Here is a 288358-nt window from a genome sequence, read left to right on the forward strand (position 1 = left end):
AGATGCATGAGGCCATCATCCCAAGCAGGCGCATTGCCTTATGACCTGCTAGATAGTGAGGTACTTGAAACAACATGTTTTGTACTCTTTCGTTTGAGGGAAAGACTAACTCCTCTTGGGTTTTTATGATCGCTCCCAGGAATTGTTTGACTTGGCTTGGGACGAGGCTTGATTTTGTTCTCAATGATAGAGAATCCTAATTGGAACAGAAGATTGATTGTTCTTTGGGTGTTGTATTTGCATATTTGCATATTTGAGGAGTCTATCCTGTTATCAGCCTGTCGTCTTTATAAGGGAACACTGGGATTGACTCTCTGCGTAAGTGCACTGCCATCAATGCTAGTACCTTTGTGAACACTCTTGGAGCTGAGGCTATGCCGAAAGGTAGCACTTTGAGCTGATAGTATTTTCACACTACTGGAAGCGCAGATACTTTCTGTGCGCTGGGAACATTGAAATATGAAAGTATGCATCTTTCATATCTAATGTCTTCATGAAATCCACCTGTTTTAGGGGAGGAATTTCCTCTTGGAGTTTTGTCATGCGAAACCTTTGTGGCTTGACATATGTGTTTGCTGGGTGCAGGTCTAATACAGGGTGCATTGTCAAGTCTTTCTTTGGCACAAGGTAGTACATTGAATAGATACCCTTGTTTACCTGGTTTGCTGGGACTATTTCTATGGCGTCTATCCAGGAGGGTATTCACCTGTTCCTTTCGTCTGGTGTCATTTTTCTGTGTTTTGGCAGATGGTTGAGTGGTTTCTGCAGGAGTTCTATGCAATACCCCCCCGCCGCGGTGGATAACACCCACTTGTCTGAAGTGATCCCCTCCCATGCATGAGTGAATTGAGATATGTGACCTCCTACTGGAGTAGCATGTGAGGGGTCTGGAGCGTAGCATCATTGTTTGGGGGTAGAGGAGCCTCTGGTGGAGGAGGGCCTACTTCTTCTCCTGGACCTTTTGTAACCTCTTTGAAAACTGCTGGCAGACTGTCCCAGTGTGTTGCCCCACAATGGTCATTGGTTTCTCTGGGCATAGTTAGAGGAGTGTTGTGGGGCCTGCCCCCGGAAGAATCTTCTTGTGTTGAATGACCCTCTTTGGACAACAGGTTTATTAGACAATTTACCTGGTGATTTTAAGGTGTCATATTCGTCGTTGGCACTTTTCAGTGCATCCTCAACTGCCTTGCTAAACAGGGCATTTGGCTCAATGAGCATATTAAGTATATTTGCCTGCATTTCTAGCTTAAAGCCTGACTGCCTTAACCAGGCCTGGCGTTTAATTAACGTGGCTTCAGCTTTGATGTGGCCTGCATTGTCAGCAGCATCCATTTAAAAAAAAAATCCAGTTGGCCAATTGTTTGCCCTTCGAAACTGTCTTTAACAGCTCAGATTTGAGAGGCTTGGGGATGGCTTATATCTGTTGTTCTAGTGAGTCCCGAATATGGTAACCATAGCTAGCCAGAAGAGTGTTATTGTTGGCAACTCTGGTTTGATAGGCAGCTGAGGAAGCAACTTGCCTGCCAAAGGTATACATCTTTTTGTTTTGTCAGGTGGAGCTTCAGCAGAGGTTAGGGGTGTGCCTGCTCTCATGGTGGTGATGACCAGGGAGTCAGGTTTTAATTGACCTCTGATATACAGCGGGTTGGTAGGTCCTGGCCTGAACCCCTTCTCCATGCAGGGGTTGACCGCTCTTGTGAGTTTTGGTTTCGGTAGGGAAGGCTGAACACGCCTTTGTAACGGCTGAAGGATGGGACTGAATTGTGTAGCAGGCTTTTTGTCTCCCAAAATGTCCTCTACAAAATCTTTGTTGTATTGGGCCTCCTGAGTGTCTATTTGAAAGTGTTGGTTGGCTCTTAGGAGCAGCTCATTGTACTGCAGCTGGTAATCAATAGGTGAGTCAGCCACTGGCTGATCCTGACTGCCTGGGGTCTGGAAGACGCGGATATCTGCATCATCGTCGTCCTAATATTGGTCCTGACTATACTGGCCGCCATGTTCGCCCTGGGACCTGGATCCTGGGATTCCGAGGGGTCCACAATATAGAGATCCTGTGAGGGATCCTGTAACAGTTAGGTAACATGAGTTTGGGTGGAGGTGCCGGGCTGGGAGGTGTCTATTAATGGCACCTTGGCAAATGGTTCATCCCTGAATGCTATTTCCCCTGTGCAGAGCCCTGATGGCATGTAAACTCTTAAGGGTGGCGGTCCATGAAGACCACGAAACTGGATATTCTCCTAATAACCCTCTTGGACCTAGGGCTTGAAGGGGTGTATGCTCCTTATGACTTAGAGCCCCTGAAAGGGTGTCTTTAGAGGGAGTATAGGCGCTATTTTATGAGGTAGAGGGCTGCGATGGCATATATGTCTACGTGTTTTGATCAATTCTTGCTGCATTTTTGACACGTTAGAAGGGGGTGTTGAAAGTTTAGATTTTGACGTATGCCCTTTAGCACACAAAAGGAGGGCCTTTTGAGGCACAGTGTCTGAAACAGGCCTAGTCAGCGCTTGTTTCAGAGACCTATCATGCGGCGAATGCGATCACGATAGCCCAGAGGACAAAGATGACTTGGAAGACTTCTCCTTAGGCATCGGATGGCCATGAACGGTCGACGACGTGGTCAAAGTTCGGCCATGGGATATGTCTTCTGTGCATCATGGTGTGTGTGTATCTTTTCCATTGGGTGTTTTTCGCGAAGGTGATTGTCACATTCTTCTCTTTACTAAATGTTACTTTCTTGGTTTAAGTTTGTTTGAAATTAAAGGGATAAAATGGTGTTACTACAGGTCTGTATCAATTTATTTCCTTGAACACTTAGGGGTGTCTTCATGGGGCATTAAAGAAGGTTCCTCTAATGATTGGTGTATCTTTCTTATGGTATCCCCTTTTCATCTTTTGCATGTGCATTGAATAATTTTGGACAGTGCTTGGAAGATCATTAGCACTGGGGTTTACCTGTTGGCAACTTATCATTTGACCAATGCTATGGGGCAAAACCATCTCTCCTAGTGGAGTAAATGTGGTAATTCTCCGAACAGCTGTTATATGCATTACAAGGCCCCCACTCACCATGTTACTGGAATGTATTATCTGTGCACCTAGGAAGAGGAGGCAGAAGGTTGGCTTGATAATTGGTTCTAAAAGGAGGTGATTGGTTTCTTTCTCAAGAGAAATTCTGGTCTGAATTCTCATGAGGACTTGATCCTGGATTCTGACTATCTCTGCCTGGAGGGGAGGTACACCTGCAGACCAGGATAGGGTTTGTCTGGTGGGACCCACCCCCGAGGATAGCTGTGTGATAGATGTGTGGCTAGATCCTTGTCAGACCCCATCTGGTGGCCCACTCTGTCTCTCATACCCTAATTCTTATCTGGGTGGACTCCCTTAGACTTAATGTTCTTAACTGTATCAAAGCAGAGACCTGATGTGCTTGGTGGCAGGATAACAGTCAATTTGTCTTTCTAAATTCAGATGCCTCGCTCTTGCCCAATGTAGATTTAGAAGGTTATCCGGCATACGTGCAAGAGGAGCTGAGTGTGCAGCAAGTGCTGGTTCTGCAGACCACTGTGTTTTGATTTCGTTAGACAGCAATAGCTATAGAGCTTCCTGGCTCACTGAAAGTGAAACATTGTGCATAGGGGATGGGGTGAGCATTCTTTCCTTTATCCCATATTGTCTCTACATCCAAGGTGTAGGGTCTTTGCTTCTAAAAATGACCCTGTCCCTAGTTGGCATCATGTGAATGTCCCCTTTGCGAGGCACCCAGCATACTTCCACCCCACAGAATGAGGCAGCAGACTTTGTCAAAACCCCTTTAGACTAGTATTGCTGCTTAACTTCGAAGCACACACAAACCTCTATTAGTGGCTGGAACAAATAGGGTCTTGAAGCAGAAATGCAATTTTTGAAAAACACCATGATCTTCATAGTGTAATCGACCAATGGCAGGGTGATTGGGGTGTGATATTTGAGGAGATATCCACTGGAGGGAGATGGCCCTCAGACAGACTATCCATCCATAAAACGAGTGTAACTCTTATGTCATTTTACGATTAAGTCGCTCTTCATGGAGTATGTGAACTGTTGTGTTCTGCTTTGTATGGACAATGTAGCAGTGTTGAGGTGCATCAAAAATCTGGACAGCACCTAATCCCACTTTTTTGCTGTGGGTAGCAATGATATTTTTGCTGCAATATTGGGATCTCAGTACAAGAGGAACACCTCACAAGTTAAAATAAAAGAAATGCTGGAATGGAGCTCTCAAGTATCTGAGGCATCCTTTTGACAGGAGTCTGTGGATAGATGTTTTTCAGCAAACAAGTGGCTCTGTGATCCCTTTGGCAACCACTTGTTTGCCTCTCGCCTGAATGATCAGATGACAAGGTTTTACAACTGAATGCCCAACCTGGCAGCAGCTAGGACGGTTGCCTTCCTGTAAATCTGGGATCTCGTTTCGATCTATGGCTAAGAGTTGCAAGGCACCTTAGACAGTTTCAACCCACTTGTGCTTAGGACAGCATTTGGATCACGTTTCAAGACCTCTAGTGCGTGTCTTGAATGTCCTGGTTTTTACTTTTAGGGGAAGGAACTTACTTTGGTACCATTAGGGCCTACCATTCGGGAATGTCCGCTGACCATGATACTGTGGAAATTAATCCAGTGGTAGTGGCGTTTAACGACTTGGAGCGGGAGCGTTTTGTATTTTCTCGGAGCACCTATCTGAAGTCCTTTCCGTTCGGCTTTTCGTGCCTGCAGTGCTGGGCATCCACCAGGAGGACGTCTTACTCAGCAACACCTGCCTTGCCTGGACTCAAGAAACTGACAAAGGTTTTCCTTTCACTTTGGCTCCGCCCCCCAGAAAGCATGTCTTGTTTGGCTACCACTTAACCCCACGTCACAGCGCACCCGCGCGTGCCCCCGGCAAGTACTACAAGTACTGTTTGCTGTGCCGGCAGTCTGCGCGTTTAACAACTTGGAGCGGGAGCGTTTTGTATTTTCTCTGAGCACCTATCTGAAGTTCTTTCTGTTCGGCTTTTCGTGCCTGCAGTGCTGGGCATCCACCAGGAGGACGTCTTACTCAGCCACACCTGCCTTGCCTGGACTCAAGAAACTGACAAAGGTTTTCCTTTCACTTTGGCTCCGCCCCCCCAGAAAGCATGTCTTGTTTGGCTACCACTTAACCCCACGTCACAGCGCACCCGTGCACGCACCCGGCAAGTACTACAAGTACTGTTTGCTGTTCGTGGGTCGCCGGGTCGTGGGTATCCCCCTCCTGGGGTGTGTTCTTTCCTGAATCCAATTCTAATTTTTACCATTTTATTTTTTGCATTGGGAGTTTAATTGCATGCTCCCTTACACCCTGACTACCAGTATGCCACCCATTTCGGAGACTCGAACAAGACTGATTTGGGATGTGAGAATGCCATGAGAAAAGCCCTCCTCCAACCCTGACTTACGACCTTACTATCAAGTGTTGGTCGTATCTCCACTCAGCGCTCACACTCAGTCTCTGATGACATTCGATTGTGCCCAAGGGAGGGATCAACATCTGAGGTAGAGGGAAATATCGGTCACCCGCCCCCTACGGCCCAAATTGATTCCATGGGGACTTGTTCAGCAGCTCAGCCGTCTGGCCCGACAATCACTGACCCTACTCATACAGTAGCTCCTGATACTTCATGTCAAGAAACCAGTATACATGGTGCCCCTACTAATAACACGCTAATAGCGGCCTGTTCGGCAGGAGACCTACGGCCTGTAGTAGCTCTCTTCCCAGGGGATACAATGCCACAACCTGTTCTATGCTCTGTCTTGGCCCAACAAAAATTGAGACAAGCCTACACTCATTTGACCATGATTGGAGAAATAGAGGAGGAGGATATCAAATTCATGAACCTCTCTGATCGAACTGACGAACGTTCCGAAGAAGTTTTATATTTGTGCTCAAATACTGGTGATTTAACTCAGCTAGAACAAGGTAATAAAAGCCACTTTGGCACAAACGGCAAAACTTTGTCACCTGTGCTGTCCCACAGTGATACACCAGCAGTGGAACCAATAGTTTCCTCTATAACGGACCTGTATCCTCCCATTCAATCAATTGAGGAAGCAGTCTCATTCATAGCGCCCACTCCGAGGCAACCACGTTTTGATCAGGGTGCTCGGGTATCCGATTTCTTCCTGAACCCTGTTTACAAGGAGAGATACTCTTTTCCGGAGACCCCGGCCCTGAACAACACGTTGGCAGCTATGAACACAGCCTTGTTAGCTGTGGCAACATTATACGAGGGTCTGGATTTAAAGGTTTCTAAACAGACCATGTGGCTTGAACAATTGCTTTCACTATACTCAAAAATCAAAATACAACCCAATTTATCTCTTCAAACTCATGAACCATTGAGCCCCAAACCTACACAAGCAGTTTACACGCAAACGCTTGACACTAATCCTATTACCTTTGCTGGGCTGCTGGCCGCACAATCTAACACAATCTAACACGCCCATTGTGTCGGCGAGAGAACAATCCCACATCACAATGGGGGAAACAAATATCACTGCTATTACCTCCAAGATCTCTGAGGACACAGTGACTGCCGCTGCGATGGTGCCAGCTGATCAGATAGCTGCACCCTTGTCCGTGGCTGTCACTAACCTCAAGAAAAATTAGCTCTCTTACACTCCAGCCTCAAAAAATGTATTTGAGGTTTTTAGCACAACATCTGCTAAATCTAGCACGTCACGGCCAAGCAAAAAGAGGAAAGTGCAACCCACCAAATCTAAAATACCTACCCCGAAACCAACAGTGGGGAAAAAACGAAAAAACCCTGTGGACACTACGTCTGATCCTGGTCCCCAGATTTTAGAGGCTATTCCAATGGTTGTGGCGGTAGACCTGCATAAACCATTGGATGATCTAGTGCAGATGGTAGAATGCAGTAACGAACAGCAAGTCTCTCAGCTAAAAGGCCCAGAAGTATCTTCCTCGATGTCCTCTGTAGTTGCTGCAGCAGCTCTGGCCGAGTCCTTGAACCAAACATCTATTTCTCAGAGCGCCCCCATCTTGGTGGCAATGCAGACCCAGTTACAGAAATCCATTGATACATACATGAAGCTTTTACCAATTAAGACTTCACAGATGGTAAGGCATGAACAGTGTGATATTCCGTACCCAACAATCTCGGGTTGCCAGGCTGAGGCTCAATGTTTACAATCTGATACCTCACAAGTTTCACAATTGCATGGCTACTCAGCTCAAAGCTCAGTAGCCACTGATGCCCCCACAAAAGATGACTGTTTCACAAATAATTTACAGGATGAAATTCGAGCCTCAGTTGAGGCGTATCTGACACGGAACTCCAGTACTAATTTACAGACGAAGCATGTACAACCACTGCAGGCCACCATTCCCGTTTCTGCTTCTAACCTGGCCCCAGTTTCCCAGCAAGAGCTACGGGAAGAAATCAAAGCCTATATTGAAGCCTTTATTCAGCAATCAAATGACACTAATCAATATAAAATGACAGAAAAAGGGTTTCTCTCACTCAAGCCCCTATTACAGGGGCCCCAAGCAGCTACTGCCACTTACCAAGATAGGAGGCCCCGATCCCCAGTAAGGTTACCAATGCCGTCAAGAGATCGATCTGCTCAGACCAAGGCAAAACAAGAGCTATCTCAGCATTGTTTCATAATCAAATGTCGTGATACACCATTCAAGTCCTATGATCTGAACCGGTCTAGCATTCTCAACATCTGTGCAGAAATTCCTGCCCTATCAGCTATTTCATCATTGGATATTGACCAAATCGAGTTTATAAATCATAATGATTTGTCTGTAGCGCGATTATATATTCGATCATCCTTGGTAGCTGATACTTTATGGCAGGCCAGAATGGTTTTGTTTGACTTAGGGTTTATTTTAACACAAGAAACCCTGCCCGGTTCTACCACACTACAGGGCCATATGTCTCGTATTTTTACATCAGCTTGCAATAGTGTTTCCTACCAAGAGTTAGCGGATCAGACCAGGTCTGCATAACTATGCCCAGATGTTAAAATCTTGAGTGTGATTTCCTGGAACACACGAGGGCACAACCACCTTAATCCTATGACCGTTGGGGATCTGGTTGACATTGATGTTGTTGCCCTGCAGGAAACCTGGCTTGTGTTGCCACCGATTTGGGACTCACATACTATACTGTTTACACCAGCAGAAAAAGGTACCCTTGGTAGACCCAAAGGTGGGCTCATAATAGCATTGAAAAAGAACTGTGGCCTGGAATCGACCATTTGCAAGTCTCCTTCTTTATCATTTCAAGTGGTAAAACTGTTTAACACATATCAAAAAATAGCAATTGTTAATATCTACTGGTGTAATAACACGTTGAAATCAGAAGATTTTTTCAATCAATTGGTGGAAATACTAGATGCATTGGCCCTTGAGGTCGGTCTAACGTATATTTTAATACTGGGCGATCTTAATTTGCATCTTATCACAGAGGGGGACTCGGCCCTAACAGGAGATGAAATTATATGGTCTTCAATTATGGCTGAGCGCAATTTTCTTGATGTTAAATGGAAATGTGAGGGGCGATTGCCCCGCCCAGACCACCTGGCAAAGAGGTGCCCAGTATGCCATAATTGACTATATTTACATTAATGCCAAAGCTTTTAATTGTGTCCAAAAGTTGGAGGTCATCCACACAGATTTAAGTGATCATCACAAACTAAAATTGTCGTTGCAGATTGGTCAAATCCAAATGATACAATGGTCGAACACAAACATAACTGATGCTGTTGTGAATAATGGGAGAAACAGATTATCTTGGGACAGAGAGAAATTAAGAAATCTAGATTATAATCTAAAGAACATGTATCAGAGCTGGTCAAAGATTATACAACTGCCATGAAGATGTTTACTCGAGTTGTTAATGATATGGGCTGATTAAACAACGGCATACTCATGCCTATGACTCGGAAATAAAATATCGAAAAGCTGATCTAAGACAAGAAATTCGGCAATTACGGAAGTCGAATAAAATTGACATTGCTGAAAAAATTAGATCATCTAAGCAAAGCTATAAAAAATGGCTCAGAACAAGAAGAGCCAAGCTGTATGAACTGGAGAAACAACTGATATCGAAATCTACAGCTTGTATATGGGCCCTGCTCAATCATACATCCGACACTCCCCAACTTGTAGCCCAGATAAACTCGATATCATCTGAGACATGGCAGATGTATTTTCATAAACTATATCTCTCTCCCTTTTCTGACTTGCGATTATGCCTCCATTCGTTCACAGCATCAGGTGAATTTACATTTGATATTGATGACATCAAACTTTGCATTACGAAATTGAGTTCCTCTTGTGCCGTAGGTCCTGATGGGCTGCATAATGTTATGTTAAAAATGCATATTGATGAATGGGCAGGTATCCTCCATCGTATCTTTAATCAAGTGTTGAAGTCTGGCTTTATTCCCGAGACCTGGAAAAAATCCATACTTCTTCCGATCTTTAAAAAAGGAAATTGTGAGAATCCCAGGTCTTACAGGCCAATAGCGCTATTGGACTGCCAGGGTAAATTATTTGCTAGGCTGCTCTTAAAAAAATGTAATACTTGGTTACAGGACAGCAACCTTCGAGATCCCTTTCAAACAGGATTTTTGCAAGGTATAGGTACTGGAGTAAATATCATTACTCTATCAAGCCTCATTTAGAGAGCCTATCAACGGAAACAGCCCCTGTATCTCGCTTTTATTGATTTCCAAATGGCATGTGATGCCGTTCCAAGAGAACTTCTATACAAGAAATTGGCTGATGCTAATTGCCCATGGCATATTTTGAAATGGATAATCCAACTACACACTAACACCTCAATCCAGGTTAGACCCACTAATGGCGGTTTATTAACATCTCCGATTGCAACTGCTAGAGGTCTAAAGCAAGGCTGTTTATTAGCTTCAGCCCTATTCAATTTCTTTGTTTCCGACATTCATCAAAGCTTTACCAAATTGATATCCGACTCTCCGAAGATCATGGGGGTTCAGATACAATGGTTATTGTATGCCGACAACATGGTACTAATGTCACATATCCCCAAAGGCTTGCGACATTTATTAGGTGCCCTGGACGTATACACCAAAGCAAACGGCATAACAATCAACATTGCAAAGACAAACATTATTCAATTTGGTACTCGGAAACAAAGTCTTGTCCACCTATATTGGCCTCTTCAAAATTGTATGATAACTGTCACTAATGTCCATGGGTACCTGGGTATGATCATTTCCAACCTGTGTGCTCCTGACCAGTACATCAAACAAGGGCTCCATAAACTTCAAATGTGCATCTCGCAAGCCCGGATCATTAAAGCGAGATATTGTACATTTTCTCTCTTACCGATTCTCACCTATTTCAAATTAAAAGTGGTGCCTGTTATTCTCTACGGCGCGGAGACCCGGTATATAATGTCATATTCTTACTGGGCCATTAGGGAAGGTCGGTTCTGGAGGCAAGTTTTGAATGTACCAACCTCACAACCTCTACCACTTTTAAGATATGAGTTGGGCTTAATTTCTGTCTACGCAGTTTACAAATGGAACTTGTGCGCTTTGTATCGCAAATGCCTTCTGAATAAAGCTACAACAGGGATTACTAACATCATTTCCACATAACTAATGAGTTCTATGGATACTTTTCCGAAAGTATGGTGCCAAAAAATTCAATCAATTCTAGAAAAAGCCCAGATAGATCCAACCTTGTTAATGGAAAATCCAAACAAGGCGAGACTAAAAATCTGGGAAGCTGACTGGATCCATACATGTCTTGCTTGTGCCAACTATAAAAACATCGAGGCTTTTCCATTTGAACTAAAGCGTTACAACACTGTGGCTGATTACATGGTGAGGTCCCCTAGCTCTAGCCATCGAAATGGCTTTATGAGATACAGGCTAAACCTGTGGTTGACAAACGACGTGTTGAACAGACGGAGTAATGTTGATATCTCTCTGCCTTGTCGGTTTTGTAAGCAACAAGCAGAAACTCTTAAGCACCTGTGTACAGAATGCGATAAACTGTTATCAATACGTTGTGCCCACTTTAAGCCTTTATTTATGGACCAACAGCATGACCCCGAAAGATTTATGGGTCTTATTATTCTATACCAATAGAAAGCCTGTAAGATATGCAGTTGTCAATTACTTGCATCAACTGAAAATAAAAATGTATGCACCACCAAAATGATGATTACTTTATATGTGTTATAATCTGTGTTGTAATTCCTGCTGAAACCTTTAAATGAGTGATGTTTTATTTTTTATGTAAAGATTTAATCATTTTATTTATGTATCACCTTTGTAAAAATGGTATGTATTTTAAGTTGAAAGGTCTCGAATTTCTGTTCGCGACCCAAACAACTATAAAAAAAATCCAGTGTTAGGGCATGCACCTTTGTATGATTTGTCCTCAGGGGAGTGTGTTTTCTACAGTCACTGTGTGTGAACGTTCCATCCTGTGGATTTTGAATTGTGTGATTTGCCTTTTTGAGACATTGCTTCTCTGAAGGACCTCTCAGACAAGCTGGCAATGCTACTGTATCTTGTGTCCTACCTGTGGGGGTTGTCTCACCGTTTCTGATGCAATTTATAAGCACACATATACGAACACCAGAGGAGCATGTACACCGTTTTTCAAGATCCTCGCCCGCTCCTAGGCATAGTGCAATGCTTGCACGATTATGAGCGGATTCGGGTGCCTTCTCGCTCTGGGCTGAATCAATAGCTACAGACTGCCCTCAAGCAGCCTTTACATGGAGTCTTAGTTCCTAGAATAGATAGCTGGTTCTGTGAGGTGATGGGACAGGCAAGAGTAGGCACATATCTGTTCAGGGGACACTTAACTGGAGGACCCATGGCTTCCAAAGCTTTTAGCAAAGGGGCTAGGCTGGAGGATATATTGAAGGCAACAGACCTGTCTTACAATTATGCATTTAAGATATATTGAACCCCAGTGGACTGATTGCACTTGTCAATTGTGAGTTATTTTTGAGCAAGCACGATACTTGCTTTTCTCTCTTTCATTAGAGTGCAGATTGCCTTTACTTACTAGTAGGTGCAGTTGTCATTCTATTAAAGACTTAGAACTAGGGTTTATCCTACCCTGCCATGTGCATATGATCCATTTGATACGCATTGTCTGCCCTACCTCATATCTACCTCTCCTTTCAACACCAGGACTGAAGGCAGTTCATGTGTAGCCTCGTGGTCATATTGGGGTTATTTCATTGTGTTTTGTGCCCCATCTCAGTTCCTTCTTTCTACATTGGTTCTAGTGGACGGTTGTTAGCATTTTGGACTGACATGAATTGCATAAAACAAAGTGAAGGAGCATAGGAAAGGAAGCCAGCTCATGTACCTGAGTGACCATGGCTTCATGAGAGCTACAGGATTGGCCATGTGTTGCTGGGAAATTAAGCTTTTTATTTTGGTTCTGAACGTGTTAAAATGTATGTGCTGCCAGAAGTTATGCCAGAAGTTATAGTAAAGAAATGTGAAACATAAATATGACTTTAATAGTATCATAACTCTTACTAAAACATATGGGGAAGCTGCATTGTTTTCTGTTCTGCTTCCATTCCAGAAGCCTAATTGTGATTTTGGCAGTAACAGCAGTATTTTTTTATAAGCATTCTATATTTCATTTTCAGGCACATAAAATCACAGATCATGGGTTATCCCAAGGACTGTCCATAGCATCTTAGCATTTAGAGCCTCTTAGATGCTTTACCTACTAATCAGTATTAGTCCCCATCCTGGTTATTTCTTGGGATTGCATAGGATAGTTATGCATACTCCACCATGTCTTCTTGAATGGAAGGCATAATATAACAGAAGATTTTAAAATGACAAATGTTAACCTTATTTATTAAACTTCATTGCACACCAGAGTTAGAAACGTTGCACTGCTTCAATGCTATGTTTCTCCACTTTTGCCCCCAGCAAGAAAGGCACTTAGATTGAATGTGTTGACAGATTAAATTAATGCCCAGGGCAATTTCCACTCCGTTTTAAATGCCATTGTTATACAATGCCCAGTGCAAATGTAATGTAATAGGCGCCCGTGACTTTAACGCTTTGATAGAATTTTAATCCGGGGCTGAGGAGCACAGTCGATTGCTGACTCCCTGTGGTTGTGTTCACTTCTTTCACTCGATGCTTTCAGCAGCTTTCACAGGTTTTCCCTTATGACAGCATTATGTCCTCGATGGTTTTCAATGCGATTGACTGCCAGTAAAGTTTACTGTGCGCGTTTATTTTGAAATCGGATTACATCACATCACCATGTAAAGTAGCCAGACTTCTTACATTGTGAGCATACAGACATTTTACACACCAGAATAAAAAGAACATATATATGCAGGCATGACTGTAGCACATCAGTAGATGTATTGCTCATATTAGAGAACAAAACCAATGAAAGTTAGGAAAGCATGTATGGTTTATCTATATTGCAATGCTTGTTTTGGTGTGCAAGGTGCCATACCAGTGTTTATTGGTGAAGGATTTCATAACCTATTGATCAATCAAATGTCGTGCAACATAAACTTAAGGCTAAAGATGCAATCAATTGTGCCTTTTCAAATTTGCAAAAGATTTAGCACTTGGGTGTTTGGATCCTCATTTTCTTTTTAGATAATATTTACAGTTAAAAAATCCTTTACTTTAAAATATTAAATGGGAGATGTCTTGTATTATCTACATCTTTAAAATGCAACAAAAATGTACAATAACAAACAGGTGCAAACATCTGGTTATGAAGCTTCATCTTGTAATGTGACCACCAGGAGTGCCTCTGTGGTGGGAAAGGTCTGTGATGCCTTTTTGCGGATTCAAAATGTATCACAAGAAACATATATTGGAATGGCCCTGAAGTGAAGGAGGCTTGGAATAGCTCATTGTGGGAGGGCTCGCGAGAAAGTGGAGGCTGTATTCTGACAGATTGAGGGACCAATGGTTGCAAAAACTGAAGCCACTAGACAAGGACTGTGCAAATGGAAGGAGGAGAGGCCTCTTGACAACAGCTACACATGTATATCGAGGAGGAAAGCCAGGGCTAACACAATTTTACAAAGTGAGCTAGCCAAACATTTGCATTTATTTCAGAGTGCACACTATGACAATTTGGACTGTATTGATAACAAAGCCCACATGTTTTGTCAACCTATGCATCTCTCTTATACAGCAGAAGCAAGTGCAGTTCAGGGTTGACACGTTTCGGGTGGTAAGTAATGTACATCCGGGTGGATAGCTCAGGAGAAAGGCGCTGGCTTCTCACATGGCACCGGCCTGAACTTCAAAACGTGAATCGACTGGCAGGTCTGATCAACATTCCGTGGTCAATAACATGAGTACAATTAAATGGGGTTACAATAGCAGCTGCTGTTACAGCACCAAGAAGATGGAGGAAGTTGGAATGAAGACAGTATATTATACCCACATGTAAGTGTGCCATGTCCACTTAACTTTGTCAAAGTAAGCACATGAATTTTACAGACAGTTTAAAGATGACTGTGACTGGAGTATTCTGGGAACAGTGAACATAGATGGTCTTTACATTGTATGGTGATCACTAATTTAATGATGACTGATGTTCATTGTTATTTAGCAGTAGCAATGGTAATTGAGGAGCGAAGGCTTTACTCTTAATTTACATCTGTACCTGACATAATTTGTGATCTTTGTGTGAATTATTCTCTTTTTGGCATAACAACCTTTCTGTGGGCAAACGTGTCTGTTTATATATTAGAGATATCATTAAAAGAAACACCAACCATGGTACACTTCATTTAACAAAAGCTGGGTTTGAGAAGACTTGCTGAGCTAAGCAATATCTCTCAATGTTATGCTATGTTATTGGGATTTAAACCGCACACCGCTGCCATTTGCATGCTCTCCACGTACTCTGGCAGGTCTGAAAGAGTAGGGTTAGTGGGGAGACAGGGAAAATGCAAGATAGCTTTGCCATTGTGTTGATGTGTGCAGTTTGAGAGTACCCTGAGCTATGCATAAAGGTCTATTTCTAGTTATGTAGGCATCGAGTTGGTCGAACATGCCAGTGACAAGACCATGCATGTATCTGTGTACTTGAGGGTGCGTGGTGCTAGGCTGCATTGGCCGAGAATGTGATATGTAAGTAGACTGTAGGGTTGCAGCATTCTGTTGTTTGATTGGTGTGGGGAGGTTATCCTAGAATCTCTAAGTAACCAAGATTCACAGGTTATGCCTCATACATTTTCTATAAACAAATGTTATGTTATTTTGCATTTATATAGCGCCTTATGTATCATTGGTATGATCTCAAAGCGCTGGTAGGTTGAACGCCCTTGTGAACCGTAGTTCAAGTCAGCTGAGAGAGGGATGGTCATAAGGTGCGAGGGTGCACCGGATATGTGTGCAGCCGGTTTGGCAGTTGCATGATAGCTGCTTCATAGCGGTAGGTGTGGTGGTTGGGAGGTCAGATATATGTGTTCATTCTGGGGGGTTGACACCCAGACTGATTTCTGGCTGCGTGTGGCCTGAGGAGAATGCTTAAACTGGCTGTGTGTGCTCAGCTTGCTGTGTTTAATTAGGATGATGAGGTGTATGTGGCGGGTGTTAGTATGAGAACTACTATACCGAATGTGTCATAGTATCGCTGTGTTTTATTTGAGTGTTGGTGTATAGGAGAGAGTAAGTGTGGTATTGTGATATGGTGGTTATGGTGGTGATATGGTCGTTCAATCACTCATCCGCTCCATCCATTTCATCCGCTCCATTCGCTCATCCACTCCATCCGTTCCATCCACTCCATCCGTTCCATCCAACTCCATCCGTTCCCTCCAACTCCATCTGTTCCGTCTACCCCATCCGTTCCGTCTACCCCATCCGTTCCGTCTACTCCTTTCGTTCCATCTACTCCTTTTGTTCCATCTTCTCCTTCCGTACTGTTCATTACTTCCATTCCATTCACTCCTTTCGTTCCATCTACCCCTTCTGTTCCAAATAGTCTGTCTGTTCTATCAATTCCACCCGTTCCATCCACGTCTTCTGTTCCATCCACTTCTTCCGCTCCATCCACTTCTTCTGTCCCATCCAATATTATTGAATTGCCATGTTTTAGTGGCTTAGTTTGTATGCATATAATGTCATTTGATAAGTCAACACCAAATTAGATTTCTCAGCCTAAAACTTAATGTTATCTTTAATGCTGGGAAAATGTTATCACAGCAAGTTGTCCAATGGTGACAATGCTGTACAATCTTATAACAAACAAGGATGTCCCATTAAACCCATTGGGAAGTTTAATATACAATATTGTTAATATGGGTGGTATTATAAACCTTATTATATCTCGCTTATTTGGTACAATGGAGGCCATGAAAACATCGCCAAACTATTTTCACTCAAAAAAGCTAAATAATTATTTTTATCGATAAACAGTTCACAAAACGCAATAATAAATGACAGTAATGGTTTTGTACTTTTAAAAGAAAAGGTATTGGAGATTGCTTCTGGCATTTGTTGTACCTGTTAATGAAGATTAGTTGAATTTAAGGTTTATAATGATAGTTCTGTTCCAAATATAGTTTTTTGTGCTTCTTGTCACAATATTGTACAATCACATTAAAATACATCATTTTTCATACTAAAGTAAAATGCAAGCTGTCTGAAAGGAAATCAATAAAATAGTAAATTTTTGGAGGGAATGTGAAAACGAGTGATATGTAGATAGAGGTATTTGTGCCTTAAGGATATTAATCATATTGAAAGACGCATATCACACAAACCAGACAAGTATTCCTCATTGGCAGGCTCCAGCTGAAGTGCTTTCTCATAGCAATCAATCGCTTCCATCTTTTCTCCATCAAGTTGGTGCATGTATCCAAGGGCACCAAAAGCTGTGGCATTCCTGGCATTTCTTTGAAGCATTTTCTCAGCTACACACTTTAGACACACTTTACACATATCTCGTTCATAATTTGCATCTTTGATCATCAGCCCTCTTTTATAATGCCCAATGGCTTCGGTTTCAGATTTTTTGTGATATTCTAGGTAGCGTCCGTAATTTAAATGTAACTGTTGACTCTCTTGAGGAGTACGATTAGCCATAGCAAGGACTTTCATGAATGTTTCCTCTGCTTTTTCGTATTGTTTTGCTTCAGCATAAATATTTGCCAGGTCTATATATGCATACATAAACGTTGTTTTTTGTTTGATAACCAATTCAAAATGATAAATCACATTTCGAATGAGTTCCTCCTTTTCAACGTTAGAGCTTCTGGGAGGATACAATAATTTTGAATACTTCTCATCTTTCTTCATCTGATTCAATTTTTGCCTGTAGCAAAGACCTATTTGGTGATGGAGAAACCCAGATGTTGGTGTCAGGTTTATAGCCTGTTTCAGAAGCTTCAAGGATTCATCTGGTGACCCCTTCTTTCTGTAATACTTGGCAGCATAACGAAGAAGATATGGAAGATCTGGGGTCTTCTCGAGTGCCTCGTTCATGTATTGTTCAGCCTCTTCATATTGTTTCATCTCTTGCAGTTTCAAACTATGAAGACTCATGACAACAGTGTCCCTTGGATTCAACTTAACTGCACGACGCAACAATTCTAAGGTTTCATCATCACTTTCGGGGGTTTTCAGTTTAAAAGAACCACCAAGACGATATGCTGCTGTGGCATACCCAGAATTCCATTCTGGTTCGTCAGGTTCCAATTCTACTGCTTTTTTGAAACAATCCTTTGCTTTTTCACAATACCTTCCTGCAAACTTAAGGCAGGACCAACCCTGCTCTCCATATATTTCAGAAAGTTGAACCTTATAGCGGAAAGGGCTTGATAACGCTTTGCAGGCATCTTCAACTTTGGTTATGTATGTGTGAGCATCGTCCAGTTGGTTCAGGTGATAGTACACCCAGGAGAAATTCCCATAGGTAACAATGATTTTCCTGTCTAGGTCATCAGCATGATTCTTCTGGATACAATCCACTGCCTTCTGGAGACTTTCAATAGCCTCTGCATTGTTGCCTTTCAGGTGCTTCACATAGGCAAGCAAATTGTATACTATGGACTTGTTTTTCGTTACAACAAATTCAATTTGGTCATACACTCTGTTCTCCAACTCATCAAGGTCTGTGTCATCCCTCAGCAGCCCCCACGTAAAGTGGCATTCCATTTGCAAGAGACTTGGCTTCAGGTTATTTTTGTTAACCTCACTGTAGACATAAAGATAACACTACATTAATGCAGACACAACCATAGCAAATTGAACAAGGCTATAACACTTCAATTGGCAGACGTATATAATTTACAAAACTGCAACACCACATCATGAATTTGCAAGTAAAATAGAGTAAATTGAAACAAGCATTAAATATATATAAGGAAACTAGTGTATAGATCAATGTTTTCTGAGTTAATTTCTTTGCAGAGTTAATTTCTTCACTTATTTTGAGGTGCACACCTTTTGATGCATCATCCTTCAGGTCATTTTTGGGAAACATTCACCTGAAGAATTCATTCATTTTCAAATAATGCTCTGTTGCACTATAAGAATCAATACTCATGAATCAATTCCATCCTACTGAAATAGGAAGAATTAGCGTAAGACAAGGAAGAGTTAAAAACAGTTCCACTTGTGGATTGGCAAAGCAAAGAGGTGTCCAGGGTCACTGCCATCATCAGTGTGTTTCTTTATTTATTTAAAAGTTGTGAATACACTTAAAAGAAAATCAAATATATTATAAAACAATATTAACCTTAAATGCCTGATTGCAGAAAACCTACTATGAAACTGGATCTGACACAGATTTCCAGAGGTGTCTTGAACAGGACTCTTAAGAGAACTCCACAGTAAACATTAGGGACCAGATTTGAAAAGGTTCTGACATCCAGTGGTGTAAACCTTCAGGTACAGATCTCTTGGATAGAGAAGATTTCCATTCAAAGGAAAGGTAATGTGTGGATAATATTAGCACCCGGCGGTGTCACTCAGCCAATAAGTGGAGTAGGAAGGTATGATTACACAATAGCAATTGCCTGGATTCTTAACCCTTGAATTGGCTTGGCACACTGCAAGACCCACACCTTCTGAGGCTCCCAAAGAGGCCATCTGTGAGGGGTCAGTAATGCAAGGTGGAAAAATGTTTGATGATTTATCAAAGGATGCCATTTTAGTCTTATAATAATGTACAAAAATGTCTCATTGACCCCACTCTACTGTGGAATTACCTGCCTAACCAACGCTAAGGGAACACACTCTAACACAGAATAACTGGTCTACACACTCAGCAAAAAATACACAAAGAAAATATATGGCAATACAACATGACATGAACAACATTCACAGTTCCTGAATGACCTTCTAATGTCCTGGGTAATATCCCTTTCGCTGGATTCAAAGTCAATTCTGCAAATATTCAACCAAAGAAAGCAAAGTCTTGAATCATTTCTTGATGTTTTTAAGTCAAAGTAAAAATTCATTAGCCAAAGTTCCACTGCCAACAAATCTCTTCTCCTGGGTAAGATATTCACTTTGCACAAGAAAATGTGTCAGAGTTCAAAAAGGAAATGTAATCTGCACACACATTTCTTGGTCAACAGCGAGGATTTCTTAAGTTACAGTTTGTAACACTCACAATGGTATATTTGTCAGGATGACTTCTCAGTGCTGCTGCTTCTATTTCAACAACCACACTTCTACTTGATTTACCATGAGAACAGTCACCTTTGTCTCACAGTACTCCACCTTGTTTAGACTACTGCAATGTTGCATCTACTGATAACCAGATATACCACCACAGCTTCAGTACTTTGGACAACTTCTACAGCTTCAGTGATTTGGACTTTTAGACAGGCTTCGACAAGATATACTTTAACGTCGTTCAACAACCTCTTGTAGGCCAGGCCCTCTTCCTCTGAATATCTCTTTTCAAAAGGGGCAGCCTCATTGCCTCTCATCTGTCTGATACAATAGCAACCTGGGTTTGCCTTTAAGACTCACTTCTCTCTGTTTTCCACAGTCTTTGGCACTACAGGTTGTGTCTACTTAAAAATAGTCTTTACAAGCAGTCAGTGGGCCTCATTACACGGTAGGCGGTAAGATACCGCCCTTACCGGCATGGTGCTATTAACTTGTCCGCGTAGGCAAGAGGCCGCTAATTGCGTACCATTACGAGTACGCAGACACGAGCATAGCGCCACGCCGGTAATGTCCCTACCGCCATGCCGCTAAGGACCCTGTGAAGACCCTTAGCGGCACCGATGAAAGCGCTGATATCACTTCCGACCTCCTGCAACACGGAATTAGTGATGACGGCTATTAGAGGTCACCGTAAATTTGTGGAACCGGAAATAGCGTCATCGCACAGGAACGGGAAAGAGCACGGCGGCCATCTTTAAAAACACAATCCATTGCCATCCTCTGCCCCCAGGACCTGCATTCACACCAGTGCCATACAAAACCACCCAAGACCCCCTAACAATGCCCAAGGCAATTAAAAAAGGAGCGGATCGGAAGCGGAAGGAGAAATTCGCCAGTGAGGAGCTCATCATGCTCGTGGATACGCTTGCCGCCAACGCGGATGTGGTGTTCGCAAATTACATGCAGCGTGAGACCCTAACCAAAAAAAAGGCCATCTGGGCTGAGGTGGCCCAGAAAGTCAGTGCGGTGGGCACCACCACCCGCACTGTGAAACATTGCAGGAAGCGGTGGGACGATCTCCACCTCCGTGTCCGCAGCATACTGGCTGCCAATCGGAACCTGGCCATGGCCACAGGAGGTGGTGGAGATTCACCTATCAAACTGAGGGAGTGGGACGAGACCTGCGCGAGCACCATAAGTGTTGAATCCATAGAGGGAGTCGGCAAAATGGAGCATGGTGCGCCCACAACATCAGATGGCGGTGAGTGTGCACATAAAACACTGCACTGTGAAAGTAGAGGTACCCCCCCAAATGTGAGCCCTAAATCAGCTCATGGATGTTGCCACAAACATATATGCACACAACCCAGCCCATGTGAGGGTCACATCCCAACACAACACATGCACGCATCACCACAGACACGTGCCACCCAGACCCATGCATGAATAACCCACCGAACAGTCCTACAACCTGAATGCCCACAAATGAAGTATCAATGCAGAGAACAGCATGATGTACAACATCTGCATGAAGCACGTTGACCCATCACCAATGCCAACCCCCTCATTGTCCCCCACAGGCTCACAGACTGACAGCGATGAGCAGGACACTGCGACACAGGCTCCCCCTGCCAAGAAACAAGCCAGGGGAAAGGAGTCAGGGAACACCGCCAGCACATCGAGGGGCACAGGGAGGAGTGCGCTCCTGCAGAGGGCCAAACACAGCAAACCACCCACGTCACCAAGACGTGAACCTATGGCTGAAACAATTGCTGCACCCACTCCAGGGATCCCCCCAATGCACGAACCATCCACGGAGGGGCCACTGTCTGCTGCCAGCAGTTCAATTGGCGAGGCACTGTCCGATGTGGAGGACACCTGTGACTTGGCCATGCAAGAGCACCCCCCAGCCTCCACCAGTCGAAAATGCCAAGCCCACGGCCAACATCACAATCCAGCAGCCATGCCCAGTCTGGCGATGAAATCATGGCAGGGTGCTGGAGCCCACCGGTGTCCTCACCTGATGCCCTACCCATAGATCAAGGCGAGCTACGCACCCCATGAGCAGGACACAGTGGCCATGACATGACCATCATCAGGCAGCGGCAGGAGGACATAACAGCACTGGTTGGCCAGCATGTTGATGAGGCAGCACGTTTGAGGGAGGAGTGCAGGGAGAATGCGAGGGAGATAAGACAGGGCATGGAAGCCTGCACCAACAGGCTCTGTGAGGAGATGGCACTAGTGAGGCAGGTCCTCACCTGCATAGCTGACGCTATGGACAGACAGTACCCTCCACCGCCACAAGAACAACCATGCACCTCCTCCTCTGCCAGCTCAAGGCAGACAAGCCCCCGGCACCAGCCCTTGCGATCCATGCGGCGCACACCCTCCCAACCCCCTAATGGTGGTGGTGGGGATGGGAACTAGGGCCAGCCCGATGTAGCTGGCACATGTACAGCAAGACAGCAACGTTGTACCAGCCATACATGTGGTTGTTGTGGGGGGAGGGGGGAAAGGGTGTTTTGGGAGTGTTGTGGCGGGAGGAAGGAAAGGTTGTTTTGGAAGTGTTGTGTGAGGAGGGGGGAAAGGGTGTTTTGGGAGTGTTGTTGGGGGAGGGGGGAAAGGGTGTTTTGGGAGTGTTGTAGGGGAGGGGGGAAAGGGTGTTTTGGGAGTGTTGTGGGAGTAGGGGGGAAAGGGTGTTTTGGGAGTGTTGTGGGGGGAGGGGGGAAAGGGTGTTTTGGGAGTGTTGTGGGGGAGGGGGGAAAGGGTGTTTTGGGAGTGTTGTGGGGGGAGTGGGGAAAGGGTGTTTTGGGAGTGTTGTGGGGAGAGGGTGGTAAGGGTGTTTGCGTAGTTGGGTCCATGCACTTCTTCACCTCTTAATATATTAAACACACTGGTGACAAGTTGAAACACAGGCTTCGACCGTATCATTGAGTATGTGAGCTTTATTGGGGGACAGGGCCCAATGTGCGCTTCACCACAGAACCCAGTGGAAAAATACCCACATCCATTCAACAGAGTAGCACCATGTGATTCAGAATATTTGGATGATCAGATGCTGACACACATCGCGTCCCTCCTGGGCATCGCCTCCTGCATGACCTGCAACCCCATCTCCTCCCTCCTCATCCCCATCATCATCCTCATCAGGTGGTTGCATTTCAATGTCAGGGGGCATTGGCACATTCCGTCTGATACACATATTGTGCAGCATGACACATGACATGGTGATCTTGGCCACCTTCTCATGGCCGTACAGGAGTGCCCCACCCGACCTGCTGAGGCACCGGAACCGTGTCTTCAAAAGGCCAAATGTCTGTTCAATTACCACGCGGGTACGGGTATGTGCACAATTGTATTCCTCTTCGTGCCTGTTCTGTGGGTTCCGTACAGGGGTAAGGAGCCACCTCCTCAGGGGATAGCCAGCATCACGTGCATGGGTGCAACAATGGGTACGAGTTACTGTTCACATCAAGAGCAACCTGTACATTTCACACAAATCGACATTGCATTGTGATTGGCATCCACGAATCCCAGCATGCATGGAGACGATCTGTGTAACTGCAATGTGAGAAGGTGAGCTAGTCCTTGCAAGTGGACATGCACCATGCATGCCTCCGGCAGTTATTGCCATGTCCTGGGTGAGGACAGGTCTTAAGTGTTCCTGGGCCCAGGCAACGTTTGTACCACACTGCTAGTGTACTGCCATTCTGAAATCGATGTCGCCATGCTGTGAATCGGCACTTCAGGAGTGGTGTACGGGTGTGGTTCAGTACAATGGCTACAGGTGATCCCTTTGCATGCACTCCAGGACGCATATCTGTTGTGATGTTGTTCAGCACACATTTCCATTTGGCATATTGGCTCCATGTTGCTGATTAGTATCATATGGTTTATGGTATGATGTGCAATGTGCATGTGGATAGATGTGTCATGTTTGCCATATTGGATTAATTTCAATGTTGTGCAGCTTCAAAATTGCATGTGGTTTTGTTTCCGGTCCATTGTGGCCTGCCTTGGTGGACATTGGCGTACATCTGTATGTCCATTTATTCTACGTACGACAGTCCACACCCAGTTGGAGTATGCATCTCTTCCACCCCCAATCACACCCAGTTGAAGTATGCATCTCTTCCCCCCAATCACACCCAGTTGGAGTATGCATCTCTTCCCCCCCAATCACACCCCACATCTCACTGCCATGTGCTTGCCCTGCTACTCACCAAGTAGCCACGAACGTTGTCCAGCATGTCGCTCCATGTAGCGTGGTATCGTTGAGTTCCGCAGGACCATTGAATCATGGGTTGATCTGGGATATCGGGCACAACAATGTGTGATTATCTTGTTTGAGTCAAATACAATTTGGACATTGATGGAGTGGAATTGCTTTCTGTTTCGGTAGACTACTTCATTGTGACGTGGGACCACCAATTCCACATGGGTACAGTCGATGGCCCCGATGCAACTTGGGATGCCTGCCAGTGAATAGAAGCCAACTTTGGTGTTGGAGATCTCCTGGGCAGTCCGTGGCAGGGATATGTGTTCACTTGTGTGCTTCAGGAGGGCATCGAGCACCTGGGTCAGCGTGCATGAGAATACTGGTTGTGATATGCCATGCATCTGCCCTACCATATGCTGGTAGGTGCCTGTGGCCAGGAAGTGGAGCAAAGTTACCACCTTCAGGAGACGGGGGATGGCAGTGCGGATGTCTATGAGGCTCACAATGTCGTTGTGTATCATGTCCACGATGCTGGTGATGGTATCCCGGTCCAGACGGTACAGGGTGTGTATCTGCTCAGGGGTTAGGTTGAATGGACTGGCTCGAATCCTGGGGATTGGTGGCTGCCTCTGTGCTATTACTAGGTGCACTGGTGGGGCTTGCTGGGCCTGTCTCGCCCTCCTCCTCCTCCTGCATCTCCTCTGTGCTGTCTGTTGTTGTTGGTGCTGCAATGCAATCATGTCCTCCAGCCCATGTAATGCTGCTAGTATTGGAACCATCTTGGTGTGGGAAGGGGTGAGGGAAGGGGTGTGGTGTGCTCCTTTTGTGCTGCCCCAGTCTTCATTGCCTTCACCTGTGCTGATTGTGGCCACCTGTGGCAGGTGGGAACACTGCTCATGTCTCTTAACGGGTGGTTCGCGATGCTGGTATTTCCGCCATGCCGGTATGCGCTTTTTGGCCAAATCCATGCCGCTATAAGCATGTCCACATGGCTTGTGATGGTATGCTATTAGCGCCATGCCGCTATTTCCAACATGAGGGGTCGCGCACCCGTGGACTAGCCGCTATTAGTGGCACCGTTCTTAGCGGTGCCGCCAATAGCGGTTATCCGGATCGTAATTGGCAAGGGTATTTAGCGGTATCGGTAATCCCTTACCGGTATCGTTATTCCCTTACCGCCATCCGTGTAATGGGGTCCAGTATCTCTTTCCCAGCTTCACTTATACATTTCTGCCAGCTATCAGCCCAATTAATTATCCAGAATCCATGGTGTCACTGTCTTTGCTTCAGGTAATGCTTGAACACTTGTATCTTAGGCCAATTAACTGTTAGTAACTTCACAGTATAGTTAGATTGCTTTTCAACTTCGAGAAAGGCTGGTATTAATGTTAATATGGAGAAACTCTTGGCTTGGGATACTCTTGTTCTCTGTTTCAGTAATATGTACACTATAACTTCTTATTTGTGAAAGGTAAGCCTTGTTCAAATAAAGAATAGAATGCAGTCTTCCTTTAGAAATCACAATTAGGCACATGCGACCACTCCATTATGTAGTTTTCAGAGTTTAAAAATTTAAATTTCGGTATTGAATTGTATTCTCATGTAATGTGAAAGATAGAGTTCAGTCCTCCTTTGGGAATCACAATTATGCACATGTGACCACTTCTTAATGTAGTTTTTCGAAGTTAAAGACTGGTTGGGTACTTGGTAATGGTCTTTCATACGTTCACTTTCTTTAATTGGTGGCTCGCGACCACTCCTTCAAATAGCAACAGTCTTATAATGGTGAACAATGGATGTAAGTAAACAATGGATGTAAGCAGTATTCTCTTCCAACGCAAGTAAAAGGACTTTTCATTTAAACGCGTGTACAGGGACGGGTCCACCCTCCCCCTCAAATTGAATGTAGAAAAGATAGCCCCCCACCTCAAACCAAATCTAGATAACTTATCGGGTTGATCAATGACTTTAACACTGTGAAAATCAGAAATATATTGCCTTTCAGAAAAGTGCCTTAAAGGCGATCTATTTTGTGGGGTCAGAATGTTGTGCACAGTAGAGAATATGTTAACTAGTACATGTTTATTATAAATTACTAAAAATCTAGATTAGAAACTGAGCAGGTATCAAGTTTTGAGTAAAAATAGGTAGGTCAGGAATTTCATAATTTAGTCGGCCATTTTTGTTAAGACACGTCATGCAACTCTAAGATGGATGCTTGAGCATGAACAAAGTGGTGCATTTTTGCTAGTCATGATGAGGTCAGTGAATACCTTTTTTCATAGAAGTTCATGGAAAGTCCACTGGGGTAGAATGAGTTAGATGAAACCTGCTCAGACTGGAACTGAGTGGCAGGTAGGCCAACTAATCACAGGCAGGAAAAGGGGTTGTACATTGATCATGCATTACCTCGCCTTTCTAGATTGTATAAAAGGGGCTGAGAGCCCAGGGAGAGTTGGGAGTTCCAGATTTTTATTCAGTATGCTGTATGCTGTGTCCTGTCTGCTGCAAAGAATAAATAGATGTTTTTGAGAGTCCAGTTTGAGTGTCTTGATGTGCTTCAGCCTCCCATTCTTGATCCCGGGGTGCCAAAACCTCAATAAGGTGTTGGGACTTTCTGTACATGTGAGAGCTACATTTCCCATTATTCAGGTACTTCAGAGTAACAGTCTTAGAATGGTGAACAAGGGATGTACGCAATATTTTATTTCTACGCAAGTAAAAGAAATTCTCATTTATATGCGAGTGCTACATTTCCCATCATTCAGGTACTTCAGATTCAATTAACAACTTCTCGCTTTGCTCATACGCGAGTGAACGGGCAACTGGATACTGTTGTCCACAATGCTGGCACAGGTATTAGAATGCTGAGCTTCACTTACCATCTTTGTCAACACTTGCTCTGTGGCTTGCACTGATTCTACTACCTCCACCATGACTTCTGCTGCTTCTGGCTGCTTAAGGACCCACACCCTTCCTCTGTGAAGGTGTCTCTCGTCCGGCCACACATTCCTGGTGCCCCTCTTGCTCCTGAGACCCATGGCTTGTTTACTGCTCCTCGCCTCAGTCTCTCCAGCACGTTCAGTACGCGGCAACCATGGTAATTGGGCTCACATGGGGAAAGACAGGCCTCTGCACTTCAGAGTTTGGGGAAACAGGACCCTCTCAGAATATGCAGGTGAAATCAGCTGTTTCCATGTTCCGGCATCCCTCTTGTTCTCCCACTTCTGCTAGGTTTGCCGGTCTTGTGCCTTCTTCCTTCTGATATTATTGCTATGGCTTTCATTCCAGTCACAGTTCCAGCTCCCTCATCTCCTTCCAATTCCATGCACCTGAGGGGGTATTCTATGCCTCCCAGGTATCTTCAGGTGTCGGCTCGTAGGGCCAATTGCCTGACTCATGCAACTGTATGCCTCTTCAGTTCTCTTCCTTGTCCCAGTTCTTCTGGGATTCTGGGACATGTAGTGCCCTTCTGCAAATGTGTTTATTTTAGCAATTTTAAGAGTAGATATTTTTTGCCTGAACTCATTAAAAGATGGACTGTTAGAATGAGCTGGTACAGAGGAAGGTAAGTTATTTAAGACCACAAAGTATACCCCTTTACATTATACCCTTGGGAGTAAGAAGGGTGTTTTACTTGGGATACTTTGAAAGATTTTTCGGTTTTTAAGGTTTGCTCATTTTTAACAGAACTTGTACCCCGGGTCACAGATCTTATATGTGGATCAAGGATATTATAATGGCAATAGGCCATTACCTGTTTTGGCAACCCAGAAATGTACTTTCTTTCAAAGGACAAAAACTGTGTCTCACGGGATCTCCTCACCACCCTGCCCCCGTCTCCTCCCAGGTGATCCTTCCGCAGTACACCACCCAAGGTGTTAGGATCAGGAGGTCTCTGCCTTTTCATGGCCACCTCGGAAGAGACTTTAGGCAGAGTTTCAGTGAGGGGTCAGTTGGATTCATCACACATCTCACTGAATTACCCCACTCATCCACAAAAACGTACCTCTTAACTGCTGTCATCAAGATCTTCTCCTGAATGGTCACCAATGGAAATGGAGAAGGGACTCAGTGTAATTGCCATTCCACTAACAGCCATCTTTTTTAAATGTATTTTTTACATGGGAAACTGCTGGTGTTCTCTGTGTGTGCCATTTCTCAAGTGGAAATACACACCTATTAGCAGCCTTGCAATTTTGCCCGGTTGCTAACAGCTATTATCCCCTGCAGCTTCATTGGTCCGTGACTCCGGTCAAGTGAACGGCCCAACACCCCTTCACAAACCTCCCAAGGCAGGCTTGTCCTGGCAGCCGGCCAAGGGTCTACGGCAAAGAGCAGCTCCCTTATTGGCAGCTCCCCGTCCTGTTGCACCTGTTTGCCCATGGACAACTGACAAAGCAACCTACAGCCAGAACTAAGATAAGGTGCCACAGGCAGTGAACACAGCCATAACTGTGCTCAATTAAAACCCTGCCACTTCTACATACCACCATCATATTATAACACTGTGTAGATTACCTGCTTCACCAATTTTGGGGGTAGGAATTGTGTTGTACTTAGATTTCCGGAGGTGGAGATGTGTTGCACTTGGCTGTATATGAGGCTAGGAAATGTGGTGCACTTAGATGAATGTTTGGGGATGGGAAATGTGACGCAATTAGCTGTATTTGGGGTTAGGAAATGTGTTGCAGTTAGATTCATTTCTGGGAGTGGAGATGTGTTTGCAATTAGATTTATTTGGGGTTAGGAAATGTGTTGCACTTAGATGGATTTTTGGGGGATGAGAAATGAGTCACGCTTAGCTATATTTGGGGGTAGGAAATATGTTGCACTTAGATGGATTTCTGGGGTGGAGATGTGTCACGCTTAGCTGTATCTTGGGGGTAGGAAATGTGTTGCACTTAGATGGATTTCTGGGGTGGAGATGTGTCACACTTAGCTGTATTTGGGGGATAGGATATGTGTTGCACTTAGATGGATTTTTGAGAGATGACTTGTTGTACTGAGCTGTATATTGGCGTAGGAAATGTGCTGCAATTAGATGGATTACTGGTGGTGGAGATGTGTCGCACTTAACTGTCTTTTGGGGTTGGAAATGTTTTCCAATTTGTTTAGGATAGAAAACATGTTGCACTTGGCTGTAATTTGGGCATAGCAAATGTGTTACACTTAGATGGATTTTGGGGGTAGGAAAAGTGTTGCACTTGGATGGACATTTTTGGGGGTACGAAATGTGTCGCACCTGGATGGATTCTGGTGGGTAGGAAATGTGTTGCACTCAACTAACTGCACTAAAACTCTATAGTTTGCAGTCACCCTCAAACTCTAAACTAAACATAACCCTATGTCTACCTCACCACAAACTACACACACTTCACAACACCCAACATGAAACCAAACACAAGTACACACTGTTAAAGATTTCAATCAGGCACACACCCGGGTCTCATGTATGCACAAATGAAATATTTATTATGTCTATAGGTTCAATATTCTGAGTGATATACCACTCATATCACACTTGTCTCAAAATACCCCCCAGGTCACAGTGGACCAGGAATCAGGCTGGTTTATATTATTAGGTAAATATTTATTTATTTATTCAATATTCAAACCAAACACACATTTTAATATATATATATGAGGCAACAATCACCAAGTGGTGACTATACAATTCAGAATATAAGTAAAGCAATTGAATTCACATATAATAATGCAGAATAGAAAACACAGGAAAAAGAACAGTTTTGGTTTGTGAACAGATAGCGTTTAGGTTAATATTTCCCCCTGCATAGTTCTTAATGCACAAATGAGCAATTTTACACATATGTAAGTAAGCAGCAGGTATTCAGGAATGAAAGACAGTGTCTAGAGTTTGAATGCAATCATCCCTCCCCAAACAAGAGAGAAAACCGTTTTTGGGAAATTTACACTCTTTAAAATGACAGGTGAAAATGGCTTTGTGAAACAAGGAAAAATTGTGCAAAAATGCTTAAATTGATTAGAAATTCTTATGAGAGCAACACTAAACAGGTACAAATACACATGAGCTACAAGATAAACAACAGTACACACTTTAGATCGGAATAGGAGTTAAGAAACACTTTGGATGGGAAAAGACACGTGTAAAACCTTTGCAAAATGTAATTTCACTGCAAAATTTCACTATGCAATTTTTTAATAAAAAAGGATCAAATACACTGTTCCGCAATGCTGTTATTAGTTGTGGATGTAGCTACAGATATTAGGTTTAATGGAGAGCTGAAATTACATTTTTATCTATAAAATTGAAGACGTTATGGAAGTTTTAATAAGAGGCATTTTTGAAAAATAGGCGCGAAAATGAAAACAGAAATCAGTTCTTACAATGACAATTATGATTTAAACTAGGGTATTCAGGCTGGTTACCAGTTTGAAACACAGTAAGCCCCAGAGTGGTCCGCGGAAACCAATCCCGGCACCTCCGTGTCCGCCTTGGAGGACTCAGTCGGATTAACTGTGAGATGATATTAATGGTTTGGGATTTTCAAAAAAACAGAGATTTTCAAGAAATTATTACTATTACACGAAATCAAAGCAAGGTTTCAGACTGGTGTAACTCTACTACAAGTTCTTAAGTGAAAGAGAGGATGGGTTGAGATTGGTATAGGACAAGGCAATATAGTATGGGTTATTATTATTCCTGTTGATACTTACAGTCCACTATAATTAAGATTTGACCATCAGGGTTCTGGTCATCGGATCGGGTCTACCGGCAGCAGGGCACTTCCGGCAAAATGATCAGCGGGGCGGTTCGGGATCAATTGGACTGCACCTCAGACTGGATTTGGATTAGCCCTCAGGTCACTGGTCACGGTAGATTAGCGTGATGGTGAGTTTCAGCAGGCAAGCGTGATTGTAGCAAGCCAGACTGTATCTGAATTAATTTCCCGTAAGTTTGGGAATGGTGGATTTGGGCCTAGCTAAAAAGAGTTCAGCAATTGCTAGGCCTGGGTTTTGCAAAGTATTCTGGAATCAGGACAAGATGAAAATGAAAAATTCTGGAACAGATGAAGAAGTCAGGAACAAGATGAAGAAGTCAGGAACAAAGCGCTGCACAGAAATCAGGATGTGTTCAGGAAGCAGTGTGTCTATGTGTGGTGAAGTTCCTATATGTATCCTACCAAGTGACATCACAAAGTTTATGGTAGAGGCAGAATTTCAAACCACACCCTCATGGCTGTGAGTGGCCAAAGGCCCTTGCCTTGTTCTGGTTGGCAGTCAGAAAGAGCTGTCATATTTTATGATGCCATTAGGAACTCCCACATTGATTTGAACAACAATTTAACTTTCCCATAAATACACATTTTTATAATCATGCCCTCTACTAAAATCAGACACATGCATTACATATTTAATGGGTTATCCTGGTGTCCAATTCCCATCTCTGTGAGAGCTGTCTTTGTTGTTCTGTGGGATTGTGTCCTTTTTAATCATAATGGTTTGGCCTAACAATTTCTAACTCAATATATATCTGGGTGAGGACCCCTAGAACATGGGTACACAATATCATATTTGCAACATTAATAGTTTTGCCACAATAAGTGTTTTGGTGTATCTTTGGTTCCTTATGTAGTAAGAACTTGTACCAAATCTTCAATTGTCTAGCATGAGTTCAGATTTATAAGTATGTATTTCTCACTCGTCTACTTATTTTGGCTGCCATGTTAAATGTAATAAAGTTGTGAGGCAAAATAAGTCATTTCCATTCAAAATCCATGCCAATTTTTTTTTTCTTACTTCGCAAGTGAGCAAATGGCTCGTCCTTTGAAGTTCCTTGCGAAACCTCCTCCACATCCTGCACCTCCTTTGGGAGGATGGGTGTCCAAGCCTTCCTTTGTCCTTGGGTCAGCCAAAGACGAATGGCTAATGAGGTCTTTGTTCTAAATATGAGGGAACCTCCAGCATCCATTAAGCCTTCCTTGGAGCAGCTTACTGTCAACATGGAGTATCATCTTTCCCAGGCTGGGCACTGTCCAATTAGAATTAACCAGTTAACTCCAACTGGGTTACTTTAAGATTCACCTACAATCTTTCATTTGAAAGATATAAAATGAACAGAGTTTATAATGGATTTTGACAATTAAAGGAACTGAGACCTTCACAAAAAAATGCTTTAAACAGACACATTTTGCACTTCTTCAGAGAAACACATTTAAACTGAGTTTTTTTACATCTAATTTACTTATGCAGCACACACATTTTTAACTCAGCATTATTCTGTCTTTGAGTGCTGGGATTTGTTTTGCATGAAATACATTTCTTAGCTGCTGTCAGTCAGTGAGGCCCGGTTTCTTCTGACTTTACTGGATGATCTGTGGTTTCAGCACACTTTTAATTTCAATAGTTCACTTGGAAAATGACTGAATTGAGCACCAAAACAGCACTTTGAAGGTTGCAATCGTTTGGGAAAGCTGCATTTTAAAAGGCATTTTCGGTTTATAGCCCACTTCTGTGGCCTTGCTTCATGTTACATGTACCAGCACCCACTGGCATTCTCCTGCAGTGTGTTCTGTTTTTACACCAACTTTGACTGTGTGTGGCAGGGTTGTACAGCCTTTTGTGATTTATGAACCATGTGCAATTTTCCAGATTTTTGCACACACAGGGGTTAGCGCATCCATTTTTGGCTGATTCTCCCCCCATTGGCAAAGGGGTCTAGTGGGGCACATCGGCATGGGTAAAAATATCCCAAAAAGCCCCCCCCTGACTTTGGAGTGACTTCCAGTCATTGGGGTAGTCGGGCGCGTGGGATTTTTCTTTCTGTCCATGTGAAAAAATCTGGTTGCTTCTCCCGTCAGCGATTGATGCAACACGCTCTCCTCGCCGGTTCTGGTTGGGATGGGAAGATACTCTGGATTTCTTGGGTTTTTCCTCCCAGTCACCGAGGAGGTCTTCCTTGGTGATTAGGTGGATTTTGTTCCAGTACTAGAAAACAGAACATAACTCGGTTATGAAAAATTTTCCCACTACTGTTCCCAGGGGGATTTCAGCAGTGGGATAGACGCATGCATTTAATAACAATTGACAATATTCCCCACACAGATTTAATGACAATCTTAACAATTTCCTTGCATGTAATCAACGAAAATGTAATAATCTTTCTAGGTGTCCAGATTCTCCCCCTTTGGGTTTCCAGTAGGCTCTTCTATTTGCCACAAAGTATGCCTGGGATGGCAACTCTTTAGCTGGTTTATGTGGACCCACTTGTCTTCCCCTTCTGTCAAATTGCCCTTGGGGATGCAGATTCTGTAGGAGATTCTGTCCACAATGTCAAAAGGACCCTGTCAACTTGGCAGAAATGTGCGCTCTTTGGCTTGGTTCCTTTGGAAATTGTACAAGTAGACCCTGTCTCCTACTTGATATTACTTTTTGGTTGTCTTAAGGTCATAGTTTGTCTTCATCCTGTCTGCAGATCTTTCTAGATTCCGCTGAGCCTACGCAAAATCATGTTGAACATACTCATGAGTTGTGGAGGCATTTATCAATATCTGCTCTTGGGTTCTGTAGAGCAGATGCTGGGGTAGCACCATCCTTCGTCCAGCCATCAGCTCAAATGGAGACATTTTAGTTGCAGAAGAAGGGGTAGATCTGATGGCCATCACGACAAGGGGTAATCGATTATCCCAACTTGGCCCAGAGTCTGCCACAAACTTTTTTAATATGTTCACAATGGTTTTATTGTACCTTTCAATTCCACCACTAGAGGAAAAGCGGTATGCAATGTGTAATTTCCTTTTTACCCCAATTATCTCCCACATCTTTGTCATCACTTCGCTGGTGAAGTGACTACCTCGGTCTGACTCAATCCTTTGGAGTAGTCCAAAACGCGAGAAGATGTGATTGATAATCAGGGCAGCTGCTGTTTCTGCCTTGCAATTTGGGGCCGGGAAACATTCCACCCACTTAGTACACAAGCATATTACGGTTAACATGTACTTGTTCCCCCTAGAGGAACGAATCACGGGCCCGATGAAATTGACTTGCAAATCTGACCAAGGAAGTGTCATCCCCGTCTTTTGGAGGGGAGCACGGTGTGTGAGTGATGTTGGCTGAAATTGTGCACACACAAGACACCCCTTCAAGTATTGGTCAAGTTCCTGCCACATGTGTTGCCAGTATGCAACATCTCGCAAGATTTCGAATGTCGTATGAAACCCCCAATGACCGGCTTCGGAATGAGGTAGGGACCACCCACTGGTCACAGCCAGATATGGATCTCCTCACCAACAAACCATCTTGGATTCAGAACATTTTTGGACATTTCCTCAACACTCTGAGGTCCTCCTTCCCAATGCAATTGGTATCCATCAGGGGAAAGTTCTCAGGGTCCTCAATGTGTTGATAAAACTTACAAATTATTGGATCCCCTTTTTGAGCCGTGATTAAATCAGCATCTGGGGTCTCCTTACTCCGCTGGGCAGTTGAGAGTTCATTGTGAGCATTTGTGTGGGACCTAGTGATAGCAGTGACCTGGATTTCCCCCAACAGGGACTCGATCTCAAGTAGATCCCCTTGGATGGTTCCATGTTTGGACAGCTGATCAGCTAAGTCAATTCCAGTTTGTCTGGTCCCTCTACCTTAGAATGACCCTTGATCTTTTTCCAGTAGATGGTCATCCCACTAGAGGTGACCAGATCATCAATATTCTGTATTCATTTTCCATGTGTTAGTGGTTTATTGTTAGGAGATAGCATGCCTCTGGTTTTCCCATTAAGTTGGTGTTGGACAGCAGTGAGGATGGCTTGATGCACAGCCATTAGTTCTGCCACTTGACTACTACGGGGACCGATTTTGTACCCAGCGGAGGGTTCTGAGGCATCATTCACCCAGGCGTTCCCCAGGCTGGCCAAAAGTTCCTTTTACCCGTTGTTGTCAATATGGTAGGAGCACCCATGCACATAGACAGTAGGCATTCCCTCATACTTGTCTTCTTCATAGACTTTGTGTGGGGAATTGAGGTACACCTCCATGTTGTCCTTGATTTTCAGACTTTCGTCCTCGAGACAGTTTTCTCTGGCACAATCATGCAAGTCAGCCAGACCTTGCACGAGGGGACTCTTCTTGTTTTGGCCATATCTGACCTCCACAGGAAAGCCTTGCATTGACAGAATCCAGGAAGTAATTTGGGAATTACTCACATTCCGGCCCGGATTCTGTCACTTTGAAGATATTGCAGAGGCTGGTGTGGAGTCTCCACTATGATGTGTTCCACCTGGATGAACATGCAGTAATTCTTCAATGCCCACACCTTTGCCAGGAGTGCCTTCTCACAATCATTGCATTTTTCCTCCACAGAGGATAAAGTCTTACTCGCATGGGTGATGACTTTATTGACCTTGTCATGCTTTTGGTATAATACTGCGGTCAAGCATGTATTTGACAAACCTGTCTCCAAGAATAACTCCTTGTTTTTGACAGGGTAAGCTAGCAAGGTGCTCGTGAGAGGCTTCTTTTGAGTAGTCTTACTGCCTCGGCTTGTTCTGGACCCCACTCCCACTTGACCCACCCTTCAACAGATGGATCAGGGGTCTTGTGATCTCTGCGTAATCCTCAATGAACTTTCTGCTGTCATTAGTCAGTCCAAGGAGGCTCCTTAGCTCATGTAGAGTTGTGGGGTCTTTTAGGTTCAGGAGTGCTTCTACTTTCTTTTCCTGGGGACAGAGACTCTCAGGAGTTATCTCATGCCCCAAGAAGTTGACACAGGTCTTGCACCACTGTGCCTTTTGGAAAGATAGTTTTGCTCCGGAAGCCCTCAATTGTGTTAGAACATAACGGATCTCCGCTATGTGTTCCTCCACAGTTGAGCTTTTCACTAGAACATCGTCTACATAGGCCAGGTTACCCCTTTAACCCAGGTCGGGCATGGCCTTATGGTAGAAGATATTAAATTCATTGTCGGAGTTGATGTATCCAAAGGGAGTCCGTGTCCATGTGTACTGCTGCCCCCCAAAGGTAAAGGCCAGCTTGTATTGGTCCTCCTTACTGACAGGTACAGTCCAGTACCCATTGGTCAGGTCAATGGCAGTGTATACCTTTGACCCCTGGACTTGGACCAGCCCTTGTTCAATGTAGGGAAGAGGCTATCAGGAAGTGTGGACCCATTTGTTTAGCTCCCTCAGGTCAGCACAGAATCTCCACTAGCTGTTTGGTTTCAAAATCCCCAGCACCGGATTATTGAAGGTGCTGTGGACTGGACGAATTTTCCCACAGGACTCAAGTGTTTTAATTATTTCTGTGAGGGACTCCATGGATGCGAGAGGCAAACGGTATTGCTTCACAAACACTGGAGTCATACCATGGTCCGTGGGAATTTTTGTTGTATGGATTTCGGTGCGACCACAGTCCACCGCAAAGAGATCCTGAAAATCTAAGAAAACTTATTTCAATTTTTGCTTTTGCTCCAGAGTCTGCCAGGCATCAGCTAGGTTGACTCTCTGTGGGATGTATTGACCCACTTCTGCTCTGCTATGCTGCATCACTTTTTTTATAATGGGATCAGAAACAGCTAAATGGCCGCAAAACCATTGTGTGCGCCAAAACCCCTGAAAATCGTGCTTTTAACACACAAAAAGATGGCTGCCCAATATGCCACGCATGTTGTCAGTGGTGGAACAGAGCTCTGACTCCTGAAATGTGTCAATGGGCTCCACAACAATTGAAAATGGAGTGCAGAAGGAAAAGCAGTGCTTTGCTAAATGAAACTCCAAATATGGCTTTAAATCACTTTTTCTGTGCTGCTGAAACCCCAGAATGCCGGTACAGAACACCTTCAAATATTCAAAATCCTTGCTGGGTGCTACAATTCACTTAGTTTAAGAAATCAGTGTGAATTTACAAGGTCCTGAAAAGCTGAGAGCATAAAGAGATTTCCACAGCAAAAAGCGGTCTGTGTGTGGATCTGTCAAAAATCTCTGTGCAGCAGAGGGCTGCTGTGATGACAGCTGTCAGGGGCTTGCCTGATTAAACTTTTAACATGTATAAACTGAAATCAAATGTTTGCAATCTAAGAAGCCTGTTACTGATAGTAACCCATATTGTAATGGTTTTGATCCCATGGTTTAAAATCTTGAATGAGAATCCTAGCTGTGATTTGATACAAGTTTGTCTTGTGCTAAGGAAAAGTCAACAGAGTTAACAATTAAAATTAAAGGGTGGAGCCAAACAACCTGTGCTTAAGAAGGACAAAGAACACATTTTAAAAAGACTGATAACTTACTACGTAAAATTGTGAAAAATATAAAAATAACAGAATTGTTAATGTAATTTCTGGCTGCACGGGTGAAGAGGCGCCAGAACTGCGTGACATGTTCTGGACAGCAATGGCAAGAAAATGTGATTTTACGCAAAATGTATTTCTGCTAGAAGTGTGAAACTTTATACACTTATTCCCATGATAAACACGCACACTTGCAGACATTTGCTTAGAAATTGGACATTTTGTTCCTAGTGAAAAGGGCAAATTTCAGTGAAAAGCAGAGACAAGATGCCACAGCTACGGGGTTTGGAGGAATAGCTGCTATGTAAAATATGTAATCTGTATATGTGATTTTTAGAAAGGTTGCACATGTGGAAATATGTATTTTGCCAAAAGTAGATTTTGTGTTCCAGGTGCTAGGGGTGGATTCTCAGCCTCATAAAATCACACCATAAAGATGACTCTCTGTTTCTCTCCCCCTATCAAGGCAGAGAGCAGACTCTGACCCAATCACCTTTCAAAGGGGCAAGCTTAGGCTAAACCGGCCCACACACCCCTTTTATGATGTCAGTTCATAGCATAAATAGAGACAGCTCACCACACATAAGGACAGACAGATTCACTCACTATCCTGATTCTGGCAGAGCACCCTGCTGCTGAACTCTATATCTTCCTTGCTCCAGACTCCAGAAACTTGGAAAAAGCAAAAGGCCCATTTCATAGCTGAACCATTCTTAGCTAGGCCTCAAAGAACAGAACTCCACAAGCAAAAGGATAAGCAACATAATACAGCCGGGCTGTGCTGTTACTGCTTGCCTGCTGATATAAATATCCTCAGAACCAAAAAGGCCAGATCCAGTCCAGTCCTGTGCCGTGCTGTGACCAGAGTGCATTGCAGACCCAGTCCAGTCCTGTGCCATGCCGTGACCAGAGCAATGTCCCAGCTGTCAGTCCCTGATAGGCCTAGAATCCTGACGGACCAGAATCCTGATGGTCCCATTTAAAAACATATCTAGTGTGTGTAAATAGGAAGAATTGTGTCACTAGCATATGTACTCTGCATAGTCTTGTCCCTATCATAGGCCCATCCATCTTGTATTCAGAACCTGTCTTGTTAGGAGTATCTTTGCATTGTCTGAACCCTCTTTTCCAAACCATCCTATCTTTCTCCATAACCAGCATTGATAACATTATCTCTGTGCTGATCCTTTCTCATCTGAAGAAGGTGAGTTTCCTTAGCAGGCAGTCGCCCTGATCAAGTGACTGTGTTTCTGTTTGGTATTTGTTTTGTTCATAGTCATCCTCTAGCTTAAGAAAACCCATTTGTCATTTTAAAAGTGCATTCCTGTTTCCCATTCTCGCGCCTATCTCGAAAAAACAACCTCAACTAAAACGTCTATAACTCCTTCAGTTTCTGTGATAGAAACAAAATTCCAACTCCTGCTTGGAGCCAGCATGCATATGTATCAATCTCCCGTTATTGCAAATATTGCGCAGTGAAAAGTTTCCCGCGAAGTTTCGTTTTAGGAAATGTTTACATGTGTAAAACAGCTTTTAATTGCTTCCGACTTGAATTTTAAGATATCAAATATTTGCTTTTCATTAAATCATTGCCTGTGTTTGTGTGCAACTATCCAAAGCGGCTCCCATAAGAATTTAGAACAATATCAGAACTTTTGATAATATTTGGTGTTTTTGCCCAGTCCATTTTAAGGATGACTTTAAAAGCCATTCTGACAGCTTGACAGTCAATTCCGTTTTTCTCTTGTGTTTTCTGGGGCAAAGTGGGATTGATATTTTATTTGAATTTTGCCATTCTTGAACACCTGCTCTCTTCTCCTATCTCTTTACATTGTCTATTGGGGGTTGAGGGGTGTGCAGGGGGAACCTCTAACCACAGTGCTATCTAATCTAAACCACACAAAAGTATTATTTTCTGTGCTGATTTGTTTTGCTCACTACTTACTCCTTCTGTATTAAATAGATTATTCAGTGTTACCTCGCCCTATTGGTGATTGTCGTGTACCGATTAAAACATATTGTGATAAAATTTTAAATATATAAATAAATATTTACCTTTGCAAACCAGCCTGATTGCTGGTTCAGTGTGACCAGGGGGGTTCCAGGAGAAGGGCGTGATATGAGTGGTATATCGTTCAGAATAAAGAACTTTTAGACAAAAATAAATAAGGATTTCAGGTGTGCACTACATGCTAGGCGTGGACTTTGGTGTGTGCCGGATTGAAATCACTTACAGCTTGGGGGCTCATCATGAGATCCTGAATTAGACATACCACTTGTGACAGTCTAACACAGCGTTCTAACTGACGGGGTACATACACCTTGTTGGGCTACCATACTGTGTTACACTGTAAAAACAACCTTCAAAAGAAATACTCAAAGGAGTTGGGCCTGTTTTACAAAAGTAAAAGTAACCCTGAGATAAGTCAGAAGGAAATTAGTATTTTTTGGAATGGCGACCCCAGTGGAAATTAATATTGCAAAGGAACACCTACTGCACAAATTGTTTGTCAGGGGTGAATGGGTAGAGCAGGATGAGAAAGTCTGGCTGCAGGAAATCAAACAACAAGTCACTGCCACAGAATTAGATAAATGGCAGGACCAGGGTCCATAACACCAGGCACTTAGTGAATTGTATATGGCCCCAAAAGTAAAAGAAGAACAATGTAAAATTGCCAAAATAGCGGCATACTTGTACCTCCACATTTGAGTAATACAGGAAAAAAAGATCCCGAAAACCTAGATCTGGCAAAGAGGCAAGTACAATCCCTAGAGAAAACCCAAACTGATCTGGACTCTGCAGAGCAAAGGCAGCAAGAGAGCCAAGAACCAGCGAGAGAAACCAGACAATACCTGACAAGAGGAAAGGAAGATCTGGATATCCGGCAGCAAGAGAAGGCAGAGCAAGATGCCAAATTACTGAAACTGCAAAAAGAGTGTCAAGAAAGGTTGGATTCTCTACAACAGAGACAACAAAATTTGGAGCAGCAATTAAATTATAATAGAGCTTGTGCAGGGCAGATAATTGCCCTATAAAGGCAGATTGATGAACTAAAGGAGGAAAATAATAAATTAATAGTGAAGGATCTCCACACTCAAACAGATTTTGATGAGGAGCGCCAGAAATTATCTGTCATTAGAAAACAAAGGGACGACCTGGCTGCACAGAGGGGCACTCTAACTCAGGAAAGGGACACCTTAGGCCAGGAAGTCAGCCACTTAAAAACCAAGTTAGAAGAGAATCACCTGGCCCTTCAGGGACTCAGTGAACTCAAATGGACTATGAAAGGTTGTTACAGCATACCAGGAGGGTGGAAGATGCTCTGGCAAAGAATGATTAGGCCAGCAAGGACCAAACTCAGGAGGTGAGTTTCCTGCAGCAGGAATTGGCCCAATACTCCCAATGCAGGTAGGAAGGACAGAGAGACAATGAGGCTCTCTGTGAAAAAAATGACAGGCTCCATAGACAGATAGCCATGCAGGAACAACTCATCGAGACCAGAAAGGCCTTAATAGAGGAACAAAAGGGTCAGATTCTTGCATGTCATCAGGGAGTAGGGGCTGAAAGAGATGAGGTGAGATGGGAGAGGGAAAACCCTGAGCATAACCTCAGGAACCCTGGCATCAGGGATTTTAATCGCTTCAATTCCATGGACTCTGCCACCCCCATGTCCACTGGCTCATATGAGCCAAGGGCCACGGGATGGTAGACTTCAACGCAAGGGGAAATATGGGGCTAATGGGTCAGCGCCTCCCAGAAATGGATGGGCGGGCATCTATGTACAGGTTCCCAAGTGCTAGAGCCATTTTCTCTGATCAGGGAGACTCGAGTGAGGGAAGAATCAGAGAACTGGATCCTCAGAAAAATCACATACCAAGAGATCAGGCAGTCAAATTTGGTGGGGAATTCCATGAGACTAGGCCCACTAAGTGCATACTAAAAACCTCATCCCAGCTAGAACAGTGGGGGGGGGGGGTACTCGACCAATCCAGGGAGCAAGGAAGAGTCAGAAGACTCTTCTGAGCGCCACAGATGCCAAGAAACTAGGTCCCCACATTCTGCCAGCCATTCCCAAGCTTGCAGAATCCGGGAAAGTCTAGAAGATCAGACAGCCACCTCTGGTAGCAGTGCCTCTGAGTCAGAGGATGAGCGGACCAGGGTGTCCAGAACTAAAAAGGCTAACAAAGTTAAGAGAGCTTTACTCAAGGATCCCCTGAAGCAAATAAAAGCTATTAGGAGCGTCATCACACCCTACCACAAGAATGCCAAATATTCAGTTTGGGAGCACCTTGAATTATTTGAGTAGATGATGGAGACGTTCCACCTGAAGGACAGCCAAAGCTGTATTCAGTATGTAAAGTGGACATTTTCAACTGAGTACTCCAGCTTCTTTACAGGGCTGGAGGATCAGAACCATTCCAGATGGTCCATCTATAGGGAGCCCATCCTGAAACACTTTTCTATTCATCGGAACCCTCAAGAGGCCCGCAAGGCAGCCTATGACCTACAATGTGAGGACTACCAAGCCCCACAAGAATTTGTCCTGGAATTGAAATGCGCCTTTGCGCAGACCTCTAGAAGGGTGCGCACTGACACTAAGGAATTTGTGAACACCTTCTTTCAGGCCCTCCCTAAATACATTATGACCCAGCTAGTGAGGGACTTTCATGAGAAAAGATCACTAGAATGGGTCATTGAACAAGCAACGTGCATCTACGAAGTGCAGAAGCCACTAGAAAGTAAAAATATTAGCAAAAGCCCCAAACCAACCAACACCCCTGCTGCTGCTGCTAAGGTGGCGGAGGTGAAGGTTGCCCCCATTTTAGATCTGGAGATGGGGGGGCCTAAAATCCTTCCCGCTCAGAATCCGACCAATCCCAAACCCAGAAAGCCCTTGGACCAATCCCAGACAGGGAGTCAGGGAGCTAACCCCACAAATGGGACCCCTAACTCCCCTGACAACATCAGCCCACGCTACAAGGGCAACAGACCAATCCTGGGCTATGTGTGGACTCCCCCAGCCCAAGGGGGTGGGGAAGGTCCAACCAGACAGCTGGAAACCCAGGAAACTTCCCTCCTCACTTTTCCCAGGATGGCAGTAATACTCCAAATGCCGGACCAAATTTCTTTCCCCGGTACCCGCCAAACTTCAACCCCCAAAACAACCCTTCTTTCTTTCCCCACTTTCCTGAGCCCAGACAGACCAATCCGGGAGAGGGGAGGCCAAGGGTGGAGGGGTACCCAAGCTATCCTAACCAAGGGTATTCTGCAAGAATTGATAGTTACCCTTCCTGGGATCAACCCAGGGTAGACCAGAGGACCCCGTATCAGCCAGAGCGGGTGTCCCAACTGGAGCGCCAGGTCCAGAACATGGCACAGGATATGGGTGGCATGCTGAAGGCTCAACAGAACCCTCATATGAGCATGGTGGCTCAGAACTCCTCAAATCCAGCGTCTGGTGCTCCAGAACAATGACGGGGGAAGAACCATGACATCCCACCGGTTCCCAGGGAGGAGGCACAGGGGGAAGGGGGTGTAAAGCCTTAGAGGAAGCTTCCTTCCCCACTTGTGGAAAGCCCCTGGAAACCCAGGAACCGGAACCAAAATGTCCTGCCCCCAAAAATCTGCAACCCAAGGAACAGAGGGTGGGTGGCAGAAATAAAGAGCTAAAAAGGCCCATTTTGTGGAAGAGGTGCAAATCTTCCAGTTTGAAGGAGAGGGGTCCTCAGAGGATTCTGGAGAAAGGATCTTCTCTTTCAGGGATGGGGGAACTCCTCCCAAAGAAAAATGGTTCCCAAAGGATCCCAATCCAGACTGGATAGATGTGGAGACCGAGTTAAAACCGCCCATCATCAAACCCAAGAATGACCAGCATGAAAATCCCCTTGTTCAAACCCATTCTGGTGACTGCCTCCAAAAAGGGGGGCAGCCAAAGCAAAGAAAGTGACCCACCAATTGGCCAAAAATGTGCATTATCTTTGCCCCCTTGAGGAAAAGGAGGGAAGATTTTATGCCCCGGTCCAAATACAGGGGCAATGTGCAATTTTGGCACTGGTGGACACTGGATCCCAAGCCACCCTTCTGTCAAAAAGGGCCTTTCATCAGCAGAATTTGGGAAGGGGCGAGAAATACCAAATCCCTCTCACCCCTCTTCCTGGACAACTTCAGAACTTCAATGGGAAGGAAATTCCTGTCGAGGGGACTGCGGATTTAGACATTAAAATTGGGCGACACAAGGTGAAGCACCCGGTCATAGTTGTGACTCCAGAGGGCACACCATGTTTACTAGGGAATTACATCCTGCGTAGATTATCTCCCCTCATAGATTGTGTAATCAAGGTCCTCTGGACCCAGACTAACTGACCAATAAAATTGAAACAGAGTGTCAACCATGTTAGTTTAAATGGCACATGCCACAAGGTTGAACAAAAACCTGACCAAATTGAATTCCACTTCCAGAATAACCAAATCCCAGACGTGACAGTAATTGCAGTAGGACAACAAACTGGTGATGGGGAGTCCTCTCCATTTCTGAAAATCAACCTTCCTTCCAGTCTAAGGTGGCATTCCACACTGGAAGGAAACACTCTGAAATTCTATACAAATTCACAATCCGAAAATCCCATTCCTATAGTCCAAAATGATGAGAAATTAGCTCAAAGCTTGGCTTATATTCAGAAAATTGGAGAGCAGTTGTCATCCCTATTCAGTTAAATGAGTGGAAGGACTCTGTTCTCGCCCGAGTGTGTGTGAACAACGGTAAGAGCTTCATCAGCGAGGCAATGTTCCGCAAACTCCAAAAAGATCCAGCCATTCCCACCTTTAAACTGTTAGACAAATGGGAAATGGACCTCGAAACACCCAATTCCAAACATCTCCTGTCTAGCAGGTGTATGCTCAAAATTTCCATAGGCAACAAGAGCATAGTCCATAATTTTTGGGTCGTGCAAGATGTCCCTGCTGCATTTTATCTAGGCAGTGCCATTCTCAATCGCTTTGCCATTAGTTTGGACCTAATAAACTTCAAAGCTTGGTCCCGATTAGCGGGTAATCCCATGGACTTTGATGACTCAGAGAAAGCATTTCGGTCAGCTCAACTGCTGCCATATGCAGTTGAAATTCAGATTGGAGAGGAAGTCACCATCCCAGAATGGACCCGACAATTTTCACTGGAAGTATAAATTAAAAGAGGACAGACACTGAAAAATCCTGACGCCTATGTCCATCTCAATGCTCATTTCCTACAGCAAGGGTTGGGGGTAAACCCAACACCACTAGTCAAGATAGAACACAACACCATTCCAATAGAGGTGGATAACAGCGACCTAAAGAGTATCACTCTTGGCGCAGGCACCGTTATTGGAATGGCGGTTGATGACTGACAATTCTCCACAGATTTAGGTAACAAACAGTTAGGACCAATCCCCAAGGAGTGTTTTGACAGTGATAGCGACGATGACACAACATCTGACAGGATCTTCACCCGGCATGGGGGGAATTTCCTGGTGTACTCTTACTGCCCTTATGGTAAGGAAGATGTGACCTGTGACTTCAGGAGGGATGAGGTGATCTTTCAAGTCCACAAGGACTGCCTTCCCCACCTGAAGCCTCCAGTCCAAATCAATACTTTGACCAGGCACTTCTCCACCCAGCTGGAGGAGGCTGCTGAGATAGCCAAACCGGAAGTCTTTCCAGGCTTCAGGCAGATGTTTGAGAGAGAGTCAACCTAGCTGATGACTGTGAGACTCTGGAGCAAAAGCAAACATTGAAACAAGTTTTCTTAGATTTTCAAGATCTCTTTGCGGTGGACTCGCACCGACATCCACACGACAACAATTCCTACGGACCCTGGCATGACTCCAGTGTGTGTGAAGCAATATTGCTCGCCTCTCGCATGAATGGAGACCCTTACTGAAATAATTAAGAACCTTGAGTCCCCTGGGTAATTTGTCCAGTTCAAAGCACCTTCAATAATCCGGTGCTGGGGATTTTGAAACCAAAGGGCCAACGGAGACTGTGTGCTGACCTGAGGGAGCTCAACAAACGGGTCCATACTTCCCTATGGCCTCTTCCCTACATTGACCAAGGGCTGTCCCAGATCAGGGGTCAAAGGTATTCACTGCCATCGACCAGACCAATGGGTACTGGACTGTGCCTGTCAGTAGGGAGGACCAATATAAGCTGGCCTTTACCTTTGGGGGGCAGCAGTACACTTGGACCCGGACTCCCTTCGGATACATCAACTCCGGCAATTAATTTAACATCTTTCTACATAAGGCCATGCCTGACCTGGGTGAAAGTGGTAACTTGGCCTATGTAGACGATGTTCTAGTCAAAAGCTCAACTGTGGAGGAACACATAGCAGAGATCCATTATGTTCTGACACAGTTGAGGGCTGCCGGAGCAAAACTCTCTTTCCAAAAGGCGCAGTGGTGCAGAACCCGTGTCAATTTCTTGGGGCATGAGATAACTCCTCAGGGTCTCTGTACCCAGGAAAAGAAAGTAGAAGCCCTCCAGAAAATAAAAGACCCCACACCTTTGAGGGAACTAATGAGCCTCCTTGGACTAACCAATTACAGCAGAAAGTTCATTGAGGGCTACGCAGAAATCACGAGACACCTGATCCATCTTTTGAAGGGGGGGTCAAGTGGGAGTGGGGTCCAGAACAAGCTAAGGAAGTAATACTTCTCAAAAAAAGCCTCTCACAAGCGCCTTGCCTAGCTTACCCTGTCAAAAACAAGGAGTTCTTCTTGTAGACGGGGTTCTCAAATACATGCTTGACTGCAGTATCATATTAAAAGCATGACAAGGTCAATATAGTAATCTCCTATGCGAGTAAGACTTTATCCTCTGTGGAGGAAAAAATTCAATGATTGTGAGAAGGCACTCCTGGCAACGGTGTGGGCATTGAAGAATTACCACCTGTTTATCCAGGGGGAACACATCATAGTGGAGACTCTACACCAACCTTTGCAATATCTTCAAAGTGAGAGAATCTGGGCCGGAAATGTGAGTATTTCCTGAATTACTTCCTGGATTCTGTCAATGCAAGGTTTTCCTATGGTGGTCAGATATGGCCAAAACAACAAGAGTCCCCTCGCGCAAGGTCTGGCTGACTTGCATGATTGTGCAGGAGAAAACTGTCTCGAGGACGAAAGTCTTAAAATCAAGGACAACATGGAGGCCTACCTCAATTCCCCACACAAAGTCTATGAAGAAGACCAGTGTGAGGGAATGCCCACTGTCTATGTGGATGGGTGCTCCTACCATGTTGACAACAACGGGGAAAAGGAACCAGTGGCCGGCGTAGGGAATGCATGGGTGAATGATGCCCCAGAACCCTCCGCTGGGTACAAGATCGGTCCCTGAAGTAGTCAAGTGGCTGAGCTGGTGGTTGTGCATCAAGCCATCCTCACTGCTGTCCAACACCAATTCCACGAACTGGTCATAATCACTGATTCAGATTATGTATGGAACAGATTCGTGGAGCACCTGGTTAACTGGAAAACCAGAGGCATGCTCTTTAAAACATGGGAAATTAATACAAAATATTGATGATCTGGTCACCTCGAAGGAGATGACCATCTACTGGAAAAAGATCAAAGGTCATTTTAAAGTAGAGGGACCAGACAAAACTGGAAATGACCAAGCTGTTCAGCTGGCCAAAACCAGAGCCATCCATGGGGATCTATTTGAGATCGAGTCCCTGTTGGGGGAAATCCAGGTCAATGCTATCACTAGGTCCCAGACAAATGCTCACAATGAACTCTCAACTGCACAATGGAGTAAGGAGACCCCAGATGCTGATTTGATTACGGCTCAAAAAGGGGATCAAATAATTGGTAAGTTTTATTAACACATTGAGGACCCTGAGAACTTTCCCCTGACGGATACCGATTACATTGGGAAAGAGGACCTCAGAGTGTTGATGAAATGTCCAAAAATGTTCTGAATCCTAGACGGTTTGTTGGTGAGGAGATCCATAGCTGGCCATGACCAGTGGGTGGTGCCTACCTCATTTCAAAGCCTGATGCTAAGTCACGCCCATGATGCGGCCACAGCCGGTCATAGGGGGTTTCATACGGCACTAGACTTTTTGTGAGAGATTGCATACTGGCCACACATGGGGCAGGACCTCGACCAATACTTGAAGGGGTGTCTTGTGTGTGCACAATTTCAGCCAACATCACTCACACAACGTGATCCCCTCCAAAAGAGGGGGATGACACTGCCTTGGTCAGATTTACAAGTCGATTTTATCGGGCCCGTTATTCGCTCCTCTAGGGGGAACAAGTACATGTTGACCATAACTTGTTTGTTCACTAAATGGGTGGAATGTCTCCCGGCCCCAAATTGCAAGGCAGAAACAGCAGCTGCCCTGATGATCAACCACATCTTCTCGCGTTTTGGACTAAGATTGAGTCAGACCGAGGTAGTCACCTCACTAGCGAAGTGATGACAAAGATGTGGGAGATACTTGGGGTCAAAAGGAAACTACACATTGCCTACCAAATATCCTCTAGTGGTGGAGTTGAGAGATATAACAAAACTATTGTGAGCATATTAAAAAAGTTTGTGGCAGATTCTGGGCCAATTTGCAACATTCGATTACCCCTTGTCCTGATGCCCATCAGATCTACCCCTTCTTCTGCAACAAAAATGTCTCCATTTGAGCTGATGACTGGACGAAGGATGGTGCTACCCCAGCATCTGCAATAGAGAACCCAAGAGCAGACCTTGATAAATGCCTCCACAACTCATGAGTATGTTCAGAATCTGAGAAAACACCTTCAACATGCTTTTGCCTATGCTCAACGGAATCGAGAAAGATCTGCAGACAGTATGAAGACCCACTATGACCTTAAGACAACTAGAAAAGAATATCAAGGAGGAGACCGGGTCTACTTGTACAATTTCCAAAGGAACCAAGCCAAAGAGTGCAAATTCCTCCCAAGTTGGCAGGGTCCTTTTGCAATTGTGGACAGAATCTCACCAGTCGCCTACAGAATCCACATCCCCAAGGGCAGTTTGGCAGAAAGGGGAAGACAAGTGGGTCCACATAAATCAGCTGAAGAGTTGCCATCCCAGGCATACTTTGCGGCAAATAGAGGAGCCAACCGGAAACCCAGAGGGGGAAATTCCGGCAACCTAGAAGAATCCACCTGTTAAAGCCCTTAGTAAATACAGTCAGGGAATATTGTAAATTGTATTTAGTGCATGCATCTTCCCCACTACACACTCAGGGAGTAGTAGTGGGGAAATTTCCATAACCATGCTCTGTTCTGTATCTACATTGGAACTAAGAAATTCTAATTACCAAGGAGAACCACTCGGGGACCGGGAGGAAAGACCCAAGGAGCCCGGACTATCGCTCCATACTCCCAACCAGAACCAGCGAGGAGAGCGTGTCCATCCAGCACTGACGGGAGAAGCAGACGACTTTCTCCATCTGGACCAAAGAAGAAAAGAACATCCCAATTTCCTGACTTCCCCTTGACGGGCGGTCAAACTCAAGTCGGGAGGGGGGGCTCTGTGGGATATATTGACCCACTTTTGCTCTGCTATGCTGCATCACTTTGTTAAAATGGGATCAGAAACAGCAAAATGGCTGCAAAACCCTTGTGCGCGCCCAAACCCCTGAAAATCGAGATTTTAACACACAAAAAGATGGCTGCCTAATCTGCCACACATGTTGTCAGTGGTGGGACAGAGCTCTCACTCCTGAAATGTGTCAATGGGCTTCACAACAATTGAAAATGGAGTGCAGAAGGAAAGCAGTGCTTTGCTAAATGAAGCTCCAAATATGGCTTTAAATCACTTTTTCTGTGCTGCTGAAACCCCAGAATGCCACTACAGAACATCTTCAAATATTCAAAATCCTTGCTGGGTGCTGCAATTCACTTAGTTTAAGAAATCATTGTGAATTTACAAGGTCCTGAAAAGCTGAGAGCATAAAAAGATTTCCACAGCAAAAAGCGGCCTGTCTGTGGATCTGTCAAAAATCTCTGTGCAGCTGAGGGCTGCTGTGATGACAGCTGTCAGGGGCCTGCCTGATTAAACTTTAACATGTATAAACAGAAATCAAATGTTTGCAATCTCAGAGGACTGTTACTGATAGTAACTCATATTGTAATTGTTTTCATCCCATGGTTTAAAATCTTGAATGAGAATCCTAGCTGTGATTTGATACAACAAGTTTGTCTTGTGCTAAGGAAAAGTCAACAGAGTTAACAATTAAAATTAAAAACCTGGCAGAAGCTGCCAAACTGGAATAGCAGTTTTTCCACAGAAGGAAGGTCTTTCCCCCCAGCAGGAAATCACACAGAGCCATTAATTACAGGGTAGGAAAGAACCTGGTCTACAGAGGCAAAAGGAACAATGACCAGCTGCTACTCATGAAATGCGAAGTGCGAAGACAGTCGTAAATGGCCTCTGCAAGCAACAAACTTGGGTGATGGCTCCTGGGCTTCCAGGGAGAGACCAAGGGGTGGAGCCAAACAACCATTTGTTGCTTAAGAAGGACAAAGAACACATTTTAAAAAGACTGATTATTTACTATGTAAAATTGTGAAAAATATAAAAATAACAGAATTGTTAATGTAATTTCTGGCTGCACGGGTGAAGAGGCGCCAGAACTAGGTGACATGTTCTGGACAGCAATGGCAAGAAATGTGATTTTACGCAAAATGTATTTCTGCTAGAAGTGTGAAACTTTATACACTTATTCCCATGATAAACACGCACACTTGCAGACATTTGCTTAGAAATTGGACATTTTGTTCTTAGTGAAAAGAGCAAAATTCTGTGAAAAGCGGAGATAAGATCCCACAGCTACGGGGTTTGGAAGAATAGCTGCCATGTAAAATATGTAATCTGTATATGTGATTTTTAGAAAGGATGCACATGTGGAAATATGTATTTTGCCAAAAGTAGATTTTGTGTTCCAGGGGTAGGGGTGGATTCTCAGCCTCATAAAATCACACCATAAAGATGACTCTCTGTTTCTCTCCCCCTATCAAGGCAGAGAGCATACTCTGACCCAATCACCTTTCAAAGGGGCAAGCTTAGGCTAAACTGGCCCGCACACCACCTTTATGATGTCAGTTCATAGCATAAATAGAGGCAGCTCACCACACATAAGGACATACATATTCACTCACTATCCTGATGCTGGCGGAGCACCCTGCTGCTGAACTCTACATCTTCCTTGCTCCAGACTCCTGAAACTTGGAAAAAGCAAAATGCCCATTTCATAGCTGAACCATTCTCAGCTAGGCCTCAAATTCCAGAACGGAATCCCACAAGCAAAAGGGGAAGCATCATAATACAGCCGGGCTGTGCTGTTACTGCTTGCCTGCTGAAATAAATATCCTCAGAACCAAGAAGGGCATATCCAGTCCAGTCCAGTGGCGTGCTGTGACCAGAGTGCATTGCAGACGCTATCCAGTCCTATGCCATGCCGTGACCAGAGCAATGGCCCAGCTGTCAGTCCCTGATAGGCCTAGAATCCTGATGGACCAGAATCCTGATGTTCCCATTTAAAAACATATCTAGTGTGTGTAAATAGGAAGAATTGTGTCACTAGCATATGTACTCTGCATAGTCTTGTCCCTATCATAGACCCATCTATCTTGTATTCAGAACCTGTATTGTTAGGAGTATCTTTTCATTGTCTGAACCCTCTTTTCCAACTCATCCTATCTTTCACCATAACCAGCATTGATAAAATTATCTCTGTGCTGATCCTTTCTCATCTGAAGAAGGCGAGTTTCCGTAGCAGGCAGTCACCCTGATCAAGTGACTGTGTTCCTGTGTGGTATTTGTTTTGTTCATAGTCATCCTCTAGCTTAAGAGAACCCATTTGTCATTTTAAAAGCGCTTTCCTGTTTACCATTATCGCGCCTATCTCGAAAAAACAACCTCCACTAAAACGTCTGTAACTCCTTCAGTTTTTGTGATAGAAACAAATTTCCAACTCCTGCTTCGTGCTAACATCCATATCTATCAATCGCACCAAATCAAGGTGATTCTCCCATTATCGCGAATATCGCGCAGTGAAAAGTTTGCCACAAATTTTCATTTTAGGAAATTTGTACACCTGTAAAACAGTTTTTAATTGCTTCCGACTTGAATTTTAAGATTTTAAATGTTTGCTTTCATTAAATCATTGCCTGTGTTTCTAAGTAACTATCCAAAGCGGCTCCCATAAGAATTTAGAACAATTTCAGAAATTTTGATAATATTTGGTGTTTTTGCCCAGTCCATTTTAAGGATGACTTTAAAAGCCATTCTGACAGCTTGACAGTCAATTCCGTTTTTCTCTTGTGTTTGCTGGGGGAAAGTGGGATTGATATTTTGTTAGAATTTTGCCATTCCTGAATATCTGCTCTTTCCTACTATATCTTTACATTGTCTATTGGGGGTTGAGGGGTGTGCAGGGGGAACCTCTGATCACAGTGATTTCTAATCTTAACCACACAAAAGTATTATTTTCTGTGCTGAATTGTTTTGCTCACTACTTACTCCTTGAGTATTAAAGAGATTATTCAGTGTTACCTCACCCCATTGGTGATTGTTGTGTACTGATTAAAACATATTGTGATAAAATTTTAAATACATAAATAAATATTTACCTTTGCAAACCAGCCTGATTCCTGGTTCAGTGTATCGGGGGGCTGGGGGTTCCAGGAGAAGGGCGTGATATAAGTGATATATCGTTCAGAATAAAGAACTTTTAGACAAAAATAAATAAGGATTTCAGTTGTGGACTACATGCTAGGAGTGGACTTGGGTGTGTGCCGGATTGAAATCACTTACATCTCTCTTCAACCATCTGTCTGAAGCCCGGAAAGACTTCTGGTTTGGCTACCTCAGCAGCCTCCTCCAGCTGGGTGGAGAGGTCCCTGGTTAAAGTACTAACTTGGACTGATGGCTTCAGGTGGGGAAGGCAGTCTGGTTGGACCTGAAAGATCATCCTATCCCTCCTGAAGTCACAGTTCACCTCTTCCTTACCATAAGGGCAGGAACAGTACACCAGGAAATTCCCCCATGCCGGGTGAAGATCCTGTCTGGTGTTGTGTCATTGTCGCTATCGCTGTCAAACCAGTCATTGGGGATTGGTCCTATCAGTTCATTACCTAAATCTATGGGAAAATGTCGGTCATCAACCGCCATTCCAATAATGGTGCCTGCGCCCAGAGTGATACTCCTAAGGTTGCTGTTATCCACCACTATTTGAATGGTGTCGTGTTCTGTATTGACTAATGGTGTTGGGTTTAACCCCAACCCTTGCTATTGGAGATGGGCATTGAGGTGAACATTAGCGTCAGGATTTTGCAGTTTCTGTCCTCTTTTAATTTTTACTTTAAGTGGGAATAGTCAGGTCCGTTCTGAGATAGTGACTTCCTCTCCAATCTGAACTTCAACTGCATATGACCGCAGTTGGGCTGACCAAAATGCTTTCTCTGGATCATCAAAGTCCATGGGATTACCCGCTAATCGGGACCAGGCTTTCAAGTTTATCAGGTCCAAGCAAATGGCAAAGTGATTGAGAATGTCACTGCCTAAATAAAATGCGGCAGGGACATCTTGCACGACCCAACAATTATGGGCTATACTTTTGTTGCCTATGGACATTTTGAGCATACACCTGCTAGGCAGGAGATGGTTGGAATTGGGAGTTTCCAGGTCCATTTCCCATTTGTCTATCAATTTAAGGTGGGAATGGCTGGGTCTTTTGTGAGTTTTCGGAACATGGCTTCGCTGATGAAGCTCTTACCGTTGTTCACGCACACTCGGGCGAGAACAGAGTCCTTCCCCTCTTTTAACCAAATAGGGATGAACAACTGTTCTCTAACTTTCTGAATGTCAGCTAAACATTGAGCTGGTTTCTCATCATTTTGCACTATGGAATTGGGATTTTCTGATTGTGAATTGGTATAGAATTTCAGAGTATTTCCTTCCATTGTGGAATGATACTTGAGACTGGAAGGAAGATTGATTTTCAAAAATAGAGAGGACTTCCCATCACCAGTTTGTTGTCCTACTGCAATTACTGTCACGTCAGGGATTTGGATGTTTTGAAAATGGTATTCAATCTGATCCTGTTTTTGTTCAACCATGTGGCATGTGCCATTTAAACTAACATGGTTGCCACTATGTTTTAATTTTATTGGTCGGCTAGTCTGGGTCCAGAGGACCTTGTTTACACAGTCTATGAAGTGAGACAGTCTACAGAGGATGTCATTCCCCAGTAAACATGGTGTGCCCTTTGGAGTCAAAACTATGACCGGGTGTTTAACCTTGTGTCGCCCAATTTTATTTTCCAAATCCGCAGTCCCCTCGACAGGAATTTCATTCCCATTGAAGTTCTGAAGTTGCACAGGAAGAGGGGTGAGAGGGATCTGGTATCTCTTCCCCCTTCCTGAATTCAGCTCATCAAAGGCTCTCTTTGACATAAGGGTGGCTTGGGATCCAGTGTCCCCAGTGCCAAAAATGTACATTGCCCCATGTACTTGGACCGGGGCATACAATCGTCCCTCCTTATCCTCAAGGGGCCAAAGATAATGTGCATTTTGGCCCAGTTGGTGGGTTGATGTCTTGACTCTTGATTCTGACACAGGGGTAGTTTGGGCAGGATTATGTGTGAGCGCTTGGGGATCTATAAGAAAAATACGGCAGTTGGATATTGCGGAAGTTTTGGGCTCCCCTGGTTCTGATTCTTGGCCGGGCCCCCCCCCTTTTTGAAGGCAGTCCCCAGTGTAAGTTTGGGCAAGGTGGTTCTCTGGCTTATCATTCTGGGGTTCAATGATGGGTGGTTCTAACTCAGTCCCCCCATTTACCCAGTCTTTGTTAGGATCTCTCAGGACCCATTTTTCTTTGGGAGGAGTTCCCCCATCCCTGAATGAGAAGACCCTTTTCCAAGAGTCCACTGAGGACCCCTGTTAGGAAAGATTTCATATTTGAGTGTAATTTTCCGTCCATGTGTCAACCCGCATGTGTCAAACTTTTTGATGCTGTTTTACACACTGAACTAAACTTTGCCAGAGAAGCACAGCCCTCAGCTGCACTCCTCGGGGCTTTCGCTCACTTTTTATGGGGAAACTGACATGCCCTTAAGACAGTCAGTACTGGAAGACTTTGTTTCCCTTAGTCCTTTCCTCATGTTGCAACTTTTTGTGCAACATGTAACAAGTGTGCAATGTAAATTACCTTACAGTACACTTGGGTCTCTAGTCTTTCCAAAGGCCCTAGAAACTCTTGCTGGACTTTTAATGAACTGTGCAGATGTGTCACGGACAGGAATGGTGGCAGCTATCATTTTTCTTATGTTTTTAACCCTTTCTTGCCATGTTATTGTGCTTACCGCACTTGGCACGAATAGGTGGCCTGGCTCCAATATGGCCATGCCACAAGGTTCTTTGTCCTGTCCTTTGGCCATCTTGCCCCTTCACCTTCCCCAGGTCGAGTCGACCCGGTTCAGTCCTTATTTGGTCATGCACTTTCCCGCGAAACCCAAAGTTTTCGCGGGCTTCTGCATGCCTTGTGTGTGTGCCTTCTAGATGTGGGCTGGGATGTCTATTCCCAATACACATCCTGGGTGCCAGAGAGTCTGGAGTGTCCTGAATGCCTGGGACCACCGTGGTCCGTGATTGGTCCATGTATGGAGTGAGTGTTTGTGAGCAGATCTCCCATTGGGTCCTCTCCGTTTTGGCGTGAAGGGAACTTTGGATAAGAGGAGGCTGAAAACACCACTACCATGTCGATCTCCTGAGTTCACACAAACAAAGGATAAAGCGCCAAGTATCCTGCAACAAGAAGCTGAGTCGAGGAACCGCTGGTGACCCACTGGAAGGTTTGGCACCCTGAGCCTACTGCTGTCCTGTGGGACCTCTCTGCATCTGATCATCCTAGAAGGTCTGTGAAGACGCTTCGACCATTGGAATAGCCGGATCAACTATTCTCGGCACCTTCATCAAACCCTGCAAGTAAGTCTCTTCAGAAGTGTCCCTGTGTGGAAACAGAAAAATAATATGAGGCCGGGAAGCCCAAAAAGAAACACACCAACACAGGTTACAAAGAACATACAAGTGCTTTATTTAAAAGCTACAACAGTTACCAAAGTCAATTGACAAACGGATAGCTATTCGGCTCTCAGAGTAACGTAACGAACTTCAATGAAGGTTCGATGCATTAGTGACAGAGACCGTACATTGGAATACTTGGGCTTTTTATATTCTTTATCCAGCCCTTGGCCAACCCCCTCGCGGGTTAACCATTCTAGGGATCGGGCTTATGGGTTCCTTGCCAGGTCAATCCTATAATATATGCATTTTGATTAGTTTCGCTGATATAGTTGTACATTTACACATAGGTCAGCAATAGGACAAGGTCTCAATTCGCGACCCCGACAAGTGGCCTGCAGGCATATTAATTATTCGTGTGTACGGAGGTCAGTTCGGCCAGAGTCTTACTCAAAATGTCATTCGGCCTCCATTTTGATGTTCAGGGTGACTTCCACATTAAAAGAGAACCTAAAATGGCGGCTTAATCCAAGATGGTGACTTACATTACTTTCTCTAAGGTCAAAACCTTGCTGCAGAGTTTGTTCGCATATGATGTTTTAGACAACTTGGCGTAGGCCAATACACATACAATTGCTGCGATAGGAGGCATAATATTGTTTCAATTCCGACAAACCCTCCTTTTGGCCTATGCCAAGTGCTAATATCATTTCTAATACTTTCGTAAATAACTCCATGCATTGTCGTCTATACATCCTGAATCATTATCTGTAATGTCTATAGCCATTAGGTCGTTCATCAGAACCTCTTGTAACACAAACTCTTTAGATGCTGTATCTGGGGCATACATTTTGTGCCCTACTGTGCTCACCGCTTGAGCACAACACCCCCCTAGCATTGCACATATACTAGGTAGACATTGGAAACAGCAACAAAGGAATAGCAGGATTCCCAAAATAACCAGGATAACAGAAAGCACCTTCCAACCCCAGGATCGTAGAGAATCCCAGAACCAGGCGCTAATATTCCAATCTCCCACAGGAACATGCATCTCGGAACTAAGGATGTGCAAGTTCTGTATTGCTTTAAAAATTGTCGGTGAGGAGTCTGGTACGAAAACACAGCAAGCGGACCCTACTAATTTGCATACTCCACCACGTTCTGCCAGAATGACATCTAATGCCATCCGATTTTGGAATGCTACCAATCTTATTGCCTTTTGTTCTAGTGTCATATTGTAGAGTATATCCGTGGTCCGGTTGATGGTTCTCTCCAGTACTCTTGCTAGTACCCTAATATTTTCAGAGTTTGCCATCTGTCCCCAAAATGGCACAACTTATTTCGCTATATCTCCCAATACTTGCCCAGGGGTATCCCCATCCTCGTCCCACCGTGGGCGAGCCTTCGAAACTTCCAATGTACTAGCTACAAATACCCCAGGTAACAGGATTCCTAAATAACAGGTTCCCTGCCAATCCTTGGGCAACCAGGGAAATGCTGAACTACCACAAACGAAATAAACAGGCCCCCCTACATACAGAGGCCTGTTCTCCCCAGTCAAATTTACAATATTCACGCAACCTTCTAAATCTCCCATTGGCCGAGTGCCATTTCTTTGTACACAAAAGGGGACTGAATCGGGGCTATGATTAATAGAGTAGGAAGGGGGCACAGCGTCCTTATTGCCTATCGGAGCCATTTTAAAGGAAATTAGAGTTTGGAAAGGAAAAGATAGTTTATCAGATGGCCTAATAGAAGCAACATTAGGTCTACTTCTATTTGCAAAAAGCGAGCATCCCAGGGGAGTCAATTCACGTTTCTCAAAATCATTTGAATTAGTTCCATCAAAGTTCCCTGAGATGCTATCATTCCAACGGCCAAAGAATAGTGCTCTAAGAGAAGCATAGCAAGCAGTCGTTAAAAGGTAAAGGGTGAATATACCATCCTAGCCCCTTGTTCCCATGTTGCGGTAAATGGGTGCAAATCCAACAATTACTCTTATTAAAAATAGCATGCGTTGCATTCATTACTATCATTAAAGTGTTATTATGATACTTTCGTCTATGCTGGGAGTCTCTAGGTGACAAGGTGTGGAGGTGTACAGAGGGAGTCAAAGCAGTAGGTACAATCTCAATTGGCAGTAGAGGTTTCAGAGGGTACATTTCTTCGAAGTACCAAAGTCCCACAGCAGTAATTACACAAATTCCAATTATTATTAACACAACACAGCAATACGTTTTCGGGGCCCAGGCACATTGTTCGTTGTCCGAGTTGGTCACCCCCTTATTTACAAGTCCAGTGCGGGGAGCAGCGGTGGAGGTGGCAGGCATCGTAGTTTCTCAATCGACGACCCCAATGTTCGTTGCTGGCGACACTACGGTCGCGCGACTTCTTAGTCCTTCCCAACCCTAGCCAGCAGAATCCCTTTCTTTTCCTTTTGTTCGAAAGGAACTTTCTTTTACAAGAGAAAACTTTCAATCACTTCTTCTTTCCAAATGCATGGAAAAGACCTGTGCCGTAGTTCTATCTTTTTCGTCGAAGGGTGTACCTGGTGGTACCCAGAACTGTTTGATCCGGAAACAAGGCGACGTCACTTCCTGAGGGAAGCGACTTATCGGAGGCGACGGAAGCCGCAGAACTTGAAACAATGTTTTCCGGAAGTGACTTTTCCAAAGAGTGCGGAGACGAAATGGACTGTTCCCCAAGCTCCACGGGCTCAGAGAAATTGTGGCGTCGGGTGAGGAAGTTTCTTGACATGCGTCGCGTGGATCCAATGTTTTTTTCCAGCCACCCGCACTGCTGTCTGAGTGACTAACAGCACCTGGTAGGGTCCCCTCCAGCGAGGAGCGAGACAGGAAGACCTTTCGTAGGCCTTCACTAGGACCCAACTTCCAGGCTGAATATCGTGTCCTGGGCCCGTAAACCGTACAGGTAAAGCTGATTGGACCTGATGATAAATGAAATACAGATTTTTAGTCAACTGGTTGCAGTAGTCTACAAGCAATACATTGTCAACCTCCCTCAATGTTTTAGGCCTCGGAAGACCCCAAATATTAGCAGGTCTCCACATCACTACCTCAAAGGGGGAGAGCCCAGTCTTAGTTTGAGGTGTGGTTCGCATGGCTAACAATAAAATAGGTAAGGCATCTGGCCATTTCAGTTTGGTGTCGGCACATGTTTTTGCAAGTTTATTCTTTAAGATGCCGTTATGTCTGTCTACCAACCCAGCACTTTGAGGATGCCTAGCTGAGTGAAATCGTTTTTCAATGTGTAACGCTGTGTATATCTGTAAAATTACTGCTGCAAAAAAATGGGGACCATTGTCCGACCAAATTACCCTCGGAAGCCCAAATCGTGGAAAGAATTCTTTTACAATAGTTTTTGCAGTGGTCATGGCAGTAGCATCTTTAACGGGGAAAGCCTCGACCCATTTACTAAAAGCACAAATAATCACAAGAACTTATTTTAGATTGTTACACCGTTCCATCTCAATAAAATCAAAGTGGATGACCTCGAAGGGAACAGAAGGGGGCCCAAAGCTTCCCCTTGGAGTTACTGTCCCCTTCCCCACATTGTGCTTTAAGCAAATCATACAATTCTGAAGATGGCGCTGTGCGATCTTCGAAATTTTATCATTCACCCATACTTGTTCTAACATTTTCGTGATCTGCTGAGCACACACATGCGTAGGACCGTGTGCCATCGTAACCATTGCCAGCACATATGAATCAGGGAGCAACCATTTTCCTTCAGATGTATCCACCCAACACCCATCATCATCCAGTTTCCCCATTCCTTCGGCCCACCTTTTAGACTCTTCTATTGTGGCATCAGTTTGAATATCTCGCACAGACCCAATACCCTCATCCATTACTTAGGCATCTTTTGTTTCCCTTAGAGCATACATGTCTGCGCTAAGGTCTGTGGCCATTTGCCTGGCTATCTGGTCAGCAAAAGCGTTCCCTTTTCCCACATCATCTATGACCTTACGATGTGATGCACATTTCATGATCGCTAACTGCCTAGGGAGTGAGAGTGCCGAGAGCAATTGCACTATCAGGGGACCGTGCTGAATCTTGGTCCCATGTGAGGTTAGGAACCCTCTTTCCGACCAGAGCCTCCCGAAGTTGTGAGCCACCCCAAAGGCGTACTGGCTATCAGTATATACGTTTACTATACGCCCTTTGGAGAGTTCACAAGCTCGGGTCAACGCTATAATCTCTGCGGCCTGCGCGGAGTTATGCGGAATTCTCTTAGTTTCAACAACCGTACTCAACGTAGTAACTGCGTAAGCAGCTGTAGATGTACCATCTGGAAGTATGAAGCAGGAGCCATCACAAAACAGCTCCCCTTCTGCATTGTCCAAAGGAGTATCTATAAGGTCTATCCTGCCCTTCGTTTCCTGTTCAGTGGTATACAGGCAGTCATGTAATTCTTCGTCACCGCAAACAGTATTTAGTGGGAAAGGTAGAAGTTCAGCCGGATTAAGAACACAACACCTCTTAATTTAAATGTGAGGGGCAAACAGAATTAATTCATACCTTGTCAGCCGTGCAGAGGTGAGGTGTTGCGTTTGAGTCTTATTCAATAGGACATCTACAGAGTGAGGTACCATCAAAATTAAATCATGGCTTAGAACCATTCCCTCACTCTGTTTTACGGACGCGGCAGCAGCAGCGACAGCTCGCAAACATCTCGGCAAAGCACATGCGACAGGATCAAGGGCGGAGGAGTAGTAGCCACACGGCCTATTCTTCCCTTCATGTTCCTGCGTTAACACAGCCAAAGCACATCCATCACATTCATGCACAAACAACACAAAGGCCTTGTCATAATTTGGAGTACCCAGAACCGGTGCAGAGCATAACGCGGTTTTGAGAAGCTCAAATGATCGTTGATGTTCCGATTTCCATGGCAGTGGCAGAGAAATGCCCTTCTTCGTCAAAGCCAACATCGGTTTTATCACTAGTGAAAAGTTCGGGATCCACAACCTACAGTAAGAAGCCATACCTATTAAGGCTCTGACTGCCTTCTGCGTATTTGGAACAGACATGCCAGAAATGTGTTTTATTCTTTCAGGTGTTAATCTTCTATCCTCCTTTGACAGGAGGTAACCTAAATAGGCGACCTCCTGGCAACAATATTGAAATTTCTTGAGCGAAGCTTTATGACCGTTTTCGGCCAGATGAATAAGTAACAATACAGTGCCTTTTTTACAAGCACTTTCAGAATCTGCAGCCAAAAGCAAATCATCGACATACTGAAGTAGTGTACAAGTAGGTGGCAATTCGAGGGTGTCAAGCTGCTCTTTTAAAGCTCTACTATAAATGCTTGGACTTTCAGTATACCCTTGAGGTGCCCGAGTAAATGTGAATGAACGTCCCCCCAAGGTGAATGCAAACAAATATCTACTCTCCTTGTGTATAGGAATACTAAAGAAAGCATTCATTAGGTCCACAACACTGAAATACGTAGCTGTAGCAGGGATCATTGTTAGAATCGTTGTTACATCAGGCACAATTGGAAATTGCGGGGCGACAACTTTGTTAATAGCATGAAGATCAATTATAAAACGGTATGGGATTGCATTGTCGCCTTTCTTGTATACAGGTAAAATCGGGCTGTTACATAAACTACCTGCAATCTCCTCAATCACCCCTCGGTGCACAAAATCGGAGACAATGCACTTCAAAGCACGCTCGCCCTCAACTGATATTTTATACTGCGGAATGCGTGGTAATTTAACTCCATGTTTCAAAACTATTTTAACGGGCTCAATCTGTAGTACCCCGACATCATTGTCGTCAACTGCCCATAAACATTCCGGGACAACACTAAACTCAGGAGGCAATGGTCGAGTCAGAAACTGGGAACTCGGAAGTTGCTGTGGTGAAACCATCAGTCGTACTCCATCAGAGGAACAATGAATTACTGCATTCAGTTTCTTTAACAAATTTAACCCCAGCAAATTCTCTCCACAGTTCGAAGTCAGAAGGAAAGGCCAATGGTCCGTAAAGGGACCCAAAGAAACAGACACCGGCGAAAAAACCGGACAGACAATAGGTATACCAGAAAACCCTACAGAAACATTTGTATGCCCTGACAGTGGAATGTTTGGAACCCGGGAATGATCAATGGAGCACTTATGTGCTCCAGTGTCTATCAAAAAGGAACAAGTTACTTACCTGTAACTGTTGTTCTCCAGCATGGGTCTGGCATGGATTCACATGCTCATGAATATTCCCCGTCGTCAGGCTGGGAATCCTCGGTAAAGAAAAAAACCAGTATCAGTTTCGTTTCTGATCTGTCTTTCATAGTAATAACCAATCACTGGTCTCTGCGTCATACTGACCACAGCCAATGACTGCCCTCTACCTAAGCACCGCCTCTGGCAGCCATCTTCAGATTTGGAAGCACGTGAAGTGGCAGTATGACCAAGTGAAGAGCCGCAGAGGGGTAGGCGGGAGTGTTCGCATGTGGATCCATGCCAGACCCATGCTGAAGAACAACAGTTACAGGTAAGTAACTTGTTCCTTCTCCAGCATGGGGTCTGGCATGGATTCACATGCTCATGAATAAAGAATACATAGCAGTACACACATGCACAACCACGGGAGGTGGCAAAGGCTCAACATTAAGCATTACATCAAACTCAACATTAAGCATCTTACCTCCTCACCAGGCTCACCTCAGGCGAACAGGTTGCGCAGCACTGCTTGGCCGACCCTGGACTCCTCCCTGGAATCCCGATCGACGCAGTAGAATTTCGTGAAGGTGTGCGTCGACCTCCACGTAGCAGCCCTGCATATGTCCAGCAGGGGCACACCAGAAAGGCACGCCGTGGTAGCTGCGATCGCTCTGGTGGAATGGGCTCTCGGACGGCCAGGCAGCGGTCGGTTTGCCAACCGATGACAGTACATGATACAGCCGGAGAGCCATCTGGAAATGGAAGCCTTCGAGAGAGCCTTCCCCTGATTGACAGGTCCAAAGTTCACAAAGAGTTGTGACGTCTTCCGAAAACACTTCGTGCGGTCCACGTAGAACTTCAGCGCTCTAGCCACATCCAGCGAGTGCAAAGTCCTCTCAGCCGGCGACGAAGGCGACGGGAAGAACACAGGCAACACCAAGGGTTCGTTGAGATGGAAGTCCGACGGTACCTTGGGCATGAAGGAGGGGTGCGTCCTGAGCACTTCCCTCGTGTCGTGAAAAGTCAAGTACGGGGCCTTGCAGGAAAGGGCCTGGATCTCTCCCACCCGTCGTGCGGAGGTGATGGCCACAAGAAACGCTGTTTTCCACGACAGAAACTTCAACGGGGCCGAGTGCAGAGGCTCGAACGGAGGTCCCATGAGCTTGGTCAGCACCACGTTGAGCTCCCACGCCGGGGCCGGCCCTTCACCGGCGGGAACGATCTGAACAGTCCCTTCATGAACTCTTTCACCAGACGATGAGACCACAAGGACGTCCGGCCCGTGGTTCTGGTGTATCGGGAGATCGCAGCAAGATGAATCTTGATGGACGCGTGTGCCAGTCCAGCTTTGGCCAGCGTCAGCAGGTACGGCAGTACCTGGGGAGCCGTAATCCGTAGAGGGTTAATCTTCTGTGCGTGGCACCAGACAGAGAACCTCTTCCATTTGTGTCCGTAGCATTTAAGAGTCGAGGACGCCCTGGCCTTTGCAAGAACCTCTCTGCAGTCGGCCGGTATGTCGTATCCTCCAAACTCTAGCGCTGCAGGAGCCAGGCCTGCAAGTTCAGCGATTTCGGGTTGTGGTGGAGGATGGCGCCTCCTTCCCTGGAGAGTAGATCCGCGTCCACCGGCAGCTTGATTGGCGGGGACGCTGACAAGTCCAGAAGGTCCGGGAACCATATCTGCCTCGGCCACGCAGGTGCGACGAGGATCATCCTGCACCGTGACCTCTTGAGCTGGTTGACGAGCCGGATTAGCAGTGGCAAAGGAGGGAACGCGTAGAGGAACAGGCCCTCCCAGGGGAACGAGAAAGCATCGCCCATGCTCCTCGCCTGGGGAAACCTGCTGGCGAACCTCCGGCACTTGGAGTTCGTCGCCGTCGCAAACAGGTCGATCTGGGGTGTGCCCCACCGTCGGAAGAGGCGATCCACTAGATCCTGCCGTAGTTCCCACTCGTGGCACGAGCGCAGCTCCCTGCTGAGTGAGTCGGCGATGGTGTTTTTTATCCCTGCCAGATGAAACGGCACCAGAAACATCCTTTGGGCGACGGCCCAATGCCACAGGTCCTGCGTCTCCTTGGACAGTGCTGGGGACCTGGTTCCGCCCTGTTTCCTGATGTAAAACATGGTGGTGGTGTTGTCGGTGAAGATCCTCACCACCTTGCCCTTGAGGGACGGAAGGAAGGACCTGAGGGCCCAGAACACTGCACGGAGCTCCAGGACGTTAATATGGAGGGACTTCTCCGTCGGGAGCCAAAGGCCTCTCGCGTGCAGATTTTCGGTGTGCGCTCCCCACCCTTCCAGGGAGGCATCCGTGGTCACTGTCTCCTGGTGGTCTGGGGTCTGGAAGTCCATGCCCGCCGTCAGATGCGCGCGGGTGCCCCACCACCGGACCGCTCGGCGGAAACTCTCGTCGAGTGTGATCCTCTCCTCGAAGCCGCCCGTTGTTTGGATCCAGCGCGCGTCCAGGAACTCCTGCAACGGGCGCATCCGGAGCCTGCACATGGGAATGAGGTAGATACAAGAAGACATCATTCTGAGGAGGGACTTGATGGACCTCACCTTGGCCGCGTCGGAAACCAACATCCGCTGTACCTTGCCCAGGATGGACCTGGTCCTTTCCTCCGACGGGGAGGCCCGAAGGGACACTGTGTCGAGCTTCGCTCCCAGAAACAGTGCGTTTTGCGCGGGTACCAGGTGGGACTTGGCGTAGTTCACGGAGAATCCCAGGTCTGTGAGAAGTTGGACGGTCCTTGCCGTGTGCTCCACGGCGAGCTCCCTCGTCTTGGCTCGGATGAGCCAGTTGTCCAGGTAGGGGTAGACGTGGATCCCCTCGCGGCGCAGCTGCGCCGCCACCGGTGCAAGGCACTTGGTGAATACCCTGGGTGCCGACCGTAGTCCGAAGGGGAGGGCTTTGAACTAGTAGTGACGCCCTTGGACCACAAACCTGAGGAATTTTCGGTGCCCCTTTAGGATGGGAATATGGAAGTAGGCATCCTCCAAATCCAACGACGACAGGAAGTCTCCTTCCTCCAGCTGACCCAGGACGTGCTGGAGGGTGACCATCTGGAACTTCTGCGTCTTGATGAACTTGTTCAGACGTCGCAGGTCTAGGATGGGGCGCCATCCTCCCGACTTCTTCTTCACGTGGAAGTATCTCGAGTAAACTCCGGAGCCCCAAAGCCTCTTTGGGACGAGTTCGATGGCGCCCTTCCTGAGCATCGCCTTTACCTCCAGGAGAAGCTGAGGGACGTGCTAAGGCGTCCAGCACCCAACGGTCGGTGGAGATGGACTCCCACACGCTGACGAAGCTCGCCAGCCGGCCTCCCACCGGGGTGCTTCGGTGGGGGCCCGACCCCACGTCCGGTTCAATCCTGTTTCGACGAGGCTTTGCCGCCTTGACCTTGGCGACGACGGCGGGGTCCACCAGACTTGTCTCGTCCTCTGTAGGCCTCCTGAGACGACGAGCGGGCCGCTTGACGGTAGGTGGAGAAACCGCCGCCGGAACCTTTGGAGGCGCCCTTGCCTCCGCTGCTCCGAAAGGGCGTCCGTCGTTGCTGCAGAACCCCAAGGGCCCGGGCCGTCTCAGTGTCCGCTTTAATGGCCAGAAGGGAATCGTCCGCCAAACAGGTTGTTCCCATCGAACGGCATGTTCAGGACTCTGGTCTGTACGTCTTGACGGAAGTCCGTAGCCTTGAGCCATCCACGCCGCCTAAGGCACACGCCGTTGCCCAACTGGCGAAACCCAGTGTCGGCGATGTCCGTCGCAATAGTGATGGCATGGTCCGACGCCACCTCACCTTCCTGTAGGATCTCCAGGGCATCCGCCCTCTTGTCGTCCGGTAGGAAGTCCAGCAGGGGATCCAGTTTGTACCATAGCTCCCTGTCGTAGCGGGCCACGATAGCCAAGGCGTTGGCCGCTTTAATCGTCGTCGCTGCAGACGAGATGACCCTGCATCCCATAGCGTCCAATTTCTTTCCCTCGCGTCCGGTGGGGAAGTCGATGTGGAGGCCGCACCCCCCCCCGCTTTCTTCCTGGCCGCCGCGGAGATGACGGAGTCCGGGGTAGGCTGTGCCCGGAGGCACGGGGGGCCGCGTCCGGGTCCCGGAACTTCTTCTCGTACCGGTCTCTTCTAGCTGGCGTCGTGGAAGGGTTCTTGAGGAGGGCGAGGCCCTCATCCCAAATGTCGTCCAGTAGAGGCACCGCGAGGACCATCTTCCTCTTGGCCTCGCGCCGTTGATAAAGGAATCCTTCCTTTTTCTTCTCCTCAGGGCAGAGTTGGAAAAGCTCGGATGCCCTGGCGATCATGGAGTGGAACGATCCAATCTCGTCGGGCGGAGAAGCCCTGGTGGGAGGTGACCACGGTAGATACTCGTCGTATCCCTCGTCGTCCGTACCCGTCGCTGCCGTGTCAGTCCCCGTATCATCCCCTCGGGTGGACGGGGAGGAGGGCTGGACGGGTCGCAACGGCTGAACAGGAGGTGGAGGGTGAATCCTTCTTTTCTTGGGCGGGGGAACACCAGAAGGTCCCGGTTCAGGATCCCCCAACGGGAGAGGTTCCTCCGTCGGCAACGGTAGTCTCGTCCTTATCTCTGAGCATAAGGACTGTATAGCCAACAAAATGGCCGCCGAGTTGTCTTGCGGCGCTGGCAGAGGGGAATCCGACGGGCGATCAGGGGCCCCGTCGGCACCCTCGACGATGTCGTCGTCACCTGCTTCGGGATCCATCCCGACGGGCCGGTCTTCATCCACGCCAAGGCCGTGGCTTAAGACCTCGATCAGCTCTTCCTCCGAGGTTGAAGCCGAATCTACGACGACGCCCTGCCCCCCCTTTTTCTTCCCCGCCGGGGATTTCACGGGGGTCCTATCGATGGGCACAAAAGAGGACTCCCTCCGAGGTGGCAGGGAGACTCTGAGCCCCGAGATCGCCACCACTGGTGTAGCCTCCACAGGCTGAGCCAGGGCCGCCGCGACAGTATCGATAGAGGGCTTGGCCGGATGGATTAAGGCCTTCAGCACCTTAGGTGCGCTCACCGCCTTATCCTTGAGGGGGGGACACTGCCTCGCTCCCCCTCCGATGGGGCCTTCGAGCTCGACCGGGGCCTCTCCAGGAGCCTCGCCGGGTGCTCGTCCTTCCTCTTACCCGACCCAGAGCGTTGGCTCGTGGCTGAAGGTGCCGGGGAGGGTGCGCCCTGCCTGGCGCCCGTAGAGCCCGACCGTTCGGCGCTCCCGGTGCCAGCAGACTCGCGGTGCTTGGCCTTGTGTTGGACCCCCGTCGCCGGAGCGTCCTCAAAGGTCTTAGAAGACCGCTCGGATTTCTTCCTCTTCTTCTCGCCTGACGGGCTCTTCCCTTCTAGACAGTTGGCGAGGCGTTGATGGCGGTCCTTCATGGTCCGCTCCGACATATTGCCGCAAAACGCACAGTCCTTCTCCACGTGTGTCTTGTCCTCATGTAAGCAGTAGAGACAAAAGGAGTGTTCGTCCTCCTTAAAGACGTTCTGCAGCTGGCATCCAGGGCAGACCCTGAACAGCTTTCCGGGCGTCGAGCTTCCCTTCTCCAGGGCCATGTCCGGGCCTGAGAAGCTTCTGGAGTCCTCCAAAAACGTAGCTCGACGAAATCTTCACCCTTGAGGGGCGCAGACGAATCCGACACGGGTCCCCGTTGATCGGATGGAGAGTCGGTGGAGCTTGAGGCTCTTTTGACCGAAAAAAAACGAAGTTTTTGAGAAAAACGTGAAAAAATAGCACTAACGCTCGAGAGCAAAAGCACGAGGATCCCAACACATGAACGTGCGGTAAAAATCTGAAGATGGCTGCCAGAGGCGGTGCTTAGGTAGAGGGCAGTCATTGGCTGTGGTCAGTATGACGCAGAGACCAGTGATTGGTTATTACTACGAAAGACAGATCAGAAACGAAACTGATACTGGTTTTTTTCTTTACCGAGAATTCCCAGCCTGACGACGGGGAATATTCATGAGCATGTGAATCCATGCCAGACCCCATGCTGGAGAACTGATGTTTCCTATTCCCCACTAACAATTCAACGTAGGGACCTTTCTAATTAACGGGAATAGGTGAAGGTTCCAAACCCTGCTTCGGGCAGTCCTAACAGAATAAAATGTTATCGGAAGGAAGCTCTTCAGAAAGGTAGGCAGCAGAGGGGTGATCAAATATGTTTCTTGCGTCCACACTCGAAGTCTGATTTTCCCGTGAAAAAGGTTGCTAAGGATCTTGTGAAAACTGACCTCTATCAGGGCCCCCTGCTCCAGGGCGACCTCTAGGTCGTCTACCCATACTCCCAAATGCATTGTTTGACCTTTGTCGAAGGACGGGGCACTGTGCTCGCCAATGACCTTCCTGGCGGCAATAGGCACATTGATTAATATTCACATTACCCAAATGAGCGTTTCCTTTTGGGACATACTGACCTCTGGTATGTGACGTACCTCCTCTGGGATTTCTAACAATTTGTTGTAACAATACTTTAGTCTTCAAATCTCCTTTCCTCTTCTCTATGTTCTCTTATTCATTATTCACACGGTTCTCATTATACTGAGCCATGTGCAAAACTTTAGATTGGGACTTCGCCTGCCAAGCGCTCTCAGAGGACATAATCTATGACTGGATGTCGGGCAACAACCCATGTACAAATTTGTCCACAAACAACCTTTTCCTGGACTCTGTGCCCAAGTCCTGACCACTGAAATCAGAGAATACCTGTTCGAATCTATTAAAGAACTCGGTGGCACCTTCAGTTTTTCCTTGAACACAGGCCGTAAGCTTGTCCCAAATAATTCTTTTCTCAGGAATTATGGTTTTCAATTTTGCGACAATTCTATCAGGCAAAGTAAGTATTACCTGAGGTGGTTTTTCACCAGCTGGTCTTTCCCCATCAAACCTAATCATGTTAGCCCACGTATCTCCTAACCCTGGCACATCGTCTATTGTTCGAACCTGCTTCCATAAATCTATGGGCAGGAGTACAGGGAATCGCAAGTCAATGTCACTTAAGGTGAACACAGAGGACTGCAAAACGGACTCTATCTCTTTGTAAAACCCTGTTGGGTTTTTTCTGATATCGGGAATTGATTGTCTAATAGTGTTCACTTCCTGTCGTGAAAATGGGACGTGAACAAATTGCGATACATAGTGTGCAGGGATGTTCACAGCGGGTGCACCAGTCCCAGCGTTAGCGGGAATCTCGACCTTCAGGACAAATGTCGGAGGAACCTCTCTCATAGGCAACTGAGATGTAGGTAACTCTGACCGCTTACTAAGCAATAGAGCCAGGTCGAGCGCTAAGGCAGCTGAAGAAGTGTCGGGCGAAAAAGCCCTCTTACAAATACCCAATAATTCTATAGGACAACTAACCTTCTTCCTTACACATTCATCTTGTAGGTACTGTACCATTACCTGAATCACCTTCTTCTGCATTTCTACTGTATACTGACTATGGCCCTCATTACGACCCTGGCGGAAATCGAAAAACGATGGCGGAAACGCAATACCGCCATCGAATAGCGCTCGGTGCGACTATGACCCGTCACCGCAAAGTACGAAGCCATTAGCGACACCGTAGTGAACGCCAACGCTAACTGCACCAAGCACGCGCGCGCGCCATGCCAAACCGCAAACACCACCATGGTGCAACGGTACGCCAATTCCGACCCTAGCGGACATGCACCTAACGGCATCAGGCATGGCGTAATGTACCATTCCGCCATGGCGAGAAGCACGGCATCGCGAATCAACCGTAAACGGCCCCACTGAGTGCCTGTACACCGCTCCCTGCCCACAAAGTACAACTCCCCGTAGGTGCAATGAAGCCACAATGCAACCATTGAAATGTACAAGTCACCCATGCATGCCAGCGAACAAAAGAAACACAACAGGGGCCAATGGGAGCTGCAGGGCACAGATGGCACGAATACAGAAGCCATCCCAATGGACATGACCACAGTCCCCCACCAAGAAACGCACGCAAACACAGGCACCTGTGACCAGCAATATTCCGAAAATCATATCATTCCACCAGTCCACCTGGCTGACCGGCATCTGTTACACAAAACCCAATCCCCCGCCCCTGAGCATGACAACATTCAAACTGTCATATTGGCAGCCCCCATCCCTGACCTCACTGGGCTTCGTAGGCAAACGCGGCCAGTACAGTACCACGCAACTAAACCCCGAAGCCGGAACCCGATGCAGATCTCCTCACAATACATCGCCCCCCAAATTGGCATATGCCACATCACTTGCAAAGAAAAACGCTACACGGGCCAAATCCGAATAGAAATTTAATGCACATCAAAATCACCAAGCCCATACAGCCATCAGGCCATGAACTCCAAAACACCAATCACCATTGTGGGCTGCTTCCGCAAGAAATGACCAGCCACCACCTGTGTGTCGCCCTGTTCCCCCATGGTACACAGAGCCACAATCACGTACGAAAAGGCAACATGGAAGCGCACAGAACCGCAGGCCCGTCCCAATGGGGAGGCACTAGTCCAGCTGAAAGGCCGAAATGTTGCTCCGAGCCACCAGTACTGCGTAAGGGCATGTGGCCCATTGGCGATCGTCCCATAAGATCATAATGCTGCTCCACTGATTAACACGAAGCAGCAGGTGTCGGGAGTAAAATCCATCTGCAGGAGTGGCATACAGATGGCAGTGGCAAAAGGGGAGGAGATACCTGTCAACCAAAAGAAAAGAAAAAGAACAGAATGGCCATCAGAACTACATTCCAACTACTCACTTCAATGATCACACGAAATCCACAGCCATATGCATGCTAGCCCAACCAAAAGGATCATCACCACCCCAAAACCACTTGCGACTCATAACCATCTATATCGAGGTGCAAACACCATCACAAACGAGTGTACCTGTGCATGCGTCTGTCAAAACAGATTCCATCAGATGGGAATGTTAACGTGCATGGACACAAGTGTCTGAGGGCGCCTCGAGACAGGGAGGGCTCAACAAGGCCAGATGGACGATGGTCCCACAATGGCAGCCCTGCATCACATAGCGTAGGGGAGGCGGATAGATCCCAAGAAGCCCTGTACATGGCAAACTCTGTATCAAATCACCTGCCCATGCATCCATCCATCATTCCCTCATCCCGGGATCAAAATGCCTGAATAATTACTCACATAACATTAGAAACATCCATTGAGTCCGTGCGTTATGCAGCCTGCTAAATCCACAGTGCCCCAGCCCGTAATTCCAGTGTTGTGAAGTAACATGTTTTTGGGAACGGACGGCCTCATCGCCCACGTAGCTATTGCGCATCCCAAACTATTCATATCAATCATTGCTCCCTCGCCATGGGCCCTGTCTCAAGGACATAGAACAATAGAACGTTACATTTGCAGTCAGACCTGTGGGCATCTCCTCGCCGCTAGCTGGAAACCGAAAGCGCCGCCCCTCGAATTCCTCATTTGCAACATCACGTCGAAAAGGCATCTGTGGCCGTTTGAAATCACTAATTATTCCATCGAGTGCGGCTGTGTGTGAAAATGGCAACTGCCTTCACCCACGAATGGGACGCCCCGCCCGTCGTTGAACCTCGGTGCAGTGATGCATCAGGGTCCACCGTTACTCGAGTACTACGTTCCACTGACCCCTCACAAGTCAGTTCGCGACTGCACAGATAGTATGTGAAACAATGGGACCACAGCAGAATGAACATATCAACCAATCTTACACGGCCATCGGGTACAAATACATGATTGCAATAGCAAGATACAATTCCCCGAATTGCAGCGTTGTGCGCGGGACGTGCTCGGCCAAAGGGGAGAGCAGTTTGCACAGGTGGAATCAATCACCACAGGTGGAGGCCATACAGCCTGAAAACACATAAATTGCACAGCCAGTCTCCTCCCACAACCACACCGAAATGCTACCGGCAGGACTCGCGATGTTGGCCCTGGGGGACCTGATAGCACTGCAAGCGCTCCGACTCCAAGAAGAAGACGAACACCAACTACAACCAGCCGCACGGAGGAGACGCAGGAGGAGGAGGAGGCCAAGGCAGGGCCAGCAAGGGCTGCCAGCACAGCCACTACCACCACGCAGGCAGCCCGCAATCCCACGCCTCCGAGCACATCCGTTCAACCTCACTGATGAGCAGATCCACACCCTCTACCGTCTGGACCGGGACACCATAACCGCCATTGTGGACATGACACAGGCTGACCTTGTCAGCATGATAGATAGCCCAACCGCCATCCCACCCCTACTGAAGGTGGTGTCTGTACTCCACTTCCTGGCCACAGGCACCTACCAGCACACAGTCGGACAGTTGCATGGCATTTCTCAGCCACTGTTCTCACGGACACTATTGCAAGTGCTCGATGCCCTCCTGAAGCACGCAGACGACTACATCTCTCTACCACGCTCGGAGCAGGAAATAACCAACACAAAAGTGGGATTCCATGCACTTGCCGGCATACCGGGTTGCATTGGTGCCATCGACTGCACCCATGTTGAATTGGTCGTCCCACATGCCATGGAGGCCCAGTACCGCAACCGAAAACAATTTCATTCCCTGAATGTACAGATGGTGTGTGACTCCAACAGGATCATTACACATTGTTGTGCCCGATTCCCTGGATCAACCCATGATTCGATGGTCTTGAGGAACTCTACAATACCACGCTACATGGAGCGACACGCAGGGAACAGATCCTGGCTACTCGGTGAGTCTCATCACGTGCATGATGATGTGGGGTATGTGAATTGGCATTGACCTGCCAGGAAGGGGGGGGGTGTGCGTACGTATCAATGGCATTCCACATCATACGTTTCTCGTCCACATACAGGTGATGCTGGATATCCGCTGAAGAGATGGCTCCTCACACCAGTCCGGAACCCACGGGACCAGCATGAGGAGGACTACAACCATGCCCACTCACGTACCCGTGTAGTCATTGAACAGGCATTCGGCCTACTGAAGACCCGTTTCCGCTGCCTCAGCAGGTCTGGCGGGGCACTCCTGTACCGCCATGAGAAGGTTGCAAAGATGGTCATGGCATGTGTCATGCTCCACAACATGTGCGTACGTAGAAATGTGCCCATGCCCCCTGACGCAGAACTGCAAGCACCTGATGATGGTCATGATGAGGGTGGGGATGTGGCAGCACCTCATGGAGTCTGCGAGGCACCGGAGGCCCGTGACATTCGTCAGCATCTCATTGATGTATGCTTCTAGCACTCACGCCTGGTGGCTGATACATGGACACGGGACTCGTGGCACTGCGTGTGTCTGGGACATGCACAATATGGACTGTACGCCTATGATGGCCTAGTACACGAAGATCAATGTCCACACTTCTCATTGGTTGATCGTGCACTTTTTATGGCATATGTGATATCATGTTGAACACCCTATCGACCCGCCACCCAAGTGAGCCCAACACACCCCCTCCACCCTCCTACCTCCCCCCCGAACACCAGTGTCCAAAGATGCTCATTGTAAGTGGGCTGTCGCTATTGCATGCCCCCTCTGCGGGTATCAGGGGCACCCCTGCCTGTGGAGCGCAGGTTCCTCCCAGATCTACGTTGGGGGCTGCCCTGGACGGAACTTGCAACGGATGATGTGTCTGCCTGCTCACGTCCATGCATGTCCCTAAGGGTTTGCGAGAGCTCAGTGAGCACACGGCGCACTGCGGCAAGTTCGGCACATACGTCTTTGGACGTCGCATGCAGTTCCCCCCTCAGGCTCTCGGTGCTTGTCTCAATTTGTGCCCTTAGCGTCTCTGTACCTCTCTCCATTTCTGCCCTAAGTGTCTCAGTTGATGTTTCTATGTCTGCCTTAGTGCCCCCACATTCATCGGCATGGTCCTTGAGGAGTGTGGCCAGTTGCTGCTGTTGTTCGATCAACTGGTCGAGGGACTGTTGTCTCTGCTGGGCCATGGCCATTTGCGGGGGTGTCACAGAGGGGCTGTTGTCCTCATGTTGCCTTGCCACAGGGCTTGTGGGGGATGGCCAGTCGTCGTCTGGTGGGTGCCCCTGCGTGGTATCCTCATGTTGTACGGGATGGAACAGACAGGGGGATTGGGACAGGTCATGGATGGATCTGACTTCGGCATCCCCGTTTTCTGTGTCCGAGCATGCTGCCATCAATGGGGTGTCACCTATGGTGCTGCTGCCACCAGAGGCAGTGCCTTCTGTGGCATCCATTGGGGGGACCTGTGGTGGTGGTGTTGTGGGCATGCTGGCTGCTGGGGTGCCTGTTGATGTTCCCTCCTCTGTGCTGCCACCTGATTTGTGCTGCTGCCGTGTCTTGATGCGTGCAGCTGAGGTGGAGGGTCTCTGGCCGTTGGTCTTGGCCCTCTTTGCAGGTGTGCTGGTAGGGGTGTCCTGTAGCTCGTCGTTTGGATCGGACCCTGTGGTGGAGTAAAGGAGGGCGAGGGTTATTGATGGGTCTGTGGGAATTGGAATGGCATTGTATCACATGCATTGTGGTGGTACCTGAGGGTGATTTGGGTCGGGGCCTTGGAGGTGCTTTGATTTGTGTGTGGAGTGAGGGTGCAGTTGTCTGGCAGCCTGCAGTTAGGGTGTGCCTGCTGCACGTGTAGTGCGTGTATTAGGGGTTTTTAATTATTTATGTATTTATTGTGGGTTTTAACGTGCGCTTGCAGGCCGATGTGTGTGGACGTTCTCCTGGACATGTGTTTCTGTTGCACTATGTGGACGCATGGTACTTCACATGGATGGACTGTGTGGATTTGGCATTGTTTTATCTGGCCCACCTACCTGAATCTTCGGATGTCTGCACTCCTTTCTCCATCCCTCCGACTCCCTCTATGCTCTCCATTCCGATGGTGGAGGCACAGATTTCTTCCCAGGGGGTCAACTTGATGGGTGATTCAGGACCTCCCCCGGTGGCTGTGGCAATGTTGCGGTTGGCAGAGAGTATGCTGCGGACGCATATCCGCAGGTCGTCCCATCGCTTGCGGCATTGCTGTGGGGTGCGGGGTGCGGTCCCCACCGCACTTACCCGCTGTGCCACCAGAGCCCATATGGCCTTCTTGTTTGCAAGTGCCGTTCTGGTCATTTGCGTGGAGAAGACGACGGCAGCATTCTCCTGGAGGGTCTCTGTTAGCACGGTGAGTTCCTCACGGGAGAAGTGGACCTGCCGCTTGCGGTCGCACGCTTTCTTCGCTACTTTTCCCATTTTTCTTGGTTTCGCTAGGGTGGTTGACGGGTTGGGGTGTGTTTCAGGGTAGTGATTTTAGTGGTTGTGTGGTTTTAGTGTATTTATAGGTGTACACCGGGATGTTTCCCGTTCCGGGCCCATGTTTTAACTTCCGTTTCCGTATATTTCCGGCCACCGTACTTTCCGGTAGGCGCACACTGCGGTGACCGCTAAGAGGGGTGGCGGTATTGCACTAGGGCGCCGTACGGCGGCGGTGTGGGCCGTTTTGGGGTCATTTCCGCCATCGCGGACTTTGCACTTCCGCCATGCCGTGGTGCTCGTGCCCGATGGGTCGGAATGGGCCGCACTTTGCTCCTTCGTGCAATGGCGGAAACGCTATTTACGCTGTGGCGCTCCGGTCAGTCGCTTTCCGCCAGGGTCGTAATGAGGGCCAATATGTGTCATATACTTCATCTGGCGGTACTGATGAATCCGAGATCCATCGAATCGCATCTTTGGTACCAATTCGTACTTCCTCAGGTGCCGATCTACGACACGGAAGGAACCGTTTCTGTACATACATACTGTAGTCTTCATCATCCTCATCTCGTGATTTCTCAAAGTCCCTCCTATACTCAAACAATCTTTCAACATGACCATGTACTTTCTCCTCTGTGTCCCTCGAAAGTGCTAAAGCATTCAGATCCCTCACCCCTTGTGGGAGATCCGAATTTTGTAATCTACCCCACATCACACATAAATGAGTCCCCAAACCTTCGATAAAAACATTTTTCTCGGGAAAATTGTTCAAATTTGATAATGTGGAAAAAACGTTAACTTGATCACCTTTCTCCATACAGTGCTTAGCCCATGCAAATAATTCTTGTTTCTTGTCTGCGGAAACAGTATTACGAGTGACAATCTTTGACCCCGCACCCTGATCAACTTCAATCAATACAGAACCACTCGGGAGCGGAGGTGCGGGCAAATTCAATGGGGGTGCAACGATTGGCATAGGAGAAAGGGGTGGTGCGATAGGTGGAGGAACAACAACTAGAGGAATGGGAACAATAGGTTGCACAGGGGGAACAGGAATAACAGCAGGAATGGGCAGAGTACCCGGGAGAGGATCATACGGAGGTGGCGCGGAGGCACCAGGCCTGCGTTTGTTTAACAATTTTTCAATAAATTCTTCAGAAACATGGAAATCTTTAGAGGGATACATTTTCTGGATACCTAGTGAGAAAGCCCTATCCATATTTTTGACTGACTCCGAATGTTTTTCTTTATCATATAACAATGCTTTTTCGGCATTTGTTTTATGATGGCGTGCATGTTTATCCCTACTTTTAAGCTGCTGCAACGCTTCTTTTTTCCAATTCTGCAAAACATCGAATGCTGCAGGTCTGGCCTTCTTTTTTAGCAAGACCGATTCTAGGTATTCAATACGGGGGATCTCAAAACTACCATTGATTGGCCACTGAAATTCGGAGGCATGTCTGGTTTGTCTGAACCAAATATCATTAAATACTATACTTCCAATGCCATACTTACAGTACATAGTACATGCCGGCGACCCCTCCTGTGGTGCCGGGCGGCTAAATTCCAAAGATTGTCGATCGCTGCGGAACAGAGCCCTAAAGCAGCTAGACAATTTCCCAGGCATTTCACAAACAAAATTGGTGTTACCTGGTCAATAATTGTGTCTGCAGATACAATACGCCAAATTCAAATTATCAGGGTTAAATTAAGAGCCGGGTCACGACTGCACCTGACCAAACGTAAGGAGGACCGTACGGTTTACCAAGGAACTTACCTAACGAATTTTACCTTGTGTTTGGTGGTTTCGACAAATCTGCCCGCCTCGAAAAATGGACCCTCGTCAAGATGCCGTGTCAGACCACACGACTATCGTCCAAGGATCGGATCGTGCAGCGCTGCCGAGGTATTGCGTCTCGTTTGGTCGGGCCCGCAGTATCACACCGTCCGATCCCGGTTCGATAGTCTGCGTCAACCTTCAATGATCTGGCATCAATCTTGAGGGTCCCTGTTCGGGCGCCAACTGTGGAAACAGAAAAATAATATGAGGCCGGGAAGCCCAAAAAGAAACACACCAACACAGGTTACAAAGAACATACAAGTGCTTTATTTAAAAGCTACAACAGTTACCAAAGTCAATTGACAAACGGATAGCTATTCGGCTCTCAGAGTAACGTAACGGACTTCAACGAAGGTTCGATGCATTAGTGAGAGAGACCGTACATTGGAATACTTGGGCTTTTCATATTCTTTATCCAGCCCTTGGCCAACCCCCTCGCAGGTTAACCATTCTAGGGATCGGGCTTATGGGTTCCTTGCCAGGTCAATCCTATAATATATGCATTTTGATTAGTTTCGCTGATATAGTTGTACATTTACACATAGGTCAGCAATAGGACAAGGTCTCAATTCGCGACCCCGACAAGTGGCCTGCAGGCATATTAATTATTCGTGTGTACGGAGGTCACTTCAGCCAGAGTCTTACTCAAAATGTCATTCGGCCTCCATTTTGATGTTCAGGCTGACTTCCACATTACAAGAGAACCTAAAATGGCGGCTTAATCCAAGATGGCGACTTACATTACTTTCTCTAAGGTCAAAACCTTGCTGCGGAGTTTGTTCGCATATGATGTTTTAGACAACTTGGCGTAGGCCAATACACATACAATTGCTGCGATAGGAGGCATAATATTGTTTCAATTCCGACACCTGGGCCAACCAGTGGGCTGACCACCTTACAAGGGAGTTTTGCAAAGGTAGCGGGCGCCCCTCTCTCGAAAGAACAGACTTGATAACCTGTTCAGTGGTTATTAACCACTTGAGAGTTCGCAGCCACTGCTTTTACTCACTGTGCCTTTCACAGATGGGAAATATCCATTTGCATATCAGTCTTTGTCCTGCCTAGGGGCAGTCCAGCACCGAAATGCAATGGCAATTCCAACCTGAACAAGAGTACCACCGGCAACCCCATACACGTGTTTCACCCTTGCTGGGGATCATCAGTGAGGTGAAGCTGATGCCTCTCTAAGCACAGTGAGAGGGAGACCACGTCTGGTTGCCCCCAGGAGACCTAGGGTTACCAATCCCAGGTTCCTTGAAAAAATAGTTTTGCAAAGGTAGCGGGCAAGGGACGTTTGCTCTGTTCCCGCCGCGGTTTTCAGGAAGCCCTCAAAACTTGGTATACTGCTTGCTCTGTGTCCACGGCACCCTCACACCCAATTTCGTACACTTGGTGTTCCCAGGTCTGAAGTGAGACGAGTGTGCCTGGACCAGAGTAAACACGGTTACCTTGTTGCCCCACTGTGGCAACGACCTGTGCAAGTTTGCTGCATTGGTGACCCCCTTGACCCTGAAGCCTGCTGCAGTAGAATTGAGCTGATTCCTCCCCCCGGAGTGGAGAAATTGCCACTGTCCCGTTTGGGAATCCTTGCTGTATCTCGGAAAGTACACTGTGTCGAGACGTCCTGATTGTTGCATTCGAATCTGCCAGCGAAGTGGACTGTACTGGCGAAGTGTGGATCTGCCTGCGTCGGGGACCGGTGAGTAGTCCTTACCCCAACAGGTGGCCCCTGGCGCAGGAGCCCATTTTTAAGCACAAAGTGGCCCCTGAGTGCCCCTTTCCGTTCCACAGCTATTGCAAAATAGTGACTCCATCCCGCACTCTCGAACTGCCTCGGCCCTCAAGTGGAGGTCCTGCTTGAGTAGTGGGAACTTGTTCTTCATTGGCATATCCACCTTCCTGAGCTGCTAGAGACCCTTGAAGAGGCCCTATTTTGTCCATTGGCATCAGCGTGTGCAGGTACTATTGAGCATAAGGCTCCTCTCTTTGTAGGGCTTGAACTGCCTCTTAGTTAGGTGCATTCTCGATGTCGAACAGGGTCTAAAGATTACTTGCACTGCCTGTTTTCCTCCCCATCTAGGTGGTCTACATATTTCATGCTTTTAACCCCTTAGACCCCAACAGTCTTGTATATATAGTGTATTGATTGTGATGTATTGGTTTACTTTAGTGTTACTGTGATTCTTTACTATGGTCTGTTACAAAAGCCTTGTAATAAATGTGTCTATATTTTTAATATAACACCTGTCTGGAGTAATTTGTAAGTGTCCTTGCTTTGTGTGCTCATTGAGGTCTTTCAGTCACCCACACCCCTCTTGAAACTTAGTCTTGACCGCCTGCCATAGCTACCCCGATTGGCCTGGCTTGTCCAGAGGTTACCCTGTTCCAAGAAACTAGGCTGGGTTGCCAGGGGCTTTTCACAAGTGGGGAAGGAAGCTTCCTCTAAGGCTTTACACCCCCTTGCCTCCATGTCTCCTCCTTTGGGACCGGTGGATTGTCGGGGTTCTCTCCCTGTCATTGCTCTGGAGTACCAGACCGTTGCTTTGTGGAGTTCTGGGCCGCATGTTCATCTGAGGGTTCTGCTGAGCCCTCATCATGCAATCCAGATCCTGGGACAAGTTCTGGACCTAGCGCTCCAGTTGAGACACCCGCTCTGGCTGGTACGGGGGTCTCTGTTACACCCTAGGTGGATCACGGGAAGGGTAACTGTCCCTTCTACCATAATAGCCTGGGTTGGGATAGTTTGGGGAACCCTCCACCCTTGGCCTGCCCTCTCCCGGATTGGACTGTCTGGGCTCGGGAAAGTGGGGAAAGAAAGGAGGGTTGTGAAGTGGGTTGAAATTCTGAGGATACTGGGGAAAGAAGCTCAACCCGGCATTTGTGGGAATACTGCCCTACTGGGGAAAGTTAAGAGGGAACTTTCCTGGGTTGGTAGCTACCTGGTTGGATCCCCCCCTTGAGCTGGGGGAGTCCACACATACCCCAGGATGGATTAGTTGCCCTTGTAACGGGGGCTAATATAATCAGAGGAGTTAGGGGTCCCATTTGTGGGATTACTCCCTGACCACCTGTTTGGGATAGGCCCAAGGGCCTTCTGATTCTTTGGTTAGAAGTTGGATTCTGTACAGGAATATTTTTAGGCCCCCCAAAATCCAGATCTAAAATGGGGGCAACCTTCACCTCCACCACCTTAGCAGCAGCAGGGGCATTGACTGGTTTGGTGTTTTTATTTGTATTTTTGTTCTCTATGGGTTTCTGTACTTCATAAATACGGGTCGCCTGTTCAATGACCAAGTCTAGTGATCTCTTCTCGTGAAAGTCCATCACCAGCTGGGTCATGATGTATTTATGAAGTGCATGGAAGAAGGTATTAATGAACTCACTCCTGTCTGTGCGTACCCTCCTGGTGGTCTGCGCAAAGGCACGCACGTTTTAGTTCTTGCACAAATTCTTGTGGGGCCTGGTCTCCATCACACTGCAGATGGTAGGCCGCCTTGCGGGCCTCTTGGGGATTCCTATGGACAGAAAAATGTTTTAAGATGGCCGCCCTGTAAGTGGACCATCTTGAGTGGTTCTGATCCTCCAGCCCTGCAAAGAAGCTGGAGTACTCAGGGGAAAATGTCCATTTGACATTTTGGATGTAACTCAGATAGAAAGTCTCAATCATCTGCTCGTATAACTCAAGGTGCTCCCAGACTGAATACTTGGCCATTTGTGGTAGGGAGTTATGACACTCCTAATGGCCTTGATCTGTTTCAGGGGATCTTTTAGTAGAGCCCCCTTAATTTTGTTGGCCTTTTTGGTTTTAGTCACCCGAATACACTCATCCTCTGACTCAGAGGCACTGCTACAGGAGGGGGCTATCTGATCCTCTAGGCTCTCCCTGATTCTGAGACCTTGAGAATGGCTTGCAGAATGTGGGGGCCTAGTTTCTTGATGCCTGTGGCACTCAGAAGAGTCTTCTAACTTTCCCTTGCTCCCAGGATTGGCTGAGCACCCCCCACTGCCCTAGCTGGGAAGAGGTCTTTAAAATACTCTTTTTGGGCTTGCCTTCCTGGAGACCTAATTTTACTAACTGGCCCTTTGGTAGGCAGTATTTTTGAGGATCCAATTCCCTGTCTCTCTCCTCACAAGAGTTTTCCTGATCAGAGAGGTTAGCCCCAACATGTGGGGATCTGTACAGAGACGCCCGTCCATCAATATCTGAGAGGCGCAGATTAGTCAGTCCCATGTGAGCAATTCTGCTGAAGTCTATCATCCCCATGGCCCTTGGTTCATATGAGCCAGTGGGCATGAAGCTGGCAGAGTCCATGGTAATGAAGGGCTTAGAGTCCGTGGTTACAGGGGTCCTGATGTTATGCTCAGGGGTTTCTCTGTCCCTTCCTACCTCTTCTCTTTCAGCCCCCACTCCCTGGTGAAATGCCAATATTTGACTATTTTGCTCCTCTATTAAGGCCTTACTGGTCTCAATGATTTGCTCTTGTATGGATATCTGTTTGTGGAGCCTATCAATCTTTGTACAGAGAGCCTCATTGTCTCTCTGTGCTTCCTGCCTGGTTTTGGAAATACTGGGCCAATTTCTGCTGCAGGAGACTCACCTCCTGAGTTTTATCATTATTGGTCTGGGTGTTCTTTTCCAGAGCATCCTTCACCTGCCTGCTGTGCTCTAGTAGCTTCTCATACTCGGTTTTTACCTCACTGAGCTCCTAGAGGGCTAGCTTTCTTTCCTTGGTTTTTAATTGGCTGACTTCCTGGCCTAAGGCATCCCTCTCCTGATTTAGAGTGCCCCTCTGTGCAGCCAGGTCATCCCTTTGTTTTTTAAATGTGTTGGACTTCTGTCGCTCCTCATCAAATTCTGCTTGAGATTCTAGGTCTTTAATAATTAATTTATTATTTTCCTCTTTCAAGGATTCTATGTGGTTCTGTAAAGTGACTACCTGCTCTGTGCAGGCTCTATTAAAATGTAATTGTTGTGCCAGTTTCGGTTGACTCTGTTGTAAAGAGTCAACCCTTTCGTGACACTCATCCTGCAGGGTCTGTATCTGGGTATCTTGCTCTGCCTTCTCTTGCTGTAGGAGAGTCAGATCTTCCTTTAGGTCTGTGAGATACTGCCTAGCCTCTGTTTCTGATTCTTGGCTCTTCTGTAGCCTTTGCCCGGCAGAGTCCAGATCTGTTTGGATTTTCTCTAGTGTTTCCACCTGGTTCTTTGCCAGGACTATGTTTTCTGCATGCTTTTGCCTGTATTACTCCTATGTGGAGGTATAGGTAGGCCGCTATTATGGCAATTTATGTCTGCTCCTCTTTAGCTTTTGGGGCCACGTACAGTTCACTAAGAGCTTGGTGTAATAGGCCCTTGTCCTGCCATTTATCCAGGTCCATGGCAGTGACCTGTTCGTATATTTCTTGCAGCCAGATCTGTTCATTTTGTTCCCGCCATTCACCCCTGACAAACAGTTTGTGTATGGGGGTTCCCTAGCAATACTAATTTCTACTGGGATCGCCATTTTAGAAATAACAATTTCCTTATGACTTATTTTAGGGTTCATTTACTTTTACTTTTACAAACAGGCCTGATTTCGGAGTATTTATTTTGAGAGGTGTTTGTACAGTGAAGCACAGTACACTAGCCCAGCAAAGTGTCTGTGCCTGCAGGCTAGTATGCTGTGTTAGACGGTCACAGGTGGTATCTCGAACTCAAAATCACGGCACAAGCCCCCAAAATCTGTTAAGGATTTCAATCAGGCACACACCCGGGTCTCGCCTAGCATGTAATGCACAAATGAAATACTTATTTATTATGTCTATAGGTTCAATGTTCTGAGTGATATACCACTCTTATCACACCCGTTTCAAAATACCCTCCAGGTCACAGTGGGCCAGGAATCAGGCCGGTTTATAAAGGTAAATATTTATGTATTTAATATTCAAACCAAACACAAATGTATATATATATATATATGGCAACAATCACCAAGTGGTGACAATACAATTCAGAATATAAGTAAAGCACTTGAATTCACTTATAATAATGCAGAATAGAAAACACAGGAAAAAGAACAGTTTTGGTTTGTGAACAGATAGCGTTTAGGTTAATATTTCCCCCTGCAAATTTCTTAATGCACAAATGAGCAATTTTTCACACATGTAAGTAAGCAGCAGGTATTCAGGAATGAAAGACAGTGGCCCTCATTAAAACCCTGGCCCTAAACCAATGGCGCTATTAGCACCATGGTTGGTGCCGGTGTTGTAACGAGTCCACCATGGTGGAATGGGGAAATACCGCCCCATTCCAAGGTTGGCAGGGCGGTATTTCCCATTTCACCATGGCCCTTCCCCATTCCCATTTTCGCCCCATAGGGCTCAATGGGACTGGGGAAGGCGCTAAGTACGGTACGGCAAATTGCAGTACCGTAATTAGCACCGAGGTCCCTTTGCGGCACCCTACTTTAACGGCTGGCAAAACCAGCCGTTAAGGTTGGGTCCCGCAAAGGGACCTTGTAATCAGGCGTTAAGGGTTTAACGGCACCAACACCTTTTATGGCGCTGTTAAACCCTTAACGCCAGGGTCGTAATGACTCCCCGTGTCTGGAGTTTGAGTGCAATCTTCCCTCCCCAAACAAGAGAGAAAACCGTTTTTGGGAAATTTACACTCTTTAAAATGACAGGTGAAAATGACTTTGTGAAACAATAAAAAATTGTGCAAAAATGCTTAAATTGATAGAAATTATTATAAGAGCAACACTAAACAGGTCCTAACACCCATAAAGCTACAAGATAAACAACAGTACACACTTTAGATTGAAATGGGAGTCAAGAAACACTTTGGATGGGAAAAGAGACGTGTAAAATCTTTGCAAAATGTAATTTTGTGTCAAAATTTCACTATGCAATTTTTAATAAAAACGGGTCAAATACACTGTTCCGATGCGGTCTTTAGTTGTGGATGTATCTACAGATCTTAGGTTTAATGGAGAGTCGAAATTACGTTTCTATCTATAAAATTGAAGAAGTTATTTGAGTTTTAATAAGAGGCGCGAAAATGAAAACCAAAATCAGTTCTTGCAATGGCAATTATGCTTTAAACTAGGTTATTCAGGCTGGTTACCAGTTTGAAACACAGTAAGCCCCAGAGTGGTCCGTGGAAACCAACCCTGGCACCTCCGTGTCCGCCTTGGAGGACTCAGTCGGATTACCCGTGGTATGATATTAAGGGTTTGGGATTTTCAAAAGATAAAAGGATTTTCAAGAAATTATTACTATTACACGAAATCAAAGCAAGGTTTCAGACTGGTGTAACACTACTACAAGTTCTTAAGTGAAAGAGAGGATGGGTTGAGATTGGGATAGGACAAGGCAATATACTATGGGTTACTATTATTCCTATTGATACTTACAGTCCACTGTAATTAAGATTGGACCATCACGGTTCTGGTCATCGTATCCGGTCTACCGGCAGCAGGGCACTTCTGGCAGGATGATCAGCGGGTTGGTTCGGGTTTATTGGACTGCACCTCAGACTGCATTTGGATTCGCCCTTCTTGTCACTGGACACGGTAGATTAGCGTGATGGCGACTTTCAGCAGGCAAGCGTGATGGTAAATTAATTTCCCTTAAATTTGGGATGGGTGGATTTGGGCCTAGCTAAAAAGAGTTCAGCAATTGCTGGGCCTGGGTTTTGCAAAGTTTTCTGGAATCAGGACAAGATGAAAAGTTCTGGAACAGATGCAGAAGTCAGGAACAAGATGAAGAAGTCAGGTACAAAGCGCAGCGCGGAAATCAGGATGTGTTCAGGAAGCAGTGTGTCTATGTGTGGTGAAGTTCCTATATTTATCCTACCAAGTGACATCACAAAGTTTATCGTAAGGGCAGAATTTCAAACCACACTCCCACGGCTGTGAGTGGCCAAAGGCACTTGCCTTGTTCTGTTTGGCAGTCAGAAAGAGCTGTCATATTTTATGATGCAATTTAGGAACTCCCACATTGATTTGAACCACAATTTAACTTTCCCATAAATACACATTTTTATAATTATGCCCTCTACTAAAATCAGACACATGCATTACATATTTTATGGGTTATCCTGGCATCCAATTCCCATCTCTGTGAAAGCTGTCTTTGTTGTTCTGTGGAATTGTGTCCTTTTTAATCGTAACGGTTTGGCCTAACAATTTCTAATCCAATACATATCTGGGCGATGACCCCTAGAAAATGGGTATACATTATCATATTTGCAACATTAACTGTTTGCCACAATACATTTTTTGGTGTATCTTTGGTTCATTATGTAGTAAGAACTCCTACCAAATCTTCAATTGTCTAGCATGAGTTCAGATTTATAAGTATGTATTTTTCACTCGCCTTATTTTGGTTGCCATGTTAAATGTCATAAGGTTCTGAGGCAAAATAAGTAAGTTCTATTCAAAATCCATGCCAGGGTTTTTTTTCTTACTTCCCAAGTGAGCAAATGGCCAGTCCTTTGAAGTTCCTTGAGAAACCTCCTCCACATCCTGCCCCTCCTTTGGGAGGATGGGTGTCCAAGCCTTCCTTTCTCCTTGGGTCAGCCAAAGACAAATGGCTAGTGAGGTCTTTGTTCTAAATATGTGGGAACATCCAGCATCCATTAAGCCTTCCTGGGAGCAGCTTAATGTCAACATGGAGTGTCATCTTTCATAGGCTGGGCACTGTCCAATCAGAATTAAACAGTTAACTCCAACTGGGTTACTTTAAGATTCACCTACAATCTTTCATTTAAAAGATATAAAATGAACAGAGTTTATAATGGATTTTGACAATTAAAGGAATTAAGCCCTTCACAAAAAACATGCTTTAAACAGGCACATTTTGCACTTCTTCAGAGAAAATCAGATTTAAACTGAATTTTTTTACATCTAATTTTCTTATGCAGCACACACATTTTTAACTCAGCATTATTCTGTCTTTGAGTGCTGGTATTTGTTTTGCATGAAATACATTTCTTAGCTGATGTCTGTCAGTGAGGCCCGGTTTCTTCTGACTGTACTGGATGATCTTTGGTTTCAGCACACTTTTAATTTCAATAGTTCACTTGGAAAATGACTGAATTGAGCGCCAAAACAGCACTTTGAAGGTTGCAATTGGTTGGGAAAGCTGCATTTTAAAAGGCATTTTTGTTTTTTAGCCCACTTCTGTGGCCTTGCTTCATGTTACATGTACCAGCACCCACTGGCATTGTCCTGCAGTGAGTTCTGTTTTTACACCAACTTTGACTGTGTGTGGCAGGGTTGTGCAGCCTTTTGTGATTTATGAACCATGCACAATTTTCCAGATTTTTGCGCGCACAGGGGTTAGCACATCCATTTTTGGCTGATTCTTCCCCCATTGGCAAAGGGGTGCAGTGGGACGCATCGGCATGTGTAAAAATATCCCAAAACACAAAGCACAATCATACCTCAATACCACATGACGGCTACCAACCAAAAATGCACCAATGCTCAGTGAGCGTGTCTTTGAAAAACCTTCACAAAGTTGTCCACCTCATATTTCTGACCCTTCATATATCAATTCATAAGTGGGATCAGAATCAGTTGATACAAACTGGAGATCTAATATGTATATAACAGATTTGGATCAGACAGAGATTGAGTCATAAGAAGATTGATACGGCCATACCCTACCTCTTCTTAAAGAATATGCCTCATGGTTCTAATTCCTCCCTTAGTTGGGAGGAGATGATTTATCTTTCTCTTTCCATCAAAGGAACTAGGAGAATAAGAGAGATCCATAGAAATCGGTGGCCTCTTAAAATTAATGTGGGATTATTTTTTTATACTTTCAGGACAAGCTATTATTCCAATCAGACCGCCAGTAGAAGGGAATATATACCATCTATTCCTTCATCAGAGCTACATTATTCCTGGGAATGATAAACTGCTGGTTTCTTTATTATTATAAGTAGAATGTCCTGTGTATATATCTGCCTGCATTATGCCTGATCAGGGACCTATATTTAAGGGCCCCCTAATATCTAGTGGCAAAGAACTAAAGTTATACTTTTTAATCTATCAACAAATCCTAATAAGATACATAAAGGAGAAAGATGTGAAATGCTTATATATGATGTTGGTTATGTGAGAAACCTGAAGGTGTCTCACCCATTAGTCCTCAGGGATCTGTCATCCAGGTGGACAGGACACGGCCATACCTATTGGATCTAGTTCCTGGGGGTGGACCAATGCGGGAGGATCACCTGGATGGGGGGTCATCGGGAAGTGGAAGTGGGACACCAAGGGTGAGATGCAGTGTATGCGCTGCCTTATGATACCTTTTTCCCATCCTACCCAGTAGGATATTTAGAAACTCAACCCCCGCCCCCTTTTCCGACACAAACACTTTCCCACATCATGAGGAAAGACAACTGACTAACACCATAGCTGTGTACCTGACATGTCCCAACACAAGGGTCAGGCAATTGGCGATAACTTCACACACCCGTGTTCCCTTTTCCCTTCGCCACAGGGATAAAAGGCGGAGCACAAGAGCACACTTTGAGCAAGGCCAAATACTTGCAGAAGTAGCCATTCCAGGATGGCAGTTCAAATGGAGTAGAAAGGTGGTGCGACCTGAGAGGACGACCAGGAGGGAATTGCCCTTGCCCTTTTCAACCCAGACCCGTGAAAGCTCAGAGAAAGGAAACGTAAGACTGGGAATCACATCTGGCGAGTGGTGTGATAGATGTCAGCAGCACATGGGACCCTTCCAGGGTGGGGAGAAGCGGTTATCATTGTGGTACCGACATTGACTCCAGCGGCAAAAGAGAAGCCAGTGAGTTCTTCACAGCCAGTGAGTCGGAAGAAACTGATAGTGGACAGGTCTGTACAAGGCTCAAGGTTGCAGTGGCAACATTGTATATGAAGAAAGAAGATAATAGACAGAGGTCTTTTGTAGGTGAAATTGGTACCAGAAACAAAGTGGTCTGGCGCCACATGGGTGCTCATTTGTAGGGCTCTGACTCGTACCCCTCTCCTGAACAAAGAGAATGAATGGAAATAGCTTGGATTGAAACTACAAATACCAAGAGGCCATAGGGGAGGCTGGCATGAGGTGTCAAAGTGGTCATATGAGGGTCAAGCCAAAACCCATGTGCAGACGAAAGTCTTTAAAATGTTTTGGAAACAAAGTGAACTGTGTTACAGTGGCAAACGTGAACCCAACTAAGAGATGCCTGCGGATTGGGGTGAATAGTAATACACCCGTGGACATTGTGACAACAAGTGTGAACCTGACTGGGGGATGTCCACAGTGAGTGGTTGGCCTGAGCCCGTCTGAGAGAGGCTACCGTTGATAGAAGGATCAGGGCCCGGCTGAGGGGGATCCAAGGGTGAATAGTGATCACCCAACATGAAGATTAACAGAAGGAACGTTTTGTTTGTTGTTTATGGCACATCAGGGCCTCATAAGCCAGAGACTTTGCATGAAAGAGACTTGGACACAGAAGGCACTGTTACTGATGAAAAGGAACTGTAACCTCATGGGAGAAGCTGAGTCCCGCCTTGTCCCATGCTAAAAAATGCGGAGAAGGAAGACCCCGGCCATAACATCCTGACTTATCATTTTGCGAACATTTTTCTTGTGAACATTATCCCACACTGTTTTGTAGCATAGCGGTAAGGATTGGCAATCGTTTTTTTGGTATAGGCCCTTTCATTTGACTAGACTCTACTAGGACTGTATTATTATTATTATTATTATTATTTGATGGTTGTAGCTTGCTCCCATCTTAGATTTAAGTTTAGATTAGGCATTTATCTCACGCCTTTTATAGTTTAATAAACACCCTTGAACTGTGATCACCTGTGCCTGTCTTGCTTTGATACCATGCCTTCCTTACACTTGGGAATCTTGGAATTGAGAAAAGATTATAAACCTAAATTCACATCAAAAGTTTAAGACCGGTTCCCTCTGAGTATGAAGTTAATTAAACTAAGTGTGGATTTGTTAAAACGGAAGGAGAGGAGGAAAATATGTTGTACTTTTTTTTAAAAGGGTCCATTAGAAGGGGGTGAAAATTCTTGTCCCAACCTTCAGCCCAAGAAGAAAGAACCATCTGATCATTCATGGCATTCAGAAGCTGACCAGGTCCTTGACCTAAACCTTGAATCCAAGCAATCCCGTTATGACAAAAGGAACCATATCAGGAACCTTCTACCAGTTAACTATACAACATTGTCATCTACTGATTATTATAAAGTTCCAAGTTAAAAACTTCTCAGAGATCGATAGCAGAATCTTGTAAGGATGATCATTTTCTAGGATTCAGAGACCCAGGATTTTCTGGAGGTCATGTCTCCAAGGAATTATGTTCTTTGAGATGTCAGAGTTTTTAACATGCTGTTTATCAAAGTACATCCCAATTTCCATCTATTTTGAGGGATGAGTGGGACGAAGAAAATTATGGATTTTATTATGATAGTATGATACCCATGCAATCCCCCCGGATGGAATCTAAAGGTAACCCTAATGTAATGTATTGTACTGGAGAAAAGAACATCTATCATGTTCCTGTAGTATTGCAGGGAAATCAATCTGGGCACAGTTAGATACAGGGAGTAGATGTTCTGCAGTACAAGCGTGCTTCCAGCATATGGGGGAAACCTAGGAGAAAAGACTGTTGGTTGTGTTCATGGACAAGTAGAAGGACACTCCATAACTAAAGTTGATATTACTATTCTAGGGAAACCCATGTTCGTATTAGTGGCAGTAATACCCAATCTTCCTACCCCAATGATCTTAGGTAGTGAAATTCCACTTTTTGATCAGTGGGTTTTTCGAGTGGCACAAATAAAACTGAAGTCAATAAAACATTTTGATCAACTACCTGAGAAAACATAGGCCTCATATTGTCCTCAAAATTTGTGGGTGCCAGAAGAAACATTTTCATATGACCGAGTCTGGGACTGGAAAACATGTGAATACACTAGAAATGCTGGGGAGATAAATGGTGGAGAAGGAGAAAAAGAACCTGGACCGACAGGTCAGGTCTTTGGGCCAAAGGTATGTGATGAATCCTATGGAGTACTCACAGAGACCCTGCCTAAAGTCTCCACCTAGGTTCCCAGGGAAAGGAAGACACTTTCTGATCATGACCTTTGGGGGTGGTGCTCTGTGGGAGGATCACCAGCGAGGAGAAAGTGCCCAGGGGAATTATAGGACTCAGTTGGGTGAGACACAGTATTTATCATACCCCAGGAAAGAAATGTCAATGATAACAAAGTCTGTAATGGCTTGTTGTCAAAGAGAACATTTTACTTCCTAAATTGAACATCTAAATGTGGGTGAAGACATTCATAGACCCTTAGGCATTGGAAGAAAGGAAAACCCTTTTAGAACCAGGGTGACTCATAAAATTGGATGCTCCCCTACACCCCAAACCAATAGTAAAGGAGAGTCTGAAAATAATACCAACCTAGACTGCACAAATCTTTATTCCTCTGTAAAACCAAGTCTGGCAAAATTTCCTCATGATATACCTTTAAGGAATATAATTTGGAAAAGAAATACGCATGCAAATAACATTCCCTCTAGGAGAACTGATTTTTGTATTATGGACTCAAAGTCCCATAATTCCCAAGATACTGGAACGAAGAAGAGGGCTGCAGAGGAACAACGCTGCAAAGAGCAGCTCATTTAGTGGGAATGACCCACACCTGGGGGAGACTGGGAGGCTCAAAATGAACCCTCAGGTGCAGGCCATGAGGAAGCAGAAGGAATGGAGTAGTAGTTGTAGGGGTGTCCAGTCAACTCGTCGAAAAAAAAACTGGTTGACTACAATTTGGTCGACGCAATTTGGTCGAAAACCAAATGGTCGAATTTTTTTTTATTTATATATTTATTTTTCGGGTTTTCGTTTAGTTAAAAAAGGGGTGTTTAGAGAAAAAAAGGGGGTTGGGGGGACCCCCCCCCCAAAAAAAAAAAGGGTTAAAATAAAAAAAATAAAAATTCGACCATTTGGTTTTCGACCAAATTGGTTCGACCATTTGTCTGGTCGACCAATTTTTTTCGACCAAATGTCTGGCAACCGTTGTAGGTGGAGGAGTTGTGAACTCTCCATGTTGCAGCAGAAGCAGAAACTGGAGAACCAGGAAGAAGATGGGACCACTGTCGAATGTGTCGAGCAGTAGCTGGTCCTGAGAGGATCTTCACCTCCAGAAGCTATTATTGCAGACGTTGTGCAGAGGGAAGCATCAGAGAAGGAAGCTTACCCCCCCCCGATGACATGACTGCAGAGTCTATGCGGTTGGAAGCAACGGTGTAAGATGTTTCCCCCTGGCTAACTCTGGCAGTGGGCGAGCATCAGAGAACTGTTGGAGCATTGGACACTCCATTTGCAAGTGGCGCAGGCAGCGGCAGATTAGAAGCAGAAGATTCCCTGACCACAGAGAACATCAGCTGGGACAGAAGACATGGGAGCAGTGAGGGAGGTGGGCGTGCATGCTTAACCTGGTGAGTTCACTAAGCTGTTGTGACAACGGAACGCTCCGTGATGGAGGCGATTTCAATACCAAACTGGCAGAAAACGGAGAGAGCATTATTTTGTAACATCAAATGACTGTAACTTTAAGCATGAACATTCATTTAAAACACAGCAACATGATGGGGCAATCATTTCATAACCTAATGCAGACTGCAATTACGCCAAAAGAAAGTGAGAGCAAGGCAATTTAAAACCAACAAACATTGCCAAAGACAGAAGGGTGTAAATTAAGGTTTCAAAGTTTGTAAAGTTGATTGCCCACCTTTGAAGACGTGCATAACAAAAGCTATTATAAAGCAAAATTTCCAAAATCAAGGAAGAGGCAGAAAAAGATCATATCATTGTCAGAGTTTGGTTGATGAAGACATGAGGAAATCAAAGTAGCAAGACGGCTGCCCTTCTGGGAGAGGTTGTTCAGAAGGAGAGGATCATAACTTGCAGAAGTGTTGAAAGTTACAAACATGTAATAAAGAGCACCAATGTGAATCTTGTCTTCCCTGAAGAATTACTTAAATCCTAGTGTTGTGAAGCAATATACATTGTGAAATTGTTTTAAGATGAACTTGACCACAGAAGCACTTATTGTTTATCATTCACTGACCTGGCAAGGGCGTATACCAGGTCAGGGGTTGTTATAACATTTAATGCTGTTCAGGCAGGATAGTATCCCCGAACAGTGAATATCAAATTAGTAGCCCTAGCATGGGAGTAAACCAGGTGTCATTGAAGTAGGAGGCCTGGCATGGGACTAAACCAGGTGTCATTGAAGTAGTAGGCCTTGCATGAAAGTAAACCAGGTGGAAGTTGATGACACGCTATGAAGTGGTGTTAAAGAATCATCCTGGCAAACTTTCATTGTTGAAGAAAGTCTTATATAAAATTATGCAGAAGTATATAAGTGTTTCTACACGAACATTCTGTGAAAAAACAATCTTGACAAAGACAAAGAAGAGTATTTGAGTTCTTACTGTTACAAATGTGAGCCAAATAATAGTGCTGGAACTTTTCGTTATCAAGTTGGAACTACAAAGAACTCTGTTGGAACTTTCTGTTAATAAGTTGAAATCACAAAGAACTCTGTTAGAACTTATTTACCAGACAGAATTTCCTTACTCTTCTTGGAACTGTTGAACAGAATCCTGCTTGAATCTGAGGAGGGCGAATTTACCCAGAGTATAAAGAGAAACAGTTATCTTATAGCAAACTTAACTGTTATATTTGTTGCTTTTGAACTGCCATATATTACCTTGTTGCATTATTGTATGCATTAATGTGAGGGACAGAAACCTTTTGTTAGAGTGTTTATTTTAGGAAGGGAAAATCTACTCAGGGTAGGAATTGTGAGGTGTTTGTCCAACCTTTTGAGTTACTAAAATGGCATCTTTTGAAAAACCTTCACAAAGGTGTACGCCTCACATTTCTGACCCCTCATATTAATTACGTAGTGAATAGATTGGGGCTAAAAGTTACCTCTGCAATGGTCTTTTCATCGTCCAATAAATATTACCCCGCTCATTCTTTTAAATCTAATGTGCATGTGAGCCTAAGAGCCCGAGTGTACGATTCTCCTGCCATTTTTTTAGTGTAGCACTGCCATCTTAGACACAGACAATTTCCTGTAGAAAAAGGTTTGCATTTGAGCTAATTTGCATACCCACAATGCCTTGCTGTTGTGGCTCAGAACTGGAGGTGACATTTCAGCGATGGCTACTAGGTGCCGTTGTGGAACGTGTGACTTGGCTTAAATGGACTTTCCTACTTTCACATTTAAAGTTTTGTTGCAAAGGGTGCACAGCACGTCCTCCGCCTCATTTCTCGAGCAGTGTTCCTTTACTTTAAAGAAGCGCCAACTTTCTGCAGTTTTTTTCATACCAGTTTGTCTCTTCCTTGGTGGTGAAGGATTCAGAACACAAATGATGACCTCCTCATCACTGCTCCTATTCACGTGGTCAGACAAGTACTCACTGCTCCTATTCTCATGGTCAGACATGTTGGTATGTCCAACTGGGGACGAAAATATAAAAGAATACAAATAATAACACAAAAAAGACAATTTTGCAAAAAATGCAAAAAGTTAAAAAAAAATGAAAACAATAAACTAAAGAAAAAAATAGACAAGCCAAACAAATGACAATTCAAAGGAAAATAGGAGTACAGGAAAATTGGGTGAAAAGTATAAAGAGCTGAAAGAGTACACTGCCAAAAGTGCTTGCAGTTACCTTTTCACTGGTAAAGTAAAAAAAGTAATGATAAATGTAAAGCGATTTTTTGTGGGTGTGGCGATTATTTGCGGCTACAGACTGTCGCGCCATCTGATTGGACAGATTTGTATGCGCGACTGTGGTCATACAGCGTGGGCGTAGCCTTGTCAATAGAGCTCAACGTGGGATTGGTTAGTTTGTTGACACATATAAAGCCCACGTGCAGACGTAATGTCTCAGCACACATTGTGATTGGCTGATGCATTACGCGTGGGTTGCGTTGAACGGCACAAGCATACTCCCATCGATATGTCGTGGCATCTGATTGGATAGTTTGTTGACATGTATAGGAGTGACATGTAAGTGCGTAACCGCATCGTGCGGTTTAATTGGCTGATATATTATGCATGAAGATGCGTAGCAGTGCTGAAGGATGTCGATGTTCTTTTTACTCATTTTGTACACACGGGTTCAACCCCTTTCCCCAGTCATTGCTCAATGCAGCTACGTGCACATATACTTGGTAGACGCAGCAATACTTTTTTTTTATTTTACATATATATATATATATCTGTATCTATATGGACAGTTGTGTTGTAAATATGTATTTTTAAATATAGTGACAGTGTATCATTTGAATATGCATGAGCAGTACACATACATGTAAGTATTTTATAAAAGTCCTTATCAAATTGCTTTTAATTTTACTTTGTAGACATAATACAATGTTTTGCTTAGTGTAATTGTTTGTATTTTTAATATTTAATACACAATCAATGAAAAAACATCAGTTGCAGAGACGTTTAGGTGAGCAATACATTGTAACAAAACCTGTGAAATTCAATGAAAAAACTTTAGTTGCAGGTTGCAGAGTTCTCCCCTTTCCAATGACACCTTTTGTGAAAGCATTGCTGGGCCCGGATTGGGCAGATCTGCGCCCATCAATGCCCACTAGACAGCAGGGATCTGTCTGAGAAGCGGGGGGAGGTGGGGCTGCTTACAACCCTCTCCCCCCCACAACCCTCAAAGCATGGGGGCACATATGGATAACCCTGGGGACAGATGGCTGATCATCTGCCCCCAGGGAGGGGGGCAAATTGAATAAAACTTGTTTTTAAAAATGCTACAGGGATGGGCGGTGGGTATGGGGGGTCACTAGGCACCAGGGATTATTTTTACACATGAAAGCGTGGTGGCCCACCCCCTCGCACACCAAGTGGAAAGGGGGGCCACCCCTTGTCGCACTCCCTGGGGGCAGATTTCCGGCCCAGGCAGGAGTGCATGAGGTGGCCCTGCATCCAATTGGAGCGTTGGGGAACCAGGAATAAGTGTGCAGGCCCCCCAAAGGATGGGGCCTGCAGGTTAGGCCCCCCTGGGGGCAGATGGCTGATCATCTGCCCCCAGGGAAGGGAGCAAAATGAAAAACATGAAAATTTTGGTGGGGGGCCACTAGCCACCAGGGATTTATTTTACAGAAAAGGGGGGTGGCCCTCTCCCCCTCACCCCAAGGGGAAATGGGGGTACCCCTTGTAGCCCTCCCTGGGGGCAGATATCTGCTCCTAGGAAGGGGCATCTGACCCCAGGGACGGCTGTATGAGATGCCCCCCTCTTATGCGTCCCCACGGAGGGCTGATTGAGATGGCCCCCCTTTCATTTGGTGTGGGGGGAGAGGGCCACCCCCATTTACATTGGAAAATTCCCCAGAGGTTTATGGTGCCCCTCAGCCTGCCCTAAAGTGTAGTGTACCATTTTGAATGTTTTTCTTTGTTTACCAAGCTTCCCTTGGCGCATATGGGCACATTGGTGTGCCCATCTGCCCCCAGGGTACCCAAACCTTACTGCCCCACCCACTGGGGGGCCTGTCCAACATTTTTTGGTGGCCCTCTCTTCCCCCACCCCGAATGGAGGGGGGATGTACCTCACGCAGCAGTTTGTAGGAGGCCCAGGGAGGCCTGCATGAGGTGCCCCCGCCACCCATTTGGGGTGAGGGGAGAGAGGGCCACCACAAAATGTCGGACAGGCCCCCCAATGGGTGGGGCAGTAGGTTTTGGGCACCCTCGGGGCAGAATGGCACACTATTGGGCCCATCTGCGCCAAGGAGAGTTGGGTAACTAAAGGAAAAAAGTGAAAATGGTAGACAGCATTTTAGGCGGTTGTGGGGCACCCCAAACTGACAGGGAATTTTCTAATCGGAAGGGGTGGTAGCCCCTCCTCCCCCACCCACAATGGAGTGGGGGCCATGTCATGCAACCCTCCCTGGGGGCAGATATCTTCTCCTAGGAAGAGACACCTGACCCCAGAGAGAAGTGCAGGACAGCCCCCCTTATCTGCCCCTAGGGAGGCCTACATGAGATGCGCCGCCCCTCCAATTGGGGTGGGAGTGGAGAGGTGCACCCCCCTTCACATTACAAATTCCCCGGCGGTCTAGGGTGCCCCTCGGCCCCCCTAAAGTGCAGCCTGCCATTTTCAATTTTTTTCTTTGTTTACCAAACTTGCCTTGGTGCAGAGGGGCACATTGATGTGCCAATCTGGCCCCAGGGTGCCCAAACCTTACTGCCCCACCCACTGGGGGGCCTGTCCCACAATTTTTAGTGGCCCTCTCCCACCCACCCCAAATGGAGGGGGGGTGTACCTCTCTCAGCCGTTTGTAGGAAGCCCAGGGAGGCCTGCATGAGGTGCCCCCACCACGCATTTGCGATGAGGGGGAAGAGGGCCACCACAAAATGTCAGACAGGCCCTCCAGTGGGTGGGGCAGTAGGTTTGGGCACCCTAGGGGCAGAATGGCACACTATTGGGCCCATCTGCGCCATGAGGAGTTGGGTAACCAAAGGAAAATATTGAAAATTGTAGACAGCATTTTAGGGGGGGTGTGGGGCACCCCAAACTGATGGGGAATTTTCTACTAGGAAGGGGTGGTGGCCCCCCCACCCACAATGGAGTGGGTGCCATGCCATGCAGCCCTGCCTGGGGGCAGATATCTGCTCCTAGGAAGGGACATCTGACCCCAGGGAGGAGTACAGGACAGCCGCCCCATATCTGCCCCCATGGAGGGCTACATGAGATGCGCCACCTCTCCAATTGGGGTGGGGGTGGAGAGGTGCACCCCCCTTCACATTACAAAATTTGCTGGCAGTGTAGAGTGCCCCTCAGTCCCCACCCCCTAAAATGCAGCCTGCCATTTTTTGTTTTTTGTTGACCAAACTTGCCTTGGAGCAGAGGGGCACATTGGTGTGCCAATCTGGCCCCAGGGTTCCCAAACCTTACTGCCCCACCACTGGGGGGCCTGTTCCACAATTTGTGGTGGCCCTCTCATCCCCCACCCCAAATGGAGGGGGGGTGTACCTTAGGCAGCCGTTTGTAGGGGGCCCTCGGAGGCCTGCATGAGGTGCTCCTGCCACCCATTTGGGGTGAGGAGGGAGAGGGCCACCACAAAATGGCGGACAGGCCCCCCAATGGGTGGGGCAGTAGGTTTTGGGCACCCTGGGGGCAGAATGGCACACTATTGGGCCCATCAGCGCCAAGGGGAGTTGGGTAACCAAAAGGAAAACAGTGAAAATGGTAGACAGCATTTTAGGGGGGGCTGTGGGGCACTCCCAACTGACAGGGAATTTTGTAATGGGACGGGGTGGTGGCCCTCTCCTCCCCCACCCACAATGGATTGGGGGCCATGTCATGCAGCATCCCTGGGGGCAGATATCTGCTCCTAGGCAGGGACACCTGACCCCAGGGAGAAGTGCAGGACAGGCCCCCACTTATCTGCCCCCAGGGAGGCCTACATGAGATGCGCCGCCCCTTCAATTGGGGTTGGGGTGGAGAGGTGCACCCCCCTTCACATTACAAAATTCGCTGGCAGTGTAGAGTGCCCCTCTGCCCCCCCTAAAATGCAGCCTGCCATTTTTTGTTTTTTGTTTACCAAACTTGACTTGGCGCAGAAGGGCACATTGGTGTGCCAATCTGGCCCCAGGGTTCCCAAACCTTACTGCCCCACCACTGGGGGGCCTGTTCCACAGTTTTTGGTGGCCCTCTCATCCCCCACCCCAAATGGAGGGGGGGTTTACCTCAGGCAGCCGTTTGTAGGAGGCCCTCGGAGGCCTGCATTAGGTGCTCCTGCCACCCATTTGGTGTGAGGAGGGGGAGGGCCACCACAAAATGGCGGACAGACCCTCCAATGGGTGGGGCAGTAGGTTTCGGGCACCCTGGGGGCAGAATGGCACACTACCCCACCCCAAAGTGTGCCATTCGCTCTGGCCACCTACCGAAACACACCGCCAACAACACATGGCCTACCTCACACTCTTACCAGGTGAAAAAAATAAACCCTAGAAATCCAGCAAAGCAGCTGAGGGACTCAGTAGGTAAGGGCAATTAGCCATTTATGAGAATTCTCCCTAACAGTGGGCAACCTACAGATTTGGGCCTAGGCTGCCAAAGCCAGCAAGGAAAACAGGGAACCCCATGCATTTCCCAAAAGAGGACACCTGTGGAAATGCACAGAGGTCTGACATGCGCGAAGCGGCCCAGAATGTATTACCCAGAACCCCAAACAAAGTGAACATTGTGTTTTTTCCCCATCAAATGTCACCCTTTGTCGGGGATTGTGGCTAATAAAAACTGTGGCAATTTGCGCAAGGCAGACCTCTGTGGATTCCCATGGGTGTCCTCTTTTTGGAAATGCATGGGGTTCCCTGTTTTCCTTGCTGGCTTCGACACCCTAGGCCCAATTCTGTAGGTTGCCCACATGAACAAAATGTGCTGTGCTGAAAGGCTTGGGGTTGCCAGTGGGTTATCCTTTTCATTTTGCGCCCCGGTAGGTGCACCCACACATGTGAGGTACCGTTTTTGTCAGGACACCTGTGGGAACGCAGGAAGGTATGACATCTGTTGTTGGCGACGTGCTTCCTTGAGTGGACAGAGGGAAATGTCTCTGAAATTGGCTGGAAATATAGCAATTCTCAGATATTTCGCTCTTGCCACACACCGAAACACACTGCCAACAACACATGGCCTACCATCCCGCATCCCAACACGTACCTCGATGAAAACAGTACCTCACATGTTTGGGTGCACCTACCTGGGCACAAAAGGAAAAGAGTTTCCCACTGGTAACCCCAAGCCTTTCGGCACAGCACATTTTTATCAGTCAGACCTCTGTGGATTCCCACGGGTGTCCTCTTTTCGGAAATGCATGGGGTTCCCTGTTTTCCTTGGTGGCTTGGACATCCTAGGCCCATATCTGTATGGTGTGCCCTTCCACGAAATTCCTCAAATTCTGCTGTCGGAAAACACTTGGGGTTAGCCGCATTTTTGGCTCTACCTTTGCCCCCAGGTAGGTGCACCCACACATGTGAGGTACCATTTTCGTCTGGACACCTGTAGGAATGCGGGGAGGTAGGCCATGTGTTGTTGGCGGCGTGTTTCGGTGGGTGAGCCGAGCGAAATGTGTGGAAATTGGCTTTCTTTCGCCACATTTTGGAATTTGCCGGGCTTTCTGTGTAAGAAATTCGGGGCCGATTTGCGCAAGTCAGACCTCTGCGGATTCCCATGGGTGTCCTCTTTTCGAAATGCATGGGGTTCCCTGTTTTCCTTGGTGGCTTGGACACCCTATGCCCACATCTGTATGATGTGCCTTTCCACGAAATTCCTCAAATTCTGCTGTCAGAACAGATTTGGGGTTACCTCTGTTTTAGGCTTTCCCCTTGGCGCCCAAGTAGGTGCACCCACACATGTGAGGTACCGTTTTCATTGGGACAGCTGTGGGAACGCAGGACGGTAGGCCATGTGTTGTTGGTGGCGTGTTTCGAAGGGCAAGCCGAGTGAAATGTGCGGAAAATGCTTTTTTTCCCCCAAATGTCCGACTTTGCAGGGGTGTCTGGGCAATAAATTCTGAGCCGATTTGCGCAAATCATACCTCTGCGGAAATGCATTGGGTTCCCTGTTTTCCTTGGTGGCTTGGACACCCTAGGCCCATATCTGTATGGTGCACCTTTACACACAATTAATCAAATTCTGCTGTGGGAAAAGACTTAGGGTTAGCTGCGTTTTTGGCTCTCCCCTCTGCCTCCAGGTAGGTGCACCCACACATGTGAGGTACCTTTTTTTGTTGGGACACCTGTGGAAACGCGGGAAGGTAGGCTATGTGTTGTTGGCAGCATATTTTGGTGGGTGAGCCAAGTGAAATGTGCGGAAATTGTGTTTTTTTCGCCACATTTCGTACTTTGCCAGGCTTTCTGTGTTAATAAATTCAGGACCGATTTGCGCAAGTCAGACCTCTGTGGATTCCCACGGTGTCCTCTTTTCGGAAATGCATAGGGTTCTATGGTGCGCCCTTCTGAAAAAATTGTGAAATTCAGCTGTCGGAAAAGACTTGGGGTTAGCCGCATTTTTGGCTCTCCCCTTTGCCCCCAGGTAGGTGCTCCCACACATCTGAGGTACTGTTTTTGTCGGGACACCTGTGGGAACGTGGGAAGGTAGGCCATGTGTTGTTGGCTGTGTGTTTCGGTTGGTGAGCCGAGTGAAATGTGCGGAAATTGTGTTTTTTTTGTCACATTTCGGACTTTGCTGGACTTTCTGGGTAATACATTCAGGGCCGATTTGCGCAAGTCAGACCTCTGCGGATTCCCAAGGGTGTCTTCTTTTTGGCAATGCATGGGGTTCCCTGTTTTCCTTGGTGGCTTGGACACCCTAGGCCCATATCTGTATGGTGTGCCCTTCTGAAAAAATTGTGAAATTTAGCTGTCGGAATAGACTTGGGGTTAGCACATGTGAGGTACCGTTTTCTTTGGGAACGCGGAAGGTATGACATTTGTTGTGTTTGTGTGGTTTTCATAATGTTTCAACCCCTTTTCTTGTGCCCTTTGTCACACAACCCTTTAATTTCTCAAATGTGCCCTACATTTAGTCGCTACTTTAGGCACCATACACTTTTGTAACCTGCACAAGTCATCTACTCTTGAAAAGGTCTGCCTGTGCTCTTTCAAAATATGTATGCTTGCCTTTTCTCACCACATCGGTTTTCCTGACTGACACATGCTAAGTATGTCTGTACAGGCCATAAGCATAAAGCCCCTGTGTACCATGGCTCAGTGTTTGGCTTGTGGTATTGCTTGATTTGTGAAACACTACAAAAAATGTGTTATTTCCTAACTGCACGAGTCGGGGGAATGTGTCGGAGCATTGTTTTTCTCAAAATTCATAGAAGCCATTGCCGTACCAAGCCAACCATGTCCATCACATCCCTTTTGTTTGGGTCATTTTCACTCTTTTTCCCCAAACTATGGCATTGTCCCCTACCTAGTTGTTGCCTGAACTGCGCAAATCACCCCTTCCTAAACTTGGAATTTTGTCTACTTTTCAGAAATGTATGCCTTTCTGTCCTCCACTTCGGCTTTCCTACCCTTTTCTTCCATTCTGTCCATGCATGTCCAATTGGCAAAAATTGCCAAAATTGCCTACCTCTCACAAAACGGTTGATAACCACATCAACATATTTTTTTTTCGTTTCCACTAAACCTGTTCTTGAAAGCCAGGAAATTGGGAAATTCAGCAAAGCAAACCATTTCTTCCTAGCTCTTAAAATGAAAAAAACACAGGCTTCTGTGTAGATCATTTTATTGGCATTTTCCCCCTTTTTGGTTATTTTCTCTCACCCCTACAGCAACCTAGGATTCCTGAGGCAAATTTGGCCGAGATATCTCATGTAACAAAAAAGTTACAAGGCATTGAATGGCGACATACCGAAATCACCAAAAAAGGCCTTGGGACTGGGGTGGGGGGAGAAACCCATGGCACTTAAAGGGTTAATAACATTTTAGGCCATGCACCTGGCCATAACTAAGGCCGGGGCCACTGGCCAGCACCAAAGTCCACAGCTAGTGGTCGGTAAGTGTTGAAAAATACCAATGTGCATGGTTAAAAACATGCCTAGTAGCCTGTCATTGTTTTAAAATATACAGTGGGCAACGTCATTGCTAGTGGCTGGTTAGTAGCATGGCTAGTGGCCCAGTTATATGTTAGAATATATAGTGGGTACAGTCAAAGATTGTGGCCACTGGCAAGTAATGTGGTAAAGTGCATGGCTAGTGCCTGTTCACTGTATATAATCTACAGTGGACACTGTTGAAAGCTGCATCCAATGGTAAATGACAAATTCTATGGTTGGTAGCTTGTTAATGTTTTAAAATATTCAGTGTACATGGGTGAATGTGGGGACCACTGTCCATAACAGAAGGCCGTGACTCCTACCCATTCATGTTTTTAAATTGAGTTGGCCATGCAACAATGCATTGCTCACCAGTGCATGGTGGTGGCGTGAGTTGCTTAGCTTACCATAACTGACACATTTCTGGTGGTTTTCGGTTTTTACTTGTAACCGTAACGTCCCTGTAACAAAGTTTTTTCACTGAATTCCATAGGTTTTTACTAGAGCAAGTTTAACCATGACGTCCCTTTAACAAAGCTTTTTTCACAGAATTCCATAGGTTTTTACTAGACCAACTTAACCATAACGTCCCTTTAACAAGGTGTTTTCACTGAATTGCATAGGTTTTTATGAATTAAAATGTTTCATGATGTTACATCACTGTATATAAGTTATTAGGACTACCTCTTTTAACATATATCTAATAAGGAACAAGTTACTTACCTGTAACTGTTGTTCTCCAGCATGGGTCTGGCATGGATTCACATGCTCATGGATTCACATGCTCATGAATATTCCCCGTCGTCAGGCTGGGAATCCTCGGTAAAGAAAAATCAGTATCAGTTTCGTTTCTGATATGTCTTTCGTAGTAGTAACCAATCACTGATCTCTGCGTCATACTGACCACAGCCAATGACTGCCCTCTACCTAAGCCTCGCCTCTGGCAGCCATCTTCAGATTTGGAAGCACGTGAAGTGGCAGTATGACCAAGTGAAGAGCCGCAGAGGGCTAGGCGGGAGGGTTTGCATGTGAATCCATGCCAGACCCATGCTGGAGAACAACAGTTACAGGTAAGTAACTTGTTCCTTCTCCAGCATGGGGTCTGGCATGGATTCACATGCTCATGAATAAAGAATACATAGCAGTACACACATGCACAACCACGGGAGGTGGCAAAGGCTCAACATTAAGCATTACATCAAACTCAACATTAAGCATCTTACCTCCTCACCAGGCTAACCTCAGGCGAACAGGTTGCGCAGCACTGCTTGGCCGACCCTGGACTCCTCCCTGGAATCCCGATCGATGCAGTAGAATCTCGTGAAGGTGTGCGTCAACCTCCACGTAGCAGCCCTGCAGATGTCCAGCAGGGGCACACCAGATAGGAACGCTGTAGTAGCAGCGATCGCTCTGGTCGAATGGGCTCTCGGACGGCCTGGCAGCGGTCAGTTAGCCAACCGGTGGCAGTGCATGATGCAGCCGGAGAGCCATCTGGAAATAGAAGACTTCGAGAGAGCCTTCCCCTGATTGACGGGTCCAAAGTTCACGAACAGCTGTGATGTCCTCTGGAAACTCTTCGCGCAGTCCACGTAGAACTTCAGCGCTCCAGCCACATCCAGCGAGTGCAAAGTCCTCTCGGTCGGCGACGAAGGCGACGGGAAGAACACAGGCAACACCAAGGGTTCGTTGAGATGGAAGTCCGACGGTACCTTGGGCATGAAGGAGGGGTGCGTCCTGAGCACTACCCTCGTGTCGTGAAAAGTCAAGTACGGGGCCTTGCAGGAAAGGGCCTGGATCTCTCCCACCCGTCGTGCGGAGGTGATGGCCACAAGAAATGCTGTTTTCCACGACAGAAACTTGAACGGGGCCGAGTGCAGAGGCTCGAACGGAGGTCCCATGAGCTTGGTCAGCACCACGTTGAGCTCCCACGCTGGGGCCGGCGCCTTCACCGGCGGGAACGATCTGAACAGTCCCTTCATGAACTCTTTCACCAGACGGTGAGACCACAAGGACGTCCGGCCCGTGGTTCTGGTGTATCGGGAGATCGCAGCAAGATGAATCTTGATGGACGCGTGTGCCAGTCCAGCTTTGGCCAGCGTCAGCAGGTACGGCAGTACCTGGGGAGCCGTAATCCGTAGAGGGTTAATCTTCTGTGCGTGGCACCAGACAGAGAACCTCTTCCATTTGTGTCCGTAGCATTTAAGAGTCGACGACGCCCTGGCCTTTGCAAGAACCTCTCTGCTGTCGGCTGGTATGTCGTATCCTCCAAACTCTAGCGCTGCAGGAGCCAGGCCTGCAAGTTCAGCGATTTCGGGTCGTGGTGGAGGATGGCGGCTCCTTCCCTGGGGAGTAGATCCGCTTCCACCGGCAGCTTGATTGGCGGGGACGCTGACAAGTCCAGAAGGTCCGGGAACCATATCTGCCTCGGCCACGCAGGTGCGACGAGGATCATCCTGCACCGTGACCTCTTGAGCTGGTTGACGAGCCGGATTAGCAGTGGCAAAGGAGGGAACGCGTAGAGGAACAGGCCCTCCCAGGGGAACGAGAAAGCATCACCCATGCTCCTCGCCTGGGGAAACCTGCTGGCGAACCTCCGGCACTTGGAGTTCGTCGCCGTCGCGAACAGGTCGATCTGGGGTGTGCCCCACCGTCGGAAGAGGCGATCCACTAGATCCTGCCGTAGTTCCCACTCGTGGCACGAGCGCAGCTCCCTGCTGAGTGAGTCAGCGATGGTGTTTTTTATCCCTGCCAGATGAAACAGCACCAGAAACATCCTTTGGGCGACGGCCCAATGCCACAGGTCCTGCGCCTCCTTGGACAGTGCTGGGGACCTGGTTCCGCCCTGTTTCCTGATGTAAAACATGGTGGTGGTGTTGTCGGTGAAGATCCTCACCACCTTGCCCTTGAGGGACGGAAGGAAGGACCTGAGGGCCCAGAACACTGCACGGAGCTCCAGGACGTTGATATGGAGGGACTTCTCTGTCGGGAGCCAAAGGCCTCTCGCGTGCAGATTTTCGGTGTGCGCTCCCCACCCTTCCAGGGAGGCATCCGTGGTCACTGTCTCCTGGTGGTCTGGGGTCTGGAAGTCCATGCCCACCGTCAGATGCGCGCGGGTGCCCCACCACCGGACCGCTCGGCGGAAACTCTCGTCGAGTGTGATCCTCTCCTCAAAGCCGCCCGTCGTTTGGATCCAGCGCGCGACCAGGAACTCCTGCAACGGGCGCATCCGGAGCCTGCACATGGGAATGAGGTAGATGCAAGAAGACATCATTCCGAGGAGGGACTTGATGGACCTCACCTTGGCCGCGTCGGAAACCAACATCCGCTGTACCTTGCCCAGGATGGACCTGGTCCTTTCCTCCGACGGGGAGGCCAGAAGGGACACTGTGTCGAGCTTCGCTCCCAGAAACAGTGCGTTTTGCGCGGGTACCAGGTGGGACTTGGCGTACTTCACGGAGAATCCCAGGTCCGTGAGAAGTTGGACGGTCCTTGCCGTGTGCTCCACGGCGAGCTCCCTCGTCTTCGCTCGGATGAGCCAGTCGTCCAGGTAGGGGTAGACGTGGATCCCCTCGCGGCGCAGCTGCGCCGCCACCGGTGCAAGGCACTTGGTGAATACCCTGGGTGCCGACCGTAGTCCGAAGGGGAGGGCTTTGAACTGGTAGTGACGCCCTTGGACCACAAACCTGAGGAATTTTCGGTGCCCCTTTAGGATGGGAATATGGAAGTAGGCATCCTCCAAATCCAACGACGACAGGAAGTCTCCTTCCTCCAGCTGACCCAGGACGTGCTGGAGGGTGACCATCCGGAACTTCTGCGCCTTGATGAACTTGTTCAGACGTCGCAGGTCTAGGATGGGGCGCCATCCTCCCGTCTTCTTCTTCACGAGGAAGTATCTCGAGTAAACTCCGGAGCCCCGAAGCCTCTTTGGGACGAGTTCGATGGCGCCCTTCCTGAGCATCGCCTTTACCTCCAGGAGAAGCTGAGGGATGTGAAGCTCTTTCCTGGCCATGGGGGGGACGCGCGGGCACCTTCTTTGAAACTCGAGCGCGTGGCCCCGGGCTAAGGCGTCCAGCACCCAACGGTCGGTGGAGATGGACTCCCACACGCTGACGAAGCTCGCCAGCCGGCCTCCCACCGGGGTGCTTCGGTGGGGGCCCGACCCCACGGCCGGTTCAATCCTGTTTCGACGAGGCTTTGCCACCTTGACCTCCTTGGCGACGACGGCGGGGTCCGCCAGTCTTGCCTCGTCCTCTGTAGGCCTCCTGAGACGACGAGCGGGCCGCTTGACGGTAGGTGGAGAAACCGCCACCGGAACCTTTGGAGGCGCCCTTGCCTCCGCTGCTCCGAAAGGGCGTCCGTCGTTGCTGCAGAACCCCAAGCGCCCGGGCCATCTCAGTGTCCGCTTTAATGGCTTGAAGGGAATCGTCCACTGTTTTCCCAAACAGGTTGTTCCCATCGAACGGCATGTCCAGGACTCTGGTCTGTACGTCTTGACGGAAGTCCGTAGCCTTGAGCCATCCACGCCGCCTAAGGCACACGCCGTTGCCCAACTGGCGAAACCCAGTGTTGGCGATGTCCGTCGCAATAGTGATGGCGTGGTCCGACGCCACCTCACCTTCCTGTAGGATCTCCAGGGCATCCGCCCTCTTGTCGTCCGGTAGGAAGTCCAGCAGGGGAGCCAGTTTGTACCATAGCTCCCTGTCGTAGCGGGCCACGATAGCCAAGGCGTTGGCCGCTTTAATCGTCGTCGCTGCAGACGAGATGACCCTGCGTCCCATAGCGTCCAATTTCTTTCCCTCGCCGTCCGGTGGGGAAGTCGATGTGGAGGCCGCACCCCCCCCGCTTTCTTCCTGGCCGCCGCGGAGACGACGGGTCCGGGGTAGGCTGCGCCCAGAGGCACAGGGGGGCCGCGTCCGGGACCCGGTACTTCTTCTTGTACCGGTCTCTTCTAGCTGGCGTCGTGGAAAGGTTCTTGAGGAGAGCGAGGCCCTCATCCCAAATGTCGTCCAGTAGAGGCACAGCGAGGACCGTCTTCCTCTTGGCCTCGCGCCGTTGATAAAGGAATCCTTCCTTTTTCTTCTCCTCAGGGCAGAGTTGGAAAAGCTCGGATGCCCTGGCGATCATGGAGTGGAACGATCCAATCTCGTCGGGCGGAGAAGCCCTGGTGGGAGGTAATGACGGTAGATCCTCGTCGTATACCTCGTCGTCCGTACCCGTCGCTGCCGTGTCAGTCCCCGTATCATCCCCTCGGGTGGACGGGGAGGAGGGCTGGACGGGTCGCGACGGCTGAAAAGGAGGTGGAGGGTGAATCCTTCTTTTCTTGGGCGGGGGAACACCAGAAGGTCCCGGTTCAGGATCCCCCGACGGGAGAGGTTCCTCCGTCGGCAACGGTAGTCTCGTCCTTATCTCTGAGCATAAGGACTGTATAGCCAACAAAATGGCCGCCGAGTTGTCTTGCGGCGCTGGCAGAGGTGAATCCGACGGGCGATCAGGGGCCCCGTCGGCACCCTCGACGATGTCGTCGTCACCTGCGTCGGGATCCATCCCGACGGGCCGGTCTTCATCCACGCCAAGGCCGTGGCTTAAGACCTCGATCAGCTCTTCCTCCGAGGTTGAAGCCGAATCTACGACGATGCCCTGCCCCCCCTTTTTCTTCCCCGCCGGGGATTTCACGGGGGTCCTATCGATGGGCACAAAAGAGGACTCCCTCCGAGGTGGCAGGGAGACTCTGAGCCCCGAGATCGCCACCACTGGTGTAGCCTCCACAGGCTGAGCCAGGGCCACCGCGACAGTATCGATAGAGGGCTTGGCCGGATGGATTAAGGCCTTCACCACCTTAGGTGCGCTCACCGCCTTATCCTTGAGGGGGGGGACACTGTCTCGCTCCCCCTCCGATGGGGCCTTCGAGCTCGACCGGGGCCTCTCCAGGAGCCTCGCCGGGTGCTCGCCCTTCCTCTTACCCGACCCAGAGCGCTGACTCGTGGCTGAAGGTGCCGGGGAGGGTGCGCCCTGCCTGGCGCCCGTAGAGCCCGACCGTTCGGCGCTCCCGGTGCCAGCGGACTCGCGGTGCTTGGCCTTGTGTTGGACCCCCGTCGCCGGGGCGTCCTCAAAGGTCTTAGAAGACCGCTCGGATTTCTTCCTCTTCTTCTCGCCTGACGGGCTCTTCCCTTCCAGCCAGTTGGCGAGGCGTTGATGGCGGTCCTTCATGGTCCGCTCCGACATATTGCCGCAAAACGCACAGTCCTTCTCCACGTGCGTCTTGTCCTCATGTAAGCAGTAGAGACAAAAGGAGTGTTCGTCCTCCTTAAAGACGTTCTGCAGCTGGCATCCAGGGCAGACCCTGAACAGCTTTCCGGGCGTCGAGCTTCCCTTCTCCAGGGCCATGTTCGTGCCTGAGAAGCTTCTGGAGTCCTCCAAAAACGTAGCTCGACGAAATCTTCACCCTTGAGGGGCGCAGACGAATCCGACACGGGTCCCCGTTGATCGGATGGAGAGTCGGTGGAGCTTGAGGCTCTTTTGACCGAAAAAAAACGAAGTTTTTAAGAAAAAAACGTGAAAAAATAGCACTAACGCTCGAGAGCAATAGCACGAGGATCCCAACACATGAACGTGCGGTAAAAATCTGAAGATGGCTGCCAGAGGCGGTGCTTAGGTAGAGGGCAGTCATTGGCTGTGGTCAGTATGACGCAGAGACCAGTGATTGGTTATTACTACGAAAGACAGATCAGAAACGAAACTGATACTGGTTTTTTTCTTTACCGAGGATTCCCAGCCTGACGACGGGGAATATTCATGAGCATGTGGATCCATGCCAGACCCCATGCTGGAGAAACTTTCCTTTTTCTGCTCCTCCGGGCAGAGCTGGAACAATTCGGACGCCCTGGTGATCATGGCGTGGAATGAGCCAATCTCGTCGGGCGGCGAGGCCCGTGCGACGGGAGACGGGAGACCCATTCCGTCGTCGTCGCCATCGCCCTCAGAACCCGTCGTCGAGCCCATCGCACCGTCATCTCCTGACTCGTGGGAGGATGAGGAGGGAACTGTAGGCCTTACGGGGGCGAGTGGAGGAGTGGGTTGGGTCCTCAGTCGTTTCTTCTGAGGACTTCCCGACGGGTCTTCCGGCCTGGGCCGTGGGAATCTCGTCCTTATCTCAGAGCATAAGGACTGGATCGCAGACAAAATGGCCGCTGAGCCATCCTGAGGCCTAGGTTCCGGCTGCGCCGGAAGGGAAGGCCGCTCTTCCTCGCCATTGTCGTCTTTCTCGGTTATCTCCCGAGGATCTTCCTTACGGGATCGAACCTTCTCGAATTGGACTTTGAGGTTCCTCACGGCCTCGGTCAGTTCCTCCTCCAAGACTGACTCCGAGCTCGAGGAGGCTACCGTGCCCCCCCGCGCTTCTTCCATCATGGTGGCGATGGGCTGAAAAGAGGATTCCCTCCTTGGCGGCAGGGAAATTCTAGCCCCAGAGGCAGTCTCCGCTGGCGGGGTCTCTGCCGGCTTGGCCAGAGTCGCCGCAATCGCCTCGATAGAGGCCTTTGCCTGCTGGGTAGGAGCCTTCACCACCTTAGGTGCGTCCCGGGCCTTCTCCTTAGGGGGAGGGGCGACGCCTCGCTCCCCTTCTTCCGAGATCGGACGGGGCTTCTCCCGAAGCTTACCCGGGGTCTCGGACTTCCTCTTCCCCGAACCGGAGCGCTTGCTCGTGGTTGACGGTGCCAGGGAAGGCGCGCCCTGCCTGGCGACCGAAGAGCCCGACCTTTCGGCGCTCCCAGAGTGTTGGGCCTCTGTCGCCAGGTCGCCCGCACAGGACTTAGAAGCCCGCTCGGACCCTTTCTTCTTCTTCTCACCCGTTGAGCCCTTCTCCAACCAGCTAGCGAGACGGGATCGACGGTCCCTCATGGTCCGCTCCGACAAGTTCTTGCAGAACTGGCAGTCCTTCTCTACATGAGTCTTGTCCCCATGAAGAGAGTAGAGGCATCGCGAATGTTCGTCTTCCTTAAACACATTCTGCAGCCCGCATACAGGGCAGCTGCGAAACAGCTTGGGTCCGGGTGACGAACTCGCGTCCTGGGCCATCTTGAAGTAGGCCGCGAATCTTCTGGAATCCTCCAAGAAGTTGATTCGACGAAATCTTCACCCTTGAGGGGCGTAGGAAAATCCCGTAATGGGTAGCCGTTAACGGGAATAGAAACACAATTTTTGTACTTACATTTTGACATTTCAGAAAAAATAAAACACAGGACGGATTTGCTAAACCATGCTTTGCGTTCCTTGCTGATGCTCCTTGCAAAAGTTTTCTGCAATCCTGTCCTGCACTTCGGGCTGTATCAACAAGCAGAATTTTATTCCCCATTTAAACCTATACGATTTTGAAAAACTTTACCACATAGCCGGTCCCTGGTGCCCACTGACCAAACTTTGCAAACACATGCAAATCTGGGTCTAAAATCTTTTTGCAAACATTTGTGCGCATTTGTCAAACGGCACCAGATTTATAAGCCTTTCACATTTTTTTGGCACCCCCTCTAATTTTGCCCCCTCTCGGCGTCAAAGCACCAAACTTTGCATACGCATTCAGGATCATGTCTAACATTATATTGCAAAACTCCATGCAGTTTCATTGAGTGATGCCAATGTTATACGCCATCCAAAAACTGCTTTTCACCCCATGCCCCTGAGCATCTAAGATGTTCGCGAACATCACAGGAATGTCCCTGAACATCTGAGATGTTTGCAAAACTTCAGAGAAGAAGAAACACCAGATTTTCTGCTTTTTATGTCCATATCCCATTCCATCCTCATCACCCTCAACTCCCTAGAGATAGTTTCATTTGTTTGACAAGTGGAATGCTGTGTTTTTTAATATGTTTTTACTGCGATGTCTGCGTACTACAGGCATCGTTCACAAATCCAACATGGCACCCGTTTCAAAGGTTTTGACGCACCTCACATTTTTAACCAACCGATCAGCGGGCACGTACGATGTCCTCTAATGTCACTCTGCTCTCCGATTGGTTCAGAGGTGTCCACAATCTCCTAATCTGGAAGTGAGTCCGCAGACTGCACCCTGATATCCCAATTTTTCTTTTACCTACTTTTTGGCCATTTTTTTTAAAATTCCTGGATGCATCATAGACTCAACTTTGAACACCTGTGCGGAGGGGCTTTTGTTAAGAGGGACAAAACTGTAGGGGGGTTCAGAAATTTTCAAAATCAGGATAGGCTACAATGGGAAAATCATTCTGCTCACAACTGCAGCCCAAAGTGCGGGATGGATTTGCAGTAAACCTTTGTGAGAAGCATTTGCAAGGACCCGAAAGCATGCTTTTGCAAATCTGTCCTGTGTTTTATTTTTTGAAATGTCAAAATGTAGGTAAAAAAATAGTAATATCATTTTGGTGCCTGAGGCCCCGGAGAATGTGGCCACTGGCGTGGCCACCAGGGCCCGGCTTTGGTGTTAAAGTGGGCATGGCTACCATGGTCCAGCTATGTGGTTAAATTGGGCAGTGGACCTTGGCCTGGCAAGGACAGGTGCAAAAAAAGTGACATAACTTTTGTACCTGAGGCATAGCCTGTGGCCATGGCCAGTGGCCAGATTGCATTGGACATGGCTGCAATGTGGTAACATTTTCGAAATTGGGATAGGCTTCAATGGGAAAATAAATTCTGCTCACCGCTACAGCCTCTAGCGTGAGGAGCATCAGCAAGGACATGAAAGCATGCTTTTTTACAAATCTGTCACATGTTTTATTTTTTCCAAAGTGTCAAAATGCAGGTACATAAAGATGTCATCTTTGATGTCCTGGATGATAGGCTTAGCAGTGCATGGCAACGGCGCGAGTTGCGGTTGAATTGCTTACCAAAACTGGTGAATTTCTTTGTTTTTTCGGTTTTACCTTGGAACCATAACATCCCTTCAACAAGGTTTGTTAAAGAACTTTGATTGGAAACTCCCTTTATTTTGGGACTGTTGTATTGTTGCTGTTTAGGTTGGTATTGGATCACAATCACACCTCTCTTGAGAGTGTAGCTTTCCCTCTGCCAAGATTACCACAAAAGGTGACGGAGGCATATATCTCTCAACAGTGCCCATTTGTCTTTTATAAATAGGATAACTCTTTTTTTGTAGCATTTTGAGGCATGAGTAGGTGCTTTAGCCACTACTCACCCTGGTACTCCTACAGAGCAGGAGTCATTTCAGGGTTCAAAAGGAAGGTTCAATGAGCAGGAGCTAAAACCAGCTCCTGGGTGTCAGGCATTACCCAGAAAGCAGGAGCTACCGCTGGGGAACCAGGTGTGAATACACAGCACATTGCAAGATACTCAGAACCTGGGCTGTATTCTAAAAAACTAGCAGGCTAGCTGTTTCTTATTTAGTACAATACAGTCAAAAAAGTTACTTTTATACAGCTATAACAATGAAAACATCCCACATAAAAACATACGATACCTAATAGAATAAATCCATCTGAGAAAGTTTAACATCAATAATAGATTTATTAAGCTATAATTCATCCATCATTTACTGAATTACACACCAAAATCTTGTTATGTGATAGACCAAACTAATGTCATTTCCCATAGAACGGTCCCACAATGTGTCACTAGTACAGAAAATGGTGTCCATATAACCATGTGCTAACAAATGCCTTCTGCATATGAGATCAAGTGGTCGCAAAAGTAAAGAAGAGGTTTAACACTTTGCAGGCTTTGTGTGCAACAGAATATTCAAGTCCTGAATGCCCTATTGAGTGTTAGCCTGGATCACATAACCGCTAATGTTTCCACAATGTTACATTTAATGTGCAAGTAGACCCACCAAATGGTACTAATAGCAAACACAAGAGATATCTGGATATTTCATTTTGCTTTAGTATATTCAATAAGTGATTACCACTATCTGCCTTAGTTGCTAAGTCTACTATAATGTATTTCTTATCAAACTCAGTAATTCTCTTTTTGTATCAGAGTTTCAAATGTAATGGCAATGTTGATGGATCGCTTTTAATGTGCTTACAACAACCTATAGCCTCTGTCATTAGCCAGTCAATACCAATCCCCTTGGAACCAATTATATCAGTGGGATAGCCTCTCACGAGCTTAGCCATTGATATATTCATGTATTTGGCGGGGAAAGGAAACGTTTCCAAAAAAGGTAATTCTACGATGCAATCAGACGCATGCAGAAACTCCACTGGCAAGTTGCCAAATAATCTAGGTATCAATGATAAGCCATTGTTTGCTAGCTTTATTATTTCCTTTGCATATCGAGTCCCCTATAGTTTAGCTCCATACATCTTTACTGGTAAATGTTTGCCATTATAGATGATTTTGGTGACATATACAGAGTTACCATCATGCGTCGGAGCAAAATATCTACTAGCCCCCAGCTGCTGTTGAACAGTCCATTTGATCTTCTGTAATTGAGAATGTCAGGTACATTTTTGGCCAATTACAACCCCCAAATAATTAAAATGTGGGACAATCTATAACCACCTTGGGGTTTAATCTCCACATATATTTGTAATTCAATTGCTTCTGCTGGGCAACAATGTCACAAACCTAGTCTTGGTGGTATTAATGCTAAGCCCATTCTTATGAGCATAGATGCTAGATGATTAGGCTAAGGTTGAAGCCCCTTAGGGGTACAATCCATCAAGATCAGGTCATCAGCATAACCCAGCCGTTCTAGACTATCCTTACCCAATTTGGGTGGCATCACCTTATCTGAGAGAACATTGTTGGAAAGATCAGCCACATATAGATTAAACAAGGAGGGAGCCAGTATAGATCCATGATTCAAGCCTAAATAAGTAATTGTAGAATCAGTAGCTTTCCCAGATTCAGGGAGTCTAACCTTGACATTGGTGTTATTGTGCAGGGAAATAATCATATTTAGGAGTCTCGTGGGAATACCCCATCCATGGAATTTGTGCCGCAATAGATTACGATTCACTGTGTCAAAGACAAAATGGAAATCAATAAACACCACAAACACAAGTTGTTGATATGTGTGCCAAGCAGTCTCAACTTGGTGAATAATGCCATAATATTGACTAATGTGTTAGAACCTTTCCGAAATCCAATCTGGTTATAGGGTAACATATGATTGTACTCAACCCAATCATTCAGTTGCAGCATTAGGATTCTTGCAAATATCTTAGCTGGTGGCAAGGATTCTATAACCTTTAGGAACGTTACGGGGACCCTCGCTTGTATACTGTTCCTATACGTTGATACAATATAATAATACGATACAATACTATATAGAATTTTGCTCCTTATTAGCACATGTATTTTGCATCCTTCCGTTGATGCATGACTAGATTGTTTTACAACCTTTTAGGGAATGCCTCTCACTAGCATAACTTGACTTCCTACCGTCAACCAAGCCTATCTGGAGACTAGTCTTAGACATCAGTCCGCCTGGGGCATTAGCCTGACTGCAATGGCTAACTGACAAGTGTTTTGCAATATGTGTTAGGCTTAGTGCTTTCATGCTCATGCCGCCATCTGTTAGCCAAACTGTTCTGGTTTGTACTATTGCTTACCGGCGCGAGTCACAACTACTAGCAATGTGCCCGCTATCCCATGCTGACTGGTAGCACTTTGATATTTTGATTGCTAGTGCAAGTCGCTCCTTGTTAGCATTGTGCCGACTAGCCCTCGCTGCTTGTTAGCACCACCTGATTATTATTCTATATAGCTGTATACATTAGCAACATTACCTTATTCTCATTACTATGCTAAGCCTCATACTAGCTATCATGTTCCCATTTTGCATCATGCCTAACAACATCCCCTGTACTGGCAGCACCTTCCTCAAATTCAACAATGGCCTAGTTAGACCAGCCTGCCAACGCCACCATCCCATCCCTTGCCCCACCCCCTTTCTACCTTCCACACCCGCATTTCCTCACCCACATCAACGAAGCCTCACGATTCCCAACAAAGGCCTTACGAACCCAGATCCTGCACACACCTAGGCCACCTCCCCCCCAACCTCCACCAAAGAGACCTTCTACAAAACCAAACCCATCTCAGGTTTCGCCAGAAGCAATAGACTCGGATCCCGGACCAGCTCGCTACAATTCAACAAATCTCCCTCCTCACCTAACCTTCCTCCCACCTCAACTAATACCACAACTAATAACCAACAACACAAACGCCCCACTAAAGCCCCCCCTAAACAACCCCATGAAACCAAAACCTCTCTATCTAGAGCCAGCCCGGATACCTCTCCACCTGCCCCCCTACCTAACCTCAACTGCGCACTCATCAATGCCCGGTCACTTGGAGCCCACGCCATTGAAATCCATGACCTCATCATTGACCAACAACTCGACATTTTAGTAGTCACTGAAACCTGGCTACACCCTGCCGCAGGGCCTCTGCTAGCAATCGCCATCCCCCCTGGCTTCAACATTCTCAGGACCGACAGAACCCATACCCAAGGAGGCGGAGTCGCCCTAATAGCCAAATCTTCATTTCAAATCAGAGCATGCCCCATTGAAACTAAGCAAGGATACAAACTCCGTTTAGCCAAATACACCTCCAACCCCAAAACCACTACCAATCTCTTGGTCGTGTACAGAACCCCAAACAAAAACACTCATCCAGATTTGGACATCCCTCTTCTTCTCGCCCCCCTTATCAAGCCGAACACCAAATGCATTATACTCAGTAATCTTAACCTCGGCTTCAATGACCCTCTTCATCATACAGCAATGGCATTCTACTCCGCCATGCAAGACATGAGTTTTGTCCAACTAGTTAACACCCCTACCCATGACAAAGGTAGAATATTGGACTGGATCGTCTCACTTAACTCACAAATCTCTCTCGTCTCGGTCCTACCAACAGACTGGTCTGATCACCACATTATTAGCTTCTCTCTGAATAATAGTGTCCTAGACCATCCAGCTACTAACAAACCAGAAACCTATGAAACCAGAAATATGAAAAAACTAACAGCTGAAAACCTCTCCCCCGCCCTATAAGCGTCGCTAGTGGCTACCAACCCAGACAGTAACCATCCTGCCGACCTGGCAGAGTATTACAATAATTGCCTCACAAACATCATCTCCTCATTAGCACCCGTCATCACTAGAACCTGCAGAACCGACAAACGCACAAGCTTCTGGTTCAATGAGGAACTAGTTTCCTTAAGACGCACCAAGAGAGCGCTTGAACACAGCCACAAAAAAATCAATACCCCTGACTCAGCAAAGGCCTTCAACAACGCCAACAAAATCTACAAAGCAGCCATAATAACCAATAAAGCGAACGCTCTCAACCAAAGAATCACCAATGCCTCCTCCAATTCGAAGGAATTATTCTCCATACTCAGAGAACTAGAGAACCCCTATCAAGCCGTACCTCCAGCCAATGCCAACAAAACCTGGTGCACCACTATCCAAGACGCACTAGCCTCCAAAATTCTCCTACTACAAAATAAAATTGCGGCCAAAAACAAAAAACACCACTCTTGAGGACGCTCCATCCACCAAGCCCACCGCTCCCTTCTACTTCACCCCTGTCACCCAAAAAGAGGTACTAGACACCATAGCCAAACTAAAAGCATCCAACTGCAAAGGAGATCACTTCCCCCCTCAGTTAGTCAAACTCTGCGCTCCCACACTAACCACTCTCATCACCAACTTTGTCAATGCCTCCTTTAATTCCAATACGGTCCACATCAGCATAAAAAAAGCCTGGGTAACTCCTCTACTAAAAAAGCCTACACTAGACCCCTCCATTCCAACTAACTACTGCCCAATTACAATGGTCCCCTTCCTACTGAAGATAATTGATAAAAATAGCATACACCCAAATCCAGGACCACCTTGAACAAAATCAATTACTGGGTGACCGACAATCAGGCTTTCACCCTAACTACAGCACTGAAACAGCCCTCCTCGATTCGAAAATACAAATGGACGCAAACAGAGATGCAAGGCAAACTTTGTCTCCTAATGCTTTTAGACCTCTCTAACTTCAACTTCTCCAAGGACGCTACGAGTTGGGTCAAATCCTTCATAGCTGACAGGACCTCAAGAGTATCCATCGGCAAAGCCTCTGCTGACCCCATACCAGTCCCCATAGGCATTGCCCAAGGATCCTGCCACTCCCCCACCCTCTACAAGGCATACACAAAGCTACTCTTTGCAGCCCTGGATGCCAAGGGTGTCATTTACACCAACTTCGCTGACGACACCCAGATCCTTGTCACCCTATCAGGCAACCATGAACAAGACACCCTACTTATCAACCAAATATATGCTCTTATCCAAAACTGGATGGCCCACAACAGTCTCTGTTTTAACAACGATAAAACTGAGCTGCTCATAATTGGTTCTGCCCCCAGAATGAAATCCCTTCAGCCTTCTTATTCTTCCTTCCCCATAGATGACACCACGATCCCAGTTCTCAAACCGGTCAAAACTCTAGGTGTTTACCTTATACCAACTTATCCATGACCAAACAAGTCAATGCCCTCTCTTCAGCCACCTCGTACACCACCAAGCTCATCTCATTAAGTCGCAAATTCCTCACACCAAAAAACTGCATCACATTAGCAAGGGCCCTTGTCCTCTCTAAGTTGGACTATTGTAATGTACTGCTACTAGGTACGTCCAATGCCAACCTGTCCAAAATCCAACTCATGCAGAATAAAGAACTCCGAGCCACACTGGGAATAAAAAAAGAATGAGCATATCTTGACCATCAGGAAAACAATCACCGGCTTCCCATTTAGGCAAGAATTATCTTCAAAACCTTATGCATTACACACAAATGCATTGCCAACAAATCACCAAAATATCTCAACAACACTGTTACTTACAAAGCCTCCACCAGACAACTCAGATCAAGCAATAGCTGCCTCCTTGCTATCCCCAGATTCAAAAACACAAGAGCAGGGGCCAGCAGCTTCAAAGTTCTAGCCCCAAAACACTGGAACACGCTCCCAACTAACATCAAACAAGAAGAATCCCACCAACTATTTAAAAATCGCTGAAAACTTGGTTAATTAACCATTTCTAAAAACACCAAAAGTCCATAGTTACTTATAGCCCTACGCTCTTCTACCTGCTGGACCATACATCTTTCTCCTTCCATTTCCTGCCCATAACTGTCAAGAATGTAATTTATGTAACTCTGTCTTATAACCATGTGGGGATGTTGCATTATGCCCATAAATTGTTAAGTTTGTAAGTCTTATGAATTGTCTGTAACTACGCCGTGATGTCTGGGCGTATAACAAATGTAATAAAAAAAAATGTAAAAAAAATATTGCTTTCCACCCAGCTCTTGTGCAGGATTGCTGAGTAGCTAATAACTTTAAAAAGTTTATGTAGCAAATTGCTTTTTTAACAAAGCTTAACAGAGTCCATCATGTTCTGTAGCCCTCGAGTCCTTGATTGTTTTCATTATCAGAACAATGTTATTCATAGTATGACTAAAGAGCCAGCTACAGTATCCAACATTACTTTCAAAGATTCTGGTGGCTCATAACCAAAAGCACTAAAGATCTGAAATTCCCCTTTATCTTTAGAGCCCATCACAATCAAACTAGAAACCGATTTCCGGCCATTACAATTTTCCAAATCCCACAGGAGTCATTAGAAATGTTCCGATCAATTAATATTTGCCACTGTCAATATTTTTCCGGCTGCAATGTCTTCTCTGCCATTTTTGGTACATTGCTTTCTTTCTATTGATAGCAGTTACAGAATCTTGAATAGTGGTATATCTATGGGTGATCAAATGAACAAGAGCAGTCTATCCTGAATTGCTTTGCCACGTTACCTCTGCACAGAAAAACAGGCAAACCAAGATATGTTATGGCCTTACTTAACCTCATAGAAGGAAAGCTGATTACCCCTTTCTTTGTCCGAATATCTTTTGTAGATTGGTGACAAGTTATTAACCTTTTATCAATACTGGTTAATCAATTCCCTCCACCACAAGATTCTTTAAACACTGAGAATGTATTTTGTACTTTCAATTATACATAAAAACAGAACCATATTTCATGCACCTGAAGATTTCTTCTATGATTTTGAATCTGAGACGCTTGCCAATTGAAAGCTGATCCCCCGAAACAAAAAATAAGGTAAGTACCCAATTTGATAGTATCATTAACTCACTTAACCTCATCAATGACGTGCAGCTCTGGGTAACTTTTCACACCCCTGTTTTTTAGCTTCTCTGCATCACTGCAGAAGGAGACAAGGCCGAGGCAAACCTGTCAGCATCCTCCCACCAATGGGAGTAGTCCAGCCTGAGCTGCTAAGTCACAAGTCATGTGTATGAAAACATAAGCAGACCGAGAAATATGCTGGCTTTTTCTGTCTGCGTGGTATGGGTATGCCCAGAGGTCGGTCTCAAGTATGCTGGTACTTGAGACCCAAGCTCCACTTCACTGATGAGACTGCTTAAACATATCTTGTGCGCTCATGCAGAAAGAATGTGGCCTAGCAGTTCAGGCTGGACTGACCCTGTTGGGGTTTTGAACAAGCCTAGCCAAAATAATTATGCTCTGTAGGGTTGCTAAAAGCTTTTTCAGTGGTTTTTGATCCATTGAAAACCTTCCAGCCATCACTTGTCAGAGTTTTGTTAGTCACACCAAATGTGAAATGTATGCCAAAATTGGGTTCCAAGCCTCTGTTTTTAGAGACCCAAGATAAACCTCATTGATGATGCGGATATATGACTGGGGTTGCTTGTGCTCTCATACAGAATGCTGTAACCTCATAGTTGGGTATCAAGACAAAAAAGGAATAGACACCGAGCTACCCCTCTCTTAGGTGTTTGGGGGGCTAGACCTATTCAGAAACTAGTAATTGCTGAAACTAGTTATAGATGATCACACTTGAATTTATAAAACAGTTAATTGAAAAAACATGTTTAAAAACATACATAAAACAGGGTTAATTGTTAACCAAAAAGGACATTTGTCTTGACATTAGTAAGAAAAAGTTAATTTACGTGAAGAAGCAAATACTACAGCCCTTTACTTTTTTCTACCTCATAGTTGGGGCCAGACTGCCCCTTTAGAGGTGGGACCAGGTCTGATTTGCATATGGTCTTTTCCTTTCTGTCATGGCATGGTAGGTTGAAAAACAACGGTATGGAGGGTTGCCCAGAACTTTGCCAGTGGATTTTGATTCAATCCAAACCTTCCAGTCATCACTTTTCAGTGCTACATATAAATTAAGTTAAGCCAGGAAACCAGCTGTGGTAGATGAACCCATCTACCCATGCAAAGCTCGCCATTGCCATACTAATGGCTGACTTTTCTGTAAAGGATTGGACAATCATTGAATGTCTCTGACTGAGTTGACAAGAGACATACTCACCCCCTGATCATTTCAAAATGAAGCACTTATGAAAACAGATGACATGTAATTGCATTATTGGAGCCAGACAATAATTACAAGACAAGGAGTTATTAACAGCCTAGATGGAAGTATAACAAACTAAAACTTTGTTTTTTTTTTGTTTTGTTTTACTTGAATTTTAATCGGAAAGATTTTAACGATTTTTACAAGAACTTTCTTTCTTCTTTCTTCTTCAGATGCGCCTCAGCGCTCTAATGCTGGGGTTGTGGAGAGAAAAGTCTTGAGTTAGAGTCATCTGATCCTTATATCTCTAGATTGTGTACCCTCTCATCTGTTTACCAATAGAGAAAGATGGGTTGGAGGTGTCGATATCGCAGCCCCTCTAAAGCAGATATGTTGGTCGGTGAGTTGGCAATCATTTCAAAAGCCAGCTCTATTAATTTCACCGTAGCAATGGTCCATCTCGTTGTCTCTCCTGAGATTAACCTGTTCCACACCGCCTCTTCGTCTAGCGTAATCGCCCCTTGCAAGCAGGATTGAAGATATTTATCTCTGTTTATCCGTGTCTTCGGGCATCTTAGGACTAGATGTTTCAGTGTTTCCACTTCCTCTTTATCTTTACATAATCGACATCTATTGTCCATCTTCGGTGTACAAATTGCTAAGATTTGGTGGGTCATCAGGAGGTTTAGTCTGGCTTTCAAAAATGTTCCTTGCATCTTTTTATTCGGGAATTTCGTACAGTAATTTAATGGCATTTTCACTTTGTTGAACGTCAGAGGGAGATGTGTAAGTAGCTTGTTGGCCCTCGCAGTATCAATTGTCCGAATCCAATCCATAAGTTCAATTTTAGTTTTTACTCGGTCCAGATTTGTTTTTAGATCTTCTTCAGAGCATGATATTTCCCTCAGAGTTTCTTGGATTGTTGTCGCCCAATTGTTGAATGCCTTACAGGTACCGTTTTTGAGTTCTTCTGCGATCACAGCATATATTGGTAACAAGTCAGCCATTATGATTTTTCTGTAGAGTCTCATCTTGCTCTGTTCAACCGAAGAAGCGAGAGAGACCAGGCCTAGTTCCCTTCTTATTGCTGGCGTAGAGGTTGATTTAGGTAGACCTATTACTGACTTCCACACATGGCCCTGCAGTTTTTGCCATATAGATTTCGGCATGTTGAAAGAAGCTTCCACGCCATATATAATAGATGGCACCACCTTAGCCTTGTAAAACTTTATCGCTGGAACGATGGAGAATTTCCCAAATTTTTTGTCGACCTGTCTTGTTTGGACTGAGAGTCTTTTAACTTTGTCCCATAGTTGATCTTGCATAGCTTTGTCTACAGATGACCCGGTCATGGTCACCCCTAGATATTTAAACTTGTCGACTACTTCCAACTTTGAGTCCTCCAAGTGCCATGTCAGCTGCTTCGGCCTCTTCTTTGCCGTTTTCTCAAAAACCAACACTTTTGTTTTAGTTGTGTTGATTTCCAAATTGTTTGTTCTCATGTAGCTGGCCAAGTTTGTCAATTTTCATTGAAGACCAATAGGGGTTTGGTCAATATTAATGGCGTTGTCTGCGTAGAGCAGTCCCAGGATGGAACTATTGCCAATTTATGGGGGGAAAGCTCTTATTTTTTCCTCCTCTTTCTGATAGTCCCCCAAATAAGTTATGAACAAGGCTGGGGCTAATGGACACCCTTGTTTGATGCCTCGTTGGAGTGTGATCTCTTCCGACAAGATCCCTTGTTTGCTCAGTTTCACCCTGATCTTCGTATTTTCATGTAAAGCTTTTATCGGGCCCATGATTGACATTGGGCATTTCCACTTGCTTAATTTAGACCATAGTTTTTCTCGGTCAATTTTATCGAATGCTTTCGATAAGTCTACAAAAGCCAGGTAGACTCGAGGGACTCCTTCTCTTGCTTTTGCTTTCAGAATATGTAGCATTAGTATGTTTATTGTCGTGCTTCCATTTTTCTGGAACCCTGTCTGGAAGGTGTCGAAGCAGGGTGCATGTTTTGCCCAAATTCTAAAGTGGTCCAGCAGCTGCGTTGCATAGATTTTGCCCACAACATCTAACAGAGCTATGGGCCTGTAACTTCCCTGATCTTCTCTTCCACCTTTTTTTATAAACCGGTTGTCATGCCTGCGCCGTGGGCGCATCCATTTACGCTCAATTTTGACTATATGTTTATCATTTATTTACAACAGACTCTTGGATCTATCTATATTTACTTTGGAAACTTTATTTCCCATTTGCGAGACTTTGCTGCTTAATTATTATTTCCAACAAACTACGCATACCATAATGCACCTGGCTACAAGCATTGATTCCTGGCTGTTCCTATTGGTTATCAATGGAACTACACCACCCAGAAGCCCTAGAGACTTGCCCTGCTTCCACCAGCCCAGGAACAGAAAGGGAGGTGGCCGATTGCCTGCAGGTGTGTTTAGCCAGGTGCAACCAATTAGCCTGCCTCTGTGCTGGGCTAGGCAGTATAAAGGCTGCTGCCTGCAGTGGCTCAGCCTCTTGCATCTTAGAGTCCTTCCTCCACCTTTTGCATCTTCCTACGGATCTTGTATGCTGCTTACCTTCACTCCTGCTTGGACCCTGCCTTGTTGCTTGCTCCACCCTGCTGCCTCCAGCCATAGCCTTCCAGGCTCCCTGCCTCACAGCCCTGCTCCTCTGGGTTCTCCACACTGCAGCTGATCACGCTCTGCTGCCTTCCAGTCTCTGCCCTTGCCCTGCCGGGCTCTCCACATTTGCTGCCTTCCAGTCTCTGCCCTTGCCCTGCCGGGCTCTCCACATTGCAACGGATCACGCTCTGCTGCCTTCCAGCCTTCGCCCTTGCCCTGCCGGGCTCTCCACATTGCAGCCGATCACGCTCTGCTGCCTTCCAGCCTTCGCCCTTGCCCTGCCGGGCTCTCCACATTGCAGCCGATCACGCTCTGCTGCCTTCCAGCCTTCGCCCTTGCCCTGCCGGGCTCTCCACACTGCAGCCGATCACGCTCTGCTGCCTTCCAGTCTCCGCCCTTGCCCTGCCGGGCTCTCCACATTGCAGCGGATCACGCTATGCTGCCTTCCAGCCTTCGCCCTTGCCCTGCCGGGCTCTCCACATTGCAGCCGATCACGCTCTGCTGCCTTCCAGCCTTCGCCCTTGCCCTGCCGGGCTCTCCACATTGCAGCGGATCACGCTCTGCTGCCTTCCAGCCTTCGCCCTTGCCCTGCCGGGCTCTCCACATTGCAGCCGATCACGCTCTGCTGCCTTCCAGCCTTCGCCCTTGCCCTGCCGGGCTCTCCACATTGCAGCCGATCACGCTCTGCTGCCTTTCAGCCTCCGCCCTTGCCCTGTTGGGCTCTCCACATTGCAGCCGATCACGCTCTGCTGCCTTCCAGCCTCCGCCCTTGCCCTGCGTACCTTCTACATTGCAGCTGATCACGCTCTGCTGCTTTCCTGCCTCAGCCCTTGTCCTCTGGGCTCCCTGCCCTGCAGCCTGCCTCACTCCGGCTGCCTTCAGCCCTTGTCCTCTGGGGCTCCCTGCTCTGCAGCCTACCTCTCTCTGGCTAACTACAGCCCTTGTCCTCTGGGCCTTCCTACTTTGCAGCTTATCCCGCTTCGCTGCCTACTACCTACCTTTTCCGCTGGGTTCTCGGCCTAGCAGCTCTCTACAGTCCTCTGCTACCTTCTACGTTCATCGGCCCTGTCCCTCAGGGTTCACTCCTTACTGCCCGGCCCTTACGGGATCCTTGCCGTGCAGTCTGCTTTACTCTGCTGCCCTAAGCCCTTTTCCTCTGGGCGTTCTACCTTGCAGTCCTACCCCTGTGGGCTTAATCATTGCTTTCCTGCTCCTCTGAGCTCTCAACCTTGTTCCTTACTGTCCTCTGCTATCCTATCCTGTTACACGACTTTCCTTTCATTTCCTTCTGCTAGTTTGCTATCACCTCATTTACTGGATTTGTCTGTAGTATCTTCTCTTGTACTGTTTGTAGACCCTTTTGTACAGAGCTTGCCTGTTGGTTCCCATCAGTCAACCTCTGCCCCTTCCCTTGTCCTGTTTCTACATTACAGACACCCAGAGCTGCTGTTCCAAGTCATGGGCAATCAGCCTGGGCCTCTGTTATAGCAAACTGTGCAGAAGGCTAGAGTATTTCCAAGGTTCGTGGAATACTCTTTTCCTATATCTGCATACACCCCAAGAGGGTATTCATTCTGTATCTTTTCCCTTGCTACTCTTGCCTACTCTTCGTTCTCTTTCCTTTCCGCTGTGTGTGTTCTTATCTGTCCACTTTATTTGGCACAACCACCCAAACCCTTTCTGGGTGTCCTGTGCCACTCTTAATAGAGTGCCATCCCTGACACTGGTACAATTATGGCCTTTAACCAAGTTTCTGGGACCATTTTTGTTTGTGTGCAGTGTGGGAAGATGTTGCTTATTATTGCTGCCCAAGCCATCTGGGCCCGGGGCCCTCGATGATTTCAAGTTGTTGATGGTCCTTTCAATTTCAGCAATTTCAGCAACCTTAGCCATGTCCACCCAAGGGGTTGTAGACTCGGCTTTGTCTTTGGTTACTTGTGTTTTGGGAAGCTCGAATTGGACCGTTAGGTATGTTTTCCATCTTGTCTCGGAAACCGCGTTTACCAATTCTGTTGGTTTCGACGGATTTACTGCTTTAATTATTGTCCAGAAGTCGCTTGATTTCTTTGTGTTGAGACATTTCAGCATAATTTCAGCATCTTGTTGGTACAAAAGTAGTCTGTGTTGCTTTAGCCACTGTTTGTATCTCTTAGCCTCTATACGCCATTTTTCCCAGGCCTCCTGGAGATCACTTTTTTTTTTGCGATTCTTCTCAATCTCCTAACCACTTTTCTTTTTTCCACCACCAGTTTATCGTAGGCAAGTTTTGGACTTGACTTTTTCCTCGGCTGACTCCCCACCTGTTTTCTGTATGGAATAAGTAACGGTAGATAGTTTGGTCGGTTTACAGGCACTTGTGACTTTGTTACATCTGGAAGTATGTATTTTTCTGTTATCCTTTTAATATATTCTTCCGACAAACAGACTCTCGATTGTTGGTTATTTGACTCGAGGTTATACTTGTATGAGTGGTTCTGTGTTTGTATTCCTCGCCATTTGCATGTCAGAAGATTGTGGTCACTGTGTGTGGTTCTGTGGACTTTATACTCTTGGATCATAGGTATGAACTCGGTTGACACATAAATATAATCCAGGGTTGCTTTGCAGTTCAAGTTCTCCCACGTTGGAATATTCTTTTGCTTTGGGAATAGCGCTGCAATGTTGTGAAGGTTTCTTGGTTTGGTCAGTGCTCCCCCTGTGATGCCTCTATCTCGGGTTGCTCCTTGTGGTCTCTCCGATTTTGTTACTTTATTCCCCTCACTACAGTCCGTGTTTAAGTCTCCACACACGATGATGACAGCATTCTCATATTCTGCGTCAAACGAGTCTATTAGTTCTGCCATTTTGGCGCAATAAGTTTTGGTTGTCATTTTTTGCGGATTCCAATATGTATTTATTATGATGATTTGGTTGCTGTACATCTTCTTCCGTACTTCAGATTGGTCGGTCCATGAGGTCAGCGTGACTAGCATCTCATACGATTCATGTAACTTTATCGGTGTTGCCAGGCCCACTCCCATTTTTGTTGCTGTCAGCAGACCTGATGACGGGCGGCCTAACACGCCCTTGCATGCCGCAGATATTTCTACTACAAAGCCGTCAAGGCACGGTTTCTCTTGTAGCCAAGTCTCTTGTAGACATATAATGTCTAGTAAACCTAAATCCACGTCACCAGGTCTGGTTAAATGAGCATGTCCCCTTGTGTTCCACGAACCTAAGACAAAACATTTCTTGCTTTCTTCTTGGTCTACGTTACTTTGTCTTCCCTATAACAAACCTCAGGCATTTAAAAGGCAGATGAAGAATCAACACATTGTGATAGACTTCCTGGAAATGCAGTGGCATCATGAAGCTAAGCAGTGTCCCCATCAGGAAAATTGACACGTGGTTCAATCTTTCTTGTAAAATGGATAACAAAAAGGTTCACTGATTTCTAATCCATTCTGATCGTTACTGGGTGCAAACCTCAATATCTTTCGTTAGTACAAGTAAAAATACCCCTGATCTCTTTCATTCATTTTGTCCATGACTACCAGTTTCATGTCCAGAGCTCCTGAATTGTCCACCCCAAAGACTGACACTTGACTAAGAAAATTGACTTCCTCCTGATGCGGTCGGAAAAGAGGAATACTCTATCAAACAGTGAATCAAATTGTATCCAGAAGCCGGGCCTCTGAAGTTTATGTGATTGACTGAAGAAGAACATTATGCATCTCACCTCAAACCGGAAGAGATGTCTGAATTGCAAAGATATTTGCATGTTAAGGAATTTGAGGCAGCAGGAGAAAACCAAGACTGAAGCAAAGTCCACCAACACCCAGCTCTTCAGGGAACCCATAGGGTCACCTAGAGCTACTTGCACAAGGCATAGATCTTTCCTTTAGTATGGAATATTCAAGGTCTTATGTAACCCGTAACCTTCTCTGCATAACCTCCCGTTCCAATCTCTGTTCATTCCAAATTAATTGTAGAGTGCTCTGTTGCTCTTAGCTAAGTTTGTGCTATATGAACTAAATGGTAAATACAGAATACAAATACATTTCTTAGAATTGTGCACAAAAAAATCCAAAATGAATCAATCGGTATGTGATAAGTTGTATTCCTATGATACAGACCTGACTTGGAAGTATGGACAATTGCCAAAACATACAAGGCGATTTGTTAATCAGATTACATAATTCCACATACAGTAGTTTAAAAAATGAAACCATCACACATAATAGTGTGGTAAATATGCAAATATATGGAACTCTGAAATTGGCAACACAGGTATAACGACACATGCTTATATTTTTAAGAGAACTGTTTGTCTTAGAACGAAGAGTAGCTACAGGTGATGTGCTAAGCTAACCCTGCTCTACTAAACTGCAAGTAGGAGCCAAACAGCCCGAGCTACCAGTAATTTCAGTACCTTCCATGCATATATGTTTGTACTTTTAATGATTTTTGTGATTCACAAGAGCACACTCCATTGAACAATGTGCATGCTTGCCATGAAGGGAGATCGTTTCATTTGATCATCTGTCATCAAAAGTACACCATTTCTGATATCTGTAAATCTGTAGACACTCAAAACTACTTCTTGCAGTAATTTAAATTTTCCTTAAAATTAGACAAAAACAGCCAGCATTAATGTACTTATAATTCTCTTGATATTCTATTCTTTCTTCTGTTCACTCATCAATTATGTTTCTATGACAGTTGATATTTTGTCTGATTCACATAATGTACATCTTTTTGCTGCTGGAAATATTGTGGCTGTCACACTTGGCTGCACCGCAGAAACTGCAGAAACCTGCTAACCTACCTGAACTCTGAGGTCCCCTCTACTTTAGTGGTATGGTAAGGGTACCTGGGATACAAGGGGACATTAAATTATACAGAACAACAAACGTTGTCAACTGTTTCTGTTTCTCGGACCGAAATGAGAAAATACATCAATTTGGGATTAGTACAGGCAACAAAACGGTGACGACACCATATGCTTTGCACCAGGTTTCTCTCATACTTTGTAATTGTAAAAGATGTCCAAGTTACTTTTTCCCCCTCTTCCCATCACCATAATAATCATTCAGGAGTATGCAGATTCCCACAGTGACTTGAATTCTGATTCAAGCAGTAATGTGAAAACGCTCGAAAATGAGTGCCCCCATCCGCACTGCACTTCACCATGTGTCCCCCTCCTCTTTTCTTGGATTCACTCTCTTCCATGGCGTTCTCCGCACCCTCGCCCTTGGCCGTGTTTCCCTCTTCGGTTCATACTTGTGTGCTGCCGCGTTATGTTATAAATGACTCATCATATCATATCATTTGGTGCAATTTCTTTTCAAAGCCCATCTAGCAAAGTTACAGCTGTAATATAGCTTGCGGGATTCCCCTGATATTCTTTTTTTTTTTTTAACTTTTGTTTATTGGCAGAAAGTTAAGACAGGTATAGCACATATTGCATAGAGATAAACAGAACCCAGAACATCATATTTAGGCATTGCATCATACATTTTCACAGGATCGGCTAAATGGGGGGGAGGGAGTATTGACAACACGAGGGAGCGAGAGTTGCTCCATATTTATGATGTGTCGGGCGGGCCCGGCGGGGGGGTGGAACTCCACTCGACCTCGTGTTTATTGTTCAGATAGCTGCATAATTCGGTCCACACATTTTTGTGGCGGGATGACATAGGTAAGGATCCAATATACTCTTCTTCACACATTTGTACCCAGGTGAGGGCTTTCAACCCCATCTCAAGGGTGGGGGGGGAGCGGCGCTTCCAACATTGTAATTTACATCTTTTAGCGACGATAGTACTTACATTTAAAAACCTTGACATTTTCTTTGCATTTTCTCCAGCCCATATCCCAAACAGTAGAACCAGTGGATCAAGGTCCACTGGAGACCCAATTATCTCTGCGAGCGCGTTCGCTACCTCCGTCAAAAACACACTCAGCGCATTACAGGACCAAAACATATGTTTATGATCTGCTTCTTCAGATTTACATTTCGGACATGTTTGAGTCAGGGTGTGTGTAAATTTTGCCACTCTTTGCGGTGTGTAATACAGTCTGTTGAGGAGTTTATACTGTATGCAACGAAATTGAGCGCTAAGGGAGACTCTGCACATGGGAGCACACATTTTGTTCCAAATTTCATCAGTGATTTCCATTTCCAGCTCCCTAGCCCATGCCTCTCGTGGTTTAAGGGATGTATTCTCTAGTTTTTCTAGCTGCATTCTATACAGAGAGGATACCATGCCCCTGCCACCTGCAGAATTTGCTATGTATTGCAGTTCGGGTGAGTCAGGGGGCTCGTCTGGGTATGAGGGCCACATTGCTCGGACCTGCCGCTCTTAGCCTGAAGTACTGTAGCAGCTCAAGCGCTAAGTTGGAGTGTTCGGGCCGCCATGTCTGGGGGGTGATGAATTTGCCTTCAGGGTATAGATCAGTTAGAGCTCGATATCCCAGGTTTTCCCGGTGTAGCAGGAAATTCTGGTCGTGCGTGGGGGAGAGTCCTGGGAATTGCCGCAGGGGAAGCCACTTATAATATGGACGATGCTCTTGTTTAGAGTTCAAAATCTTATTCCATGCTCTAATCGTGGCGGCTACCGGGTCTGCCGGGGCGTCTGTCTGGAACGTGCGGTGTAATAATAAGGTCACGATATTGATCCCATCGCCTGCCAGTTTCTATAGTTTGACATGAGGGGGCGGGCTCGAGTGTGCGTACCAGTGCGTGGCATGTTGGGCCTGTGCTGCTATCCAGTATAATGTTAGGTCTGGGGCTGTGAAGCCCCCTTTCTCGTACGGTAGGGTCATATGTTGCCACTTCTTGCGGACAGCACCCGAATGCCAGAGAAATTGGGCACACACTGAGTGGAGCCTCTTGAAGTATTGTTTCCCGGGCCACACTGGTACATTGGCAAAAATATAAAGAAGCTTGGGGACCGCTATCATTTTTACCAGGGACAGTCTGCCCGCCAGGGACAGTGGGAGGTTGCGCCATCTGAGCATCTTGGATTCGATGAGCTGAGCTGTTGTCTCGTAGTTATCTCTCAATAGGGAGGTTTTGGTTAGTGACATTTGTACCCCTAGGTACTTGATGCCCCCTGGGGACCAGCGCAGGGGAAATTCACAGGACGGTTGTTGGGTTGCCGCGGTGAGGGGAAATATTTCAGATTTAGAGTAGTTAATGGTGAAGCCAGAGTACGTGCCTATTTGGGTTATGTCATGGATGATCGTGTCTAGATATGTGGAGGGGTTTCTAATGTATAGGAGTACATCATCCGCGTACAGTGAGAGGATTTCTGGCGTATCCTGTAATCGAATACCTTTACTAGTGTGTCGATCCCTGATGTGGTCTGCCTTGGGTTCAATGGCGAGCGCAAAATGGATGGGGGAGAATTGACATCCTTGGCGGGTACCCCTGTGTAGCGCAAAGGGAGAGGAAACAATGGAGTTGACCAGTACCCTGGCCATTGGGCCAGTATATAGCAGTTTTATATAGGAAATCATATTTGGCCCTACTCCCATTTTTCCCAGCACAGCCCATAGGTATTGCCATGAAACCATATCAAATGCCTTCTGGGCGTCTAGCGTGACCGCCACTGCGTCTGCCTTAGGGTCAATTCTGGACATAACATTAAATAGACAGCGAATATTAAGTGCAGTAGAGCGGCCAGGAACAAATCCACTTTGGTCTGCGTGGAACAGGTGGGGCATGAACGGAAGGAACCTGTTCGCTATTATTTTGGCAAAGATTTTCATATCCGTGTTGATAAGTGATAGGGGCCTATATGAACCACATTCGTCTGGGGGTTTCCCTGGTTTAGGGAGGACGGTGATTAGGGCTTCCCGGAGGGAAGGAGGGAGGGTGGCTAACCAGAGTGATTCCGTCCAGACCCCGTATAGTATGGGAGCAAGAATGGCAAAGTGCTCCTGGTAGAACACAGATGTGAGTCCATCTGGACCCGGGGCTTTGTTCTTTGGTAGGTCTGAGATTACCTGGACAATCTCATCTAGGGTGAATGGGGCTTCCAGTTGTTCCTTAGTGTTTTGGGAGATGAGGGTCATGAGGATGCATTCTAGCAGGTCATCTACGTCTTGGGCTGTGTGTTCCGGCTGAGGGCCATATAGCTTGGCGTAAAAACTGGCGATGGTGTCAATGATGGCTTGGTCAGACCAGTGCCATAGGCCGCTCTCGTCTACAATGCTATCTATACGGGCCCTGCCTCTCTCCGCGCGCCCTAGCTTGGCCAGAGTTCTTCCAGGCCTGTCACCCTCACCATACCTTTGGGCAGCCACGGGGCGAGCGCAGTATTGCACCTCGCTCAGAGCATGAGATTCAAAAAGTTCTAGTTCCGTTCTGATTTTGGCTAGAGTTTCCGGATCTGGCGCGGAGGCATGCTCTTGCTCTAGAGTTTTAAGTTTATTTTCAGAGCTATTGAGGGCCTGCTTTATGGTTTTGAGGACCCGGCCTCCCTCGAGATGCACATCCCTCTTATGTAAACTTTAAATGCCTCCCCGCGGGTCCCCTCGGGTGTGTCTTGCAAGTTGTTGACCTCAAAGAACATGTTTATATCCGCTAGGATCTCTGCTTTAAAAACAATATCAGACAGAGCCTCAGATTTAAAGCGCCAGACGGGGCGGGCGGCCAGAGTATTACCCAGATGGATCTGTAGCAACACAGGAGCGTGGTTAGAGAGCGTGCATGCAAGGATCTGGACATCTGACACCCTACCAGCCTGGCATCCCGACAGTAGAAACATGTCTATTCTTGAAGAGCTGTCATGCACTGTTGAGTAAAAATTGTAATCTCTATCCTGGGGATGGATAGTTCTCCATACATCATGCAAGTTTAGGGAATTCATGTGCATAAGGAGTCGTTTGGCAGCTCGAGATGTGACCCTGCGGGTGGTAGTTGTTCTGTCCAGGGCATTATCAAGTATCAGATTCATGTCTCCCCCCATATGATGCGAACTTCCACATATCTCATAAGGATGGTGGTCACAGCATCTATAAATTCGGGGGAGTCAGTGTTGGGGCCATATGGGTTCACTAGCAAGCATTCATCGTTAGCCAGCGTGCAGTGGAGAGTTACATACCTGCCCTCTGTGTCAATGTGGGGTGTGTGGAGCGTAAACTTCACTGATTTGTGGATGAGAGTCAGGACTCCCCTGGATTGGGTGGAGAATTGGGTATAGAACCTATTGGAGCCCCAGGACTGTGCGACGTTGGCAGACAGGAGTTTCAGAGCATGTGTCTCCTGCAATAGGAGTACCTTAATCCCATGTCTTTGTGCATATGCTGTGATCCTGCGGGACTTTGTGAAATGTGTCAATCCCCGAACATTCCATGTCAACATTTTAATAGACATGCTTCCACTTTATGGGACATCTCAAAACGAGGATTTGTCTCTGTCTGCAACCATGTGTGCTGTGGTGGCGTGGAGACATGCTGGCCATTTATGGTACATCCCAATAGAAGGATCCATCTCTGATTACCACTACTTGTGCTGCGAAGGCCCAATCATGCCCCCTTTTCAAACCAGTCATTTCCTTTCTGCCGATTTTTATAAAACATTCCCCAACTGCACCACCCCCCACCCTCACCGCCGGTACAAGCTAGCAGTGTGATAACACCCTCCCGTGAAGCGACCATCAGCGTGCCGTCCCCAACTTGGCAGCGCACAATTTACCTTACCCGTAACAGGAGTGTCAGGGTGCGGCATGAAACCCGGCCACTCTGACCCATTTGCCCAACGGGGGCAAACCTGAAAACAGAACAAAGAAATTGGTAGTGCAATTGCAATGGGGATCGCTAATGCCGTGTACCCAATTAAGCAAGTAGTTTGGCGTGAAAGACGCCTCTAGGGCAGCATTGAGGTTACAATGTGCAGTGTTACATTGCAGAAATAATGACAGATGGTAGCAGGCAAGGAGAGATGTTGTCTCAATTGTTGCATATGAAATGTAGGAGACCTCAGTCATTGTCCATCAAGTCATTTACCGGTGCTTCCAGCAGGATCTGTGATTCAATGAATTTGACAGCTTCATCCGGGACTGTGAAAAAGTATAGTTTATTATGGTAGGTGAATTTCAGACGTGCCGGGAATAACATTGCATATTCGAATTTCCGTTCCCCAAGCATTTTCTTCACCCCATTAAATTGTTTGCGCTCCGCCTAAACCCCCACCGAAAAGTCTGGGAAGATTCTGATGACTTGAGAGTCCATTCTTAGCTCGCCCTTTTCTCGTGCCAATCGCAGTATGTGGTCTCTGTCTATATAGCTAAGGACTTTCGCTATTATCGACCTGGGGAAGTCGCCCAGCTTGGGGCGGGGAGCGAGTGATCGGTGAGCTTGCTCGATTGTGAAGAATGGTGAAAGCAGAGAGTCGCCAAGGAAATCTTTAAGAAGGGTCTCGACCGCCAGCTCCATGCGGCCCTTGAGCGCCGACTCCGGGCCCCTACAATACAGATGTTATTTCTGTGTGACCTCGATTCTAGATCGTCACACTTGGCCTTGACGTTTTTCATGTCACGCACTAACACAGACACAGTATTTTGTAGGGTAAGTATGTTATCTTCATTTGTCCCAACTCTAGTTTCAGCCTCGGTGATCCTGGTGCTATGTTGGTCTAATTTCGACCTAAGTGAGGCCACGTTTGCATTTATATTGTCCAGTTTCTCATGGAATGAGGTGAAATTCTTTGCCATGGATTCCATCATTGTCGCCAGGTTAGGCTGCAGGGGGTCCATTGGGCCTCCATGTCGGTGTCGTTAGAAGTGGTGGCACCCTGCTCCAGCCTGGGCGCAAGCTTGGTAAACTTGTCCATTGCCCCTGTCTTGGTCGCCCGTCTTTGGAATTACGAGGGTAGATGGTATTATGTGTAGATTTAGGAAGCTGTCGCTGCCACGATTCAGGGACAGAGTCTGGTAGGCTAGGGGGGGCAGCAGATTAAGGTGGCATGGGGCCAGACCCTGTGGAGGAGAGCAAGAGCATCAGGATACCTTCAGTTGGAGTTCTTCTCAGGTGCACAAGCGGGGGTCGCTAGGCTGGGAGCAAGGAACAGCGCACAGCGCCGCAAAACAGCGAGAGACCCCGGGGCCCCCCCAAGCATGGCAGAAGGAGGACACCAGATCAAATCACCCCCAAGAGGTGGGCCAAGTGGGTCTAAGGTGTCAGGGTGCAGCAACCAGTGGCGGGTACAGCACCAGCCCCGCAAAGCAGATGGTATGATTCTCCGTATATGGGGGGGCCAGGCACGAGGATCAGGAACAGAGCCCCCCCAGACTGGTGATGCTGTGGTATGGGTGACCGTTGGTGCCCACACTCCAACTGTGGCAGTGCCGGGGGGGGAGTCCCCCTTTATAAGTATGTTTATGCTTGCTTGTTAGGCACAGCCACGTGGGCTATGTTTCCCGTGCAGGGCCCAGCAGAGGGCGAGGGCTGCATTGTGTGGCAGGGTGGTTGCGGGAGCTCAGCAGCTTGCGGTGGGGATGCAGGGACAAGATGCCGTCCCAGTAGGTAGGCGCAGGAGCTGGGGGCCGCGCGCCCGATGGTTGTGGCTTATATACATGTATCAGCAACCCCCCAGCTCCTCACCTCGATTTCCAGACTGAAGCGTCCCGGGGCCCGCAGGGCGAGCCCCTCCGCGTTCGCGGCGGCAGCGGCACCCGCAGCCACGAGGGGCACAGTGAATTTGCGGCCCAGAGGCGACCACCCCCCGCAGCACCGGGGCTGGCCCAGCCCGCAGGAGGACCCCAGGGGAGCCAGCGCCAGGTAAGGCCTCGCGCGGAGCTCAGCCAGGAGAGCGCGCCCCCGCCCCCCCGGCGGCGAGGGGGTCCCGTCAAGCAGCTGCGGTGTTTCCAGGGCGAAGGAAGGAAGGGAGGGCTCAGCTCCGGCCCCGCAGCTGGGCCCGCCATGGCAGGCCCGCAAGCCACGTCGTCAGGAAGGGAGTCGCACCGCAGGGCAGAGCGTGGCCCAGCCCAGCCAGGCTCCCCTCCTTCCACACGGCTCGGATGTCAGGACTCTGCAATCTGGCTCTGATGATCCGATTTTCCCCTAGATTGGTTATAGATGTAGCCCGCAATCAGCGCTACATATAAAGCGTATTTCCACAGCAGGTATTGGCGTTTCGCCGCCGATGCGATTCGATGTAGGATTACTGGGCACGGAGCTCAAAGCTTAAGCAGTCATATTGGCGGCTGCTCAACAGCGCCCCCATTCCCCTGATATTCTCCCGACAAGACAGAAATGCTTCACCTTCAACGGGATCTCCAGCCCACCCCAAAGTCCACCAGTTCACATATTGTCCTCTTTACCCCTCCCCACCTTTAGCATGATGTGAATACATTCATTTTCCTCCTCCAAATAGGATTTTGACCACTTTTCGTTTTAGAATACCCCTGGTATTATCGCAGGAATGGCTAGCATCAAGCATTTCTGAAAGGCCTCTCAGCTGCTCTGCCGCAGATCACCATCAGAGATATACAAACGTTTTTCAGCAGCAAGGAGCAAAGCCTTCTCCATCGAATATTAAAAGAACTACTGGACAGATTTATCCCAAACCAGAAAAGGACACATCTTGTTTTTTCAAACTGCAAAAAGGCGGGTCAACAGCGGTATTCTGGTCACACTATCCCTATCCTACGTTTAATGGGATCCTTCACGCGCCAACCTCCTCAGGTAATTTATTTACTGATGTGAAGCATTCATGTATTGCATGTGTGTTGTTGCATTTTCTACTGTGCTTTTTAAGTAGGGAGACTGAGTGGATGCGTGCAATTCCAATCTTCTTACTGAAGCTTGAAAGTCTTTTTTGGATTCTGAGGCTTGTATATCTGCTTAGAGTCACATGTTTTGCATGGTCTAGCAAGCAATTTCAGAATAATGTGACAGGTAATCTGAAGGTACAGCTAAAAACAAATGTTTTAGGGCAGTTTAGCCCACCTGAGAACAAGCCCTTTCTTGTGTATCCACAAACTGTTGTCTGAATGTGTGTTCTGAGATCCATGTTGATGCTTTACATATTGCATCTAATTATACATTTGCAGTAAAATCAAAAATTGCCCCTAGCCTGCCACTGGAGCATGCTTTCAGCTTGTACGGGAGTGGTTTATGTGCTACGGTGCAGCAGAACTGTATGCACTTACCAATCCATCTTGCAATGTTCTTTTTCCACTGTTTCCCCTTCTCTTCCTTTTACAATGGAAGCAAGGAATTCAGAGCCCTTCAAGCACCTACCTTGTGAAGTGCCTTCTCTCCCTTACTTTGTGGGTAATAGTAATTGTTCATTTGTGAAGCGCTTATATACAAGTGAAGTGCTTCAAATCTCTTCGAGGCGGGAAGGGAACAAGTGATTACAATTGTCATTCCTAGGCCTTGAAGATTCTGAATGATCAAACAACAATAACTAGCATACTAGCTAGAGGCATATCTACTAGTGAAAGTGTGTGACAAAGAGTGAGGAGAGAAGGGAGGGGGAGAGGGAAATTAATGTACAGTACAATAAACTGCAGTATTAGGCCTGGCTAGGGAGGGGAGACAGAGGGAGGACCGGACGGGCAGACTTGCTAGGCCGAGTACATTCAAGGTTGTGCAAGTGCGTAGAGACAGGAAGTGCAAGGGAGGGGGGAGGAGGACAAGTTTGCCCAGTCCAGAAGGGGCCAGAGTTAAGTGCAGAGTGGTTGCCCCTCTCATGGAGCATAATGCAGTAGTGCCAAGCAAAGTGCAGAGGCCCGGAGGCAAGTGCAGGACTGACGGGGGAGCCTGGGACCTGTGGGGCACTGGGGGTGCACCAGGAGACCAGTCAGCGAGCTGAGCAGGTTGGGGAAGAGAAAGAAGGAGGGGAAAAATCAAGTAGAGAGGAGGTTAGCAGGGGAGAGGGAGAATGAAAGAGCAAGAGAAAAGGAAGGCCTTAAGGAGTTTACGGTACTTAACGAGTTCCGGTTCAAGACAGAGAGAGGCAGGGAGGCTGTTCCAGATGGAGGCACCGGCAGAGGATAATGATCTATCCCCAAATCTATGTTTGGAAAAACAGCTCACCCTCAGAGAGTTGGAGGAGGCTGAGCGGAGGGCTCTAGAAGGAGAATATTTGGGAAGAAAGTGTTGTAGGTAGTAGGGGCTGGGCACCAGAAAGCTTTGTGGACTATGCAGCAGGACTTGAACTTGATCCTTGCTGCCACAGGGAGCCAGTGCAGTGAATTCTGCACCAGAGAGATGCTGTCCCTGGGCTTGCCGCCAAGGCTAAGTCCTGTGGTTCTGTTCTGGGTAAGTTGGAGAGGCCGAAGAGAAGAAGTAGGAAGATTGAGAAAGAGACTCTTACAGTAGACCATTTTGGAAAGGACCAGGGCTCTCGATACAGTGAGCATCTGAGGGAAGGTGAGAAAAAGTAGAATACCTCTGAGGAGGTGCAGCTGGTACTGACATTTTTTGGACATGTTTGAGATGTGAGAAGAGACGGAGAGAGTAGAGTCGAAGATAACCCCCAGATCTTTTGCCTCACTGGTGGGTGGGGGCACAGGTCCAGTGGAGGTGGGCCAGAGTGAGAGTTGGAAAGTGGGAGTGGGTGTCCCAATGAGGATGATCTCTGTCTTGCTGGCATTAAGGCAGAGATCATAAGCAGCACATCAGGACTGAATGTGGACAGACAGTTTAGGATGAGCGAGGAGGAAGAAGAGACCGTGGGTAGCCTAAAAGAGCTGTGTGTCATCCACATAACACTGAAGGTTGGAGGTGAAGGCAGAGATCATGTGGGCCAAAGCGGCCATGTAGATGTTGAAAAACTAGGGGGATATATTAGATCCCTGGGGGACACCACAAGTAGAGAGAGTGATAGCAGAGAGAAAGGACTCAAGTTCCACCTGGGAAGGACGGTCAGAGAGAAAGGATGCCAGCCATGCCAGTACCTAATCTGTGATGCCCAGGGTATCACAGAGACAGGAGATCAGGATGTTGTGGGTTACTGTGTCAAAAGCAGAGGTGAGATCAAGGAAAATGAGGACATGGGGAGAGTTAGAGTCAAGATTTGGAGAGGTCTTCGCAGGTGTCCGGAAGAGCTGTTTCCATGTTTCTGGATACTCTAAAGCCAGATTGATGGCCATGGAGACAACCAACAGATTTGGTGTGGAGGGTATAGCTGAGAGATAGCCAACTTCTCCAGGAGTTTGCCCAGGAAAGGAGTGATGACGATCGGGCGATAGTTTGCTGGAATAGAAGGGTTGGCAGAGGGTTTTATGAACACAGGGTGCACAAGAGAATGCTTGAGAGAAGTGGGGAAAACTCCAGTAGTGAAGGAGAGGTTGCAGAGGTCTGCCAAGGCTGGAGCTAGAAAGTCAATGTTGTACTTCATGGTTTTGGAGGGGCAAGGGTCCACCTGTTTGGAAGAGGCTTTCATAGACTGGACTTGTCTAGAAACCTCCTCAGGTGTGGCAGGGAGAGGGGGCGTGGTGGGGATGGCTGAAGGGGGCCCAGGAGATGATGGTGCATGAGTGGGTTCCGGAGGAGAAGAGGACAGGATGTCCTGTGTTTTGGTGATGAAGTGTGCTGCCAGGGCCCTCCAAAGGGCCTGCGTGGGTGCAGTAGAGTATGAGGCAGCAGTAGGGTTGGCCAGCTCCTTGCAGACTTTGAAAAGTTCTGCCATTTTGTTGGATGCCGCAGAGATGTGGGCTTGAATATGGACTCTTTTATTGACTTGGATGCAGGATCTATATTGCCTTTGCAGAAGGCAGCAGGCTAGCTTATCAGAGGGTGCACCTGAAGATCCCCATTTCCGTTCCGCTGCCCTGCACTTGCGTTTAAACTCAGCCAAATCAGTGTCATACCAAGAGTTGCACTTTTTGGGGAGCTTCAGTTAGACGCTCTCCAGGGGCAAGGATGTCGAGAGTATTTGTGATGGAAAGGTGAAAGTTAGAGAGGTCTGTGTCAGGGTGGGAGTCAGCCGCAAGAGTAGGAGGGGAGTAGGTGGTGGCAAAGGCAGCCACTGACACTTTTTCATGGGTGGAAGATCGTATAGGTGGGAAGCAGTGCAGGGTGTGCCGGTTTCAAAGGGGAAGAAAGCTTGAAGTGAGAGGAGAAAAGAGAGTGATCAATCCATGAGAGTGAAGTAGTAAGAGGTATTGAGAGTGGAATGTATGTGGAGATGAGAGCATCCAAGGTGTGGCCAACCATGTATGTTGGACCAGGGGGTAGAATGGAGAGAGAGAGCGAGATGCATAGGTTTCAGAAAGCTCCGGAAGAGTCAGGAGAGTCAAGATGGATGTTGATGTTGGATGTTGGGTTGGGGAAGAAAGATGGTAATACGATGGACTCAATTGGGTTGATATGTTTTTTAGCATCAAATGACAAACCACTTCCGCTTGTCATGATAGCAGTATATATTACTGGGTTTTCTTGCCTCAAGCAAGATGTCCATGCATCGTGGTGGCCAGTGTAAATGGCCAAACTCCATGACTTTTGGAGGAAGGCTGCCAAGTTCCTAGTGTGTGGACTTGGGTGAGTTATTTGATGTTGTTGTTGGGTCATTAGGTTGCATATTGTTGTACTATGTTTCTCTTGCCCACAATGGTGTAATGAGAATTAAGTTAAATGTTTGTGCAGTCACTTGTGTACTACTTTGTGAAGGAATGGTGTCGAAGGTAAAGTGTAGGTAAATATCCCTGGCCAGTTCATCCGTAGTGTGTTTCCTGCTGACCCCTGTTGTGGGTACCTGGATGCAAAGGCTGGGCATTTGTGTTTGCTGCTGTTACAAAAGTGGTTTGCAAATGGCTGACCCCATGCTGCGAAACTCTCTTTGCATATTTTTATGTTTTTATTTTTCAGTGTTTAGTTTCTAACAAACATTTCACTTTTATTACAAACATAATATATTTCCATCAAGGACAAAAGAAAATAAAAAGACATTCTACTTTACATTCACTGCCCTTTCTTTAGTCTGTTTTTCTCACAATTAACTAAAACTGATGGTTTACGTATAATCTGATGAGTTCTCATTTGTGCTGCTGCAAAATAACTCTGCTTAGACTGTCTTCAATATAGGTATGCTCTCCAGGCATATGTTGAGCCTGAGTTAAAATGTCTTTCTTGTTGCACCTGTGTCATACATGCTGAGTAAGAAGTGATGGGTATCTTGATTGTGAGCTGCCTCGTTTGTCCATGTAAAACATGACTGTGGTATTGCATGTGTTAATCAGCACAATTCTGTTTGGAAGTAGTGCTTGGAGAAATTACAAGGCCATCATGATTGTTAGGAATTTGCATGCATTTATGTGCTGTGTCACCTGCCCCTCTGTCGACCCACCCTGTGTTGCAATCTCTTGACAATGCGCCCCTCAGTCTGTGGGATGTCCAAGGTAATGGTAATTTGTACTGGTGGATGGATGAACGTTCTTTCCTTTAGCATATTTCGCTCTGTCCACCATTAAAGAGCATTTAGCACCCTTTGTGACACCACCAATAGATCGTCAAATCTGTCAGTCAACTGTGATCTTTGACATGTGAGCCATTGTTGTAATGGCCGCAAGTAGAGTCATGCTTGAGGAACAATGAATATGCCTGATGCCACTACCTCTAAGAATGTCTTAACCTTTCTGACCATTATCAATCAACTGACATGCTAACAAGGCATTTTGGATAATAACGCATGCAGTCTGTCTTGAGAATGACAAGCTCAAAATTCCTATGTGTTTAAAATAGAATTGTTTTCTTTGTGACGAGATGAGACTTGATTTTGTTTTTTGATTGAAAAGCCAAGCTGGTGGAGAAAATCTATGATCTTTTTTGTGTCCCGGAAGCAACCTGACACAGTTTTCCCTTTTATTAGCCAGTCGTCCAGATAAGGGTACAAGGCAATGTTTTGGCAAAGTAGATGTGCCACCAGCACTGCACAGACCTGCAAGAATACACAAGGTGCCAATACATTTCCAAAAGGAAGTACCGGGAACTGGAAATGACAAAGGTCCACCTTAATGCAAAGATACTATTGATAACCTTGGAGCATTGAAATATGAACATATGCATCTTTCATATCCAGTGTTGCCATGCAATCCCCTTTTTTAGAAGTGGGAAGTGGTATTACATTCAGAAGGGTAGTCATTCAGAACTTTTGCAGATTAAATTCTAGCCGTAGGTCCGTCTTTTAAGTAAGAAAATGTTGCTGTTTAACTGGAGTTCTGGGACTGTTCAATGGTAATCTTATGCAAGTTTGCCTATTTCTTTGCTGGTGTGCTGGAGTTGCACCTGTCGCATTAGTCAATGACACATACGGGGCCAAGCCCATTTAGACAGCAAGAAGAGTCTACATTCACAGCCCGATTCATGGAATTAATGTGCGCTGAAAAATCCTGCGCAAGCGTGCGAAACCGTGCGAATCGCAGTGCAAGTGTGAAAATCGCAGTGCAACTGCGAAAATCGCAGCAAAACCCGCGCACATCGATTCATGGAAGTCCGTGCGCGAGTAAAATCTGAGATCTGCGCTGAAAATCTGCGTGGCGCACGCCGGCGCACAGGTCATCTAACGGCATGTGCTATGGCGACAGCGAAAGCGCACATAGCACGGTGCACATAACAAAAGTAGGCGTAACACGGGGCGTGACACGCGGAATGGGGAACAACGCGTGAAAATGTGGGTGTCATGGGGGAAGTACAGGAGGCAAGTGCGCGGAACGCCCACACTCTCGCCTACAACACGTATTCATGGAATCGAATAGGGCAAACCAGCGCACGGGTGAAGACGCGCACAGGCCTAAACACGTCCGCCATATGAAGGCAGGTGGTAGCGTCCCTGCGCATGAAAAAAATGTGCGCCAAAATGTGCGCTAACAAAAAGCACGTATATACAGCTCTGATGAATGTCCCATACTGTGGCCCTCTAGGACAAATGACGTGCAAAGGGGTACGTGACAAACACGGACACCCGCTGTGTCAAAAATAGCATGTGCGTGTATTTCAGGGGTGCGCGGGAAGTTTCACACGCGATTGGCCTTGGGCGAGCGGGGTATGTGTAAATCTGGGGTTTGCGGGAAGTTTCACACGCGATAGGCACTGTGCAAGTGGGGTGCGTGTATTCCTGGGGTTTGCGTGAAGTTTCCTGCGATTGGCCTGGGTACGTGTAAATCTGAGGTTCGTGGGAAGTATCACACGCGATTTCAGCAGGGTACGTGTATTTCAGGGGTGCCGTGGAGTCCTACACGTCAATTGGCAGTGTGGCTCCTCCCAGGTGTTCACTATACACCCTCCACGGCCCCTGCAGGCAGCCCACACCACAGGGGACTACCCTGCACCCCTGGTCATGTCCCGCAGGCAGCCCATCCACCATGGGCATTCCCCCCAGGTAAGCCACATGTCAGCTTGCACTACTGATCACCAACACATGACCCCGTCCACCCCCACCCCCAGCACTGAGGGGCACCTGCCAGCAGGCGACCACTCGTGTCCCCCAGCACCCCCACCCCCCAGCAGTGCAGGCCACCTGCCAGCAGGCCCCCACTCATGTCCCCCAGCACCCCCACCCCCCAGCAGTCAGAGGCACCTGCCAGCAGGCCCCCACTCATGTCCCCCAGCACCCCCACCCCTCAGCAGTGCAGGGCACCTGCCAGCAGGCCCCCACTCATGTCCCACTCATGTCCCATTGCACCCCCACCCCCCAGCAGTGCAAGGCACCTGCCAGCAGGCCCCCACTCATGTCCCCCAGCACCCCCAACCCCAGCAGTGCAGGGCACCTGCCAGCAGGCCCCCACTCATGTCCCACACATGTCCCCCAGCACCCCTAACCCCCAGCAATGCAGGGCACCTGCCAGCAGGCCCCCACTCATGTCCCCCAGCACCCCCACCCCCCAGCAGTAAGGGGCACCTGCCAGCAGGCCCCCACTCATGTCCCCCAGCACCCCCACCCCCCAGCAGTGCAGGGCAACTGCAAGCAGGCCCCCACTCATGTCCCCCAGCATCCCCACCCCCCAGCAGTGCAGGGCACCTGCCAGCAGGCCGCCACTAATGTCCCCCAGTACCCCCACCCCCCCAGCAGTGCAGGGCACCTGCCAGCAGGCCCCCACTCATGTCCCCCAGAACCCCCACCCCCCATCAGTGTAGGGCACCTGCCAGCAGGCCCCCATTCATGTCCCACACATGTTCCCCAGCACCTCCATCCCCCTGCAGTGCAGGGCACCTGCCAGCAGGCCCCCACTCATGTCCCCTTGCACCCCTACCCCCCAGCAGTGCAGGGTACCTGCCAGCAGGCCCCCACCCATGTCCCCCAGCACCCCCACCCCTCAGCAGTCAGGGGCACCTGCCAGCAGGCCCCCACTCATGTCCTCCAGCACCCCCACCCCCCAGCAGTGCAGGGCACCTGCTAGCAGGCCCCCACTCATGTCCCACTCCTGTCCCCTTGCACCCCCAGCAGTGCAGGGCACCTGCCGGCAGGCCCCCACTCATGTTCCCCAGCACCCCCACCCCCCAGCAGTGCAGGGCACCTGCCAGCAGGCCCATACTCATGTCCCCCAGGACCCCCACCCCCAGCAGTGCAAGGTACCTGCCAGCAGGCCCCCACTCATGTCCCACTCATGTCCCCTTGCACCCCCACCCCCCAGCAGTGCAGGGCACCTGCCAGCAGGCCCCCACTCATGTCCGCCAGCACCCCCACCCCCCAGCAGTCAGGGGCACCTGCCAGCAGGCCCCCACTCATGTCCCCCAGCACCCCCACCACCCAGCAGTGCAGGGCACCTCTCAGCAGGCGCCCACTCATGTCCCCCAGCACCCCCACCCCCCAGCAGTGCAGGGCACCTGCCAGCAGGCCCCCACTCATGTCCCACTCATGTCCCCTTGCACCCCCACCCCCCGGCAGTGCAGGGCACCTGCCAGCAGGCCCCCACTCATGTCCCCCAGCACCCCCACCACCCAGCAGTGCAGGGCACCTGTCAGCAGGCCCCCACTCATGTCCCCCAGCACCCCCACCCCCCAGCAGTCAGGGGCACCTGCCAGCAGGCCCCCACTCATGTCCCCAGCACCCCCACCACCAAGCAGTGCAGGGCACCTGTCAGCAGGCCCCCACTCATGTCCCCCAGCACCCCCACCCCCCAGCAGTCAGGGGCACCTGCCAGCAGGCCCCCACTCATGTCCCCAGCACCCCCACCACCAAGCAGTGCAGGGCACCTGCCGGCAGGCCCCCACTCATGTCCCCCAGCACCTCCACCCCCCAGCAGTCAGGGGCACCTGCCAGCAGGCCCCCACTCATGTCCCCCAGCACCCCCACCACCCAGCAGTGCAGGGCACCTGTCAGCAGGCCCCCACTCATGTCCGCCAGCACCCCCACCCCCCAGCAGTCAGGGGCACCTGCCAGCAGGCCCCCACTCATGTCCCCCAGCACCCCCACCACCCAGCAGTGCAGGGCACCTGTCAGCAGGCCCCCACTCATGTCCCCCAGCACCCCCACCCCCCAGCAGTCAGGGGCACCTGCCAGCAGGCCCCCACTCATGTCCCCAGCACCCCCACCACCAAGCAGTGCAGGGCACCTGCCGGCAGGCCCCCACTCATGTCCCCCAGCACCTCCACCCCCCAGCAGTCAGGGGCACCTGCCAGCAGGCCCCCACTCATGTCCCCCAGCACCCCAACCCCCCAGCAGTGCAGGGCACCTGCCAGCAGGTCCCCACTCATGACCCCCCAGCACCCCCACCCCCCAGCAGTGCAGGGCAGCTGCCAGCAGGCCCCACTCATGTTCCCCAGCACCCCCACCCCCCAGCAGTCAGGGGCACCTGCCAGCAGGCCCCCACTCATGTCCCCCAGCACCCCCAACCCCCAGCAGTGCAGGGCACCTGCCAGCAGGCCCCCACTCATGTCCCCCAGCACCCCCACCCCCCAGCAGTGCAGGGCACCTGCCAGCAGGCCCCCACTCATGTCCTGCACGTGTCCCCCAGCACCCCCACCCCCCAGCAGTGCAGGGCACCTGCCAGCAGGCCCCCACTCATGTCCCACTCATGTCCCCTTGCACCCCCACCCCCCAGCAGTGCAGGGCACCTGCCAGCAAGCCCCCACTCATGTCCCCCAGCACCCCCACCCCCCAGCAGTGCAGGGCACCTGCCAGCAGGCCCCCACTCATGTCCCACTCATGCCCCCTTGCACCCCCACCCCCCAGCAGTGCAGGGCACCTGCCAGCAGGCCCCCACTCATGTCCCCCAGCACCCCCACCCCCAGCAGTCAGGGGCACCTGCCAGCAGGTCCCCACTCATGTCCCCCAGCACCCCAACCCCCACTAGTGCAGGGTACCTGCCAGCAGGCCCCCACTCATGTCCCCCAGCACCTCCACCCCCCAGCAGTCAGGGGCACCTGCCAGCAGGCCCCCACTCATGTCCCCCAGCACCCCAACCCCCCAGCAGTGCAGGGCACCTGCCAGCAGGTCCCCACTCATGACCCCCCAGCACCCCCACCCCCCAGCAGTGCAGGGCAGCTGCCAGCAGGCCCCACTCATGTTCCCCAGCACCCCCACCCCCCAGCAGTCAGGGGCACCTGCCAGCAGGCCCCCACTCATGTCCCCCAGCACCCCCAACCCCCAGCAGTGCAGGGCACCTGCCAGCAGGCCCCCACTCATGTCCCCCAGCACCCCCACCCCCCAGCAGTGCAGGGCACCTGCCAGCAGGCCCCCACTCATGTCCTGCACGTGTCCCCCAGCACCCCCACCCCCCAGCAGTGCAGGGCACCTGCCAGCAGGCCCCCACTCATGTCCCACTCATGTCCCCTTGCACCCCCACCCCCCAGCAGTGCAGGGCACCTGCCAGCAAGCCCCCACTCATGTCCCCCAGCACCCCCACCCCCCAGCAGTGCAGGGCACCTGCCAGCAGGCCCCCACTCATGTCCCACTCATGCCCCCTTGCACCCCCACCCCCCAGCAGTGCAGGGCACCTGCCAGCAGGCCCCCACTCATGTCCCCCAGCACCCCCACCCCCAGCAGTCAGGGGCACCTGCCAGCAGGTCCCCACTCATGTCCCCCAGCACCCCAACCCCCACTAGTGCAGGGTACCTGCCAGCAGGCCCCCACTCATGACCCCCAGCACCCCCACCCCCCAGCAGTGCAGGGCACCTGCCAGCAGGCCTCCACTCATGTCCCTCAGCACCCCCACCCCCCAGCAGTGCAGGGCACCTGCCAGCAGGCCCCCACTCATGTCTCACACATGTCCCCCAGCACCCCCACCTCCCAGCAGTGCAGGGCACCTGCCAGCAGGCCCCCACTCATGTCCCCTTGCACCCCCACCCCCCAGCAGTGCAGGGCACCTGCCAGCAGGCCCCCACTCATGTCCCCCAGCACCCCCACCCCCAAGCAGTGCAGGGCACCTGCCAGCAGGCCCCCACTCATGTCCCCTTGCACCCCCACCCCCCAGCAGTGCAGGGCACCTGCCAGCAGGCCCCCACTCATGTCCCCCAGCACCCCCACCCCCAAGCAGTGCAGGGCACCTGCCAGCAGGCCTCCACTCATGTCCCTCAGCACCCCCACCCCCCAGCAGTGCAGGGCACCTGCCAGCAGGCCCCCACTCATGTCTCACACATGTCCCCCAGCACCCCCACCTCCCAGCAGTGCAGGGCACCTGCCAGCAGGCCCCCACTCATGTCCCCTTGCACCCCCACCCCCCAGCAGTGCAGGGCACCTGCCAGCAGGCCCCCACTCATGTCCCCCAGCACCCCCACCCCCCAGCAGTGCAGGGCACCTGCCAGCAGGCCCCCACTCATGTCCCCCAGCACCCCCACCCCCCAGCAGTGCAGGGCACTTGCCAGCAGGCCCCCACTCATGTCCCACTCATGTCACCTTGCAGCCCCACCCCCCAGCAGTGCAGGGCACCTGCCAACAGGCCCCCACTCATGTCCCACTCATGTCCCCTTGCACCCCCACCCCCCAGCAGTGCAGGGCACCTGCCAGCAGGCCCCCACTCATGTCCCTCAGCACCCCCACCCCCAGCAGTGCAGGGCACCTGCCAGCAGGCCCCCAATCATGGCCCACTCATGTCCCCTTGCACCCCACCCCCAGCAGTGCAGGGCACCTGCCAGCAGGCCCCAACTCATGTCCCCCAGCACCCCCACCCCCAGCAGTGCAGGGAACCTGCCAGCAGGCCCCCACTCATGTCCCACACATGTCCTCCAGCACCCCCATCCCCCAGCAGTGCAGGACACCTGCCAGCAGGCCCCCACTCATGTCCCACTCATGTCCCATTGCACCCCCACCCCCCAGCAGTGCAGGGCACCTGCCAGCAGGCCCCAACCCATGTCCCCCAGCACCCCCACCCCCCAGCAGTGCAGGGCACCTGCCAGCAGGCCCCACTCATGTCCCACACATGTCCCCCAGCACCCCTACCCCCAGCAGTGCAGGGCACCTGCCAGCAGGCCCCCACTCATGTCCCCTTGCACCCCCACCCCCCAGCAGTGCAGGGCACCTGCCAGCAGGCCCCCACTCATGTCCCCCAGCACCCCCTCCCCCCAGCAGTAAGGGGCACCTGCCAGCAGGCCCCCACTCATGCCCCACACATGTCCCCCAGCACCCCCACCCCCCAGCAGTGCAGGGCAACTGCCAGCAGGCCCCCACTCATGTCTGCCAGCACCCCCACCCCCACCCCCCAGCAGTCAGGGGCACCTGCCAGCAGGCCCCCACTCATGTCCCCCAGCACCCCCACCACCCAGCAGTGCAGGGCGCCTGCCAGCAAGCGCCCACTCATGTCCCCCAGCACCCCCACCCCCCAGCAGTGCAGGGCACCTGCCACCAGGCCCCCACTCATGTCCCCCAGCACCCCCACCACCAAGCAGTGCAGGGCACCTGCCAGCAGGCCCCCACTCATGTCCCCCAGCACCTCCACCCCCCAGCAGTCAGGGGCACCTGCCAGCAGGCCCCCACTCATGTCCCCCAGCACTCCAACCCCCCAGCAGTGCAGGGCACCTGCCAGCAGGTCCCCACTCATGACCCCCAGCACCCCCATCCCCCAGCAGTGCAGGGCACCTGCCAGCAGGCCCCCACTCATGTCTCCCAGCATCCCCACCCCCCAGCAGTCAGGGGCACCTGCCAGCAGGCCCCCACTCATGTCCCCCAGCACCCCCATCCCCAGCAGTGCAGGGCACCTGCCAGCAGGCCCCCACTCATGTCCCGCACATGTCCCCCAGTACCCCCACCCCCAGCAGTGCAGGGCACCTGCCAGCAGGCCCCCACTCATGTCCCACTCATGTCCCCTTGCACCCCCACCCCCCAGCAGTGCAGGGCACCTGCCAGCAGGCCCCAACCCATGTCCCCCAGCACCACCATCCCCAGCAGTGCAGGGCACCTGCCAGCAGGCCCCCACTCATGTCCCGCACATGTCCCCCAGTACCCCCACCCCCCAGCAGTGCAGGGCACCTGCCAGCAGGCCCCCACTCATGTCCCACTCATGTCCCCTTGCACCCCCACCCCCCAGCAGTGCAGGGCACCTGCCAGCAGGCCCCCACTCATGTCCCCCAGCACCCCCTCCCCCCAGCAGTAAGGGGCACCTGCCAGCAGGCCCCCACTCATGTCCCCCAGCACCTCCACCCCCCAGCAGTCAGGGGCACCTGCCAGCAGGCCCCCACTCATGTCCCCCAGCACTCCAACCCCCCAGCAGTGCAGGGCACCTGCCAGCAGGTCCCCACTCATGACCCCCAGCACCCCCATCCCCCAGCAGTGCAGGGCACCTGCCAGCAGGCCCCCACTCATGTCTCCCAGCATCCCCACCCCCCAGCAGTCAGGGGCACCTGCCAGCAGGCCCCCACTCATGTCCCCCAGCACCCCCATCCCCAGCAGTGCAGGGCACCTGCCAGCAGGCCCCCACTCATGTCCCGCACATGTCCCCCAGTACCCCCACCCCCCAGCAGTGCAGGGCACCTGCCAGCAGGCCCCCACTCATGTCCCACTCATGTCCCCTTGCACCCCCACCCCCCAGCAGTGCAGGGCACCTGCCAGCAGGCCCCCACTCATGTCCCCCAGCACCCCCACCCTCCAGCAGTGCAGGGCACCTGCCAGCACGCCCCCACTCATGTCCCACTCATGCCCCCTTGTACCCCCACCCCCCCAGCAGTGCAGGGCACCAGCCAGCAGGCCCCCACTCATGTCCCCCAGCACCCCCACCCCCAGCATTCATGGGCACCTGCCAGCAGGTCCCCACTCATGTCCCCCAGCACCTCAACCCCCACTAGTGCAGGGTACCTGCCAGCAGGCCCCCACTCATGACCCCCAGCACCCCAACCCCCCCCAGCAGTGCAGGGCACCTGCCAGCAGGCCTCCACTCATGTCCCTCAGCACCCCCACCGCCCAGCAGTGCAGGGCACCTGCCAGCAGGCCCCCACTCATGTCCCCCAGCACCCCCACCCCCCAGCAGTGCAGGGCACCTGCCAGCAGATCCCGACTCATGTCCCCCAGCACCCCCACTTCCCAGCAGTGCAGGACACCTGCCAGCAGGCCCCCACTCATGTCCCACTCATGTCCCCTTGCATCCCCACCCCCCAGCAGTGCAGGGCACTGCCAGCAGGCCCCCACTCAAGTCCCACTCAAGTCCCACTCATGTCCCACTCATGTCCCCTTGCACCCCCACCCCCCAGCAGTGAAATGGCGATCTCATGACACAAACCAAAAGTGAACTATGCACATCAACACATGTCTGCCACACGACGGCAGGCGGTAGCGTCCCTGCGCATTAAAAAAATGTGCGCTAACAAAAAGCACGTATATACAGCTCTGATGAATGTCCCATACTGTGGCCCTCTAGGACAAATGACGTGCAAAGGGGTATGCGACAAACACGGACACGGCTGTTTCAAAAATAGCGTGTATTTTGGGGGTGCGCGGGACGTTTCACATGCGATTGGGCCTGGGTAAGCGGGTTACGTGTAGTTCAGGGGCTCGCGGGAAGTTTTACACGCGATTGGGCCTGGGCGAGCGGGGTACGTGTATTACTGGGGTGGGCAGGGAAGTACAGGAGGCAAATGCGCGGAACGCCCACGCGCAAGTGCCAAAAAAGACGCACTAATCCGGAAACATGTACGCCAGCAGGAAGCAGGCGTACGTGGACCCGCGCAGCATAAAAGTGTGCGCAAACAACAAGCAAGCTCAGACGCCAGGATGAACATACCGTTCCTAGCAGCAGTGGTCGTGGGATACCGCAGGAGGAGGAGGAGGAGGATAGTCAGGCCCACAATTTTCACACCCAGAACCAGCCTTTTCGAGATGCCTGATGACCAGGTGTATGGGAGGTACAGGTTTCCACCTCACATAATACTCGACCTGGTCAGTGAGTGGGAGAATGACCTCACATCACCCACCCTCTGCTCCCAAGCACTGAGCCCCCTGGAGAAGGTCCTCAATGTACTGCACTTTTTGGCCACCGGATCATTTCAGCGGACAAGGGCCATAGTGGGGGGGGGGGTGTCACAGGCCACGCAGTCACGCTGCCTACACCAGGTCTTGGCCATCATGACTGCACGCCCATCAGTCCGCATGCACATATACCTGCCCAGAACACCTGCAAAAAGGCAGGCTGCCGTCCAGGATTTCTACGGGGTGGCACAATTCCCCAAAGTCCTAGGTGCCATTGATTGCACCCATGTGGCTCTACGTCCCCCCAGGGCATCAGAGCACATCTATAGAAACCGCAAGCACTGGCATTCCATCAACGTGCAGGTAGTATGTGATGCCAAGGCAATCATCACCTCAGTATATGCCAACTATCCAGGGTCCACCCACAACAGTTTCTTTTACAGAATGTCAACCCTAAACCGGGACCTAGAAGCTGGGCAGCATGGCGATACATGGCTGCTTGGTGAGTATAAATGCCACAGCACATGCATGCATGCCAGATACTGAGTAATGTCACAACCCTACTAATGTTACCCATCACCACCTCCCCAGGGGACAGTGCCTACCCTCTGAGCACCCACATGATGACGCCAATTCGGAACCCCACTACGCCACCCGAGGTAAGATACAACACAGCCCATATTGCAACCCGGAGCATAGTGGAGCGCACATTCGGAGTGCTCAAGTCACGCTTTCGCTCCCTTGACCGTTCTGGCGGGCAGCTGTTATACGCTCCCCCAGTAATGTGCAGGATCATAGTGGCAGCATGTGTCCTGCACAACATTGCAACACGCTGGGGCCTGCCGGTGGACATGGTGGTGCCCCACGTCCCCAACCACATGCACGCCCGCTGCGCATGGGAGGGGAAAGGGCACGGGGTGAGGCAGCCCGAACGCAGCTGTTGGCTAATTACTTCACTTAGAATCACACCCCTGTGGAGTGCACACAGCCGTGCCACATACCAGCTAACAATCGATGATGACATAAGGGACAGTCAACTGTCACAACCATACCAGCCTGAGATTGGTCACCTGGAAGTGTCACAATGTGTGCATCCCTACCTACAGAAACACCACCAATGCTGTGTCGTCAAAAGACACATATGCTGCTAAATGCATTACCCCCTTGCAAAATACTACATGAGAACAGTGCCATGTCACCCAACCCCTCCCCAGCACCGCCACCCAACACACCATGGCATGTCATGCTATGTGAGAGCAAACAAAGCAATCCCGAAAACCTGACACAAGTGTCACAAAGTAGAGTGCCCCTAATGGAAAGTGGCCACACACAATATGCTCCCAGTAATGTTGAACTAACAACACACATGACCAAATACTTACCAACAATACAATGCAGCTACACAAGCTCAAACATAAATAAAACATGACAGTTCTAAGTTAAAGTAGTCGTAGTCTTACAACCTGAATATGCCACCACATCGCCCCCTTCCAACTGTAGTCTTGCAGGCTTCAAAACTTGTCTGTGTACTGCATACAACATGAACTTCATCTCCAAAGTAGAGGGCCTTGTGAAGACATGAGGAATGAACCTGCAAATTTAGAGGGAGACATGGAAGCAGAAGCATACATAATTACAACATGCAGTGTACAATACAACAACAATTTACACAAGGAATGTCTACACAGTATTGACTACAGACTGCCCACACAGCTCATGGGAGCCCAACTTCACTGTGTACATCACTGTCACTTGGTCACACCCTTTGGAAGCCCATGGAAACGGGAAGCAGGAGGGGTGTGTGTCTCACAAACCCAAGCATCGAACCCAAACTCAGGACATGCCTGCATGTGCCCAGCAGGAATACAGTGGATGCCCACAGGAGCCACACAAGGCAACACACTGTCAAAAAATAATCAAAAATCAAAAATCAAAAATGGCCATGTAGGGGCCGGGTAGGAGGAGGAGGCCACCCAGGAGCCTGTGTGGATGTTGGGGAAAAAAAAAACACCTCCATTGGCTCATGGCCTGCACGGCTATGCCAATGTGGGAGAACCGCTGCTGTCGCTCTGAAAACCCTCTGCTGCTGCCACAGGAGGTGGTGGTGCTATGGGAGGCAGCCCACGCAAAGCCCTGGTATGGTCCTCCATGGCAGCAAGCATGCGGGTGTGAAAGGTCTCGTTCTGGAGCATTATAGTGCAGAGATCCCCATGCAGCACCTGGCGTGATGCCCAGATCTCCTCCCGAGTTGCCTGCATCTCAGCTGAGAGCGAACGTGTGAGCCGCTCCAGCTGCTGTTCTGTCCTCAAGTTAGTGGAAGCCTCAAGGTCAACAAGAGTCTCCCTGAGGTGATGGAGTTCTACCCTCAGGGCTTCCCTGTGGCCCTGGGGCTCTATTGATATCGATTGGCGTAGAGTCTCCAGTGCCGCCCGTCTGTCCCTGTTGGACGCCAACATGTCCTCCCTGTGTGATTGGAAAATGGAGTCTGTTGCCTGCTGTAGTTGCTCCACCTGCCTTTCAGGGGGGACAATGGAAGTGGCCACCCTCTCCATTGCTTGAGCCATCATCTCAACTGATGCTGCCTGTTGGGTTGCCATACCATACATGGATTGTTCCCATGCGGTATTGCCTGGTGGCGTACGGCCACCACGTCGGCGGGCACCACACCTGTTTGGGGCAAGGCGATCTGCCCCTTGCTGTGCCGGCACTGCCTGAGGCTGCAGGACTGCATTCCCCCACTTTCCTGCAACGCCACAGAGGTCTCATCATCCGAATCAACACCTGAATAGAGGTCTGGGGAGGTGCACCCAGAGATACCCCTTGACAGAATCATCTGCAGCAAGAGTGGGTTCTAACCCACCACCACACCACGTCCCCCACTGGTGGCCGGTTGTGCCTCAAGTTCCTTCTGGGTCTGCACCATCTCCTCAACCTCAACAGCATCCAGTGCCTCATCCCCTGCAAAAATATGAAAGACAAAAAATGGAAACAGGCATTAGCACCATAGCACACAAATAGGCCTGACAAGCTACAGAACCAGTACATGATTTACACATGTCCCACATGACTATATCCCTCCCATGCATGCACTGTAACAGAGTTGGAAGGGGAGGCAAAAGTCAGACACTGATGACACCAAGATGGAAGAGCAACACATTTGCTGCATGCTGGGTAGCACTGCCATCACACATTGGCCTGTGAGTGGCATGTCCTATACACATAAATGACACATGCCATCACACAGATGGCATGTACCATAGCCATGGTACATTCCACAAGTACATCCATATGTCAGTGAATGAGTACTGTCACCCATCCATGTGAGATGGACATGAAGAGATGAAAAATGCCACATAGTGTGAAAAGATACGCCATGTGCCACACACTGCAACACATCCAGTGTACAAAAATACAGTGATTGCAGGGCCATGTACACATCAATGGTTGTGCACTTCAACATGACAGGAAACATCTAGCATGTTCCACATTCAAACAGGCCCAAAAACATCATGTGATCAGGACAATACTCATTCAGCCTGAATGGTCAAATCATGGTATAACCAAGGTGACACATGTGGGCCAATGCGGGGTTCTTCAATGACAGAAGCATGTCACATATGTCACAATAGGGCTGAGGAATGTGTTGCAAAAGTGCGTGAATTGAAACAATCAGCCTGAAAGAACACTGAAAAATACAAACAATGTTGTTGCATGATGCCACCTCAAGGGCAACTGCCGTAATGTTGCGCTAAATTACTACTGTGGGCAGAAGGCATACTGTCACACCAAAATTCAAGGCCACAGAATGTTTTGGATGAAGCACATGGGTGACCAATACTACTCAGTCACACACACCCTCGCCTGCCACTCAATCAGAACCCAAACAACATACACATGCATTACACACACACGCATGGGCACTCACCGGACAATGTGTCATAATCGGGTAGTTCTCCCACACCTCGGATCTGTTCCTCTGTGACGAAGGTCCCAGCAACAGACTCCTGTTCAGTGAGTTTGTTGTCCTCTTGTGGAGACCCAACGCCAGTCACCAGAGTAGCGGCATGATTTGAGGCCAGCTTGTTCTTTGCTCTGCGTTTCAGGTCGTTCCACCGCTTGTAGCAATCATCAGCTGAGTGCCTCACAAATCCAAGGGCTCTTATGTGGTTGGCGATGGTCTGCCAGTGTGCCTTACGTTGACCAGGTGTGGTCTTGGACCCTGCAGTCACCACCATTTCGTGGCTATGTGCCAACACATAGCTCACAAGTGCATCAAGTTCCGAATCATTGAAGCAAGGCTTCCTTGAGGTACCGGAGTGTGTACCCGTGCCTGGGGTCTCAGCCTGTCGTGCCAGAGCACCCTTCTTCCTCTTCTTTAAAGGTGGAGCAGAGCCAGAGTGGCTTACGTCGATCTGGTCAGTAGGGGCAGAATCACTGGTGGCTGGGTAGTAGGAGTGTGGGAATGCACAATGACCATAGTCCTTGATGCAGGCTTTGGTTGCAGGGTAATATTGGCAGGGGGAACGTCAGTTTGATGGACTGGGACTGACATTGTCCTGGCTGGGAGAGCCTCCCCACCCTGCATACTTGGGGCAGCAGATGACATAGCTGCCCAACATACACGTGGATTGGTGACAACAACTTGCACCGCCACACGTGGCCTCGACTTGCTGACCTGGAAGTCAGCCAGGGAGTCATCCTGTGCCAGGTCGGGTGCCACAATGGGCTGGTCCAACAGGGGCTGAGCTTGGATGGTGTCAGCCACGTTTCCCTCAACCATGGGGGGGGCATGGGTGTCCCTGATTGTTCCTCCACACATGGGGGCATAGGGGCACCCTGCAAATCCCAGCCACGTCCCCTACCGCGCCCACCACGCCCACCTTTTGAGGGTTGGCCACCTTTGCCTCCCTTACCGCTTGCTCGCCTCCCAGCCATGGCACTGATGTTGTTGTGCTTATGGGAGTTGCAGTAAACTATTGTCCTGGGCAATTGGGGGTAAAAGGGGTAGGATACCAGATGGAATTCGTACCCTAGTGCTCTAACAAGGCTGTCTGTGACCCCTGGGGGAATATGACGGGTCACGCAACGCACAGGCAGCCCAAAATCAAAAATAAACGTGCACGCAACCCCTCGTAGACCACGTGCGTGAAAAAATGAACCCGCACTACGCTGTGGCAGCCGAAACACAAAAATAAGCGTACGTGTAATACACGCAGCCTACAATGACCTCTGAAGGGGAAGGCGACACACGGGGCAAGCACAGTTGCTAAGTACGTGCGGAACTCACCGTCTGCCTGGAAAAAGAACATGAAAAATACGCGCGTGTGCGCGTTGGCAACACCCCCGCCAAAAGAAGAATTGTACGCTGCCTGAGGAGACAGGACAAAAGGAGAAATGAACTCTGTTTGAGGAAACAGGCCCAAGAAAAAAACAGAAAATAGCTGTCAGAGGTAACAGGGAGTACGAACTAGAACTGCTGTGAAGTAATCGCGTGTGAACCGACAAGAAGTACAGATTTCACCCACTCGCTCTCCATGAAAAGCACGTACAAGGAAATGGCGTCCTACACGCAGCTTTTAAACCGGCCCACACGTACATGTCAGAGACAAGTGTACACGGGCGCTTTCATCCAATTACACACAATGACACTCGGAGGTGCAGTTTTTCCACGTGTGCTCCGTCATCACGTGATATGATTGAAACGCCTGCGCGCGTAATGTAACTTAAGGCCTTTCGTCCAATGGAATCGCGTGCGTGTGCTGACATGCTTACGCGCTAACGGCCTTTCCTCGAATTACACGCTGACTTGCAAGATTTTCACGTGCCAAATCACTCCGTATCAAGCTGGCCACGCGTAAACACACAGAAGACCATGCTCCTGCCCTGAAGGCCATTTTCCTGCCCCCGTTAGCCCCGAGGACGCTCCCACCTGCCATCTGCTGCTGCCTGCCTGCCTGCTGCCCACGTACCCTGCTATTTGCTGCCTGCACATCAGCCAGGGGTGCAGTTGCTGTGACCACCCCTGCTGGAACTGAAGACTCCCGACTGGGATACCATCGCTCCACAGCCCAGCCCCAGGACCCAGTTGCCCACCCACACCTGCCTCTGGGGTTGCCATGTCAGGCACACCACCATCTGAGACCACTGGCAACCCCCAGCCAGAGAGGCAGAAGGCCACCAGCTTCACAGCCACCGAAGTGGGTGTCCTGGTGGAGCAAGTCCTGGGGCAGTATGCTGCCCTCTTCGGAAGTTTGCACGCCGAAAAGGAAGGACGGACCAGGATCTGGACAGACATCATGACTGCCATCAATATGGAGGGAGTGGCAGTCCGCAAATTCCAACATGTCAAGAAGCGCTGGGAGGACTTAAGGTCCAGGACCCTCAACAAGGCCCGGCGCCTCTTGAAGGCAGCGGATGCTAAGGGGCGCCGGGCCACCTGTCGGAATACCAGATGAGGGTCCTGGAACGCATATGCCCAGCGCTCCACGTCCAGGTCCTTGAGAGGCAGACCCGTCTGGAGTCGAGCGGTAAGTGTACATGCATACTGATTGGAAGCTGTGCGTGTGGTGGTGTGCCAGTAGTGTGCAGGTTGCACATGTGGTTTTGTAGGGCCATGTATGGATGTGTATGTATAGGGCCGTGAGGCTAATACATGTGAGTCCTCTCATGTGTGAGACACATGGATGGTGTATGTGTGGGTAAGCATGCAGGCCAAATACATATGTGTGAGCACACATGTTTGAATGACTGTGTATGTAAGTTGGTATGGTAGTGGTGTCACACATGGATGTTGGTTCCAGCTGCATGTACCTGCACCGTGTACATGTGCATGTGTGTGTATTTGACAAGGGTGCAACAGTGATGCAACATGGATGCATGTGACACTGATATGTAGAAGGCTGATTGCCAGATGTGACATGGATGCCGATCTCATCACTGTGACAGTTGGTGGAGGTGTACACATGCATGTAAGTGAGGTGGCGTGTGTGCATGTCTAGTGCACTCCCTGCGTTTCATGTGATGTCTGGCTCATCTTTGGCTGCTCATGCTGTTGCATGTGTATGCATGGTGCTGGCCATTGTGATATTGCTGTGGAATAGCTCATGTGTGTGATTTCAAATGACATGTGTGTTGGGGATTGTGATGGCATGTCTGAGGTTTGACACTGCCACTCAAGTGGAACTGTCATGTGTGTATCAGTCCATTGTACAGTGCCCTGATGCCTGTCTCCTAACTCTCCCTGTCTGCAGCATCAACTGATGAAGAGGGCGCAGAGGGTGCTGTGGAGCCCAGCGGCAGGGATCGCACCGCCAGCCGGAGACGCAAGGCCCGGCTCCCCTCCCAGGCTGTGATCTCGTCGGGGAGTGAGGAGTCCGGTGCCACGTCCCAGGCCGCAGCTGCTGAGGGTAGGTCCAAGAGGCGGAGATCGGAGTTGGACTCCTCGGCAGCAGAAGGGGCAGCTGAGACCCCACAGGGTCCGACGGAGGAAGATGGCATGGAGTCATCCAGGTTGGTGGGGGGTTTGGTGGAGGAGGAGGCCATGCAAGGGACAGAGACGGGGTCTCGAGGTGGGGATTCCACTGGTGCTAGTGGTGCAGTGCAGGGGCAGGGACAGGAGGCAGCACAGGCCGCCCCGGAGGTGTCTGTGTGTAATCCTGTCCCCGATCCTGTTACTGCATCATCCTGCACCAGCAGGGATGCCTATGTTCAGACCCGTTCTCAGGGAGGGGATCGGCTTACACCAACTGGCCTTCCTCTCCCTGCGGATGTGGCTATCCGGCACCGGGTTGAGCCTGTCCTGGGTGGGGTGGCGTTGCGTCAACATGCCATGCGAGCTGACCTGCAGTCTTTTCATGAGGAGACTGCACGTCTTCTCGCATGGCTCGTTGACTGCGTTGACCCACTGGGACAGCTCACCAGCGCCGGATTCCTCCATTTTCTGGACCTTGTTCCGACCCCCTCCTCAACTGAACCCCCTATGCGCCAGTCGTCCTCCGTGCCATCTTCCCACCCATGTGTCACCTGGGTGCCCTGTGGAGCTGCCTCTGACCCTGCGGCCAGGCTGGTGGAGGATACATCCCTGCCACAGTCGGGAGTCGGACGTCCAGCATGGGTGGCCACCTCAACAACTGCACCCCAGCCAGAGGAGGATGTGCAGGCAGCAGGAGCCAGGGCACAGGCAGAGGCACAGCAGCAGCAGCAACAAGGTGGGAGCCATGATGGCTCGGGGCCTTCAACATCGGAGGGTCAGGCATCGGCCAGAGGGCAGGAGGACTCAGGACGGGAACTGTCTTCCGTGTGGCAGCAGTTGGGCCATGCTATAGATGCGGAGTGGCAGCGGGCGGAAGAGGCACGGCTCACGATGGTCAGGGCGGAGAACTCCATGCGTAGGGCCCTGAGGCGGGCCGAATGCCTCCGGGACATCAAGCAGGAGTTTGATGATGCCCTGGCCCGGGCAATCAGAAAGTGAGCCGTTGGACTAGCCCGCTGCCATTGTAAATAGTTATATAGTGTTAGGTTTCCTTTTGGTTCTTTTTTCATTTGGGGCGCTTGGACAATGCCCCACCTTTTTGTATATAGTTGTTCATTAAGTAGGGTTTTTGTAGGTTTCCTTTCAATGGTTGGGCTCATGGACCCTGGATTTGTACTTTGTATATAGTTCCACAATGGATTTCACCTCATTTGCCTTTTTTTTTAACCATGGATCAATGGATTTTTCTTTTTTTCACTTTGGATTTGATTTGACGGACAGACTCTTTGGACCCATTTGCTTTCGGATTGATTTTTATTCTGGTTTTACACATCTTCTTTTTCATATTTTGGACATGCAGCTTTTTATTTATTATTTACATTATTGTGTGATTTCATTTCATTCCCTTGCTTTTGTGTGTAATACATTTTTATTTGATACTTCATTGTGTGGTATGCTTTCCTTGGTTTCCTGCATGTCACGATGCATGTTTTCTCATTCACTTGCACCCATTGTGTGTGTGTGATGGACATGTATTGATGTGCATACTTGCCATTTGGGATGTTTCATGTGATGGGGATTTCAATGTGGGGTGTATGTAATACTTGGTTGTGTGTTTCGACTGGGGTGGCGTGGGGTGGGATTTGGGTGGGCATTAGGCCCATGATTGTGGATCGTGATGACATGTTGTGGGGGACATGAGTGGGGGCCTGCTGGCAGGTGCCCCGCACTGCTGGGGGCTGGTGGTGCATGGGGACATGAGTGGGACATGATTGGGGGCCTGCTGGCAGGTGCCCCGCACTGCGGGGGGTAGGGGTGCAGGGGGACATGAGTGGGACATGAGTGGGGGCCTGCTGGCAGGTGTCCCGCACTGCTGGGGGGTGGGGGTGCAGGGGGACATGAGTGGGACATGAGTGGGGGCCTGCTGGCAGGTGCCCCGTACTGCTGGGGGTGGGGGTGCAGGGGGACATGAGTGGGACATGAGTGGGGGCCTGCTGGCAGGTGCCCTGCACTGATGGGGGGTGGGGGTGCAAGGGGACATGAGTTGGTGATCAGTGGTGCAAGCGGACAGGTGGCTTGGCTGGAGTGCATGCCCATGGTGGATGGGCTGCCTGCGGGACATGACCAGGGGTGCGGGGTAGTCCCCTGTGGTGTGGTCTGCCTGCAGGGGCCGTGGAGGGTGTAGAGGGAACACCTGGGAGGACCCACACTGCCAATTCACGTGTAGGACTCCCCGCGCCCCCCCGAAATTCACGTACCCCGCTCTGACAGCAAAATCGCATGTGAAACTTCCCGCGAACCCCAGTAATACACATACCCCACTCGCACAGGGCCTATCGCGTGTGAAACTTCACGGGAACCCCAGTAATACACGTACCCCACTCACACAGGGCCTATCGCGTGTGAAACTTCACGCGAACCCCAGTAATGCACGTACCCCACTCGCACAGGGCCTATCGTGTGTAAAACTTGCCGCAAACCCCAGTAATACACGTACCCCACTTGCACAGGGCCTATCGCGTGTGAAACTTCACACGAAGTCCAGTAATACACATAACCCACTCGCACAGGGCCTATCGCGTGTGAAACTTCACGTGAACCCCAGAAATATTGGCCCTGTGCGAGCAAGCAGGGTACGTGTAGTTCTGGGGTACAGCGTGAAGTTTTACACGCGAAAGGGCCCTGTTGAGTGGAGTACATGTATTCCTGGGGTTCACGGGAAATTTCACCCGGGATTTCAGCAGGGTACATGCATTCCTGGGGTTCGCACTAAGTTTCACCCGCGATTTCAGCAGGGTACGTGTATTACGGGGTTCGCGTGAAGTTTCACACGCGAAAGGGCCCTGTTCGAGCAGAGTATGTGTATTTCAGGGGTGCGCGGCAAGTTTTACACGCGAAAGGGCAACGCCCATGCACAATAAGTCACAGACGCGCTTACGCGCTAAGGGCCTTTGGTCCAATGATACCGCGTAAGTGTGCTGACGTGCTTACGCGCTAAGGGCCTTTCCTCGAATTACACGCTGACGTGCAAGATTTTCACGTGCCAAATCACTCCGTATCAAGCTGGCCACGCGCACACACACACGGAAGACCACGCTCCTGCCCTGAAGGCCATTTTCCTGCCCCCAAGACCCCCGAGCACACTCCCACCAGCCATCTGCTGCTGCCTGCCTGCCTGCTGCCCATGTGTCCTGCTATTTGGTGCCTGCACGTCAGCCATCTGCAGGGGTCCAGTTGCTGTGTCCACCCCTGCTGGAACAGAAGACTCCCGACTGGGATTCCATCACTCCACAGCCCAGCCCCAGGACCCAGTTGCCCACCCACTCCTGCCTCTGGGGTTGCCATGTCGGGCACATCTCCATCTGGCACCACTGGCAACCCCCAGCCAGAGAGGCAGAGGGCCAACAGCTTCACTGCCACCGAAGTTGGTGTCCTGGTGGAGCATGTCCTGGGGCATTATGATGCCCTCTTCTGAACAAGACGCGCCAACAAGGAAGGACGGGAGAGGATCTGGGATGACGCAGTGGTTGCCATCAACGTGGAGGGGGTGGCAACCCGCAACTACCAACATGTCAAGAAGCGCTGGGAGGACTTAAGGTCCAGGACCCTCAACAAGGCCCGGCGCCTCATGGAGGGGGCCCGGGGCAGCATGAGTACCATCCAGATGAGGGTCCTGGAACGCGTAGGCCCAACACTCCACGCCCACATCCTTCGGAGGCAGACCCGTCCGGAGTTGAGCGGTAAGTGGCCAAGCATTGCTGTGTGAGACAGGGCATGTTGCAGGCTGCTGGTTGTCTGATACTTGCCTGTATGTGTGACATAGGCCATGTACGTATGTGTGTGCAGGGACATCATGGTCATGCATGTGAGACCAGTAATGTGTGAACCACATGGTTGATGCATGTGTTACAATGCAACATGCAGAGCAGCATGGGGAATGCACACATTAATGCATGCCTGTCTCTGTTATTGGACATGGATAGGGTGTGAGAGATGGGTGCTGCTGTCATGGACATGTATGGTGTCCATGTCTGTGTGTCTGACTTGCGTGTCTGTGACTTGGAAATGCCATGGATGCATGACACATGTCTGTGACAATGTTCAGATTCACTGATGCAGCCTACTCATCCTTGTATCCACTGTGTCTGGGGTGTACGAGGCCAGATGGATGAAACTAGGGTGAAGTGTGTGCATGTGATGGGCATGACCCATGATACATGTGAGTTTCAAACCAGCATTTTATGTTTGAAGAGTCCCTTGGACATGTATGCTAATGTTCATAGCATGCGCCATGCCTGTTACTGCATGTGTTTTGCCTGCACTGACCCATGTGTTGTGGAGGGACATGATGGAAGTGATGTTTGACAGTGCCACTCATCTGCTATTGCTTCCTGTCTAGGAGACCATTGTACAGTACCCTGATGCTTGTGTTCTATGTCTCCCTCTACACAGCGGCAAGTGATGAAGAGGGTGGAGAAGGCGCTGTGGAGCAAAGCGGTGGGGATGCCCCCACCGGCCGGCGACGCAAGGCCCAGTCACCCTCCCAGAATTTACCATCGTCCGGGAGTGAGGGGACTGGTGCTGCGTCTGCCACTACGGCTGCAGCGGAAGGGGTGGGTGAGCCCCCACAGGGGCTTGCAATGGCAGAAGATGGTGTGGAGCCATCCAGGTTGGTGGTTTCCACAGAGGAGGAGGAGGCCGCTACTGAGCCGCACATGGGGCCTGGTGGGGGTGGTACCACTGGTGCAAGTGGTGCAGTCCAGGGCCAGGGGCAGGAGGCAGCACAGGTCACCGCGGAGGGGCCTGTGCATGTCGCTGTCCCTGACTCTGTGACTGCACCACCATGCACCAGCAGGGATGCCCCATCCCAGGCCGGTCCAAAGGTAGGGGGGATGTCCATGTCATCTGACACTCCTCTACCTGCGGACTAGGGGACCCCTGGCCGTATGAGAAGGTCCTGATTGGTGTTGCGTTGCGCACGCGTGACATTCGTGATTACGTGCGTGCTTCCCGGGGGGAGCACGCACGTCATCACGAAGAGCAGCGTGTCAACGTGGCCCAGTTGGGAGTGTCCATGTTCGGGGGTTTTGTACATGTGTCGGCCACTCTGGCGGCCCTCTCCTCCTCTGTGGAGACTTTGCGCCAGTCGTTCTCCATGCCGTCTTCCGGCCCAGATGCCACCAGGGCCCCTGTGGACCTGCCCTGACCAACGCAGCCAGCTCGGTGGGGATCCCATCCCTGCCACAGTCGGAAGTCGGAGGTCCAGCAGGGGTGTACACCACAGCAACTGGACCCCAGCAGATGGAGGATGTGCCGGCATCATCGAGCAGGGCACGTGCACGACAGCGTCAGTGGATTCCATCAGCCTGGATGCTGTCGTGCTGGCAGAGGCAGTTGCGTCAGAGGCAGCAGCAGGCTCAACGTGGGAGGCATCATGGCTCGGGGCAATCTACATCAGAGGGGCAGGCATCGGCCGGAGGGCAGGAGGACCCTGGAACGGGAGTGTCTTCCGTGTGGCAACGGTTGGGCCAGCAGATCGGAGCAGCAGCGGGCGGAGGAAGGACGGCTCACGATGGTCAGGGCGGAGAACTCCATGCGCAGGGCGCTCAGGCGGGCTGAGTGCCTCGAGGGAATTCGCAGGGAGTTGGAGGTGAACATTGCGTTATCCCTGCGAGACCTCAGGGCCAGAGAACAGGCCCGCCTCCAAGACATTGAACAGTAGTTCGATGATGCCCTGGCCCATGACATCAACAAGTGAGCTGTTGGACTTGCCCACCGCCATTGTATATAGTTCATTAGTGTTAAGTTTCATTTCTTTTTTCTTTCATTTGGGGCGCATGGACTATGCCCCACATTTTTGTATATAGTTAGTAATTAGGTAGGTTTCATTGTAGGTTTCATTTATGTCGTTGGGCTCATGAACCCTGGATTTGCTATTTGTACATAGTTTTACAGTGGATTTTTCTCCTTCATCTTTATTTTTCTTCACCATGGAGCAATGGATATTACGCTTTTCTTTCCCTTTGGATTTGTTTTGTTGGACGGTGACTTTGGACACATTTTCATTTGGATTAATTTGGATTCTCATTTTTTTATTTTTCATTTTTGGGACATGCTGCATTTTCATTATTATTGGCATTATTGTGTGTTTTTATTTCATTCCCTTCATTTTGACTTGATTACATTTTTGTTTCTTACTTCAATGTGTGGTCTTCTCTCATTGGTTTCATGCATGTCACAATGTGGGTTTTCTCAGTCATGTGTTGCCATTGTGTGGGTCGGACAGACTTGTACTCATGCGCATACTGCTTATTTGTGATCTATCATGTAATGGGAATTTCAATTTGGAGTGGATGTAAAGCTTGGTTGGGTGTTTGGATTGGGATGCTGTGGGGTGGGATTTGTGTGGCCATAAGAGCCAGGGATCTGGATTGTGATGATGTGTTGGCTGGGGGACATGTGTCAAGGACTGCTGGCAGGTGCCTGTCAATGATGGGGGGGTGGGGGTGCAGGGGGACATGTGTGGGACATGTGTGGGGGCCTGCTGGCAGATGCCCCTGACTGCTGGGGGGTGGGGGTGCTGGGGAACATGTGTGGGGGCCTGCTGGCAGGTGCCCCTGACTGCTGGGGGTGGGGGTGCAGGGGGACATGTGTGGGACATGTGTGGGGGCCTGCTGGCAGGTGCCCCTGACTGCTGGGGGATGGGGTGCTGGGGGACATGTGTGGGGGCCTGCTGGCAGGTGCCCCTGACTGCTGGGGGGTGGGGGTGCTGGGGGACATGTGTGGGGGGCTGCTGGCAGGTGCCCCTGACTGCTGGGGGGTGGGGGTGCAGGGGGACATGTGTGGGACATTAGTGGGGGCCTGCTGGCAGGTGCCCCTGACTGCTGGGGGGTGGGAGTGCAGGGGACATGTTTGGGGGCCTGCTGGCAGGTGCCCCTGACTGCTGGGGGTGGGGGTGCAGGGGGACATGTGTGGGACATGTGTGGGGGCCTGCTGGCAGGTGCCCCTGACTGCTGGGGGATGGGGGTGCTGGGGGACATGTGTGGGGGCCTGCTGGCAGGTGCCCCTGACTGCTGGGGGGTGGGGGTGCAGGGGGACATGTGTGGGACATGTGTCGGGGGCCTGCTGGCAGGTGCCCCTGACTGCTGGGGGGTGGGGGTTCTGGGGGGATATGTGTGGGGGCCTGATGGCAGGTGCCCCTGACTGCTGGGGGGTGGGGGTGCTGGGGGACATGTGTGGGGGCCTGCTGGCAGGTGCCCTGCACTGCTGGGGGGTGGGGGTGCTGGGGGACATGTGTGGGGGCCTGCTGGCAGGTGCCCCTGACTGCTGGGGGGTGGGGGTACAGGGGGACATGTGTGGGGGCCTGCTGGCAGGTGCCCCTGACTGCTGGGAGGTGGGGGTACAGGGGGACATGTGTGGGACATTAGTGGGGGCCTGCTGGCAGGTGCCCCTGACTGCTGGGGGGTGGGGGTGCAGGGGGACATATGTGGGGGCCTGCTGGCAGGTGCCCCTGACTGCTGGGGGGTGGGGGTGCAGGGGGACATGTGTGGGACATGTGTGGGGGCCTGCTGGCAGGTGCCCCTGACTGCTGGGGGATGGGGGTGCTGGGGGACATGTGTGGGGGTCTGCTGGCAGGTGCCCCTGACTGCTGGGGGGTGGGGGTGCAGGGGGACATGTGTGGGGCCTGCTGGCAGGTGCCCCTGACTGCTGGGGGTGGGGGTGCAGGGGGACATGTGTGGGACATGTGTGAGGGCCTGCTGGCAGGTGCCCCTGACTGCTGGGGGGTGGGGGTGCTGGGGGATATGTGTGGGGGCCTGCTGGCAGGTGCCCCTGACTGCTGGGGGGTGGGGTGCTGGGGGACATGTGTGGGGGCCTGCTGGCAGGTGCCCTGCACTGCTGGGGGTGGGGGCGCTGGGAGACATGAGTTGGTGATCATATTGCAAAGTGACATGTGGCTTGGCTGGGGGGCATGCCCATGGTGGATGGGCTGCCTGCGGGACATGACCAGGGGTGCGGGGTAGTCCCCTGTGGTGGGGACTGCCTGCAGAGGCCGTGGAGGGGGTAGAGGGGACACCTGGGAGGACCCACACTGCCAATTCACGTGTAGGACTCCCAGCGCACCCCCGAAATACGCGTTCCCCGCTCTGACAGCAAAATTGCGTGTGAAACTTCATGTGCAGCCTGGTAATACACGTACCCTACTCCAATCGCGTGTGAAACTTCCCGCGCTCCCCTGAAATACACGTACCCAGGCCAATCGCGTGTGAAACTTCCCGCGCACCCCTGAAATACACGTACCAAGCCCAATCGCGTGTGAAACTTCCCGTGCACCCCTGAAATACACGTACCCAGGCCAATCGCGTGTGAAACTTCCCGCGCACCCCTGAAATACACGTACCCAGCCCAATCGCGTGTGAAACTTCCTGCGCACCCCTGAAATACACTACCAAGCCCAATCGCGTGTGAAACTTCCTGCGCACCCCCGAAATACACGTACCCAGGCCAATCGCATGTGAAACTTCCCGCGCACCCCTGAAATACACGTACCAAGCTCAATCGCGTGTGAAACTTCTCGCACACCCCTGAAATACACGTACCCAGGCTCAATCGAGTGTGAAACTTCCCGTGCACCCCCGAAATACACGTACCCAGGCCAATCGCGTGTGAAACTTCCCGCACACCCCTGAAATACGCATACACAGGCCAATCACATGTGAAACTTCCCACGCACCCCTGAAATACACGTACCCAGGCCAATCGCGTGTGAAACTTCCCGCGCACCCCTGAAATACACATACACAGCCCAATCACGTGTGAAACTTCATGCGCACCCCTGAAATACACTACCAAGCCCAATCGCGTGTGAAACTTCCTGCGCACCCCCGAAATACACGTACCCAGGTCAATATCGTGTGAAACTTCCTGCGCACCCCTGAAATACACGTACCAAGCCCAATCACATGTGAAACTTCCCGCGCACCCCTGAAATACACGTACCCAGGCCCACTCGCGTGTGAAATTTCCCGCGCACCCCCGAAATACACGTACCCAGGCCAATCACGTGTGAAACTTCCCGCGTACCCCTGAAATACACGTACACAGGCCAATCGCGTTTGAAACTTCCCACGCACCCCCGTAATACACGTACCCCACTCGCACAGGCCATTTATCGTGTGGAACTTCCTGCGAACCCCGTAATAAACGTACCCTGCTGAAATCGTGTGTGAAACTTCCTGCAAACCCCAGTAATACACGTACCCCACTCGCACAGGCCCTTTCGCGTGTGAAACTTCACGCGCACCCCAGTAATACAGGTTCCCCGCTTGGCGTTTGCTGTTTGGCAGCCCTGTAAACTGGTCCAGGGTTAGCGCAGCCCTTTGCGCTGAATTGGGAATTTTGATGGCTTTTCCTTGCTCGAGGGCGTTCTTGGGGCCGTAACTGGCGTTGCTGCAGGGTCGCTGCGCCACTCTGCGCCACGGCTGGTTTTGGAGGCTAAAATCCATGAATACGCTGTGCGCGGAAATCGATTTTAGCGCACGCGACTGGCGCAGACATTTGCACGCGCACACTGTGCGCCAGCCGCGTGTGCCACTTTTGTGCGAAATTCTATGAATTACCCTGTCAGTGTTTTATCAATGACAAGACCAACAATTTTCACCAGAGTTGGGTCTCCATCAAAACTTTCACGGATGCCCTGAAATGCTGCAGTATTCGACCTATTGAGGGTCATTGCCAGTGTCGGATTGGCCCGTCGGCCGATCGGCCCGTGGCCGATACGAAATCCTTAGAGGCTGGCGAGGGGCTGGGTTTCAAGCCCATGCCTGGGCCGGTCTCGCGCTGGCTCAGGGCTGCCTGCAGTGCTGATCTGCTCTGCATGATCAGGGCCTGCGGGCAGCAAGTCTGGGCGAGACTGACACCATGGCGCTGCTGCTAGGTGATTGTGAAGGAAGTGTTACTTTTTTACAAAACACTGGTAGTGGGTCGGGCTGGCCTCAGCCTGGCCTGCTACCAGTGTTTTGTAAAAAAGTAACAGATTCCTGCAACTGCTCGTCCTTGAAGGACCTGGGGCAGCAGCAGGCAGTCTGATGGAGGAGCCTGGTGGCCGCCTGCAGGGCTGGGCTTGGCCAGAGGCAGGATAAGTTGCTTTCAACTTTGCAGGAAGCAAGTAACACATTTGTTGCATGCCACTTTGCAAAGTTATAAGCAACTAATATTGGCCATGGCCAATGAAAATGCAGCGAGACTCCGTGCCGCCACCACCCCTCACTCCCAGCCCAGGTCAGGATTGGAGCTGTAGCCTGCAGGAAGCTGCGCACAAATGAGGACCTTACCAGTGCCATGGGCGAGGTCGAGGCCCCTGTCTCCACACCACAGCAAGAGTCCCTCGACTTGTCTCCAGCAGTGCAGCAGAGGCCAGCCCAGGAGGGCACACAGGCACTCGGGCACGGGCGACCCCCCCCGATCCTCCCTGCCCAAACAGTCACCACCCCACAGCGTCAGCGGAGATGGAGAGACACCCCTGGCTGAGCTGAGGAGGTAAGAGTCACCGGCCGTAAATGTGGTTATGGGTGGTAAAATAGCTCAGCGGGTTGAGCGCTCACTGCTGCAATCTGAGCGTGATCTGCAGGTCGCAGGTTTGAATCCCGGCAAGGCCAACTCAGCCTTTCATCCTTCCGAGGTCGATAAATGAGTACCAGTTTTGGTTGGTTGATATTGTATGTAAGTATGTAAAGCGCTTTGGATTAAGGCGCTATATAAATAACACATCATTATCATTAATCTCCCCACCTGTCTCATTTTGTATCTCTTAGCTCCACACCCTGATAACCAAAGCTCCATTCTTTGTTGCCCTTCAATTTTCTCCCACTGCCTCCCCTTCACCCTTTTTGATCACTACTCTTACAACTCTCTCTCCACCAGTGCCCACCACAGCATCATTAGATCCCAGGAGCAGCAAGCTATGCTGTTGGGGTGAAAGAGGAACATTCCTGCCATGCATGTGGGGCAAAAACATGAGATAGCGACCCGCAGGGCATGCTCCTACTCACTGCTTGCCATGATTGGGCGTTGCTGTGGAGAGTTGTGACTGGCAGCTAGGAGCAAGGAAAGACTACTATGGTTGGCCTCTAAATCTGGTTAATGGACAATGCAGATGAAATCGGATGTTTTTGTTTTTGATGATTTAGGCACATTGAAGTCTATGGAGGGGTCTTGGGTTTGACGTGAGGGTGTACATTGTCCAGGGCTGGTGACACCCACCCAAAGAGAGGGAATGGAGGTATGCACCACAGGGCATTGCAACTCTGCGTGATAAGTAGAGCGACAGACTGTGGTATGTTTTCCACACTGCACTCTGCATGATTGTGGAGACGGGCACTTCCTTTTTTTATGCTCAGACTCGAGCCCCATGTATCTGCAGTGCTGGATGGCAGTAGTTGCGGGTCTACGAGGTGGCTCATAAACTTCGCAGACCCCTCCAATTGATGATGGCCTGCAATGGAAAAACATCTAGCGTGGTCTACATCATACACACGAGGGAATGCTTGGGATAATTAGCAGTGGACTGGGGGTGGGGCCATTTACATCTCAAAGCAAATGTTCCATGTTGCTTTGGCACACCTTTGCTTGCTCAAGCTGACTGTTTAGTAGTTTATTAAAAAAATACTCTTATCACAAATTTCGCCATACTTGGAAAGCACCTGTGTGTGAACTCATTTCCAGAAAATGTTTTGGGTCATTGGCTGTCAGGCTGTCCCATAAAAGGGCAAAGCTGACAGGACCACTGCGGTCACATACATTCATGTTTGTTGTTTGACGGGGTGGATTTGCACCACGCAGGCACAAAGGGGGCCAGTGTGTTGCTGTTGGGTGGAGGGAGGGGGCTACCTACGCTCTAGTCTGAGTGTAACATTAGGAGACACTCCTGGATTTTCCTTACTGGGGGTTGTTGTGTTCGAAGCCTAAGGTGCCCTTCATTGTTATTTTTTGCAACACCCTGGCAGCTCTGCCTTCTTTGGTGTTCGTTCGCTCGCCAGGGTGGACGGTCAGTGGGTTTCTGTGTGTGTCATCCATAAAAAGTGTGATTTATTACAAAGGCTCCTGAGTCCTCTCCCTTTCTCCTCCCTGTTGCTTCCACAGACAAGCTCCAGTTTCCTGATTTTTACATCCACTTAACACTAACACGAGACGCAGAGAGGAGTTGCTGAATGCATCATTGAGGGCACACATGTGTCCAACAGATGAGCTCTTCATGTATGTGGTTTGTGAACTATAAATAGTAAACACACTCCAGTATAATTGGGCCCAAGCAAGAAACATACCTTTTGAAAAAGAGCTCACATTTTTGCAAAAAACAGGCATTTTACATAATATTTTAAATTAGTGAATGTAATGATAACTGACGGCATACAGTATACATAATACGGACTACATGAGGGCCTGCTGCAGTGTTACGGATTGCTGCCCAACTGCCACTGCTAAAATGTGCCGATTTTTCAGAAATCATGCCATGGTAGCTATTAACTAACCAAAAAAAAGTTCCATCCCAGTCAGTGTGGGGGATGGGAATGGAAGTAGCACATCGTACTATTTAGAATAATGCACAGTCAGATTTGTAATGCAGTATCAGCGCAAACCATATTCCCCGCAATAGCCTATGAGGGGAATACCTGATGCTTGGTAATCAAGCAGTCAGTAACAAGAAAGCACTGCCTCTTTAGCTGTAGTCCCGTGAAGCCAGGATGCCTGAGTTCATACTCCAGCTTACATGTCAGTCTGATTGAACCTATGCAAAACACTTTGCTTCCATTGCCCCATTACTGAAAGAATAAAAAAAAAAAGGTGCAACGGATGCACCTTCTTTAAATGCTGCCTGCCTCTTGGAAATGTGGAAATCCTTGCCCCTAAAAGCTTGTGCTCAGTGTAGAAATATTTGACCATGCACATCAAGTGGCCATTGACTAGTCTTGATTGTGCCACAATGAATGATGTGTTGTAATGTGTCTATCTTTCCTATCTGCATAGCATGCTGTTCAGGATGTTTGTTTGCATGTATGAGGTAACGAGTGCTCAGAGTATGGAATGTCCTGTGAGGGTGCTGCTTTCCCTATTTTGCCAACCTCTGATCTGAAGCCCGAAAAGTAGATGCACGCAGTCTTGAAATGCGGCCAAATTTGCACAGACTTGCAGATGAACTTAACTGGTCTGCTGTTAAATCTCAGTTACCAGTTTAATGGTATCCACTACATAACAATTGCTCAGTTTACTATTGCTGATTTGATAGCTCAGTGGGTTGAGCGCTTGCTTCTGCAATGTGTGTGTGTGATCTGCAGGTTGCAGGTTCGAATCCCAGCAAGGCCATCTCAGACTTTCATCCTTCTGAGGTTGATAAATGAGTACCAACACAGGTTGGGGGATATTGTATGCATATTTGTTCTATAAAAAAGAGCTTAAGAGTAGATGCTATACAATAACATATTATCATTTGGCCTTGGACGTCTGCTTGCATTGATGATGGTTTGAGGGCCATTTTTCTTGATGCAAGGGGTGGGCCACTTTTTGAGGTGACCTTGAAGGCTGGGCCACTTTTTTGAGGCGAGGGAGGGCCACTTTTTTTGGGGTGTCCGGGCCTATTTCTTGTTCCAGTCCGACCCTGGTCATTGCCGAAAAGCAGGAGCTTAGCATTTATTTGTGCATATTCCAGGGAAATCGGGTCATCGAACCTTATTGCCAGATTTGTTAAACACGTGCCGTTCATCACTTCAGACATTTGTTCGTCCTGAAGAAGACTGAGTAATACAATCAGCTGACACGCATAGCCAAAACTTAAGTTAGCAGTTGGAATTCATTAAGATATATAAACTATTCAAACCCTTTTGTAAACCTAGGCAATGTAACACACCGCCCCCTCCCGAAATAACATGTAATAAATGTTGTAATATTGACTGATGACATTTTATTGATTTTAAAATGCCATTTTCGTGTGCCGTTTTCATTGTAATCGCACTTTGGCCCTCATTAGAAGTCCTATTTACCGGCGGGATACCACCAAACTGACCTAACTTTTCCTGTGCCTGATATGCCGGAATTTTCAGCATATTACAGGTGCTGGCAAAAGTAGGTTAATCTCCCTTCCATGTTGTTCATAGGGTTCCATGGGGGGATTGCCGGTAACTCTGGCTGTTTTTTGCCAGTGGGCTGCCTGACTTACCCCCAGCTCTTGGCTGGAGTTAAATCAGGCCAGCCCACCGGCAAACTTGACGGTGCAGGAAAAGCAGCAGTGCCAGAATTACTGCCACCTTTTTCCTGCACCGCCAAACAAATAATGAGCCCTAATTTGTTTATTAAGGATGAGTTTGGTGATGGGAATTGCACATGGAGTAATGTGCAAGACATGGACATTGTGAGCCGTGAGTGATTTATTTTGCGTCTATGTTGAGGTATGGATTCCTGATGAATTTTCCTAATGGGTTTTCCACTCTTTTAAAAGTTGAATATATGTTTGTAGGCACATTTTATTTAAAAATTCTACTCATATTCATACATGTTTTGTCTATAGCTTTGTAAATTGTGCTCGGAGTGGGAAGTTCTGCCTGAAATCTGACCAAGGGTCTTCAGGGCATTGTGCTGTTGTTTCACCTTTTCTGAAGTGTTGGCTGCTAATATGCCAAAGAGCATGAAGTCTCCAACCTGCTTACCCAATAGATTGGCTTGTGTTTTTGCCTTGAAACCTGTACCTCGTAGCCATCATGATGCTTGACAATTGTCCCCTCTACTTGGTGCCCTGCAGTCCCTGCTGCATCCAGTGTGTTTTTAATTATTGATTTTAATAATGGGATGCAATAGAAGACTTTTTGTTTTTCTCCAGGGCATCATCTATAATTTGTATTTTTTATTTTTTTATTGATATGGTTGATAAATATACAACCTTTCAATGCCTTTTATACAAATACAAAATTAATACAAAATGAAGTAACATTAGAAGAAAACAAATGTAAAATGTAGAATTACAAAATTGATTTTACAAGTTTCAATTAGTATCCTCAAACTAATAAAAGAAATTAGTTAAGTTAACCAATATTCCTAAACATTCATTGTTCACAGTCAAAAATACATTTCAGTCCGTAATCACTATAATATGTTTAAGAAATTTAAAAGTAATTTTAAGCCTTGTAACAAATAATTCTTTGTCCTAGAGCTCTCATAGTCACCATCTCTAAGGTGCTTAAACACAATCGCACCACATATATTCGAAGGCAGTGGAATTGTCTACATCAACAACATTAGATAATTAAACCATCACATAGATAATAATTCCCCCCTTTATGCATGTCAATGTGATTCTTCATTAGAGCAAGAGAAAGCAGAACTCATGTTTCATTATCTGGTTAGACGCAGAGAGCTATTGAAAAGATATGGGTGCTAATAGCATGCCTGCATCAAAGATCTCATGATGGATAATTAATTTTTGCAGATATTTAATACGCATATTGCACAGCAGAGGACATTCTATTAATAAATGTTTTAAGGACTCTGATTGTCCTTGTACTCGACAAAAGTGACATTTATTAGCTAATTTCGATATCATATGCCATTTGGTTAAAACTTGGTTTGTGGGCCACAGATTCAACCTGAATCGTACGAAGGCGTGTCTACAAAAGGGAGATGGAAACTTCACTAGATATGATTCAGGAGTTTGATACTGTGTATGTGTAAAAGGATTAGTGCTGAAATCCTTATAGTTGGTGCATGCATCTCTGGTGTTAATCCAATCCCTGAGTCAGAGTTTATGTTTTGCTTTTGTTGGATTGGATAGTAAAAGTTCTGGCTAATTTGAAAGCAGTAAAGATGTATTTTTTCCATGTGACCATGAAGTGATGATTAGATGTTTGAACATATAGGGAAAGTGCACAAGTGCACATAAGAGTGTGTCAGGTTTAGCTGTTATCAAAATGTCCTTTATAAAGAACATTGCTTCCACACATAGGCACCATACAAAGACAATAGGCCTAACTCGTGTCTAATTATTGCTATGGGTAGGCAGGAAGGTAGTGACAATATTTGTTTCCAAAAGCGAACTTCAGTTCTCAGCCAGAACTTTTCAGAGGTCCAAAACTTGTTCTCTGCACCATAGAGTAATATTGGAAGCACTTTCTGTGTATTAAAGGTAATAATAGGAGTATACGAAAATCTCCCGTATTTTGCATGAATGACGCAAGCCTGCGAAATGGCTGTTGTCAGTTTGATGTTAATGTCGTTAATGTATGGAGAGTCTTGATTGTGGTCATTGAAGTTGGTTCCTAGGTAACGATATTAATGTATGATTTCATTATTATTGTTATTGATGCACCAAATTCGAATTGTACAAGTGTTTCTACGTTTCCCACGGATCAGGATTTTTGTTTTATCTAAATTGAGTGGTAGGTCATTCAGCTTTAAATACTCTGTAATGCATTGAGTACATTCTGTAGGCCCTGCATTGTTTTGGACAACAAATCCATGTCATCCACGTATAGAAGCCATGGAATAGGCTTAAGGCCTAATTTTGGAGCATCTGCTTCAACCTTGGAGAATTTCTCTTTTACGCCTGCTCTAAAGAAGTTTAACAGGGCTGAAGCCAGTATACAGCCCTGTTTCAACCCTCTGCACATCGGGATGGTGGAAGACAGATCCCCCTCCAAGCTTAAGTGAACTTGCATGGTTGTATTAGAATGGAGCATCCCTATTAGTGTGGCAATTGCATCCGGGCAGTTCGCCTTCTGCAGTTTTTGCATTGACAACCCTCTTGAGACTGAGTCGAACGCTGCTTTATAGTCAATAAAGGCCGTATAAACCTGATGGTACATCATATGGAAATGGGCTTTAATGGCACTGACTGGTAACAGATTTACAGCGGTACCCAGCTCAGTAATAAAACCGGTCTGAAAAGGGTCTCTTAGATTTTGTTCATCTTACCAGATGTTAAAATTTTGGAGAATGAGGCGGGCAAAGATTTTTCCTGGAGCATCCAAGAGGGCGATCGGACTGTAGTTGACAAGTAGTAGCCAATCGCCCTTCTTGAATATGGGAATAATAATTGAATGCAACCACAAGGATTGGATTTCCTTGGGGTAGATTTAGAAAATGACAGAGATAACACAGATGAGTTATACACCGTATTGGCAAACAGGGGTGTTGCTAGGTCTGGAAAAGATCTGGGGCTAAGCTAATGTTGGAACACTCAGGAATCGGGGCTAGCTAGCCTTTTGGTTGTAGAACCGGATCTTCTATGCGGGGCTACAACCAAAAGACCTGGGGCTATAGCCCCCCCAGACACCTCTAGCAACGCCTCTGTTAGTAAACATTATTGGGGACTGGGAAAGGTCACATCGGCAGGATGGCAGCGGCAAAATCACTAAATGATCTGTGTTCGGCAGAGTTTGTATGCTGTACCCTTTGTGACCACTACACACAACTAATACTACAGGTGTAAGCAAACCAACCTTTGGTATAAGTCTGTACTACACAGTGTTTGCTAGCGGAACTGAGCAGCCAGGCTTATCTCAATAGGGGAATGTGACCAGTAATGATGTTACACAGAGGTCTACAATCACAGGTGTTCAAAACAATTTGTACAGTCAAGGTTTCTTGGTTAAACACTTATTAATTTATTCAACAGTCAGTTATAAAACATTCACTAGAAGGAGGCAGTTAAATATCACACACACATATACTTCAGTACTATTCTCGTTAAGTTTCAGAGGCATTCAAACTACTTTGAAGGAGGAGCCAAATGGCCTTCAGAATACTTTGAAGGAGGAGCAAAAAGGAATAAGTTCAGAACATAAAAGGATTACAATTTCGTAGACAGTGCAGATACTTTGAGTTCACCAAAGGAGTCAATTCAATTCAATAGGCTGGGCCAAAGTCGATGCGCTAAAGTCTTGGATAGGATGAAACGGTTCTGTTAAGTAAACAGTAAAGTCTCTGTAGAGGTTCTCAGAAGTAGTTTGTATAAAGAAGAAATATATGTTGGGTCAAAAGCTGATTAGGCCTGCGAGTTGCAAAAGATTCACGCACTTTCACTGCGAAAGGTAAGTACTCTCAGTCTCGTTTCACAGTACCTTACAAATGAAGATAAACATGCAGCTGAAGACTTCTGTTCCTGGCAGTTCCTGCAGATCTCACTGTTCCTGCGCCTCAGTCGTGCGGACAAGAGGGAAGACGTTGGGGGACTCCTGCAATGCACTGGTACTGGTCAAAAAGCTGGCACTTGGCAAATCTTCAATTCCGATAGCTGTAGTAAAGCACACAAACTGGTGTCCATCTTCCTGCTTATTCGGTTTCCTGCAGCACTCTGAGGAAAATACAACCAGCTCCGAGAATGGTGTATGGGTGGCTTAGTGTCGAGTTGATTGGTCCCACCAACTCAAAGGGAGAAGTCGTTCTTGTAGGGCTTCGCTGTCGAGATGAACTGAGTGATTTGGACCTGCAGCAGGGCTTCACCGGGCAATCCAACAGTCCAGGAGTTGCAGCAGCCGTCCTCTTCAAGCTCGTCTTCAGTTCTTTCCTTCCAGCGGTCGACTCTGCCTTCCAAGCCAAGAGACTCACCTTTTATTCAGTTCTCTCCCATTCATTCCAGAACAGCTGTCACTCACCCAGCAGGGTGGCTGTCCTTGCTGGACAGTCAGCCAGCCAATCATACCAGAGTGCATTTGGGTCTACTGGAAGACTAAGCACAGGGCGTTTCGGGCACCTTCCTCACTTCCTGCCCACCCCAGACACTTGGGCGCCAAAGGCGGTCTTCAGTCCTGAAGCCCGCCAAAGGCGAATGAACAAAGGAACCAAAACTGGTTCGGGCCGCAGAGCAAAACTCTAGAAGGACCTTCCCACAAAGAAATGGTGAAAATAGAAGACCGGGACCTGTTTAAACAAAGGGGATTCAGATGCCATCTTGAAAAACATGGCATCCGCAATTTAACGCTACCGGTGTTTGCGGTCGGGAAGAATCATGGTAGTTTGTTGTAAAACCACTGCCACCAGCCATTTCGAGAGGAAAGGGTAGCATTTGACTGCTACATGAGTATCTAGACACAATGGATACTAGGTAACCCCTCTAGGACTCTATTGTAAGATAGGGGGTGCTGGGTCTATGAATTTAAAGAGACTAGTAAAGTCAATTTCACTTTACTTACTCTGGGAAACAGTAGTTTATCCCTGAGAAAGTATTTAAACCTTGGGAAAGCCTGAAAAGGTTTCCCTGTGCCACTGCACTGAGGGTTCTGTGTGACACAAATGAAAAGATGATGCCTATGGACTTGGTTAGACTCCATAACCACAGAAAACACAAGAGTAAAACACATTTAAAAACACATGAGAAAATGGGAAAAAGGGTATTTCCAGGTAAAAGAATCAAGTCCTCAAAATCCAGCAAAGTTGCTGGGGGTCGCTAAGGGGAAGGGAATTAGCACATGTTTGAGAATTCTCTGTAACAATCTGCAACCGGTGACGGTATCCTTGAGGGTTGTGCTATGTCAACAAATGCTGGTTTTTGGTTAGCTAAGCGCAATGGCTTCAGAGGGACCTTATCCTCATTGGCTAGTGTTAGTTCATATGAAATGCCTTGGTCGAGATTTAAATGCCTAGGTCTGCGCTATGGTGTAAGAGGATTCAATTCAACACTACAGCTAAGTCAACGCCTAGTCTATAATACTGACTGAAAACCCTTATTGATATATCTTTATGTCCAGTTCATGCGTTCTGGATGACTACCCCTATATAACACCCCTCTCTCAGAATCCCCCTGACCCCACTGAGCCAAGAAGTAGTTCTGTTTTGCAAGTTAAAAGGTTTATTTGAAAAGTAAAGCAATATATATCTATCACACTTTATAATAAATTAATAATTGAATATCACACTTAATCTGGTATGATAAAGATTAACAACGGAGAATCTGGCACTAGCACACTTCTTGATAATCACTAAGGAGTTGACATGAAATGGATAAGATAGCAACAATACTTTTATGGTTTCCAATGGATGCAATGTGGAATGAAATGCAGTACAGAAAATAACTTGATAGGATTTCAGCAAAAACAATGTAATCACTTTCTTGTACAATTCACCCCCCCCTTTATGCAATGCAAGGAAATGGAAGGAAGGCACACAGTTCTCAGAAATGCAATTAAATGTGATTCAGTTCACCCCAGCAACTTAGACTACAGAAGTTGAAAACACAGGCCCAAATGCTTTTAAATGTGCTGGAAATGAAGAAAAAAATATGCTAAAATGCTTTTAATTCCCTCTAGAGGTTCAGGGTGAGTGGTATCTAGTTAATATTAGTCCAGGCTCACACTAGCAATGATTCAGGGATAATTAGCAGGTTAAACGAATTTCTGGCAAATGGAAGGCAAGCAGCAGCAGATTTTTACACGTGGAGAAACTTGCAAATCGCGGTAAATTGTCAAATCACGGCTAAATTTGCGAATGCGCCGAGCGCGATTACAGAGGAGCTACAAGGACTATCACTATCGTTTTGGGGTCATAAGACAGCGTAGGATCTCAGCTTCCAGATGAAAGTTACTGCAAGTCTCTAGCACAAACGGTCACGGAGATATGAGCGATTAAATAAAGGTCATTTTTCAGATTTGAAATTTTAAAGTTCAAAAAGACAAGTGCAGCTTGCAACTAGAAAATGACAGGTGACAGCTTTACAAATGACAGGTGACAGTTAGGAGGCAGTTCTACTTAGATTAAAATAGGATTGAATTATATTATTTTAACTAAGAGATTGGTTCTGCACAGTTTTCTAGGTACTCACACTATATTCTTGAGTGAAATGGACCTCGCCACGGATCTGGTCAGGTTTTAAACTGGACTCTTGTCTCTGCACTTCACAGTGATCTGGGTCAGCTCTCTCTGGTTCTGCTAACAGGTCAGCTCTACTCTGCTGGTCTGGTCTGGGCCTCTGAAGGTTGATGGAGGTAAAGTATGGAATTTTGGCAGAGCTTCCAGCTGCAAATGGATTTGAAGGTACCTATCTGTCCTGTCTCTCTGCTTTTATGTGTTTTTAAAATGGGTGTGTGTGAGCATCACTAGACCCTACCCCTCTCCACTTATCATTGGCCAAGCTTTCATTTCTCCCCTGATTGGGGGAGCTAAGTTGTGTCAGAGTGATGTCATTTTACAGCCTGCAGAAAGTCCACTCCTCCTGTCAATTTACACACAAATCTAGATTTGAACCAAATACATATTTGCAGAGGTACATATTGTTTTAAAATCATATGCACCCATCATGCATTACAGGAGATATACCCTATTCAAACTCTGCTCTTCCTGGGAGCTTGCATTCAGAAATGGCAATATTTTGCACTTTTTAACTGGTTTGCAATACCGGACATTACCCCAAATTTACACACATGTGCGCAAGGAGTATGGACATTAGTTGATGAAGTGTCAGATTTTTCACATGCACACATTTTGAGTAATATCCTCTTTTCCGCTAAAACTCCCCTGAACATACCACCGGTTCTAAAAACCTCTTAAAATGTGGGCAGAAAAATCACAAGAATTATGGTATCATTTATAAAATTTTCACATGTCCGCTCTATGAGTTATTCATCTTTTTAGAGTTATGTTCTGGCCTCAAAGGGGTGTGGTTTTCCCCCAGCACAAGGTTGAATTTCTGGTTTTTCCAGTTCTGCCAAGCCAGCTTGCTCTCACAGGCAGTGCCCCTCCTTTGTCCTTCCAGGAGGAAGCTACATTTACGACATCTGCAATAAACCATCTGCCTGGGTCAGGACAGGGCTTTGTTCAGAGCTCCTGTATTCTGTGGGGGCTCCCCTTAATTCAATTATCAGAGAGATGGCATATCCTTAGTGTGGCCAGCAAAAGGCAGATGGGCCTGGGAACACAGCTGTGACTCAAGTTTCACTCCTGATGGGGGGTAGTTGCCAGGCAAAATTGGAATCTCTTTAAGCCAGTTTTTAGCTACATGTCATTTCTGTTCCCCAGTTTAAGTCAAGACATTTTTTTACATATGCAGCTTGGATGCTGATTCTAAGTTTAAAACTATGACATTTAAACAATTGCAACCTATGTGACACTCAAAGTAGGTCACTCATTTCTTTTAAACATTTAGATTTGTAGTGTCTTTCAGTCCAAATTTACTTAAACTGCTGAAATCCACAGCTCAGCCAGTCTTGTTATAAACCTTCAAGTCACTTCAGAATATAACTTTACATTGGATCCACCTCTTAAAATGTCTTTCTTTGGCATGTTTTGGGTTCATTTATTCAGTTTTCTACAAAATCTGGTGGTTTTAAAACACCGGCTTTTGGATAGTGGTGAGTACTGGTACTGCACCCCTTTTTGGGATTTAAGAAAATGAATTCCCAACAGTTATGGGTTTGCTTTTGGCAATCAGCATTGCCATTCCCAATGGTTTCAGACTACTGTGTGGGTAGTCCAATGGTGGTTTTAGGCAGTGTCCTTCTGTGCCCATAACATCGGCAAAAATGAGTGGCAGCCTATTCTTCATGCATTTCCCTGTGCATTTTCTGGGAAGCTCTGGCCATCATGATGTTTTCCATGTCAGTACTGCACAGTTTTGAGGTAGGGCCTGGATGCGTGGATAAAAACATCCCACAAGCCCCCCTCTTGCGATGGCCATTCTGTTTCACTGATGGGACTCGCAAGACCTGGGATGTTTCCTCATCTTCTTCCAGTAGATGGCACAGTTCAGCATCTTTTTCTCCATCCGGTCGGATCGATCGGTTCTCCTCGCCGGTCCTGATGGGAAAATTGGGCGGTACCCTGGGCCCGTTGCGTCTCTGCTCCCGGTCTCCGGATCGTCCTCCTTGGCCCGTCTCCAGGTTTTCTTTCTCCTAGGACGACAAAGGAAGAGCGGCAATACCTATTCATAGACGTTTTTCCACCACAGTTGAGATAGTGGGGCAGCATATGCATTTCATCATAATGAAACATTACATTCTTATTTTGAAAAAAAAAAACAGTATAACTAAGAGACAGTTTCATGCAAATCACAGTATTTTAGAGACTAGATGTGGTATGTTTTATGGTTGGACTGAATTAGTCTGAGACAGTACCCGCTAGGATTCCAGAGGATTCCTCCAGTTGTTGCAGAGTGTGCCTGGGATGGCAACATTTCAACTGGTTTATGTGGACCCACTTGTCTTCCCCGCTGCCAAAGGACCTTTGGGGATGTGGATTTTGTAGGCCACAGGGGAGATTTTGTCTATAATCTCAACGGTCCCTTCCATGTAGGCAAGAATTTCCGCTGTTTTGCCTGGTTTCTTTGGAAGTTGTATAGATAGACCCGGTCCCCCACCTGATATTCCTTTCTGGAAGTCTTCAGGTCATAGTGGGTCTTCATGCTATCAGCCGATCTTTCTAGATTCCGCTGAGCGTAAGCAAAAGCATGTTGGAGGTGTTTCCTTAAATTCTCCACATACTCATGAGTAGTGGAGGCATTTATCAGTGTCTGCTCTTGGGTCCTGTAGAGCAAATGCTGAGGAAGCACCATCTTGCGCCCAGTCATCAACTCAAATGGTGACATTTTGGTTGCAGATGAAGGGGTAGATCTGATGGCCATTAGGACCAGAGGTAATCGGATATCCCAACTTGGCCCAGAATCTGCCACAAACTTTTTTAAGATGCTCACAATTGTCCGTTTATATCTCTCTACTGCCCCAGAAGAAGCTGGCCTGTAAGCAATATGCAACTTCCTTTTGACCCCCAGTATCGCCCACATCTTTGTCATTACTTCACTGGTGAAGTGGCTACCTCTGTCTGACTCAATCCTTTGAGGTAGACCGAAACGGGAAAAGATGTGGTTAATCATCAGGGCAGCTGCGGTTTCTGCCTTGCAATTTGGGGCTGGGAGACATTCCACCCACTTGGTACACAAGCATGTCACAGTCAACATTTACTTATTCCCCCTAGCAGAGCGAATCACGGGGCCTACAAAGTCGATTTGTAAATCTGACCATGGCAGTGTCATCCCCCTCTTTTGGAGAGGCGCGCGGTGCGTGAGGGATGATGGCTGAAATTGTGCACACACAAGACACCCCTTCAAGTATTAGTCGAGGTCCTGCCCCATGTGTGGCCAGTATGCAACGTCTCTTAAGATTTCCAATGTTGTGTGAACCCCCCTATGACCGGCGGTGGCCGCATCATGGGCGTGACTTAACATCAGGCTTCGGAATGAGGTAGGAACCACCCACTGATCGTGGCCAGCTTTGGATTTCCTTACCAACAAACCGTCTTGGATCCGGAACATTTTTGGACATTTCATCAACACCCTTAGGTCCTCTTTCCCAATGTAATCGGTATCCGTCAGGGGAAAGTTCTCAGGGTCCTCAATGTGCTGGTAAAATTTACCAATTATTGGATCCCCCTTCTGAGCGGTAATCAAATCAGCATCAGGGGTCTCCTTACTCCATTGTGCAATTGAAAGGTCGTTGTGAGCATTTGTCTGGGACCTAGTGATAGCAGTGACCTGGATTTCCCCCAACAGGGACTCAATCTCAATTAGATCCCCTTAGATGGCCCCGGTTTTGGCCAGCTGATCAGCTAAGTCATTTCCAGTTTTGTCTGGTCCCTCTACTTTGGAATGACCCTTGATCTTTTTCCAATAGATGGTCATCTCATTCGAGGTGACCAGATCATCAATGTTTTGGATCAACTTCCCATGTTTCAAGGGTTTGTTGTTAGCACATAACATGCCTCTGGTTTTCCAATTAACCAGGTGCTCCACGAACCCGTTCCATATATAATCCAAATCTGTGATTATGACCAGTTCGTGGAGTTGATGTTGGACAGCAGTGAAGATGGCTTGATGCACAGCCATCAACTCTGCCACTTGACTACTTCGGGGACCAATCTTGTACTCAGCGGAGGGTTCTGGGGACTCATTCACCCATGCATTCACTATGCCGGTCACAAGTTATTTTTCTCCGTTGTTGTCAACATGGTAAGTGCATCCATCCACATAGACAGTGGGCATTCCATCACACTTGTCTTCTTCAAAGACTTTGTGTGGGGAATTGAGGTATGCCTCCATGTTGTCCTTGGTTTTTAGACTCTTGTCCTCGAGACAAATTTCTCTGGCACAATCATGCAGGTCAGCCAGACCTTGCACGAGGGGACTCTTCTTGTTTTGGCCATATCTGACCTCCACAGGAAAGCCTTGCATAGACAGAATCCAGGAAGTAATTCGGGAATTACTCACATTTCCGGCACAGATTTTGTCACTTTGGAGATATTGCAGAGGCTGGTGTGGAGTCTCCACTATGATGTGTTCCCCTTAGAAAAACGGGCGGTAATTCTTCAATGCCCACACCATTTCCAGGAGTGACGTCTCACAATCCTTGAATTTTTCCTCCACAGTGGATAAAGTTTTACTCGCATAGGAGATTACTTTATTGACCTTGTCATGCTTTTGGTATCATACTGCATTCATGCATGTATTAGAGAACCCTGTCTCCAAGAAGAACTCCTTGTTTCTGACATGGTACGCTAGGCAAGGCTCGTGTGAGAGGCTTCTTTTGAGTTGTCTTACTGCCTCGGCTTGTTCTGGACCCCATTCCCACTTGACCCCCCCCTTCAGGAGATGAATCAGGGGTCTGGTGATCTCTGCGTAGCCCTCAATGAACTTTCTGCTGTAATTAGTCAGTCCAAGGAGGCTCCTGAGTTCCCACAGAGTTGTGGGGTCTTTCAATTTCTGGGGTGCTTCCACTTTCTTTTCCTGGGGACAGAGACCCTGAAGAGTAATCTCATGCCCCAAGATATTGACACGGGTTATGCACCACTGTGCCTTTTGGAAGGAAGGTTTTGCTCCGGCGGCCCTCAATGTCAGAACTTAACGGATCTCTGCAATGTGTTCCCCCACAGTTGAACTTTTGATGAGGACATCATCTACATAAGCCAGGTTACCCCTCGCACCCAGGTCGGGCATGGCCTTATGTAGAAAAATGTTGAATTCATTGCCGGAGTTGATGTATCCGAAGGGAGTCCCGGTCCATGTGTACCGCTGGCCCCCAAAGGTAAAAGCCAGCTTGTATTGGTCCTCACTACTGACAGGTACAGTCCAGTATCCATTGGTCAGGTCTATTGCAGTGAATACCTGTGACCCCTGGATCTGGGCCAGCCCTTGGTTAATGTAGGGAACAGGCCATCGGGAAGTATGGAACCATTTGTTGAGCTCCCTAAAGTCGGCACAGAGTCTCGACTGGCCGTCTGGCTTCAATATCCCCAGCACCAGATTATTGAAGGTGCTGTGGACTGGACGGATTATCCCACGGGACTCAAGGTTCTTAATTGTTTCAGTAAGGGACTCCATTGATGCGAGAGGCAAGCAATATTTCTTCACAAACACTGGAGTCATGCCAGGGTCCGTGGGAATTGTTGTTGTGTGGATGTCGGTGCGAACACAGTCATAGGAGTCCACCGCAAAGAGATCTTGAAAATCCAAGAAAACTTGTTTCAACTTTTGCTTCTGCTCCAGAGTCTCACAGGTATCAGCTAGGTTGACTCTCTCTTCAACCATCTGCCTGAAGACTGGAAAGACTTCTGGTTTTGCTATCTCAGCGGCATCCTCCAGCTGGGTGGAGAAGTCCCTGGTCAGAGTGGTGATTTGGACTGGTGGCTTCAGGTGTGAAAGGCAGCCTCCATGGACCTGGAAAATCACCTCATCCCTACTGAAGTCACAGGTCACATCTTCCTTACTGTAAGAGCAAGAAATGTACACCAGGAAGTTCCCCCCATGCCGGGTAAAAATCCTGTCTGGTGTTGTATTGTCATCACTGTCACTGTCAAAGCAGTCCTTGGGGATTGGCCCTAACAGTTCATTTCCAAGATCAATGGAGAAATGTCGGTCATCAACCGCCATTCCAATAATGGTGCCTGCGGCTAGAGTAATACTCTTTAAGTCGCTGTTATCCACCTCTATTAGAATGGTGTCATGTTCTATGTTGACTAATGGTGTTGGGTTTACCCCCAACCCTTGCTGTTGGAGAGAAGCGTTTAGATGTATGTAAGCATCAGGGTTTTGCAAATATTGTCCTCTTTTAACTTTCACTTCCAGGGAGAATTGTCGGGTCCTTTCTGGGATGGTGACTTCCTCTTTGATCTGAATTTCAACTGCATAAGGTAGCAATTGAGCTGACCTCAATGCTTTTTCTGGATCGTCAAAGCCCATGGGATTATCCGCTAATCGGGACCAGGCTTTGAAGTTTATTAGGTCCAAACTAATGGCAAAGCGATTGAGAATGTCACTGCCTAAGTAAAAGGCGGCAGGGACGTCTCGCACGACCCAACAATTGTGGACTATGCTCTTGTTGCCAATGGAGATTTTGAGCATACACCTGCTTGGCAGGAGATGTTTGGAATTAGGTGCTTCCAGGTCCATTTCCCATTTGTCTATCAGTTTGAATGTGGGAATGGCTGGATCTTTTGGGAGTTGGCGAAACATGGCTTCGCTGATGAAGCTCTTACCATTGTTCACGCACACTCGAGCGAGAACAGAGTCCTTCCCATCATTTAACTGAACAGGGATGAACAACTGCTCTCCAATTTGCTGAATATCAGCCAGGCTCTGAGCTGATTTCACATCTTTCTGGACTATAGGAGTGGGAGTTTCTGATTGTGGATTAGTAAAGAATTTCAGGGTGTTTCCTTCCAGTGTGGAATACCACCTTAAACTAGAAGGAAGGTTGATTTTCAGAAATAGAGAGGACCCCCCATCACCAGTCTGTTGTCCTACTGCTATTACTGTCAAGTCTGGAATCTGGTTGTTCTGGAAGTGAAATTCTACTTGGTCAGATTTTTGTTCAACCATGTGGCAGGTGCCGTTTAAACTAACATGGTTGACACTCTGTTTTAATTTTATTGGTTGGCTAGTCTGGGTCCAGAGGACCTTGTTTACGCAATCTATTAGGGGTGACAACCTTCTCAGGAGGTCATTCCCTAGTAAACAAGGGGTGCCCTCTGGAGTCACAACTATGACCGGGTGTTTCAACTTGTGTCGCCCAATTTTAATGTCCAAATCTGCCGTCCCCTCGACGGGAATTTCCTTCCCGTCAAAGTTCTGGAGTTGCCCAGGAAGAGAGGTGAGAGGAATTTGGTAATTCCCTCCCCTTCCTGCATTCAGTTCGTCAAAGGCCCTTCTGGACAGAAGGGTAGCTTGAGATCCCGTGTCCACCAGCGCTGAAATCGTACCCTGCCCCTGTACTTGTACCAGGGCATAATATCTTCCCTCCTTCTCCTCAAGGGGGCACAGATAATGCACATTTTTGGACAACTGGTGGGCTAACTTTCTGGTTTTGGACATCGCTAGCGAAGAGATTTGGGCAGAATTCTGTGGAGAGCCTTGGGAATCTGAAAGCAAAAGTTGGCAACTGGAGATCAGAGCCATTGTGGGTTCCCCTGGCTCCGGTTTTAGGCCGCCCCCCCCTTTTTGGAGGCAGTCACCAGGATGGGTTTGAACCAGGGGATTTTCTTGCTGTTGGTTCTGGGATGAGAAGGTGGGCGGCGGTAGCTCAGTCTCCACATCTCCCTAGTCTGGATTTGCATCCCTAGGGACCCATTTTTCTTTGGGAGGAGTTCCCCCCTCTCTGAAGGAGAAGATGCTTTTCCCAGGATCCTCTGAGGGTCCCTCCCCCTCAAATTGGAAGATCTGTACCTCCTCCTCAAACTGAGTCTGTTTGGGTCTTTTGTTTCTCCTACCCCCCCTCTGCTCCTTAGGAGGCAGACTTTCAGGGGCAAGAGATTTTGTTTCTGGTTCCTGGGTTTCCAGGGGCTGTTTACAAGTGAGGAAGGAAGCTTCCTCCAAGGCTTTACACCCCCCTTCCCCTTGTGCCTCCTCCCTGGGAACCGGTGAGTTATCGGGGTGCTGCCCCCGTCATTGTTCTGGAGCACCAGGTCCAGAGTTGGGTGCGTTCTGCACCGGCATGCCGATCTGAGGGTTCTGCTGAGCCCTCAGTATGTGACCCAGATCCCGCGCCATGTTTTGAACCTGGCGCTCTAACTGGGAAACCCGCTCAGGCTGATACGGGGCCCTGTTTTCTCCCCTGGGCTGATCCCGGGAAGGGTAGCTGTCCCTCCTCTGGTAATACCCCGGGTTGGGAAGATTTGGGTACCCCTCCACCCTTGGCCTCCCCTCTCCCGGATTAGGTTGTCTGGGCTCAGGGAATTGGGGAAAGAAGGGTGGAGGATTTTGGGGCTGGAAATTGGCGGATACCTGGGGAAAAAGTTCTGCCCAGGATTCGGAGAATTTCTGCCCTCCGGTGGGAAGTTAGGAGGAAAGTTCCCTGGGTTAGGTTCTTGGCTGGATCTCCCCCCTTGGGCTGGAGGAGTCCACACATAACCCAGGATGGGTCTGTTTCCCTTGTAATGGGGGCTTACATAATCAGGAGAGCGAGGGACCCCATTTGTGGGGCTGCCTCCCTGGCTCCCTGTCTGTGACTGGCCCGAGGACCTTCTGGGCCTAGCATTATTAGGTGCAGGTAGGTTTTTAGGCCCCCCCATCTCCAAATCCAAAACGGGGGTGACCTTTACCTCTGCCACCTTGGCAGCAGCAGGGGTGCTGTTGGCTTTGGGGTTTTTCTGTGCATTACTTTTGCTATCTACCGGTTTCTGCACCTCATAGATCCGGGTAGCCTGTTCAATGACCCAGTCTAAAGATCTTTTCTCGTGAAAATCCCTCACGAGCTGGGTCATTATATATTTGGGCAAGGCATGGAAAAAAGTATTAACAAATTCTCTGCTGTCTGTGCGCACCCTTCTGGTGGTCTGCGCAAAGGCACGTTTCAGTTCTTGCACAAACTCTTGTGGGGCCTGATCCTCCCCACATTGCAAATTGTAGGCTGCCTTGCGAGCCTCTTGAGGATTTCTATGAATGGAAAAATGTTTCAAGATGGCCGCCTTATAGGTGGACCATCTTAAATGATTGTGGTCCTCCAGCCCCGCAAAGAAACTGGAGTATTCCGGGGAGAAGGTCCACTTTACATATTGAATACAGCTTTGGCAGTCCTTCAAATGGAAAGTCTCCATCATTTGCTCAAACAACTCTAAGTGCTCCCAAACAGAATACTTAGCGTTCTTATGGTAAGGCGTGATGACGCTCCTGATCGCCTTAATCTGCTTTAAGGGGTCCTTAAGCAAGGCCCTTTTTGCCTTATTGGCCTTTTTGGTTCGGGTAACCCTTGTCCATTCATCCTCTGACTCAGAGGCACTGCTCCCAGAGGTTCCTGTCTGTTCTTCCAGGTTTTCCCGGATTCTGCGAGCCTGGGAATGACTGACAGAATGTGGGGACCTGGTCTCCTGTTTCCTGTGGTGCTCAGAGGAGTCCTCAGATCCCTCCTTGCTGCCAGGATTTGCTGGGTACCCCCCCCACTGACCTAACTGGGCAGAGGTTTTCAGGATGCCCTTAAGGAGCCTACTCTCCTGGGGTTCCCCACTGAACTGTACTGTACTTGGGTGCCCATACCCGGATGCCCACCCCTCCATTCCTGAGTGGTACTGGCCTATGAGCCCCATACTTTTAGCTGGATAGTAATCTGCCATCCCTGTGGCCCTGTGCTCATGTGCGCCAGGGGAGATGGGGGTGGCAGAGTCCAGGGACTGAGAGAAATAAAGGCCTCTGGTACTAGGGCTCCTGGGGTTATGCTCAGGAGTTTCTCTTTCCCAGCGAACCTCATCTCTATCCGCCCCTGCTCCCTGTTGCAATGCAAGAGCCTGCGTCTTCAGTTCCTCAGTTAAGGCCTTACTAGACTCTATCAGTCTCTCCTGCATCGCTACCTGTTGTTGGAGCCTATCATTGTGCTGGCAGAGAGCCTCATTCTCTCTCTGCGTTTCCTGATTGGTCCTGGAGCACTGGGCCAGTCTTTGCTGCAGGAGGTTTACCTCCTGAGTCCCATCCCTACTGGCCTGCTCCTTTCTTGCCAGAGCATCTTCCACCCTTCTGGTGTGCTCTACCAAGTTCTGGTTTTCTTTTTGGAGGTCACCCAGCCCCTGGAGGGCCAGGTGATTTTCTTCAATTTCCTTTTTTAAGTGGCAGACTTCCTGGCCTAAAGTGTCTCTTTCCTGACTGAGATCCTGCATCTGTGCTGCCAGGTCATCCCTCTGTCGTTGAAAGGCACCAGCTTTTTGGCGCTCCTCATCAAACTCTGCCTGGGTATCCAGGTCTTTCAGAATCAGTTTATTGCTCTCCTCTTTCTTTCTATCTAGCTGGCTTTGCAGGGTGACTACCTGCTCCGCGCATGCCCTGTTGAAATTGATCTGTTGCTCCAACTTTTTCTGGTTCTGCAGTAAGGAGTCCAAACTGTCTTGGTGCTCCTTCTGCAGGGCCAGAAATCTGGTATCCTGGTCTGTCTTTTCCTGTTGTAGGATGCCCATATCCTCTTTTATTTTAATGATATATTGCCTACTATCATTTTCTGACTCCTGGCTCCTCTGCAGCCTCTGCTCAGAAGAGGCCAGATCAGATCGGGCCTTCTCTAATGCCAGCAGTTGCCTACTCGCCAGATCTTGGCCTTCAGCACATTTGTCCTGCATGGCTCCCATATGTAAATATAAATATGCCGCTACCCTGGCAATCTTATTGTGTTCATCTTTGGCTTTAGGAGCCATATATAGTTCACTCAGGGCCACATGTAATGGACCCTGATCTCTCCATAGGTCTGACCCTGTTTCAGTGACCTGTCGCGTGATGGCCTGCAACCAGGCATCCTGGCCCTGTTCAGTCCATTCACCTCTCACAAATAGTTTATGTAAGAGGTGCTCTCTGGCTATTTTCATGTCTACTAAGGTCGTCATTCTAGAGATTGGTCTCTGTCCTGACTTACAGAAGTTTGTATTTTATTTTTGCAAAACAGACCTTTTTCTTAGAGCGTTCCTTTGAGGAGTGCTTTACAGCGTAACACAGCGTGTGATCCGACCGGATATGTGTATCTGGTCAGCTGGCACGCTGTATTAATCTGCACAAGTGAAAGATCTAATCCAACGTCCGGCACGAGCCCCCAATTTGTAAGAGGATTCAATTCAACACTGCAGCTAAGTCAACGCCTAGTCTATAATACTGAATGAAAACCCTTATTGATATATCTTTATGTCCAGTTCATGCGTTCTGGATGACTACCCCTATATAACACCCCTCTCTCAGAATCCCCCTGACCCCACTGAGCCAAGAAGTAGTTCTGTTTTGCAAGTTAAAAGGTTTATTTGAGAAGTAAAGCAATATATATCTATCACACTTTATAATAAATTAATAATTGAATATCACACTTAATCTGGTATGATAAAGATTAACAACGGAGAATCTGGCACTAGCACACTTCTTGATAATCACTAAGGAGTTGACATGAAATGAATAAGATAGCAACAATACTTTTATGGTTTCCAATGGATGCAATGTGGAATGAAATGCAGTACAGAAAATAACTTGATAGGATTTCAGCAAAAACAATGTAATCACTTTCTTGTACAATTCACCCCCCCCCCCTTTATGCAATGCAAGGAAATGGAAGGAAGGCACACAGTTCTCAGAAATGCAATTAAATGTGATTCAGTTCACCCCAGCAACTTAGACTACAGAAGTTGAAAACACAGGCCCAAATGCTTTTAAATGTGCTGGAAATGAAGAAAAAAATATGCTAAAATGCTTTTAATTCTCTCTAGAGGTTCAGGGTGAGTGGTATCTAGTTAATATTAGTCCAGGCTCACACTAGCAATGATTCAGGGATAATTAGCAGGTTAAACGATTTTCTGGCAAATGGAAGGCAAGCAGCAGCAGATTTTTACACGTGGAGAAACTTGCAAATCGCGGTAAATTGTCAAATCGCGGCTAAATTTGCGAATGCGCCGAGCGCGATTACAGAGGAACTACAAGGACTATCACTATCGTTTTGGGGTCCTAAGACAGCGTAGGATCTCAGCTTCCAGATGAAAGTTACTGCAAGTCTCTAGCACAAACGGTCACGGAGATATGAGCGATTAAATAAAGGTCGTTTTTCAGATTTGAAATTTTAAAGTTCAAAAAGACAAGTGCAGCTTGCAACTAGAAAATGACAGGTGACAGCTTTACAAATGACAGGTGACAGTTAGGAGGCAGTTCTACTTAGATTAAAATAGGATTGAATTATATTATTTTAACTAAGAGATTGGTTCTGCACAGTTTTCTAGGTACTCACACTATATTCTTGAGTGAAATGGACCTCGCCACGGATCTGGTCAGGTTTTAAACTGGACTCTGGTCTCTGCACTTCACAGTGATCTGGGTCAGCTCTCTCTGGTTCTGCTAACAGGTCAGCTCTACTCTGCTGGTCTGGTCTGGGTCTCTGAAGGTTGATGGAGGTAAAGTATGGAATTTTGGCAGAGCTTCCAGCTGCAAATGGATTTGAAGGTCCCTATCTGTCCTGTCTCTCTGCTTTTATGTGTTTTTAAAATGGGTGTGTGTGAGCATCACTAGACCCTACCCCTCTCCACTTATCATTGGCCAAGCTTTCATTTCTCCCCTGATTGGGGGAGCTAAGTTGTGTCAGAGTGATGTCATTTTACAGCCTGCAGAAAGTCCACTCCTCCTGTCAATTTACACACAAATCTAGATTTGAACCAAATACATATTTGCAGAGGTACATATTGTTTTAAAATCATATGCACCCATCATGCATTACAGGAGGTATACCCTGTTCAAACTCTGCTCTTCCTGGGAGCTTGCATTCAGAAATGGCAATATTTTGCACTTTTTAACTGGTTTGCAATACCGGACATTACCCCAAATTTACACACATGTGCGCAAGGAGTATGGACATTAGTTGATGAAGTGTCAGATTTTTCACATGCACACATTTTGAGTAATATCCTCTTTTCCGCTAAAACTCCCCTGAACATACCACCGGTTCTAAAAACCTCTTAAAATGTGGGCAGAAAAATCACAAGAATTATGGTATCATTTATAAAATTTTCACATGTCCGCTCTATGAGTTATTCATCTTTTTAGAGTTATGTTCTGGCCCCAAAGGGGTGTGGTTTTCCCCCAGCACAAGGTTGAATTTCTGGTTTTTCCAGTTCTGCCAAGCCAGCTTGCTCTCACAGGCAGTGCCCCTCCTTTGTCCTTCCAGGAGGAAGCTACATTTACGACATCTGCAATAAACCATCTGCCTGGGTCAGGACAGGGCTTTGTTCAGAGCTCCTGTATTCTGTGGGGGCTCCCCTTAATTCAATTATCAGAGAGATGGCATATCCTTAGTGTGGCCAGCAAAAGGCAGATGGGCCTGGGAACACAGCTGTGACTCAAGTTTCACTCCTGATGGGGGGTAGTTGCCAGGCAAAATTGGAATCTCTTTAAGCCAGTTTTTAGCTACATGTCATTTCTGTTCCCCAGTTTAAGTCAAGACATTTTTTTACATATGCAGCTAGGATGCTGATTCTAAGTTTAAAACTATGACATTTAAACAATTGCAACCTATGTGACACTCAAAGTAGGTCACTCATTTCTTTTAAACATTTAGATTTGTAGTGTCTTTCAGTCCAAATTTACTTAAACTGCTGAAATCCACAGCTCAGCCAGTCTTGTTATAAACCTTCAAGTCACTTCAGAATATAACTTTACATTGGATCCACCTCTTAAAATGTCTTTCTTTGGCATGTTTTGGGTTCATTTATTCAGTTTTCTACAAAATCTGGTTGCTTTAAAACACCGGCTTTTGGATAGTGGTGAGTACTGGTACTGCACCCCTTTTTAGGATTTAAGAAAATGAATTCCCAACAGTTATGGGTTTGCTTTTGGCAATCAGCATTGCCATTCCCAATGGTTTCAGACTACTGTGTGGGTAGTCCAATGGTGGTTTTAGGCAGTGTCCTTCTGTGCCCATAACATCGGCAAAAATGAGTGGCAGCCTATTCTTCATGCATTTCCCTGTGCATTTTCTGCGAAGCTCTGGCCATCATGATGTTTTCCATGTCAGTACTGCACAGTTTTGAGGTAGGGCTTGGATGCGTGGATAAAAACATCCCACAATGGACACTTCAGGACTTGGAATGGTTTTCAGAGTTTCAGAATTGCTGCCTTGATGTTTAGCAGGTTTCAAAATAAGTAATTGATCAACTAGATTACTCTGAGGCATTTGGTTTTAGCCAGCTGCAATTAGAGAATCTGGCAAATCAGAGGGCTCAATGAATTCACAGTGTGTATCGGTGGTCAAGTTTACAGTCTCACTCACATCAGCTGATGATGAATTTGATTCCAGTAAAGACAGCGCTTGGACTGGCTTTGTTTTGCGATTACAGAAATCTTGTATGTCCAGCGTGTATGTTTTAAGCTGCAGGGAGTTAGCAGGGGTGGTTTTACGAATCGAATCTGAGGAGGGAGAGGACCCTCCGGGCGTGCAACTAAGCTGAATCGCTAGCTTAGAAACTTCTAACCGGACCGGCATAGCCGATTTCAAGGTGTAGCTACCTCCAGACATAAAGCCGTGAAGGTGGAGTTCACAAGATACTTAACAGTAAAGACTGGAGGGAATTGAGGAAAGGATTTAAGAGCCTAGGGAGACTCACCCAGGAGCGACTGATGAAGTAAGTCCCTGTGTGATGCAGGAAGTGGGGCTGTCGCTGCTCGCTGCTCAGCTAAGCGGCCAAGCAGCACACTTCCAGCACACTTCAGATGCGCGAGCGCAGATGTGTGCGGCTGGTATTTTTAGGTGTTTGTGGGAAGGCGGCCGTGGCTAGAGGCTCAGAAAGGTAATTAGGTATTGACAACAATTCTAGGACAAAAGAAAGTACAAAAACATGAATATAACACCAACACAATGGGGGTCATTCCGAGTTTGGAGGTAGCCATGGTGCTAATAACCTCCGAAATCGGTACGGGTTCCTTGAATGGGGACTTACCAGGTCATTCCAACATAGGAGGACCCGGTAACTCCGCATTCAAAAAAACAATCCCCATTCCCATTTGAGCCCCCATAGGGCTGAATGGGAATGGGGAGGGAGCAAATAATGGGCCCGCTAATTGCCTGCCCGTTATTTGCTCCCTGGTCCCTTAGAGGGACCCGCTAAGGGACCTCGTAATAGGGCGGTAGGGGGTTAACGGCACCGGCATCCTTACCGGTGCCGTTAACCCCCTACCGCCAGGAACTGAAAGACCCTCAATGTATTAAAGGGCTAAAAGAGATACTTGGTGGGGAAAATCAGCATACCGTGCACAATAAACATTCTGGAAGGGATTATGACGGACAGCCAAGCAGCACACTTCGAGCACAGTTCAGATGCGTGCGGCTGGTATTTTTAGCTATTCCTGGCGAAAGTGGGCATGGCTAGAGGCTCACAAAGGTAATTAGGTATTGACAAAAATTCATGCACAATAAACAGTCCGGAGTGGATTACGATGGGCAGCCAAGCAGCACACTTCCAGCACACTTCAGATGTGCGCAGCGCAGATGTGTGCAGCTGTTTTTTTTAGGTGTTCCTGGGAAAGTGGGCATGGCTAGAGGCTGATGAAGGTAATTAGGTATTGACAACAATTCTTTCAGCTTCTCTGCTGTCTCATCTATAAAATCCATGCACTCATTAGTCTTTTGAGGCCTTAATCCCAAAGCACTCTGTAGCCCCAATGAGTAAGGCTGTATATTGAAAATGGGCCTCTGTTGACAAGGACATTACCAGTGGCTCTTCCACATCTGAGGACATCATATGGCAGTCATTGGGGTCTACCCACTAATATACATCATCTTCTTCTGTGTCTAGGTTTGATCACCCTGATGCTCAGGAGTAGGATCTGGCGCAGTCTATTAGCTTTTCAAATGTATGTAACAGCAGTGAACATGTATGAACATCTTCTCTGGGCCCTACATTCATTATCTTCCATGAGCATTACCACCTTGGCGATAGAGTCCATAATCTTTCCCACTCCACCCTTACAGCTTATATTTGTCGGCAGCTGAGATTAACGTATTCGGCACCTGGGCCCTGACCCATATTTTGTGCCTCGGAGTAGACCCCATCGGTTCATCGCTTTAACCTCGAAGCGGGCACTTTCATGCAAATGTCTGTGCTTGGCTTATGGGAATGCACAGCATCTCGGTTGTCTGTGCAATTCTCCTTAGTGAGACCTGAAGTCAGGCTTTCAGAGCTGGGCCTGGCTGTGATGCAATGCCTTTCCTAGTGTAGCCCCTGGTCACTGATTGACTTACGGTTTTGCTTATTTCTTACCCATTTAGATTGCTTTAACCCAGCCTCAAAGGAGCGTTTGGGCATCAAACAACAGCAAACCTTTCTTCCACTCTTTAAACTTGCACCCAACCAATGGCAGAAAAAAAGGATCTAAGTACATCGACTCATGGGATGTATGTGATTATTTCAATGCCGAAAATTTCGACAAGGCAATAATCACGAACATCACCCCAGCCTGATACCCCGCCTCCCTCCACCTCCCTAACAGTAATACTTACTTCCGGTGCCCAACTTAGCTTTTATCCTTCTCCGCAGCGCTCACCCTGCAATGTGAGTTCCGCCTCGACATTGAGAGGGGGAACCTCTGCTGGCGGGTCCTTTTCTTTTTTGAAACAACTTTCATTGTCCCCAGCTTTCCTTTTTATGGAAGCCGGGGAAACCCCTGCAACTCCTGAAACCCCATAACGTCAATCAAGGGGAGAAGAGGACACCCCCTCAACTCTGCTCCCCTTGATCGACATTATGGACTTCAATTATTGTTCCAATGCCCAATTCGGCATTTTTGTCAGTATGTTTCTTTTTTCTTTTTTTCTACGGAACCTGGCTCATGAAGCATGATAGGTCCCTATATGTCTAGTACAGGGATTCTGTGACAGGAACACCACTGTGGGCAACCCTTTTCAGGTTTGAGAAAAACAAGATGGTCGTCTATGCAACCTAGATGAAACTCAAGTCAAGCTGTTCACATTGTAATCTGCATAGCTCAAAACCAGTTACTACTAAAGCACTGCCAAAGTAATGGCCTACCCCATCACCATTAAATAACTCTGAACTGTTCAAAACTTATCAGAGCATATGTCACTTCCCTTCCTCCACCATACACCTAAGAAAGCACACCACCCATGTCAGCATAAGAACCAACTGAAGCTAGTACTGGAATCAGAGACCTGACCTGCTCACCCTTTAACACCATATCACAATTCAATAACACTGTATCAGCAATAAATAGTCATTTCACTCACCACCTACTCACTGATGCAGAAACGTACATACTTTGTATCACGGATAGAGATACTTGGCTTTCTAAGGCCTCATACCTTAGCACTTGCAAATCTCTGCCTGCTAGGTTTTTTTTAGCCCACAAGGACAGAGGATTGATATCAAATGAAAGCAAGGATCACTCTAATAGTCACCGACCCCCCAACTCTAATTCTGAAGTCCTTATGTTTACATTCATGTTTTTCTCATTTTTTCTTGCAACAGATTTTCATTTACAGACCTACAACACCAAACCTGACAATACTGAAACCCCCTCTTTGTTCGACTAGACCCTGATGTCCTTTACCACACTCACCTAGCTGCCCTACGAGAAAAGATTATTGACTGTATCGCAGCAACGTCCCAGAGACCAATTCTTTTCTACCCAGTATAACTAACCTTGGTTTCACCCAGCTTGTTTAGGGGCCTACCCAGCATTCTGCAGAACATACCAGGCATCGTAATATCTACTCAACCTCTCATATCGAAGAATAGGTTTCATGAATAATACTCACCCTTGCTATGACATGCTGGGTTGTTTGCAGTAAATGTCAAATAAAAGTTTCAAACAAACTTTGCAGTAAATGTCAAATAAAGGTTTCACTTTGGATGACTGACCTCTAGGTGGCAAGTCAGGAAGGAAAAAGGCCTAACTTGCCCTATACTATGGTGGGATTTCCCTAACAAAATACAACCAATGAAAGCCAATATCAGGGACTTCAATTTAGGAATCCGTCTGTGTCCAAAACCTATGCTTGCCCTCACAACTAATCTATTCAATGTGTAGGGATGTCAGGAACCAACAAAAACAGTGTCCAACACAAAGTTCAGAGCTTCGTTCAGCTCACAGCTTCCTTGCAGCTACCATCCCCAAGTATAAACCAGTTCCAACAAAAAGTCTTGTGAGACTGACATTGTGACCAAAGCTTGGGGTTCCATTCCCCAAGCATAAACCAGATCCAACAAAAAGTCTTAGGATACTTTAGTTTTGACCAGAGCTCGGGGGTTCCATTCCCTAAGTGTAAACCAGTTCAATGCCACAATAGTGTCGTAAACTCTTTTAAAGCAAGTTGTAGTTCATTCAGAAAACAAGTTGGAGTTCATTCAGCTTTTAAAGTATTCATAAAATACCGGTTTCTCCCACTTTATTATTCCATTCACCTTTCTCTGATTTACTGCTAGAGTTCACCTTCAAGGTTCCATTCACCTTAAAGTTTGGCATGTATTGGGTTTGCTGGCATTGTGTAGTTTCCATTCATTTTAAAGTTCAAAGTATGCTGGACTCCATTATATTCTAAGTGCTGTTCCCTTTGAAGTTAATTATTTATAGCTTTGATTCGAATTGCAGGCTTCATTGACTTTTGATCCTCCAATGTAACAGTTCTGCTCATTTTATTAAGGTTTCATTCGGTGCGGTGTTCCATAAGCATGAGGTTACATTTATTACGACTTTCACTATATTTGGTAAAGGTTTTATTTGGTTCAGCATTCAGTTACCATAAGGTTGCCCTGGTTATGGTGTTTGTCGCATTTGTTAAAGGTCTTATTCAGTTCGGCATTCAATAACCCTGATGTTGCCTTGGTTAAAGTTGCTGTCGTATTTGTACAATATTTTATTCAGAGCAACATTCAGTAACCATGAACCTGCCTTGAATGAGGCTTCATTTGGTTCAGCATTCAGTAATCATGAGATTGCCTTAATTAAAGTTCTCATCATATTTGTTAAAGGTTTCATTCATTTCGGCATTCAATACCCAAGGGATTGCCTTTCATGAAATGTCTAGCACACACAGACTTTGAAAAATGTGCCTTCTTTTACACGTAACCACTTCGCTATAAAGTATTCTCTGTTTTTTTCAGTTTTTAAAGTATTCTCAATTGTTCACTTGTTAACAAGGATTCCACTTAGAGACCTTTGTTATGTTATGTTATAGAGATTTCTAAAGTGCACGTACACCCGGAGGCATCTCGGAGCTAAGGAGGCAGGCAAAAGCCGGAGCGCAGCTAGAAAAGCAAGGTTTTAAGCCTCGACGAAAGGCGAGGTGATCAGAGATATCATGCAGGGGGATGGGAAGGTTGTTCCACGATCTTGGAGCAGCAACTGAGAAAGCACGGCCTCCCTTGCGGGCCAGCTTAAACCGAGGTACAGCCACCCGCCGGGTGGTTTGAGAGCGAAGGGTACGAGTGGGTTGATAGGGAGTACATTTTCTTTGCAGATATTCCGCTATGCTGAGCAACAGGGAGCCAATGAAGTTGTCTCAGTAGGGGAGTCATATGGGCTCCAAAAGGTGGGCAGATGATAGAACGGGCTGCAGCATTTTGTAGTAGCTGCAGACAACCAATCAGATAAGCAGGTTGAGTCAGGTAAAGTGAGTTGCAGTAGTCCAAAACTGAGGACCAGGGCACCCACCACTGGTGCCTGACTGGCAGTGGGACATTTAAAAGCGTGTTTTGTTAAACACGTGACCACTCTGATACAAAATAATCCTTACGAACTATTCAAACACTCTCATACCGGGTTTGTCCTCTGATTGAATCTCACTGATTGCGTCCAAGGATTCTCCAGGTATGCAGATCTCTCAGCCTTCGATCCTACACATCACGGGTTTGCCACCTGCCCCTCAGGCACTCGTGTGGCAGCTTCTGCCCAAAGGAGAATGAACACCAGAGAAATGGACAGCCTCCCTGCACAACTTCCTTCCCTGATTTCAGTCGGTTCCACAGAGCCCCAGCTCCCGGGTTACACTTCCCTGAACCATCGGCGTGCTTCACATCCATGGCTCCCTGCTGCTCCTCTTGGTCTCTCTGCTGCCGCTTCGATGCTGCTACCGCCTCTCTCTGTGTTCCTTGACTGAAGTTCCTCTTGACAAGCTGCAGGTGTGAGTATCCAATTGAGTCTGCCTGACCACAATCAAAAGGATATGCCAAACCCTGATAGTTCCTAGCATGCATCTTCCTCATCCCAGTACCAGAGTGGTAAATGTACCAAGTCTTTATTACTCTTGGCTGCCTCTTCTTTGTCCCAGTACAGTCAATGGTCACATATAAAGAAGTCAGGGGAGTTGACTTACAATAGCTCATGAAGGCTGGGGAAGGGTTGGGTTGTTCATCAGTAGGGAACAGGGGATACCATTTCTAGTCCAAGGGCAGCCCACTCTCAGTCCCAAGGACCCTCCAATCTGTTGATCCTCCCTCGCTTGTCCACCCCCAGGGTCAGGATCCAAAGGTGATGACCTTCCCCTGGCCACCTGCACAGAGGATCCAGGGGGAGTAGGAGTGAGAATAACCTTATGTTTCTCACAAAACACATATATTGTACACACCCAATTAAACTTTCTTTCTTCACATGAACCCTTTTCAACAAATAATCTGACACCAAATCTCCTGACATCCATAAGCACGCATCTGGTTATAGAGAGTGGAGTGGAGTGGGTTGTTCATTACATTATAAGGTTGATACTGTGGGTCGAGTTACTCTTGTGGAGCAGGTTACCATTAGTAACCCCTCCATCCTGTGGCAATCCCAGACCCTGGGAGTGGTGGTTTGGCCTATAGATTAATCCTAAGGTTTTCCAACAGGCAAGCATAATATGATTGACCCCCTCTTTGGCACTCTTGGCCTTGCTGAGGCACTACCCGCCAAGAAGTAGCTAAGTTGCCTCAATGGTCAGTCCACCTTTGGACATCACAGTTAGGAGCAATGGTGTGGTCTGAATCTTGGCTAGAGTGCCACTTATCTTCTATCCCAGAGCCTACAGATGTTGTGCCCCTATGCCAAACCTCATCAAAAAGAATTGTGAATGCAAACTACTGCATGGCGGCTTCACGGCAAGAGCCCATGATCCCAACGAGACAAGGGCATCCCTCTGAAACATACCTTTACCTCTGGCACTCTTTTCAACCAACTATTTATAAATATCTGAGTCACCTTCCCTTAGAGGTATCACTGCCAAGAGTGCTGCATCGAAGCCCAGGTCCCCAGAACCTATCTTCCATATCTCCACCATTGCCACAGGAAGGGGGCCGCTCTGTGATGAAGAAACTGGGAAGGTGGCCTGATCAATGTACGATGCAATGCAATGTACGATGGAGGAGAACGAGGATTCCTACACAATTCATACTGCGGGTGCGAGACTTGTGGAGAAGCGAAACTGGTACGGCGTGGAACCAGTCCACCACCTTGTTCTATTTTATCATCAAGAAAGTGCTCCCGAAGGAGGTACAGAAGGCCTTAGACAAAATAGCTGGGATAGAAGCCAAGGGTTGGCCTGAAATTCAGAGTATAATTGTGCACCACTGTAGGAGGATCAAAGAGCGAGAAAAGGAGATAGCACAAAAAAGGATGGCAGATGAAGCGAAACTGGTGCAGAACATATTAGTGAAGGTCGCCGCCATAAACGCCAGCGTAACCGCTGATAGAGGGAACGAGGGGGATGAAAGTACGGGAAACAGACCAGTTGGGAGAGCAACGCTGTGGGCAGCAGGAGAACAAGGACCGTGGAATGGAGAAGAGCCACACAGAGGACCACAGTGGCAAGAAAGACCGGCGAGAGGAAGAGGTTGGTACCGTGGCCAGGGAGGGGGGTTCGGAGGTATGGGGAATGGATTTTCGGTGGGCAAGGGATGAGAGGGGGACAGCAAGGGTCATGTTGGAATTGTGGGAGATGGGGACATTATTCAAGAGATTGCAGAATGCGGCCTTCAGGGTATTTTCAAGGACAACCACCCATGGACAATTAGCAGGTATGGGGATGCCCACACCCAGGTAGCCCTATGGATTACCAATGGGAGGGGGAAGACCACAGGACCAGTGCTATAATGAACCCCAAATGCAGCAAAGACAGCCACCCCCACAATCACATCACAGTGCATCACAGCCCATGGCAAGACAAAACACTGTAGGGAACGCCAGCAATAAAAGTTTTGCAACAGCTGCCAACGGTGCACCTGCACCATTCCGTGGCGTAACTGTAGTTGTAGATAATGTCTTTTCAGTGCCAGGACAAGAAAGGTACGCAGATTAGGACAGCCCACAGGGAGCACTTGCGTGTCCAGTCCTATCCACCACCCTACGTGCAGAAGAGGAACCACTAGTGGGGGCAGAGATAGGAAACAAGCAGTTTATCTTTATGGTAGACTCAGGAGCGGAAAAATCATGTCTTATGGAAGGGCGGTTTCTGCTCTTAGGCAGGAATTTGGAAACGCAGGGGTTCTCTGGGGCAGTTTTAAAAGTTCCTTACACCAAATATCTTGATATAACGGTATGGGGTACCACGAAGACAAGCCAATCAACTTGCTGGGTAGAGATTTGATAAGTAAATTGAACATGACCATTTCATTTACCGAGCGGGGGATAGTGTGTTCTACCCCAGGAGTATGCCCAGTACGAGCAATGTTGATGATTAGTACAATGATGAATGAAGTTGTAGTGCGAGGGATACCCATTGATATAGACATGTTTATCTATGGCATCAAAGTGTTAACCCGAGTAGTACCTGAGATAACAAGAAAAGAATGGAGGACACCATCAGACTTTATATTCCGCCCAATTGCAAACACAGATGTCATGCCAGGCACGATAATGTCCATAGACATCGAGGCAGTTCAGGTATCAAGTAAACCTATTGTGGTCATAGGCTTGAACACACATGGGTGCGAGTGGAGAACTGTGTTATGCATAGATCCGAATATAATGCTAAGAGACATAACTGATGAAGAATTATTCACTGATAATGAAGACGATGGAGAGATAATAATGGAAATAAGCATACCATGTGACATCATGATCCAGTACAGGGAGGTCCACAACCCATTTATGGCTAGTGTTAATGCCCCACTGACAATATTTGAGGAAGACATGGCAAAAGTGGCACCAGAAATCTGGACTACAGGCCCCCATGATGTAGGGTTACTACATGAAGTGACACCAATAAAGATAAAACTCAAATATCCACAGACGCAGAGCAAGGGATTAGGAGACAATAAATGCACTCCTGAACCAAGGTATCATAGTGCCCTCAAACTCCCCATGTAACACGGCTATCTTCCCAATCAAAAAAGCAAAAGGAGGGGCGTGGAGGATGATCCAAGATCTCGGGCCACTCAATGACGCCATTCAAAAAGAGTTCCCGTTAGTGCCTAACCCGGCATCAATACTGTGCAGTATACCCAAAGAATCTACATGTTTCACTGTGGTTGACTTTAAGAATGCTTTCTTCTCCATACCACTTGACCCAGGATCGCAGTACCTTACAGCATTCACACTGGGAAACAACAGATATGAGCATCGCAGACTCCCACAGGGGTATTGCGAAAGCCCCAGCATTTTTAACAGAGTACTACGTGAAGATATTGTAAACATAGATGTAGAGAGCACCATTATACAATACGTAGACGATTTACTTGTCTGCAGCAAAACAGAAGAAAAATGCAGAGAAGACTCCATAACGCTATTAAACCTGTTAGCTACCAAGGGGTACAAGGTGGATAAAGGGAAACTACAATACTGCCTTGCCGAAGTTGTATACCTCGGACAGTTAATATCAAAAGATGGAAAACGAATGCTCCCAGACAGGGCAGCTGCTCTATGTAACAAAAACAGTGAAGGACATGCAGAAATTTCTTGGCATATGTAACTATTGCCGAGCATGGATCCTTGATTATGCAGCATACACACGTCCATTACTGCAAGCATTAAAAGAAGCACAGAAGAGTAGAGCCCCAATAAAATGGACACATGACATGATGACTCAGTACTTCCGACTAAAAGACCTTATTGCAGATGCCACAGTCCTTGCGAACCCAGATTATGAGAGGGAATTTTTCTTGTTCTCGCACTGCAATGGAACACTGATGACAGCAGTTCTGACACAAAAAACATCATTAGGCCACAAACCATTGGCCTATTACAGCGGAACAATAGATGCAGTGATGCAAGGTCACTTCGCGTGTGAACAGGCCCTCGCAGCTGTGGCCTTCGCCATTGAAAAGAGTGCCACATTGTGATGGGATGTTCAGTAACATTATATGCAGAGCATTCATTATTTGCAATTCTTGAGCGGTCAAAATCAACATTAACAACATAGAGAACATCCGCATACGAGATAATAATTTGAAGCCCCAATGTGCATGTGGTAAGGTATAAAACAGTAAACCCATTAACATTCAATACAGAGCCATGTACAATGGAGGACATGCAGGAACACAACTGTGCAACCTATGAGGGGGAGGGTGACGATATTCCCAAAGCAAGTGGAAACACCCTGAAGGAATGAGAAGTATATTTAATAGATGGGTCAGCATCAATAAACCCAGAAACAGGGGAGAAGCATTTCGGGATGGCAGTAGTATGTATGGAGGAAGATAGCTATGAAGCAATTGTCCAAAAGCGCCTCCCATCCCATTTTTCCGCACAAGCGGCTGAATTAACTGCATTGATTGAAGCATTACGCACAGCCAAAGGATGCACAGTGACTATATATTCAGATTCAGCATATGCAACTAACACAGTCCATTCAGGACTATCCCGCTGGCGTAGAAGGGGGTTCAGAAGAGCAGATGGCTCCCCAGTACAGCACGCCGCGCTATTGAATGAATTGATAGATGCATTAGCGGAGCCATCGGTAGTGGCAGTGGTGAAATGCCAAGCCCATACCAACAACACAGATGCGATCTCATTGCGAAACACGGCAGCCGACACGGCAGCGAAGGAGGCCTCATATTTCAATATAACACCAGCATCCAAATGCATTGTAAAGGCAGCCACTGCAGAGCCACTAGAAGAAGCTTATAGTAACAAACCCATAGCACAGCTAATAGAGCTACAGAGGAGAGCACCACCGGAGGAGCAAGAGTTGTGGAGCAAGCGGGGGTGCAAACAATCAGCCACAGACCTCATTTGGAGACAGGAGACAACAGGAAAGGTAGTGATGCCGGTAGAATTACTAGAGCTAGCATTCCAACAGCTGCACTTTCCAGCACATGTAGCGAAACAACACATCACCGCAGACATCCAGGAACATTGGTTTGTCCCCAACCTACAGGAACACTTGTCAAAATTTGTCATAGAGTGGATTCCAAGATGGCCGCCGGGAAGTCGAGTCGCGTCTTAACCGCGCTCTCCCCGGGCCGCCGAAATAAGCACACCAAAAGCAAGAAACGAGCGGAACCAGCGAGCGAAACACCCCCCCATCGCCTCCCACAGAGGATGATTCGACGGCAACCCTGAAAGGATGCAGAGAAGCAGCGGAACAGGGAACGACTGCGATCGCCCATCCCCCTTCGGGAGCTCCCGCCGGCAGAGCCAGCAACGACGCCGGAACAGACAGGAAGATCGTCCCGACGAAGGAAGCGAGGAGAGGGAGCAGTGGACGGACCCGTTGTGAAGGTACGGCGCCGAGCGGCCCCCGCGCCAGACGCGCAGAAGAGACCCGGGAGCCCCCACTTGGCGAGGGAGTCGTGGAGCCCGTAGCGAAAAGCCCCTGAGGCGAGCGAGGTGGCTGGGTGTGCCGGGTACTGGGAACCCCCCGGCGACACCAGAAAGCAGCAGGCACCGGTCTCGAGGAGCACCAAGGAGAGCGGGCAGAAGCGGCATACACCCCTATAGGGGGCGGCGCAGGCCGGCCACCACGAAGGCAGTGAGAGGCCGTGGAAGGGGAGCAGGCAGACAACGATCCCCGGCGGGGAGAGAGCAGCAACGCAGGGGGAAGAGGCTGATCCAGAGGCACAGGCCCCCCCCCGGAGCCTACGGCTGAAGGGTAAAAAACCCCAGGAGGCCGGACCCTGCCCCCTGGCACAGGGAAGATATACCCATAAAAGAGGGCAAAGGAACGTCTCCCCCGGCAAAGGAAAACAGCGAGACCAGGGAGCCGGGGGGTTTTCACTCACAAGGGAGTGAGGTAACTCTCAAGCCCCACCAGATATCTGCACAGCCGGGAGAGACCCGTGAGGCTCCACTCATTCGACACTACACAGGGACTATCTACAGCTCAGAGGGGTAACCACGAAACATGTCCAGGGCAAAGAATAAGAACATAGCTTCCCAACAGACCCCTCAAAACTCAAGGCAAGAGGCAAATATTTTACAACTGTGGTCAACGGAATCTACGCCGCCAGCTAGAGGGAAACCGCAGGACAACCATATAAGCGGAGACATGCCGCAGACGAACCCACACCACCCACCCTCAAAGGATGACATGCAAGCATGGTTCCAAGATCTGCAAGAAAAATTCATGGCGACAGTTCAGGAACAATTCACAACAATGAAAAACGACATGAAACAGGCGGTTCAGGACCTCTGGGTGGATGTGGCGAAATTGGAGGAAAGAACAGACTCCTTGGAGAGAACGGTCCAGGGAATCGAAGAGGAAACGCAGCAGGCAAGTGAAACCCAAGAACACCTGGTGAGACTTACCCACAACCTGGAGATACAATGCGAGGACCTGGAGAATCGCTCCAGGCGCTCCAACATCCGCATTAAAAATATGGCAGAATCAGTTCTGGACAAAGATCTAAAGACCGCGGTGATGGAGGTGTTCAGAGACATTCTGGATGTCCCGGAAACAGACTCAATCGGAGTGGACAGGGTTCACAGGGTGGGACCTAAGAGATCGGGAGCACCAGGAGAAAGACCTCGGGACGTCTTGGTGGCACTATCGTCATATCCACAAAAGGAGCAGATACTGAGGAAGGCCAGAAATATGGACCACATCAGGATGAATGGGCAAGAAATTCTATTATATCAGGACTTGGCCTTGACTACGCTGCAAAAAAGAAGGGCGATGGCCCCACTCATCAAGGCCCTGATAGCAAAGGAAATCCGGTACAAGTGGACCTTCCCATTTGGTCTACTCTTCACATGGGAAGGGAGGCAACGGAGAGTAACCTCCTGGGAGGAGGGCTTAAACATTTTGGGAATCCGAGACGAGGGCGAGGAAGTGGAACAAACACGACCCCGCGGAGAGCAGAGGAGAAGACCCAAAGGATGGGAATCGATCAAAACAAAATAATAAGGCCAATCATGGGAAGAGAGGGCCTCAAGGAAATGCTACGCCCGGAGACAAAGAAGAAGAAAGTTGGGAACCCGCATGAGCCACCCAAGGAAGACAACAGTGAAGGGGTAGGGGAGAACAAGGACCGCTACGCAGGAGGCAGAGACGGCGGCCCGGGACGGGCCCCCCATGCTTGGAAACCGGTAAGAACAATCGGAGATGAGGGGTTTAGCATCCCCCACAAAAATTTCCCCTGGGAGGTTGAAGGGCAGGGAGCACTGGGCGCAACTCCCGTGCTACACTAGGGACCCTTGCCCTGCTCGGGGGCATGTTTTGTTCATGGTTAATCGTTGGGGAGGGGTGTTCAGGGGAAAGGGACAAGCAGACCGGGGACACAAAAACAGCACACAGGGGAAGAAGGGGACGACATGCACAATGATAAAAAGTTTTACGGAATGGGGAAAATCCGGATAGTAACGTATAACATAAGGGGAATGAACCACCCCACGAAAAGGGTAAAGCTGGAGAAAATACTTAAAAATGAAGGGGCGGACCTCCTGCTCCTACAGGAAACCCACATAAGGACAAAGGACAAACAGAAAATTCGCATAAGGGGATATAAAATTTGGGCCCAAGCCAACACGAACGGAAAAAGAGCGGGGGTCCTGATAGCAGGAAGGGATGGAAGGGATGTGAAAATAGAGGACACCAGGGCAGACAAGGAGGGAAGGTTCGTGTTTGCTAACGTGGTACTGGGGGGACAGCGTATAACCCTAGCCTCAATATATGCGCCCAATACGGGACAAGATAGTTTTTTGAGAGACACCCTGGGGAAACTTGAATCCTTCGCAAAGGGGGAGGTAATTCTGGGGGGCGACCTGAATATGGCTTGGGATCCACAACTGGACAGGAGCACGAGCTCCGCACACGGCCACGGGGCACCGTCGAAACGCCTCAAACAGCAGATGGATCAACTAGCCCTGAACGATGTGTGGAGGGAATTGAAGGGGAATCAAAGCGGGTACACATATTTTTCACATGTACATAACACAATGTCAAGAATTGACTACTTTTGGGTCTCAGTCGGGCTTCTGGGCAAGATCCAGGGACTGGAAAAGGGGGCAATCGCACTCTCAGACCATGCTCCCCTATGGTTGGAGGTGCAAATCCAGGGGAAATCTCAAGGGCTGTGGAAATGGAGGCTACCGGAGGATATCATACGGGACCCGGTTACGGGGGAGTCCATAAGGGAAATGATAGATGAATATTTCACTCAGAATGACACGGGGGAGGTCTCAATGAGCACAGTATGGGAGGCGTTCAAAGCAGTGATACGCGGGAAGATAATAGCACTGAAAACCACAAAGGAGAAGCAGAGGGCTATATGGGAAAAGACACTGGAAGGAACAATAACGGAGCTACAAAAATAAATTGTGGCACAGCCCACTAGAGCCCTGAAAAAGGCACTTAGACATACCCAAGGTCAACTCGAGATGATCCGCACGAAAGGAGCGGAAAAAAGCCTACTATACCTAAGACAAAGATACTACATAAAAGCAAATAAAGCGGATAGGATGCTAGCGAGACAACTCCGCGCAAAACAGAAAGACACCACGATCAAATGCATCACAGCCAAGACAGGGGAACTCCACACGCACACACGAGATATAGGGGAAGTGTTCAGAGAATACTACCAGGACCTCTACTCCACCGATCATCCACAGGCAGAAGCACAAGACACATATTTAGAATCCCTTCCCATCCCGCAAATCTCAGAAATCGACAGGCAGGCCCTGGAAGACCCAATCAAAGAAGAGGAAGTCAAGAAAGCAATAGATAGCCTCCCAATGAACAAAGCCCCTGGCCCAGATGGCTTCACAGCTCCCTTTTATAAAAAATATGCAAGTAACCTGATCCCAGTCCTGACCAAGCTACTAAACTCATTTAAAGATACTGGCACAGTGACCCCTACAATGAACGAGGCGAAGGTCCTAGTATTCCACAAAACAGGGAAGGACCCTTTATACCCAGCCTCATATAGGCCCATCTCCCTAATTAACATTGATGCAAAAATCTACACGAAAATACTAGCCACCAGGCTATCCCCTCTACTCCCGAAGTTAATACATATGGACCAGTCAGGTTTTATCCCAGGAAGACAAACTCACGATAACCTGAGAAGGATAATCCATCTGGTTGAAAAAACTGGGATAAAGCAGACCCCGGCTATACTTCTCGCAGTAGATGCAGAGAAAGCCTTTGATCGGGTGGAGTGGTCCATGCTCTTTAAGACACTTCAATCCATGGGGTTTGGGGAGAACTTCATAGCTAGAATAAGAGTGAACTACATAGCCCCAACCTGTAGAGTGGCCGTTAATGGGGAGGTAACCGAAACGGTACACATAACCCGCGGAACAAAACAAGGCTGCCCGCTCTCCCCATTGCTATACGCTATATTTCTAGAACCCCTACTCCTGAAATTCAGAGAAGATACACATATCAAAGGGATAGACATGGCAGGCACACAACACAAGGTAACGGCATACGCAGACGATATGCTGCTAGCAATAGAAGAACCGGCCCGAACACTGGCGACAGCGGTGGGGGAACTTGAAGCATTCGGAACCATCTCAGGCCTAAAAATTAATAGAAATAAATCGGAAATTCTAATCCTGGCGGGAGACAGGGGGGGTCATCAAATATCTGGGTATTACGCTCACACACAGGGTAGAACAGCTATATGGGAAAAATTACCCGCAGCTCCTAATGAGTATCCGTAGGGATATTGAGAAATGGAACCCATTGCTAATATCGTGGTGGGGCAGGATCCAAGCGGTAAAAATGACCATCCTTCCAAAGCTTCTCTATTACTTCCAGGCCCTCCCAGTAAGGGTACCCAGTTCATTCTTTAAAACTCTAACCCGGGCAATATCAACCTTCGTGTGGAAGGGGAAAACGCCAAGACTGGCTAGGGCGGCCATGTCCGCACCAACGAGGGAGGGGGGCCTAGCGCTTCCACACTTACAAAAATACTTTCAAGCGGCACAGCTAAAAGGTATTACGGGAGTGGTTAGGTGACGATCCGCAACCGATTTGGGCAGCACAAGATAGAGCAGTGGCAAGAACCCCGTTGGTGGAACTACTATGGAAACAAAAACAGCATAGACACCCCAACACTGAGATAAGTGAAATAATGAAAACAACGATGGAGGCGTGGGACACGCAAACTCGAAGAGGCATAATGACCACCACGCTAGGCCCATTCACCCCCATCTGTAGAAACCCGCAATTCCCCCCGGGGATGGAACAAGGGGGGTACGCTAGGTGGGAGGAGGAAGGAATAACCAAAATAGGGGAAATGTTCATCAATAATGAAATAAGATCATATGAAGCCTCCCTCCCGCTTACAGCATGCTCCACTCGGGAGAAATACAGGTACGACCAACTAAGACACTGGCTGAGTTCCCCGGATATAACGAAGGCAGCAACGAGAGCTCTCACCCCATTCGAGAAATACATTACGACGAATTCAGGGGCAAAGAAATGGGTTTCCACTATATATTCCTTCATTAATACACAGGATGAAGAAATCAAGTGGTCATATATGATTAAATGGAGCAGCACACTGGGGTGGGAACCAACAAGGAAACAATGGGAAGACCTCTGGACCATAATCCCAAAAATGACCAGATCCGCTCAAACAAGAGAAATGTGGATAAAAATAGTCACACAGTGGCACAACACCCCAGAGAGACTACACACTATGCTCCCGAAAACATCAAGCAGATGCTGGAGGGAATGCGGAGGGGAGGGAACGTGGAAACACATCTGGTGGACATGTAGAGGAATAAGGCCCTTTTGGGAGGAAGTCAAGGGAGAAATGGGCAAAATATTCCCAGATGTGGGACAACTGGGAGAGGGGGTCTGGTTATGTGGAATGAGAGACGACATGGCAAGAAGATATAATAAAGCACAATGGAGGACTTTTATGGCTCTCCTCATTGCGGCATGGACAACAATTGCCCACAGTTGGAAAAACAAAGACACCCCGCTGATTTTTGCATGGCTCCAAAGAGTCTGGACCCAGATGGTGATGGACAAAATCACACACTCAATCCAGGGAACGAAAGACAGGTTCGCAAAAGAATGGGGCGGGGTTTTGGAATACCTCCAATCAGACTACATGGAACAGTGGTGCCCACACAATATCAAAATCTCCGACATCTTCAATGCTTAATGCAACCCCGGTGCTTCAACATATGCGTCCCTGGGGAGGGAGGGGGTGGGACGTTGCAGTTATGTCGTTTAATTGTTGTTTCTTGAAAATAATAAAGATATTTAAAAAAAAAAAAAATTTGTCATAGAGTGTACAACATGTCAAACATACAATTCAGGGATGACATTGAGGACATTGCGAGGGACTTTGCCACGACCAGCAGGGCCATTCAGGGAACTCCACATAGACTACTTCGACATGGGAGAGAGATGTAATGGAGCAAGGTATCTAATTGTGGTGGTATGTCCCTTTTCAAGGTGGGTGGAGGCGGGTCCATGTCCCCACCCAGATGCGAAGTGTGCGGCGAATTTTCTAGTGCGAGAAGTGTTTTCCCGGTGGGGAATATGTGATGTGATACGGTCAGACAACGGCACACACTTTGTGAATGACCTCTTCAAGGAAGTGACGTCACTCTTGGCGGTAAAGCACAAACTGTGTTCCATTTATCATCCGATGGCTAATGGAATGGTAGAAAAGATCAACGGCCTGCTCAAGAGTAAATTATCGAAGTTGTGTAATACATTAAAGAAAAACTGGGTATATTCACTTAGTTCTATGTAGGATGAAAAGCACTGTTCCAACTCAGAACACAACCATGCAAGGACCACCATCTGAGCCCCCATGAAATTGTGACTGGGAGGCGAATACACACACCACTTGCGCGGATTAGGAGCGCATCAGACGCACACAGGGCTGCCACAGTGCTGGGGGAAGAGTTTAAGGAATACTTAACTCAGCTGACAAACGAAGTACGCAGCATAGCACGACAAATAGCGCCGCCTTTTACTGAAAATGTGGCAACTAACACTACCACACCGGCTGCAGACAGCCCAAGTGGGCCACTGATGCCAGGGGCACAGGTATACGTGAGAAGTTTTGTGACGAGATGGAATTCACCGAGGTTTCATGGCCCCTACGAAGTTATTTATAGTACGCCCACTGCAGTGAAAGTTAAGGGACTGAAATATTGGGTGCACCTCTCAGATGTGAGGAGGGCACGCGATAGTGCACTCCCTCAGAGCGAACAGGAATATGCAAGTGGTACTACAAATGAGGCTGAGAAACAATGACAATGTGATTTAATGTAAAGAAGGGAAAAAAACTGTGAAGGGCGAAAGTAATGGTGCGCCCTCTGATTTGCCATACCCTATGTCCGTATCCTTCTTCCTTTCATTCTCTTTTCATCACTATATTTCTCTCTCCTGCTACAAAATGCCTAAAATAGTGGACATAATTGAAACGAATGTTTAACAAAAAAAAAACAAGCAATAGTAAACGTAAGTAATGAGTAAGCATGAAATGTAAATATGTATATGTACATATTCTGGTGACTTAACAAATTTGTATCGCCCCCCAGGTGACAAATGGCCAAACGAAGCGCATCACAGAGAATACATTAATGTTAGATAGTAATAGGGACGCCATTAGGGCTAAAAGGTTTAGCAATGTTGAATGCGTTTTGAAATGTGCTGCAGTTTTGTTTTCAGTAATGTGGTTTTTTATGGCCTGGTACTATACTCTCTTGTCTCTGGTTAATGACATGCACAAAGGGGGGAGCGGGCCTAATATCATACGAGAAGGTTCCAACCTAATATGGACTGGAGTAAAGACAATGTGGGGAGAAACATATAACATTGGTATTAACGGTACAAATGAAACGCAACCTTCAGAACACGCCGCTGCAGGTCCAACAATTGTCTCCTTGTCACATCCTGGCATAAATATGAGTAATGATTATGAATCGAATGAATATGATGGTGACTATTATTGGCCAAGCAACCTAGCCAACACAAGTATGCATGCACAGACAGCCATAGAACCTACCTCATATTATGCTGCTGCTACTAATGAGTATGCACATGCCATATTCAACAGCAATGACACTGCCTGGGCTGGAATGTTGCCAATACATTACCAAAAAGTGAGAAGCTACAAGGAGGGAGGGAGAAGGGGAAGGAAAAGGGGGGCGGGCGGGAAAAGATACGACATTTATCATGACCTGGGGTTAGATGAAATAGAAGTCCCCCGCCACCCTGATCAATCTAACAAATAGTATTCAGACATGAGTGCCACAGCAAAGCAAGCAACAAATGAAAGCTGCTATGTCTGTTCACTCATACCACATGCATCAGGGACACCGAAAATGTTGGTACCACAGGAAGTGCCCTTGTCGGAGGCTCAATGTTTGATTCACTTAGTTCTATGTAGGATAAAAAGCACCTTCCAGGCACACACCGTCAGCCTAGAAAGACTGGAGAGTGAGAGAGCATGCACGAGCAGGTGTCAAGGAGTAATCTGCCTCAGAGAGCCATTTCTTGTCATAAAAGGGACGAGGTATGCAGAAAACAAATGGCACAATGAAACTATTGAATGCAAAGCAGAAGCACTCTGGGGACTAGCTGAGGACGCGTTCCAGTGGATAAAGGGAGTGTGCACCCCAATCTGGTCACAGCATGTCACTAAACTAACATAGATTACAGCACTGGAAAAGCCTCTAAAAACACACATAAAATACTGCACGAACTGTGCTTCCATGGGCAAGGAAAAGTGAACATGGGGAAGCAAGGAGATGTAACAAGACATTAATAATAACTGACATGAAGAAAGGCACCGCAGCCCTCATGGACATGTACTGGGTTTGTAGCAAACAAGCCTACCTGCATCTACCTGCATCCTGGAAAGGTGCTTGTGCCTTAGCCACTCTCCATACAGCCCTGATGGTAATACCAGAAAGCTATATCCAAGGAGCGGCAGGAGAATCTGCTGGCAGATCAGCAGCAGGAGATTCGGCTGGCAAATTGGCAGCAGGGCAATTGGCTGATCCATCAACAGCGCCCCAACAAGTAAACACAGAACTTCCAGCTAATGAACTATTGTCAGAATACAAATTGAAAACGAAGTTGTCACGAAGCAAAAGATCATCCAACTATATTGCATCTGAATCGTCAAAACTCCTTTCTGAGATCCCACAAAAATACAAGCTGTTCTCATCTGCAGAGACATTTTTCGCATCGCTCCTAGCACCAGGGCTCCAAGCACGAGCAAATGCCAAATGGTTACAAATAGTGCTCTGGGAGCTAATCCAACTGGCCAATGACACTGAAGAAGGATTCAACATTATAAAAATAGAGCTCCATGCCTTGCGCCTAATGACAATGCAAAACCTATATGTTCTAGATCTCCTCACGGCGATGGACGGTGGTGTTTGCCAAAAAATTGGGGGGGCCTGTGGCACATTCGTGCCATCCGAAGATGCAGATAACGGGACACTCTCACATGTGATAACAGCAGTCCACAATCTAGGAGAGAAGATGAGAACAGAGGGCGGAGCAGAAGAAAGCACATGGTTTGACAACTTGTTGAGCTGGATACCATCATGGGTAAATGTGATGATGAAAATACTCGTCCCTATCATCATCTTTGTGTTACTATTCTTCTGTGTGTGCCAATTAGGACTCCGGTGTTGTGCAAAAATTATGCCTACCTCAACTATGATGATAGTAACAATGGGCAGTCCGACAAAAGTAGCAACTATGATAGATTCACAAATACAAACAGGGGAACAGAACACTCCAAAGTACAGGATGACTGCCATCTACAGGCAATATGGAGACAGGGTCGATAATTTATACCACACCACAATCAAGGAACCAACAGAATTGCAATGGTATAACGAGGTATGGGTAGACCTGGACGGGGATGGTGGGATATACTTAACATGCACTCCAGATGAATATGCAAGAAGAGGGAATAGCTTGAGAAGTGTATGCAGAGCATGGATGTCAATAAAGGGTACCCCAGCCTGGGAAGAAGCAGTTGCTGAAGCTGAGTACTACCGAAGGGAGAATGAAAAGAATAAAGTGTCATAATTCGTTACTTTAGATGTAACGAAAGGGGGGAGTGTGTGGGAGCAAGGGGCCATCAGGCCCCTCGCATCCTCAATTTCTCTGTACAAAACCTGGACCAAGTGTCTCTAGTAGTGGGTTCGCCCCTTGCCCTTATGCAATGTTAACTTTGGTTGACTTTCGCGTAGATGGGACCACTGAGCAGGACACGGGGCATCCATTTTTGCACCCCCTTTCGACTCCATCTTGGTGACTAGGCCTCACTGCGATAGTACAAAAATGCTTCTCTTCCCTTTCTCGCAGCGGCCAGAGGCGCAGGGCAAATGGCCCCCACCCTAGTTCTCACCCTGACTGGAAAACTCTGCGGTTCCATTCTCACACTGAAGCCGGAGGCATTTGCAACAACTAATAAATGTAACACATCACTCTTCCTGTAAGATCACTGTCCTGCATGTAAACCAGCATGAACTAAGCACATAGCTCGTTCATCTCCACAAACGTGTCCTTGCCCCCGCACCCTCGCCAGTGGAAACTGCCATTGTGATCCTGTGTGCGTGCAAGATATTCATTTCATGTGTCAGACCACTGACCACGCCATGATGCCCACCCAGCAGATCCCCAACTAACATTAGACCCCTGCTGCAGTATATCTTTGCCTACCACTAACAAATGCCACATACCAGAGATTCTTGTGAGCACAGACCCACACTTCAACCAGTGTGTTATAGTAGCAAGACTCTTAACCTAAGGCCTATATAATCCAATGTTATTGATAGTATAGATATATGTGTGACTTTTATAGAGACATGATAAAACTACTGAAAGACTTTGAACAATTGTTATTTAGTGCATGCATTTTTGAGAATATATTATGTTAGCTTAGATAGTGACCACCTTCTTCACAGGGACCTGACCTTCACCCATTCGGAGCACAGATGTCTGACGTCCATCCTGCCGCCAACCAAGCAACCAACCCAGAGGAAGAGATGCCACCCACACCTAAGGCACCACACAAACTGACCAATCCGGGACCAACGTAGTATCCTATGTTAGTTACGTCACTTCTCTTATAAAAATGTATTGTAACGTTCATTTTGTCAGAGTGCTCTCAGAGATCTTTTGAATGCCATTCATTAGATAAACCTTGCCTTGAACTCTCGCAGCCTGCTCTCTTTGCCTTATTCCCCGTCCGGGGTGTGTCTGTTTTATTCTTTTGCACATGTAAGAAGGGGAGGGCACACAAAATTGCCAGCAAACGCCACCCAGCTGATGATCCTCAAGCTCCCCAGATCAAGACAATGAAGGTGAGAGCCAGAGCAAGGGTGTCACCTTAACAGGTCAGCCAATTAATTGCATGGAACCAACATGGTTTCCTGCAGAAATGTCCATACCCACTGCATTTGTGTGTGCCTAGGACCTGGGTGAAAGAGAGTTGTAAAAGGCTGAAGGGGGTGGAGGGTTGAGACAGGTGTGAACTTCCATGAGGAATCTTTTATAGCTTTGCATAAGGTCACTCTTATCATTGAAGACATCAGCAATTTGATTCTCTCTAGGTTTCTTCTCACAGCATCTACGGTAGAACGCAGGGTAGAATCCTACACATAATCAAACACAAATGGTAATATGGTAATGCTTTTACACTCTGGCATTCTAAATGTGTGTTTGCAATCATTCACAAGGTGTTATTTCTATTGCATGTAATATATAATAATGTATTCACTGCAGGTTGTAGAAGTATTTATGATAAATTATACACTGTAGAGTGTTCAGTATACTTACTGCATTATACACGGTGGCACAGAATATCAGTAGTATATTCACTATAGTATACATAATAGCATTACATACTGTTTTATTATCACACCTTTGCTATATACCAATCTACAATTAACTGTAGTTCACTTTGTCTAAATAACTAACGTTCTTGTTCTATATTTGTTCATTTGCAGGACAACAGTTTATTGCATAATTCATGCAGGTCTGTGCGCCATTATACAGTCCCTCCAACCCTCGTTCTCTGACCCTAGTAAAGATAATACCCATAGCGATCAGATCACCTGGTGCCTGGCCTCATATCTTTGCCGTCGCTCTTTCTGTCCCTCATTGGTCCGCCCTCATCCCTACTGCCTGGTTCTCTTGCCAAAGCCCCTCATTTTAACGTGTTTTCCCTTTCTTTGGTCCCTCAGCCTCACAGACAACAACCTCATATGGTCCCTCACCCTCACAGACAACAACCTCATATGTTCCCTTTAACAGTCTAAAACCCATGTCCCATTCATGTTTCTCCAGTCCCTCAACCTTTTTGTCTTTCCTATTCATAGAGTCGTCTTGGACCCCTCTTGTTCCACTTTCTACCTTTATGCCCCCAGATCCCTCCAGATGGGTTCTTTCACTAGCTTTCTGTTTAATAGCCTTGACCCCTGAACCTTCCACCCCCTCTCACAGATGTTTTACCCCTGTCTGATCAGCCTCTCATCCTGGTGCTGCACAACACTCGTTCTTTTATCATTGGCTCTCTTCCCTCCAGTCCATAATTGTGAATCTGCGTCTGCTCTTTTTAGTGCCTCACGTTGATACACTGCCCTCTCTTCTAGATCACCCGCCTTTCAATGTGTACTAATCATGTGGTGCATTAGCCTTGTTGTCTTCGGCCCTCTTTACATAATTATTCTGGATCTTTTCCACAGTACCCACTGTTGTGTGTCACCCCTCCTGTGAGCATGGTAGCTCCCAGGATGGGTGTAACGGTCACATGGTTAGTACCATGTGACCTAGATAATAAATATGACGAGCCGCTTCCGGCTCGTCAGTCGATGAGAAACTGACTCCGGGGTTGTTCCTTTGTGTGCACCAGTCTGGTGCAACACTGCGTGGAGTAGGCCCAGGGACGGGGCCCTCCACAAGGTCGGCGCCCCTGCTGAGCCACGCCGCCCTCTCTCCTGCCTAGCCATGTGAGCATGGCCGAAGATTTCAATCCCAGCCTGGGTGCCCCAGAGCCGGGGCTGCAGTGTGCTGGGTGACCCCAGCCACGTGGTCCGCTCCGGTGATCCGGGGCAATCAGGGTGTCCCCTGCTCCTTTGTCCGCATAATGATTGCTGCACTGGTAATCTGTGTCGGGTGATCCCGACACAGGTTGAGGCCCACCTGGTGAGACGAGTCGGGCCCCATTACACCCACCATGCAATCTTACCCCGCCAACCCACCAGCCCCCCATCATAGCTCTATATCCTTCTTTTGAAAGTATCACTCTGGTTCTTAGCCCCCATTTCCAGTCATGCCCCCATCTCTTACCGTGGCCCTCCTGCATCTCCATTCTATCAGGCTGCCACATCCCTCCCTTTCAGTTCCTAATTCTGGCTCTATGTGCCACTCAAGTCACACACTGCCTCTAACTCAGATCATCCAGCCCTTACCTTTGATCTCTGTCCACTCACATTCGTCACTTGGTACTTTTTGCACTCTCACAGATACTCAACCTGGATCTCTGTCCCTTGTCCCATGTTTATTAATGTACTTATTTATTTATATATATTATATATAGGGAGGACAATGCTCTTTTGATCACAAATGAACATACAATAGATTAGAAATCTGATTTGTGGGAAGCAGTGAGCTTCTTATGGTGGGGTGACTTTGAGGGACATTCTGACAAGGTTGGGGAGCGGAGTAAATGAAACAGTCACCAGGAACAATACATAAGTCAACATACTTGGGTTAAAAACCACCAACATTAGACCTTATTAAGTGCAGATAGGAAATACAGCCAGCTGTGCTCGGGATGTGACCGAGTGCTAGAGTGAAGGCAGAGCAAGTGAGGGAGAGAGGCAGTTTAGAGGCAAGGACATTTTTTTTAGCTAGAAGGCAGATGAGAGGTAGGTTAAGAGGGTAAATCGAGTGCAAGAAGGGAGGCTTTTAGTTTGGGTTTGAACAAATCTATGTGCAATGTTTCTTTTTATGTCTGGGAGAAGAAAATTCCATGCAAGTGTTGCAAGAAGAGAGAAAGAGCAGAAGTGAGAGGAAGCACTGGGAGGGCAAGGGGCCACAAGGGTAGTCAGGGAGGCAGAGCAGAGATAATGAGAAGGTTCGTAGAGTTGGATAGAGGAGAATAGATATGGTGATTCCTTAGAGTGGATGAATTTGTGAAGCAGGAGAAGAAATTCAAATATGTCCCTGTCTTGCAGTGTCAGCCATACAGCCTTGCGACGGTATGAGGAAATAGGAGTGAACTGAAGGAGGTCTAAGAGAGTCCTGGTAGCGAAGTTAATGATCTTGTCGAGAGGACAGAAAGCATAGTTGAGGAGATCAAAGAGGGTGGCATGGTTGTATGTTATTTCACCAGCACCCATTTTTCCAACGGGTGTTTTGCCAGAATTATTTTCCGCAAAAACCTCATCAATATTGTTTTTTTATTATCTTTTGGGGGGGGGTCCCCCCCAAGCACAAGAACCCGTTCATTTAACTATTTGTTTTATTTCTGACACCTCCCACCCTTTATTCGCCCTTTCCCACCCCCCAAAAAACTGTCGATGAGGTTTTTCAGAAAAAAACCCTGTGGCAAAATACCTGTCGGGAAAAAACAGGTGTCAATGAAAGGACATGATACTGCTGGCACAATAGTCCAGTTTAGAGAAGATAAGAATGGTTAATAGATACTTGGAAGTTGAAAGGAAGGAGGTGCTGGATTTTCCGACTATTTAGGAGGTTGAGGCAAGCTTCTGTTGCAGTTTTGGAGATGAAAGTAGAGAAGGTGTGAGAAGGGTGATAGATGATGCTGAGGCTTCCAGCTGAAGAAGAGTAGGGGAGGGTGTCAGGTGGGAACTGGCTATACAGAGGAAGAGATGAGAGAAAGCATTTTGCATGGAAGAAGAGCATCTCTGTTTTGGTAGAGTTTACCATCAGAGAGTGTGAAGCCATCAAATGTTTGATGGCGGGGAGACCATTGGACATTTTGATATAGAGATCGGAGGAGAGTTCAGGAAAAGAGGAAAAAGATTTGGGTGTTGTCTGCAAAGAGTCAGTACGAGAGTCAAAAGGTGGAGATTAGTGCTCCAGGGGCAGAGGAGTGAAATGTAAAGAAGTGCATACCCAAGACAGTCTTGTGGAACAGCAATAGTTATTGTAGTGAATTGAGAGGTTTTGTTGCTCCAGGAGAAAGAAAATTGGCAAGGTGCCCGGTAGGGTTCAGTCTAGGCAAGAGCTTGATCGTGAATCCCAAGAAGAAAGAGAGTTTTAAGGAGATCCGAGTTGCAGCAACAGGTCAAGGAGAATTAGGATAGATGATAGATTGGTGTGGTTAGGAGAGGCAATTAGGTTTGACACATTCATGACAGTGTTTTCTGTGGAGTGACAGGAGAAGTAACCTGCTTGTAGAGGATCCCAATGGTTGTGGATGTCTAAGGAATTGGTAAGACATTTGAACACAAATCCTTCGGGCACTTAGAGTAGAGTGGAAGGAAAGACAAAGGGCAAAAGTTATTCTGTAGGTTTGGGTCAGCCCCTTGCTTTTTTAGGAGCGGGATGACTATGGCTGTTTTGAAAATAGAGGAAAAGCAAGTGGAGTCGAAGGGCAGATTGAAGAGTTTAGCGAGTTGAGAGGCCACTAAGGGGGAAATAGGTTTGACTTGCTGAGGTGCAAGAGGTCTTACGGGGCACAAGAGGGGTTAGCCTTCATCAGTAGAGATAGAATGTCTTCAGTATTAGTGTTGCTAAAGTGGGAGATAGAGGCAGAGGATAATGGTAGAGTAGGCAGAGTGTAGAATATAAGACGAGCAAGGTCAAGAGAAAGGGCCTCATTACAACTCCGGTGCTAGCCGTGTCGGTAAAATCATTAGGCTGCCACCAGAGTCGTGTTTTTTTCCAGCGCCTTGCTTTAGGGAATCTCCTGGGCATTACAGCCCCAGTGATCCATGAACCCAGGCGCCAGAAAATGTAACTCCCCATTTCCATTTGAGTCCCATATAACTCAATGGGAATGGGGAGGATGGAAGCACCGGCACCATGTGCAACAGTGCTGGTGCTTCCGTCAAAGTCTGCGAGTGGGTGCAGTTCCGCCCACAGGTAAGACATGGCAGGCAGGTGTGCATACGGCTCGCAAACTTGTGCTCTGCCGGTCCGGTAATAATGGTGCCGGTGAGCCTATCGGCACTGTTGTTAACGGTAGAGTCGTAATGAGGCCCCTACTCTTTCATTTTGGAAGTTTTTGAAGCAAAGAATTCAGCTAGGTCATTAGCTTTGAGAGTAGAGTTGATATTCATAGATTTAGGAGGATGAGGAGTGAGTTAAGGGTGCCCTGTAGCCAGTGAGGATGCTTGGAATGAGAGTAAATGAGGGTGAGTTAGAATTCCCTTTTTGCGCTAACAAGGGAGGACTTGAGAGCGTTCAGGGGAGAGAGGTAGAGTTGCAGATCATCATGCGAGTGGGTTTGCATCCATGTCCCAACCATCTACCCCTTATGTATGCTTCTCAGTGTGCCATTCTTACACCTTCAATTCCTCATCTGGACACTTTGCCCCATTTCACATTCTGACACAATGGGCCTCATTACACGGTAATGGCGTAATTAGCGTGTCCGCCCTCGCAAGAGGCCGCAAATTGCATGCCATTACGAGATCGCGGGCACGAGCCTACCGCCATGCCGGTAATGAGCCTACCGCCATGCCGCTAAACTCCCCAAAAAGTCCCTTAACGGCATCCACGAAAGCGCTGTTAGCACTTCCGACCTGCCGCCACATGCAAATAGCGGTTTCCGCAAATAGCGGTGACCGCCATTAGCGTTCACCGCTAATAGCGGTTTCCGTAATATTGCGGAACCGGAAATAGCGTCATCGCACCGGAACGGGAAAGAGCACGGCGGCCATCTTTAAAAACACAATCCATTGCCATCCTCCTTAACCAGGACACCTTACCAGGAACCACGTTGGGAAAAACACCAAGGACACCGTGAAGATGCCCAAGGCCGTTAAGAAATCGTCTGAGCGGCAACGCAAGGAGAAATTTTGCAAGGAGGAGCTCCTCATGCTAACGCAGACACTAGCAGACAATGCTCATGTTGTCTTCAACAACGACATGCGTCGGGAGACCATTGTGAGGAAGAAGGCCATCTGGGAAGAGGTAGCCCACAAGGTCAGCGCGGTAGGCACCACAACCCGCACAGTCAAAGACTGCCGAAAGAGGTGGGATGACCTCCGGCTCCGTGTGCGGAACATTCTATCCGTGAACCGCAACATGGCTACGGGCACAGGAGGAGGCAGTGAATCGCCAATCAAGCTCACTGAGTGGGAGGAGACATGTGCATCAACCATCGGGGTGGAATGCATTGAGGGAGTTGGACAAATGGAGCATGGCGTGGCCGTTTCGTCCGATGGAGGTGAGTGTATGCATCAAACAATGCACAGTAAAGTGTGATGTTCCCCCCAATCATGTGTCCATATGAATGCCGTGGCTGCAGCCACAAACAGACATGCATGCATCACCACATGCCCGTACAACACAGACCCATTCATGCATGACCCACCCAACATCCCCATTACCTGCATCCACACTAAAGAGCCCGGAATGCATAGAACGGCATGAGGTATTCATTTTGCTCAAGGCAGGTCGACCCATTACTGATGGTTGTCAACATTTCTCACCCTTGCAGGTTCACACACTGACACTGAGGAGGCACGCACTTCCACACCTGCTCTCACATCCAGCAAAAAAGCAAGGAGGGATGCCACAGGGGACACCGCCACATCCACAAGGGCAGCCAGGACGAGTGTCCATGACCACAGGGACAAAAGCAGCAGGAACACCAGTTGCACGCATCCACAGGCCATGGCTGCTCCCGTCGTGGCACCCACGGAAGTGTGTCTCCCAGTAGGTGAGGGCAGCATCGAGGGGATGCACTCTGCTGCCACCAGCTCAATGGGTGAAGCAGCAGCCATGGCCCCACCTTCAGATGAGGAGGACACACCTGCCATTGATGCTGATAGCCAGAGCCCCAGACCAACATGCCCCTTACTGGCAAGCCCGAGGTAATCCTCAGGTCCGGGTAGTCATGGAGATTCACCCACCCCTGAAGGGATATGGAGCCCCCAGATATCCTCTCCTGATGCAAGTGCAATGGGACCAGGTGCATCAGCCATCCCACCAGCACCCACCATGCGACATGACCTCTCGTCCATCTACCAGAGGCAGACCGAGATGAGTGGCCTAGTAGGTCAACATGTGGCAGAGACAGCCCGCCTGAGGGAGGACATTGCTACACTTGCACAGCAGACAACGGAGGGCATGGAGGCATGCACCAGCCGAATCTGCAGTGAAATTGCCCAACTGCGGCAGGCCATGAACCGCATAGCAGACGCTAATGAGCGTCGGTGCCCACTCCCGGCCCAGGAAGAACCAGGCCCCTCCTCGTCTGGGAGTTCACGCCAGACTAGTCCCCTGCGCCGGTCTATGCGGAAAACTGCGGCGCACGGCTTCACAGCCACAAGATGACGATGCAGGCACTGGCAAATAGGGCCACCAGGATTCGTGTGCCACATGTGGCAATGGACACATTCACGTCATGAGACTCACATGGGAGTGTTCAGGGGGGGGGGGGTAAGGGTGTATTTGGGTGTGTTGAGGGGGGTAAGGGTGTGTTTGGGTGTGTTGAGGGGGGAGGGGGGTAAGGGTGTGTTTGGGTGTGTTGAGGGGGGGTAAGGGTGTATTTGGGTGTGTTGAGGGGGGGAGGCTAAGGGTGTGTTTGGGTGTGTTGAGGGGGGGTAAGGGTGTGTTTGGGTGTGTTGAGGGGGGGTAAGGGTGTATTTGGGTGTGTTGAGATGGGAGGGGGTAAGGGTGTGTTTGGGTGTGTTGAGGGGGGTAAGGGTGTATTTGGGTGTGTTGAGGGGGGAGGGGGTAAGGGTGTGTTTGGGTGTGTTGAGGGGGGGTAAGGGTGTATTTTGGGAGTTTGGGTTATGCACTTTAGTGCCACGATATGTTCAATATACACTGTTCAGAGTTTGAAACCCAAGCGTGGTCTCCATTATTGTGTATGTGTCATTCATTGTGGACAGGGTCCTTTGTGGGCCTCGAAACATGCACCAGGGCAACGATTCCCATCTACGTCCATGCTATTTCACCTTGGTGCATGATGAGATTGCAGAATCAGATGCTGATGCACATCGTGTGCCTCCTTGGCACTGCCTGTTTCATGTCCTGCTGGGGCATTCCACCCGCACTCATCCCCAGCCACATCATACTCTTCTGGTGGTTGCATGTCAATTTCAAGTGGCATAGGCACATTCCATCATATGCACATTTTGTGATGCTCTACACATGCCATGGTTGTCTTTGCCACTTTGACACGGCCGTACAGGAGTGCCACACCCAGGCCGCTTAGGCAGCGGAGCACTGTCATTGGAAGGATGTACTATATTGTTGTCCTCTTCCTGATGTTTCTGTGGGTTCCGTACAGGGGTTAGGAGCCACCTCCTCAGTGGATGGCTGTCTTCGCCTGTATGGTGTGGGTAATGGGTGCCTGTTACGGCTCACCTCTGGTGCAGGCTGTTGTTGTAGGTGCTGCACTGCTATCATGTAGTCAAGGCTGTCATGTCATGCTGCTGCTATTGGGACCATCTTGGTGTGGGAAGGGGTGTGGGTAGGGGTGTGGTGTGCTCTTTTGTGCTGCCTGTCCCCATAGCATGCACCTGTGCTGATTGTGTCCACCTGTAGTTGATGGGTGCACTGCTCAGGTCTCTTAACGGGTGCTTTTCGATGCCGTTATTAGCGCCATGCCGGTAAGGGGTTTTTGGGTGTTTTACATGCCGCTAATAGCATGTCCGCATGGCTTGTGATGGCCTGGTATTAGCGCCATGGCGCTAATTCCGGCATGTGGGTCGCGCGCCCGCGGCCTTGCCGCTATTAGTGGCACCGTAATTAACGGGTGCGCAGATAGCGGTGGGTCCGGGTCGTGATTTGCTTAGGGAATTAACGGTACCGGTAAATCATTACCGGTAACGGTATTCCATTACCGCACAACGTGTAATGAGGCCCAATATCTCATCTTCCAGTCATCCAGCCAATACCGTATGCCATACCAGTTCATATTCTGGCACTGCCCACACACTGGGTTTCTGCCTGATTTTCCAGCCCATCGTTTTAACTTTTTTTCACCTAACCTTCCTCATCTAGCACATTCCCCATCTTCTCAGACGCTAACATTGTTTCTCAGGTTCCAGACCATCACCCTGACTATCTGCCCTCTCCTCAACCTCTTCTATCTGCTCACTTACTGCTGTCCCTGAAACTGACTAGCATTGCCACCCTTAAAGTCTTTTATTGTTACTCTTAGACCTACCCGCTAGTCCCACAACCTTGCTTTCTTCCCCCCCACTTCCAGGTCTCCCACCCTTTTTGTCTGCTCCACTACACAAAACAATCATTGTTGCTCCTTGCCACCTGCAAAGGCACATCCTGATGCCTGTAAGCACGTTCATTCCCTCATCATGTTTCTCTGACCCCTCCATTCCTGCACACTGGTTTTCTATCCCCTCAATTCCCCCATTCTGGTTTCCTGCTCCCTTATTCCTGTCTGTCACCACTCACTGTGCTGTCCCATACATCCAATTCAAACCACAGTACTCTTCCTATTATTCCACTTAAGCACCTTGGGTACCTTTTCCCCAGGTCGTCATCATCATCAAGTTGCACTCTGTCAACCCTGTTTCTATGCTCCCCCTTACAGTGAAATTCTGCCTTCGGATTATGGCTATTACCCTGGATACATTCCACCGTATGCGCACCAACACTGTCTCTCTTGCCCTTGATGTCCCCACCTCTGTCCATGTGTCTGTCCATGTGACAGTTCCTCTGGTCCCTCACCCTGGACCACCTCCCGAGCATCCCTAGCTCTCTCCTCTAGCCCAGGCTACTCAACCTTCTATTATCTCTCGCCATGGCACTTTGGCCTGTCTTCCATACTCGCGTGCATGCCTCTATCACTCTGCAACTCCTCAGTATACCTTTCCTCGACAACCAGAGCAAACCAAGGCTCTATTCCCACGGCACATACTGACCACCTATCTGCCCCTCCAGTGCCTCAACAAGGTTCTCTATACCATTCGCTCCCTCACGCCAGATTGCCTCCTGCAGTACCCTTCTTTGTCTCTCTGTATCCCTCCTTTTTGTAATTGGTAATTCTGTAGGAGACCATGGGGCCACATTGCAAGTTTGGCAGTCTGGAAATAAGGGTGCTGGTAGCAACATGCCGGCAGGGGCAATGGAACTCCCAGCACAACGGTGCCGGTGCTTCAGTGGCCCCATTCCTGTGGGGATTTACCATTCTGCCACTGCTCATGATATCCCGGTAGCACCAGGATATCAGGAGGCTGAAACGGTATTACAGGGTCAGTGGTAGCACACCGCATACTGGCGGGTTTTACAGATGACCTTATAATTAGCTTGTGTTTTCATGGTATTGCAGAAGGGTGTTTTTAAAAAAAATAATCTGTTTTGTTTTCTAAAGATTAAACAAGCAATGGAATTATTTGACAATGTAGCCGATTTGTGAGCTGTATTTAAAAGCCATACATGTTATTTATTTGTTTTCTCCATTGACACCATGCAAACGGGAACAGTGTATGGCATAAAACCCACTAACAAAACATAACATCTGAATGGTTCTGATGAGAATAAGAAATGCGTTTGTTGTATTGGAAACACACGTAATGGTACAGAATTTAAAACAATAAGGATGCTATACTTGTCATATTGTTGTACCATTGCATGTGTTGTCCCATATCTTTTGTCCGGAACATTAAAATTCACAAGCCGGCATTTTTAAATCTTTATTATGGCATGCACTTAAATCCCCTCATCTGCCATAGACAATTTGGCCAACTTGTTCAGCAGTCCAACAGATTTGTATTTGTTTGTTCAGGTCGGAAAGTAGCAACCTTTCATCCATGAAGGCATGCACCATTTCAATTAAGAGTCCTTGTGCAGTGCTGTTGTATTCTTTTCATGCCAAGAGACTTAAGTTACTGTATTTATAATTGCAAAAGCAAAGCTAAAAGTCCCAGGAAGCAAGATACAAAAACAGGACTTGTTAAGAAACTCCTGAATGGAATGGGGCGTGTTTTCACTCTTTCCGAAATACATATTTGTTATTTTGGAAGCTTGTGACTGTCTGCGTTTTCAAGGCCTGTATATTGCCTTGTGGTATGACATGACCTCAGAATAAAGAGGTGCAACACAATTTCAAAAGAGAACCATACCTGGTCAATTTGCAGACAATTGTAATAGCACATCAAGCAAGCTGAATTGTTATGTGATGCTAAAATAACAGCTGGTATGAGTTAATCGATGTTCCTCCTAGATAAACGCAGCACATACATTAATCCATTGAGCTACAGTACAGATGTCGCTTAGATTTTTTAAATAATTTCTAGTGTATAATGCTACATATTCAAAAACAGTATTTACCTAATTAAAGTTTATCTAACTTTTTTAGGTGTTCTCATGTGTAATATATCACAATGTGCTTCCATACTTGTGCATGTATTTGCATACATGTATAACTGTTTGTACTCACCATTAATAGTATAAGCATTAAATACAATATGGCCACCGTTTCACTATGTGCCCCCTCTCTACATTCACGCCCCATTTCTTCTTCAACGATATAGCAAAAGCCAAAACTGTTGGCTTTGTCAATGCTGGTCATTTTATTTAGGCTATTATTAGTTAATCGTGGTCCTAGCACGAAGCAGGCAAGAGAAAGCTGAACATCGTGGCAGCTTTATTTGCATTGCATATTTGTATTTGTATTTTATATATGTTTTATAAAGCGCCTTAATCCAAAGCGCTGAAAAGTTCAAACTGAATACAGTAAAATAAAAAAATGGTTAGACAATAACACAATCAAATCCAGATAGCCAACATTCAGGGATTTGAAGAAGATGGAATGTCAAGGAAGCACGAAAGAGAGAGTAAACAGTGATAGATCAAAGTGAGAGTGGAAGGGCATTCCAGTTGAGAGGAGCAAGTAGTTGAAAGAATCGAAAGCGAGACTAGGCACATGGAGGACGAGGAACCACAAGTCTGAATAGAGAGGAAGACCGAAGAGAACGGGTCGGGCTATAGAATAATAAAAGCACAGATAGATAATTAGGCGAAAGTCCATCGAGGTATTTAAAAGCAAGGCAAAGAAAGTGAAATTTGACTTGAGAATGGAAAGGAAGCCAACCAAGTGTGGCAAGCAAGACAGAAATAGAAACTCGATAGGAAAGAAGACAACGAGAATGAATAGACGAGTTAAAGACTGACTTTAGTGGGCAAGACGAGAGTTTGAAATACCAAAGAAGGTAGAAGAACAGTAAAAGAGTGGAGTGAAGATCAGTGAGGAAATTAGAAGTTTACATGCCTGGAAAGTGAGGAAGGGGCGAACTTGAAAGATATTATGTAGGTGAAAACTACATGAACGGGAGGTGAGAGAAATGTGGTGGGAGAAGGAAAGATTAGAGTCAAAGTGGAGCCCAGGATTACATGCATTGGTAGAGAATGGAAGATTAGAGGGAGTGTGGGGATATGAACTGGGGTGCAGGATGGGGGGAAAGAGTGAGAAAGTGAGAAGACATCCAATATTCATTAGTGGTGAGACAGGTTCTGAGGGTGTGGTGAATTTCAAGAGCAAGGGAGGAGAAAGTTAGAAAGAGCTGAGTATCATTTGCATAGAAGTGAAGGGAGAGACCAAGGGAGGAGATAATAGCCACGAGTTGTGAAGTGTACAATGAGAAATGGCAAGTGCCTAGGACTGACCCTAGGGGTACCCCATGTTAAAGAGGGAAAGATATAGAGGTTTTGCCTGCCCATGAGGCAGAGAAAGTCTGATTAGAGAGATAAGAGCTAAACCAAGATAGAACAGAACCCTTAATACCAAAAGAAGAAAGTGAAGCAAGAAGAATGGAGTGATCCACAGTGTCAAATGCAGCAGGTGAATCGAGAGGAATGAGAAAGAAAGAGTGTTTAGAATATCGAGCTGAGAGAAGAGAATTGAGGACAGAAATCAGAGCAGTTTCAGTAGAGTGGAGAGGACGAAAGCCAGATTGAAAATGAGTAAGAAGAGAGAGATCAGTGACAAAAGATGAGATCTGAGAATACACTAGATGCTCAAGGAGCTTAGAGGGATAGGGTAATAGAGAGATAGGACAGAAATTGGAGACAATCAGGGGATTAGCTGTGTATTTTTTTTAAAATGGTAATGCTAGTTGCATGTTTAAAGGAGACAGGAAAGACAGACGTGGAGAGGCAGGCATTAAAGAAAGAGAAGGGGATAGACCTTAGGTATGAGAACAGAGGGAATTGGATTGGTGGGAGTAGCAGTAGGGTGGGCATTGTTAAGAATGAGAAGGACATCTGTGTTGGAGATAGGAGCGAAATGAGAGATAGAGGCAGGAGGGATAGAAAAAGAGGGAGGTGATGAGCCTGAAGGAAAGGAGGCTTCAAGGCTTCAATGTTTTGACGAAGAGAGAGAACCTTCGATGAGAAAAAGTGGGCAAAGTCAAAGTGGGTATACTGATCAAAACAAATAATGACTAACCATTATGGGGTATACGGCAGAAAAATGAATCTTATTAGAACAGTTCAAACACAACATTTACAGAACATAGTAGCACAGCAATTACAGAGCACATGATAACAATTAGGGGCTGAAAGATATGGACAGTGAATGTTCAACAATGTTAGTGTGTAACATAAACCTTGCTTCTGGATTTTTCATTTGTGGTTTACTGCACTTCTAGAAAGGGAATTTACTAGCCTTGCTAGGATTTCACACCAGGGAGTACAGCCTGCTTGTGAATAGTTCTAGTTTTGTCTTTTAGCAGGAGCTGTGAGTGCTGCCTATTAGCCAACACTATTGGCATGGGATAACACGATAGGAGAAATATGTGATGCAGGGAGGGATACACAGCCTGTGGGTGCTGTTTGGCTCACCTTACCCTCCCCACTGACTGCCCATGGTCACGCTGGTTCATTTGGACATTCCCACTGACTACCGGTCCCTCATCTCACAAAACACCCCACCCAGGATCTTTTTGAACTATCTGTATGCTTTTAAGAGTTTGCTAATCCAAGCAGTCTACTGAAAGCTAATAGCTTAATCTTAGTTGAAAATCAGTTTCTGGTGAATTAAAATTGTCTTCGCTGAGTGTGTCTTCGGTCACTTACTTATTGAGCAATTTAGGTCCTTGCATCTGTCTCATACCGATTTTCTGTTAAAAAAAATCATTGGGAAACTCAGTATGTTTGGGTCTGTTATAGGCAATAGATAGGTTGCCATTGACGCCATAATATGCCCAGGTACTAACACAATTGACCACTGTTGCCATCTTATTCCCAAGGAGCATTGTTAAGACACTGCCTGTAAAATGCCTGTCAGATATCTATACAAAAGCCAAAACTGTTGGCTTTGCCAACACTTCTTTATATAATGCAACCATTCATGAACATGATGCATGGCATGTGCAGGTCCAATGAGGTTCTTGCAAGATTGTGGGATGTGGTCAAAATAGGAATACTGTTTGGTGGAAAAGGGCCTTGAGATGTGTTTGGTTGCCATATTCCCTGTTGCCGAGCCTCCCTTGAGTGCAAATATTGTTGCCAGGCCTCCCCATAAGCCATATCTGCTTATGTTTCCCATTAAATGAAGTCGCTGCATTTTTTAAGGGCTTTGCACCCACCCCTGGACATCTTTCCAGCCCCTCTAGGGGGGCCAGCCCTATAGTTTGAAGACCTCTGATCTAAATGGACTTCAGCAGTTGAGTAGAAGTTGTAGAGTGGAAGCAAGGATTTTATTTTTTCGGAAGACATTGTCTTAAGCTAACCTTGGTCATGTCTGACAGCAAATACTGTATATGGTTGTTTGTGGGGGCCTAATAAAGGAAGAGACTCTGAAGGGAATCAGAGTGCACCATCCAATACCAGTGTCACTCACTTCACTGCAGAAGGAGAAAGGTTTTAGTGGGTGAAGTGTCCCTCATGATAGTAAAATATATGGAAAAAAGTATTACTGTGAATTAAACGAATTAGACATGTTCGAGGGAGAAAAAACGCAAAGTCATCTGAACGAAAAAGACTTTCGGTTTTCACTCCCCGAACATTTCTGATAACCCACTTCCCCGCTCCCCCTTACCTGTGAGCGGCACACCTCCTTGTGTGCCGTCGTCTCCTGCATCTCTCTGCGACGCTGGTTCCCTTCACTTACATGCATGGCAACTGGTGCTGCAGGGTCCTCTTTTTTTCTAACGTTATGCTGCTGATGCCTTAATAGTGAACAAGGGTGCGGGGGACACCCCTGCAGCCCCTGCCCCCCTTGTTCACTATAAAGGCAACGAATGGTAAACGCATTCGAAATTTCGGCTGTTCGTTTTTTTATACTGTCAACATTCGAACAAATGTAACCGGTTTTTTTTCAATCAAATCTGCGGATGCCTTGTAAAAACCGCTCACAAACTGCACTGGTCACATCCCGCGATTTTTTTTAATGCTGAAATTTTTAAAGCGAAATGTAAAGACACGTTTTTGTTACTGCTTAGTGAATCACCAAATGCCTGAGGCATTGACCCTTTGTCCCTCACTTGCAATCTCCTTTTCCAACTTCCAATTTTAATTTGCAAAGATTCTGTTATTTGTGTTCAAACACACTTCTGCCCAGCTCTTTCCACCCAGTTACATAACTGTGTGCACACAGGGCGGTTTGTGCACGTTTGCCAGATGCACAACCCCCCTTGCATTTCATTGTGAATTGCTTGCATTCAGTTCATGCACACTGTGTGCACGTTTTGTGCAGAGTGATGAACCAATCCTTTCAATGAGCATTGTCATATTTTGTTTGTGATCTGGTAACCTGGCAACCTGTACTCCGTATAGACATACCATTCACTGCAGTTTGATAGGGCAGTTTTAATGCTTTTCCGCTCTGTCATCAAACGAACAGGGGTTACTATCTTGTTTGCTAATCGAGCAAACAAGGTGTGTGCTGGATTAGCAAACACGATGGTAACACATGTCAAGCTATGCGGTAGGTACAAACTTAACTGGTGGGTGCTAGCAGCAATAACAAAGATGTGGGGGGACCCAAACCATTGTATCTTGTGTTGAAGCCAAGCAAAATATGATAACATGATACATATTCTTCCATACATATACATATTGTTTTGGTCCTTCAAAAAGTGTGTGTGGCATACCGAGGGATTATGTGTTAGTATTGTTTGTAAGAGAAACCTGGCAGCCAATGAACCCATCTACAGAACTATTGGTCTTCATGATGTTGTGTTGTAAAATGAGGATTCCAGCGTTTTTTGTTTTGGAACTTCACTTTCTCGTTTGTCTCACTGGGCTAAATGTTACATTGTATAAACCAGACCACTTTTAATAACAGGGTTTGAAATTCCTGCTCCTACCCTAATCCAACAGTGGCGAGGAGCTACTTTTTGCGGCTCAGGGCGCTTTACAAACATGCGTATGTGACATTCATTGTGAATGTTTGAGCGTGTACATAAAATAGAATTATAACACATTAAATTTTACTGGAGCGTTCATGATGGGCAAAACTGTAAAGTGTGCAGCTCGTGTGGAAGCTAGATTTGCAGTGCATTGTGTACTCGCTCCTGGTTCCCCAGCAGTAGCTCCTGCCTACATCAATGTGGGTGATGCACCCACCCAGAAACCATAGAGTGTTGTGTGGCTCTTACGCCGGTCTAGCTCACTTTTGCCGAAAGACAACTTAACCGAATTCGGTTTTGCCGCATTTCTTTGACACATTTTTTTTTACCACAAACAGATATATGGTAAACTGGGGTAAGGTATAATGGGGATGAGGGTGGTGGTGTAAGAGAAGGTGCAGGGGGTCTCATAATCTTCACAGGAGCTCAAACCTGTAACAGTCAGCCCAAGGGTGCAGTTCATATATTTCTAAATAAATATAATCTGCAGGCCCGCTAACACGTACTCCACTATCAGCTTGGGTTTCAGCCTTCAAAGGCCTCTTTTACACTCCCATCACATTTCTAAAAAGCGTATCTGGTCAGATAGCACAGCGAGTAAGAGCTTTGACATCGTGCAGAGCCTGCTGATACGGGTTCAAATCCCGGCAGGGCCAAACTCAGCCTTTTATCCTCCCGAGGCCGATAAATGAGCACCACACTCCCTGGTTAATAAATAATATGCAGCGCTCAGATACCTGAAGGTTCGTAACACTATATAAATGCTACATTATTATTACAAATTAAAGTAATTGCATACCACTCAAGATCTAATTTTAGAGTGCTGTTTTCTGTAATTGTTGAGCATCTTTGTGTACTTTAGCGGCAGAGAAACTTTCCCCTTGATTGTCTTTTCTTACAGAACACCTGTACACATGCTCTGTAATTGACTGACTTATTTCATGCAGTAATAGTTGTATTGTATTGTAGAACATTAAGCACATGTTTCTTCACTCGAACAGAATTGGGTTTATATGAAGCTGTGACTGATCGCACACAGAAATGTGCAACACCTCAACACATGCAATGTCTTGTGAATGCAGCTCATATCTATGTACATGTCATGATTTCACATGGGATCGGCTCGGCTTATATACCCTGAAAATTGGGAAATATAATTGGAAACATTTATTGAAATCAAAGAAAATATTATATAATTATAGATGGATAGCTCTCAATTGTGGGATATATTCTCCCCTGAAGGTTCCAAGTGACATCGAGAACGACGGCAGACAATGATTCAGAGTTGACAACAGCCCATCTGTAACTTCATGTTGTGTAGTCCCACCCCCACATTCCTCTTCCACCCAATGCATCATCCGCATGGACCAGCATTGGGGGAGGTGGAGAGGGGAATCCACAGGGGACTACCTCAACACAAAGCTTCCTTCCCCCCCTTTAAAAAGGAAAGACACAATCCTTGTCATCCTCCTTCACCTCACTTGTGTGCTTCCCTCCCCATTCCCGAACAGAACAACTATACAGGCGTCTTCCTGCCTACCTCCCCCACCTCTCTCATGTGTCCTCCTGTCCTTCCCGAACCCCAAAAAGGAATTATTATTCCCAGTGTTCTGCCACATCCCCTACCTCCTTTCTGCAAGCACCCTGCTCATAACAAAGCATCAAATCCCTGGTCTTATTCCCCCCTTCCAAGGGCTGGAACAAAGAGTAACGGACCGGTGCCACCTTGGGCTGCCGGGCCGATACCCGCGTTCCAGCCCTTGGAAAGGGGGTTTAATGCTATATTAGTATCAGGTTTAAAACTCCATTTAAGTCATTAACTCACAGAAGACTGCTGTGAAAAAACACCAGCAGGCATTAAGAGCACAAAGTTTGATTATAGGGCTTGAAAAAAAATAGTTATAGATCTGAGCAGAATGTGTTGAAGGCGGGAGGAGCAGGAAGTGGGAGGGAAAATAACCAAACAGCACCTACACACTTTGTGTACCTCCTCATATGCCAATTCTCCCTAGCTTTACTCTAATGCAATAGTTTCAGCATATATATCCAAAAGTAAAACACTACACATGCTAGCATACTTCGGGCTGGGAGGATAGCTTAGTGGCAAAGCACTCGCTGTGACAGCAAAACAACACAGAACAACACAGGTTTGATCCCCAGGTCCGTGCTTCGAAACCTCTGGGTATTAAGCGCATTATAAATAATCAATTATAATTACACTGGTGAAAAACCATAAAGCAACGTCAAAACTGGTGAAGTACCATAATGCAACGTCATTGTCTGCTATTATGACAGGACCAATCAAGCTCTGCTTTGAGAAAATGGCATGTAAATAAAACGACATACGCGCCTTCTGAATCTTGCCTTACCACATATTTTCCGCTCTTTTCGTCCACTCAGAATCCGATTGACAGTCTCCTCCTCTGCTACCAGTAGACTGCCTGGGGTGCTCAGTGCTCTTACAGAAACCAATTTCATAAACCTATCTCCAGTGTCATGTGACTTGAGAGGGGCGCACTGGATTGAATGGAAACCAGAAAATGAAACTCGGGCACAGAAAGCAAATGCCAGCAGCCCCAGTCCCCGGGAAACGAAACTCACGGAACTGGACATGATCATGAAAACAATGACCTCGTACAGAGGCGAGCCTATTGCTTTATGCTGAACCTTACTATTTGTAAGAGTCCCAGTTAAGGATAAACACCTTTTTTTTAGTGCTGTACGTGATTTGTGGCTACGGTTCTTTCCTGGTATGGAAATCTGAAAGTTTTATTTGTATTATTTCCAAAAGTCTTCCTCATAACCAGTGCTGGTGTTTTCAGAGGAGTGAGTTGATGGCTCGCCGATCTTCACGATAATACTATTTATTTGTAGAGAAAAGATCACTTTGTCTGTATCTAGTTGAATATGGTGTCACTTTTTGGGTGGAAAAGGTTCTGGAGTCTTTTAATGTGACTCGTTATTTTGCATTTCACATTGGTTCCATAAATGACCAAACAATATCACTTCCCAGTTGCTCATTGAATCCATCCTATAGTCCTGCTACTCTTCCCCCCAAATGCAATGCACGCTATTCCATACGGTCTCTTTCGCACCCTCAAACCGCCCTCCTCTGCCCCAATCTACTTTGTTGGTAACATTATTGGCAGATAGTATTTTAACACATAACAGAAAAAATAAAACTGCAGGATCATTACAGATGCAGGACACTCATCTATTAGAGCGCTAACGAGACGCTCTGGGGAAAAATACATGCAAACCTCCTAATTTGCATATGAATTGCACCAACAGAAGTGACTTCAAAGAAAAGGACACTGCAAGGAGCATCATCAGCTTTTGATACTTGGAGACACTATGGAAGTGGATTTAGAATAAGTTGTCACAAGTAACACAAGTGGCAAATAATATTGTGGTGCAAAATACATAAAGTATACTATTATTGTATATGAAGCAACTCTATAGTGATTAGGCTTTTTTCAGAATAGCATGATATATTAACATAATCTATTAAGTGAATCAGAATCATTAACAGAGCTACAGTTAAGACACAGTGTGATTAAATGATTTTCCCAGGATCCCACACCTTGGTTAAGTGGTGAAACCTGGATGTGGACAATTTAATCAACGGAGCACATCTTCCCAGTATTTGTTGATACAGATATTTATTAAGGTTTTGTTTTGCATTTCATGTGCTTAAATAACACTTTATAACAATGCCTTGGAAGCAAACCACATTACATAATAAACTAGCCTTGCATAGTAAACTCACTATACACATTCGGGGTAATTCATGGAATTAATATGCGCTGAAAACGGGGGCGCAAGCGTGAAAATCGCAGCACGCGCATGCGAAAGCCGCGCAAGCGCCCGTTTGGCGATTCATCGAAGGCGCTGTTCGTGGCTTACCTGTGATCTGCGCTGAATCTGTGTGGGCACACGTCATTGCGACATTCCGAAGGCTGTGCACGAGACGGCCAGTGAAGGTGCACACCGCCCAGCGCACACACCTAAAAAGGGGGCAGAACACGCGGCATGGGTAACAACACACGAAAATGTGGGCGTTATGGGGGAAGTACCACTGCCAAATCCTTGCAACGCCCACATGCGCGCTAACAACACGTATTCATGGAATTGAACAGGACAAACCCATGCGCCACAAAAGATGCGCTAAGCCAGAAATACGTACGCCAGACGAAAGCTGGAGTAAGCGCCCCCACGCAGCATAAAAGTACACGCAAACAACCAACAAGCTCATACCGCTATGATGAATGTACCGCTCCTCGCATCAGTGGTCGTGGGACACTGCAGGAAAAGAAGGATTAGCCAGGCCCCGCATTTTTTTACCCAGTACCAGCCTTTTTGGGATGCCTGATGACCAGATCTGTGGCAGGTACAGGTTTCCACCCCATATCATCCTAGACCTGGTTGCTGAGTGGGAGGATGACCTCACTTCACCCACCCTGTGCTCCCAAACACCCACTTGGAAAAGGTGCTCAATGTACTGCATTTCTTGGCCACTGGGTCATTTCAGCAGACAAGTGCCATAGATGGGGACCTCTCACAGCCCACGCAGTCGCGCTGTCTAAAGCAGGTGTTGGCTATCATGACTGCAGGCCCCTCAGTTATCAGGCACATATACATGCCCAGAACACCCGCAAAAAGGCAGGCCTTGGTCCAGGACCTTTACGGGGTGGCACACTTTTCCAAAGTGATTGCTTCCATTGATTGCACCCATGTGGCTCTACGTGTTAATGCACAGTATAATTATGAGTAATATAAGCTGTTGTAATACTAATTTAAGTAATAACTCACAAACAGCTCACCTTGGCAATCGATGACTCCAACTGGGAGAATTAAAGCAGCTGTGAAGATTTCCCAGTGACAGCCCTGGCCACTCAGCCCAGGGTAATGTGACCCAGGAGAGCGGGCAGGACTCCCAGGGAAATCCTCAATGGGAAGAAAACCCTGGACGAAATCCCAGCTCGTGCAGATCAGGCAATTGGTGGAAGGTTGGACGTCTCCGACAGGAACCCCCGGGAATCACACAAGACACCTTGTCTGCAGGAATGAGAAGGGAAGAAATAGGGAGCAGGTTAGAGGAGGGCCAAAGAAGGGAAAGGAAAGGAGAGATCAATGGAAATCCTCTCACCCGAAAAGGACTGAGGGAAAGAGACGAGAGTTCGGATCTGGAACCTGGCTGAGTAGGAAAGCTTCGGGAGAGTCGGGAGTGTCTGGAAGGATAACAGGAGATGAGGACCAGGTAAAAATACTCAAGGGAATCCTAGAGAAAGGGAACTTACTCAGATGGGGAACTGGCCGGAATGGGAGACAAATAAGATTGATTCGCGAAGCCGACTGAGAACGAAACCAGCGAAAGCTGAGGGAAGGATCTGAAGAGAGAAAGTAACACAGGGTAAGTAGGAACCGCAAACACATAGGGAAATGAGAGCATGGAGAGAGAGGATTCAGAAGCGAACTCACGGAGCGTCAAAGGCAGAAGCAACGCAAAGCACTGGCCGCTTCATTTCCGGATAAAGGATCACGTGATCGGTTGTCCGCACGTCAAGGGAGCGTGCAACTACTAGACCGCTGCCAGCCGGTCGGGAAGAATCACCAGCTTCCATCTTAGAAATGCTAGGAATCAGAGCGCGGCACAAGCGGGTCCGTGCCCATAAAGACCACTTGCGGCGATGTGTAACAGTATGCCCCCTCCTCCGGGAGGGCACCCCGGGTTTACCCGGATGAAGCAGGAAAAAATGCCCCACAAGACGGGGTGCGTGAACCCCAGAAGCTGGCTCCCAAGTTCTTTCAGCAGGAGAATAACCCTTCCAGTCAATCAGAAACTGCAATCGACCACAATGGAATCGTGAGTCACAGATAGCAGCTACCTCAAATTCAGGACCACTGTCAGTGAGAATCGGAGGCGGTAGAGAATCTCCATCGTGATGAAAACGATCCCGCACCACTGGCTTAATCTGAGACAGGTGGAAAACCGGGTGAATCCGAGACCAGGAAGCAGGTAAGGCAAGTCGGACAGCGGCCGTCCCAATCTTGGAGAGGACTAGAAAGGGACCAAAGTACCTGGGAGATAGCTTGGATGGGACCAAATGACGAGGAAGAAATCTGGAAGCCAACCAGACCGAATCCCCGATGGTCAGTTCCTTAAAGTCTCAACGACAAAGATCAGCATACTTTTCGCTCGATCCTGAGCTTTCTGTAACGATTGCTTAGCCAGTCTCTGTCCCTCATGGATATCTGCAATCAGAGAATCCACACCCGGACAGCCAGAATCGGAGGGAGACACATTCGGAGCAACGGAAGGGTGATAACCATAGGTACAAAAGAAGGTAGTGGATTGGAGAGCAGAATGTAAAGAATTGTTGTATGCAAACTTTGCAAGTGGGAGCAGTTCCACCCAATTGTCTTGAGCCGCAGAAATAAAGCACCGTAAGTATCCCTCGAGGGTTTGGTTCAATCGCTCAGTTTGACCGTTCATCTGGGGATGGTATCCAGAAGAGAGGGCACGTTTAATACCCAGAATGCGACAAACCTGTTGCCAAAAGAGAGAGGTGTACTGGGGACCTCTGTCCGACACAATAGTGTCTGGTAGACCATGGCGAGAAAACACCTCAGAGAGAAAAATGTTGGCCATGGAAGGAGCATTTGGTAATCTTCGCAAAGGAGTAAAGTGTGCTAACTTGGTGAAGTAATCGATCGTTAACATGATAGTAGTCATATTCGCTGATGGCGGTAGGTCAGATATGAAATCAGTGGAAATTATCTGCCAAGGACGGTTTGGTATGGGCATTCTTGCTAATAACCCTAACGGTGGTGAGCGAGGAGACTTGGCAAGAGCGCAGATCTTACAGGCGGCAACATAGTCCCGGACATCAGATCTCATGGAAGGCCACCAGAAATGTCGTTGGATGAGTTCCAATGTGGGAAGTACACCCCTATGTCCTGCAGCTCGTGAGTCATGGCAGATTTTTAACACCTCCAGTTGTAAAGAAGGAACGGGAATCAAAACTTGAGTACCATGAAAGTAGTATTTTGTTTCCTTGGAGAGATGATAAGTAGATGCCAGGTCTTCACAGAAAGTTTTATTAAGAGTGGTGGCTGTTCGTACCTCTTGCAGGAAATCAGTAAGTACTGCAATGAACCGAGCACTGGGAAACATCTTTTCTGGGCAAAAAGAAGAAGTTGGAGAATCCTTACGGGATAAAGCATCTGCTCTTAAATTCTGTCTGCCAGGCCAGTTAATAAATTCTATCCGAAAAGGTAAGAAGAAGTAAGCCCAACATGCTTGTCTGCTGTTTGTGGTGTAAGCATTTTGAAGAACCTTGAGATTTTGGTGATCTGTACGCACCAAGACAGGAAAGGGTGAACCCAAAAGCAAATGTCTCCATTCCTCAAAGGCGCGTTTGATAGCCATCAGTTCCTTCTCAAGTACCGAATAATTTATCTCAGCAGAATTAAATGTCTTGGATAAGTATGCCACCGGTCTTTCTTCACCTTGTTCTGATGACTGTAACAACACAGCTCATAACGCATTCTGAGAACCATCTGTCTCGACAATTAATTGTTTGGATTGGTCAGGGTTGATCACAATGATTGAGGACGTAAACATTTCCTTCAAAATATCGAATGCCTTCTGAGCTGATTCATTCCAAACAAATGATACCCTTTTCTTGAGAAGTCGAGTCAAGGGAAGTATGATTTCTGAGAAGGAAGGAATAAATTTACGATAAAAATTTGCGAACCCCAAAAACCTCTGTATGTCCTTTATCCCTGTTGGAATAGGCCAATCCACCACTGCGGATATCTTCTTGGGGTCCATGGAAATACCCTGGGAAGATAGGACAAATCCTAGATAGGTAACTTTTATCTGATGGAATACACACTTGGATGCTTTGCAGTAGAGATGGTTGGATTGCAGGCGTTCTAGCACGGTGTTAACATGATGAATATGTTCCTCTTGGTTGTTGGAGTAAACAAGGATATCGTTGAGATAGATGATTACGAACCGGAACAATATGTCGGCAAATAGATGGTCCATGAATCTCTGAAATATCACAGGAGCATTCACTAAGCCAAATGGCATTACGTGATATTCATAATGTCCAAAGGGAGTCCGGAATGCGGTCTTCCATTCGTCTCCAGGTGCAATACGAATAAGATGGTATGCACCACGAAGATCCAACTTGGTATACCAAGAAGCCCCTCGAACAGCTTCAACAATGTCCGTGATGAGAGGCATGGGGCATTTGTCAGTAGTGGTTATTTTGTTGAGACCACGATAATCAATACAGGGACGGAGCTCATCTGAGTCCTTTTTGGGGATAAAGAATAATGATGCCCCTGCAGGAGACACCGACTCAGAAATGAGACGATTCCGTCTATGGGTTTGAAGGTATACTTTTAAGGCCGACTTTTCTTTTTGAGAAAGAACGTACATGCGGCCAAAGGGAATGGGCTGATCGGGAAGCAGGTCTATGTGACAATCATCTCTTCGATGAGGAGGGAGATTAGGAAATTCAGGGTTTTCAAACACTGATCTGTAAGGCTCATGACAGTCAGGAATCTCAAGTTGACTGATGGAAGATACAGCTGGTTTGAGAGTCTCATCTGAAGGTATACGGATCCCCACTGATTCTTGAGAAAGACAATGATGAGGAGACCTTCATCTGGCCAGCCTAGTACAGAGGATAGTTGTTTAAACTGAGTGATATACCAAAGTAATTCTTTGTTTCCTTGTTTTAAATCGAGAAGTCTCTCTTGTGTGGCAACCGAAATCTCCTTTCTTCCAAACATGGTTTTGAAGCTGTTAGTGAAGGCGATGTAAGAATCAAGAATAACATTGTTGGAGGTAACTAAAGGGGTCACCCAAGCTAACGCTGGACCAGAAAGGTGTGAAATAACATAGCCTACCTTATCTTTATCGGTAGGGAAAATGCGAGGTTTGAAAGTGAATTGGATGGTACAACTGTCAAGGAATTCTTTTAGTCTGTAGGGGTCACGGGGGAGTGTCTGAAAAGGCTCTAGCTACTTGATGTCGTAGTTGAGCATTATCCTGTTTCAAGGATTGTACCTCTAATGACATGGCCTGCATGGCCGCCATTAGCTGCTGCATTTGTTGTTCCATTTGGAATTCCGATTGCCAATATTCCTTCGGGCGTCGCTTACTGTTAATGCACGGTATAATTATGAGTAATATAAGCTGTTGTAGTACTAATTTTAGTAATAACTCACAAACAGCTCACCTTGGCAATCAATGACTCCAACTGGGAGAATTAATGTAGCTGTGAAGATTTCCCAGTGACAGCCCTGGCCACTCAGCCCAGGGTAATGTGACCCAGGAGAGCGGGCAGGACTCCCAGGGAAACCCTCAATGAGAAGAAAACCCTGGACGAAATCCCAGCTCGTGCAGATCAGGCTAATGGTGGAAGGTTGGACGTCTCCGACAGGAACCCCCGGGACTCACACAAGACACCTTGTCTGCAGGAATGAGAAGGGAAGAAATAGGGAGCAGGTTAGAGGAGGGCCCAAAGAAGGGAAAGGAAAGGAGAGATCAATGGAAATCCTCTCACCCGAAAAGGACTGAGGGAAAGAGACGAGAGTTCGGATCTGGAACCTGGCTGAGTAGGAAAGCTTCGGTAGAGTCGGGAGTGTCTGGAAGGATAACAGGAGATGAGGACCAGGTAAAAATACTCAAGGGAATCCTAGAGAAAGGGAACTTACTCAGATGGGGAACTGGCCGGAATGGCAGACAAATAAGATTGATTCGCGAAGCCGACTGAGAACGAAACCAGCGAAAGCTGAGGGAAGGATCTGAAGAGAGAAAGTAACAGAGGGTAAGTAGGAACCGCAAACACAAAGGGAAATGAGAGCATGGAGAGAGAGGATTCAGAAGCGAACTCACGGAGCGTCAAAGGCAGAAGCGACGCGAAGCACTGGCCGCTTCGTTTCCGGATAAAGGATCACGTGATCGGTCATCCGCACGTCAAGGGAGCGTGCAACTACTAGAACGCTACTAGCCAGTCGGGGAGAATCACCAGCTTCCATCTTAGAAATGTTAGGAATCAGAGCGCCGCACAAGCGGGTCCGTGCCCATAAAGACCACTTGCGGCGATGTGTAACACTACGTCCTCCTAGTGCCACTGAGCACATCTGTCACAACTGCAAGCACTGGCATTCCATCAACATGCAGGTGGTATGCGATGGCAAGGGAATAATCATTTCTGTCTACACAAACTATGCAGGGGCCACCCATGATAGTTTCATATTCAGAATGTCACCCCTAAACCGGGACCTGGAAGCTGGGAGGCATGTCGACACATGGCTCATTGGTGAGTACAAATGCCTGTGCACATGCATGCATGTCACACACAGAGAAATGGCAAAACCCAACAAATCACAACCATTATCACCTTCCCAGGGGACAGTGCCTACCCTCTGAGCACCTACATGATGACGCCAATACGGAACCCCACCACACCACCCAAGGTAAGATACAAAGTAGCCCATATTGCAATCCGGGGCATAGTCGAGCGCACATTGGGAGTGCTCAAGTCACGTTTCCGCTCCCTTGACCGCTCTGGTGGCCAGCTGCTATATGCGCCCCCAGTAGTGTGCAGGATCATTGTGGCAGCATGTGTCCGGCACAACGTTGCAACCCGGTGGGGCGTGCCGGTGCACATGGTGGTGCCCCCACATCCCCAACCACATGCACGCCTGCTGCGCATGGGAGGGGAAAGGGCACGTGGCAAGGCAGCCCGTACCCAGCTTGTGGCAACATTTTTCACCTAAAATCCCACCCCTGCGGAGTGCACACAGGCCTGGCACATACCAGGTGACAATCGATGATGACAAAGGGACAGTCAACTGTCACAACCCTACCACCCTGAGATTGTTTCCCTGGAAGTGCTACATTGTGTGCATCCCTAGCTACTTAAAGAGAACCAATGCCGTGTCAATAAAAGGCACACACCCTTGCAAAACAGCACACCCAAATACTGGTATGATATGATATGATATGGCATTTGTAACGCGCCTATACACAGGTGTTTCAAGGCGCATCGAGGCAGGGAGGGGAGGAAACAAGGAGAGACAGACAACGATCCTACTAGGCCAGGTGTCATTCAGATCGCGCAAGTGCAGGGGTGGGGGAAAAATGCAAGGGGAAGGGGAGGGGGGGAAGTGCAGTACAAGGTAAGTGGCGTAAAGTAATAAATAAATAGGGCCAGCTGGTGGCAAGTGCAAGGTAAGTGCAGAACAAGTGCTGGAAAAGGGGGGGCTGTAGGGATACAGAGACAGTCCCGCAGTGCAGAGGGGTTCCAGGGCATCAGTGCAAGTGGAGAGTGGCTGGGCCCAGGACCGAGGCCATTAAGAGTGGTCCAGTTGCAGAATCAGTGCAGTTTCAGTGAAGAATATTAGCTGTTCAGCAGGGGAGAGGGAGAGAGAAAGCAGAGGCAAAGAGGAAGGTTTTGAGGTGCTTCCAGAACCAGAGATGGTTCTCCTCAAGTTTCAGGGAGGCAGGAAGGCTGTTCCAGAGGGAGGCCCCTGTCACCCAACCCCTTCCAAATCCCATGTCACCCACCCAAGACACCATGGCATGGCATGCAATGTGAAAGCAACCAAATAAATGCACAACACAAGACACAACTGTCACAAAGTGCACTGTCACAAATGGAAACAGGCCACAGACAATTCCCTCTCACATATGAAAAAGAAACTGCACACATGAACATATACTTACCAGAATGACAAATCATGAATACAGGACCCAACAGTGGCAACGTCAGACAGTGACCAATCACAATAGCCCAAGTGTCACAATCTTAGAAAGTCACCACATGGACCCCTCCCATCTTCAGTGTGTTGCTGGTAGGTAAATATAGCAGGGTACTGCATACAGCATGAACTGCATCTGCAATGGAGACAGGCAAGGTAACACATGAAGACGCTACATGTAAATATGCATAATGAGCAATATTGAATGCAATATACAAATCAACCATGCAGTGGAGAAACCATCATTAATCCCCACTAGGGGTGTATACACAGTTTGGACTACAGACTGGCCACACAACTGATGGAAGCCCAATGCCTCTGTGTAAATTACTGTCACACGGTGCCATCCTTGCAAGCCCATGGAAAGGGGAAGCAGGAGTGGCATATGTGTCTGGACCCCAAGCCTCAAACACAAACACAAGACAAGCCTGTATGGGCCCAGCTGGAACACACAGTGGATGCCTACGGGTGCCACACAAAGCAACAAACTGTAACATGAATGCACAATAGACAGAAAAAGAGAAAAAATAAAAATTAAAAAGAAAAATAAAAATAAAAAATGGCCATGGGCGACCAGGGGGGGACCACCTAGGAGGGAGGAGGTGCATGCGTGGATGTTGAGAAAAAAAAAAAAACTCCATGGGCTCATGGCCTGCATGGCTACCCGATAGTGGGAGAACCGCCATCGCTGTCGTCACCCTCTGGTGCTACATGAGAAGATGTGCGTGGTACGGGAGGCAGACCACGCAAAGCCCTGGCATGCTCCTCCATGCAGCAAGCATGCAGGTTTGAAAGGTTTGGTTCTGCAGGATGATGGTCCGGAGGTCCACATGCAGCACGTCACAGGTAGCACAGAGTTCTGCCTGCAAGGCCTCACGTGATGCACGGATCTCCTCACGGTTTGCCTGGAGCTCAGCTGAGATGGTGCGTGTTAGCTGCTCCAGCTGCTGTTCTGACCGTCTACTCCGGGACACCTCAAGTGCACCCATATTAGCTCTGAGGGAGGTGTCATCTTCCCTCAGGGCATCTCTGTGGGCCTGTGCTTCTGCATATATGGCTGTGCGCAGAGCCCTCAGTTCAGCCCGTTGGTCCCTGTTGGCGGCCAACATGGCCTGCCTGTGTGAGAGGCACGTGGACCGCGTTGCCTGCTGCTGGAGCTCCACCTGCCTTTCAGGGTGGAGAATGGAAGTGGCCACCCTGTCCACGGCCTGAGCCATCATCTCACATGATGCCCCTGTTGTTGTGCAATTGCATACATGGAGTTCTCCCACACAATACTGTCGGCACCAAGGTGATGTGCACCTTGATGTGCTGGCGATGCCTGAGGCTGCAGGACTGCATTCCTCCTTTGATCTGCTGCCCCAAGAACAGGAGAAAATAGTGTGGAGTGTGACCCTGTATCCGTAACCGCCACAGGTGGACATTCCAACACTGAATGGGACATTGACGGGTCTACCCACAGTTCAGGTGCTTTGGACAGAACAGCATCCCTGCCAGAAACACTCACCTGCGACAGGACATTTGTGTCAATGCCTGATTCAGCACCTGAGCCATAGAGATCCTCGGAGGTGTACCCAGAGAAACCCGTGGGCAGTATGGTCTGTAGGAGCAATGGATTCTCATGCGGCACTACCCCACATCCTCCAGTGGTGCTTGGTTGGGGCTCTGAGCATGTCGCAGCCATGTTCCGACACGTAGCCCACAAGTGCGTAGAGTTCCACATTATTGAAACTCCGCTTCCTTGACGTGCCGTAGGGGCGAGTCGGGTCTGGGGTCCCAGCCTGTTCCACAAGAGCACGCTTCTTCCTCTTGAAAGGTGGTGTGGACCCTGAGTGGCTTACGTCACTCCGGTCTGTAGGGGCTGAAGCGCAGGTGGACTGGGCACTGGAAGCAGGCAATGGCACGATGACCAAAGGTCTCACTGCAGGCATTGGCTGCTGGGTGCTGTTGCCAGGACCAAGCGCCACAACTGCCTTGGTGTGAGGGGCCGGGACCAACACTGTCTCGGATGGGTGACTCAGAGCTGGAGTGGTATCAGCTGCAGCTGCCCCTGCAGCCTCCTCACCCTGGCTACTCGGGCAGCAGATGACATTGCTGCCCCAGATCCACTTCGCCTGGTGACAGCAACTTTCACAGCCACATGTGGCTTGGACTTAGTGACACGAAAGTCGGCCTTTGAGTCATCCCGTGCCTGTTCCGTGACCAATCCGGGCTGGGCTAGCAGGGCCTGAGCTGGGATGGTGTCAGCTGCATCTCCCTGACCCACTATGGGGGGGGCATAGGTGGTCCTGGATGCACTGCCCTCTTGGGCCACCATGCCCACGTTGCCCACTGCTGCCACCTTGGCCACCCTGGCCACCCTGCTCATCCTGGCCACGTCCCCTACCACGGACACCTCTCGGAGGTCGGCCACCTTTGCCTCCCTTACCACTTGGTCGCCTCTCAACCATGGCACTGATGTACTTGTGCGAATGGGAGATGCAGAAAACAATTGTCCTGGGCAATTGGGGTGAAGGGGGCAGGGTACTGGATGGAATAGGTACCCCTGTGCTCCTGCAAGGCTGTCTGTGACCCCTGGGGAAAAATGACGGGTCACACAATGCTCAGGCACCCCAAGAACAAAAAAAAATTTACAGGCGACCCCTCGGTAGCCCACGTGCATGGAATTAAGGACCCGCAGTACGCTGTGGCACCCAGGAACACAAAAAATGCGTACGTGTGGAACACGCAGGCTACAATGACCTCTGAATGGGTACGCAACACACGGGGGCAAACACAGTGGAAAAATATGTGCAGAACTCACCGTCTGCCTGGAAAATGTATGGAAAAAACATGTGCGTGTGCGCGTTGGCAACACCCCGGCCAAAACAAGAAGTGAGCTCTGCCACAGTAAACAAGGAGTACGCACTGCAACTGTTATGAAGTAATCGCGTGTCAACCCGCAAGAAGTACAAGAATCACACGCTCGCTCTACACAAAAAGCACGTACAGGAAAATGGCATCCTACACAGACCTTTCGCCTGTGCGCATAGCAACGCCTATGCGTGCCACGTCACTTACGCGCTTACGCGCTAACGGTCTTTCCTCGAATTACACACACACATGCTGATTTTTCAAGTCCCGAGTCACTCTGCATCAAGCTGGCCACTCGACAACACATGGAAGACCACGCTCCTGCCCAGAAGGCCATTTACCTGCCCCCTGAAGCCCCGAGCAGCCTCCTACAAGCCATCTGCTCCTGCCAGACTGCCTGCTGCCAACGTGCCCTGCAATTAGCTGCCTGCACATCAGCCATCACCAGGGGTCCAGTTGCTGTGACCACCCCTGCTGGAACAGAAGACTCCCGGCTGGTGTTCCATCACTCCACAGCCCAGCCCCAGGACCCAGTTGCCCACCCACACCTGCCTCGGGGGTTTCCATGTCGGGCCAACACCATCTGGGACCAGTGGCGACTCCCCGGTAGGGAGGCAGAGGGCTGCCAGCTTCACTGCTAAAGAAGGTGGCATCCTGGTGGACGAAGTCCTGGGGCATTATGATGTCCTCTTCAGACAAGCATGCGCCAACATGGATAGACGCAAGAGGATCTGATTGGACATCGTGGGTGCCATCAATGTGGAGGGGGTGGCACCCCGTGACTGTAAACACGTCCATAAGCACTAGGAGGGCTTCAAGTCCAGGACCCTCAGGAAGGCCCTTGGACGCAGTGGATGCAGTGGGGCGCCGGGTCCTGCTTACCACGACCACATGAGAGTCCTGGAGCACATTCATCCAGTGCTTCACCACCAGGTCCTTGAGAGGCAGACCTGTCTGTAGTCGAGCGGTAAGTGTCCATGCGTTTTCATTCGACACAGTGCATGTTGAGGTGTGGCAGGATTGTGCAGCTTGGATATATGACTGACATGGCCCATGTATGGATGTGTATGTGCAGGGACATGACCGTGCAGCATGTGAGTCCAGTCATGTGTGGTGCACATCAATGGTGTATGTGTACCGATGCATGATGTACAACTGCATGTGAAGATGCACACATGTTTGCATGCCAGTGTATGTACTCAGCCATGTTTGGGATGTGACACGTGCACGGTGTACATGTGTGTGTGTCTGTATGGTATGTGTGTGACTGTGAAACGCCATGGATACATGTGACACAGACATCTAGGTACCCGATTGGCAGATGTGACATAGTTGACGATGATTGCACTGTGACAGGAGGTAGAGATAGCTAGATGCATGTCTGTCTGGTGGCGTGTGTGCATGTGAATGGCATGCTCCATGATGCTTGTGGCATCATGCCACCCTTAGGATGTTCATGCCGTTCCATGTGAATGGATGCAGATGCCTGTTGCACGTTCCCTGCTTGTCTGTGCATGTGTGTGAGTTCAATTGACCTGAGGATGGGGAGTGTGATGCCGTCTGTGATGTTTGACACTGCCACTCATGTGCAATAGTTATGTGTGTAGCAGACCATTGTACGGTGTCCTGATGCCTGTGTTCTGTCTCTCCCTGTCTGCAGCCTCGACTGATAAAGAGGGCGGAGACGGCGCTGTGGAGAACAGCGGCTGGGATGCCACTGCCAGCCGGAGACGCAAGGCCCTGCGCCCTCCCAGGTAATAATATCTTCCGGGAGTGAGGGGACTGGTGCCGCGTCCATGGCCGCAGCTGCCTAGGGGAGGTCCAAGAGGCCAAGGTTGGATGTGGACTCCTCGGCAGAAGAAGGGGTAGGTGATCCCACACAGGGGCATAGTATGGAAGATGGCACAGAGTAATCCAGGTTGGTGGGGGTGTGGTTGAGAAGGAGGCCGTATCAGACCCACGCATGGGGCCTTGAGGGGGTGGTTCCACTGGTGCAAGTGGTGCAGTCCAGGGGAAGGGTCAGGAGGCAACACAGGTCGCTGTGGAGGTGCCTGTGTGTAATCCTGTCCCTGATCCTGTGACTGTATCATCCTGCACCAGCAGGGAAGCCTCTGTCCAGGCCAGTTCGCAGTTAGGGGATTTGTCTATGTCAACTGACCTTCCTCTACCTATGGATGAGGTAATCTGTGACAGGGTTGAGCCTTTCCTAGTTGGTGTTGCATTGCGCAGATGGGTGATTCGGGATGATGTGCCTGGTTCTAGGCAGGACAACGCACATCATTTTGGACACCTGTGTGGCTGCGTCGACTTGCTAGGACAGGTCATTGCACTGGGTTCCTCCGTGTGCTGGACGCTCTTGCGACCCCCTCCATATCTGCACAACCTTTGAGCCATTCGTCCTCCGTGCCGTCTTCCCACCCGTGTCGCACCTGGGCACCCTGTGGACCTGCCCCATCCACCGCGGCCAGGTTGGTGGAGAACACATCCCTGCCACAGTTGGGAGTTGGAGGACCAGCAGAGGTGGTCACCCCAACAACTGGACCCCAGCCAGTGGAGGATGTGCTAGCACCATCAATTAGGGCACGTGCACCACGGCCCTGGTGTGTTTCCATCTTCCCGGGGGCAGTCGTGGTTGCAGAGGTAGTTGGCATTAAGGCGGTGGCAGGCTTGACGTGAGAGGCATCAGGCCTTGGGCCGTCTACATCACGGGGTCAGGCATCGGCCGATGGTCAGGAGAACCCTGGACTTTGTGTGTCTTCCGTGTGCCAGCAGATAGATGCAGAGCAGCGGCGGGCGGAGAGGGTACGGCTAACGATGGTCAAGGCGGAGAATTCCATGCACCGGGCATTGAGGCGGACTCGCAGGGAGTTAGCGGAGACCATGGCGACGTCCCTGCGAGCCCTCGAGGACACATCCCAGGTCTACCTCCGGGACATCAACGTGGAGTTCGATGATGCCCTGGCCAAAGACATTATCATCAAGAAGTGAGCCGTAGGATTAGTACGCCGCCATTGTGTATAGTTTATTGTGCTTAGGTTTCTTTTAGTTTCATTTTTATTTTGGAGTTGATGGACTTTGCTCCACTTTTTGTACATAGTTGTTTTTCTGTAGGTATTTTGGTAGGTTTCATTTGGTTTTGGGATTATGGACCCTGAGAACTTTCTTTGTATATAGTTGTGGAACTGGCGACATTTTTATTTTCTGATTTTTCACACCCATACTGGAATGTTTTTTTTTTAATTTGCCCTTTGAATCATGATTTTCATTTTTCAGGACATGGACCACTGGGATTTTTTTCTTATGTTTTGATAACATATATTTTTCGAATTGCCATTTCAGTTCTGTTCACTTTCACTTATCCTTGTCATTTTCGGTTTTCGTTTGTGAGATTTCTGTTGATTTAATACATTTTCATCTGTTCAAATATTTCTGTTGTGTACTCTAATAGGTTTGGTGCATGTGTCAGTCGTCATTGCCTCAGTCATGTGTCGGTGGTGGGTGGCCATGTTTGGCATGTCTTTGTGTGTAGTATGTATGCTTCTGTGCATGACATGCCAAGGGGCCTGTACTGGGAAGTGGAGACAATGGATGGGTGTGGAGTTGCACTGTGGGGGCAGTGTGGGGTGGCATTTGGGTGGACATTTGGTACATGCATGTATGTTGTGTCAATGTGTTGGTTGGATAGACATGAGTCGGGGCCTGCTGGCAGGTTGCCATCACTGGTGGGGGGACATGAGTCGGGGCCTGCTGGCAGGTGCCCGTCAGTGGGGCGGGGTTGTGAACAAGATTCGGGGCCTGCTGGCAGGTTGCCATCACTGGTGGGGGGACATGAGTTGTGGCCCGCTGGCAGGTGCCCGTCACTGGTAGGGTTGGGTGGACACGAGTCGGGGCCTGCTGGCAGGTGCCTGTCACTGGTGGGGGGGACATGAGTCGGGGCTTGCTGGCAGGTTGCCGTCACTTGTGGGGGGGAACATGAGTCGGTGCCTGCTGGCAGGTTGTTGTCATTGGGGGGCTCTGTTGTGGCGTGGCTGCCTGCTGGCATGTGCACAGGTTTTGGGGGGGTCTATTGTGGTGTGGGCTGCCTGCTGGCATGTGCACGGGTGATCGGGGTCTCCTTTGTTGTGTGGGCTGCCTGCTGGCATGTGCACGGGTGTTGGGGGGGTCGGTTGTGGTGTGGGCTGCCTGCTGGCATGTGCACGGGTGATGGGGCGGTCCGTTGTGGTGCTGGCTGCCTGCTGGCATGTGCACAGGTGTTGGGGAGTCCGTTGTGGCGTGGGCTGCTTTCGAGATGCATTCGTGGATGATCCGAGCACACAGGTCCTTTTCATGCGATTGGGCTGGTGCGAGCGCGGTACGCATATTCCGGGGTGAGCAAGGAGTTTTACATGCGATTGGGCTTGTACGAGCGGGTTACGCATATTCCGTGGGGTGCACGAAGAATGCGTAGCCTGCTCGTGCCAGCCAAATCGCGTATAAAACTCCACGCGCACCCCCAAAATATGCGTACCCCGCTTGTGCCAGCCCAATCGTGTGTAAAACCCCTTGCACAGCCTGGAATACGCGTACCCAGCTCGCGCCAGCCCAATCACGTGAAAAACTCCACACGCACCCCCCAAATACGCGTACCCCGCTCGTGCAAGCCCAATCGTGTGTAAAACTCCTTGTGCACCCCTCGGAATACGTGCAACCCATTCGCGCCAGCCCAATCGCATGTAAAACTCCTTGTGCAACCCCTCCGAATACATGTACCCCACTGGCGCCAGCGAAATCGAGTGAAAAGTGCACTTGCGTACCCCAGAATACACGTACCCCACTCGCGCCAGTCTATTCGCATGAAAAGCGCACTCGCATACCCCCATATTCACCCACCCATGTGGGGAGGAGCCACATGCACCCTCTGTAGGCAGCCCAAACCACAGGGGACCCCTCTACAACCCTGTCCTTGCCCCGCAGGCAGCCCATCACCCCTGGCCATGCCCCGCAGACAGCCCATCACCCCTGGTCATGCCCTGCAGGCCGCCCACACCACAGGGGACCCCCTTACAACCCTGAACATGCCCCGCAGGCAGCCCATCACCCCACACCACAGGGGCCCACCCTACAACGCTGACCATGCCCCACAGGCAGCCCATATCCCCTGACCATGCCCCGCAGGCAACCCACACCACAGGGGACTGCCTACAACCCTGACCAGGCCCTGCAGGCATCCCACACCACAGGGGACCCCCCTACAACCCTGACCATGCCCCACAGGCAGCCCATCACCCCTGGCCATGCCCCGCAGACAGCTCATCACCCCTGGCCATGCCCCGTAGGCAGCCCTCACCAAAGGGGACCACCCAATACCCCTGACTTTGCTCCGCAGGCAGCCCATAACACAGGGGACCACCCAACACCCCTGTCCATGCCCCGCAGGCTACCCACCCCACAGGGGACCACCCAACACCCTTGTCTATGCTCTGCAGGCAGCCCACACCTGTCATGATGCCTACCTCCAAGGAGCCAGGTCCGACCCAGCGACCCCAGAGGCAGGCATCATTTCCCCCATGGGAGTGCCAGCGGGCCCAAGCTGGGGCCCTTTGGACGCAGTCCTGGCGCCTTAGGCACCAGGCTCATGTTGGACCTCTGTCCTGGCGCCTTAGGCGCCAGGCTCATAAAGCTAGACATGTGTTCAAGTGTTTTCATGTGCACTTACCTGATGCAGACCATGCTGCCACATCCAGGCCCTCTTGAGGCCTGAATGGAACTACTTTACCTGTGGGACTACTTTCCACCCGGGTGTGGTCGGGGAAGGATACATACCTGATCGGAGGAAGGATACACACTTGGGACTTCTTCCAAAGCTATTTAAACCACACCCGATCAGCAACTCGCGCTTCGCGTTGTTCTGCTCCTCTTAGCTGGACGCTCACCGTGTCAGCTCCTGCATCTGGACTTCAGCCACGCCTGTCAGCATCCTGGGTCACCTGCAAAGGGAGACAAGAGATCTTACCAGCTAAATCTGCACCACGGAGACATCACCGACGATCCTGAAAGGGAAGACATTATTTTTAAAAGCATTTCGTTACGATCGCTGCAGCGCTGCATTTCACTCACCTTTCCTGGGTTCCTCCATCTTCAGCAGCGATCATCCGGATACACAGCCACTTCCCAGAGCCTAGAGAAAAAGACAAGAATAAGAGGTGAGAGGAGGAAGGGAATAAGACTTACCTCATTTCATTTCGGGTATTGCCGCTTCCAGGCATTTCCCGGACCCCGGCCCCTATGGGGAAAAAAGACAAAGACATTGAATGAGCGTATGCAAAGGCAGTTCCCGAGCGCTCATCCAGAACTAACCTGCCATTTACTGGAACTGGAACTGCACGTTTCACTTCGGGTCGGTGCCATATCTCCGGCATTCCGAACCCCGGCCCCTAAGGGGAAAAAAGACATAAACATTAGCGCTTGCTGCAAAAAGACAATGAACATTATTATTAAGCTTGGACTTTTGAACTTGCAACAGAACTTTTACAGAGCCTTACCTGAATAGTCAAGCTTACTTGAACTCCCAACAATCCTCAATCCAGTGAAGTAACTGGGTTTCAACGCGCCCCTGCATCAGAAGCAGGATGGAGAGCTCATCCTTCGTGACCCTAAGGTGAGACTTCACGGGGAATCGTGGAAGGGTATCGTGGAGGGTTGGAAGAGAGTGGGAGGCTTGATCATAACTCAGTCAGTAGGTAATACTCCCTTTTCACGCACAGGGGAATAGTCCTGCGAGCCGGAGAAGCCAGAGTTGAGGGCCCTTCCTGTCCATCTTCAGAGTCCTGCGCTTCACCATTGAAGAAGCATCAGCACTCGAAGCCAGACCTGCGCCTCCGTGGGAATCAGGTGAGCGTTACAGAACGCGAAGCCTACCCACAATTTCCCACCCGGGCGCTATGGAGACTTCCGAGACTGACCAGCTGGCCCAGCTTTTGGGGGAATTACGGGCAGAGGTGCACTCAGCCCGCCAGGAGAGTAACGCTCTCAAAAGAGAAATGATCTTATCCAAGGAAAGAACAGATGACCTAGCCAAAAGGTTATTACAGGCCCAGGCAGGGCACACTCCTTTACCTAATTCCGGAGACATTTCCACATCAATGGTTTTGAGTAACCCGGTACAAATTAATCTACCTGGACACATGCCTTTGGCCCCGCCTGAACGTTTTGCGGGGGATCACAAGAAATATGCCGTCTTTATGAACCAATGTCATTTACACTTTCTATGCAGACCCGGAGCCTTCCCTAACGACCAGACCAAGGTAGCCTTTATACTATCTTACCTCAGTGGCAGTGTTGCCGATTGGTCTATTCCATTGGTAAATCAGGATGATCCCATTCTCCAGAATTTTCAGGGCTTCCAGGCCAGCATGGAAAGGTTGTTCGCTCGACACTCTCAAGGACAGGCCCTTGATAACGAACTGCTATCCTTACGACAAGGTAATCAGGATCTTCTGTCCTACATAGCCACCTTTAACAGACTGGTTGTGGAAACTGGATGGCCAGAAAGCAAAAGGATCACATTGTTTCATCGAGGCCTGCGCGGAGAGCTTAAGGATGTTCTAGCTCAGATAGTAAACCCACCCCAGGTCTGCGCAGACTACATTGACTTGGTGGTTCAACTTGATCACAGACTTCAAAATAGAAAAGCAGATCGGTTCAAGTATGAAAACCGAGCACCGATCAAAACCCATGCTAACTCCAAGAGTACCGACGTATCTGAACCTATGCAAATCGGTGGGGTTAAAAGACCATTAACGCAGAAAGAACGAGAGAGAAGGCGGCAAATGCAACTTTGTCTGTATTGCGGGACTTCCGGTCATTTTCTTGGAAATTGTCCAGTTAAACCACTTAAGAAGGTGGTTGGAGCTACTGATAACGAATTAGTGACACCTGATTCGGGAAACGACCTAGCCCGGCAAGCGTAGGGGTCCACTTGCCGAGCTTGAAAACAAACTCTTTGACCTCGCATTTTGTCATGCCAATGGTGCTCGTGGACCCAAAACAGCCTCAGCAGTTGCATGCTATAAAAGCATACATCGACAGTGGAGCTATTGGAAATTACATAGACCATGAATTGGCTTTCAGGATTAAGCTTCCTCTCCGCCCGAAAGTAACCCAAGATGTCATTAGTACAGTAGATGGAACCGAAATAGCCTCAGGGCCTGTAACGCATTCCACTGTTGAAGTGACACTGGTGGGTCAGGATGGACATCGGGAAGCAATCGTGTTAGATGTGATCAAGGCCCCACAATTTCAAGTAATTCTTGGAATTCCTTGGTTAGAAACACATAATCCCAGAATTGACTGGCGAGCAAAGAAGATAAGCTTTCCTGATTGTGAACCAACTTGTTATCTAAGAAATCCAGCTATGGGTCTAGCCTCAGCAACTTCCACCCCAGTACAGCTACCGTCAGAATACCAAGAATTCCAAGACATTTTTCAGAAAGAACAGGCTAACACGTTACCTCCCCATCGGTCTTATGATTGCCAAATCGATCTGGTACCCAATGCTCAACTACCTTGTAGTACGATTTATGCTCTTACGGAACCTGAGAACCTGCATTTGCGTCAGTATTTAGATCAGTACCTAGCCAATGGTTTTATTCGCCCGTCCAAGTCTCCTGTCTCTTCAGCTCTGTTCTTCGTGCCAAAAAAAGAAGGCGACCTTAGAACGTGTATAGACTATCGAGCCCTAAATCAAATAACGATTAAGAATCGTTATCATCTGCCCTTGATCCCTGAGTTTATGGACCAGGTGAAAGACGCTTGTGTGTACACCAAGTTAGATCTCCGAGGAGCTTATCACCTGGTGCGCATAAAAGAAGGCGACGAATGGAAGACTGCATTCCGCACCAAGTTTGGGCTCTTCGAATATCAGGTGATGCCCTTCGGTTTGTGCAATGCACCTGCCGCCTTTCAGTACTTTATGAATGATGTTCTTCGGGAACTTATCGATGTCTGTGTCATTGTTTACATTGACGACATCCTGGTGTACTCTTCTTCAGAATCTGATGACAGAAAACATGTTAGGGCAGTTCTTGAGAAACTGAGCCAGCACAGATTATTTGCAAAACTCGAAAAATGCATTTTTCATACCACAGAAGTTGAGTTTCTCGGATTCATCCTGACACCTCAAGGAGTCCAAATGGACTCGCGAAAGGTGGACGCCATCCTCAAATGGCCATCTCCAAGCTCGGTGAAGGGAGTTCAGAGCATGCTCGACTTTGCCAATTTCTATCGAAGATTCATCCCAGAATTTTTTCCCGAACAGTCCAACCCATCACCGCTCTCCTAAAGAAAAACAAACGCTTCGAATGGACTCTTGAGGCCGAACAAGCCTTCCAGGACCTGAAAACCAAATTCACCTCTGCACCTGTATTGAAGCACCCGCACCCAGATCTCCCGTACATAGTGGAAACCGATGCATCCAGTTCGGCCATGGGAGCTGTCCTGTCGCAAAGAGACCCAAAAACTAACCAACTATACCCAGTGGCCTGTTGGTCCAGAAAATTTTCTCCTCCTGAAATCAACTACGCAATCACCGATAAAGAGTTACTGGCCATCAAATCTGCTTTCAAGGCTTGGCGTCACTACCTTCTCGGGGCAAGACACACCATCACCGTAATTACGGACCACAGAAACTTACAGTATTTAAAAACGGCCAAAGCTCAATCTTCACGACAACTCCGATGGGCTCTATTCTTTGCGGAATTTGATATTGTAATTACCTATCGCCCTGGCTGCAAGAATGGAAAAGCGGACGCCTTATCCTGGATTGGCATGGAAGAACCTAATTCGAGCTTAGAACCTGTGCCCATCATACCTGAGCAAAGAATCTTAGACTTAACTTCATTGCAAACTATTGAGGATATCCAAACACAAGTAAAACAACTTCTAGACTCTTCAACCCTACTGGAATGGAGTCAAAAGGGTCCTCATTACACCGTTAAGGATGACTTACCCTACTTCCAGGAGCGGTTGTTTCTGCCAAGTAAAGAATTGCAAGAACTTGTTATTGCCCATCATCATGAATCTTTAATGGAAGGACACCCTGGTATCGCTAAAACGGAGGAAAAAATCAAACGCCACTCTGGTGGCCTTCTTGGAGAAAAGACATAAAGTCTTTTGTACTGTCTTGTGGAATTTGCGCCCAAAACAAGGCTCAAAAGAAAAGGCCAGCCGGCCTACTTCAACCCTTGGATATTCCACCGGCGCCATGGCACACCCTGTCAATGGACTTTATAACAGATCTGCCTCCTTGTGCTGGTTACAACACAATCCTTGTAATTGTGGACCTATTCTCCAAAATGGCCCACTTTATCCCTTTAAAGGGTTTGCCTTCAGCATCCACCTTGGCCAAGGAATTCCTGGAGAATATAGTTTGCATACATGGTTTCCCTTCCATATTAGTCTCGGATCGTGGAAGTCAATTTATCTCACATTTTTGGAAGAAGTGTTGCCAACTAGCACAAATTGATGTGCGGTTATCCACCAGCCACCACCCCCAGACCGACGGACAAACCGAGAGAACCAATCAGACTCTCGAGCAATATCTTCGGTGCATGTTACACCAATCCGAGTTAAATTGGAAAGACATCCTTTGGATCGCAGAATATGCATACAACAATTCAGTGCATTCTGGAACCGGACAAACCCCCTTTTATACTTTGTATGGTCACCATCCTCGGACCTCTGACCTAGATCCACCTCTGACCCTGGAAATGCCCGCAGTAAATCATCTGCATTCCACAATAACCCGAGCCTTCAAAGAAGCTGCAACTCATTTACAGCAAGCCAAGAAAAAGTATAAAGAAAACGCTGATTTGCACCGAAGTAAAACTCCTCCTTACCAAGTAGGAGACCAGGTATGGCTAGCAACTAAACATTTACCCCTCAAGGGCCCGCGAACCTTCAATCCCAGATTCATAGGACCTTATCCCATCAAAGCTATAATCAACCCAGTGGCCTTTAAACTGGATCTACCGTCAAACATGCGTATTCATCCAGTTTTTCATGCATCACTTTTGAAGCCAGTGCAACCAGAAACCCGATTGTCCAAGCCTTCAGATCCAGTTCAAATTGAAGGGGAATTAGAATTCAAAGTTAAAGACATTTTAGACTCAAAGGTGGTAAAGTCGAAACTCTTCTATCTTGTTGACTGGAAGGGATATGGACCTCATTAGAGATCGTGGGAGCCTAGTAACCATGTCCACGCACCTCGATTAGTACAAAGGTTTCACCAGAGATTTCCGAACAAGCCCAAACCCCCGGAGGGAAGAACCTTGGGAGGGGCCTTGAGGGGGGGTACTGTCATGATGCCTACCTCCAAGGAGCCAGGTCCGACCCAGTAACCCCAGAGGCAGACATCATTTCCCCCAGGGGAGTGCCAGCGGGCCCAAGCTGGGGCCCTTTGGACGCAGTCCTGGCGCCTTAGGCGCCAGGCTCATGTTGGACCTCTGTCCTGGCGCCTTAGGCGCCAGGCTCATAAAGCTAGACATGTGTTCAAGTGTTTTCATGTGCACTTACCTGATGCAGACCATGCTGCCACATCCAGGCCCTCTTGAGGCCTGAATGGAACTACTTTACCTGTGGGACTACTTTCCACCCGGGTGTGGTCGGGGAAGGATACATACCTGATCGGAGGAAGGATACACACTTGGGACTTCTTCCAAAGCTATTTAAACCACACCCGATCAGCAACTCACGCTTCGCGTTGTTCTGCTCCTCGCAGCTGGACGCTCACCATGTCAGCTCCTGCATCTGGACTTCAGCCACGCCTGTCAGCATCCTGGGTCACCTGCAAAGGGAGACAAGAGACCTTACCAGCTAAATCTGCACCCCGGAGACATCACCGACGATCCTGAAAGGGAAGACATTATTTTTAAAAGCATTTCGTTACGATCGCTGCAGCGCTGCATTTCACTCACCTTTCCTGGGTTCCTCCATCTTCAGCAGCGATCATCCGGATACACAGCCACTTCCCCGAGCCTAGAGAAAAAGACAAGAATAAGAGGTGAGAGAAGGAAGGGAATAAGACTTACCTCATTTCATTTCGGGTCTTGCCGCTTCCAGGCATTTTCCGGACCCCCGCCCCTATGTGGAAAAAAGACAAAGACATTGAATGAGCGTATGCAAAGTCAGTTCCCGAGCGCTCATCCAGAACTAACCTGCCATTTACTGGAACTGGAACTGCACGTTTCACTTCGGGTCGGTGCCATATCTCCGGCATTCCGAACCCCGGCCCCTAAGGGGAAAAAAGACATAAACATTAGCGCTTGCTGCAAAAAGACAATGAACATTATTATTAAGCTTGGACTTTTGAACTTGCAACAGAACTTTTACAGAGCCTTACCTGAATAGTCAAGCTTACCTGAACTCCCATCAATCCTCAATCCAGTGAAGTAACTGGGTTTCAACGCGCCCCTGCATCAGAAGCAGGATGGAGAGCTCATCCTTCCTGACCCTAAGGTGAGACTTCACGGGGAATCGTGGGAGGGTATCGTGGAGGGTTGGAAGAGAGTGGGAGGCTTGATCATAACTCAGTCAGTAGGTAATACTCCCTTTTCACGCACAGGGGAATAGTCCTGCGAGCCGGAGAAGCCAGAGTAGAGGGCCCTTCCTGTCCATCCTCAGAGACCTGCGCTTCACCATTGAAAAAGCATCAGCACTCGAAGCCAGACCTGCGCCTCCGTGGGAATCAGGTGAGCGTTACAACACCACAGGGGACCCCCTACACCCCTGTCCATGCCCCGCAGGCAGCCCATCACCCCTGACCATGACCTGCAGGCAGCCCTCACCACAGGGGACCATCCAACACCCCTGACCATGCCCCGCAAGCAGCCCACACCAGAGGGGACCCCATACACTTCTGTCCATGCCCCGCAGGCAGCCCATCACCCCTGACCATGACCCGCAGAAAGCCCTCACCACAGGGGACCACCCAACACCCCTGACCATGCCCAGCAGGCAGCCCACACCACAGGGGACCACCCAACACCACTGTCCATGCCCTGCAGCAGCCCACACCACAGGGCACCACCCTACACCCCTGTCCACACCCCTCAGGCAGCCCACACTACAGGGGGGACTTTTTCCATGCAATTTGCCGGGCGCAGGTGGGGTACGCGTATTGCAGGGGGTGCGAAAGGAGATTTACATGCCATTTGACTGCCTGTGCACGGTACGCGTATTCGCAGGGTTACGGTAGGCGTTTTCCATGTGATTTTGTAGGCGCGAGTAGATTATCACACGTTTTGGCTGCCGCGAGCAGGGTACGCGTATTGAAGGGGCTGCGCAGGGAGATTTTCACACGTTTTGGCCGCGGGCGGGGTACGCGTATTGAAGTGGGTGTGCAAGTACATTTTCACACATTTTGGCTGCCGTAAGCGGGGTACGCATAGTTTTTTCATGCGATTACAGTGTAGTGGGCCTGTAAGCTGGTCGAGGATTAGCGCGGCCCTTTGCGCCGTATTGGTAATTTCTACAGCTTTTTCTGCCTCAAGGGGCGTTCTTGGGGACGTAACTGGCGCTGCTTGATGTTCGCTGCACCACGGCTGCAAATGGCTTGGGAAATCCATGAATGCGCGGTGCGCCTGAATGCTGTTTGGTGCACGCGGCTGGCGCACACTGGCTCACGCTCCCTCTCTGCCCTGGCTGCGTGTGCTAATTATGCACTGAATTCTATGAATTACCCTCTATATACATTGTCATAGAAATATGTTGAGCAATAAGAGTATGGCTTTTGTTTTAGCCCATCCTGCATGCAAAGTTACAATAGCATCATGCAGATTAGTGTGAGCCTAACAAATCCCTCTTGGGTAGTAAAGACATAGGGGCTGATAAAGAGTTAAGTGATGTGGGAAAAAAAATGACAGTACTGGAATTAATTCCACTTTCCCTGCTCTACCATACTACGAGTATTGCCCTGGAGTGGGGAATTTACCTCCAGGATCATGCTGGAGGTAAATCCTCCCACTTTCTATTGATAAAGCGTAAAAATCGATGGAATTACAGCAGCAGTAATTCCGCCAGCGGTGATTCCGCCAAAAAAGCCCCATAGAGTCAAATGGGGATTAACTGTGCCACCACTACGGTAATTCTGCCAGACCAAGTGGCGGTAACAGTTTTACTTCCCAACTCGTAATGAGCCCCTCATAGTCCTTATTTCGTAAAGCATGCAACATTATGCACCCGCACCCTTCTCACTTCTGATCACTCCCTCCCATTCACATTTCTAAAGAGATGTAAATCCCTGCTAACAACCTCCCCCTCCCCACTACTCACCCCCATCAGTGCCTAATGGCTCACATTGTAATGCTTTGTTGACACAGAGCAACATGAGAGCTCCTCTGCTGCCCGCAGCTCCTTGGGACATTGTCTTGGCAGCGGGGTACCTCTCCCGTTCGGAAAGGATAAGGTGTCCTGCTGCCAGGATAATGAGCATGCTGAGCAGGAATTGCTTGGCACACATTGTCCTGCTAGCAGGACACCTTTCCCAGTTGGGCACCCTCATTGAAGTGCTGAAAGGGAGAGGTGTCCCACTGACCAATGTCCTGATCTGGCTTTCCCCTGTGCCGGCCCGCTCGATACGCCACTGGCCCTAACCTACTATCAGGTTGTATCATCTGTTCCAAATCCCATTTGCACAATTTGGCTTCTTAAATCTGAATTGCTTGAACCAGAGCACTGACATGCACACAAAAAAACGACCTTGACATCCCTTGCTAGACAGCAGCATAGACAGAGCGGGTATACCCCATATACCTTAATTCTATGTTTGTAGCATATACCCTGATGCCCGCTTTGCAAGTTTAAAATGCATATATGGTCACAACCACCAAGAACATGACTTCTTGATGAAGCATGGTATTATTAGTATCATCAGGAGAAAATCTCAAAGTGAGTGATCGTCTGGCTTATGTGGGAATACAGATAGACATGAGCACAGCCGGCATGAACATTTCTTATTACCATGGCCGAATGCTGGCATATATTATGTGCAAATGCATCACGAAAATGTGATGGAAAATGCTTATGTTTGTTGATGGTGATGTGCCATCTATTCGGTTCTTTACTTGCGTTACATCCCAAAACTGATGGTAAACCGTAGGGCTTTTTACCCAACCTTTCACAAAAAGTGTGCTGTAAAATGCACCATTTAATCAAAAATATGTAAGCCCCCTCAGGTCTATCTACCACTCTGCTATCCGTACCCTCTGTCTCCTTACCTCCCCCGACTCCATCTCAGCTTCCCTCTCCTCCCTTGGCTGGCTTCCATTTCACTCTCAACTTAAATTTCACTTTCTCTGCCTTGTCTTCAAATCTCTCCATGGACCCGCTCCCCCTACCTCTCCTTCCTCCTCTCTTTCTACACTCCCTCCCGCTCCCTTCGTTCAGCTGACCACTTCCTTCTCACTGTACCTCCGTCCCCTTGTGCCCCCTCCCGTTTCCGCTCCTTCCAGCTCCTAGTTCCCCTGCACTGGAACTCCCTACCTCTCTCAATCCGTTATATTCCTACTTTCTCCTCATTTCGCACCTCCCTTAAATCTCTCCTTCTCCACCCCCCGCCTTGAAAATCCCTCCCCTTCTTGCTCCCCCTCCTTTCTTTCTGCTTCCCTTGATTTCCTCCCTCCACTCCCTAACCACCCCACTCTCACCCTTTCCCTTCTCTCCTCCTTCTCCTCCCCACCTCTCCTTCTCCCTCACATTCCCACTGCTCTACTCTCCCTATTCCCTTCAGTTTAATTGCTCTTCTTACTGGTTTTTTGATTGATACATAACTGTAATTTTCTTCTACCGTTATATTTTTTTATGTTTTATGTACCAAGTTGTTCAATTGTGCAGCGCTTTGGTGAAAGCGCTATGTAAACAAATAAATACAAATACAAATACACTCCCCACCCTGTTGGTTGGGGCTCCCTCTCTATGCTTGGGCACTCGCGCAGATTTGGGGGAATTGAGTATGTCCATCCAATGAAAAACAAACACTAGCCATCATTCAAAGTCGTGGCCCCACTGAGGCGTCAAGGAGTCACTCGTCCCATCTGGCACTAAATGCTGCTTCCACCACTGTTGGTAGTCACTTGGTGTGCATCCTAGCAGCCAGGCCAAGAGGAAAAGCCCAGTACACTGACTCATTCACCTTTGCTGTGCCTGCCAATGAGTCTACATTTGCTGCACTGTGACAGTGATGCCACACATGAGGCCCAGGCTACCAAAAATGATACAATGTTGCTTGTTTAGCTAGCAATTCCAGCTCACCAATTTCTGGTGCACCTATATGCTGCACCTGTGTGCTGCCAGTCACACTGGCTTCACTCAGTGCAAGCTCCTAGATCAGGCCCTGAAATGACTGTTTAATACTGCAACACAATGCACAAGAGTCACCGTGGTAGCTGTTGCGCAAAGCAAGCATACATCTTGGCTGACATTGGAGTATGCAAAGTGCCCCAGAGCTAGGTTTTCATTCTTTATCTCTAGGCCCCATGCAAACTGCAATCCGTATTTACTTCATGCAGTTATCCTGAGGCAAAGCAGGCCAGAAGAAAGGCCTCAGCCATCTCAGGCATCTCACAGGCATTTTATTTTATTGTGCATGTGTAAGTTGCTTATACATCAGGAATGTGTGCACATAAGCGGGGTAGTGGTTAGCCCTCCAAACCCCGGCCCGTTTAAATAGATTGCTGCACTACAACTGCAACTGGAAAATTAACGAAGAATATGAGACTAGAGGACAAAGAAACTCTCAGATAAATCGTATGTTTGCATTCAGGTACCTATGTATTACCCCAAATCTTATCTTGTTCACACCAAACCTAGCACCTTGGTGGCCCACTACATTTAAAATTGAAAAAAGGTAGCAGGCGCCCCTCTCTAGAAAGAACAGGGGAGCCTGCAATTTTTTGTGTGTTTTTGCAAGGAACTTGGGGTTGGTCACCCTAGGTAACCTGGGGGATCCCAGACTTGGCTCCTTGATCACTGTGCTCAGAGAGGCACAACTCCACCTCACTGATGAGGCCCAAAAAGCCTGAAACACGTGTCTGGGGTTGCTGTTGGTACTCTTGTTCAAAGGAGGTTTTCCTTGCATTTTGGTGCTGGACTGCCCTTGTGGGCGGGACAGAGACTGATATGCAAATGGTGTTCCTCCTTTGTGAAAAGTACAGTGAGCAAAAAGTGATGGCTGCAGACTCTCAAAGTGGGAAAAAAACACAGAACAGGTTATCATGCCATGTTCTTTCTAGAGAGGGGCACCTGCTACGTTTTTTGTACATTTATAATTGTATCGATTGGTGCTGTAAGAACCCCTGAGTTTTGACTTTTTTGAAAAGCCCTTAATCACAGCTAAATGAGACAACGGAGAAAACACCCAACGTAATGGGATCACAGGCAAGTGGTCAATACTTTCCCTCCCATCTCTTAGTTTCATCTCAGTCCGTACTTAAAACAAGGGTGTAATAAGGAAAACAAATGTGACCTCGAAGACAGAAACAATTTAGAATGCAAAACATTCATTAGTTACAAAAAAAAGATCAGGCAGGCAGATTACACAAGGCTGACTTTAAAACTTGCATCCTCAACGGATAACTCAATGAACCTGGCAAATAGAAGTAATAGGGGATGCAAATGTAGCCTCTCCTTGGATCAGTGGCACAGAAACCCCAACAGCCTCAGGCCATGGTAAGAAAATCCCTCAGTTCACTCAACTAAAGGCGGACATGACAAAAACCAGCCAAAGATATTTGTTCATCAAGTTGAAAATTAGGGAGCACTTTAAGAAATGTATTAGATTGTCGTAGCTTATCCAAAAACCTAGTTAATTGGGTGCCATACAAAGCAAAGCACCTAACTCCTCCACCTACAAGAAAAAAAGCTTTATCAGATAGTAAAATCAAAGGAATCTCCTGCCGTAATTTGAAAGTATGGCAGTAGAAGACCAGCAGCATCAATGCAGGTAACACTCCAGCACTGATTCTTCTATAGGGTGACTAACAGCTGAAACATTACAGAAGTGTAGGCACCTACTGATCCATCCCTGATGGGACTACGTGATTCATGCTAAACCCTACCAGCAGCCCATTGAGCAAAGTTGAAATTGATAACTCAATTTGTATCTCATTCTGCATAGTCTGAAGTATGCCAACTATGGTAGTGGTAAGGGGACAGCTGAATCCCCTGCCCCCACAGAAAACAAGTGCAATGTTGAGAATAACTGCTATGTTTAGACAAGTATAGGGATTAGTGAGATGATGTAGAAAATAGGAATATAAAAATCCACTTTAACATTCCTCAGGAGTAGAATGGGATACCTTTCAACAAGCGTGCCAAGTGACAGGTGGCTACCCTCCTTTATCAAGCCCCTCAACCCCTATATTTTTGATTGAACCCCTATGAATGTAATGACCCCCAAAAAAGTTATATGCATGTCATATACAGTGTATATAAACTCGATAATAACCATTTTGTAGTGCATATAACATGTGATGTTAATTTAACAGAGCCTCTGTTCATTTGATTGAACCCCTTTCACTTTACTGATCCCCCAAAAAACGGTTATATACATTTTCTATAAACTTGATAAGAACCCAGCTGTACAGTATATCATAGTTGATATTGATTTAACAGAACCCCTATACATTTATTTGAGCCCCTATAGATGTATGACTCCCCAAAAAATGTTTATACACATTTTATATAAACTCAATATGAAGTTGATAAGAACCCCAATGAGATTGATATAAAAATACAACTTTGATAGCACCCCTATAGTTCGATTTCATCAATGTGCTAAATAGTAATGTGTCCATGGGAGGCGTTAAAGCTATGATGATATTAGGGATGTGGTCTCAGAATGCAGATATATAGCTGTTATTGCGGACCTCGAAAACATGTGCACTTTTCTGACTTCTCAGGGCATTCAAGCGTGGTGTCAGGGAAGCTGTAAATTTGAACAGCTACAGTTACGACGGGGAGGAAACAGCCCCAGGCAGCACCAGCGATACAGATAATAGTTATTTACCTCATTGCCTTAGAAGAAGATGCAACTGTCTTGATACAATGGATGACTCACAGGCTTTGATGACAGACTGTGAAGATTGGGATCTCAGTAAGAACATGTCTACAGTTTGTGTGGGTCTTCAGCCATCTCTCATCTTCACTGTCATAGGGCGGTATGTAGGAGATGTCCTTAAAAACGCTCAGGCGAGTTCAGCCAAAGATATGGCTAATTTACAAATGTCTAACGGTGCTGACACCATGGTTCTGGAGCAGCCGATGGGCGTAGAGCCCGTACTATCATGTTTAGATATGCAACATGCTTAAATTGAGTTTGAAGAAAATGGATACAAGTCTATGATCATGCAGAATGATGGAATTGAGTGGGAGAGTGACCCTGACCCCCTCAACATTTGGAAAATATAGAAGGACATGGAGTTTCGATATTAAACATTGTGTCAGCAGTGGGTATATTTTTAAAGAGGAACATTTTTATGTTTTTAGTGGTGTGACACATAGGGGTGTGACACCTAATTTGGTGTTAAAACCATGCATTTCTGTTTTTGTCTACACCCCAAAGCTGATAAATGGATGGCAATGAGGAGAGTCAAGCTGTAGCAGGCACTTGGGCTCATTACAGGGTTACTGGTAAACCCTACCGGTAGGCAGCGGGTTACTGGCAACTCCGGAGACCGACAGTGTGAAAGACAATGCCATCACAACAGTTGTGACCTGAGCTGATATCGTCGCCATTCAGGGCGTCAGAGTCATAGTGGAGAAAACATGTTTAAAATAACACTTTTCCAAATTGTGTGACAAACATAAAATTGACCATCCGCAGCACGAGGCTCATGAATGTTTGCAAATATACTATACAGATAAATAGCTACGTAAAATATGATGCGTGTTGAACCCTTAACATCTTGTAAAAATTATGCATCTAATGCAGCTGTCAACCCAGCTAAGGGATGGGAAAGGGGTGGAACAATGTGTGTCTAAAAAATTGTGGCCTATGCAAGTGGCATGTAAGCCCCCTTTGAAAATGAAGCAGTTTAGATTGGGATGTCCGATGTGTGTTAGAAGTATAATTGAGAAAACTGTTAGAGATAATGCTCCACACTTCAGAAACTGTGCCACACTTTTTGTTAAGCGGTTGATATTTATTGTGTTGCCCCTTAGCGATAACACGTGTTTTGACACATCAGTGTCTTTTTCAAATCAGGGCTAATAGTAAAGCTATATTAGAATGAGCATATATTATAAATAAAAAAATTGAATAAATATAAAAACAGATCATAATATAAACATGGTGTAGTGTAATCAGAGAGATACAGGGAAGGGGGAAAGGGGAGGAGGTTGAAGGTAAGTGCAAGAAGAAAACAATAGAGCAAAAAATATAGAAACAATACGTTAATTGAATGCTTCAGTAAAGGTATCATTAACAGATAGATAAGTTGAAAGCAGTTTTGCCCATTGAGGCCTTACCTATATTCCAATTCGAAAATGTTCAATTAATTGTGACAAACTGTCATGGGATAAATCCCCCTATCGAAAGCGAGGTCAAAAAATCACGAGTTAACCAACAACTCCAATACATTTGGTTGACTTTAGGTATCATTTGTGACATATACATGAATAGTATTAGTTCTGCCGTTAGGGGTCTTATTTGTTAATAATGGGATAAACCTTTAATATCTTATACATTGTTGATTAAACAACAGAACTTGCTAAAGCGTTGTCATGTGGTAGAAAAATGCTATTGAGAGCGCGCGTAACATAAACATTCAATTTAGAGCAACACGGCAAACAAAAAGTGGTTGAAATAAGGCCGTGCGGTACACCCCCCTACAAATGCGCTCGTGTACAGTATATTTAAATGTGCGCGTTATGATTACGTTCGTAATATCGCTCGTGTTCATAATACCCCATGGTATGGTTTAAAAGACCATTAAATACGAGAAGCAAACTAGCCTGAAGCTTACCTCCACGTTGCACACCAAAAAATCTTCTGCCGTCATTTTCAAACTGAGAGCGACTTGTCCTGAGTTTACTAGGGTTGTCATAGCAACCCTAGTCCCCCTACCATTTCTATTAGGTCCTATTTAGAAAGTCAGGCAAGAAACGAGCGCCATGTTTTGGGCTCATGCATAGAGAACAATTGTTAATGTGGCTTACCTCCACGTTACACACAAGATCTACTACTGTCTAATTCCAAACTAAAAGCGGCTTGTCCTGAGTTTGATCGGATTGTCATAACTATCTTAGTCCTGCTACTATTTCTATTAGGTCTTATTGAGAAAGCCAGGCAAAAGACGAGCGCCATGTTCTAGGCTTGTGCACAAATAGTGTCGCTAGTGCGGAATATAGGTGGAATATTGGGCAAGAACCCCTAGGGTTTTCAATATCGATATAATATTATGGGTTAATAGAAATTGGACCTGATTATTCAAAAAATAGAAATATATGTATAATACAAAGCTAGAAATAACAGCTATATAGCTGATATTAGGGGTGGAAGTCCATAGGAGATGTGATATATATATAATGTATAGCCAGAAAGCTAATAACAGGCTGTTAGTAAACACGGGTGTCTAATGGGGAGACTGAACAAATGTCTGATTACGGTGCATAAATAAAACCTTTTAACCAACATCCATAATGCATCGTTTGACCCTGCGAGTGGTAGTCAATGGTAAAAATGATAGCTTAGATGACACATTGTGCTGGTAAGGCATCAAGTAAAGGTACATAGTACAAATCAATATAAACATTAGAAAATTTAAAGAAAATACGCCATATCATGATCTTGGTTCAGGCCAAACTCGGTTGCCCTAAATTTGCAAATGGTGCAGGCTTCCATCTGGCGTAGGAGGACTTCTCTATTACCGTCTCTTTCACCCAGGGAGGCCTGTCTGAGTCCAATAAATCTCACGTTCATTTTATTGTCCAATTGATGATTCATTCGCCAATGTTGAGCAAGTGGTAATGTAGAGTCAGATTTACCCATGGTATAAACGTGTTCCCGTATTCTGTACCTAAGTTCCCTTATAGTACTACCAATATATATACACGTGCACATGTGCATATAATGGCATAAACTATGTATTTGCTGTGACAATTTATAATGTCATTGATATGGAAAGTAGTTCCTCTTGAATCTGAAAAGGTCTCTGTGTTATTATGCGCTAATTTGCACATGGCACATGATCCACACTTCCTGAATTCTTTTGAAAGATTCTGTAACCATGATTCTTGTCTTGGTGTTGGTAGTTTTGGGAGTAGAGATGGGCTAAGAATGTTTTTCAAAGATCTGGCTTTTTTGAAGATTAGTTTCGGTTGTTCATCAATAATGTCTTTGAGGTGCTCATCTAGTTTGAGTAAAGACCAGTTTTTGTTCAGTATTTTTCTAATTTCAAAGTTGTCATTGGAGAACGTTGTAATGAAACTTATTTTATTTGGTTCTTCTGTTCCTTTACGATTTTTGGTTGTTAGGGTTGTATCTCTAGTCATAGTATCAACTTTTGCATACGCCAGGTCTATGCATTTCTTGTTATAGCCTCTCTGACGAAATCTGTGTTTCAGGAGGTCACATTCCTGAATGAAGTCTCTGGCGTTGCTGCAGTTTCTCCGGGCTCTTACAAATTCACCCTTTGGTATATTCCTTATTACTGATTTTTGATGACAACTCGATGCAAATAGGGTTGAGTTTGCCTCAGTTGGTTTGCGGAAAGTTTTTGTCACTAATTGGCCATCCAACACATAAATTGTGAGGTCTAAGAAGTCTAAACTTGTGTCACTTGATGGTCCTGAAAAGAAGTTTCCTTCTGCATTGCAATTTAGATGGTCTTTAAATTGGGTTAAGTCTTGGTCATTACCATTCCAGATGAGTAGAATATCATCGATAAATCTAGTCCACATCACAATTTTATCTTGTGCATTTTGGTCTGTGTAGACATATTTGTCCTCAACTTGGCTCATAAAGAGATTTGCAAGAGCGGGTGCGTATTTGATGCCCATGGCCACTCCCTGTTTTTGCTTGAAGTATCTTTTATCAAACAAAAAGATATTGTTTTCCAGAGTTGTTGTCAGCATTTCTTTCAACATGGCCACATAATGGTAATGAAAAGCAGTTTCCCCATGAAACGTATAATCTATGGTTTCAATTGCTGCATCGTGCTTGATCGAAGTATAAAGGGCTCAGACATCCCAGGTAATAAGTTTGTAAGTATCCTTCCAGTCAATTGATTGAAGTTTCTTGATAACATCAGTAGAGTCTTTACAAAAAGCTCTAATTGCAGGTACACGAGGACTAAGTATATTATCAATGAACTCGCTGATTTTCTCTGTGACCCAACCAATACCGCTAACAATAGGTCTTCCTTCCGGTATCTTGTTGAATGTTTTGTGCACCTTTGGTAAGAAATAAATGGTCGGGATCACAGGGTGCGAGACAAGTAAGTAAGCTCTTTCATTTCCTTTCCCAAGTTTGAATCTGCTCCTTTATCTGATTTGTGATTTCCATAGTAGGATTTGACCAAAGTACTTCATAGCACAGGGGGGTTGTTAAGTGGTTCATTGCCATCTGTATGTAGTCTGCATGGTCCATGATAATTATTTTACCCCCTTTGTCGGCTTCCTTAATAACTATGGTCTGGTCTATTTGTAAGTTTTTTAAGGCTTTGGTCTCTTCGATGGTTAGATTTGTCTGTTTAGTATTGAATCTGTGCCTTTGCTTGTTTTTCCGCTCAAATAAAGTGTTGATATCCATTTGAACCACCTTATGAAAGGCATCAATCATATTGTCTTGACCAAATTGTGGGGTGAATTTGGATCTGGTTTTCAATTGTTGCGTAGGTATACTAATGGGTTGGATTCTTAAATCGTGAAGTGTTTCATGTAATTCCAAGTCTTCTGACTCAAGAGTTCTTAATAGGTGAATGTTCTCAATATCTTGGATGGATAATGGTGTTGGAACTGGTTTCTCTTGTTTGGGTCGATATTGTTGAACTTGAGTAGCAAAAAACATTTTTAATTTCATTTTCCTGGTAAATTTAAAAAGGTCGTTCTGTGTTTGGATATGATCATATCTGTACGTAGGAGCAAAGGAAAGGCCTTTATTAAGTAATTTAATGTCATCTGCTGTCAATTGTTTGGATGAGATATTCATCACAAGGTCATTGCTGGGTTGGTTCCCGTGGCTAGCCGAGCCCTGGCTCTTGTCAAACGTCTGTGATCTTCCAGAGCATCTGGATTTCCGCTGTCTGGAACCCCCCCTCCTTCCTCTCCTCCTGGTGAAATTCGTTTGGGGTTTGTTAATGGGGTGGTCTAAAAACGGACTTGCTTAGTATTAGTTAGTCTACTTCCCTTCTTAAATCGTCTTATTTGGTTCAGAAAACCTGAACCTTCAATATTACGTTCCCCTTCCTTTGGGTCCTCTTTATCATTTTCAGAATCCACATCAGAGCTACCCGGTGAGGTATTAGGTGTGCTCTCTTTAGAAGATGGTTTAGATAGTTTATTATATTTTTCTTGGAAAGTATACACTTTATCTTCCTAGTAATCCCGTTCATCTCGATAGAATTTACGTACTTTACGTATCTTGATCTCATCTTGATACTCCATGAGTATTTCATGCATTTTGTTAAAGTTTTTCGCCTTAGTTGCCTCCAATGCTTGTGTTTCCTTTATCTCTTGTGCAATAAGTTCTATTTGCTCTTTAGCTCATTTCTGTTCTCTTGTAGCATGTTCAATAAGAATTTCAAGCATTCTGGTGGAACTGGTGTTGAGGTTCTTCTCCCAATCTTCTGCCAGGTCTTTGTCCTCATCTTTAGAGAAATCCGGAAAGATCAATATCCTAAGAACACGGGGTATGAAACCGTTTTCTAAATAGTTCTTGAGGGAAATAATTTCCCAAAATTAGTCAATTTCTTTCCTCGATATTCTTTCTAATTTAATGAACTTGTAACGTAAATCTTCTCTTCTAGGTACAGAGGATTGGAATCCATGTGTATTGTCTCCTCTTTTGGAAAACAGATTTGTAACATCTTTGTCTCGATTCAGCATGTATTGGGCCATATTGTCGTCTAGGCAGCACAGAGAGTTGGACACTTTAGAAACAAGTTATACTACAAGTCTGGGGTTAGATTTTGTGCCAACTGAAAGCATTTCCATGCGTCTGGTTCCTATTACAATTTTAGCAAATGTGACAATTGAGAAAACTGTTCACAAGTGTGAAGTGGGAAAATGGAAAAACAGGCTCCCATCTTCCCCCTCTCGTGCCTGGCCTAAAGGTTCACGGCCCAAGCACCCGCCACGAGAAGAGTTTGCCCATCTACCGGATGACCAGATACCCTGGTACAGGAACATAAGGATGTGTCCATCTGCCTGCCAAGCAGCCCGCCCTGCCCATGCCGATGCCTGCGGTATGGATCAACTGGACTAAAACTATACTTCGTTAGAGATGCCACGACGACCTAGCCAACGGATAAGCACACCTGTGCCAACATACACACTGGACACTCCCGCACCAATCTACATGAAGAATATACTCAGTGCTATGACGTAGGCGACAGACATACTCACGGACGTGCATCTTTATTATTTTCCACATAGGCTCTCAAAATGCAGAAACGCAAGACGCATCATGACCTCATCTAAAGAGCTTGCTTACGCTTCCTCTAAACCTAGATGCCATAATGAGAATTATAACGAAGACACGATACTGGTCATAAGACAGTATGAGACTATAACCTGAAGCGCCTGTGCACCAAACGGTTCCACCTATACACCAGACCTAAGTAGGCCGCAAGCAAGAGCTCCCGTGGACTTTAACAGAACAAGAGTCAGGTTGCTGATCCTGCAGAATGAGCCTGGCGAAAGCAGACAGCCAAGGTTGTAATGTTGCAAACCCACATTCCAAAAGCAGACCATCAAGGGCACGATGTTGCAATCTCGCACGCCGTGCACCAACATCAAAGTTGCACCTGCTATTAAATCAGGCACACAGTGAAAAAACAATATTAATTGTGCAGAATTCTGCCTCAAACACGGTCCCACCTCACGTGACCAAGCCGAACCTGACAAGATGCCAAGCCCAGGAGGAAAGAGGCGTCTGGATCCCTCGTTACGAGACACAGGCAGATACACTTGAAAGGATCAATAGACATCTGCGACGGTGGGAGTATTCAGCCATCCAGCTCATGAATAAGTCTTCACATTGTCTGCATGTACCCATAGTGAAACATTGTTGCAAATTGCAGGTACACCGAGAGCTGGGAACAGCGATGGTCCCAGGCTGGGAAGCTCACGGGCGCACCAATCAGAACATGGGGCTCTTATCACTGACGACAGTAACATTAACCAATCATTAGGAGTCTTCATGTAACAATTCTCATGTATCTAATTGTAGGGACAACCCAGATATATCACCTGACTAACCCTCGTCCACTCATATTATTCTCTATACGTATGCTATACTAACCCTACCACTCGAGCAACCAATTAAGAGTGGCGATAGGTTTTTTTGTTAACTTTCTAGAGTGACGCAAGTAGCGCGTCATACTACAGTAAAAAGGGCCTGCGAGCCCCACGATCGTGTGTGTGTCAGGTCAGATGCGTATGATCCTTGACCCATCCCTGCTGTTTGTGTTTAATAAACAGCAGAGTCACCTTGCTTCTTGTGTGTGTCTCATACTCTATCTCTTTTGGGATATACGGGAGGAGTTGGGGCCTCCCTGCCCGGAGGTCTGCGGACAGCCCGGCCGACCCCGGCAGAATTTCCCCCCGACAAGTTGGAGGCACTGCTGAGATCTGTTTAAGATCGGCATTTTTATTTTTTACTTTTTCCAGGCACTCCAGGTGCGAGGAGGCCCGGCGGCGCGGCCCCCTCTGCCGTTGCCCCCTTTCTGAGGACTACAGGACCGTCGCGGAACTGCGAGAAGACCGGACAGCGCAATCCGGATATTGGCCCTCGGGAGCCGGTTGAGAAGTATCCCGCCCGCGGTTGGCGAGTGTCCAGACGTGGTCCAGACGAGGGGAGGTGGCGAGCCGCTCGGAGGGGTGCACGCAGTCGAGCGACCCCGCATCAAGAGAACTTGGTGAGCATGCCACGCACAACAAACAATGTGAAATTGTGAGGGAGGGGGAGGAATTAAATACGGGAGGAGGGAGGTGTTGCACAGGTGAACGGCGAAGGTTTTGACAGTTTAGTGTTAGAAATAGAATGAATGATAGCTGAACGAGCGCGAGAGCAGGTGGCCAGGTAACGCGAGAGAAAGGGGCGGAGCACGAAAACATCACGTGCGGCCGCTCGTAGACACTGATTGGCCCAGGCCGCGAATACGTGTAAGGGTGCGTGTGTGTGTGTGTGTGGTTTCCTACGATTTAGCATTTATTGATCAATGAGTAGATGAGGATCCCTATTGTTCGAGCAAGACACTCGATAGGTAGATGACGTTTCCCTGTAGGCGGTAGCTAGTCAGTTGCCTAATACGGAAGATAATTGGCTGGTTAAGCCCTCCTGTCGAGGGGCGTATCACACGCGAGGCGACGCAGCGTGCGCAGTCCGATTATATTGATTGATTTGATTACCTTGTTCCAGGAGTGACAGGAAGACAGCTGTGGGGTTAACGCGGGTAGATTGCAGGTGTATTTTGGATTTAAAGAGTATATGAAGAACTTACCAGTAGCTCTACGTGATCGGTGACGTCACCAATAGGGTTTTCATAGGATATCGCAAACACGAGGTATCCTCGTTTTGAGAGTGTTGAGGAAGAGAACTGCGGTAAGGGAGTGGAAACGGAGATAAACGGTAAACGAGTGGATAGAGGAAAGGCGAAACGGAGAACGTGGCTGCGCACGGACAACGCCGGCCACGGCAAGTGTAGAAGGGGGAGGAGCACGTGAAAACAAGACGACTGTATAAGAACGTAATAAGGGGTACGCGGCCGCAGGGGGCTGCGTACGCCACGGCCGCAGGGGGCCGTAAGGGTGTTGTATAAAGGAAGAAAGGCAGAGGCAAATATACAAATGTAACATACTATATTTTTATAATTTTACTTAAGCGGACTATCGTAAGTCCCCAAACTTACGGGGCCAGGTAACGATATAAGGCTGTATATTATAAACTACTAGTGGGATAAACTGGTACCAGAGGGAGGGTAGCGAGTGGAGCTCTACTATGTCATACGGAACAGGATCGGGTGGGTGGGGGAACACCCTCACAACGCCACTACAATACATATGCACAACACTGCCACCCCATAGGGAGAAACTGATTAAGTATAGCATAGAATGGACACAGGGGACGGATAACAAAATGCTAACACCGTGGCCGCCTAACGGTAGCTTCGATCCATATGCCCAACATTCACTATTAAATCATCTGCACAATACATATAAAGGGAAGAAGTTGGCAGACCACGTGGAGGTGTTTAATTTATGGAGGATGTTCCAGGGATCCCGACCAGGACCAAATGGAATATTCACTATGGAGGAAATACCAGAAGAAACAGAGATTACGGAGGAAGGAGAGGATGGGAAACAGGGGTATGAGGATCCAAAGACCACGGGAAACAGAGGTGAGGGAGGAGAAAAGAATAATAAAGCAGATGAAATAAAAAAGGAACCGAGCAATGATATACACCTAGTAACGGGAGTAAAAACAGAGGGAAGGGGGTTGTACCCTTTAAGAGAATTGGGAGAAATAGAAAGAGGACAGTTAAAGGCGGCTGAGGGATACTGGAACCCGGCATACAGCCCTCCACCATATGTGGCTCATAGGAAAATGCCAGCATGGGAAGGGAGGACTGGAGAAGACCAGACTGTGGAAATAGGAAATGATGAATGGGTAGCTGCACAGATATTATTAAAATTACGAGGTTCATTAACAGGAGAAGAGAAGGAGGTAGTAAAGAAAACAGACGAGGATAATGCCAGGGAGAGTGAATTGAGGGGGGAAGAGCTGTTAAGACAAAAAGAAGAGATTTTGGAGGAACGATTAGCAAAATTAAGGGATGAACAGAATGAATTAATCAAGCAGCTTGAGAGGGAGGAGAGAGAGAGAGCGTGGAAAAGGAAAGAAGGTAAGAACGAATTGGAAAAAATAAGGGAACGAACTGAGGAGCAAAGGAGAGAAGCTGACAGGGTAAAAGCAGCAGCAGAAAGGGTATCAAGGGTAATACTGCGGGAAAAGAAAAGGGAAGAAGAAGAAAAAGAAAAAGAAATGGCAATATGGAGGAGGAGGTTACTATCAGAATCAACTAAGAAATACGAAGAAGGGAGGGTGATGGAGAGTATAGTAGAAAAAGAAAGGGCGGAATGGGAAAGAAAAAAAGAGGATGAAAGAATATTAGAACAGATGAGAAGTGAAGTGATGGAGGAATTGAAAAGGAAAAGGGAGGAAAATAGTAAGGAGATGGAGGAAAGGTATGAAGGAGAAAGAGGGGATAGGGGAAGGGAGAGTGGAATATGGGGGGATGTATATAATGACACAGAAGTAGCAACAACATCAGCACAAAGGGGAGCGGTTGATAAAGGAGAAAGAAGAGAACTGGACCTAATAGATTTACAAACAGTAACGATCAAGGGGAAAAAGACCAAGTGGGGGTTGCCGTTTATGAATAACTTTTGTAGTGAGGAAGAGAGAGTGGAAAGTGAAGGGAGAAACAGTGAAAGGGAAAGCTTAGATAAACTATACATCACCCGGACCAACATAGACTCACCATGGATCAGTAGGAGAAAGGATGAAATGGAGAGAAGTGAGGAGGGAAAGAAAGGAATAGAGAAAAGACAGACATATGAGGAGGCAACATTCCCATCCCCATCATCCCCATCACGCCCTCCCCTATCGCACCCTACATGCTCAACCACCTCACGTTCGTTACGCAAAATAAAACTAGCGCCCTTCACCGACGAACGGACACCTTATACATGGTGGCTTAGAGACCTCCCTAGTCGCAGGCAGGAAAAAGGTATACACATGCCCACATTAAATACAGAGAAAGATGGAAGAAGGGGAAAAGATGGAGAAGGAGGTATGAGCTGGGGAAATACAAACGAAAGTGAAAATGTGGAAGAAAGGGAAGAGGAGGAAGGGTGTGAGGACTCAATATTGTGGAACACAAAGGGTGAAACAAGACATAATTTAATGCCACTTTTAGAGAGAGGTGGGGTTAGGCCACAGTATGTTCCTTGGAAGCATACCGATAAAGAAAATATAAAATGTAGGCTCCCATCATTAAGTGGAGGTGCGGGTAAATGGATATATGAAATGGAAAAACACACCGCAGGACAGAAGCTAGCTGTAGGAGATGTAAAGGGCCTTTTAATATCAATATTAGGGGATAGAGCGGATGACATATGGAAAAGAGCGGGATTTCATGGGGTAACAATAACAAATACCTCGCACGATGGGGCACCGTTCGCAAATTGCAGACATGCACTATGGCAGGCATTGAGGGTACAGTACCCAGACACATCAGATATAGGAGCAATTACATCCCGCAAGATGCATGAGAACGAAGATCCTGTTGATTATATCCAGGAAATCCAAGAGAAGTGGCGCATGGAAACTAGAGAACAATGGGATAAAACACCAGCAATATTTTACCATATACTGGTACAAGGGCTCCCAGAAGGAGTTCAGAAACAACTAAAGAAAATAGTGGGAATGGAAGCAAAACCATGGCCCGAAATACAACTGACTATAGTGCATCATTGTAGGACATGGCAAGGGAAAATGAAACAAAAGGAAGAGGACAGGAAAACGGAAGAGGCTAAATTAGTACAGAAAAAGCTTACTAAATACACAATGGAAGGGGCACTAATAACTACACCTACAACAATGACCCAAAGCCCCACACAAGTAGTGGCTGCACAAGATTCCTCCCAAACACCACCTTCACAGACTACAACACAGCAGGTGCCGCAACTCCAACCATACACGCCAAACATGGGAGGAGGATACCCAATGCAAGGAGCTGGATATTACAATTATAACAGGGGGAGAGGAGGAATTATGAGAGGGAGAGGGTACGGGTATGGTACCCAACCGCAGGTGGGAGGATTTAGAAACTCCTACCCCACAGGGCAACCAGTATACCAGGACAACACAGGGAGCTTTCCATGGCAGAATAGGGAACCACCGGTGTGTTGGAGCTGTGGACTATTGGGGCACATGTCACGCACGTGTAGAGTTAGACCAGGAACACCATCATGGAGTGATCAGGGACAACCACGGCCCGCACCGGTACAGCAGGGCATACCACAACAGCAAATGTTGCCACAAGGAAATAAACAACAACAACCATTAACACAACAACAGCCCCAAACACTGCCACAACAACAGGTAGCGAAGACACAACAACCACAAATACCACAAACGCAACTGGGTAGGGTGATGGTTTTGGGACACAACCCTTATACCGGGAATGGCCAGTCGTTGTACCCCCAATAGGACAGCCCACAGACGCCTTGGTGTGTCCCATCCTATCAGTAACACCTAATAGTGCGGAGGAACCACGCATACAGGTAACGATAGGTGACAAAAAATTATCATTCCTTGTTGACACCGGGGCGACCCGGTCCTGCATAAGGGAAGGTAAATTTAAGATGTCAGGCGAGACCATGAACACCCAAGGATTCTCTGGGGCTAGAGGGTTGGTTCCCTTTACTGATAACATTCCCTTATCTATTGGAGATTACGATCTGTCAGTTCCACTTTTATATTATAGCGCCTCACCAGTAAATATACTGGGGAGAGATATAATGAACAGGTTGAATATGACGATCTCCTTTACTGAAGACGGCATAATTTGCTCTACTCCAGGGATTAACATGCTCACAGCACGACAAATTATGCAGGCATACTGTGGACAGACAGCGATTAGGGCGGAGCCAGTAGATGGTGAATTGTTCCAGTATGGAACGGAAATGGCAATTGCATGGATGCCAGGCATAGGAGGGAAAATATGGAGAAGGCCAGCAGCCTATCTGTTTAGACCAGAAACACCTGCTAATGAGCAAGAAGGGAAGGTGGTTTCAATGGATATTGAGAGCATTATTGCAACAGCTGATTATATTGCTGTACATGCCCAAGACAGAGAAGGAAGAGCATGGAGGGCAGTGATAGCGTTAGCAGAAGAATGTAGGCTCACCCAGGTGTCAGATGAGGAGCTGTTTTCAGATGAAAAGGAGGAAGGTGAAATGGTGTTTATGATGAGTGTGGAAATATGGCTAAGAGTGGCCTACAAACAAGTAGCACAGAAAATTGCAATGGCACTTGAGGCACCCGCATGCACCCTGGTCCCTTTCTTTAAGGACGATATGTCAAAGGTACCCAAATCATTGTGGACTACCGGCCTCTATGACGTGGGCTGCATAAAAAGTATAGGGGGAGTAAAAATAAAATTGAAAAAAGGTGCAATACTCCCCAGAGTAAAACAGTACCCACTATCAAAAGAGGCAGATGAGGGCGTATATGAAACCATTACGGCCCTTATAAATAATGGTATACTGGTCCCCTCAGAATCACCATGTAATACGGCTGTGTACCCAGTGCGCAAGGCTAAAGGGGAGTCTTGGCGCTTTATACAGGATCTCAGGCCCTTGAATAACATAGTAGAAGCGGAATATCCCGTAGCTGCTAACCCGGCCACAATATTGTGTGGCATTCCAGCAGAAGCATCACGATTTACAGTGATCGACCTTAAAAATGCTTTTCTCTCAATACCATTACACCCAGACTCACAAGATCTGATGAGCTTCACTTACAGAAACGCTAAGTGGAAGCACACCAGATTACCACAAGGGTATTGTGAATCACCTTCAATTTTCAACAGAGTGATACAGATGGATTTGGGTAACATTGAAGTGGAAAGCACGGTGTTGCAGTATGTGGATGCCATAATAATTTGCAGCAAAAACGAAATAACATGCAGAGAGGACTCCTTAAAAATGTTGACAATATTGGCTGACAAAGGTTACAAGGTAGACATGGAAAAGATACAGTATTGTCAAGAACAGGTACTTTATATTGGCCAGCTTATATCGCAACATGGAAGAAAGATCGCACCACAAAGAGCACAAGCTATTTCGACCACTCCAATGCCACAAACTGTAAGGGAGCTGCAGCAGTTCCTGGGGCTCTGCAACTACTGTAGAGCTTGGGTATTTTATTACAGTTCATACATAGGACCCCTGCTCGAGGCGTTACGGGAAGCTAATAAAGGGGAGAAAAAACTGGGGTGGACAATGGAAATGAAAGAAGCTTTTGACGAATTAAAAGATGCGATATCAACTGCTCCGGTACTGGCATCCCCAGACTATGAGCGGCAATTTTTTATATTTTCACATTGCGACTCAGCAGTAATGAAAGCAGTGTTGGCTCAAAAAACAAGCATGGGCTAAAAACCCGTAGCATTTTACAGTGGCCACTTAGATCCTGTAATGTTAGGCCACTTCCCCTGCGAACAAGGTCTCGCCGCAGCTGCTTTCGCGGTGGGAAAGGCATCAGCAATCACCATGGGGTGCCCGACTACACTATTTGTGGAACATGCACTTTTTGCGATATTAAATAAACCTAAATCCACCCTAACCACGCAAAGAGCATCAGGTTATGAGATCATTCTATCCAGAGCCGAACTATCAATTGTCAGATGTAGCATGGTTAACCCTGCAAGGTTCCTAGCAGAAGTAATTGAGGAGGGAGACATTGCCCATGACTGTACACAAACAATTGAAATGTACTCATGTACTAGAAAAGTTGAGGAAAACGCACTAGAGGGGGGTGAGCTCTTATTTATTGATGGGTCATCAACTATCAATCAGAGGGATGGTGTGAGGAGGACTGGGGCAACAGTGGTGAGAATGATGGAGGTACCGGTGTGTGTGGCAGTGAAATGTGTACAATTACCACAGCATTACTCCGCTCAAGCAGCTGAACTGGTCGCACTGATCTTGGCGTTGAAGGAAAGCTTTGACAAACGAGTGACCATATATTCCGACAGCGCATATGTTACATCAACTGTCCACTCAGGATTGTCAAAATGGAGAAGATTCTACTAGTCTCATACGTAAACTGCACGACTTTGAATGGCATAGCGCTTACTATCTTGCCACTTTAGATGTGAAGGCCCTCTATACCTCTATTCATCATAAATGGGCAACTGCCTCCATCGATTATACCTATAGGAATGACTCAGCATCATACTATAATCAGATTCAAATGCTCAAGGAAATGCTGCAATTGACTTTTGATTTAAACTTTTTCATTTTTAACAATGATATATACCAACAAACGAAAGGGGTGGCTATGGGCACCAAATATGCTCCAGCACTAGCCAACCTTGTTATGGGCATGCTAGAAGATAAAATTGTGTATACAGCCCCATTCTTTATGGATAAGGTTAAAATGTGGACTTGATACATTGACGATGTATTTTGCATAATTGATGGAAGTACTGATGAGTTTCAAGATTTTGTGAATTATTTGAACCACAATTGCTTTGACATCCAGTTTGTGAGAGAATGTAATGAATGGAGCATAGACTTTCTCGATCTAACGATACTAATAGAAGAAAATCAGCTATTTACTAGAACTTTTAGAAAAAAGACGGAGGTCAATTCCACGCATCATGCAAGTAGTTGTCATTATCACTCTACAATTCGAAACATACCGTTAGGCGAGTACATCCGCGCCATATGGAATTGCCAACGGAACATGGATTTTGAAAAAGAATGCTTACTCTTACAACATCGTTTCAAGAATAGAGGTTACGCTGACAGATGTATTAAATTGGCTTATAAGAGAACAAAGGACATGCACCAACAAGATACTCTTCAACCTAAAATGGGTAAGGTTACCGATGAAAAATTTGGACCTAGTTTTATTACACAGTACTGTAAAGACCACCGGCAGATTCAGCGAATACTAGGGAAACACTGGTATCTGATGAAACTAGATGACCACATTAGCAAATTGATAGAAGAGAAACCACGAATGATATTCAAGAGAGCAGGAACTCTAAAAACAATGCTCAGTCCATCTTTGTTGCCGGAGATCGAACAAATAAATCGCACAACCTGGCTGTCTAACAATTCAATTGGTTTCAGGAAATGTGGTGGGTGCACCCAATGCAAATATGCGCACAACTCCACAAACAAGTTCATTGACTCTAATGGCAAGCAATGGCTCATACAACAAGGGATCAATTGTAAAACTACATTTGTGGTGTACTGTATTATTTGTATATGTAAGAAGATTTATGTTGGTAGCACCAAAAGAGAGTTACGAGTCCGTATTCGTGAGCACCTGGCAAAGATTGGCAGCCAAGACACTTCGTTGCCACTATCGGATCACTGGCAGAACTGTCATCAGTTGCATAATAAATCTGATATTAGATTCATTGGTTTAAAACAAGTTACCTTGAGCAAACGAGGAGGAGATAGATTGAAGGCATTGCGGCAGTCGGAAGCACGCATCATTTGTTTTTTTAATTCTACCAAAACAGGTTTGAACAATGACAATGAGATGGCTTCATTCCTATAGAATTCTGGTCACTCTGTGTTTTAGTGTTTTTTTGTTGTTGAATCGTTTTTACTGTTTGGAATCATGTCCAGCATTTTTGGCCATGTATTTTGGGATATGGAAGGCCAAGGGGTTTTTTGTTACATGTATTTACAAATAATGTGTCTTCAATTATTCCAGTGTTTTTTAGGGATGGTTTTTTTGTCTTATACATGGTTTCCGTTCTTTAGGTATAATGTAAATACATCTTTTTCTCTCTACATTGATATCTTAGGATGTCATTCAAACAATATATGTACTTAATAAAAGTAGTAATGCATTTCCCCAATTTTTCGAGCTGAAAGGCATTGAATGAATTTGTATAAAGGCCTTTCTTCGTTGTCCAAGCGCTTTAGGGTAACTTCCCCTTTAATTTGGGTCATTGCAAGGAACTGAGCCAGGTTGCCGCAGCAACGGGTGCTAACGTTGCCGTGACAACGATGATACTATTTAGACTTTTCAAAATGGCGCCGGCTGCATCTAACATTCGAGCAGCCGACGCGAGAGTCTACAGAGCAGAACAGTGAGTTTCTTTTACCTTAAATCACTCGCGCATGCGAGGAGTGTTTTATAATGAGCACGGTTTCTTTGTGAGAATGAGGTGCGACTAAACAGCACACGTTCGTATTGTAATTAAATACATGCGAAGGTGAGATTCATCTTCAATATATGTTTGTGTATGAATTAGATATAACGGCATAGTGTGATTTTACATTTTTAACACCTGTGAAGGCGAGGTCTATTTTTTGGTAAAGGATACGAGTATACCATTGAATGTAACTTTATATTTTGGTAGTCATACACTCGCGAGGGCGAGGTCGTTTTTTGTTGTGATAGAAAGGCGCAATGCAGGTTGGAAAATTCGTGAAAGCGCAACTAGATGTTGCTATGTAAGAACCTATAATGGCCTTCTCACAATCCCACCAATACAGGTCATGTTTAATTATTTTGTGTTTACAGAATATCTACCTTGGGATTTGTCCCTATAACTGTTTCAGACAATGTTCGTACAGACTTTTCTGCTACTGGGTAAGCCCCACGCATGTACTTTATTTGAAATACAGCATTATACTCAGTGATTCATCTTTGTAGTAACTGGAACTAATGGGCTTTTCTTTTTGTTTTTTCCATTTCCCCTTTTTCTCGTTTTTGAAACAATTTTATTTTGTTTTTCTTATGATTATTAATTGAACACGATATGATTATGGTTGATATGATGACTTTGTTTTTGAATATTCTCAACCCACTCAATCCTCCCTTTCACCAACCCCTGTTTCTCTGTCGAATGACAATGTGCTATATGTTTTGCAACAAATTAATGTATATACAATGTGTGCAATTGAATCATACATTTGCCTATTATATTATGTGTTTTATGAACAAAAAATTTTGGTTTGAATAATGAATGTAGCCCTGATTTGACAAAGGCTCGTGGGAGCCGAAACGCGTAATCAAGTAGAGGGCTCGCACATAAGATTGTGCAAACAGATTGTGCCATTAAACAATCCAACTCTACACTGGCGCTGAGTCCTGGAGTTTTTTCATGTTTTCTGTTATTTGTGTGGACGTATGGGCTTAGTATCCGTCCAAATCCAGTGACCTGCGACTATTTGGGTGACAACAATATCCTAACTAATGCTTTTTCAATAATCAATTTACATAAGGGATTGGAAGGAGTCGCCTGCTGGAGCAACTTCAAACCAAATAAGCCCCTTTTTTCTTGTACTCTCACATTAATATTGACGGCACCCAGATCCCAGTGCTTAAACAAGTCAAAACATTAGGTGTCTACATCAATGCCAACCTCTCCATGGATAAACAAATAGCAGCCCTCTCATCGTCCACAGCATACACAGCAAAACTCATTGCACTCAGTTGCCAATTTCTCACCCCTGTAAATTGCATCACACTAGCTAGAGCCTTGATCTTAACAAAACTAGATTACTTTAATATCCTCTTCCTAGGAACATCCAAGACTAATATAAATAAAATCCAACTACTACAGAATAAAGCCCTTAGAGCGGCCCTAGGGATTAAGAAATCAGAAAATATATCCAGCATTAGAAGAGATAATCACTGGCTGCCTATTGAAGCAAGGATCATTTTCAAAACCCTAAGCATCGTCTACAAATGTACCACCAACTGAGCGCCCAGCTACCTCAACAACTCCATCAAAAAAAAAATCTCAAGCAGATCGCTGAGATCGAACAGTTTGGCCCTCTTAGAAGTTCCGGCATACAAATATAGCAGAGCAGGAGGAAGCAGTTTCAAAGTTCTAGCCTCTTCGCACTGGAACACCCTTCCGCTGAGCATCAAAAATGAGGACTCCTTACGTAAATTCAAAAAAGCACTGAAAACCTGGTTATTCAATAAATATTAACCACCCAAACCCTTCCCTACCATGACTAATTTTACTACTCAGGATAGCCGCAATGCTGAAATAGGCCCGGTTTACAAGGGTAGGGCGATCCCACCAAGTGGAAATTGACTTATGACTACATGATCTCCTGTAACCATTGTATAAATATGTATTGTTGTTTTGTAACCATAACATTGTATAATAATTAGTTACCTTTCTGTACCTTTCGCCGTGATACCCCAGGGTCTGGGCGAGTAACAAATGCAATAAATAAATTACTATGGGTAGTAATTCAATCCAATGAGGAAATGGTATTACCCCAGTATATGGCTCATTCAAATGAACAATGCATATAAGTAATCTTGCCCTGTTCATGGGCGCCACCTGGGAGGTGGTGAATGCATATAAACAAAACACTTTCAGAGTGCTGCTTTGAAGGAGTCATGGACTGTGCCTGTAGCTCTGAACCCTCATCCACCACGAGGATGTGTATTTACATCCCAGTCCCCTTCTGAGGGCCCCGCCCCCCATCAAAGCTGCATTTATTTTTGACTCTTGCAAAGCTGTCACTTTTGAGAGGGTACAAACTTGCGGGTAACCACAGACAGTGTGCACAATTTGGAGTTTAAAAAGGTAGCAGGCACTCCTCTCCAGAAAGAACATGGCATGATAACCTGTTCTGAGATGAGAGTTTGCAGCACACACTTTTTGCTCACTGTAAATTCCACAGATGGGAAATATCCATTTGCATATCAGTCTTTGTCCCGCCCACATGGGCAGTCCAGCACCGAAATGCTATGGCAATTCCTCTCTGAACAAGAGTACAAACAGCAACCCCATACACGTGTTTCAGCCTTGTTGGGTCTCATCAGTGAGGTGAAGCTGTGCCTCTCTGAGCACAGTGAGCAGGGAGTCCACGTCTGGTTGCCCCCAGGTAACTTAGGGTGACCAACCCCAAGTTTCTTGCAAATATTTCAAAAAAGGTAGCAGGCGCTAATCTCCAGAAAGAACATGGCATGATAACCTGTTCTGAGAGGAGAGTTTGCAGCACATGCTTTTAGCTCACTGTACCTTTCACAGATAGGAAATACCCATTTGCATATCAGTCTTTGTCCCACCCACATGTGCAGTCCAGCACCGAAATGCTATGACAATTCCTCTCTGAACAAAAGTATCAACAGCAACCCCATACCTGTGTTTCAGCTTTGTTGGGCCTCATCAGTGAGGTGAAGCTGTACCTCTCTGAGCATAGTGAGCACAGAGTCCACGTCTGGTTGCCCCCAGGTAACTTAGGGTGACCAACCCCAAGTTCCTTGCAAATATTTTTAAAAAAAAGGTAGCAGGCGCTCCTCTCCAGAAAGAACAAAAGCGGGACAAAGACTGTGTTAAGCGGAAAACCTCTGCAGTTCCCTCTGGGACCACTGCAAAAGATTTAGGCTTACAGTTGTTGGCAGTAAACCCACTTGGTAGCTGTCTGTACCACACAGATCCACCTGGTAGCTGTGGCTGAGCAGTCAGACCTCTCTCAAGAAAAGTTAGGCAGTATGTGGAGTATGCAAAATAGGGCAATTTACACAGTAGAACAAGCAAACACGGAACAGAGCTTGGGTGTAAAGATATATAGGTATTTATTTATAACAACACATCTATAGAAAACACTCTGGCACTAATACGGCAAACAACTTCAATTACAATTACTTTAAGTAAATCAATCCCCCTAACAATAGTTCGACAAGTCTAAGTTCAACGGCACCACTTATTTGCAGACAGAGGTGAATGCTTTAACCTAGATGGCACTCTAGTATTCGTTAGGATGGGAGAGAAAAGGCAGGGGATGTAATCAACTCGGTACCAACACTTTTACGAACAAATGCAAGGCAAGTAAGGCAGGGTCTACTGTAGATCGCAAAGTTCAGAGGCCAGGCCCACTCGGAGAAAGGCAACGCGATGTGTCCCAAAAAGTATCACAGTGGAAATGCACTTCGAGTCTTTGGCGCAAATTGTCACAGAAAGATTGGACCAGTTCAGAACAGAAAGTTACGAAGGGTTGGAGGCGACCCAATGGAGAGGCGAGGATTAAGACACCTCACGCTAACCGACACAAGGGAAGCCAGGCGGACACGGTACCTTATATGTGGAGAGACAGCTCCGGCGGGGGCAGTTGTTCCTGGTGGTGGATGCAAGTCGGGGCTTTGCCAAGAGAAGAGATGATCTCGTCGTCGAAGGAAAGTTGAAGATCGTTGCACCACCAGGGAAGAGAGCCGCCGCGGAGTGCTCCGTCACAAGGCACACCTTTTGGTCGCGGTACGGGTTAGTGGCTATCCGGTTGCCGGGGTGCTCAGCACGGGCAATTCGACCACTACGCCCTGGAAGCGGAGAAAAAGCAAAGGGGACTGGTTGTTCCCACCAGTCAGGGGAAGAAGACTCTCCAGCCGGGAGATCTCCACTGTCGTTGGGAAGTGGTGAGTCGGTTCGGCAGGGCTCCACCGGAGGTGTCGTCGTTGCAGGTCGGCTCAGCTTTACCCTCGTCGGATTCTTAGGTCCTGTGGCGACTTCTTAAGATCCAGTCCCAAAAGCCCTGCTTTTATGCAGAAAACCCCATTCATTCAGCCTAGCTGTCAATCAAAACACGCTAAGTGGTGAGCGGGGTGGCTCACCACTTGGGCCAATCACACCAGAGTGTGACTTGAGTTGGCAAGGCAACTCAATCCAGGGTGCCTAAACCCCCTCCCACAGCCCCTGTGGTACCCAGCCAGAATGGCACCACTTTGGAGGGCCTCTTTGCAGAAGGCCGCCAAAAGTGGAACAAAGGGCTCAACCTTTGGTTTAGGAGTCACAGAGACGAACACAGACGCCATTTTAAAAACCGAGTTCTGGCAGAAAATACCAACCGATAGATTTATTTAAGATAAATAAACCGGTGGTATGTTAGAGATTAACGAGAAAAAGTATTAACCTCCAACAATGGGAAGAATCCCATAGGGTTATATTCGGGGTCGAATATAACAAGTAGTTTCCACTGCCACCAGCCAAAACTCGACGAGGGGGGACGGGATAGTGCCCCCTCGAATAACAGACCCAGGGGTAATCGAATTACCCCGACCAGTACGTCCACAATAGGATGGTTTGTACTAGTTCTGTTAGTAAATTTAGGTCTAGTAAAGCCAAGGGTGACTTAACATGCCCGGGGAGACAGTAGTCAGTCCCCGGGTATGGAGTCTATGGTGGGCATCCTCTAGGACGCCCCAGTGTTACGGCACGGAGGGTGCGGTGTAACACACATAGAAAAACATATGAGACCCTATGGGGTAAAAGACCCCATAGCCCATAGAACACATTGACATTGAAAGGAATTAACCACATTCATGTCCAAGAGTGGGAGAAAAGAGTCTCACTCTTGGCAGGATGGAAAAAAACAAACTCCAGAAATCCAGCAAAGCTGCTGGGGGACTCACTAGGTTAGGAAATTTAGCCTAACAGAGAATTCTCCCTAACAGACTGATATGCAAATGGATGTTTCCATCTGTGAAAGGTATAGTGAGCAAAAAGTGTGTGCTGCAAACTCTCCTCTCAGAACACATTATCATGCCATGTTCTTTCTGGAGTGGAGCGCCTGCTACCTTTTTTGAAACAATTTCGAGTTTAGCAGTAATTTTACCGCAATTCTGAAATATTACAGCCAAAATAATGTACTATTACTATTACCGCCATAGTGTAAATCGGCATTGTTGGAGTACATCGGAGTAACAATAAGTCTTCTGCATTAAATCTGCAGATTTTTGGCTTTAAGGTGATTGTTTAAATTCCAACATCTTGCTAAAGGTAAATCCTTCATTTCAATGTCAGAACACGAATTCAGCTGTGTGGTAAACATGCAAGTAATTCTGTTACTGCCAAAAAATAAGTGGTGGCAATGGAATTGCTGCTGCTTTTTGTAGCTGAACCTGGAACACGACTCATTTCTCAACTGCAAAGTGAGGTGAGCAGAGCACACGTGAATTTCTGAATATTTGCGCCAAATACATATTAACGTAATTTTAGTCAGCTGTATCCCTGCTCGCCCGTGTTTCCTTCTCTTGGCCTTCCTCGCGCTCTGTTCCCTCCCTCCCACCCGCCTCATGACCATCCCACCCCGCCCTGATTGGCTTCCCTCCCCTTATCAGTGTCCTTCCCTGGTCAGCCTCTGTACGGCAGCCCACGGCTAAGGGCCCCTTAGGCAAAGGGCGGTTCCCATGGTTGCAGCTCCTGTTGTGTCTGCAGGTGTCCGCAGGGGATGCCAGTAGCCAGTCAGTCTCCACTGATTAGTCCCACTAGACTCCCTGCCCTACCCCACCTGCTGACTCTTAAACACAGCTGTACTGCCCCCTGGGTTGTTGTAATACTCACTGTACCAGTATTGTTAATTTTTGCACAGTGGAAAACTAGGCCTCTTCTCCCCCTTCAGGATTCTCAAACTTAAGTGGCTTCTCTCCGGCTCTTAGTTGAGTTTTTTGTCCTCTTTAACCCAGAGAGTCTGTCCTACTATGCAACTTGATTGCCGTTCGCTATCTTGCCTGCCTAATCTCGCCTGTGTCTTCACCTCTGCCCACCCCCCTCCTCTCCCACCTACTCTATGGTGCTCTCTGTCTCTCCTATCTTCTCTAACTGCTTCTCTATTGACTATCCTGCTCTCCTCACTAAATCTGGTAGGAAGAAGTTTAAAAAGGACATCCTGGTCTCCAACCCAGGCCTCCCTATCGCTGACACCTACACCAGTGCCTCCTCCAAGGAAACTCTCACCGACATCCTATTTGTCGTACCTTCTCCTGACTCATGGACCCTTCATATGGTCTCTGTGCTCTCTCCTTTCTCCTCTTCTCGTATTAATGGTGGCACCCAAATGGACATCCTCCTGGCCTCCTTCCACTCCTCTAAGGTCATCATTAATGTTTACTCTAATGGGACCGTCTTGGTCCAAGGCCCTCAGGCCAACCTCCATCTCTTTGATAGACGCTTCCCGCGCCTCATCAACTTCCTTTCTTCTCCTGCTGTCCCCCCTCCCCTTTCCTCGGCTACCTTGCCTTCCCCCTCCCTCTCTGTCCCCTCTCGGGCTCCCTCTACACCTCCGCAGGGCGTACCTCTAAAATGTACCCCTCCCCGGAAGTCCTTCATTGATGGCAACCTTCTCCACATTGCCACTCTTAACTCCCGCTCTGCTGTCAAACATTCCTCTGATATTGTCATGATCTCTGCTTCCAAAAGGTCAGGGTTT

The 288358-nt window shown here is 47.7% G+C and overlaps 1 protein-coding gene across 1 annotated transcript; it reads right to left on the minus strand.

The window, feature by feature from the left end:
• Window positions 1-13288: 13288 nt before the first annotated feature.
• Window positions 13289-233067, minus strand: LOC138472871 (interferon-induced protein with tetratricopeptide repeats 5-like). Its single transcript, XM_069611263.1, has 2 exons — window positions 232897-233067; window positions 13289-18256 (listed from the first exon to the last, which is right to left on the minus strand). Exons 1-2 carry the CDS (start codon window positions 232899-232901, stop codon window positions 16795-16797), a joined length of 1467 nt encoding a protein of 488 aa, XP_069467364.1. The 5' UTR covers window positions 232902-233067; the 3' UTR covers window positions 13289-16794.
• Window positions 233068-288358: the final 55291 nt, after the last annotated feature.

The sequence above is a fragment of the Ambystoma mexicanum genome, chromosome 8 (genome assembly GCF_040938575.1).
Source record: "Ambystoma mexicanum isolate Mex_15411 chromosome 8, UKY_AmexF1_1, whole genome shotgun sequence".
NCBI lineage: Eukaryota > Metazoa > Chordata > Amphibia > Caudata > Ambystomatidae > Ambystoma > Ambystoma mexicanum.